We start from the raw sequence: 288,358 nt of genomic DNA, 5'->3' as shown, positions 1-288,358 counted from the left end.
TGCAGTAGGATGACTGCTGTGATATTTCATCTTCCTCGCAAAGGACTGTTGAACAGTCAATTGCTTACTGGAAGTAGTACAAGTGGGCTTACGACTTCCCCTCTGGGATGACCATCGACTCCCAGCGGCAACAACAGCAGCGCCAGCAGCAGTAGGCGTTACACGCAAGGATGCATCGGAGGAATCCCAGGCAGGAGAGGACTCGTCAGAATTGCCAGTGACATGGCCTGCAGGACTATTGGCATTCCTGGGGAAGGAGGAAATTGACACTGAGGGAGTTGGTGGGGTGGTTTGCGTGAGCTTGGTTACAAGAGGAAGGGATTTACTGGTCAGTGGACTGCTTCCGCTGTCACCCAAAGTTTTTGAACTTGTCACTGACTTATTATGAATGCGCTGCAGGTGACGTATAAGGGATGATGTTCCGAGGTGGTTAACGTCCTTACCCCTACTTATTACAGCTTGACAAAGGGAACACACGGCTTGACACCTGTTGTCCGCATTTCTGGTGAAATACCTCCACACCGAAGAGCTGATTTTTTTGGTATTTTCACCTGGCATGTCAACGGCCATATTCCTCCCACGGACAACAGGTGTCTCCCCGGGTGCCTGACTTAAACAAACCACCTCACCATCAGAATCCTCCTGGTCAATTTCCTCCCCAGCGCCAGCAACACCCATATCCTCCTCATCCTGGTGTACTTCAACACTGACATCTTCAATCTGACTATCAGGAACTGGACTGCGGGTGCTCCTTCCAGCACTTGCAGGGGGCGTGCAAATGGTGGAAGGCGCATGCTCTTCACGTCCAGTGTTGGGAAGGTCAGGCATCGCAACCGACACAATTGGACTCTCCTTGTGGATTTGGGATTTCGAAGAATGCACAGTTCTTTGCTGTGCTGCTTTTGCCAGCTTGAGTCTTTTCATTTTTCTAGCGAGAGGCTGAGTGCTTCCATCCTCATGTGAAGCTGAACCACTAGCCATGAACATAGGCCAGGGCCTCAGCCGTTCCTTGCCACTCCGTGTGGTAAATGGCATATTGGCAAGTTTACGCTTCTCCTCCGACAATTTTATTTTAGGTTTTGGAGTCCTTTTTTTTCTGATATTTGGTGTTTTGGATTTGACATGCTCTGTACTATGACATTGGGCATCGGCCTTGGCAGACGACGTTGCTGGCATTTCATCGTCTCGGCCATGACTAGTGGCAGCAGCTTCAGCACGAGGTGGAAGTGGATCTTGATCTTTCCCTAATTTTGGAACCTCAACATTTTTGTTCTCCATATTTTAATAGGCACAACTAAAAGGCACCTCAGGTAAACAATGGAGATGGATACTAGTATACAATTATGGACTGCCTGCCGACTGCAGACACAGAGGTAGCCACAGCCGTGAACTACCGTACTGTACTGTGTCTGCAGCTAATATAGACTGGTTGATAAAGAGAAGATGTCTATGTAACTATGTATGTATAAAGAAGACTGAAAAAAATCCACGGTTAGGTGGTATACAATTATGGACGGACTGCCTGCCGAGTGCAGACACAGAGGTAGCCACAGCCGTGAACTACCGTACTGTACTGTGTCTGCAGCTAATATAGACTGGTTGATAAAGAGAAGATGTCTATGTAACTATGTATGTATAAAGAAGAATGAAAAAAATCCACGGTTAGGTGGTATACAATTATGGACGGACTGCCTGCCGAGTGCAGACACAGAGGTAGCCACAGCCGTGAACTACCGTACTGTACTGTGTCTGCAGCTAATATAGACTGGTTGATAAAGAGAAGATGTCTATGTAACTATGTATGTATAAAGAAGAATGAAAAAAAAACCACGGTTAGGTGGTATACAATTATGGACGGACTGCCTGCCGAGTGCAGACACAGAGGTAGCCACAGCCGTGAACTACCGTACTGTACTGTGTCTGCAGCTAATATAGACTGGTTGATAAAGAGAAGATGTCTATGTAACTATGTATGTATAAAGAAGAATGAAAAAAATCCACGGTTAGGTGGTATTACAATTATGGACGGACTGCCTGCCGAGTGCAGAGACACAGAGGTAGCCACAGCCGTGAACTACCGTACTGTGTCTGCTGCGACTGGATGATAAATGATATAAAAAATATATATATATCACTACTGCAGCCGGACAGGTATATATTATATATTATATAATGACGGACCTGCTGGACACTGTCTGTCAGCAGAATGAGTTTTATTTTTATAGAATAAAAAAAAAAAAAAACACACAAGTGAAGTCACACGACGAGTGTTTAACTTTTTCAGGCAATCACAATATAAGTATACTACTAACTATACTGGTGGTCAGTGTGGTCAGGTCACTGGTCAGTCACACTGGCAGTGGCACTCCTGCAGCAAAAGTGTGCACTGTTTAATTTTAATATAATATGTACTCCTGGCTCCTGCTATAACCTATAACTGGCACTGCAGTAGTGCTCCCCAGTCTCCCCCACAATTATAAGCTGTGTGAGCTGAGCAGTCAGACAGATATATAATATATATAGATGATGCAGCACACTGGCCTGAGCCTGAGCAGTGCACTGCACAGTGCACACAGATATGGTATGTGACTGACTGAGTCACTGTGTGTATCGCTTTTTTCAGGCAGAGAACGGATATATTAAATAAACTGCACTGTGTGTCTGGTGGTCACTCACTATATAATATATTATGTACTCCTGGCTCCTGCTATAACCTATAACTGGCACTGCAGTAGTGCTCCCCAGTCTCCCCCACAATTATAAGCTGTGTGAGCGGAGCAGTCAGACAGATATATATAATATTATATATAGATAATAGATGATGCAGCACACTGGCCTGAGCCTGAGCAGTGCACACAGATATGGTATGTGACTGACTGAGTCACTGTGTGTATCGCTTTTTTCAGGCAGAGAACGGATATATTAAATAAACTGCACTGTGTGTCTGGTGGTCACTCACTATATAATATATTATGTACTCCTGGCTCCTGCTATAACCTATAACTGGCACTGCAGTAGTGCTCCCCAGTCTCCCCCACAATTATAAGCTGTGTGAGCTGAGCAGTCAGACAGATATATATAATATTATATATAGATAATAGATGATGCAGCACACTGGCCTGAGCCTGAGCAGTGCACACAGATATGGTATGTGACTGACTGAGTCACTGTGTGTATCGCTTTTTTCAGGCAGAGAACGGATATATTAAATAAACTGCACTGTGTGTCTGGTGGTCACTCACTATATAATATATTATGTACTCCTGGCTCCTGCTATAACCTATAACTGGCACTGCAGTAGTGCTCCCCAGTCTCCCCCACAATTATAAGCTGTGTGAGCTGAGCAGTCAGACAGATATATATAATATTATATATAGATAATAGATGATGCAGCACACTGGCCTGAGCCTGAGCAGTGCACACAGATATGGTATGTGACTGAGTCACTGTGTGCTGTGTATCGCTTTTTTCAGGCAGAGAACGGATTATAAAGTAAACTGCACTGTCCTCACTAGTAAACTCTCTCCACTCAGTCTCTACACTTCTACAGTAACAGTACTCCTCCTAGTCAGCTCCAGTAAATCTCTCTCAGTCTCTTATAATCTAAATGGAGAGGACGCCAGCCACGTCCTCTCCCTATCAATCTCAATGCACGTGTGAAAATGGCGGCGACGCGCGGCTCCTTATATAGAATCCGAGTCTCGCGAGAATCCGACAGCGTCATGATGACGTTCGGGCGCGCTCGGGTTAACCGAGCAAGGCGGGAAGATCCGAGTCTGCTCGGACCCGTGAAAAAAACCATGAAGTTCTGGCGGGTTCGGATTCAGAGAAACCGAACCCGCTCATCTCTAATATATATATACATATACATACATACAGTGTTCAAAGTGGGCTGGCATACGCTGGTATGGCATACTGCCACTTCGAGCACAGACCCCCGTTGCCACAGTATTCAAATTCGGTGCAATTGAACTGTAGCCAATCTGATTAGCTGCGGTCCAGGGCAGATTTGATATAGCCGCAGTCGGGCAGACCAGAGCCGCGCCAAAGGCCACTGCCGCCCGCTGTCTCCTTCGCACCACCACTGCCTCCCACGTGCTGCCACCCACAGCTTCCTGCTCCGCACCGCCGCTTCCACGTGCTGCCGCCCATAGCCTCCTGCACCCACAGCCTCCTGCTCCACACCGCCGCCTCCTCCGCATCACTGACCACAGCCTCCTCATCCACCGCCAACCACAGCCAACTCTGCATCGCTGCTGACCACAACCTCCTCATCCTCCACGCTGCCAGTCACAGCTTCCTCCACACAGCCGCTGCTGATTAGGTAATTTTACACTGCTGTCTTTCTCTCTCCCTTCTGTATGTCGTTGCTGTCCCTCTCTCTGTCACTCTCCCTGTCCCTATGTCCCTGCTGTCACTCTCCCTGTCCCTATGTCCCTGCTGTCACTCTATCTGTCACTATGTCCCTGCTGTCACTCTCCCTGTCCCTATGTATCTGCTGTCACTCTCCCTGTCCCTGCTGTCACTCTATCTGTCACTATGTCCCTGCTGTCACTCTCCCTGTCCCTATGTATCTGCTGTTACTCTCCCTGTCCCTATGTCCCTGCTGTCACTCTATCTGTCACTATGTCCCTGCTGTCACTCTCCCTGTCCCTATGTTCCTGCTGTCACTCTATCTGTTACTATGTCCCTGCTGTCACTCTCCCTGTCCCTATGTCTCTGCTGTCACTCTCCCTGTCCCTATGTCCCGCTGTCACTCTCCCTGTCACTACTGTCACTCTCCCTGTCCCCATGTCCCTGTTGTCACTCTCCCTGTACCTGAACTGCGGCTCATACTGTGTGGCATAATGTGAATTTTGGCTCATTCCATGTGAATTTTGTTGCATACTCTGTGTAAAAATGTGAATTTCATCTCATTCTTTGTGAATTTTAGCTCATTCCATGTGGCATAGGTGGTCATTCCGAGTTGATCGCTAGCTCACATTGCAGCCATGAGGCAAAAAAATGGCATTTCTGCACATGCATATGCGGCGCAATGCGCACTCGCAACGTACTAATACAATGAACGATGTAGTTTCACACAAGGTCTAGCGAAGCTTTTCAGTCGCACTGCTGGCCGCAGAGTGATTGACATGAAGTGGGCGTTTCTGGGTGTGAACTGACTGTTTTCAGAGAGTGTTTGAAAAAACGCAGGAGTGCCAGGAAAAACGCAGGGCCTGTTTGTGACGTCAAAACAGGAACTTAACAGTCTGAAGTGATCGCAAGCACTGAATAGGTTTAGAGCTACTCTAAAACTGCACAAAATAACTTTGCCGCCACTCTCCGATCTATTCGTTCGCACTTCTGCTAAGCTTAAATACACTCCCAGTGGGAGGCGGCATAGCGTTTGCACGGCTGCTAAAAATGCTAGCCAGCATCAACTCGGAATGAACACCATAATGTGAATTTTGGCTCATTCCATGTGTCAGAATGTGAATTTTGGCTCATTCCATGTGGCATAATGTGTAATGTGTAAGGAGCACCATTACTAGATAGTATAAGGGGTCCTACTATTGTGGAGCATAATGTGTATAAGGGATATATGGTGTGGTACACTACACTTAAGGGCATGCCGCCTTTTGAGTGGCCACATACCCTTTTCCGGAGGGCGGCGCGCGCTTAATAACAGCCTTCACATTTCCATACCCGCACTTAAAAATTTCCACTTCGACCAGTGTGTGTGTGTATGTATGTGTGTGTGTATATATATATATATATATATATATATATATATATACATGTGAGTGCTTCTTATTTGAAAGATTCTTTAAAATTTACCACCTAATTGTAATTTTCTTTGTATTCATTGAAGATGTGATTTTAAATTTAGATTTTAGGGCCCCACTGTCTTAAGTACCCCAGGCCCACCGAAGCCTTAATCCAGCTCTGATTACGGGGTGGGAGACCGGTGGACAAGAAATTCATCATCTCTAGGCCCCCTAGTTTGAAGCTCCACCAGTATCATGTAGACAGGTTCTTATTGTGTTTTAATATTTCCAATTACCGAAAACCGGGAAATTGGGAAGTGACGTGGAGTAACCAGACAATGACCTTTTCACACAGAGCTGATAGGATACCCATAGACTCTGAACTTGTACGCCAAATAGCCAACAGTGGAAGGTATTTTCGGTATAGGTATACTCGTGGAAGCAAGACCATGTGGGTTGGAAAAGTATCGCCAGGGTATTGTGCTCATATCATCCAGCCCGATACTTGTACTGAACAGATGGGAGAACTAGGGATTGGTTTCTTTACTTGGAAAATTTGTAATATGGTAATGTTATATTTTGTCCCCTATGTTCTCCCAGATGATGCCCATTTCATATGTGGGAGGAAGGCGTACAAGTGGCTTGCCCCGAGCTCAGAGGGATTGTGTTATATTGGGAGAGTACTGCCAGAGGTCATGACCATGACCATAACCCATGATAAGATGAAAGACGTTCACCGCAGTGCTCAGGCTCCTTATACTCATATTCACTATGAACACATCATCAAGAGACACCTCATAGATAGGGCAGAGCACGCAGCCTCTGATTTGATCCACGAATCCACCGGGATTCAGTTCCTTCTCGCATTAGACATCACCTGTACTGCCAGAGGAACTATAAATTATAGGTATATCCACGCACTAGCGAACTTGATAGACAATATCACTGAAATGTATAACGACACCTTCAGGTATACGGGAAGGAAGTTACAAGCCTACAAGAAGGAACTGATTCAGCACAGAATGGTCCTTAATTATGTCACAGTCGTGACAGGTGGGTACTGTGTTACTCTGGCAACTCAATATGGTGTGAAGTGCTGTACGTATATTACGAACAGCACCGACGACCCCACGGAGATCATCGATCAAAAGATGGACGATATCTTGCAGTTGAAGTGGGAGTTCAGAAGGAAGCACAACCTTACCTTAGCGACTGTGAGTAATGAACTGACCGGCTGGGTCTCATGGTTGAACCCACGCAATTGGGTTTCAGGTTTAGGAGAGTGGGCTTAAAATGTCATCATGAGTGTAGGGAAGTTTCTCCTTTGTATCCTGGGAGGCGTCATAATTATTGGTTCGATATTTAGGTGTGTTCAAATTCTAATGCGGCACAAGCACAGCACAAATTTGATGAGTCTAAGGAGTGAGGGCGCTGTTATAGCAGCAGATTTAATTTATGAGCCATCCATAGAGACAGTGTTATGATAAGGATTGCAAATGAATTTCATGGCCTGTTTCTTTCTCCCGTTTTTCTTTTGTTTCCCCCTCTGCCCAGATACATCCATCCGGAAAAGACATCAGCCCTACCCAAAATGTTTATGTGAATGTATTTTATATATGTGTCTTATCTTCATCTCTGCAACCTCCAGTTAATGGCACACATAGTCGACAGGTGATATCCACACATACTAGCACTGACATATGTTTCCCCCTCCATGTATCATCAACTAAATGTGCACCCCATTTGTTGGAACAAAAAAAGCCGAAAAGAGCTCGGTAGTGTTTGTTGGCCCATTTACAGACCCTTAGTACGGGATGAGAAGGATTTAATGTATTCTTCGCAATACCTCGAAGCTTATGTAGAACATATACGGCACAATGATACATGCCCCTCAGACATGGATTCATACATACATGCTTTTTACTATCCCACTAGGTCAGGCATTCCCAACCACGGTCCTCGAGGCACACCAACAGTGCAGGTTTTAGTGATATCCAGGCTTCAGCACAGGTGACTTAATTAGTAGCTCAGTAATTTTGATTTAACCATCTGTGCTGCAGCCTGGATATAACTAAAACCTGCACTGTTGGTGTGCCTTGAGGACCGTGGTTGGGAATGCCTGCACTAGGTCATACATTTCCCACCTACAACTCTTCCCCGATCATCCAAGCTTTTGTATATATTGTATAAGTAATATTTTTTTTTCCTGTTTATTGATTAGTTAGTGGCAGTTATTGATGACTGCTAAATGGTGGACTGTCGAAGTCAGAAAATATTCCAACACATACATTGCGTACAAACACCACATAGATGGCCTCCGTGTGCGTACGTGTTCGGCTGTGATTGCACATTTGCAAATTGCGTATGGACGCTCCCGCGGTCCTGTGCATTAGAGCGTGTTATGAGTAATTACAGTGGAATTTGTACTCTCATGGAAAAGCCACAAAGACATATAATAAATCTAATATATATATTGTATAAATCCCACACTGTCTGCTTTTTCTTCTAAATAGCATGAAGATCGGTCACACATAAATTAAAACTCCCAGAGACTAAAATACAATGGCCTTATTTGCACTAGGCTTTGAAATTCTATGAAGAAGGTATACACCTTTGTTTACTAGGATAGCCGAGTTTCTATTTAAAACAATAAGTACTGGATTGTCATTGTCTCACCTGAAGACAAAAACAAACGAAGAGACAATACCCAGGAACTGAAGCTGTGAGAAACTCAATTAGCAAATAGCTAACCAAGATACAAACCAGACATTTAGAAATCTGAGATATTAACATTCATAGTTTAAACTCTTGGAGATGTGTGTGTTTGTATATATATATATATATATATTTCCTAACAAATTGTAATAGCAGGAGTATGTGTGTGTGTGTGTGTGTGTATATATATATATATATATATATATATATGAGTATATGGATATATGTGGATATATGTATATCTTCAGGATGGAAATAGATAATCATATCATGTGTGGGATCATATTGTTCAGAGTCACGTAAACATTAATCTGATGGGAATAAGAATATTATTATATATTACCACATTAAGTTATTAATAATACCAGATTTATGTATGATTAATGTGATGGGTTTAACTGGTCATGGGGCGGGAACTCAGATGCAAACAGAAGAAAACCACATCACAAGTCCTAGCCATCGCCCACTTCTTGAGCTGACCAATGATCTCCGGTGCACAGGATATGTCCCACCCCCGAACCAATGGAAGAAGAGCACACAGTGTCTATTGTATTAAGTTTTGGAAGAATTGTATAAAGAGAGCCTGCTGCAGGCCTGGTCAGACACAAGACTCACAAAGTTATCATTCAGATGACCGAGGACCAGACTGGGTAGCACGGCGAATCCAATCACGTATGTACCATTGACTGTAGCCATTATTCTTTTGTATTGTATTGCTTTGTTATTGTAACCCCCTTTCAGTAATAATACGCTGTGGTGTCGGAACCCAGTAGTTTAATTACAATCTGGTGTCATGTCTTCCTTTCCCTGCTGAGATTTAAAGTGTATTACTATTGCATTGCATAGCTGTTAAGGGTTCACGGTGTATCATTGGGTGTGTACGCGCTGTGTACTTTGTACAGCCAGCACGGCGTTTGTACGCAAAGTTCGTACTCTGTACGGGACTCTGTACGCTAATGGTGTAAAAAGTCCGTAGGTTGCGGATTAAGTATAGCGGCCGCAGCGGCTTCATTTAAAGTGTATGAAATGTCTTTTTAAAGTGTTGCTTTTAGTCCTGTATGAAAATCAGCATTCTCACTGTGGAGCCCAGTGTACCCTGCAGCAGAAATAACAATTAATACTTATCCTCTATTATACAGTATGTCATCAGGAATTTGTTTCTGACAGCACAGATATTCTGGACATACTATGGGCCTAATTCAGACCTGATCGTAGCCGTGCGCTACGATCTGTTACTCAGACATATGGGGGGACGCCCAGCACAGGGCTAGTCCGCACTGTTAGTCTGGCCCTACCTCCACCCCATCCCGCACAAGTACAAAACATCGCACATCGGCGATGCTTTTGTACTTGATGAGTAGCTCCCTACCTGCGCAGCTCCTGCGCGCTGGCAGGGAGCTACCCGTCGCTGTCTGGGTCGCAGCGGCTGTGCGACATCTTGTAGTTGAAGAAAATCAGGGCTCTCCAGTGGTCTCTGTTGAGCTCCATAATGAGTTTATGAAGGAAACAAACATGCTGACTTCTTCAGTGTGCAGTGGTGCTAAGATACAGTTCTGTGCCTCGATATTTCACAAGAACTTTAGTCAGAGATTACAGTTCACAACCAGACAGATTATGTCTACTCAGGGGCGTCACTGCCTCTTATGACACCCGGTGGGGTAGGCCACGAAGCAGGGGCATGGCCTCATGGAAGGGGCTTGGCTTAGTAGAGAGGCATGGCCTCGCAGCCCAAACCCCCATTTTCGGCATTCCAGGAGATGCAGGCTGCCTCCGTAGAGTGCTATGGCTGCAGTGCCGGCCCCTACAAGGTGACAGAAGTCAGGTGCTGCTGTCACTGAGTAGTAGCCGGCATTTTGGTGTCACCCCTCGGCGGGTCGCACCCCCGTTATGACGCCACTGTGTCTACTCTACCTACTGTATGCACTGCACATCCGGAAACTTATTATACACTCCTTGTATTACAATACAAATACAAAATCATAGCACTAGTGAATTAATCCATTCCCATCTTCAAAGAAGTACACCAATCTTCCAATGTATGAGAGGGTCAGCCAAACTAGAGTTGTAGGTGAAAAATATTAAAAAAACAAATAGACAGGTACCTCCTTGTACAGTGATTCTAAATGAACACCAATGTAATAAAAAATTTACAATGAATAAAAAACAATCAAGGTTATCTGATAAGACTCCAAACTTTGGATAACAAGATCTGATGATCATCCGACTCCATCAATGTTGACAGTATGACTTCCTCTGGGATATGAACTGACATTACAACTAACCAGCCTTAACCATCAATCAAATCCAAAACAGGTGTTCCGGTCACAAAATGGGAGAAACAAGATATCCTGACTATCACATATAGAAAAACTGGTTACCAAATGAATAACCTATATAATTAGTCTTTGACAAAATACCCAACATCAATTCTCCAAAAATAACATTATCTCCCAATAATGTTGCCTCCAATTTAATGCTATCATATATTAAATCAGTTTCCCAAGCTCTGCCAAAATGATAATCAAGTGTGCTCAAGACACTCATGATATCTGTATAAATGCCCTACTATGTTATGTTTTTTCCTGCCATTGATGAGTTTTGGTTACTACTGCAATTAAATTCCTAAGTGTCTGCCTTTAACGAAACCAGTTACACCAGTAGAGCAGGAAAGATTGTTCTGAGATAATGGGCAATATATATGGCTAATAATTTTAATCTTGTAAAAATTCTCAATCTTTGATTTTGGAAGAAAATTATTCTAGCTCAGTTGAAATATGGAGGTGCCAGATTACCTTACAATAAAGAATGAAAAAGATTATTTGTTAGATATTGGGAAACATATTGACATCATTTTATAGTATTCCGTATTCAGGCCTTCAGATCCTGGTACTTTGCGGTCACGTAATATCAATAAAGTGCATTAGTTCTATTTCCATTACTGGAGCGGTTCCCTTGCCAATAGAGAGCTTTCGTAAGCCTGCACCTTGGAAATCTAGACATGGTTGCAGGATAGAGATGCAGTAATTTTAGATGCAAAATGTTTATTGCTCAAAAAGTCCATCGCTAAAAGGTGCTAAGGACCATTCACAGCATACAGATGTTTACAGACGTATTCTCCTCTATGACAGTCAGAGGATATCTACTGCAACAGGGCTTACATGCCCTCTTTTTATAATCAGAAGACACAATACAGCATGTTGTAATCCTCCCATAGTTGGTCTTGTATTCCAATCAGACCAGCTATCCCAAAATGTAAATACAACTTACATTCCACAGGAACTGGTAATTTGAATTACTCTTTTGACATATTTATCACAGAGTCTAAGTATCTATGCCAGGGCCGGTGCTTCCACTAGGCAGCTGCCTATGGGCGAGGGACCAGAAGGGGCGGCTTGCTGAGGCTGCCCCGTTGCAGTGTTTTCAGGGCTGGCCTGACCATTACTTCAGGATCGCGGCCATGTAAAGCGTCCTGTTGTGCTGCAGCAGGATAGTGAGGATGTGATTCGGTGCTATCGGCGGCTGCCTTGTGCAGAATCCCTCCTCCTGCCTGCACGGAAGTTGAACCGCCGCTGCCGTCAAAAGCACCCTGCTGTGCTGCAGCTGGATAGCGAGGATGTCATTCAGTGCTACTGGTGGCTGCCTTGTGCAGAACGCCTCCTCCTGTCTGCACGGAAGTTGAACCGCCGCCAAAAGTACCCTAACAGCGCCCACCCTCCCAGCGCTGGAGATTTTTTTTTCTGGACATGTGGCTGTAGAGCTGGAGGACAGTGTTCTTGCTGGCTGCAACGAGACTGCAAGGGTTTTCTCTGCCCTGTGGAACATGCTGTCAAGGTGTAACTGGTGTCTTGTGGATACCGGTGAGTCCGGGTAATCATTTCTGTACTGGGATAGAAGATGGCAGGCTGGTGGTAATGAATGGCTGGTAGTGTGGATGTGTTAGGGTGGCAGGCTGGTTATGTGGGGGTGCTAAGGGGTACAGGGTGGCAGGCTGGTGGTTTCAGTGTGCTAGGGTGTACAGGTTGGTGACAGGCTGGCTGTGTAGGTGTGCTAAGGGGTACAAGGTGGCAGGGTGGTGCCATGGGTGTGCTAAGGGTTATAGGGTGGCAGGTTGGCAGTGTGCTAGGGGGTACAGGGTGGCAGGCTGGAGGAGTGGGTGTGTTAGATGGTACAGGGTGGCAGGCTGGTGGAGTGGGTGTGTTAGGTGGTACAGGGTGGCAGGCTGGTGGTGTGGGTGTGCTAGGGGGTACAGGGTGGCAGACTGGTGGTGTGGGTGTGCTAGGGGTACAGGGTGGCAGACTGGTGGTGTGGGTGTGCTAGGGGGTACAGGGTGGCAGACTGGCGGTGTGGGTGTGCTAGGGGGTACAGGGTGGCTGGCTGGTGGGAGCCCCAGCGTCATGCTGCAGATTTGGCAGAAGCAGGGGTTGATTTTTGCTCCTGTGATCCTGGGGACGCTGTGGACTTTTTTCCTCTTCTCTTCCCCTCCTGCAAAGAAAGGGGAACCTTTACCCTTTTTGTATCTGTTGGCCCGAAAGGACTACATCTGAGAGTGATGTGTCTTTTTCGCCGGTGCAGGAGCATAAGGCAAGAATGTCGACTTACCAGCTATAGCCACAGAGACTAAAGCATCCAGCCCATCTCCAAACAAGGCCTCACCTTTATATGGGAGAGCCTCCATATTTCTTTTGGAATCTGCGTCAGCATTCCACTGGCGAATCCACAACGCCCTCCGAGCTGAAACTGCCATGGTAGTGGCTTTTGAACCCAAGAGCCTAATATCTTTCATGGCTTCTAGCATGTATGTAGCAGCGTCTTTGATATGACCTAACGTTAGGAGTATCTCGTCTCTATCTATCGTGTCAATTTCAGATGACAAGTTGTCTGACCATTTTTCGATAGCACTACTCACCCACGCACAAGCAATGGTGGGCCTGAGTAGCATACCATTGGCCACATAAATAGATTTTAACGTAGTCTCCAACTTGCGGTCTGCCGGCTCATTTAGTGAAGCCGTCCCAGGCGCAGGGAGAATCACCTTTTTAGTTAATCGTGACAGGGCACTGTCTAAAACGGGGGGTGACTCCCACCTTTTCCTGTCCTCTGCCGGAAAAGGATAAGCAACCTGAATTCTTTTGGGAATCTGAAATTTCTTTTCAGGGTTTGCCCAAACTCTCTCAAAGAGAGTATTTAGCTCGTGAGAAGGAGGGAAAGTTACATTCATTTTCTTTTCCTTATAAAAATAAGCCTTCTCCTGAGGTAAAGGAGGGGCTTCCGTAACTTCTAAGACCTCCTTTATAGCAACAATCATGTATTGAATCCTTTTTGCCAATTTAGGATCTATTCCCCTGGAATCACTAGGGTCGACACAGGAATCAGAGTCCGTGTCGGTATCAGTTTGTACTATTTGTGCAAATGGCCTCTTATGTGACCCAAAGGGGTCCCCTGTGGATGAAAAAGCAGAACTATGAAAAATCACATCTTCCACTGATTTTCTCCAGTTTTATATGCATGAGACTCAGATTTATCCAATCTCTTACTGATATGATTCACACCATCACGTAATTCTTTCACCCATTCAGGCTCATAGGGGTAAATTTACTAAGATTCGTAATTTCCGAAAAAAGGTCAAAGTTCAATCACGAATGACATCGACAGTGTAAAACTGCAACTTTTTGAATTGATTACGATGGATTTACTAAGCTGTCGTATTCGGGTTTTTCTTTTCTTCCGATGTCGATGTCATTCGTTTTTTTTTACCTATTTTTACGGCAGTGATTAGCAAAACACTGCCGTTTTTTTTTACAATCAATCTCGGCCGGATCTGTGTGATCCGTGCTGGGGTTCTTATTTTTTTTTAATTTAATTAAACACTGTAAAATAATTAAAAAAAATGCGTGGGGTCCCCCCTCCTAAGCATAACCAGCCTCGGGCTCTTTGAGCCGATCCTGGTTGCAGAAATATGGGAAAAAAAATGACAGGGGTTCCCCCATATTTAAGCAACCAGCATCGGGCTCTGCGCCTGGTCCTGGTCCCAAAAATACGGGGGACAAAAAGAGTAGGGGTCCCCCGTATTTTTAAAACCAGCACCGGGCTCCACTAGCTGGACAGATAATGCCACAGCCGGGGGTCACTTTTATATAGTGCCCTGCGGCCGTGGCATCAAAAATCCAACTAGTCACTCCTGGCCGGGGTACCCTGGGGGAGTGGGGACCCCTTCAATCAAGGGGTCCCCCCCCCCCAGCCACCCAAGGGCCAGGGGTGAAGCCCGAGGCTGTCCCCCCCATCCAATGGGCTGCGGATGGGGAGGCTGATAGCCTTTGTTGTAAAAGAAAAGATATTGTTTTTAGTAGCAGTACTACAAGGCCCAGCAAGCCTCCCCCGCATGCTGGTACTTGGAGAACCACAAGTACCAGCATGCGACGGAAAAACGGGCCCGCTGGTACCTGTAGTACTACTACTAAAAAAATACCCAAAAAAAGACAAGACACACACACCGTGAAAGTATAATTTTATTACATACATACACACATACATACATACTTACCTTAAGTTCCCACGCAGGTCGGTCCTCTTCTCCAGTAGAATCCAAGGGGTACCTGTTGAAGAAATTATACTCACGAGATCCAGGGGTCCAGGCTCCTCGGGAAATCCAGGGGTAATCCACGTACTTGCATAAAATAAGAAAACGGAAAGCCGAGCCACGAACTGAAAGGGGCCCCATGTTTTCACATGGGACTCCTTTCCACGAATGCCAGAAACCCACTCTGACTGATGTCTAAGTGGGTTTCTTCAGCCAATCAGGGAACTTTCTGCCCTGCGGTTGACCTAAAGTGACGTCACCGCTGAGCAGAAAGTTCCCAGCATTGGTTACAATGGAGCGCATAGGCGCTACATTGTAACACTGCCGTGTGCCGCCTGTCACTCAGTACAGGAGCACACAGCCGATCAGGAGAGTGCTACAACGTGGCGCTCCCTGATTGTCTGAAGAAACCCACTTGGATTCTACTGGAGAAGAGGACCGACCTGCGTGGGAACTTAAGGTAAGTATGTATGTATGTGTGTATGTATGTAATAAAATTATACTTTCACGGTGTGTGTGTCTTGTCTTTTTTTGGGTATTTTTTTAGTAGTAGTACTACAGGTACCAGCGGGCCCGTTTTTCCGTCGCATGCTGGTACTTGTGGTTCTCCAAGTACCAGCATGCGGGGGAGGCTTGCTGGGCCTTGTAGTACTGCTACTAAAAACAATATCTTTTCTTTTACAACAAAGGCTATCAGCCTCCCCTTCCGCAGCCCATTGGATGGGGGGGGACAGCCTCGGGCTTCACCCCTGGCCCTTGGGTGGCTGGGGGGGGGGGGACCCCTTGATTGAAGGGGTCCCCACTCCCCCAGGGTACCCCGGCCAGGAGTGACTAGTTGGATTTTTGATGCCACGGCCGCAGGGCACTATATAAAAGTGACCCCCGGCTGTGGCATTATCTGTCCAGCTAGTGGAGCCCGGTGCTGGTTTTAAAAATACGGGGGACCCCTACTCTTTTTGTCCCCCGTATTTTTGGGACCAGGACCAGGCGCAGAGCCCGATGCTGGTTGCTTAAATATGGGGGAACCCCTGTCATTTTTCCCCCCATATTTCTGCAACCAGGATCGGCTCAAAGAGCCCGAGGCTGGTTATGCTTAGGAGGGGGGACCCCACGCAATTTTTTTTTTAAAAATAAGCACTTTCCCACCCCTTCCCACTGATATACATGCACGGATCTCATGGATCCGTGCATGCCTATCCAATCACGAATAAAAAAAGCAGGTCTGTTTTTTTTAGCACTTTTTTACGAGTTGTAATTTTTCACGGCAGTGTTTGTTCTTTTTTTGCTTTGCACTTCTTAGTAAATGACCGAGATTCATACTTAAACAGCCGCGTTTTGACCGATGGTGTATTCATTCGTAATTTTTTACCTGAACTTGCAAAAAATTACGAATGCCCTCATCACTGCCGTGATTAGTGCTTAGTAAATTACCGAGATGACACTTTGATGAAAAAACGGCATCTCGGTCAAAATCGGGAGCTTAGTAAATATACCCCATGGTGTGCCAGCAGAGCCACCACATTACAACTCTGTGTCCCTAAAATGGCTCCCTCAGGGGAAGAGCTCCCTGTCTCAGACATGTCACACACGTGCACACACCACAGACACTCCGGGACTTATAGGGGACAGACCTACATTAAAATCTGTCAGAAGGACACAGAAAGGATTTGCCAGTTCACAACTTAGCGCTAGTGATATAATCCCTGTGTAACACAAAATGCCCACAGAACTGTAGCACTTTTATAATGACAAATTCACCATACAGCACCAATTTATACTGTGCCCCCCCTGTTTTGCACCCTGATACTTGGTTCAGAAGTGGAGGAGGACCAGCGTTCCTCTCTGCAGCTTGCTGGGAGAAAAAATGGCACTGAGTAGTGTGCTGGCTGACTGAGGAGGAAGCCCCCACCCGTAATGGCGCGTTTCCCCTCATACTTTTCAATACTATTATTTATACTGGCGGGGGTAGGACTGTGCCTCAGCATCTTATGTCCCCTTGTTAGCCAGTTTTGAGTAGGTTCATGCTGCCCAAGGCACCCCCCCCCCCCCGCCCTGCACCCTGCAGTGCCTGTGTTGATGGGTAGCATGGTGTGCAGCGTTCCTGCCCGCTGCGTGGTACCTTTTAGCCGTCATGATGACTGAAGATCCTCTTCTGTACACTCACCTGTCTTCTGACTTCTGGCTCTGTAAGGGGGGTGGCGGCGGGCTGTGGGAGTGAGCACATAGCCGCAGCTAGTGTCCAGTACCCTTCAGGAGCTAATGGTGTCCTGTCAGCCAGAAGCAGAGCCATTAACTATTTAGGAAGTTGGTTCCTACTTCTGCCCCTTAAGTCCCACGAAGCAGGGAGACTGTTGCCAGCAGTCCTCCCTGAAAATAAAAAACCTAACATAAAGTCTTTCAGAGAAACTCAGTAGAGCTCCTCTGGAGTGCATCCAGTCTGCCTGGGCACATTTTCTAAACTGAGGTCTGAAGGAGGGGCATAGAGGGAGGAGCCAGTTCACACTCTGAAAAAGTCTTAAAGTGCCCATGGCTCCTGCGGAACCGTCTATACCCCATGGTACTGAAGTGGACCCCAGCATCCTCTAGGATGTATGAGAAAGGAGATTTATGTTCTTACCTGTTAAATCCTTTTCTTCAAATCCATAACACTGGGTATAGGCTGGTGATCTGGAGTCTGGGCACCAAACAGTAAAGATTTCTTTCCCAACAGCTCATGCTCCCTCTCCTCTATACCCCGCCTCCAGCCACAGGCAGGCAGTTAACAAGCCCAAGGCATGGAGCGAGAGGAAGATCGGCATACATTCAGTTCAAAACACAGTGGATTTGAGAAGGTGAACCGGTAACAGTGCAAAAACCCTGCAAGCCAGGTGTGTCAGGGTGGGCGACCTGTGTTCCCTATGGATTCAAAGAAAAGGATTTAACAGGTAAGAACATAAATCTCCTTTTCTTCTTTAGCCATCAGGAGCACATAGATAACACTGTCCCTCTAACGGAGGGGATGCTCCGAAGCTGCTGTAAGAACCCGTCACCCAAAGGCGGCATTCACAGAGGTGAAGGTGTCAAAGAAATATAACCTGATGAATGTATGGGCAGAGGACCAAGTGGTTGCTTTACAAAGCGGCAGCGCAAAGGTACCACATCATGCTGCCCAAGAAGTCCCCACTGACCTGGTGGAATGAGCCATCACCATGGCCGGGGCAGGAAGGTCCTCCGCAGAATAACCGTGGCCGATAGGCAAACGGAGCCATCTGGCCAAAGTCTAACTCCACATAAATCCAGAGGGCCCACATGACATCCAAGGAGGAGTACCATTTTCCATGCAAGCCAGCAGATGTTTACTGTGTCCAAAGGCTCAAAGGGTGACGACTGGAGAGCCTGGATACCCAGAGATACGGATGTAGCCATGCTCATCTTTGCTGCTGCGATGCAGCATGCTGCAATATGGCTTGGAATTAATAAAGCGATCGCCGGCTGCGAACAGTCGCAGCCTGACACGCCATGCAGCATGCCATGATGCAACATGCCGCATCGCAGTAAGATGAACATGGCTACATCTGTAAATTCTACGGAGCCACCGGGGTAAAAACAAAGGTTGCACATGGGGGACACTGTACAAAAAAGTTCATACATCAGGCACATCGCAATTTGCCAGTAGACTAAGAGGAAAGGTGGAGGCCCAAATCTGGACCTGCCTGAAAGAAAGACAGGGACTCACGAGAGCTGTAACGATCTGGGGTTGAAGCCTTGAGTCAAACACCAGCTAAAGTAGAACCTCCAAATCCAGGAATAAATCCTGGCAGAAGATGGCTTTCTGGCATTAAGCATTGTACAATGGATTTTCGGCAGTTGATGATCCACCCATTAGACTGAAGGAAGTCCATCATGAGACAGATGTGATCCTCGAGTACATCTGATGACTGGACCAGGAGAAGTAGGTCATTTAGATAAGGTGTAAGGATTCTGACTTCTCTGCATCGAAGATATGCTGCCATGACTTTTTGTGAAAATATACGAGGAGCCGTGTAAAAGTCCAAATGGCAATGACTGAAACTGGAAGTGTTTATACCGTACTGCAAACCAGAGAAAGCACAGATGACTGACCCAGATGGGAATATGTAACTAAGCATCCTGGATATCTAAGGATGCCATGCAGTCCCTTGGTTCCAGAGCCAGAATGATGGAGCGTAGTGACTCTATATGAAACACAGAGCTACCTGTTGTGTGACTTCAGGTTGAGGACGAGCCTGAGTAGGACATCTGGCTTCTGAACCAGGAAGAGATTGTTAAAGAAGCCTCTGCTATTACAATTGAAATTCGAGGTACCCAATAGGGACTTTTTGATGTATTTACAAATATGCCACTACATTCAGTCCAAGCCTCCTCCTATGGCACCAGATGCTACAATGGAACCATTTCATACACTAATGGTCTTAACCAGAGACCTACAAGCTCAGATATTATAGATCTACTCTTAGAGTTTCAGGGGGAGATGTACTAAGCCTGAAAAGTGATAAATATCACTGTGATAAAGCACCAGCCAATCGGCTCCTAACTGTCATGTCACAGGCTGTGTTTGAAAAATGACAGTTAGGAGCCGATTGGCTGGTACTTTATCACTGTGATATTTATCACTTTTCAGGCTTAGTACATCTGGCCCTCTATGAGAGACAAACTCTGGAGGGGGGCAGTGGAAAGATGGAAACTGGATATCCCTTAATTGGAGTCATATGACTGTGTTTTGGATAATATTACTACAGCCTTCCATTTCTCCACTCTGCCTCCTTACAAGAGGTTCACCTGAAGAACCTTCAGAGGGTATATTTTGCTCCTAATCAGCGAGCACACATGGTCCCAGGTGAAACTGGATGCTGTTTAAAATGTGGCATGGGAAGTGCAACATTATTTCATAATTTATGGACATGCGGGAAGATCTCAAAGTTCTGGTTTAAGGTAATCAATTATATAAACAAAATGTTTAATACTCAAGTTGATAAGAGTCCCTTAGCATTTATCTTTTTAGTATTCACTGACTGGTCCTTTGGGCCTCATGGATTGATAATAGCACCGGTGGTGTCGGTCATTATGACCATTGGCAAAAAACAAATTATCTCACACTGGATCAAAAAGTCTTCCCCCTCCTTGGAGGCGGTTAAGGACATGATAATGAGGGTACTATATTATGAACGTCGGGCCTCCCTGCTAGATATAGAAAAGGGGGTTACAAAATGTACAAAGAAAATAGGAATTTAATACTTACCAGTAATTCCTTTTCTCGTAGTCCGTAGTGGATACTGGGGAACTGTACTTTAGTACCGTGGGGTATAGATCGTGTCCACTGGAGCCTAGCACTTTACAACCTTTAGTGTGTGTGTGTGTGTGCTGGCTCCTCCCTTTATGCCCCTCCTACCAGACTCAGTCTAGTAAAACTGTGCCAGAGGAGATAGGCATACCATAAGAGAAAAAACATATACAATAGTGGTGAGGCAACAAGTTAACACACAACCAAACGAACAGGAGCGCTAACCGAACAGAGGATAGCAACAACCAGCATAACATGGACAGCAAAGCTAAACCATCATAGTAACGGGGCCGCAACTGCGGACCAACCAACACTCACATCCAGTAATCAGGATACGAAGCACTGAGGCGAATGCGCAGTATCCACTATGGACTACAAGAAAAGGAATTACTTGTAGGTATTAAATTCCTATTTTCTCTTACATCCTAGTGGATACTGGTGAACTGTACTTTAGTACCGTGGGGAAGTCCCAAAGCTCCCAAAATGGGTGGGAGAGTGCTGAGACCCCAGCAAAACTGCCTGACCAAACTGAAGGTCCTCCTTGGCCAAGGTGTCGAACCTATAGAACATCACAAACGTGTTCGAACCAGACGAAGTAGCAGCTCGTCACAACTGTAAAGCCAAAACACCCCGGGCCGCCGCCCAGGAAGAAACCACCGACCTTGTCGAGTGGGCCTGAACAGACGTCGGCAAAGGCAGATCCGCCGAAGTATAAGCCTGTTGAATAGTCAACCTGAGCCAACGAGCAATAGATTGCTTAGAAGCCGGATGACCAATTTTGGTGGCATCATAAAGGACAGATTTCTGATGACGAGCCATCCTTTTGACATAAATCCTCAGAGCCCTCACCACATCCAAGGACTCTGGGCCCACAGAAACTTCAGCCAACACCAGAACTACAACCGGCTGATTCACATGAAAGGCAAAAACAGAAGCCGGGTCCTGAGCTCAGCCCTAACTTCATGAAAAATCAAGTACGGGCTCTTACAGGATAAGGCCCCCAACTCAGAAACCCATTTTGCAGACAGCAATGCCAGCAACATGACAGTCTTCCAAGTGAGAAATTTCAATTCCACCCTATGTAAGGGTTCAAACCAGTCCGATGGAAGAAAGGACAAAACCACGGAGCCGTGGGAGGGACAAAGGGTGGCCGCAGATGAAGAACTCCTTTCAGGAAAGTCTGCACCTCCGGCAACAGTGCAAGTTGTTTCTAGAAGAAAATAGAGAGGGCCGAAATCTGTACTTTGATGGAGTACAACCATAGGCCCATATCCACACCTGCTTGCAGGAAAAGCAGAAAACGACCAATCCGAAATTCCACGGGAGATACTTTTCTTCCCTCACACCAAGAAACATATTTCTTCCAGATACGGTGGTAGTGTTTCGATGTAACCACCTTCCGGGCCTGTACCATAGTGGAAATAACCTTGGAAGGGAGACTCTTTCTGGCTAGAATCTCCTTCTCAACTTCCAAGCCGTCAAACGTAGCCGCAGTAAGTCTGGATAGACGAATGGACCTTGTAGTAAAAGATCCTTTTGAAGCGGCAGAGGCCAGGCTTCCTCCAGAGACATGATCAGGAGGTCTGTGTACCAGGCCCGTCGAGGCCAATCCGGGGCAATTAGAATTGCCCGAACGCTTTCCCTTTCAAGTCTTTTTAGAACCTTTGGAATGAACGGGATTGGAGGGAACAGGTAAACAAACTGGTAAGTCCATGGGGTCGTCAGCGCATCCACTGCCACAGCCTGCGGATCCCACGTTCTGGAACAATAATGGTGTAGCTTCTTGTTGAGACGAGAAGCCAAGGAAGGGGGGCCCTAGTTTGCGCACCATAATTAGGTAATGAGGTGCTACTCTGCTTGAGACTTGATACAATGTAGAGGGAAAAAGATGCAACGAGAAGCCATCAAGTCTATCTGCGGACACCCACACCGGTGAACCAATTGTTGAAACACCTGAGGATGAAGGCCCCATTCCCCCGGATGGAGGTCGTGCCTGCTGAGGAAGACCGCCTCCCAGTTGTCCACTCCTGGAATGAATATGGCTGAGATGGCCCTTACGTTGGCCTCCGCCCAGGAGGAGTATCTTTGACACTTCTCGCATTGCCCTGTTGGTTTATGTATGCCACTGCTGTGGCATTGTCCAACTGTACTTGGGTGGCTTTATCCTGAAGAAGGTAGGAAGCCTGAAGAAAGGCATTGTATATCGCCCTGAGTCCCAAGATATTGATCGGTAGTGCAGATTCCTGACTCGACCACCGTTCCCTGGAACTGGGCCCCTTGAGTCACAGCCCCCCAACCCCGGAGGCTGGAATCCATTGTCAGTAGAATCCACGACTGGGTATAGAAACTCTGGCCTTCCACCAGGTGAGGAACTTATAGCCACCAGGACAGAGAAATCCGTGCTTTCGTTGACATGGTCACCATCTGATGCATGTGCAGGTGAGACGCTGACCACTTGTCCAGCAAATCCATCTGAAAAGGCCAGGTACGAAACCTGCCATATGGGACTGCCTCGTATGCGGCCACCATCTTGCCCAACAAGTGTATGCAAAGATGTATTGAGACCTTGCGGGGTCTGAGCACTGAGCGCACCACAGTTTGGATCATATAGATATGATCTGGTCCTCTATGGCCGTTTTATTGATGATTTATTTATTATTTGGACAGGGAGTCAACACCGAGCAATGGAGTTTGTTAATTACTTAAACACAAATGAATATAATTTAACTTTCACTCACACTTTTAGTTTCGACACTATAGTTTTCTTGGATATCGCACTCTCTGCCAGAGATAATTTTATTATTCCATCCAACTATATGAAGCCTGTTGGTGCATCTAATTATTTACATTTTATGAGTGGTCACCACAGACCATGGATAAGAAATATCCCCAAAAAAACAAATAGTGCAGTTAAAGAGAAACTGTGCAGGGGAAGAGGATTTCTTTTCTCAAATGGAGATAATGTTGGGACACTTTGAAAGAAGGGGCTACACAGCCAGATTACTCAATAAGGCAAGAGAATATGCTAGGAAACTATGTAGAAAAGATCTGCTATTAATACAGGATCAAAAAGTAAAAATAAATAAGAAATGTTCATTTGATTTAAGACAAAAAACATTGACGAGCAGTATGAGGGATACAACGTCTATCAGATTTCCTCTAAATATAATAATAAATCAAGGGAAATAAAGAAGATTGTAAGAGACCAGCAGTAATCTTTAAGAAGAACACAAATCTAGGGAATATGTTAGCTCCAAGTTTGCTAAAAACCGTAAACGGAATAGAAAAAGAAGGCTCTTCAAACTGGCTAACAAATAAGATTGTTGGCTGTTAAAGATGTAACAAATCCAGTTGTTTAACCTGTAAATACATGGTAAATAAAGCAACTACTATAACATCTAGCTCCAATGGGGAGAACGTTGATATCAAACATTTAATGAATTGTGAATCCAGTTACTGCGTGTACATTCTCCAGTGCCCATGTTCTCTACAATACATGGGAAGAACTACCAGAAGTTTAAAAAGTAGATTCAGGGAACATAGGTGCAATATTCTGAATAGAAAAGCCATGCATAGTGTCTCACCACACTTTTCAAAATATCATGGGGTGGATCCGAAGGGGTCTGGGACTCCAGGTCGACAATAAAAAGGTCGACACACCTTAGGTCGACGCCAATTGGTCGACACACCTTAGGTCAACATGGACAAAAGGTCGACAGGAACAAGGTCAACATGGAAAAAGGTCGACATGAGTTTTTTATGTTTTTTTGGTGTCGTTTTCTTCGTAGAGTGACCAGGAACCCCAATTAGTGCACTGCGTCCCCTCGCATGGCTCGCTTCGCATCGCCATGCTTCGGGCATGGTGCCTTCGCTCTGCTTTGCTCGGCACAGATTACCGTTCCAATCGTAGTCCACATGGATCGTTAAGTATGAAAAAGTTCCAAAAAATAAAAAAATTGTGAAAATCTCATGTCGACCTTTTTCCATGTCGACCTTTTGTCCACGTCGACCTAAGGTGTGTCGACCTTTTTGTTGTCGACTTGGAGTCCGGATACCGATCCGAAGGGTTTGACTATTGTAGCAGTGGAAAAATACACTAACACGAAAAGAGGTGGAAACAGATTTCGGCAACTCTGTATAGGCGAGTCATCCTGGATCTTCAAATTGGAGACTCCTATGCCTAAAGGCCTCAATGAGACACCTGTTATCTTGAGTTACCCCTTTGGGGTCCCTATGCGGATGTGGGGTGGTGGGGATCCTCTGGGTCTGAAAGCTGGAGGTTCCTGGGGTGATGTGATGAGTGACAGGAAATGCATAAGTATTCATTGTAATGAGGAGGTCCGATTGACGGGGGGATGGGGAGGGGTCACAATTCATTTGATAGACCTCTATCCCACACAACAATTTTATTGGTATTTATTTTGCATCATGTGGGGTGCGGCTGAGGGGCCCGTGGGGGCTACGATTATATAGCAGTAAATATGTACATTGAGATAATGAAATTATGTATATTGGAAAGATAAAATTCTGTATAATATAAATTTTCTTTTTCTTTTTTTTAATTGTGTTTATTAAACAGAAGAAAAGTAACACACATGTAATAATACAATATGAAACATTAAAGGCAGACAGTTGAAACACCTGTCCGTTCATTACAGTGATATGTTTAATTGTAGACTACTATGAAGCAAAGTAATAAATTCCCCAATGGTCATGAAGTATAGTATAATAATACGTAACAGCTACGCCAAAGCGTGACAATGAGTGAAGGTGGGATGGTAAATATCCAATAATGAGAGTCCCCTTTAAAGAAACTAGAACGGTGGCGACACATCAGTAAGAATTGCTACATTATACCAAGTTGATAATCTAACCACCTTACGGATATTCTCTTTGGTATCAATAGGCAATGTGAGTAAAAAAGGAAGCCAAATCTCAAAAAACATAGCAGCACGGGATTCAACATCTAAAGAACATTCAGTCCAATCCATTTGGAATAGGAATAATAACCGGGGCAGCATAAGGGAAATAGGGATATGGTCTTTTTGTATCCATTGGGATAGTATTGTTTTCTTCGCTGCAGATGTGATGCGAGCCAGAAGCAGTCGTGTACCCTTGGTTAGTGCAGGGGTTTGGGGTTCTGTATAGTTCCAAAAGGCCCATGCCATTGTTAATGTAAATGGGATACCCAAGTTGGTCTTAATGTCTATCTGTATTAGATCCCAGAATGATTGTATAACTGGGCAAGACCATAAACAATGTATAATATCAGCATCAGGGGATCGACATTTGAAACATAAGGAGTCATCAGCAGCCCCCGTAAGGAACCGCAGTCGAGGAGTATAATAAGCTCTATGTAGGATTTTCAAATGCATTTCCGCATACGAGGAAGATACCAACTGTTTAGTAAGCAAATTAGACCACTTAATAATAGTGTGTATATCTACTCCAGTGAAGACGTCTTTCCATTTAGCTATGCCCGTGGTGAGTTTAGTATAGTCAATCTTTCGTCTGGTATAAGTGTATATTAAAGATGTAGAGTGAGGGGAGTCTAGACGTCGTGGTACTATTCCATCAAGTGGAAAAGTGAGATCAGTGGGCTGTAGGTGGGTTATAACGGATGTTGCAAAACTACGCAATTGAAAATCCGCAAAAAAAGGAAAGGTTAAAGTCGGGTATCTATCTCGTAATTGGGACAATGATAACACCGCTGAGCAGTCATTTAAAAATTGAAATAGTGAGCGGGGTCCCCGGAGGTGACAACTGTGTATAATCTCACCTGTCTCCCCTCCGTGAAAGACCGGATTCCCTAATAAAGGCTGGAACATGGAATGTGTCAGAGTGAGTTTAGAACATTTTCTAATTTGATACCATGCCTTGTAAGGAGCATATAGTAATGGAATTGACTTTATATCCGGTGATATGGAGGAATTCAGGAAATGTAATATCCCTAGCAAATCATGACTAGGGAGCAAAGCCTGCTCTAGTGCCTTGTTGACAAAATTGTCCCCATCACCTATCCAGTCTAAGGCACATCTATAATTAGCCGCTAAAGAGTAATCTTCCAGGCAGGGGAGATTGACTCCCCCAAGCGAGGGTGGTTGTTTTAATTTAAACAATGCAATACGAGGACGTTTATTCGCCCATATAAATTTAGTAATGGCTTTATTTATTGTATGGATATCCTTTTTTGATAGCAAGAATGGGAGCATCTGTATTGGGTAAAGCAAACGCGGGAAAGACAACATTTTATATAAATGGCACCTACCCAAGTATGAGATCGGTAGGTGTTGCCACCTCGTAAAGTCCTCAATCATCCTATTAATGTAGTAAGAAAAATGTAAAGAATACAATTCCGAGGGACTAGATGATACACGTATACCAAGATATATTATATAATTATGCGCCCATTTAAATGGGAACGCACCATCCCATCCCCCCTTCGCATCTCCACCCAGCGCCAGTGCCTCCGTCTTATCAAAATTAATCAAAAATCCTGATATTAAGTTGAAATTCCACAAGGTAGTCAATAGTGAGGGAAAGGACGTTATAGGATCGCTGAAATATAGTAAAAGATCATCCGCAAAGGCGGATACCTTTATGGTATGAGAGCCCACTGCAATACCCTTCCAGGACATTTCATTAATGAATGTGCGTATGAGCCGATCTAAAGCCAAATTAAATAACAAGGGGGAGAGGGGGCAACCCTGTCTCGTCCCCCTATGTAGCTGAAATGATTTTGTATTTAACCCATTAATCGTGATAAATGCTTGAGGTGTGGCATAAAGAGTTTTAAAGACATTGACAAACTCCGTACCAAAGTGTTGGGCCTGTAGGACTCGCAGTATATGAGACCAGGAGACGCGGTCAAATGCCTTATCGGCATCACAACTGACTATAAGGGCTTTTCGACACTCTGATTGATTCGAGCTATGTATCGCTGCCAACAAAGTACATATATTATGTACTGAAGTTCTATTTCGAACAAACCCATTTTGAGCAGGATGTAAAATTCGCTGTAAGTCAAAATGCTAATAATTTGGTAAATAACTTTAAGTCCTGGTTCAGCAGGGATATCGGCCTACAGGATTGTACATATTTAGGATCTTTTCCTGGTTTCGGAGAGATCACTATTCAAGCTTCATCGAAACCGGTCGGAGCCGGATTTCCTCGCAACAATGAATTAAAAAGAGCTAGCATGTATGGTATCAAGTGGGTAGCAAGCATTCGGTAGTACTCTGCCCCAAACCCGTCTGGACCAGGGGATTTCCCTTTTTTCAACAATTTGATTAGAGATAATAATTCCGATTCCTGGACCGGTGCCGTTAGAGACTCCCTCTCTTCCTCCGTTAGTACTGGTAGTCCTGCTTTTTCCAGAAATCTCAGTCCATCCTTTGGATGATCAGGAGGAGACTGATATAAAGTTTGATAATAGCGTAAGAATTCCTCAGAGATAGCAGGAGTATCCATAACAGTAGAGGTAGGAGCAATATACAATTGAGTGATACGTGAAGGAGCAGAGTATGACCGAACTAAATTTGCCAATAACCGGCCCGATTTATTGTCAGTTCTAAAAAACTTGTTCCTACGGATATCATGAGAGAAACTCGCTCGTTCGATACATAGGGCATCATATTGCTGTTTAGCTGCAAGGGAGGCCTGGCGATTTTCAAGTGAGTAGTGTGAAACAAGTAAATTATAAGTTTTAGTTAAGGGTTGACTAAGATCATTTAAGTGATTGTTAAGTGCCTTGCGTCTCCTGGAGACATACTACATAATCTGGCCCCGTCTTACCGGCTTCGAGGCGGACCAAAACAGATTTATGTCTCCACATGTTCAATGTTATCAGTCTTATAATTTAAAAATGCCTGTTCAAGATGCGGGTGAAAGTCTGAAGAGGCGTTTTCCATATAGGCTGGAAACCTCCAGTTGTAGGAGTGTGGTATAGGAGTGTCCAACTTTAAAGTGAACCACACTGGAGCATGGTCAGAAAGGAGAATAGGATCAATCTGGGATTGTACCATCTGTTGCAGAAGAGTGTCCGTGATTAGCCAATAGTCTAGTCTAGACAAGGAGTGATGGGGGTGCGAGTAAAATGTATACTCATGAGAATCAGGATGTTGGCACCTCCAGGGATCACATAATCTCATCGAGTTGGTCAATAGAGAAAGCGATGGGGGGGGGGGGGGCGATCGAACCATGGACGGTTGCGGAGGTGGTTCTGTCTAATCCTGTCAATTGAACACAGTTAAAGTCCCCGCCCAAAATGACTGCACCCTCTGCCCAGTCTTGTAACTTTGCATAAATATCTGTGAAAAAGTGGGCATTAGTACCCGTGGGAGCATAAATATTAGCTAAGGTGTAAGGCAAACCATGTACAGTCAGTTTCAAAAACAGATACCTTCCCTCTGTGTCTATGAAGCAGTCACTAATATTGTAAACCAGAAATTTGCTGAAAATAATCATGACCCCTCGTTGTTTAGATGTGTAAGATGCCGTTTTAAAGTCTCATATCCATGAATCCCTTACCGCATTAGGGTCAGAAATTTTTCAGTGTGTTTCCTGTAAGAAAACTATATCTGGCCGTAAACGTTTTAGGTGGGTCAGAATCTTCTTTCTCTTTATAGGAGAATTTAAGCCCTCCACATTCCAAGTAACTAATTTAAGAGCTGTTTTTATCTTTTTAGGGGGATTAACAATCGCAGTAATTTAACCGATGCCAACCCTAGTCCAAGTCATAAAATTAACAACTCCCTTTGGGAACCCTTTCCCGTCCCAGCGAGCGGGGAAGGGGATAGTCAAAATCTGACCAGCAGAGGGGAGTATAAACATATCACATTTATTAAGGATATATCATGTGTGTTAACCTCAATTAGAATTTCAACAATTATCATAAACCATTTTAACATTATATGAACCCAGGAGGATTTCCGACTGGGTCGCATCCCAACAGAACATTGCAGGACACAATCATACCAAGACAACAATAGGGATTTCGAACCAGAAGGCCATCTAATACTAGAGCATTTTAAAAGCTGAGTAAAGATGAGAAGAAAAAGAAGAAATTAGATCAGTGAGATATAGGCAAAGAATAAGAATAAGAAAAAGAGGGCAAGTGAGCCAAAGAAGAAAAAAGGAAGACAAAACTGAAGATTTTCTATAGGATGGTTGGTCCCAAAAAGAGTCCAACAAACGCTACAAAACATCACATCATATCTAGGCACTAAACTACCTGAGATAGATCTAGTACATTTCAAATCAAATACGGTCATCTGTAACCTGAATGTTCAAGAAATAGAAGATGACATCACAATGCAATTCTGTAGTGTCAATCCGCATCGTCCATCCTGGATGAGCGGGAAGAAGCTAAAGAGTCCACAAAGTTTCTTGCAGCTTGCGGAGTGTCAAAGAAGTAGGTTTTTCCTGAATGTGTGACCCTCAGCTTAGCAGGATACAGTAATGCAAATCGAAGCTCCATCTCAAACATGCGTTTGCATACTGGGGAAAACTCTTGTCGCTTTGCAGCCACCATATATGAGAAGTCTTGAAAAAGGAGGATCTTGGATTCCTGGTATTTGAGAGAGGAACGTTTTCTATAGGCATCAAGCAGACGAACCTTATCAGCGTAATTTAAAAACTTCATGATGACCGGTCTGGGCCTATCTTTAGTAGATTGTCGATCGGGACCACCGTATTCACGTTCAATCAGCACTGATTCTGAGTCTGATACACATCCCAATTCTCTCGGCAGCCATTGAGATACCAGATTAATCAATTCGTAAGGTTTCACCGTTTCCGGGAGTCCTATAAGGCGCACATTACTTCTTCTGTTTCTGTTCTCTAAATCTTCAAGTTTCTCTTGCATGAACATCACTATTTTATCTTGTTAAGAGAGCACCGTTTTGGCTGTCGTTAAATCATCCTCAAGGTCTGAGATTCTTTGCTCCACCTCCGACAAACGTTGGTGATGATGATTCAACTGGGTAAGAGCGGAATCCAATGAGTCTTTCAATGGGGCCAATTTTTGATCCAAGAGGGAAGCCAAGATGTCAGTGATCCCATGCGTTGCAAAGGATTTGGCAGGATCCGTCGTTGTAGTAAGTGATGAGCATCGCAATGGACCAGATGCCGGTGACTGAGGGCTATCTGCAAGGATGTTGTCTCGTCCCCGGCCATTATTCGCTTGTGAACCGCAGGGATTTCTGGGAGTTTTAGCTATGTACCTATCCATTATGAGGAGCTTATGGCGTAAAAGGGGCAGTAGGGTATGACAAGGTATAAAAGATGTATATAAACTTGTATGACAATAAATGAGCTGCAATATAATTGCACACCCGCTGGGGGAGCGCCAACTCTAAAGATTAAGGATGGTCAGCTGTTTTTATAGCCGCACAGATAGACCAACCTGTGGTATAGTTGAAAGGAGCCTCAGGACAACCGCTGTTGATAGGTCAAGTGGGCAATAAAGACCCAGTAGCAATGGCCGCTTATATGTAGAGATCAAAGTTCCAGAGGGGAAGAGGCATAATGAGAAAAATAAAATAAAAAGGATGTGCACAGAAATATAAATATAGCTGAAGGGCATATAGTATGGGGAGACAGAATACTTTTCTGCCCTCACCTGCTTACCCCTGCCACAAAGCTTGAAAGGCAGGAGAGATGCAGAAATGGACATGCAGCAGAGCTTCCCTGGTCAATCCAGCCAGTGAGTCCCAGCCGCTGGTGACAGGTGGAATTGCAGGCTGTTTCAGGATTTTTTCCCACACTTAAGATGGCCGCCAGGTGATGCACAGCCCGAGGAAGCGACCCAAGGGATCCAGTGTGTGAGCTCCTTGTGTGAGGGGAGAATGCTGGCTGTGTGCAGGGGGAGGCCAGGACCCGGATCGCCAGGTAACACACTCCGGGGAGCAGGAGAGGCAGCGCTTCAGTCGCGGGCACGAGCGGGGCGGGAGGCTCCGCTCCGTTGCCTTGGAAACCCACAGCCGGCGCCCGGCGCACTAGAGGTCCCGGCTGTGGGGAGAGAAGAAAGCTGAAACTCGCAAGGACGCACTGAGTGTCCCCCGGCTCCGCAACTCGCCTCCTCCAGTCCCCCATCGGCAGCAGAGGGGCAACAGATGGCGTGGAAGAACCTAGTGGGCTAAATGACAGTGTGAGTGTCTTCTTTTAAGGACGCCATGCAGGAGCAGCTCCAAGGCACATCCTTCTCCCTAGCCCGCCAAGCCACGCCCCTCTAAATTTTCTTTTTTAATAATAATTTTTTACATCTATAAAAATTTACAAAAATCTCTTCATTCATTCTCCTTGGTTTTTATATATGCCGTTATGCCCTCTCTAGTAACATGAGAGGGTTTAAATGTTTTGGAATCATTTTATCTATGAATTTAGAGATAAATAACTCCGGTACTGTATATCTGATTGCAGGATACCAATAATCAGTATCTGATTCCAGACACGAGTTCTGTTAAAAATGTGTTTTTATGATTTAATTTATGCTTGTAGATTAAGAATGGATAAATGAATGTGGTTATATTTGGGAGACTACTAATTCATATGAAATGTGTATTTTAATATGGCAATATATTTGTAGATTGAGACAAATCATTAAATACAGCTGTAATTAGTTAATGAGCACGGACATCCTTAAACAGGGAAAAGAGCACAATGAGTGGTAGTCTTGAGGAAGTCCCAAGGCATTGTGGGACGAAACGCGTTGATGGCACACTCATGGGAACAACTTCACTGTACCACTGACACTGTGAGACCCAGCTGCCTAGAATACTCACCACGGTTCCGCCGCTGCAGCCATTAGACACTGTGCTGCACTCCCGCTGCTGTGACATCTGGGCAGCGTGGATCACCTGGCCTTGCACCACACGGGAAGCACTCCCACGGCCAAGGTGAGCGACAGCATTGCGGGGACCCGTTGCTCCATTCCTACGAAGCACTCTGTGCACTGACGCCAAAACTACCTGAGGCGGTTACAGCCTCACCACATGGAACAGAGTAACGGAAGGGAAACAATGGCGAAAGAGCTCACATCAATCTGAGGGTAACTATTATTCAGATCCTCCCCAAACAAGATGTCTCCCTTAAAATGGAGTACCTCCAAGGTCTTTTTGGCGTCCAGGTCCACCTTCCGTGACCTCAACCACAGATTTCGGTGAGCCAGAATGGACGTAGTCGACGCCTTGGCCGCCATTACACCTGCCTCAGAGGATGCCTCCTGAATGCAATAGGAGGCAGTGGCAATATGAGACAGATATTGTCTGGCAGTGTCAGATATATCCTGAGGCAGCTCTTCCTCTAGTGCCTGAACCCATGCTTCAATTCCTTTTGCAGCCCAGGAGGCTGCTATAGTGGGTCTATGTACAGCACCTATAAGAGAGTAAATAGACTTCAGGCATCCTTCAACATGCTTATCTGTCGGTTCCTTCAGTGAGGTGACAGTGGTGACAAGCAGAGTAGATGACACCACAAGACGTGTGACATGGGAATCCGCCGGCGGTGGATTTTCCCACTTGTTACACAACTCGGCGGAGAGAGGATAATGAGCTAGCATCTTTTTAGACAGGGAGAATTTCTTTCCTGGAGAAGACCAGGGTTCCTGACGTATGTCTACCAAATGGTCAGAATGTGGTAAGACTACGTTAGTTACCTTCTGACGTTTACATTTATCAGGCTTCTTAGACGCAGTAGTGGGATCTACATCATCGATTTGTAGAATCAGTTTAATAGCCTCCACCAGGTCAGGGACATCAACTTGTGTTGTAGTTTCCTCGTCGGAAGCGACTGTATCAGTGTCTGACAGTTCAGTATACTCCCCATCTTCACCAGAAGTATTATCTGAGATATTAGTGGATTGTGAGGAGGCAGCGGCCCGCTTAGATGACCCCTTGACCACAGAGGGACGTGCGGTAGGTTTACGTCTAACCAAAGATTGATTCAACTGTTGTATTTGGGTATACAGAGTATCCGCCCAGGGCGGATTAACTATAGGGACAATATGTGGCTGCAATAGCACAGGAGGTCCCACAGGGGGCGTAAGGCGTGTCAGAAGCGTATTAAGCATAGTGGATAATGCTGCCCAAGGTGGCTCCTGATAGGCTACAGGAGCAGCAGGCTGACTGGGAGATGTATGGCACATATTACACAGACCATCATTCAAAGCTCCCCCTCAGGCAAATCCTTGGTGCATGCGCTGCATAATACAGGAGCATCCACGGATTTCCTGCCCTTTGTGTTAGACATTTCAGTGAATGTAACCGCAAATGGGTTCAGCCAGTTAAGGTTCCACAGATAATTAAATCTGATTTAACTGGCTGAACCCGTTTGAATTACCTCTGATCGCTGGGACTATTTCATACATCTCCGGATTAGGCTCGTATCAAGGGTTTGGAGCACCAGAGCCGGGAGTCAATAAGCGCTGCTTATAACCCAGAGGGAGGACGTGGTAACAATTATATTTTGACATCTAAATAGCATGACCGTGTCTAATAGCAATTGCTTTATTCGTTTCGGTGATGTAGCGGGGGGAACAGGTTGCATATCGAGAAGGATGTCCCACTTTTTCAGAATTTTAGGTCCATCCTCAGGTGAGGTGATGACGGTAGTTATACCATTGCGTAGCACAATCAGCTTAGTAGGGAATCCCCACTTATATTGGACTGCAGCTTTCCGTAGGGCTGATGTGATGTTAGAGAATGATCGCCTTTTGGCCATGGTCGCTGGAGACAGGTCTTGGAAAAGTTGAAGAGAATCCAGACAAGTCGCCGTAGGTGAAGAGGGCAGTGCTGCACGCAAGATCTTTTCCTTAATGTGAAAAAAATGAACCCTGAGAAGTGTGTCCCGGGAGGCCTGAGCAGGTGCTTGTCTAGACTTCGGGAGTCTATGGATCCTGTCAATCAGGAGGTCAGGTTGCGGAACATCAGGTATCAATTTATGGAAAAGATCGGTGGCGTATCCATACAAGTCAGCATTTGAAACATCATCGGGAATGCCTCTTATTTTTATATTATTCCTACGTGAGCGGTCCTCCAAATCTGTAGTTTTGTCCCGGATGCTAGTGACCTCCTCCAGGAGAGCGTCGTGTGCGGAAATCAAATCATTGTGTGATGTTACTAGCTCCGCCATCTTATGCTCAATGTGGTCCGTCCTGTCACCTATTTCAGAGATATCAGAGCGGAGAGCTTGTATATTGGATCTAAGCTCAGATGTAATGTCTGACTTGAAAGAGGCTAACAAGGAGTGGATAGAGCGTAGCGTGACCGGGCCATCTAGAGAGTCCATATCAACTTGTGCGGCGTGAGCCGTGTTGCTTATTTTTGATGAAGTTGATTGAGATGATTGAGCCAGAGTCGGCGAGGAAAGTGGTGCATGGGTCTTATTACCGGAGGAGGAGGACCCAAAGAAATTCACTTGTGAAGCAGATTTAGACCCCTTCGATTTCTTTGGAGGCATGTCGAGATGTCCCGAGAGGGGTTAGTAGATCATACAGGTAAAAAGAGGATGACCGTAGTGAGTGGTTATTCAGGCAGGAGGCGACGGTGAGATAGTCATGATGTTAGAAGGGCATATCTTCACAGGGGGAGTCGCACCCCATATATTGTAGTGGTTAGCGACGGGTGTAGGACTGCGTGATCCTGGAAAATCTAATGGTATACACGGGGGAACAAAGCAGGGCCACGGGTCGTATGCTTCCTCCCTGGTCCCGTAATTCCGGGCTCCCAACCTGGGCCAGCCAGCGGTCAGGGTCGTCCGTGCAGGGGCTCGTAATTATCCAGGGAGACTCTGTGTAGTGATTCAGGTGGAGGGTAGCTGATTTAGAACACTGGTATTCAGCTGCAGCAGCAGCAGCATCAACAGCAGCCGCAGCAGCAGCTCTATGCAGCCAGTACTCCTCTTCCACCTCCAATATGGCCGCCGCTTCTGGGTCCCTGCCTAATGTGGTGGCAGTATAGGGGTCCCCCACCGCTGTGCCTAATCACTGTGCCCCCAAGCCCCCCTACAGTTGGTGCCTTCATTCAGGTCTGGGGTCAGAGTGGCCGTTCTAACGGGCGCTACGTCCGTGCGCCCTGCTCTGCCCCAACCAAGATGGCCGCCGGCTCCGGGCACTCGCGGCTGTCTTCACAGGCTTCAGCGGCTCACCTCGTCTCTCTCCGAGGTCTGACTGCCGCAGCGCGGCTTCTCAGCAGTGGCGTGGAGGGGTGTAGAGCGATAGCGGGGGGCTGTTCTCATTCGCCCGGCTCCCGGAAGGTCCCGATGTTCGGCCGGGGATCTGTCAAATCCAGGTCCCGGCTCCAGTCCCAGAGGTAGGCCGCAACCTGCAGGAGCAGGTTAAACCCACTCCCCGGCTCCGCAGCTTTCCCTCCCTAAGGGCTGGGGCACAGGGCAGTTGTGGAGGTCTCAGGCTGGTACAATATATTGGGTGGGCGGACAATAAGGGAGTTATTGAGAGTGTTCTGGTACGAGCTCCCTTGGAACACAGCCTAACAGTCAGGCAGCAGGCCACACCCCAGCAATTGCTTTATTTAACCTCGCAAAGACCGGTCTCAAATTATGCATGCTTACTAATTGCTCTGCTTGGCAAGTCTAAAATCAGACTGATGGTGACGTTTTAACATCTTTTGGATACAGATTTCCAAGGCATCCTAAATATACTGGATACAGGAAACATTATTGCAACAGCTTATTAAATTACTAACATCTGCATCTATGTTGCAAGCTGTTATAGATATTCCTTGTAATACTGTTGGTGTAGATACAAAGTGCATTGAGACAGAAAATAGCTTGAAAACCACAAATTGTCTTTTATATATTTTATTAAAGCCAGTAAATATGGTTCATAACCAGATGTTTTATGTTTAAATGTATAAATAAAAATAAAACATACTTTTTTAAAATATAGTTAGTCAGCGCTTTCTAGATCAGTTTTTTGTTAGTATTTGTATTATGAAGGGCAGAGTAGTCCTTTTGGTAAAAGAGAGCTGCATTCAAAATTTCTATTAATTACTGAGCATTTTTATTGGCGCCAGGTGGTACTTTGTACCTTTCTGTTGTTTCTGTGTTTTTTACATGTACAATGCATATACTTTCCATGCTTCAATAAAAAATATATAAAAAAGATTTTTAAACTATGAATAGGCAGCAAAATGTTCCACAAATGTCACAGAAGCAGATGTTTAATTTCTCCTATACCCTCACGGGTATGAGCTCAATAGGCAGGTATCTTTCTACTGGCTGTGTGGGCACTATATAACAATAACCCTACGCATTTAATCCTAAAGACTTCTTCAGTAGATACTAAAGCAATAGGTAAATATGTATTCACATTAAAATAGGATTTTGGTACCTACCGGTAAATCCTTTTCTCGTAGTCCGTAGAGGATGCTGGGGTCCACATTAGTACCATGGGGTATATACGGGTCCACCAGAAGCCATTGGCACTTTAAGAGTTTGAGAGTGTGTCTGGCTCCTCCCTCTATGCCCCTCCTACCAGACTCAGTCTAGAAATTGTGCCCAAGGAGACGACATACTTCGAGAGAAGGACTTAACACAGATAGTGGTGAGATTTATACCAGCTCACACATACAAGGCAACGATCTTGAACTACTCAGCAGCAGCTGAAACATTACTTACCAAGTAACAATGCAGTACTCAACTAAAACGAAGTGGTACTGAACTAAATAACATTTGCAGGAAAACGAAGCGCTGGGCGGGCGCCCAGCATCCTCTACGGACTACGAGAAAAGGATTTACCGGTAGGTACCAAAATCCTATTTTCTCTTACGTCCTAGAGGATGCTGGGGTCCACATTAGTACCATGGGGATGTACCAAAGCTTCCAGAACGGAAGGAGAGCGCGGAGGCTCCTGCAGAACTGATTGGCATCTGAAGATCTGAAGTTCAGTCAAAGTATCGAACTTGTAAAACTTTGCAAACGTGTTCGACCCAGACCAAGTTGCAGCTCGGCAAAGTTGTAATGCCGAGACACCCCGGGCAGCCGCCCAGGAAGACCCCACCTTACGAGTAGATTGGGCCTTGACAGATTTTGGACACGCCAATCCTGCCGTAGAATAAGCATGGTGGATAGTGAACCTGATCCAGAGAGTAAACGACATCTTAGAAGCAGGACACCCAATTTTCTTGGGATCATATAGGACAAACAGAGAGTCTGACTTCCTGTGACGAGAAGTTCTCTTCACATATATTTTCAGAGCCCTTACAACATCCAAGGACTTTGATGTAATTGAGGAGTCAGTAGCGACTGGCACCACAATAGGTTGGTTGATATGAAATGCCGAAACAAACTTCGGAAGAAACTGCTGGCGTGTCCGGAGCTCAGCTCTATCTTCGTGGAAGATCAAGTACGGGCTTTTACATGATAAAGCCCCCAGCTCGGAGACATGTCTAGCAGAAGCTAAGGCCAACAAAGTGACCGCCTTCCATGTAAGAAACTTGAGCTCCACCTCCTGTAGAGGCTCAAACCAATCCGAATGGAGGAACTGCAACACCACGTTAAGGTCCCACGGTGCCCTAGGCGGTACAAAGGGAGGTTGGATATGCCCTTCAAAAAGGTCTGAACCTCAGGGAGGGCAGTCAATTGCTTCTGAAAGAAAATGGATAAGGCTGAAATCTGGACCTTCACAGATCCCAACCTCAGGCCCATATCCACACCTGCTTGCAGGAAGAGAAGGAAACATCCCAGTTGAAATTCCACTGCAGGAAACTTCTTGGACTCACACCAAGAAACATATTTCTTCCAATTACGATGGTAATGTTTTGACGTTACCCTTTTCCTAGCCTGTATGAGGGTATGAATAACTTGCCCTTCAGAGCAAGAATCAGGCGCTCAACTTCCATGCCGTCAAACGTAGCCGCGGTAAGTCTTGATAGGCGAACGGCCCCTGCAGGTCATCCAAAAGAGGAAGAGGCCTCGGCGCTTCTAGAAGTAGATTCAGAAGGTTCGCGTACCAAGCCCTTCTTGGCCAGTCTGGGGCAAGGAGGATAGCTTGAACCTTTGTTCTCCTTATGAGCTTTAGGATTCTTGGGATGAGTGGTGGAAACACGTACACTGACTGGAACACACACGGAAACACCAGGGCGTCCACTGCAACTGCCTGTGGGTCCCTCGACCTGGAACAATAACGCCGAAGCTTCTTGTTGAAACGAGAGGCCATCATGTCTATTTGGGGCAATCCCCAAAGATCTGTTATTTCCTTGAAAACCTCCGGATGGAGTCCCCACTCTCCTGGATGGAGATCATGTCTGCTTCCCAGTTGTCTACTCCCGGAATTAAGATGGCTGACAGCGCTAACGCGTGTTTTTCTGTCCAGAGGAGTATTCTTGTCACCTCTGACATTGCTGCTCTGTTCTTCATTCCGCCTTGTCGGTTTATGTAAGCCACTGTTGTTACGTTGTCCGACTGCACTTGGATGGCCCGATTTCTCAGAAGAGGGGCCGCTTGAAGACCGTTGTAGACGGCTCTTAGTTCCAGGATGTTGATGGCCAGCCTCCAGGCTTGACCACCGTCCTTGGAAGGTTACTCATTGAGTGACTGCCCCCCAGCCCCGGAGGCTCGCATCCGTTGTTAGCAGGACCCAGTCCTGAATCCCGAAGCTGCGGCCTTCCAGGAGGTGAGGCAATTGGAGCCACCAGAGGAGAGAAATCCTTGCCTTTGGCGACAGACGAATTCTCTGATGCATGTGGAGGTGAGATCCCGACCACTTGTCCAGGAGATCCAGTTGGAAGGGCCGAGCATGGAACCTCCCGTACTGGAGAGCCTCGTAGGAGGCTACCATCTTCCCCAATAGGCGAATGCATTGATGAACTGACACCCGGGGTGGCTTCAAGACATCCCGGACCATGGATTGGATCACCAACACCTTGTCCCGCGGAAGAAACGCCCGCTGCGCTTCCGTATCCAGGATCATTCCCACAAATGACAATCTCTGGGTTGGTTCCAAATGTGACTTTGGAAAATTCAGAATCCACCCGTGACTCTGGAGCAGTCGCGTTGTGTGAGAACAATGGACTGCAACAGCTTTTCCCTGGACGATGCCTTTATCAGGAGATCGTCCAGATAAGGAATGATGTTCACACCCTGCTTGCGGAGTAGCATCATCATTTCCGCCATCACCTTGGTAAACACCCTCGGTGCTGTTGAGAGGCCGAATGGCAGGGCTTGGAACTGAAAATGACAGTCAAGCAATGCGAAGCGGAGATAGGCCTGATGCGGCAACCAGATCGGAATGTGAAGGTACGCATCCTTGATATCCAATGACACCAGGCATTCCCCCTCTTCCAGACCTGATATCACCGCCCTGAGAGACTCCATCTTGAACTTGAACTCCTTTAAAAAGGGGTTCAATGATTTTAGGTTCAGAATGGGCCTGACCGAACCATCCGAATTTGGTACCACGAAAAAGGTTCGAATAGTAACACTTTGTCAGCATGTGTGGTGGTACCGGCACAATGACCTGTGCCTCCACCAGCCTTTGGACAGCATCTTGAAGCACAGTGCCGTCCTCCAACAGAGTTGGTAAGCCCGACCTGAAATAACTGTGAGGGAGACTGAAATTCCAGCCTGTATCCCTGAGACACAATATCTACTACCCAGGGATCCAGGCCGGACGATACCCAGACATGACTGAACTGTGAGTCTCGCTCCCACAGGCCCCACCTCCGGGCCTTCTCATCCACCGTCATGCGGAGGACTTTGGAGTACCTGAAGTAGGCTTTTGTTCTTGGGAACCTGCGGCGGCAGGCTTCTTGGATTTAACCTTACCTCCTCTGAAGAAGGTATTGGATGACTTGGCCTTTCTGGACTTGTTGGGCCGAAAGAACTGCTGCATAGCTGAGAAGGATCTCTTCGGAGCAGGTGCTGCTGAGGGAAGATACGGAGACTTACCCGCTGTAGCGGTAGATATCCACGCGTCTAGGGCTTCCCCAAAGAGAGCCTGGCCTGTATAGGGCAACGACTCCACGCTCCTTCTGGATTCCGCGTCGGTCGACCACTGGCGGAGCCACAGTCCCTGACGAGCTGAAACAGACATGGAAGAAATTCCTGCAGCCATGGAACCCAGGTCTTTCATGGATTCAACCAGAAAACCTGCAGAATCATGAATGTTGCTTAAGTACAACGCAACGTCATCCCTATCCATTGTATCCAAATCCTCAATTAAGGTAGCCGACCACTTCACTATTGCCTTCGCAATCCATGCACTAGCAATAGTGGGGCGTAATATGGTCCCTGAAGCCGTGTACCCCGATTTCAGAGTATTATAAATTTTCCTATCTGCCGGCTCCTTTAAGGCGGTAGATCCCGGCACTGGTAAAACCACCTTCTTGGAGTGTCTGGATGCGTCAACAATTGGCAAATCTGAAACTTCTCAGGATTCACCCAGGCCTTTTCAAATATAGCATTCAGCTCTTTTGACGCAGGGAAGCTTAGCGAGGCTTTCTTGTTTTCAGTGAAGAAAGCCTCCTCAACCTGCTCAGGTGTGGTATCATTAACATTAAACACATCCCCGATAGCCTCCATCAACAATTGTATCCCCCTTGCAAGAGATGCGGACCCCCGCAATACATCCCCATCTGTAGTGTCAGAATCGGTATCCGTGACGTCATGTGTTACATGCACAAGCGCACGTTTGTGGGGGAATATAGTGGGGTGACCCGAGGTACCAGACAAGGGCCATACAGCCATAGAGGACTGCAATACCTGGGTTGCAGACTCATTACTGGTAACCCTGTCAGATATCGGAGAAATCCAAGTTTTGATAGAGGAAAACCACTCTGGTTCCCTTGCTGGAATCTATTACATGAAATGGGATCACCCTGTGAGGATAAATCTTCTGCAGCATATGACACTGTATCCCTGGACATTGCTGCTGGTGACCACCAAACACACCACACAGGATTGGGTAAGACAGTTTCCCCCCCAAGAATGGCAAGAGAGAGACAGAGATTGGAGCCAACCCACACCAGCGCTTAACACAAGGAGAAAACCCCTTATCAGTGCTGACTTGTGCTCCTTAGTAGGACACACAGTCAAACAATCAGCCTCCCCTCCCTTCTACAACCCCCTAGTACCGTATTACAGTAATCTTGAGCTGCTGTGGAGGGACCAGGATCTTCCTTCAGCTATCAGCATGCAGGAAAATGGCGCTGGAAAGCTGCAGGCTCCGCTCCTTCATGGCGCTGTCTTCCCGCTCTTCTGTATGTGAAACTGGCCTGAGGAGTTATGCTGGCTGGGATCCCGACAGGCTTGCTGACCAGTGTGAGGGGTAAGCGCTGGCCTAGGGCGCCCATCACAGCGCCGCAGTGTGCCTTCGGTACCGTCCAGGAGCGTGGTTAATACCGCGCGCCATCCCCTGTTGTCGACATCTTCACACCGGCCCCCCGCTTGCTAGGGGGGGCGGTGACTAACTCACCACTTGCTTCAGCTCTGTAAGGGGTCGGCGGCATGCTGCTAGGGTGAGCGGTTCCCCTGCGATGGAGACCGATCAACCCCTCTGGAGCTCAGTGTCCAGTCAGCGGCTCAGACCCCGCAGGGTGGACACTGCTCGCCCCCTTAGTCCCACGCTGCAGAAAGGCTGTTGCCAGCAGCATCCCTGGAAAATAATAAACTCTACAATAAAACTTTACTAGAAAAGCTCAGGAGAGCTCCCCTAACTGTGACCGGCTCCTCCGGGCACATTTTCTAAACCGAGTCTGGTAGGAGGGGCATAGAGGGAGAAGCCAGCCCACACTCTTAAACTCTTAAAGTGCCAATGGCTCCTGGTGGACCAGTCTATACCCCATGGTACTAATGTGGACCCCAGCATCCTCTAGGACGTAAGAGAAAGATGGATTTTACAGACTAATGGGCTCTACACATTAGGCGATAACACTGAACGATATGAACGTTCTCGTTCATTAATGAACGAGAACTCGTTCATATTGTTCAGTGTGTAGACACCAAGGATGAACGCTGCTCGTTCATCGTTGGTGCCGGGTCGCTTATGCATGCAGGCCAAAATGGCCAATCTCATCCACATTAGCATGCAGTGCTATGGAGCCGTGTGATGTGAAGAAACTTCACTCCCTCCCGCCGTCAGGTCGCCCATCTACCATATTGGCCATCGGGCAGCTCGGCGGCGGGTTGCCTAATGTCTAGGGGGCATTAGATAGATCTGTGCAGACCTTTTCATCAGCCTTTACTTTCACTTTTATCACTTATGTTAAAACGTCCTGATGAAAAGGTCTGCGGACCTTGAAACATTGACATATTTAAGATGATGATTCACTAAACTTCATTTGATCTTTTAATTATTGGAGTGCCGCCTCTTTCTTACAAGTAAGATCAAAGCAGCTACTACCCTACTTGGGAAGGCAGCTGAGCTATTGCATGTTTGCCTGGAGTGCCAAGCCATTGTTGCAGTATATGTATAAGCATCTGGTATTGGCGGCACTCTCAGGATTTCTTTCAGGTAATAAAATACTGAGACAGTATTGCAGTCAACGTTTCAATTTAGTAAATAAATTGACTGCAATACTGTCTCAGTATTTTATTACCTGAAAGAAATCATGCGAGTGCCGCCAATACCAGCTGCTTGTACAATTATCCTGGAGGGCACCAAGGTGGATGATTGCAGAGAGGTGGAGTGCCGGGTATTTGTGTATATGCACTGAAACATAGACTCACATACATGAAGGTTTAAAAACATCAGCATGGATGGCATAATCACTTAGCCGCTCTGCAGCTTCTCAACCAGCTCTGATCCCGGCAGGTGACGATGCAACGTCCACGTCTCAAGCCACGCCCAATGCGTTTCGTCCAATCAGCCCCTCTACATTCCAGGAATTTTTTTTAAAAGACCATTTAGAAAGAGGTTCATGAATGCCTGTATTAGGTGTAGTTCAGAAATCATTCAGAAGCTTGGGCGAGGACATTGCTGAGGTCCGGTTCACTTCTGTACACTCTTTCCACTAGGATAGGTGATGTAATTGTTGTCAGACGCAGAGCTTCAGGAAGCCATAATGACACTAGATGGAGGAGATCCCTGGGCTTGAGAGACTCTGACAGGCCTATCAGCCTTATGTTATTGTGTCTATTCCGATTCTCGAGGTCTTCCAACTTATCGTGAAGTGCTGAGATGGTGGAGTTTTGAATTGAAGAAATGTTTTTGCCTCATGTACATCTTCCAATGTGGTTCCTCGACATCTGTCAAAAGTTTAGAGTGTTGCGTCAGCTGTGCAGTGTCCGAGATAAGTACCTCTGTGAGGGGTGCCAATTTGATCTCTAGCAAGGGTGAAATTATATCTGAAATTTCCTTTACCTGTTGTACCGATAAGGATCTGTATTTAGATGTGTTGAACAGTGCCTCTAAAGGGTCATTGCGTCTGGGTGACTGTGACGAGGAAGAGGCGCCAGGGCTGCTTCATCCTTATTATGCTCTCACTGTGTACCCCTAGGATCCTGTGGGTTTTTGCCACATATTTCTCCATAGTAAATAACACACTTGTAAATGGAGTGTGATTAAGAGTATAAGAAAATAAAATCCTGTTCCAAACTGTAGTAATAAAGGTTTGTTGCAGCTGAATGCAGCCAGCAGCAGTTATTGCGGATAACAAAAATGTCTAAGATCTGTACACACTATGCCAGCGTTTTTCAACTAGTGTGCCGCGAGCGGATGCCAGGTGTGCCACTGCCCACCTGGGATGCCCGCTGCCATCACCCGCCGAAAATGCCCGCCGCCTGTCAGAGGTACCTGCCCGGCTGCCGCTGCCATCACTTGCTGTCTCGGGCAGCACTGTCCTCTTCCGCAGGCAGACCTATGGTGACGTGCGTGACTCATAGGTCACGCACATCACGTAGCCCTGCCGCCCGCCTGCTGCTGGAGTCTCCGTCCCTTCTCAGCGTTATTCACTGCTCTTGCCACAGACTGAGGGAGAGCTCTTTTTTTTTGTACAGCAGCAGGGTAAATTAAATTTTTTTTTATTTATGTATGGAATTACTGGGGGGAGGGAGGCAGGCTGTGTGTGCTGGGGGTGGGGGCTGTGTGTGGTATTACTGGGGGGGGGGGAGGCAGGCTGTGTGTGGTATTACTGGGGGGGAGGCAGCCTGTGTGTGGTATTACTGGGGGGGGGGGCAGGCTGTGTGTGCTATTACTGGGGGGGGGGGGGGGAGGCAGGCTACAGTATGTGTGGAATTACTTGGGGAGAGTGGTGGCAGGCTGTGTGTGGAATTGCTGGGGGGAGACTATATGTGGAATAATAATGTTATTATTTATGTCTGGAACTACTGGGGGGGGGAGGGAGGCAGGCTGTGTGCTGGGGGCTGTGTGGTATTACTGGGGGGGGAGGCAGGCTGTGTGTGGTATTACTGGGGGGGGGGCAGGCTGTGTGTGGTATTACTGGGGGGGCAGGCTGCGTGTGTGGTATTACTGGGGGGGGGGGGGCAGGCTCTGTGTGTGGTATTACTGGGGGGGGGCAGGCTGTGTGTGTGGTATTACTGGGGGGGAGGCAGGCTGTGTGTGCTATTACTGGGGGTGGGGGAGGCAGGCTGTGTGTGCTATTACTGGGGGGAGGCAGCCTGTGTGTGGGATTACTGGGGGGGGGGTGCAGGCTGTGTGTGCTATTACTGGGGGGGGGGGGGGTGCAGGCTGTGTGTGCTATTACTGGGGGGGGGGGAGGCAGGCTGTGTGTGGAATTACTTGGGGGGGAAGCAAACTACAGTATGTGTGGAATTACTTGGGGGGGGGTGGCAGGCTGTGTGGAAGTGCTGGGGGGGACGACTATATGTGGAACAATATGGGGGGACAGTTTGTAGGATTACTGGGAAGGGGGGATGAGGCCAATGAGTGGAATTACTATGGGGAGCAGTGTGTAGCATTACTGTGGGGGTCAAGGTGTTTTATTTCTGCAGGGACTGATGTGCTTTATTACTTCTGGTGGCCAAAGTTCTTTATTAATGTAGGGACCAATGTGTTTTATTACTGTGGGGGCCAATGTGCTTTATTACAGTGAGGGTGAAAGCATTAGTTTTATTACAGTGTGGGCCAATATATGTTGAGATTTGTTATTATATAATATATTTGATTAAAAAAAAAAAAAACTGATGGTGTGCCTTGGCAATTTTAAAATCTTGTCCAGTGTGCCACGGGTTTAAAAAGGTTGAAAATCACTGCACTATGCGATATCACACACGATAATAGCTCATTTTTAGCTTTCTGGGCAATATGGTGTGTGATATTATCCAGTGTTTATGCTACGGACGATGAAAAATTCAGTCCCTGCAGCTCAATTTGGATGTATCATCCAAAACTGCATGCACAGGCCGGACCCGGCATGATGTCACTCACTTGCTATATCGTACAGTGTATGCACTATGTCGCGACCAGGGAGAGGAAACAATATGCGATATCGCTCATGGAGTGATTCCATAGTGCAGGCATTCCCAACCACGATCCTCAAGACACACCAACAGTGCAGGTTTTAGTGATATCCAGGCTGGTTCCGGTATGAATGGTCGACCATGTTATGGTCGACAGTCATTGACATGGTCAACATGGACACATGAAAATGGTCGACACATGAAAAGGTCGACATGAGTGTTTTAACTTTTTTTGGTGTCGTTTTTTGCGTAAAGTGACTGGGAATCCCAATTCGTGCACCGCGTCCCCTCGCATGGCTCGCCATGCTTCGGGCATGGTGCCTTCGCTCCGCTCGGCACAGATTACCGTTCCAATCGTAGTCCACGTGGATCGTAAAGTATGGAAAAGTTCCCCAAAAGAATAAAGTTAAAAAACTCATGTCGACCTTTTCATGTGTCGACCATGTGTCCATGTCGACCATGTCAATGTCGACCAATAGTGGTCGACCTAATGACTGTTGACCATGTGAACGGATACCATCCAGGCTGCAGCACAGATGGTTAAATCAAAATAACTGAGGTACTAATTAAATCACCTGTGCTGAAGCCTGGATATCACTAAAGCCTGCACTGTGTGCCTTGAGGACCGTGGTTGGGAATTCCTGTCATAGTGTGTACGGACTTTTAAAGGATTCAGGGCGGGATGTACTAATGTACATCGCCGCCCATCGCCACGATGCTGATCGCATATGTACTAACATATGCGATCAGCATTGCGGAGGACAGCTCTTCCGATAAGAGCTGTCCTCCGCGATGCACAGCGGCAGCCTGACTTCCGGGATTCGGTCCCAGGAGTCAGTCTGCGCATGCGCGGGGTGACGGGGGCGGCCGCAGGGCATGCTGGGAGGGATCCGATCGGATTCCTCACACTGCGCCGTGGAGAGAAGCCCATAGGCTTCTATGGACTATCGCCAGCTAAAGCTGGCGAACCCTGCCGCGGCGCTGACCTGCCGGACATGGGTTAGTACATCAGGAAAATGCGGTAAACAGGGGGTTTACCGCATTTTCCGCTTAGTACATCCGGCTCTCAGTGAAGCAGGCTGCTGCAGAATACAGAAGGTCCCACAAAATGGCACCTGGAGGCTTACAAATGCCAGAGTGCACACTCCCATGTACTATGTATCAGGAGGGAAGGGTTCAGGGCTCTAACTCACCCCCAGCAGCTGCAGTATATCCCCGCAGACAGAGGCCAGCGTCTTGTCTGTGGTTGCTGGTAGCAGGGAGTCGCAGGAAGCCAGCAGTGATGTAAGTGCCTTGCTTGAGCTTATCTCTTGAAGTTTTTCACAGCTTGTCACCTGTCCACAGTGAGTCAAACCCCGGGGGAACACTGTATATTGCAGCGAGAACAGGGAGCTCATGTCCGACTGCCCACCGGACGTCAACGCGTATGTTCTTAAATGGATTGGGAGGTCAGCATCTAAAATTTTCAGCTGCTTATGAGACGCAACCTCCTAATTGGTTATCGTCTAACGCTAATGCATATACACCTATACAATCATTGGCCTGATCAGCCCCAATATTGTATAGGTGCGTACCCAACTTTACATAAAAACTGGTGATTTATACAGAACACTACAAAAGTCAAAGCAGAAGAATTCCAGACAATATACTGAGAAAATTATAACCATCTATACAAATCAGGTAGGTAAAATAAGATTTTACTCACCGGTAAATCTATTTCTCGTAGTCCGTAGTGGATGCTGGGAACTCCGAAAGGACCATGGTGGAATAGCGGCTCCGCAGGAGACTGGGCACAACTAAAAGAAAGCTTTTAGACTACCTGGTGTGCACTGGCTCCTCCCACTATGACCCTCCTCCAAGCCTCAGTTAGGATACTGTGCCCGGAAGAGCTGACACAATAAGGAAGGATTTTGAATCCCGGGTAAGACTCATACCAGCCACACCAATCACACCGTATAACTCGTGATACCATATCCAGTTAACAGTATGAAACATAACTGAGCCTCTCAACAGATGGCTCATAACAATAACCCTTTAGTTAACAATAACTATATACAAGTATTGCAGACAATCCGCACTTGGGATGGGCGCCCAGCATCCACTACGGACTACGAGAAAAAGATTTACCGGTGAGTAAAATCTTATTTTCTCTAACGTCCTAGTGGATGCTGGGAACTCCGAAAGGACCATGGGGATTATACCAAAGCTCCCAAACGGGCGGGAGAGTGCGGATGACTCTGCAGCACCGAATGAGAGAACTCAAGGTCCTCCTCAGCCAGGGTATCAAATTTGTAGAATTTAGCAAACGTGTTTGCCCCTGACCAAGTTGCAGCTCGGCAAAGTTGTAAAGCCGAGACCCCTCGGGCAGCCGCCCAAGATGAGCCCACTTTCCTCGTGGAATGGGCTTTTACTGATTTAGGATGCGGCAATCCAGCCGCAGAATGCTCCAGCTGAATTGTGCTACAATTTCAGCGAGCAATAGTCTGCTTAGAAGCAGGAGCACCTATTTTGTTGGGTGCCTACAGGATAAAAAGCGAGTCAGTTTTCCTGACTCCAGCCGTCCTGGAAATATAAATTTTTAAGGCCCTGACTACGTCCAGTAACTTGGAATCTTCCAAGTCCCTAGTAGCCGCAGGCACTACAATAGGTTGGTTCAAGTGAAAAGCTGATACCACCTTAGGGAGAAACTGGGGACGAGTCCTCAATTCTGCCCTATCCATATGGAAAATCAGATAAGGGCTTTTACATGACAAAGCCGCCCATTCTGACACACGCCTGGCCGAAGCCAAGGCCAATAACATGACCACTTTCCACGTGAGATATTTCAAATCCACAGTTTTAAGTGGCTCAAACCAATGTGATTTTAGGAAACTCAACACCACGTTGAGATCCCAAGGTGCCACAGGAGGCACAAAAGGGGGCTGAATATGTAGCACTCCCTTTACAAATGTCTGAACTCCAGGCAGTGAAGCCAGTTCTTTCTGGAAGAAAATCGACAGAGCCGAAATCTGGACCTTAATGGAACCCAAGTTTAGGCCCATAGACACTCCTGACTGTAGGAAGTGCAGAAAACGACCCAGCTGAAATTCCTCTGTTGGGGCCTTCCTGGCCTCACACCACGCAACATATTTTCGCCAAATACGGTGATAATGGTTTGCGGTTACTTCTTTCCTGGCTTTTATCAGCGTAGGAATGACTTCCTCCGGAATGCCCTTTTCCTTTAGGATCCGGAATTCAACCGCCATGCCGTCAAACGCAGCAAGTCTTGGAACAGACAGGGCCCCTGCTGTAGCAGATCCTGTGTGAGCAGTAGAGGCCATGGGTCCTCTGATATCATTTCTTGAAGTTCTGGGTACCAAGCTCTTCTTGGCCCATCCGGAACCACGAGTATCGTTCTTACTCCTCGTTTTCTTATTATTCTCAGTACCTTTGGTATGAGAGGCAGAGGAGGGAATACATAAACTGACTGGTACACCCACGGTGTCACTAGAGCGTCCACAGCTATTGCCTGAGGGTCCCTTGACCTGGCGCAATATCTAGTTTTTTGTTTAGGCGGGACGCCATCATGTCCACCTGTGGCCTTTCCCAACGGTTTACCAACAGTTGGAAGACTTCTGGATGAAGTCCCCACTCTCCCGGGTGTAGGTCGTGTCTGCTGAGGAAGTCTGCTTCCCAGTTGTCCACTCCCGGAATGAACACTGCTGACAGTGCTAAGACGTGATTTTCCGCCCATCGGAGAATCCTTGTGGCTTCTGCCATCGCCATCCTGCTTCTTGTGCCGCCCTGTCGGTTTACATGGGCGACTGCCGTGATGTTGTCTGATTGGATCAGTACCGGCTGGTTTTGAAGCAGAGGCCTTGCCAGACTTAGGGCATTGTAAATGGCCCTCAGTTCCAGAATATTTATGTGTAGGGACGACTCCTGACTTGACCAAAGTCCTTGGAAATTTCTTCCCTGTGTGACTGCCCCCCAGCCTCGAAGGCTGGCATCCGTGGTTACCAGGACCCAGTCCTGTATGCCGAATCTGCGGCCCTCTTGAAGATGAGCACTCTGCAGCCACCACAGTAGAGATATCCTGGTCCTTGGAGACAGGGTTATCAGCCGATGCATCTGAAGATGCGATCCCGACCACTTGTCCAAGAGGTCCCACTGAAAGGTTCTTGCATGGAACCTGCCGAATGGAATTTTGCTTCGTAAGAAGCTACCATTTTTCCCAGGACTCGTGTGCAGTGATGCACCGATACCTGTTTTGGTTTCAGGAGGTCTCTGACTAGAGATGACAGCTCCTTGGCTTTCTCCTGCGGGAGAAACACTTTTTTCTGTTCTGTGTCCAGAACCATCCCCAGGAACAGTAGGCGTGTGGTAGGAACCAGCTGTGACTTTGGAATGTATAGAATCCATCCGTGCTGTTGTAGCACTTCCCGAGATAGTGCTACTCCGACCAACAACTGCTCCTTGGACCTTGCCTTTATAAGGAGATCGTCCAAGTACGGGATAATTAAAACTCCCTTTTTTCGAAGGAGTATCATCATTTCTGCCATTACCTTGGTTAAGACCCTCGGTGCCGTGGACAGTCCAAACGGCAGTGTTTGGAATTGGTAATGGCAATCCTGAACCCCAAATCTGAGGTACTCCTGGTGAGGATGGTAAATGGGGACATGTAGGTAAGCATCCTTGATGTCCAGGGATACCATGTAATCCCCCTCCTCCAGGCTTGCAATAACCGCCCTGAGCGATTCCATCTTGAACTTGAATTTTTTTATGTATGTGTATAAGGATTTCAAATTTAAAATTCCGGTTTCGGTACCACAAACAGTGTGGAATAGTAACCCCGTCCTTGTTGAAGTAGGGGCACCTTGACTATCACCTGCTGGGAATACAGCTTGTGAATTGCCTCTAGCACAGCCTCCCTGCCTGAGGGAGTTGTCGGCAAGGCAGATTTGAGGAAACGGCGGGGGGAGACGCCTCGAATTCCAGCTTGTACCCCTGAGATACTACTTGAAGGATCCAGGGATCCACCTGTGAGCGAGCCCACTGATCGCTGAAATTTTTGAGGCGGCCCCCCACCGTACCTGGCTACGCCTGTGGAGCCCCCGCGTCATGCGGTGGACTCAGAGGAGGCGGGGGAAGAATTTTGATTCTGGGAACTGGCTGACTGGTGCAGCTTTTTCCCTCTTCCCTGTGCAGAAAGGAAGCGCCTTTGACCCGCTTGCTTTTCTGAAGCCGAAAGGACTGTACCTGATAATACAGTGCTTTCTTAGGCTGTGAGGAAACCTGAGGTAAAAATTTTTCTTCCCAGCTGTTGCTGTGGATACGAGGTCCCAGAGACCATCCCCAAACAATTCCTCACCCTTATAAGGCTCTATGTGCCTTTTAAAGACAGCATCACCTGTCCAGTGTCGGGTCTCTAATACCCTCCTGACAGAATGGACATTGCATTAATTCTGGATGCCAGCCGGCAAAATATCCCTCTGTGCATCCCTCATATATAAGACGACGTCTTTAATATGCTCTTATGTTCGCAAAATAGTATCCCTGTTTGACAGGGTCACAGACCACGCTGCAGCAGCACTATCTGCAGGTCTCAGTCTAGTACCTGAGTATGTAAATACAGACTTCAGGATAGCCTCCTGCTTTTTATCAGCAGGTACCTTCAAAGTGGCCGTATCCTAAGACGGCAGTGCCACCTTTTTTGACAACGTGTGAGCGCCTTATCCACCCTAGGGGATATCTCCCAGCGTAACTTATCCTCTGGCGGGAAAGGGTACACCATCAGTAACTTTTTAGAAATTACCAGTTTCTTATTGGGGGAACCCACGCTTTTTCACACTTCATTCACTCATTTGATGGGGGAACCAAACACTGCCTGCTTTTTCTCTCCAAACATAAAACCCTTTTTTAGTGGTACTTGGGTTAAAGTCAGAAATGTGTAACACATTTTTTATTGCCGGGATCATGTAACGGATGTTCCTAGTGGATTGTGTATATGTCTCAACCTCGTCGACACTGGAGTCAGACTCCGTGTCGACATCTGTGTCTGCCATCTGAGGGAGCGGGCGTTTTTGAGCCCCTGATGGCCTTTGAGACGCCTGGGCAGGCGCGGGCTGAGAAGCCGGCTGTCCCACAGCTGTTACGTCATCCAGCCTTTTATGTAAGGAGTTGACACTGTCGGTTTATACCTTCCACCTATCCATCCACTCTGGTGTCGGCCCCACAGGGGGCGACATCACATTTATCGGCATCTGCTCTGCCACCACATAAGCCTCCTCATCAAACGTGTCGACACAGCCGTACCGACACACCGCACACACACAGGGAATGCTCTGACTGAGGACAGGACCCCACACAGCCCTTTGGGGAGACAGAGAGAGAGTATGCCAGCACACACCAGAGCGCTATATAATTTAGGGATTAACACTATATTGAGTGAATTTTTCCCAATAGCTGCTTGTATATACAATATTGCGCCTAAATTTAGTGCCCCCCCCTCTCTTTTTAACCCTTTGAGCCTGCAAACTACAGGGGAGAGCCTGGGGAGCTGTCTTCCAGCTGTACTGTGAAGAGAAAATGGCGCCAGTGTGCTGAGGGAGATAGCTTCGCCCCTTTTTCGCAGACTTTTCTCCCGCTTTTTTATGGATTCTGGCAGGGGTATTTATCACATATATAGCCTCTTGGGCTATATATTGTGATATATTTGCCAGCCAAGGTGTTTTTATTGCTGCTCAGGGCGCCCCACCCCCCCAGCGCCCTGCACCCTCAGTGACCGGAGTGTGAAGTGTGTATGAGGAGCAATGGCGCACAGCTGCAGTGCTGTGCGCTACCTTGGTGAAGACTGATGTCTTCTGCCGCCGATTTTCCGGACCTCTTCTTGCTTCTGGCTCTGTAAGGGGGACGGCGGCGCGGCTCCGGGAACGAACACCAAGGCCAGTTTCATGCGGTCGATCCCTCTGGAGCTAATGGTGTCCAGTAGCCTAAGAAGCCCAAGCTAGCTGAAGCAGGTAGGTTCGCTTCTTCTCCCCTTAGTCCCTCGATGCAGTGAGCCTGTTGCCAGCAGGTCTCACTGTAAAATAAAAAACCTAAAATAAACTTTCTTTCTAGGAGCTCAGGAGAGCCCCTAGTGTGCATCCAGCTCGGCCGGGCACAGAAATCTAACTGAGGCTTGGAGGAGGGTCATAGTGGGAGGAGCCAGTGCACACCAGGTAGTCTAAAAGCTTTCTTTTAGTTGTGCCCAGTCTCCTGCGGAGCCGCTATTCCCCCATGGTCCTTTCGGAGTTCCCAGCATCCACTAGGACGTTAGAGAAAATATAATAATGCCACAAACCCGTAACAAAAAATCTGAGGAACACACACACTTCCAATACATTTAGTGCTTCTAGGAGACATAAGGACATTGCATTCATGTAATTTCTATTAGTACTACGTAAATACAATTTTTCTGTGTGACAAACAAAGAAATGCTTCAAAAAGTACACAAAAAAACAACAACTGCAAAGCTAAAACAAAATATTTATTGTGGGAAGGAACCTGAGAGGTGACAAAAGCAGCCAATTTGTCATAATAATACTGTACAAACTTATAAAATAGTTGAAATTGTTGGTTTTAGGCACACTATATATATATATATATATATATATATATATATCTATATATAAGAGAGAGAGAGAGAGAGAGAGAGAGAGAGAGAGAGAGAGGTGGGGGGGGGGGGGGAGGGAGAGTGAGAGTTCTAGGATCAATCTAGTTTGTGTGGACAAGTACTTAACAGTGAACTGCATTTCTAGGTGTGCTCATTTGTAAAACATATGCAACCTCCCAGATGCGTTGCCTCCCACCACCAGGTTCCTGGTGGGGTGAATGGCATTGATACTGCACACAGAAGTAAGCTTTTCAGCATTCCATAATGTATGTATTCTCTTTCCATTCTCGTGGAAGACTACAATCTGTCGAGGTGTGGCCAGGCTTCCGACCATAAAGCAACTCTCTTCCTTAGGATCCCAAATGGCTCTGAAACATGCCGGACGAACGTCGTCATACATTTTATGCCTGCAAAAGAGAAGGAACTTATCAAGAGTAGGTCTGCGCTGTACAGTAGAGGGTTGCACTTACATTGCTAAAAAATATAATGCCTGCAATGGTTTCTTTAATAATAAAGTCTCAAACACAAATAGGATTTACTCCAGGTGCTCCACATGTTAATGTGTAGTGATGTAGAAAGCAGTCCATCCTGCGTCATATGCAGGGTGATGCGGCCCGGCACCCTGTAAGAGGAAACACTTTCCTATTCCTGAAGGGGCATGGCTGTGGCGTCAGCAGACAGTTACTGCTGACATCAAATGCTTTTCTGCACCCCAGAAAGCTTTTCAATTGTCATTCCGGAGGTTGGCTGGAGAGTGAACTGAAGTTCCCCTCTGATCACCAATCTCTGATGTGTGATTACCAGCCCCTCTGCTACTTCTTGCTCATCGGTCCCCTCTGATTTGCTTGCTACACTCTCTGCATATGTTTAATATATTATTTATATATAATTCCTCCAAAGATGTGGCACTCATTTGAGACACAGTTGTCGTGCTTGTTATTGAAGCCGAGTGCCGTACCTTGGGATTATCTGGACTTCTATGGGCAAACCAGTGCAAGTTATACTTGTTGTTTGGAGTGACGGTCTGCTGCAATTATATATATATATATATATATATATATATATATATATGTGTCACAGATGGTCCGGCACTCCCGATTAAAATAATGATTGCACCTGGTGCCCCCACAACAAACAGAGCATGTGCAAACAGGGGTGTGGTACTCCAGGCTTTGCAAAATAAAGGGTTCTGTATATTGCCAGCGGTCAGGACCGCTTGTAGGTAGTATGCAGAGGTTAGCAGAGTGGATTCTAACTTTCTGTCCCTATCGCTGCCTACCTTTTTAATGTTGTTTGCGGTGCCTCTCTATCCGGCTGGTTCCCATTGAAGTCTTCTCTCTCTTTGCGCTCACCAACGCCGAGACCAGATCCTGAATTTCAGCACGTCATCTCTACCGCACCGACGGCGAGAGAGAGAAGACTTAAACGGGACCAGCCGGATGGAGAGGCACTGCAAACAACATTAAAAAGGTAGGCAGCGATAGGGACAGAAAGTTAGAATCCACTCTTCTAACCTCTGCATACTACCTACAAGTGGTCCTGACCGCCGGCAATATACGGAACCCTTTACACAAAGAATAATGGATCAATGACGTACTTAAACACATGCACTGAAAAGGGCTGTTAAACATTGTTTTATTAACCTCCCTTTTTTCCCCCACAGGTATTAGTGCTTTCACATACATTCAGCGCTCCCATTTATATTTTATTATTGCTCATTTATTGGAGCTGCTTATACACATATATACACAAGCTTGGGCATCATTAATTTTAATCTTTTGTTGTTCTCTCAAAACATATATACAAAAAAAATCATTTATATAGTTTATAGTTGTATTTTAAAGGCCACCTATGGGGTCCATTGGTGATTTCAGAGAATATTGTTAGTACCAATCAGTATTTGCGGCTTTGGGCCATTAATGAATACACATTATTAAATTCTATTGAATTGTATTGTATTGTGATAGCGGTGTGTGATTATACTTGTAGTGACTGTTACGGTCAGTACAGTGCATCCGGAAAGTATTCACAGCGCTTCACTTTTTCCACATTGTTATGTTACAGCCTTATCCAAACTGGAATAAATTCATATTTCCCCAAAAAAATTCTGCACACAATACCCCATAATGACAACGTGAAAAAATAAGAATTTACTTACCGATAATTCTATTTCTCGTAGTCCGTAGTGGATGCTGGGAACTCCGTAAGGACCATGGGGATTAGCGGCTCCGCAGGAGACTGGGCACAAAAGTAAAGCTTTAGGACTACCTGGTGTGCACTGGCTCCTCCCCCCACGACCCTCCTCCAAGCCTCAGTTAGGATACTGTGCCCGGACGAGCGTACACAATAAGGAAGGATTTTGAATCCCGGGTAAGACTCATACCAGCCACACCAATCACACCGTACAACCTGTGATCTGAACCCAGTTAACAGCATGATAACAGAGGAGCCTCTGAAAAGATGGCTCACAACAATAATAACCCGATTTTTGTAACAATAACTATGTACAAGTATTGCAGACAATCCGCACTTGGGATGGGCGCCCAGCATCCACTACGGACTACGAGAAATAGAATTATCGGTAAGTAAATTCTTATTTTCTCTGACGTCCTAGTGGATGCTGGGAACTCCGTAAGGACCATGGGGATTATACCAAAGCTCCCAAACGGGCGGGAGAGTGCGGATGACTCTGCAGCACCGAATGAGAGAACTCCAGGTCCTCCTCAGCCAGGGTATCAAATTTGTAGAATTTAGCAAACGTGTTTGCCCCTGACCAAGTAGCTGCTCGGCAAAGTTGTAAAGCCGAGACCCCTCGGGCAGCCGCCCAAGATGAGCCCACCTTCCTTGTGGAATGGGCTTTTACAGATTTTGGCTGTGGCAGGCCTGCCACAGAATGTGCAAGCTGAATTGTACTACAAATCCAACGAGCAATAGTCTGCTTAGAAGCAGGAGCACCCAGCTTGTTGGGTGCATACAGGATAAACAACGAGTCAGATTTTCTGACTCCAGCCGTCCTGGAAACATATATTTTCAGGGCCCTGACTACGTCCAGCAACTTGGAGTCCTCCAAGTCCCTAGTAGCCGCAGGTACCACAATAGGCTGGTTCAAGTGAAACGCTGAAACCACCTTAGGGAGAAATTGAGGACGAGTCCTCAATTCTGCCCTGTCCGTATGAAAAATTAGGTAAGGGCTTTTATAGGATAAAGCCGCCAATTCTGAGACACGCCTGGCTAAAGCCAGGGCCAACAGCATTACCACTTTCCATGTGAGATATTTTAAGTCCACAGTGGTGAGTGGTTCAAACCAATGTGATTTTAGGAACCCCAAAACTACATTGAGATCCCAAGGTGCCACTGGAGGCACAAAAGGAGGCTGTATATGCAGTACCCCCTTGACAAACGTCTGAACTTCAGGAACTGAAGCCAGTTCTTTCTGGAAGAAAATCGACAGGGCCGAAATTTGAACCTTAATGGACCCTAATTTTAGGCCCATAGACAGTCCTGTTTGCAGGAAATGCAGGAAACGACCCAGTTGAAATTCCTCTGTAGGGGCCTTCCTGGCCTCGCACCACGCAACATATTTACGCCAAATACGGTGATAATGCTGTACGGTTACATCCTTCCTGGCTTTGATCAGGGTAGGGATGACTTCATCCGGAATGCCTTTTTCCTTCAGGATCCGGCGTTCAACCGCCATGCCGTCAAACGCAGCCGCGGTAAGTCTTGGAACAGACAGGGTCCCTGCTGGAGCAGGTCCTTTCTTAGAGGTAGAGGCCACAGGTCCTCTGTGAGCATCTCTTGAAGTTCCGGGTACCAAGTCCTTCTTGGCCAATCCGGAGCCACGAGTATAGTCCTTACTCCTCTCCTTCTTATGATTCTCAGTACCTTGGGTATGAGAGGCAGAGGAGGGAACACATACACTGACTGGTACACCCACGGTGTTACCAGAGCGTCCACAGCTATTGCCTGAGGGTCCCTTGACCTGGCGCAATACCTGTCTAGTTTTTTGTTGAGGCGGGACGCCATCATGTCCACCTTTGGTTTTTCCCAACGGTTCACAATCATGTGGAAGACTTCTGGGTGAAGTCCCCACTCTCCCGGGTGGAGGTCGTGTCTGCTGAGGAAGTCTGCTTCCCAGTTGTCCACTCCCGGAATGAACGCTGCTGACTGTGCTATCACATGATTTTCCGCCCAGCGAAGAATCCTTGCAACTTCTGCCATTGCCCTCCTGCTTCTTGTGCCGCCCTGTCTGTTTACGTGGGCGACTGCCGTGATGTTGTCTGACTGGATCAGCACCGGCTGACCTTGAAGCAGAGGTCTTGCTAGGCTTAGAGCATTGTAGATGGCCCTTAGCTCCCGGATATTTATGTGAAGTGATGTCTCCAGGCTTGACCACAAGTCCTGGAAATTTCTTCCCTGTGTGACTGCTCCCCAGCCTCTCAGGCTGGCATCCGTGGTCACCAGGACCCAGTCCTGAATGCCGAATCTGCGGCCCTCTAGAAGATGAGCACTCTGCAACCACCACAGGAGAGACACCCTTGTCCATGGTGACAAGATTATCCGCTGATGCATCTGAAGATGCGACCCGGACCATTTGTCTAGCAGATCCCACTGGAAGGTTCTTGCGTGGAATCTGCCGAATGGGATTGCTTCGTAAGAAGCCACCATCTTTCCCAGGACCCTTGTGCATTGATGCACTGAGACTTGGCCTGGTTTTAGGAGATTTCTGACTAGTTCGGATAACTCCCTGGCTTTCTCCTCCGGGAGAAACACCTTTTTCTGGACTGTGTCCAGGATCATCCCTAGGAATAGAAGTCGTGTCGTCGGGATCAGCTGCGATTTTGGAATATTGAGAATCCAACCGTGCTGGCGCAGCACTATCTGAGATAGTGCTACTCCGACTTCCAACTGTTCCCTGGATCTTGCCCTTATCAGGAGATCGTCCAAGTAAGGGATAACTAAAACTCCCTTCCTTCGAAGGAGTATCATCATTTCGGCCATTACCTTGGTAAAGACCCGGGGTGCCGTGGACAATCCAAACGGCAGCGTCTGAAACTGATAGTGACAGTTCTGTACCACAAACCTGAGGTACCCTTGGTGAGAAGGGTAAATTGGGACATGTAGGTAAGCATCTTTGATGTCCAGAGACACCATATAATCCCCTTCTTCCAGGTTTGCAATCACTGCTCTGAGTGACTCCATCTTGAATTTGAACCTGTGTATGTAAGTGTTCAAGGATTTTAGGTTTAAAATTGGTCTCACCGAGCCGTCCGGCTTCGGTACCACAAATAGTGTGGAATAGTACCCCTTTCCCTGTTGTAGGAGGGGTACCTTGATTATCACCTGCTGGGAATATAGCTTGTGAATGGCATCCAATACTGCCTCCCTGTCTGAGGGAGACGTCGGTAAAGCAGACTTTAGAAAACGGCGAGGGGGAGACGTCTCGAATTCCAATTTGTACCCCTGAGATACCACCTGAAGGATCCAGGGGTCCACTTGCGAGTGGGCCCATTGCGCACTGAACTTCTTGAGACGGGCCCCCACCGTGCCTGAGTCCGCTTGTAAAGCCCCAGCGTCATGCCGAGGACTTTGCGGAGGCGGGAGAGCGCTTTTGTTCCTGGGAACTGGCTGTTTGTTGCAGCCTTTTTCCTCTCCCTCTGCCACGGGGCAGAAATGAGGCGCCTTTTGCCCGCTTGCCCTTATGGGGCCGAAAGGACTGCGCCTGATAATACGGTGTCTTCTTAGGTTGAGAAGCTACCTGGGGTAAAAATGTGGATTTTCCAGCAGTTGCCGTGGCTACCAGGTCTGATAGACCTACCCCAAATAACTCCTCCCCCTTATAAGGCAATACTTCCATGTGCCTTTTAGAATCCGCATCACCTGACCACTGCCGCATCCATAAACCTCTTCTTGCAGAAATGGACAGCGCGCTAACTCTTGATGCCAGTCTGCAAATATCCCTCTGTGCATCACGCATATATAGAAATGCATCCTTCAAATGCTCTATAGTCAGTAATATACTGTCCCTATCTAGGGTATCAATATTTTCAGTCAGGGAATCCGACCACGCCAGGCCCGCACTGCACATCCAGGCTGAGGCGATTGCTGGTCGCAGTATAACACCCGTGTGAGTGTATATACATTTTAGGATATTCTCCAGCTTTCTATCGGCAGGTTCCTTTAGGGCGGCCGTATCAGGAGAGGGTAGTGCTACCTGTTTAGACAAGCATGTGAGCGCTTTATCCACCCTAGGGGGTGTTTCCCAACGTGCCCTATCCTCTGGCGGGAAAGGGTACGATGCCAATAACCTTTTAGGAATTATCAGTTTTTTATCGGGGGAAACCCACGCCTCATCACACACTTCATTTAATTCCTCGGATACAGGAAAAACTACAGGCAGTTTTTTCTCACCAAACATAATACCCTTTTTAGTGGTACTTGTATTATCAGAGATATGCAATACATTTTTCATTGCTTCAATCATGTAACGTGTGGCCCTAGTGGAAGTCACGTTTGTCTCCTCATCATCGACACTGGAGTCAGTATCCGTGTCTGCCATTTGAGGTAACGGGCGTTTTAAAGCCCCTGATGGCGTTTGAGACCCCTGGACAGGCACAAGCTGAGTAGCCGGCTGTCTCATGTCGTCAACTGTCTGTCGTAAAGAGCTGACACTGTCACGCAATTCCTTCCATAAGCTCATCCAGTCAAGTGTCGACTCCCTAGGGGGTGACAACTCTATAATAGGCAATTGCTCCGCCTCCATCTCATTTTCCTCCTCAAACATGTCGACACAATCGTACCGACACACCGCACACACACAGGGAATGCTCTGATAGAGGACAGGACCCCACTAGCCCTTTGGGGAGACAGAGGGAGAGTATGCCAGCACACACCAGAGCGCTATATATAGACAGGAATACCACTATAAAATGTGCTTTTCCCTTTATAGCTGCTGTTAGTATCAAAACTGCGCCAAATTAGTGCCCCCCTCTCTTTTTTACCCTTTTCTGTAGTGCAGGACTGCAGGGGAGAGTCAGGGAGACGTCCTTCCAGCGGAGCTGTGATGGAAAATGGCGCCCGTGTGCTGAGGAGATAGGCTCCGCCCCCTTCTCGGCGGCCTTTTCTCCCGCTTTTTGGTGAGTTCTGGCAGGGGTTAAAATACATCCATATAGCCCTGGGGGTTATATGTGGTGTATTTATGCCAGCCAAGGTGTTTACATTGCTGCTCAGGGCGCCCCCCCCTAGCGCCCTGCACCCTCAGTGACCGAAGTGTGAAGTGTGCCTGAGTAACAATGGCGCACAGCTGCAGTGCTGTGCGCTACCTTGTTGAAGACGGATGTCTTCTGCCGCCGATTTTTCCGGACCTCTTCTTGCTTCTGGCTCTGTAAGGGGGCCGGCGGCGCGGCTCTGGGACCGAGCTCCGAGGCTGGGCCTGTGTTCGGTCCCTCTGGAGCTAATGGTGTCCAGTAGCCTAAGAAGCCCAATCCACTCTGCACGCAAGTGAGTTCGCTTCTTCTCCCCTTAGTCCCTCGATGCAGTGAGCCTGTTGCCAGCAGGTCTCACTGAAAATAAAAAACCTAAAACTAAACTTTCACTAAGAAGCTCAGGAGAGCCCCTAGTGTGCACCCTTCTCGGCCGGGCACAAAAATCTAACTGAGGCTTGGAGGAGGGTCGTGGGGGGAGGAGCCAGTGCACACCAGGTAGTCCTAAAGCTTTACTTTTGTGCCCAGTCTCCTGCGGAGCCGCTAATCCCCATGGTCCTTACGGAGTTCCCAGCATCCACTAGGACGTCAGAGAAAAGTTTGTGTGATTTTTGCAAATTTCTTAAAAATAAAAAACTAAGAAATCACATGTATATAAGTATTCACAGCCTTTGCTCAATACTTTGGTGATGCACCTTTCACAGCAATTACAGCCTGAAGTCTTTTTGATTATGATGTCACAAGCTTGGCACAACTATCTTTGGGCACTTTAGAATCCCGAACCCGTGATCCTGGAGTAATTGGGTTGAGAGGGCAATGTTGTCTAATAAAGGCACCATCCAGGGAGAGGTTATCAGCAGATCGTCCAGGTATGGAATTATGTTCACTCCCTGTTTGCGGAGGAGAAACATCTCTGCCATTACCTTGGTGAACACCCTCGGTGCCGTAGAGAGGCCAAATGGCAGGGCCTGGAGCTGGTAGCGACAGTCCTGTAAGGCAAACCTTAGATATGCCTGATGAGGCGGCCAAATCGGAATATGAAGGTAAGCATCTTTGATATCCAGAGACACCCAAATTTCCCCTCCTCCAGACCTGAGATCACCGCTCTCAGAGACTCCATCTTGAACTTGAACACCCGTTAGTACGGGTTCAACGACTTGAGATCTAAAATGGACCTTACCGAACCGTCCGGTTTCGGTACTACAAACAGGTTGGAATAATAACCCTGGTTTTGCAGCTGAAGCGGAACTGGAACAATGACCTGAGTCTGTACCAGTTTCTGAATTGCTTAATGTAAAGTCATTCTTGCTTCTTGAGAAGCTGATAAGCTCGATTTGAAGAATCTGTGAGGTGGGAGTTCCTGAAACTACAGTCTGCAGCCCTGGGCTATAAGATCTTTGACCCAGGGGTCCTGGTATGACATTTACCATATGTGATTGAAGAATCTCAAACAGGCTCCCACCTGCCTGTCTTCCAGGTAGTGCGGTCCACCGTCATGCTGAAGGCACCGGGGTTCTGTTCCTGTGAACCTGCAGTTGCTGGTTCTCTGGGTTTACCTCTATTGCCTTTGGAGGCCGTAGAAAAACCTTTGGTTTTTTTCTTAAACTTCGCTGTCCAAAAGGGCTGCAGAGTTGGAGCAGTGTAGGATTTTCTAGCTGGGGGAGCTGCGGAAGGAAGGTATGTAGACTTACCCGCCGTAGCCTTGGATATCTATGTATCCAGTTCATCTACAAAAAGGGCTTCACCTGTGTAAGGTAGGCTTTCCACGCCTTTCCTGGAATCCGCGTCCGCAGTCCACTGGCGTAGCCACAAACCCCTTCGTGCTGACACTGCCTTGGCAGTGGTGCATGCATTGAGTAAACCAATTGCCTTTATGGCCTCCACTATACAGTTAGCAGAATCCTGTAAATGCTGTAGGAGTAAAATTATCTCCCCCCCTGGATAAGGAATCTAACCCTTCAATTAGATTACCTGACCATTTTGAAATGGTCCTAGAGATCCATGCACAAGCTATAGTGGGTCACTGGGCCACCCCCGCAGCTGTGTACAGAGATTTGAGAGTGGTCTCAATCTTGCGGTCTGCAGCATCCTTCAAGGAAGCTGCCCCAGGAACATGTAAAACTATCTTACATGACAGCCTAGAAACCGATGCATCAACTATCAGTGGGTTTTCCCATTTTTTCCTATCATCCTGAGGAAATGGGAAGGATGTGAGTAACAGTTTTGGGACCTGAAACTTCTTGTCAGGATTTACCCAAGTTCCTTAGATGCAGGGAAAGTAGCTGAGGATTTCTTTTTCACATTAAAATAAGATTCCTCCTTGTCCTCTGACATCTTATCAGGAATGTGCAGGACATTTCTAATAGCGTCTATCAGGGCCCGTATACCCTGTGACAAAGCTGCATCCCCCCCTACAGAGTCCACCACACCCTCCTCTGTGTCTGATACACCATCATCGGTATCAGCCTGCATGATTTGGGCCAGAGTACGTTTCTGTGGACAAATGGCAGGGGTCTGAGACACTGGAATGACCACTGAATCTCTATTCATGAGGTCATCAACATGCCTTAAGTATTGCGTCTCCTTCTCATTTTGGGATAATTTATTCGAAATATTTGAAATCATCCCTTTTAATGAATCTAACCATACTGGTTCAGATCCATTAGCCTGAGAATGTGTACTATCCTGAGTACACTGCAGTGATCCCTCAGATTGAGAAAAACACTCTGCTGTGCATGATACACACTCCTTTAACATAGTAAATGTGAAAACACACACACACACACACACACACACACACACACACACACATAGGTTAAAAGCACAGTTAACCCACACAGAGCCCTTCCAGGGAGACAGAGTATAATGGAGCCAGCCACACAGTGCACCTGTAGCTAAAGAACACGTTTAGCTGGGTGGCGAACTAAGTATTCTTAATAGGGCTTAGTACACCAAATATTGCTCCCCCCCCTGCTATGACCCCCTAGTACCATGAAGGTATTCTGAAGTCTTGTGGAGCAGCTGCGCTTCCCTGTCAATCTGCCTGTGTATAGCTGCAGAAGGAAAATAAGAATTTACTTACCGATAATTCTATTTCTCATAGTCCGTAGTGGATGCTGGGGACTCCGTAAGGACCATGGGGAATAGCGGCTCCGCAGGAGACTGGGCACATCTAAAGAAAGCTTTAGGATTAACTGGTGTGCACTTGCTCCTCCCCCTATGACCCTCCTCCAAGCCTCAGTTAGGATACTGTGCCCGGACGAGCGTACACAATAAGGAAGGATTTTGAATCCCGGGTAAGACTCATATCAGCCACACCAATCACACCGTATAACTTGTGATCTGAACCCAGTTAACAGTATGATAACAGAGGAGCCTCTGAAAAGATGGCTCCCAACAATAATAACCCGATTTTTGTAACAATAACTATGTACAAGTATTGCAGACAATCCGCACTTGGGATGGGCGCCCAGCATCCACTACGGACTATGAGAAATAAAATTTTCGGTAAGTAAATTCTTATTTTCTCTAACGTCCTAAGTGGATGCTGGGGACTCCGTAAGGACCATGGGGATTATACCAAAGCTCCCAAACGGGCGGGAGAGTGCGGATGACTCTGCAGCACCGAATGAGAGAACTCCAGGTCCTCCTCAGCCAGGGTATCAAATTTGTAGAATTTAGCAAACGTGTTTGCCCCTGACCAAGTAGCTGCTCGGCAAAGTTGTAAAGCAGAGACCCCTCGGGCAGCCGCCCAAGATGAGCCCACTTTCCTTGTGGAACGGGCTTTTACAGATTTTAGCTGTGGCAGGCCTGCCACAGAATGTGCAAGCTGAATTGTACTACAAATCCAACGAGCAATAGTCTGCTTAGAAGCAGGAGCACCCAGCATGTTGGGTGCATACAGGATAAACAGCGAGTCAGATTTCCTGACTCCAGCCGTCCTGGAAACATATTTTCAGGGCCCTGACAACATCCAGCAACTTGGATTCCTCCAAGTCCCTAGTAGCCGCAGGCACCACAATAGGTTGGTTCAGGTGAAAACGCTGGAACCACCTTAGGGAGAAACTGAGGACGAGTCCTCAATTCCGCCCTGTCCGAATGGAAAATCAGATAAGGGCTTTTACAGGATAAAGCCGCCAATTCTGACACGCGCCTGGCCCAGGCCAGGGCCAACAGCATGACCACTTTCCATGTGAGATATTTTAACTCCACAGATTTAAGTGGTTCAAACCAATGTGACTTTTGGAACCCAAACTACATTGAGATCCCAGATTGCCACTGGAGGCACAAAAGGAGGCTGTATATGCAGTACCCCTTTTACAAACGTCTAAACTTCAGGGACTGAAGCTAGTTCTTTTTTGGAAGAAAATTGACAGGGCCGAAATCTGAACCTTAATGGACCCCAATTTCAGGCCCATAGACACTCCTGTTTGCAGGAAATGTAGGAATCGACCCAGTTGAATTTCCTCCGTCGGGCCTTACTGGCCTCGCACTACGCAACATATTTTCGCCAATTGCGGTGATAATGTTTTTGCGGTTACATCCTTCCTGGCTTTTGATCAGGATAGGGATGACTTCATCCGGAATGCCTTTTTTCCTTCAGGATCCGGTGTTCAACCGCCATTCCGTCAAACGCAGCCGCGGTAAGTCTTGGAACAGACAGGGTCCTTGCTGGAGCAGGTCCCTTCTTAGAGGTAGAGGCCACGGATCCTCCGTGAGCCTCTCTTGAAGTTCCGGTTACCAAGTCCTTTTTGGCCAATCCGGAGCCACGAATATAGTGCTTTCTCCTCTCCATCTTATCAATCTCAGTACCTTGGGTATGAGAGGCAGAGGAGGGAACACATACACTGACTGGTACACCCACGGTGTTACCAGAGCGTCTACAACTATTGCCTGAGGGTCTCTTGACCTGGCGCAATACCTGTCGAGTTTTTTAATCATGTGGATGACTACTGGGTGAAGTCCCCACTCTCCCGGGTGGAGGTCGTGCTGAGGAAGTCTGCTTCCCAGTTGTCCACTCCCGGAATGAATACTGTTGACAGTGCTATCACATGATTTTCCGCCCAGCGAAGAATCCTTGCAGCTTCTGCCATTGCCCTCCTGCTTCTTGTGCCACCCTGTCTGTTTACGTGGGTGACTGCCATGATGTTGTCCGACTGGATCAACACCGGCTGACCTTGAAGCAGAGGTTTCGCTAAGCTTAGAGCATTGTAAATGGCCCTTAGCTTCAGGATATTTATGTGAAGTGATGTATCCAGGCTTGACCCTAAGCCCTGGATATTCCTTCCCTGTGTGACTGCTCTCCAGCCTCGCAGGCTGGCATCCGTGGTCACCAGGACCCAGTCCTGAATGCCGAATCTGCGGCCCTCTAGAAGATGAGCACTCTGCAACCACCACAGGATGGATACCCTTGTCCTTGGTGACAGGGTTATCCGCTGATGCATTTGAAAATGCGACCAGGACCATTTGTCCAGTAGGTTCCACTGGAAAGTTCTTGCGTGGAATCTAACGAATGGGATTGCTTCGTAGGAAGCCACCATTTTTACCCAGAACCCTTGTGCATTGATGCACTGAGACTTGGTTCGGTTTTAGGAGGTTCCTGATTAGCTCGGATAACTCCCTGGCTTTCTCTTCCGGGAGAAACACCTTTTTTCTGGACTGTGTCCAGGATCATCCCTAGGAAACAGAAGACAAGTCGTCGGAACCAGCTGCGATTTTGGAATATTGAGAATCCAATCGTGCTGCCGCAACACTACCTGAGATAGTGCTACACCGACCTCCAACTGTTCCCTGGATCTTACCCTTATCAGGGAATCGTCCAAGTAAGGGATAACTAAAATTCCCTTCCTTCGAAGGGATATCATTTCGTCCATTACATTGGTAAAGACCCGGGGTGCCGTGGACCATCCCTACGGCAGCGTCTGAACTGATAGTGACAGTTCTGTACCATAACCTGAGGTACCCTTGGTGAGAAGGGTAAATTTTGACATGAAGGTAAGCATCCTTGATGTCCCGAGACATCATGTAGTCCCCTTCTTCCAGGTTCGCAATCACTGCTCTGAGTGACTCAATCTTGAATTTGAACCTCTGTATGTAAGTGTTCAAAGATTTTAGAATCGGTCTCACCGAGCCGTCTGGCTTCGGTACCACAATAGTGTGGAATAATACCCCGTTCCCTGTTGCAGGAGGGGTACCTTGATTATCACCTGCTGGGAATACAGCTTGTGAATGGCTTCCAAAACTGCCTCCCTGTCAGAGGGAGACGTCGGTAAAGCCGACTTTTGGAAACGGCGAGGGGGAGACGTCTCGAATTCCAATATGTACCCCTGAGATATTACCTGAAGGATCCAGGGGTCTACTTGCGAGTGAGCCCACTGCGCACTGAAATTCATTGAGAACGGGCCCCCACCGTGCCTGAGCTTGTAAAGCCCTAGCGTCATACTGAGGGCTTGGCAGAGGCGGGAAAGGGTTTCTGTTCCTGGGAACTGGCTGATCTCTGCAGCCTTTTTCCTCTCCCTCTGTCACGAGCAGAAAGGAGGAACCTTTTGTCCGCTTGCCAACAAAGGACTGCGCCTGATAATACGGCGTCTTATTTTGAGAGGCGACCTGGGGTACAAACGTGGATTTCCCAGCTGTTGCCCTGGCCACCCTTTCAAAGGCAATACTTCCAAATGCCGTTTGGAATCAGCATCACCTGACCATTTTACTGGTAGAATTGGACAACGCACTTATACTCGATGCCAGTCGGCAATTATTCCGCTGTGCATCATGCATATATAGAAATGCATCTTTTAAATGCTCTATAGGCAATAATATACTATCAATATTTCCAGTCAGGGAATCCGACCATGCCAACCCAGCACTGCACCTCCAGGCTGAGGCGATAGCTGGTCGCAGTATAACACCAGTATGTGTGTAAATACCTTTTTGGATTCCCTCCTGCTTTCTATCAGCAGGATCCTTAAGGGCGGCCATCTCATGAGAGGGTAGAGCCCTTGTTCTTACAAGCGTGTGAGCGCCTTATCCCCCCTAGGGGGTGTTTCCCAACGCACCCTAACCTCTGGCGGGAAAGGGTATGCAGCCAATACTTTTTAAGAAATTATCAATTGTTATCGGGGGGAAACCCACGCATCATCACACACCTCATTTTATTTCTCAGATTCAGGAAAACTACAGGTAGTTTTTCCCTCACCGAACATAATACCCCTTTTTGGTGGTACTCGTATTATCAGAAATGTATAACAACATTTTTCCATTGACTCAATCATGTAACGTGTGGCCCTACTGGAAATCACGGTTGTCTCTTCACCGTCGACACAGGAGTCAGTATCCGTGTCGGCGTCTGTATCTGCCATCTGAGGTAACGGCCGCTTTAGAGCCCCTGACGGCCTATGAGACGTCTGGACAGGCACAAGCTGAGTAGCCGGCTGTCTCATGTCAACCACTGTTTTTTTATATAGAGCTGACACTGTCACGTAATTTTCAACAGTACATCCACTCAGGTGTCGACCCCCTAGGGGGTGACATCACTGTTACAGACACCCTGCTCCGTCTCCACATCATTTTTCTCCTCATACATGTCGACACAAACGTACCGACACACAGCACACGCACAGGGAATGCTCTGATAGAGGACAGGACCCCACTAGCCCTTTGGGGAGACAGAGGGAGAGTATGCCAGCACACACCAGAGCGCTATATATATACAGGGATAACCTTATATAAGTGTTTTTCCCCTTATAGCTGCTGTATGTTTTAATACTGCGCCTAATTAGTGCCCCCCTCTCTTTTTTTAACCCTTTCTGTAGTGTAGTGACTGCAGGGAAGAGCCAGGGAGCTTCCCTCCAACTGAGCTGTGAGGGAAAATGGCGCCAGTGTGCTGAGGAGATAGGCTCCGCCCCCTTTTCGGCGGCCTTATCTCCCGGTTTTTTGTATATTCTGGCAGGGGTTAAATGCATCCATATAGCCCAGGAGCTATATGTGATGTATTTTTTGCCATGTAAGGTATTTCTGTCATGTTTTATTGCGTCTCAGGGCGCCCCCCCCAGCGCCCTGCACCCTCAGTGACCGGAGTATGAAGTGTGCTGAGAGCAATGGCGCACAGCTGCAGTGCTGTGCGCTACCTTATTGAAGACAGGAACGTCTTCTGCCGCCGATTTTTCCGGACCTCTTCGCTCTTCTGGCTCTGTAAGGGGGCCGGCGGCGCGGCTCCGGGACCCATCCAGGCTGGACCTGTGATCGTCCCTCTGGAGCTAATGTCCAGTAGCCAAGAAGCCCAATCCACTCTGCACGCAGGTGAGTTCGCTTCTTCTCCCCTTAGTCCCTCGATGCAGTGAGCCTGTTGCCAGCAGGTCTCACTGAAAATAACAAACCTAAACTAAAACTTTCACTAAGAAGCTCAGGAGAGCCCCTAGTGTGCACCCTTCTCGTCGGGCACATAAATCTAACTGAGGCTTGGAGGAGGGTCATAGGGGGAGGAGCCAGTGCACACCAGTTAATCCTAAAGCTTTCTTTAGATGTGCCCAGTCTCCTGCGGAGCCGCTATTCCCCATGGTCCTTACGGAGTCCCCAGCATCCACTTAGGACGTTAGAGAAAATGGCACTGGTGAGCTGCAGGATCCACTCATCGTGAAGCCCCGCCACCTTAATGGCGCGCAGTCTTCCCGTTTTTTATACTGGCTGAGGTAAATATTCTGTTCTACAGTGGGTTAAAACCCCTGTAGTGTACTGCCAGTGTGGGTATCATTAGTGGCTTCAGCTCGCCCCTTACAGCGGTCACACAGTGCCTCTGAAGCCTGGAGCGCAGCCTGCATGTCAGCGCTACGCTCCTACCCATGTGCCGCCATTACAGCTGGTGACCCGCTAACCGGGACGCCGGCCACCTACTCGCCACTCTTCCGACATCTGGCTCTGTTAGGAGAGGCGGCGTACTGCGGGTCTGTACGCTCGCTGTGGTCGGGCTTGCGAATAGGACCCTCAGGAGCACAGTGTCCTTTCAGCCGGGAACGGGACCATTAACCCTAGGGAGGTTGGGCCGTCTTCCCCCCCTAAGTCCCACAAAGCAGGCAGTCTGGTGCCAACCAGACCTGCCTGAAAATAAACAATAGAAAATACATGCAGGAAAAAAAAAAAATGTTCTGGAGCTTCCCAAGCTCCTCCGGCCACATTTTCTAAACTGAGTCTGGTAGGAGAGGCATAGAGGGAGGAGCCAGCCCACACTATCAAAATTATTAAAGTGCCCATGGCTCCAAGTGTGTCTATACCCCATGGTACTAATTTTCACCCCAGTGTCCTCTAGGACGTAAGAGAAATCAGCATGATCTGCTGTATCAGAAGATTCCTCAGAATCTGAGAGTGGTGTAGACTGTGAAGATGGCACAGCACGCTTAGTGGCAGTAGGTATAGGTAGTGTTACCTGGCCCTGTAATATGTTATGAAATGCAGCAGATAAAGCTGCCAGACTCTGTACAGAGTAAGAAAACATGTCTAACCAGGGAGAAGGGACTGTAATAGGCTGATAAATAGGCTGCAATTGCTATGGGAGACCCATAGGGGGAGTAAAAGAAAGGGCTGCAATATGGCCAGCGATTTTAGGCCACATGTTAGAAAATGAGACCCATGGAGGTTCCTGAGCTGGCACTGAGGAAGCTGATGGGCCCGGGGATACAAAACAAGAAGTGCACAGACCGTCTTGTAATAAATCCAGAGGTAAAACCTCCATGGAACAGGTCTTAAATGACACTAGAGTAGGAGCCCCAACCTGCTTAGATGCCTTGCCTTTGGTTAGACATAACTGCAAGGAGAGTACACACACAATATGGTAATGTGCAGTGTGTAACTGAGAACAGTATGTGACAATAAGTTTGCATAAATACAATAACTTGTAATGTGGGCAAAGTAAATCCTGTACAGACCAGTATCCAAGGGTTACTGTAGGGTACTGTTAGAGAGAAAAGCACAGCCAGCAGAACTAGCATAAGTCACATACAATGCAGATAATACAATTTAACTGCAGTGGGCACAGATATCAAATATCCAGCTATTAGAGATGGTAGGAAGCAGCGCTGTGTATAACCTGACTCCAAGGAGAGTCATACAGGGGAGACCAAACCCAGCATTCCCGAAGACTCGCAAGCTTTTGTAATGGCTGCCCAGCATCTCTGTGAGAGAGAAGAGTGAAGGATCAGCAGCCCAGGACTTGAAGACCTCAGGAGCTTGGGAGGAGCCGCTGAGAAAGTGCTGCCTCCCTTTGCCGACATCCACCACTATTTCCTTGGCCTGTTATTAAAGCTCTGTAAGCGCCAGTAATGTAAGCCCTGGTAGTCTAGTGGAGCAACAATCATGGTCTGGGTCATTGTTAGCACCGCCGGTCCCGGGAGACTGCCACGATCCGTCTTACCTTTTCCCCATGAGTGCTCGTGTGTGCCCCAGCTAGTATAAGGCTGTTGGGTCCCGTCTAAATACCCAAGTCGAGGCTGGCGTCGCGACAGCGGTGCGGGTGAGGGAGCAGCACTGCTGGCATCTAAGGGACTGCTTAATTCTGGTTGTTCGTTGTAAAAGTAAAAAAATTTAAAGTGTGAAAAAGTTAAAAAAAGGAAAAGCTTGTTAAACGGTGACCAGCTCCTGCTGGCACCAAACAAAAACTGAAGAGCCTGAGTTGTGGGCGGGGTATGAGGGGAGAGAGATCCAGTGCATCCTGTGAGGCTGAAAAGCTTTGCTGTTTGGTGCCTGAATCCTGGTCTTCACCAAGCATACCCCAAGGTTAACCCTGTGGAGACTGTAAGCAGAAATTACATTTCATAATCATGTCTCATCAATATTCAAACAAATGCTCCCATTTTTCCCTATTCACAAGTGTTCTGTGTTTTGCATCACACAACCTTGGTTGTGTTGTTAGACAGTATATTTCTCCTGTTCCTCCTTTTACTCTACCCAGGTCCTTTGGGCCTTGATAGTTAAAAGCTGGAGTCTAACATAGCCCAAAGGAACAGTTTATAGAGTACGTAAGCAGGGGGATTCTATGGAGCTACAGTAATAGTGATACACTGTGCTAATGTACTTTTGTACACCATACAGTTCAAGCTAATTATGCGAGTTTCCTGTTACAGATGATCCCTCAGAGTGAAATTACAGATTACCTGATTCGTTTGTGGAGTTTAACACTGCTGTCCAAGGACTCGCTGTTATATACCCTGGATTGACAGAAAACAAGAAAGACATTTTAGTTCAGTCACATGAAAAGAAAGAAAAATTAAGTAAACCTCATTGCTTACAGTACAAATATGCTCAGGCCAGGATTACACTCCAACAATTCAGAAGATTTGTGTTATCAGATCTTTAAATGAGAACAGCTGAGCTGAGTGGAAAGTGTTGCAGTAAAATTAACCCAATCTGTAGTTAACAATTGAAATTCACAATATAGCTATTTGCGTAAGCGCATCCATTTGCCTTCCGAATGCATTTGAAGGAACACACCCAATTATCGGTCCTTGTAACTGCTTAAAGAAAATCAATCTGTTCTTGGCTTCACAGGATTGTGGAAAACTGAAAATGCACATGGTGGAAATGGGATCCTGGCAGTCGAAAATACCAATGCCTGGCATCCCGAATGAGATCACAATCCTAGCACCGGCATCTCGACAGCCAGGATCCCGAACGAGTGACTACTGGGTCACCGGAGAGGTAAGCAAGTGGCGCAGCCTAAATCACTCTCCCCTCTTCTGCAGCCTAACCCTCTCCGTGGGTGCCCAAACCTAACCACCCCTCTCCGCAGCCTAATCCTAACCCCTCCTTCCCACAGCCTATCCCTAACAATCCCCCTGCAATGTAAATCTAACCCCGCCCCCCACCAGATTGGACTGGAGTAGCAACTGCTACCTGCTCCATATGGCCAGACACTTCAATAGCATAGGACGAGATTAAGACTGGGCATACTCCACCATGTTGAATGTAACGACGATTGATACCAAGATTCACCTGTTGGCGTGGATGGACACTCTGCGATGACAGATGAACACATAGATCTTGGATTGCTGGCCCAAAATCTTGTCATGTGGGAAGAAGAGTTGGAGGCAAGACTCCAGTAAAGCTCCCAAGTGCAACCTTCTAATGCGAAGGAGTTACTGATGACTTGCGCCAATTGATCTTCTAGTGGAAAGACTCACTTGACGGCAGATCTTCAATGTGGTCTGTTAAGGCATCCGGTGACAGGGGAAGTGGTCTTCCCAATAAGGAAGAATCCAACACCCCTGAGACACAAGTGAGCTGCTATGATCGCCATGGTCTTGGTGAACACCCGCGGTGCCATTGACAGACCAACAGTAATGTTCGATAGTAGCAATGATTGGACCATATGATAAAGCTGAGGAATTGGTGATGCAGATACCGATAGCAATGCACAGACATGCATCATGAATGTCTAGGGACGGAATAAAGTTCCCTGGTCCCATGGCAAGAATGATGGAGGGAAGAGACTCCAAGCGAAACCTGGGATCCATAGATACTTGTCCAACTCCTTCAGAATGAGGATAGGGCAGTATGACCTATCCGGCTTTTGAACTAGAAAAGGGTTTGCGTAAAAACCCGATCTATATGAGATGAGGAACCGGGATGATAATACTGGAGGCCAGAAAGAAGCAAACAGACTACGTTAGAGCTTCTGTTTTTTCTGGGAACATCCTGAAAGCCCACAAAACAGAATGGAGAAGGACGCACCCAAGTAGTCAGTGGGTAGTCCCGAGAGACTACTGCTATGACCCAAGTGTCCGTTATGGTGTTTATAAATATGGAATGCTTCACGAATTTGTAAGTCATCCCAGTGCAGGCACCATACTAATCCTCTCTGTAGCGTTCCAACACTAGTACTGTATATATATATATATATATATACACACACACACACACACATATATATATATATACACACACACACACACACACACATACATACATACACACACACACACACACACACACACACACACATATAAACAAAAGCCGGCACTCCAACGCTTGTTATACATATAATTGCGTCTGGTGCCCTCCAGGTGTATATGGCCCGAAAGGGTCATTCACCGTAGATACTGGATACAGATGGCACCCACGATGACTTGAATAAGAAAGACACGGACCCCAGGAAGAATGTCAACGTTTCAATCTCTATTGAAGATTTTCGTCAGGATAAACGATGTACCATTATGCCATGCTATTCAAGAGGACGCAATTTGCGTGATTTATTGGTAAAAATGGATATCACAGAAAGCAATAAAGACAGTGGACACGACTTCCGGTTCCGGCTCCCATGTGATCGGGAGCCTGGCGTGAGAGCTCCGTTGCTACCCCGGCCAGCACAGCAAGCAGCGCCGCGCTCGCGGACGCAAACCCGGTGGTTCCCGCAGCCTCGGTGAGGGGAAGGTCTCCTCCACCATATGGAGAAGTTTCTCACCTCTTCCATGCCGGCAAAGCAGCAAAGATCCCGCTCTGAGCGGCGCCGGGCAGAATCCAATATGGCCGCCGCACCGGACACACGGGAGGGTTCGCAGCTGGATGATGGATCTCGGCCTGCTTCTCCTGACCCTGCAGCCCCAGTCTGAAAGCTATCAAGGTCACGATGGGGCCCCTTATGGACACACACGCTGCTAAGTTAACGCAGGTGGCACAGGACATTAAGTCTCAGATGAAACCGCTGTCCCAGAGGGTATTAGCCACGGAGCAGAGATTGGGGGAAGTGTTCCAAGATGTAGCAGAATTGAAAACAAATGCTGACACTATGCAGAAATCTTATTATCAAGTTATGAATAAATTAGACGGCCTGGAGAACAGATCGAGGAGGAATAACCTCAGGGTCATGGGCCTAGCAGAATCTCTTAAAGGGCCAGACCTATACCGTTTTCTACAGGAGTCTCTTCCGGAGTTGCTGGAAATTAAGGATACATGTGCAGACATGGTAGTGGAGAGGGGCCCATTGTCTCGGACCGCCCAGGACGGGTCAGAACGTGAGGCCACGTGTGGTGATTTTTCGCTGTTTAAACTTTCTGCATAAAGAGGCTATTTGGTCTGCTTCCAGGAGACAGAGCTCTGGCATGGGATGGTAGGGACATTCGTCTCTTTCAGGATTACTCTGCAGAAGTCTCCCGAGCCCGCAAGGATTTTTCTTAGATTTGTTCCCGCCTGGTCCAGGAGGGCAAGAAATTTGCACTGTTGTACCCTGCACGATTACGGCTCTTTGAAGGGGACTCATTTCGTGACTTTTCTAATGCGGCTGACGCAGCTGGCTACCTGTCTGAAGGAAGAAAGTCGGGACATTCATCCTCTCCTGCTTCTCCACGCTCCACATCATAGGCCCTGAGCTGAGAGATTCACGCGTTACTTGATGGAAGGCCTGGAGGTTACGGATGGGACTGCTTGCATGCCTGCTATTTGTATGGTATCCATATGCGGGGAAAAAACTGCTTAAGTGATTCTCATCCAGTTTACAAGTACTAAACACCCTCTTTTCCTTAATCTCCGTTTAGTTTGCTCAGTTGGGCTGGGGGGAAGCTGGGATCTTCATTTTTTTTTTTTCCATTGAAAGTAGCTATTGACCGGGGGTGTGCTAGGGGTAAGCACGCCATGTTTGAAGTTAATATTACGGATTTCTAAATGGCTGGAAGTCTTTATTTCTTGGATGATGGAGGCGAGTTGCAGCCTCCTGTCCTGTTCTGCTTTTTTGTTTCTATATGTTATTACCCTCTCTGTGTCTTGTCTAGTTCCCACTGTATGTTTGCTCAAGTAGCGTGGTGGGTGGAGCAGCGGTGGCTGGACCACCATTGCATTTATGTGCTCGTCATTTCCTCCCTGGGTTTATTTAGATTGGCTGCATGTCGTCTTTAATGATTAGCACATGGAATGTGGGGGGTATTAACTCCCCGGCTAAGAGGAAAAAAATTCTAATGTATCTGAACAAGCTCCGTATGGATATAGCTTTCTTGCAGGAAACGCATCTCCTTCCTCTAGAGATGGCCAAACTTAACACACTTCGGTGGTCAGTGTTGGCCTCGGCCCCATACTCCTCTAAGGCACGGGGGGTAGCCATATTGATTAGACAGTCTCTTTCTTATACTGTTCATTCTGTAAAGGTTGACCCGCAGGGTCGGTATATTATTGCAGACGTCACAGTAGACTGCACTCGCCTATTGCTATGTAACATATATGCTCCGAATAATCGTCCCAAAGTGTTTTTCCTAGAAATGCTGAACAAACTGTATGGTCATATAGATTGCAACATTGTGTTAGGGGGGGATTTCAATGTAGTTTCGTCTCATATTATGGATAGGAATGTGGCTTCCAGTCGGGGGCATAGTGACCCTAAAGTGGGTGTAAAATATATAACCCGCCGGCTGCGGGTGGTGGATGTGTGGAGGGCGTGCTATCCGCTAGAACGGGATTATACTTGCCTGTCAGCTGCATATGGTACGCTCTCCCGCATTGATTACTTGCTGTTGTCAGAACATATGTTCCCTAAGGTTATGTATGCTGGGATCGAAGCTATAAGTATTTCGGATCATGCCTTATGTTGGATTAAGCTGGCGGTGCAGGTGGATAAGGGTCCGGTGCGGCAGTGGCGGTTCCCGGCACATCTGGCTAATTCATTAAAATTTCGTAACATGTTGGAGGCGGCGTGGCTAGATTATAAGAGTAATAACGCAAGTTATGAGTCCGAGAAGCCTCATGACATTCTGGCAGGCATCTAAACCCGTCATGAGAGGGGTAATTATGTCTTACTGTGCACACAGGGATAGGCAATTAGACGGCTCATACTTGGAAGCCCAGGCAAACTTAACGACTTCCTTTCAGAGGTTTAAGCATTCACCTACTCCAACTAATAGGGCTGATTATAATAACAAAAAGGCCATTTTTGATAATATTCTGAATCACTTAGAAGCCAAGCACACTTTCTATAGGAATGCTTCTTTTCACAGATATGGTAATAAACCGGGTAAATTAATGTCCTTATTGAAAGGGCGCCATTCTTCCTCAGTAATTAAATCCCTCCGCACTAGTGACGGTACTAGGGTCAGGTCTAATGCCAAAATAACGGAGGTGCTGAGCTCTTTTTATGCCCAACTGTACTCTCAGCCTCCTAGAAATCTGCCCAATAAAGAGGCCTTTTGGGCTAATATGAGTTTACCTCAGATGTCTGACAGCCAGGCCTCATCCCTTATGACACCCATCTCGGGGGAGGAGGTGAAGAGGGTGATTAAGGCACTGAAAAAAGGAAAGGCGCCGGGACCGGACGGCCTCTCCAATGATTATTATAAAATCCTAATGCCCCATATCCGGGACACATTGCAGGGATCTTTTAATGAATTACTCTCCGGTCGGGCTCTGCCTGGTTTCTTTAACTCAGCGTTCCTCAGGGTGTTGCCGAAGCCTGGCAGGGATCCGGAACTCCCGGAATCTTATAGGCCTATTTCCCTGCTTAATACGGACTATAAGCTGTTTACCAAGATATTAGCTGACAGGTTAAAACTTGTATTGCCCTCCATTGTCCACCCAGATCAGCCGGGTTTCATTTGGGGCCGCCAGACGGTTGTTAATATAAGAAAAGTCTTTACAGTAATGCAGAGGTTACAGTCTTCCTCAGATACGGGCACCAATGTAATCTTATCACTTGATGCCGAAAAGGCATTTGATATGGTGACTTGGGACCATTTATTTGATACCCTACATAGGTTCGGGGCCCCGTCAGCCTTTGTAGAAATGTTGGTCCGCCTATACACAGACCCGGCCACGCAGGTATTAGGCAATGGCTATATTTTTTCCCCCTTCTACATTCAGAGAGGCACCTGTCAGGGCTGCCCTCTATCCCCTCTGCTATTCGCCCTGGCCCTGGAGCCACTGGCGATAGCCCTCCGTGGCGCGTCTTCCTTTAGAGGCATTTTGGTTGTCAGGCTGGAGGTTAAGATAGCGTTGTTTGCTGATGATATGTTGCTATTTATCGCTGACCCCAGCAGGTCGATAGGACCTATAGTCTCCATCATTGATGGCTTTGGATCCTTTGCGGGTTACAAGGTTAATCTTTCCAAATCGGAACTCATGCCTCTATCGGAAGATGTGTCCTCCTTTAATAGGCACCCGATATTGTCCCAGTTCCCTAGGACCCAGAGGGCTCTTGAGTATTTGGGGATAATGATACCCACATCACTGGAACTGTTGTATACAGTTAACGTTGCCCCGGTCCAGACGGCTGTCCGGGCTCTCCTCGACGGGTGGGTTAATTTGCCCTTGTCCTTGCTGGGAAGGGCCACGGTCCTTAAAAGTGTAGTGTTCCCGAAACTCTCATATGTTTTGCAGATGCTGCCATTATGCCTTACAAAAAAAGACTGTAGGTCTGTAAATTCCATGTTCTCTAACTTCTTATGGGGAAGGGGGGGGGGGAACCAAGGATTTCTTATGCTAAACTTCAGATGCCAAGGGCAGAGGGGGGGTTGGGGATTCCAGACTTGGAAGCGTTTAGTAGAGCGGTGATGTTCCGCTATGTCACAGACTAGTTGTGGCAGCGTTCTTGTTTTACCAATTAAACAGAGGAGGAACTGTTTGCCCCCTTCTCTCCCAGCGCCCTCCTTCACACCCCAAGGAACAAGCTGCCGGCATCACTTAAGACGAATATTATCCTTTCAGATACTCATGGAGCCTGGCACTATTCCAATTTTAAATTACATAGAAACCCGGCCTCCTCCCGTTACACAACTTTCTGGGGGGATCCCTGCTTCAGTCCTGGGCTGGAAAATGCTAACTTTAAGCAGTGGCGGGAGCGGGGAATTTCGTCTATTAGAGACGTATTTGACCCTGGGGGAAGGCATATGCTCTCCTTTGAGGAATGAAAGTCCAAATATGGTATAGCAAACTCAAATTTTTATATGTACCTGCAAGCCCAACATTTTGTCATTACTATGGCTGTCCCTATGACCTCGCCAGACAAACAGGATCCGATAGCCACTCTCCTCACTCTCACAAATGCCTCTGCTTATCGTTTATCTTATTATTATGACCATTTACGGGTGATACAGACGGAAAAGCTATGGAAACGTACGGTTTCTAATTGGGAGGGGGATGTACCGGACTTCCCGGCGCAACCAATTCTACTTAAATCCTGTCAGTATACATTTAAATATCTACACTCGGCTCAGCTTCAGGAAGTGTACTTTAAGTTATTACACAGGGCTTACATAGCCCCGGCCCAAAGAGTGCATATGATCCCGGATGGGAATAGTGAATGTTTAAAGTGCCACATGTCAGGGCCTCCTTTTTTCATTGTTTTTGGACATGTAGGTAGATTGCTAATTTTTGGAACAAAGTTATTGTATTTATTAATAGAACTCTCTCATTGGGGGTCGCCAGAGACCCCATAGCTTGTTTATGCAACTGTTTTGAGGGTTGGCCTCTTGGCCAGGATAGGAAGCGAGTTACGCCCATTCTCACGGTCATCCTCACGGTGGCTAACAAGGTTATTTTGAACCATTGGACGAAGAAGTCATCTCCCTCTTTGGGGGAATTAAAAAATGTTCTTCTACGGGTTCTCTACTTCGAACGCCAAGCCACCTTGCCAGACATTGAGAGGGGTGTCGCTCGCTTTTACTCGAAATGGGAGCCTTACATTGACAGTCTAGACATAGAAACACAGGGCCATATTGAAAGGCTCTTTGAAAATACCTCCTGGGTTCTTCACAAACATGTAGATGCTAATTGATATGAGTTAATACTTTGCTGTATTAAGGTTGATGGGCACATGGAATGGGGTAATGTATGTATGCCACGCGACTAAGGAGTGAATTGTCTTGTCTTGTCTCCCCCCTTCCCTTCTCCCTTCTTGTGTTCTCCCTTATTATTTTATGATGTTTATAAGTGGGTGGTGAAAGTTTTACAGTGTATAAGTATATGATATGCGAAATTAAGTGGTACGAATTGCAAGGCAAAGAGACACTCGCAGTTCTGTTAATGCTAAAATGTATGTATGTATCTTTGCCATTCCTATATTTTTCCATTTTTGACTCACCACTGTATGTAAAATTTTATATTATAAAAATGAGAAAATAAAAACAGTTTAAAAAAAAAAAAAAAGACAATGGACACTTTTTAAGATCCTGAAAATCGGGATGCTATAGATATCCAAACTGTACCACATGCAGCTACATGCTGGAGTGGTACTTCCTTCAATCATCCCCACACAGACAAGAACATTTCCATTAGGCATTTTCTAACATGTACTACGAAATTTGTGGTGTACATGATTATATGTCCATGTAGTATGGATTACGTGGGTAAAACAGACAGAATGTTCAAGGAAAGAATGACTATGCATCGTACTTCCATTCGTCAAACGTGATCAACCTGTTGCTAGACACTTCTTAAATGCTAAACATAGTCTTGCATCCCAGCGTTACAGGATCACTGATCATATTACGGCCATGTCAAGAGGGGGTGATAGATCACGCTTGCTGTTACAAAGGGAAGCTGAGTGGATTTTTAAATTAAATACATTGTCCCCTAAAGGGCTCAATGAAAATCTTGGTTTACAAGCCTTTTTGTGATTTGCAGGGCAGCTTTGGTGGTCCAGTCTCCGTTTTTTCCTTGACAGAAGTAGAATCCATATTTGCTATATTGTTTCTGTCTGTAGGTGGTCTTGCTATTTATGCTTTGTAGTGGCCAGATTCCTGTGCGGGAAACGATTCCCGACAGGAATAGGTAATACAGTTTTAGTAAGGAAGTGTTTAGTGATTTCACATGGGGCGGCTCATGTAGGCTTTTGCCACAATGTGTCTTGCTTTTTCGAATATTTTACTAGATGTTTAATGATCGTTAAAGTGTTGCTATTCACAGGTTTGACTTGTCCGCATGTGTGGTCTCCGTCTGTGGTTTTCCACAGAACAGGGGCGATGGCATTGCTTTAACGAAGATACTATTCTTTTAGTGCTGTGTTATCGGCGCAATACTGATTTATTCTTTACTATATAAAACCTGCTTTACATTTAGTTTGTGATGGTGCTCTGTTATTTGATTCTTTAAGAATAACTTTGACAATCGATGTTGTACTACGTAAATGAGCATTTTTGTTCTCTAATGGCCTCCGTACTTGTATTCATGTTGGTGAAGGGTGCACTGATTAACAGGACGTATTGAAGCCACGTCTGCGACGGGCTTAGGGCGTGGTTTACATGGTGGGGTTATTTAAGGTAAGAATGTAATTGTTTCATTTTATCCTGATGAAAATCTTCAATAAAGATTGAAATGTTGACATTCTTCCTGGGGTCCGTGTCTTTCTTATTCAAGTCGCCATGAGTGTGTGTGTGTGTGTGTGTGTGTGTGTGTGTGTGTGTGTGTGTGTGTGTGTGTGTGTGTGTGTGTGTGTGTGTATGTATGTATGTATGTATGTATGTATGTATGTATATATATATATATATATATATATATATATATATATATATATATATACACACACACACACACACACACACACACACACACACATATACACACAGCCAAAGCAAGCACGGCAGGAAGAAATTAATTGTACTCCCGGGAGAATTGCTGTTAATTTTTAAAATAAATGTTTTTCATCTTTGATTGTTAAGCGCAACTTGGTTTTTGTTCTATCGAGTGTTTTTCTGAGGGATTGGCATTCCCTTTCCAAGTCGCTGCTGACAATCATATACACCACCACTCACCGAGCGCACAGCTTAATTGTTCTTACAGCAGGAAGAAAGACAGAAGTCAGCCTCCCTCCCTGGGGTCCCCCAGGGGGAGGCCCATCCTGTCACATGGCAGGTGTATCAGCCTGCTTTGGGACCGGGCACATGGTAGCCGAGGGCAGTTTACACCGTGAGTTTGAACCTCTGGAAGGAGGCAGTTACTGAGAGGACGCCTGATCTCTGACCTTCCTCTACAGCCAAAGGTCCAAAAGGTATTTTTGGTTTTAGAGGACATAGTCAAAAGAAGAAATGCTGACTTGAATCCAGTCCAAAAAGGGTACACTCTCTAGTTCTGGCACAAAGAGGGTACCCCCAGCTTTTTAGAATGAGCATCAGCCCGCCGGGAACATAGCCTGAGGGTCCTCTTGCCAGCTACTATTGATGCTGACACCCTGGAGGTTAAGATCCCTGGTCGTCTCTCCGAGGTAGGAGATCACCTTTTATATGCTTGGCCACCAGTGTACTACAAAAGGACAATATGTAGTGTTAGTTCCTGAGAAAAGCAAGCTTTTCCTCCGACCAGCTGCCATTGGCCTTAGCTACCCAGGCAAACACAAAGGGCTGGGCGAGCAATAGCTCCCCTATTAGCATAAGCCTCGTGTCAGCAATCGGGAGGACAAAAAATCTGACTAGATGCACGAAATGGGAGTCCATCAGATGAGGGGACTCCCATTTAGTCCGATCCCTAGGTAGTAGCAGGTAAAATGAAGTCCTGCGCTTAGACAACTTTAAATGCTTGTTTGGCTAAGCACCTGCCACATCTAGGAGGTATGATAGCTGTGCCAAAAAGGGGAACTTAGGTGATTCTTCTTGTAAAGGCTAAAAGCGGAGTCCCTGCCCTGACTAGTGCTTCAAAGTTCAATAAGGATGTAGAATAGTCAGGCACTGAGGAGTTTCAGAGGTGGCTGAGCCACTAGCCTCTTGGTTGGAACAGCAGCCTTATGATAGAGTAGAGCTCTACCGTGGAGGAGGGCTGCACCTGGATATCCTGTCGCTATCTAATAGCTACTGCACTGAAGCGAAGACCTGTTAAGCCGTGTACCTAGTCTGCATTGGATAGATACTGATTTCAGGAGCGCACATGGTCACGCTAGCAGGGGAAGCTGACACGAGAGCAAGGCTGTCTACGAACGGAGACATTACCTGCGTCAGCATCGAAGCCCAAGCTGAGTAATTCCATTTCCTGGGCGTCCGTCTTAGCCAAAAGGAACTAGGAAACCCACTCTGCATAGCTACCTTGGCATGAAGGCCAGAGATAGGCAGTACAACACTACACTTTCCAAGCTACATAAAACAGGAGCACTCCTGGGGATTATACCAAAGCTCCCAAATGGGCGGGAGAGTGCGGATGACTCTGCAGCACCGAATGAGCAAACACAAGGTCCTCCTCAGCCAGGGTATCAAACTTGTAGAACTTTGCAAAAGTGTTTGAACCTGACCAAGTAGCCGCTCGGCAAAGCTGTAATGCAGAGACCCCTCGGGCAGACGCCCAAGAAGAGCCCACCTTCCTTGTGGAGTGGGCTTTTACTGATTTTGGAAGCGGCAATCCAGCCACAGAATGAGCCTGCTGAATCGTGTTACAGATCCAGCGAGCAATTGTTTGCTTTAAAGCAGGAGCACCCAGCTTGTTGGATGCATACAGGATAAACAGCGACTCAGTTTTCCTGACTCTAGCCGTTCTGGCTACATAAACTTTCAAAGCCCTGACTACATCTAGTAACTCGGAATCCTCCAAGTCACGAGTAGCCACAGGCACCACAATAGGTTGGTTCATATGAAAAGATGACACCACTTTTGGCAGAAATTGTGGACGAGTCCGCAATTCTGCCCTGTCCATATGGAAAACCAGATAGGGGCTTTTATGTGACAAAGCCGCCAATTCTGACACACGCCTAGTCGAAGCCAAGGCTAATAGCATGACTACCTTCCACGTGAGATATTTTAATTCCACGGTTTTAAGTGGCTCAAACCAGTGTGATTTCAGGAAACTCAACACCACGTTAAGATCCCAAGGTGCCACTGGAGGCACAAACTGGGGCTGAATATGCAGCACTCCCTTTACAAATGTCTGAACTTCAGGAAGAGAAGCCAGTTCTTTTTGAAAGAAAATGGATAGGGCCGAAATCTGGACCTTAATGGACCCCAATTTTAGGCCCAAAGTCACTCCCGACTGTAGGAAGTGAAGGAAACGGCCCAGCTGGAATTCCTCTGTAGGGGCATTCCTGGCCTCACACCAAGCAACATATTTTCGCCATATACGGTGATAATGTTTAGCCGTCACGTCCTTCCTAGCCTTTATTAGCGTAGGAATAACCTAATCCGGAATCCCTTTTTCTGCTAGGATCCGGCGTTCAACCGCCATGCCGTCAAACGCAGCCGCAGTAAGTCTTCGAACAGACAGGGCCCCTGCTGCAACAGATCCTACCTTAGAGGCAGAGGCCATGGGTCCTCTGTGAGCATTTCTTGCAGCTCTGGATACCAAGTCCTTCTTGGCCAATCCGGAACAATGAGTATTGTTCTCACTCCTCTTTTTCTTACGATTCTCAGCACCTTGGGTATGAGAGGAAGAGGAGGAAACACATAAACCGACAGGAACACCCACGGTGTCACCAGTGCGTCTACAGCTATCGCCTGAGGGTCTCTTGACCTGGCGCAATACCTCTGTAGCTTTTTGTTGAGGCGGGATGCCATCATGTCCACCTGTGGCAGTTCCCATCTCCTTGCAATCTGCGTGAAGATTTCCTGATGAAGTCCCCACTCTCCCGGGTGGAGGTCGTGCCTGCTGAGGAAGTCTGCTTCCCAGTTGTCCACTCCCGGAATGAACACTGCTGACAGTGCTCGTACGCGATTCTCCGCCCATCGAAGAATTCTGGTGGCTTCCGCCATCGCCACCCTGCTCCTTGTGCCGGCTTGGCGGTTTACATGAGCCACTGCGGTGATGTTGTCGGATTGAATCAGCACCAACTGGTCGCGAAGCAGGGTCTCCGCTTGACTTAGGGCGTTGTATATGGCCCTTAGTTCCAGGATATTGATGTGAAGGCAAGTATCCTGACTTGACCACAGACCCTGGAAATTTCTTCCCTGTGTGACTGCCCCCCACCCTCGGAGGCTTGCATCCGTGGTCACCAAGACCCAGTCCTGAATGCCGATTCTGCGGCCCGCGAGAAGGTGAGCGCTCTGCAGCCACCACAGAAGAGACACCCTGGCCCTGGGGGATAGGGTGATCAGCCGATGCATCTGTAGATGCGATCCGGACCACTTGTCCAACAGATCCCACTGAAAGGTCCTCGCATGGAACCTGTTGAAGGGAATGGCCTCGTATGACGCCACCATCTTTCCCAGGACTCTCGTGCAGTGATGCACCGACACCTGTTTTGGTTTTAAGAGGTCTCTGACCAGTGTCATGAGTTCCTGCGCCTTCTCCGTCGGGAGAAAAACCTTCTTCTGGTCTGTGTCCAGAATCATGCCCAGGAAGGGCAGACGCGTTGTAGGAATCAGCTGCGACTTTGGAATATTCAGAATCCAGCCGTGCTGTTGTAACACTTCCCGAGAGCGTGCTACACTGATCAGCAACTGCTCTCTGGACCTCGCCTTTATGAGGAGATCGTCCAAGTATGGGATAATTGTGACTCCTTGCTTTCGCAGGAGCACCATCATTTCTGCCATTACCTTGGTAAATATTCTCGGTGCCGTGGACAGACCAAACGGCAACGTCTGGAATTGGTAATGACAATCCTGTACCACAAATCTGAGGTACTCCTGATGAGGTGGATAAATGGGGACATGAAGGTAAGCATCCTTTATGTCCAGAGACACCATAAAATCCCCCTCCTCCAGGCTTGCGATGACCGCTCTGAGCGATTCCATCTTGAACTTGAACCTTTTCAGGTATATGTTCAGGGATTTTAAATTCAATATGGGTCTGACCGAACCCTCCGGTTTCGGTACCACAAACATTGTCGAATAGTAACACCTTCCCTGTTGAAGGAGGGGAACCTTTACCACCACCTGCTGGAGATACAATTTGTGAATTGCAGTTAACACTATTTCCCACTCTATGGGGGAAGCTGGCAGGGCCGATTTGAGGTAACGGTGAGGGGGCATCACTTCGAATTCCAGCTTGTATCCCTGAGACACAATCTCTATAGCCCAGGGATCCACCTGAGAGTGAACCCACTTGTGGCTGAAATTTCGGAGACGCGCCCCCACCGGGCCTGGCTCCGCCTGTGGAGCCCCAGCGTCATGCGGTGGATTTAGTGGAAGCTGGGGAGGACTTCTGTTCCTGGGAACTAGCTGTATTGTGCAGCTTCTTTCCTCTACCCCTGCCTCTGGCAAGAAAGGACGCACCTCATACTTTCTTGCCTCTGTGATCGAAAGGACTGCATTTGGTAATACGGTGCTTTCTTAGGTTGTGAGGGAATATATGTCAAAAAATTTATCTTTCCAGCCGTAGCTGTGGAGACCAGGTCCGAGAGACCGTCCCCAAACAATTCCTCACCCTTATAATAAGAATTTACTTACCGATAATTCTATTTCTCGTAGTCCGTAGTGGATGCTGGGGACTCCGTCAGGACCATGGGGAATAGCGGCTCCGCAGGAGACAGGGCACAAAAATAAAGCTTTAGGATTAGGTGGTGTGTACTGGCTCCTCCCCCTATGACCCTCCTCCAAGCCTCAGTTAGGATACTGTGCCCGGACGAGCGTACACAATAAGGAAGGATATTGAATCCCGGGTAAGACTCATACCAGCCACACCAATCACACCGTATAACTTGTGATCTGAACCCAGTTAACAGTATGACAAACGTAGGAGCCTCTGAACAGACGGCTTACAACAATAACAACCCGAATTTGTTTGTAACAATAAGTATGTACAAGTATTGCAGACAATCCGCACTTGGGATGGGCGCCCAGCATCCACTACGGACTACGAGAAATAGAATTATCGGTAAGTAAATTCTTATTTTCTCTAACGTCCTAAGTGGATGCTGGGGACTCCGTCAGGACCATGGGGATTATACCAAAGCTCCCAAACGGGCGGGAGAGTGCGGATGACTCTGCAGCACCGAATGAGAGAACTCAAGGTCCTCCTCAGCCAGGGTATCAAATTTGTAGAATTTTGCAAACGTGTTTGCCCCTGACCAAGTACCAGCTCGGCAGAGTTGTAATGCCGAGACCCCCCGGGCAGCCGCCCAGGATGAGCCCACTTTCCTTGTGGAATGGGCCTCGACAGATTTAGGTTGTGGCAAGCCTGCCACAGAATGTGCAAGTTGAATTGTGCTACAAATCCAACAAGCAATCGTCTGCTTAGAAGCAGGAGCACCCATCTTGTTGGGTGCATACAATATAAACAGTGAGTCAGACTTTCTGACTCCCGCCGTTCTTGAAATATATATTTTCAATGCCCGGACCACGTCCAACAACTTGGAATCCTCCAAATCGTTAGTAGCCGCAGGCACCACAATAGGCTGGTTCAGGTGAAACGCTGACACCACCTTAGGCAGAAAATGAGGACGCGTCCGCAGTTCTGCCCTGTCCGTATGGAAAATCAGATATGGGCTCTTATATGATAAAGCCGCCAATTCTGATACTCTCCTGGCTGAAGCCAGGGCCAGTAGCATGGTTACTTTCCATGTAAGATACTTCAACTCCACCGATTTGAGCGGCTCAAACCAATGGGATTTGAGAAAATCCAAGACTACATTAAGATCCCACGGTGCCACTGGGGGCACAACCGGGGGCTGTATATGTAGTACTCCTTTTACAAAAGTCTGGACTTCAGGAACTGAAGCCAATTCTTTCTGGAAGAAAATCGACAGGGCCGAAATTTGAACCTTAATGGACCCCAATTTGAGGCCCATAGACAATCCTGTTTGCAGGAAATGTAGGAATCGACCCAGTTGAAATTCCTCCGTGGGGGCCTTCCTGGCCTCACACCACGCAACATATTTTCTCCAAATGCGGTGATAATGTTGTGCAGTCACCTCCTTCCTGGCTTTTACCAGTGTAGGAATGACCTCTTCCGGAATGCCTTTTTCCCTTAGAATTCGGCGTTCAACCGCCATGCCGTCAAACGCAGCCGCGGTAAGTCTTGGAATAGACACGGTCCCTGCTGAAGCAGGTCCCGTCTTAGAAGTAGAGGCCACGGATCCTCCGTGAGCATCTCTTGAAGTTCCGGGTACCAAGTTCTTCTTGGCCAATCCGGAGCCACTAGTATCGTTCTTACTCCCTTTTGCCGTATAATTCTCAGTACTTTTGGTATGAGAGGCAGAGGAGGGAACACATACACTGACTGGAACACCCACGGTGTTACCAGAGCGTCCACAGCTATTGCCTGAGGGTCTCTTGACCTGGCGCAATACCTGTTCAGTTTTTTGTTGAGGCGGGACGCCATCATATCCACCATTGGTTTTTCCCAACGGTTCACAATCATGTGGAAGACTTCTGGATGAAGTCCCCACTCTCTCGGGTGTAGATCGTGTCTGCTGAGGAAGTCTGCTTCCCAGTTGTCCACTCCCGGAATGAATACTGCTGACAGTGCTATCACATGATCTTCCGCCCAGCGAAGAATCCTTGCAGCTTCTGCCATTGCTGTCCTGCTTCTTGTGCCGCCCTGTCTGTTTACGTGGGCGACTGCCGTGATGTTGTCCGACTGGATCAACACCGGCTGACCCTGAAGCAGGGGTTTTGCCAGACTTAGAGCATTGTAAATCGCTCTTAGCTCCAGTATATTTATGTGAAGAGACATCTCCAGGCTTGACCATACTCCCTGGAAGTTTCTTCCCTGTGTGACCGCTCCCCAGCCTCTCAGACTGGCATCCGTGGTCACCAGGACCCAGTCCTGTATGCCGAATCTGCGGCCCTCTAACAGATGAGCACTCTGCAACCACCACAGAAGAGACACCCTTGTCCGTGGCGATAAGGTTATCCGCTGATGCATCTGCAGATGTGATCCGGACCATTTGTCCAGCAGATCCCACTGAAAAGTTCGTGCGTGGAATCTGCCGAATGGGATTGCTTCGTAAGAAGCCACCATCTTTCCCAGGACTCTTGTGCATTGATGCACAGACACTTTCCCTGGTTTTAGGAGGTTCCTGACAAGTTCGGATAACTCCCTGGCTTTCTCCTCCGGAAGAAACACCTTTTTCTGAACCGTGTCCAGAATCATTCCCAGGAACAGCAGACGTGTCGTTGGGGTCAACTGAGATTTTGGAAAATTCAGAATCCACCAGTGTTGTTGCAGCACTAGTCGGGTTAGTGCTACTCCGTCCTCCAGCTGTTCTCTGGACCTTGCCCTTATCAGGAGATCGTCCAAGTAAGGGATAATTAATACGCCTCTTCTTCGCAGAAAAATCATCATTTCGGCCATTACCTTGGTAAAGACCCGAGGTGCCGTGGACAATCCAAACGGCAGCGTCTGAAACTGATAATGACAGTTTTGCACCACGAACCTGAGGTACCCTTGATGTGAAGGGCAAATTGGGACATGCAGGTAAGCATCCTTTATGTCCAGGGACACCATAAAGTCCCCTTCTTCCAGATTCGCTATCACTGCTTTGAGTGACTCCATCTTGAACTTGAATTTTTGTATGTACAGGTTCAAAGATTTCAGATTTAGAATAGGTCTTACCGAGCCGTCCGGCTTCGGTACCACAAATAGCGTGGAGTAATACCCCTTTCCCTGTTGTAGGAGGGGTACCTTGACTATCACCTGCTGAGAAAACAGCTTGTGAATGGCTTCCAATACCGTCACCCTGTCTGAGGGAGACGTTGGCAAAGCAGACTTTAGGAACCTGCGAGGGGGAGACTTCTCGAATTCCAACCTGTAACCCTGAGATACTACCTGCAGGATCCAGGGGTCCACCTGTGAGCAAGCCCACTGTGCGCTGAAATTCTTGAGTCGACCCCCCACCGCTCCTGAGTCCGCTTGTAAGGCCCCAGCGTCATGCTGAGGGCTTTGCAGAACCCTGAGAGGGCTTCTGTTCCTGGGCAGGGGCTGCTTGCTGCCCTCTCTTACCCCTTCCTCTGCCCCGAGGCAGATATGACTGTCCTTTTGTCCGCTTGTTCTTATAGGACCGAAAGGACTGCGGCTGAAAAGACGGTGTCTTTTTCTGTTGGGAGGGGGTCTGAGGTAAAAAGGTGGATTTTCCGGCAGTTGCCGTGGCCACCAGATCCGATAGACCGACGCCAAATAATTCCTCCCCTTTATACGGCAATACTTCCATATGTCGTTTGGAATCCGCATCACCTGACCACTGTCGCGTCCATAAACTCCTTCTGGCAGATATGGACATCGCATTTACTCTCGATGCCAGAGTGCAAATATCTCTCTGAGCATCTCGCATATAAAGGAAAGCATCCTTTAATTGCTCTATAGTCAATAAAATACTGTCCCTATCCAGGGTATCAATATTTTCAGTCAGGGAATCCAACCAGACGACCCCAGCACTGCACATCCAGGCTGAGGCGATGGCTGGTCGCAGTATAACACCAGTATGTGTGTATATACTTTTTAGGGTAGTTTCCAGTCTCCTATCAGCTGGATCCCTGAGGGCGGCCGTATCAGGAGACGGTAACGCCACTTGTTTTGATAAGCGTGTGAGCGCCTTATCCACCCTAGGGGGTGTTTCCCAGCGCACCCTAACCTCTGGCGGGAAAGGGTATAATGCTAATAACTTTTTTGAAATTAGCACTTTTCTATCTGGGTTAACCCACGCTTAATCACATACATCATTTAATTCCTCTGATTCAGGAAAAACTACAGGTAGTTTTTTCACCCCCCACATAATACCCCTTTTTGTGGTACTTGCAGTATCAGAGATATGCAAAGCCTCCTTCATTGCCGTGATCATATAACGTGTGGCTCTACTTGAAAATACGTTTGTTTCTTCACCGTCGACACTAGATTCAGTGTCTGTGTCTGTGTCGACCGACTGAGGTAAAGGGCGCTTTACAGCCCCTGACGGTGTCTGAGACGCCTGGGCAGGTACTAACTGGTTTGCCGGCCGTCTCATGTCGTCAACTGATTTTTGTAATGTGCTGACATTATCACGTAATTCCATAAACAAAGCCATCCATTCCGGTGTCGACTCCCTGGGGGGTGACATCACCATTATCGGCAATTGCTCTGCCTCCACACCAACATCGTCCTCATACATGTCGACACACACGTACCGACACACAGCAGACACACAGGGAATGCTCTTATCGAAGACAGGACCCCACTAGCCCTTTGGGGAGACAGAGGGAGAGTTTGCCAGCACACACCCAAGCGCCATAATATATATGGGAACAACCTTATATAAGTGTTGTTCCTTATAGCAGCTTAAATATATCAAAATATCGCCAAAAAATGCCCCCCCCTCTCTGTTTTACCCTGTTTCTGTAGTGCAGTGCAGGGGAGAGTCCTGGGAGCCTTCCTCACAGCGGAGCTGAGCAGGAAAATGGCGCTGTGTGCTGAGGAGAATAAGCCCCGCCCCCTATTTCGGCGGGCTTTTCTCCCGGAGTTTTAGATATCTGGCATGGGTTAAATACATACATATAGCCTCAATGGCTATATGTGATGTATTCTTTTGCCATAAAGGTATTAAATATTGCTGCCCAAGGCGCCCCCAGCAGCGCCCTGCACCCTCCGTGACCGCTTGGTGTGAAGTGTGTGACAACAATGGCACACAGCTGCAGTGCTGTGCGCTACCTTCATGAAGACTGAAGAGCCTTCTGCCGCCTGTTTCCGGACCTTCAATCTTCAGCATCTGTAAGGGGGGTCGGCGGCGCGGCTCCGGGACGAACCCCAGGGTGAGACCTGTGTTCCGACTCCCTCTGGAGCTAATGGTGTCCAGTAGCCTAAGAATCCAATCCATCCTGCACGCAAGTGAGTTGAAATTCTCTCCCCTAAGTCCCTCGATGCAGTGAGCCTGTTGCCAGCAGGACTCACTGAAAATAAAAAACCTAAAAACTTTTTCTAAGCAGCTCTTTAGGAGAGCCACCTAGATTGAACCCTGCTCGGACGGGCACAAAAACCTAACTGAGGCTTGGAGGAGGGTCATAGGGGGAGGAGCCAGTACACACCACCTAATCCTAAAGCTTTATTTTTGTGCCCTGTCTCCTGCGGAGCCGCTATTCCCCATGGTCCTGACGGAGTCCCCAGCATCCACTTAGGACGTTAGAGAAAAGGTAAAACCTCCATGTGCCTTTTTGAGTCGGCATCGCCTGTCCATTGCAGAGTCCACAGGACCCTTCTGGCAGAAATCGACATAGCATTTATTCTAGAGCCCAGTAGGCTAATGTCTCTTTGGGCATCTCTCATATATAGGACAGCATCTTTTATATGCCCCAGGGTCAGTAATATAGTATCCTTGTCCAAGGTATCAAGTTCTTCAGATAAGGTATCTGTCCATGCTGCTACAGCTCTACACATCCAGGCCGACGCAATTGCCGGCCTTAGCAGGGTACCTGAATGTGCATAAATGGATTTCAGGATACCCTCCTGCTTTCTATCTGCAGCATCTTTTAGGGTGGCCGTATCCTGTGACGGCAGGGCTACCCTCTTGGATAAGCGTGTTAAAGCTTTGTCCACCCTAGGGGAGGATTCCCAGCGTAACCTGTCCGTTGGTGGGAAAGGATACGCCATAAGCATCCGTTTGGAAATCTGCAGTTTCCTATCTGGAGATTCCCAAGCATTTTCACATAACTCATTTAACTCATATGAAGGGGAAAAGGTCACCTCTTGCCTTTTCTCCCCATACATATAAACCCTCTTGTCAGGGACTGGGGTTTCCTCTGTGATGTGTAACACATCTTTCATTGCTATAATCATGTAGCGGATGGCTTTAGCCATTTTAGGCTGTAACTTTGCATCATCGCCATCGAAACTGGAGTCAGAATCCGTGTCGATATCTGTGTCAACAATTTGGGATAGTGGGCGCTTCTGAGACCCTGTCGGCCTCTACGCTGTAGGATCAGGCATGGGTTGAGACCCTGACTGTCCCAAGGCTTCAGCTTTATCCAACCTTTTATGCAAGGAATTTACATTATCATTTAAAACCTTCCACATATCCATCCAATCGGGTGTCGGCGCCGTCTTCGGCGACCCCACATTCATTTGTACCCGCTCTGTTTCCACACAGCCTTCCTCGTCAAACATGCCGACACAAGCGTACCGACACAACACACACACACACAGGGGATGCTCTATTTGAAGACCGTTCCCCCACAAGGCCTTTTGGAGAGACAGAGAGTATTCCAGCACACACCCCAGCGCTAAATGACCCAGGAATCACACAGTAACTTAGTGTTAACCCAGTAGCTGCTGTACATCAGTTTTTGCGCCAAATTTATGTGCCCCCCCTCTCTTTTCACCCTCTTTCTACCGTGATTCTGCAGGGGAGAGCCTGGGGAGCTTCCTCTCAGCGGAGCTGTGGAGAGAAAATGGCGCTGGCGAGTGCTGAGGAAGAAGCCCCGCCCCCTCAGCGGCGGGCTTCTGTCCCGCGTTTTGTGTGTGAAATAATGGCGGGGGCTCATGCATATATACAGTGCCCAACTGTATAAATGCTGCTTTTTGCCATGAGGTTCCCAATTGCTGCCCAGGGCGCCCCCCCCCCCTGCGCCCTGCACCCTACAGTGACCGGAGTGTGTGGGTTTAGTGTGGGAGCAATGGCGCACAGCTGCAGTGCTGTGCGCTACCTCAGATGAAGACTGGAGTCTTCTGCCGCCGATTTCGAAGTCTTCTTGCTTCTCACGCCGGCTTCTGTCTTCTGGCTCTGCGAGGGGGACGGCGGCGCGGCTCCGGGATCTGACGACCAAGTGTGTACGATCCCTCTGAAGCTAATGGTGTCCAGTAGCCTAAGAAGCAGGACCTATCTTCTAGTGAGTAGGGCTGCTTCTCTCCCCTCAGTCCCACGTAGCAGAGAGTCTGTTGCCAGCAGATCTCTCTGAAAATAAAAAATCCTAACAAAATACTTTCTTTTTAGCAAGCTCAGGAGAGCTCACTAAGGTGCACCCAGCTCGTCCGGGCACAGATTCAAACTGAGGTCTGGAGGAGGAACATAGAGGGAGGAGCCAGTGCACACCAGTATCCTAATTCTTTCTTAAAGTGCCCTGTCTCCTGCGGAGCCAGTCTATTCCCCATGGTCCTTACGGAGTCCCCAGCATCCACTAGGACGCTAGAGAAAAACATATGCATAGACAACCATGTGGCTGCCCAACACCGCTCCAACTGAAGACCCATGCCACATAGGATGTGCACAGCGATCTAGTAGAATGTGACTTTAGATTGTTGCATAAAAACGGTTGCCCACTAAGTGCTGAACTCCTACATGGGCCCTCTATAACCCAGCGTCACCGTTCTCCATTGAGGTAATGTATTAATGAAAGAATACGACTGTACCCGATCTCTAATATAGTGTAGTAATTAAATCTTCTCAGGGAAAAAAACAAAAGCAACAAAAATACTGGACTCAAAAGGAATGGTGATGGAACTCATTACCGTAGAAAGCCATCAAAACAGGTGGTGAGGATGCGGTGGCCTGTGCCCGGGGAGAAGTATGCAGATAAAACGGGTTGTGTGTGCCCAGGTACTGTCCAAGCAGGTTTTTGCTTCTTCTTGTAATTCTTTCGTATATCATAAATATACACACCACTGCAGAGAAACAAAAAAGGTAAACCATTTTATATGTAACGCAAAATAACACAAACAATGGGTTACACCACTCACAGACATTTGGTTAAGAAAGTACCCTTTCCCTAAAACATTTTCAGCAACTATACCTTCTAATTTTCTCTCATTTGTCTGTAAATATATAGTAGACCACACTTAAACTAAAATTTACATATATACCCATGGTCTCCAGTGTCCCCCATAGATGATAATGGTTTTTTGTAGCCAAAGTAAAAAACAAACAAAAAAAACCCGATCCCTCTGAGTCTCTGTGGAGCTCAAACACCCCCCACCCCCACCCCCCCCTCCCCCGTCAGCTTGTCTAAAAGAAAAAAATAGGATTTTAATTACCTACCGGTAAATCCTTTTCCTGTAATCCGTAGAGGATGCTGGAGTCCACATTAGTACCATGGGGTATAAATGGGTCCCTTGGGAAACATGGGCACTTTAAGAGTTTAATAGTGTGGGCTGGCTCCTCCCTCTATGCCCCTCCTACCAGACTCAGTCTAGAAACTGTACCCGAGGAAACGGACATACTTCGAGAGAAGGAAGTTAAACAGATAGTGGTGAGCTTCACACCAGCTCACACACAAAAAGGCAAACCAAGCAAACCAGCTTGAACAATGCAGCAACAGCCCAACAACAGTACTTAAACCAAGTAACAAGGTAGTACTGAACCAAGTAACTACTGCAGGAAAACAAAGCGCTGAGCAGGCGCCCAGCATATCCTCTACTGACTACGAGAAAAGGATTTACCGGTAGGTAATTAAAATCTTATTTTCTCTTACGTCCTAGAGGACGCTGGGGTCCACATTAGTACCATGGGGATGTACCAAAGTTCCCAGTACGGGAGGGAGAGCGCAGAGGCTCCTGCAGAACTGATTGACCAAACTGAAGGTCCTCAGAGGCCAAAGTAACGAACTTGTAGAACTTAGCAAACGTGTTCGACCCTGACCAAGTACCCGCTCGGCAAAGCTGTAAAGCCGAGACACCCCAGGCAGCCGCCCAGGAAGAACTCACCTTACGAGTAGAGTGGGCCTTAACAGATTTTGGACACGGCAATCCAGCCGTAGAATAAGCATGCTGGATAGTGAACCTGATCCAGCGAGAAATCGTCTGCTTAGAAGCAGGACACCCAATCTTGCTGGGATCATAAAGGACAAACAGAGTCTGACTTTGTGACGAGAAGTTCTCTTCACATAAATCTTCAAAGCCCTCCCAACATCCAAGGACTTTGAGGCAATGGAGGAGTCAGTAGCCACTGGCACCACAATAGGTTGGTTGATATGAAAAGCTGACACAACCTGTGGAAGAAACTGCTGATGCGTCCTAAGCTCAGCTCTATCTTCATGGAAAATTAAGTAGGGGCTTTGACACCAACAGTGTGACCGCCTTCCAAGTGAGAAACTTGACCTCAACCTCCTGTAAAGGCTCGAACCAATCCGATTGCAGGAACTACAAACACCACGTTAAGATCCCAAGGTGGCGTAGGAGGCACAAACGGAGGCTGGATGTGCAGGACCCCTTTCAAGAAAGTCTGAACCTCAGGGAGGGAAGCCAATTGTTTCTGGAAGAAAATGTATAATGCCAAAATCTGGACTTTTATGGAGCCCAAACGTAGGCCCACATCCACACCTGCTTGCAGGAAGAGCAGAAACAGCCCTAGATGAAACTCAACCGTAGGAAACTTCTTGGATTCACACCAAGACACATACTTTTTCCAAATGCGATAGTAATGTTTAGACGTTCCTTCCTTCCTAGCCTGTATCAGGGTAGGAATAACCTTGGTCAGAATGCCTTTCCGAGCTAAGATCTGGCGTTCAACCTCCATGCCGTCAAACGTAGCAGTGGTAAGTCTTGATAAGCGAACGGCCCCTTTTGCAGAAGGTCCTTGCGAACAGGAAGAGGCCCCGGATCTTCCAGCAGTAACTCCAGAAGATCCACGTACCAAGCTCTTCTTGGCCAGTCCGGAGCAAGGAGGATCGCCTGAACTCTTGTTCTTTTTATAAGTTTGAGAATCCCTGGGATGCGTGGAAGTGGAGAGAACACATACACCAACTGGAAGAACAACGGAGTCACCAGAGCGTCCACCGCCACTGCCTGTGGGTCTCTCGACATGGAACAGTACCTGTGAAGCTTCTTGTTGAGGCGGGAGGCCCTCATGTCGATTTGAGGTACGCCCCAAAGAATTGTCACCTTTTCAAACACCTCGGGGTGGAGGCCCCACTCTCCCAGATGGAGATCGTGTCTGCTGAGGAAGTCCGCTTCCCAGTTGTCCACACCCGGAATGAAGATCGCTGAAAGCGCCATCACGTGCCTTTCTGCCCAGGGGAGGATCTTTGTTACCTCTGACATTGCAGCTCTGCTCTTCGTTCCACCTTGTCGGTTTATGTAGGCCACCGTCGTTACATTGTCCGACTGCACCTGAATGGCCTGACCTTGTAGAAGATGTGCCGCCTGTGGAAGGCCGCTGTACACGGCTCTTAGTTCCAGAATGTTTATCGGAAGGATGGATTCCAGACTTGACCAGTTTCCTTGGAAGTTTTCCCCTTGGGTGACCGTGCCCCAACCTCTGAGACTTGCATCCATGGTTAGAAGGATCCAGTTCTGAATCTCGAACCTGCGGCCCTCGAGAAGGTGAGGCATTGGTAGCCACCATAGGAGTGAAATCCTGGCTTTCAGCGACAGACGTATCCTCTGGTGCAAGTGCAGGTGAGATCCCGACCACTTGTCTAGGAGATCCAGTTGGAAGGACAGTGCATGAAATCTTCCGTACTGTAGAGCCTCGTAGGAGGCAACCATCTTCCCCAGAAGGCAAATGCACTGATGAACCGATACCCGGGCAGGCTTCAAGACATCCCGGACCATTGATTATATCACCAACGCTTTTTCCACCGGTAGAAACACCCTCTGCACTTCCGTGTCGAGGATCATCCCTAGGAAAGAATCTCGTTGTCGGCTCCAAATGTGACTTTGGAAGATTCAGGATCCATCCATGATCCCGGAGTAGTCGAGATGTGAGAGCAATGTTCTGCAACAACTTCTCCCTGGAAGATGCTTTTATTAGCAGATCGTCCAGATATGGAATTATGTTCATTCCGTGCTTGCGTATGAGTAGCATCATCACTACCATTACCTTGGTGAACACCCTCGGCGCCGTGGAGAGGCCAAATGGCAGTGCCTGGAACGGATAGTGACAGTCCAACAGCGCAAATATGAGATAAGCCTGGTGATGCGGCCAAATCGGAATGTGGAGGTACCCATCCTTGATATCCAGGGATACCAGAAAATCCCCCACCTGCAGACCTGAGATCACCAATCTTAGAGACTTCATCTTGAACTTGAATTCCCTCAAATAGGGGTTTACAGATTTCAAGTTCAATATTGGTCTTACGGAACCGTCCGGTTTCGGTACCACAAAGAGGTGTGAGTAGTAACCCTCGTTTTCCTGATGAGGTGGAGCCGGGACAATGACATTTGACTTTTCCAATTTTTGAATGGCTTCCTGTAGGATAGCCCTTTCTGTCAGCAAAGCTGGTAAGCCTGATTTGAAAAATCTGTGAGGTGGAAGTTCTTGAAACTCCAGTCTGTACCCCTGGGACACAATATTTTGTACCCAGGGGTCCAGGCTGATGACGCCCAGGCTTGACTGAAATTTCTTAGACATGCTCCCACCTGCCCGATATCCAGGCTGGGAGGTCCACCGTCATGCTGAGGATTTTGAGGAAACAGAACCAGGCTTCTGTTCTTGGGAACCTGGCGGTGCAGGTTTTCTGGATTTTCCCCGACCACCTCTGAAGAAAGTGGAAGGGGGCTTGGATTTTTTAACCTTTGCGGTCCGAAAGGACTGCATTGTAGAGGTAGGAAAATATTTTCTCGTTGGTGGAGTGGCTGAGGGAAGAAAGGTTGACTTACCCACGGTTGCCGTGGAAATCCACGCATCCAATGCTTCCCCAAACAGAGCCTGACCTGTGAAGGGTAGGTTCTTTACACTCTTCTTGGATTCCGCATCCGCAGACCATTGGCGCAGCCAGAGTCCCCTGCATGCCAAGACAGCCATGGAAGACATCCGTGCCTGTAGATGACCAAGGTCCTTCATGGCCCCCACCATGAAACCTGCAGAATCCTGTATGTGACGTAAAAACATTTCAATGTCACGTCTATCCATAGAATCTAAATCCTCTAGTAATGTGCCTGACCACTTTACTATGGCTTTAGAAATCCATGCACAAGCAATGGTGGGCCTTAGCACCACGCCTGAAGCAGTGTATATTGATTTGAGCGTAGTCTCAATCTTGCGGTCTGCCAGCTCTTTCAAGGCGGTAGACCCAGGGACAGGTAAAACCACCTTTTTAGACAATGTAGAAACAGAAGCGTCCACTATATTGGGGGGGGGGGGGGGGAAGGAAAAGCAACGAGAACCCTCTTTGGGATCTTTCTCCCGGTTTTCCCAGGATTTTTCAAACAATGCGTATAATTCCTTAGACGAAGGGAAGGTAAGGGAAACTTTCTTATCGTCCGTAAAGTAAGCCTCCTCGACCTGTTCAGGTACCTCGTCCGTAATGTGTAAAATGTCCCTAAGGGCCTCAATCATGAGTTGCGCCCCCTTAGCAAGGGATGCCCCTGCCCCCCCAGTATATCCCCATCACCCGTATCAGAGTCGGTATCCGTGTCGACCTGCATTATCTGGGCAAAAGCACGCTTTTTTTGGGCATAAACCAGAGGATTTTGAGGATGTAGTGGGAGCTGAATACGACAGAACCTCTACAGATTTTTTTAAAACCAGTGTTTCAGTCTCATTATGAGCTATCCTAGATGAAATCTGGGATATCATTCCCTTAATAGAAACCACCCACTGGGGTTCGGATTCAGAAGACTAAGACAGTATATTGCATTCCTGTGTACATGGAATAGACTCCTCTGGAGAAGATGCATACTCTGCAGCAAAAGACACAGAGTCCCTAGACATAGTAATGTGAGATATAGAACATACACACAAACACAGGAAAATGTCAGACACAGTTTCCCCCAAGCACCTTCAGAGAGACACAGAGTTAAGGAACCAGCACACACAGCGCCCCAGTAGGCAGTTATAGAATAAAGGCCTGGCGCTGACTGAGTAGCCTTAATAGACTACACAGTACAATAATGTGACTAAACACTCCCCCCCCCCCCTTTCTATAACCCACTGGTAGCACACAGGATAGCTGGAAATGTGGTGGGTCAGCGCTCCCTGTCAGCGTCTCTGTAGTGTGAACTGCAGGGAGAAAATGGCGCTGGTGAGTGCTGGGTCCACTCTGAGAAGCTCTGTCCCCTAAAATGGCGCTTCTTCCCGCACTTCGAGATTATACTGGCCTGAGGTAATGGTTGCTAGCAGCAGTACAGTGTTCCTGATAGCTTCTGTGACCAGTGTAAGGGTGTTGCGCTGGCCCAGGGCGCCCCTCACAGCGCCGCACAACAGTACATCTGAGCCCTCCGGAGCGCAGCATCAGCACTGCACTCCCACCCTGATGCCGCCATTCGCCATTCTCACCGGCTCCCCGCTTGTTGGGGCGCCGGCGTCCTACTCACCACCAACGTCTTCTGGCACTGTTAGAGGGTGACGGAAGTGCTGCGGGAGCGAGCAGTCGTCTCGGGGGCTTGCGTTCGACATCAAGTCGAATTGAGATGAGGGACCCAGAAGAGGTGGAGGGGGGGGGGGGGGGGAGCAATGGCCAACAAGATGACAGTCTGCCAAGGCAGATCTACAGAGTCCATGGACTCAAATGGAGCATGCTAAAGCATCTTGAGGACCAAGGATAAGTCCCACGGATGAACAGGGGGGACAAAAGGAGGCTACAAGTGCAGCACCACCTGCAGAAAGGTAAGAGTCGCTAAAGAATTGGCTCGCTTTCGCTGAAAAAGCACCGAAAGGGCAGACACCTTCACCTTTAAAAAGGAAGCCAGCCAAAGACCTATTTCCAAACTGTTTTGAGGGAAGGCTAAAACTCTGGATACCCAATATATCAATGGTTTGAAATGAAGGCCTGCACACCACTGAAAGTGCCTCCACCACACCCTGTGGTATATGCGAGCCGCAGAAGGCTTACTGGCTGAGAGCATTGTGCTGATGACAGAGTCCGAGAAACACAAGCCCTTAAGATCAACCTCTCAACAGCCACCCCGTCAAAGCTAGATGGGGAAGGTAGGGATGAAGGCATGGTCCATGGGACAGCAGATCCGGACGAATAGGCAAGAGACACGGAGGTCTAGGACATTGATAGAGAGTCGCCTCCTGTGCTGACCAGCATCCCTGGAAGAAGTGGCTTCCTGTGACCACCCCCAATCTGCGGAGGCTGGCGTCCGTGGTACAAATGACCCAATCCTGGATCAGAAACGGGTGGCCCTTGGTCAGATGGGATGACTTGAGCCACAGCAGGATTGAGAGATGGGTTTCCCTGAAAAGGGAAATCAGACTGGATTTGAGAAGGAGATGTGATCGGTTCCATCAGTGAAGCAATTTGAGTTACTAGTTAGTGGTCTGGAGTGGAACTGGGCATACTTCACCATATCAAAACAGGAGACCGTCTTGCCCAGGATTTGCATGCAAAGATGGAGGTAGACTCTGTGATGCTTCAGGAAAGTTCTGATTAAAGTCTGGGTGTCCACCACTTATCCTGTGAAACACTCTGTACTCTGGTGTCTATGATCACCCCTAGATGAACCATGGACTGGGATGGGGTAAGACTAGACTTGCACCAGCTGATAAGCCAGCCATGCGACTGTAACAGCGCCAGGATGACCTGAAGGTGTTGTTGCAAGACCACCTGAGATTAAGCAAGGATAGTGGTTCTTTTGTATAGCAAAGAGCAAGCAGCGCTGATGGTTTGATCAAATAGAAATGTGGAGGTATGCGTCCTGAATATCCAAGGAGCCCATGAAGTCTTCCGGTTCCAGTGCTTGCATGATAGAACAGAGACTCCATCCTGAACCTGGAAATTCGTAGAAAAAAGGTTCAACTTCTTCAGGTTGAGGATGCGTCAGAAAGATCAGTCTGGATTTTGTACCAAAAACAGATAGGAATAGAAACCCGTACCCCTTTGAGGAGAGGGGACGGGGATAATGAGCCCTGCAGCCAGGAGGAATTTGAAGGAAGACACAAGGGCGGTGGCCTTAAATACGTCCACTGGCAGTAAAGAAAATTGAAGCAACAGCCATTCCAGAAAGGGGAATGTAAAGGGGAAAGTATCCTCTGGATAACTAAGCCTGACACCCAGGAGTCGGACGTGGAAGCTAGCCAGATGTCTGCGAATCGTAGAAGGGGACCACCCACTGTGGATGAATCCAGCTGGGGACACAGACTGTAGGTTTGTCAGTTTAGTGGTCTGATGGCGGCCAACTCAGGACTGATGACCCTTGGGCTTGACTGGTTTGAAAAAGGATACCTGTATATGAGAGGACTGCCCTCTCACCTTACCCTGTGGGCGAAATTATGAGCTCTTGGTTGAATATTTTTGCTGCCAGACCCCGTCAAGGATTCTCTGATCCTGGCAGTCCCTAACGCTACACGATAATAGCATCCTCTCTGCGTCATAATTGCTTATTGTTATGCTACGTGATAAATAACACATACAAAAATATATCTAAAATAAGAGCCAACTCACCTGGAGTTGCCCTTAGATCCTACAAATTTCTCTACAAGAACTGTGTGGCATGGATGGGATCATCATTGGTCCTTGTAGTCCTGGCCACTGCTGTCACACTGTTTGATGGTTGCAACGGCCGGGCTGACTGAGAATGGCTGTGCCATCTTCCAGTCTATCTAGCAGCACTCTCCTGTAATGGGGGAGGAGACGTGCAGACAGGCTGCCTGGGAACAGGTGCTACCAAATGTTTTCCCTTGAAAAGAAGTGCACTGTGGTAGTTGGCCACACTAAGCAAAGAGCCTTATGGCGGAGGTGCTTGCTGCTCTTCTTGATTCCCCCTCGTTTTTGAAGTGTCCTCCTGGCTTACCAGGAGACATGCAGGGGATCCGCTGCAGACACAATTCCGTTGAGGTGCTGTTTCTTCAGCTTACACTGCAACGGGATGCCATCTTCCATCCTCTGCAACTTTCGTTTTCTTAAGGTGGGTAACACACTGGCCGATATATCGCGGGTCCGTCGGCCAGTGTGTACGGCCGATATGTCTGTGAACTCTGTCGTTCACAGACATATCGCGCCAGCCCCGCAGCACAGCCGACGGCAAATATAATCTACTAATATATTGGCGCGTCGCTGTGTGTGTATGGCCATGCTGCGGCGGCCAGCGGTGATTGACAGCCAGGCTCGGACTGGCCCATAGGGGTACAGGGGAAACCACCGGTGGGCCCCACTGCCTGGGGGCCCACCATCTGAATTATACATTATAAATATGTTACTTTATACTGCACAGGACTATGGTGTATTTTCTACAGGGCATTGCTGTTAATAATCTAGTACATTATCATGCATGCACTAACAGTATTTACTATATATATTATTTATCAAGGGGCCCAGCCCCTGCACTAATGGTTATCTAAGCCTCTCAGAACGGGCCCCTTCCACTGCATTTCCCCGGTGGGCCCTTCATGCCCCAGTCCGACACTGTTGACAGCTGAACTGGGCGGGCGTGTACAGTTCATGACGTCAGTCCCCGACTGATCGGGCAAGTGTGTATGCACAACACACTGCCCGATCTGTCCATAGATATATCTGCCAATCAATTGATCGGCAGATATGTCTGTCAGTGTGTACCCACCTTTAGCCTCTACTTGAAGGCTAAGTATTAGTTTTCTGCTGTTTATTTATTTTTATTGATTGTATTTGACATCGCTGTCCTAATTGTTGGGTAATAGTGTTATCTACATTCCACCTGTTCTCTTGTTATTTACTGTTCCCCATAGCTGAAAAGGCTAAATTCTCTAAGTCTATTGGGCATGTAGTAGCTGTTTTTTACGTTTGCCCAATGTAAGGATGAATTACTGTGTAGGCAGCTGTATTCCTGGGCACTCTGCACAGACTGTTCTGTGAGGCCCAGTGAGGATATGTGCGGGTCGTTTAGCTTTGGGCAGGTCAGTTGCTGAGCTGGTCAAGTTTATAGCGGACTACAGAAATGAACAGGCTCATTCTACCCGCTGGCCACTATTGTTCCCGTTTTAAGTGCAGGCTGTCTTTCCCCATTGGTTGTCAGATTCTCCATCACCTCAAGTGCCTCAACTGGCCTCAGTCCAGTCTGTGAAGCAGATGGCTTCTTCCTTGTGGAACCAAAACTCCAGGAGTCTCAAAAGCGTAGTCATTCCTCCTGGCTTCTCTTAGATGATTCAGAGGATGAGGGGGATGTTCATGAAGAGTTTCTTCTGCAGGAGTGCGAGAATGCCTATTCTTGTCAAGGTATTGAAAAACCTTACTACAGTCTGTCAAGCTTTGGACTATCTGGATTTGGAATCCCTGGCTGAGTTTTCTGGGACATTTAAACGTAGGCAGAAGAGGACAGTTACCTTTCCATTGTTTTCAGATCTGATTGAAGAAGCCTGGAAAACTCTGGATAGGAAATGTACTGTTCCAAGGAGGTTTGCATCTTTATGGTGCCAGCAAACCACATGCAGAAATAGACACAAATCCCCAGGGTGGATGTTCCTATGGCGCAGTTGGCTGAGACGACTTTGCTTTCAGTCCCCGTGTTGTCATCCTTTGGAGACCCGCTAGAAAAGAAACTGAAGTATTGTCTGGTTTCATTGTCATAGATGTGGTTTCTAGTGCCATGGAACGTTGGTCTGACCAACTCTTTGCGGGGCTTCAGGCAGATCCAGCTATTGAGAATCTGTTAGACACTGCAGAACAGCTGTGGGGTGCTGCGGAATGTGTTCATGTGGTGTGGTAGCAGCGCAGGATGCGGCTAAGGCTGTTTTTAGTATTTTGGCTACGGCTATCTCTGCTTGGAAGGCTTTGTGGCTGCATTCCTGGGAGGTGGATTTGGAATCCAAGTGTTCTCTTGAGGTGCTCCCCTTCGATGGCAGCATTCTTACTGGTCTGGAACTGGATAAGGTTATTGCTCAGTCTAGAGGCAGCAAGAGTACTTCCCTTCTGATATCAGAGCCAAAACCTAGATGACCTCTGTTTTGTTCCTTTCACCTGTACTTCTGGGGTAGGACAGTGACCAGAGTGCAGGCCTCTAGAGCACGGATCTTCAACCTGCGGCCCTCCAGCTGCTGTGGAACTACACATCCCAGCATGCCCTGCCAGAGTTTTAAGATGCATTAATATCAAAACTGTGGCAAGGCATGCTGGGATGTGTCCTAAACAAATACATACAGAAATGCTATACAAGGTAACCTTCACTATAAGCCAATATGCATTTTGCCCAAGGCATAATAGAACCAGAAATGGATTTGCTGTGTTTTTAGCAATTTCCTTTAAAATGAGGAGTGTGTAAACGTACATTTTATTATTACATGTCATGCATGACACGTCCTCTTTAAGATTACAGCTTACAAGGGTGTGAGGTATGACAGATCCCTGAACCAGCCAGATTTCTAACTATAACATGACCACAAGCTCACCTGTATCCTGCTACAGCACACAGATCTCTTCTTAATGGATGCACACTAACAGTTCGGACACTAGGCATGGACAAAGATATCTGCATTTCATGTGTTGTACCCGGAGTCCTGCGATCAACCACTGATAATCGAGAATCCCAGTGACTAACTATCAGGACAGAGCCATCAGATGACAGGAAGTCAAATGAGGAGAAACCACCTTCTTCATCACGGTAAGCCTGTATAGAAACATCGAACAAGGGTCCTGATAAAGAATGTACACACACCAGAGCGCAGGCATTCTCTACTGAAAACAGGTCAAGCACAAAAATGAAGAACTGCAGTGCATTTCTTTTCATTCTAAGAGGGAGATTTATCAAGCCTTAGAAAGATAAGACGGAGTTAAGGTGTGTGCAAACGGTGAGATAAATCTAAGATTTTGACTATATAGTCAAAATCTTGAAGAAAGTTAGTGCATATCTCAAGGTGTTAAGCAGCTTGCAATACAGATTCGATCCCGATGCGCACTCGGTATCGTAAGGCTAGAGAGACTGTGCAGGCAAGTCAATCTTAACTATTTAGTGCACTATCTAGTACAAAGTATAGTCAAAATTGGCACTAAGGCAAAATCGTACATAGACAAAATCAAAAGTACAAAATAGTCAAAATCGGTGCTTCTGGGGGAGTTCGAGTGAAATCGCAGTCAAAATCGAGCATAGCAAGAATCTCACAGTGTGTACACACCTTAGATGGGCGTCTGTCATTTATCTAGTACAGATGCTGACTTGATACATCTCCCCTTAATACACTTATCTGTTCACCATGTACCTATATCGGTTCATGCACATTATTTCCTATCGTCCCTATGGTGGTCATTCCGAGTTGTTCGCTCGTTGCCGTTTTTCGCAACGCAGCGATTAGGTAGAAAATGCGCATGGTACGCAGCGCGCATGCGCTAAGTTATTTAACACAAAACTTAGCAGATTTGCTGGTGTTTGTGCAGCGCTTTTCAGTCGCACCGCTGATCGGTGAGTGATTGACAGGAAAGGGGTGTTTCTGGGAGGTAACTGAGCGTTTTCTGGGAGTGTACTAAAAAACGCAGGCGTGTCAGGCTAAAACGCAGGAGTGGCTGGAGAAACGGGAGAGTGGCTGGCCGAACGCAGGGCGTGTTTGTGACGTCAAACCAGGAACTAAACGGACTGAGGTGATCGCAATCTAGGAGTAGGCCTGGAGCTACTCAGAAACTGCATGAAAATTTTAAGTAGCAATTCTGCTAATTTTTCGATCGCACTTCTGCTAAGCTAAGATACACTCCCAGAGGGCGGTGTCCTAGCGTTTTGCAATGCTGCTAAAAGCAGCTAGCGAGCGAACAACTCGGAATGAGGGCCTATGTTCAAATACAGTGCATCACCATTATGTGGATTGTGGGCCAAGATGTAAATGTGCAAACTAGCGAAAGGTAAAATCTTAAAGATTTCTGAACATGTTTGGACCATATGATTAATTATAAGTCTTGCACGCTCCTCCTAATACACTGCTCATTTATTTGTTTTCATAGGTTACATTTGTACATGTCAATGTTCCTATTCCAATAATCTGTGCATAAACATTAGTTTTCAGTGCCCAGAATGTCATACAAAGACAGATCTATTCCATTGCCTTTGGGATTGGTCCTATTGTTGTGGTTCTAAGTGTTATATATTTTTCAGCAGTTTAATTTTATTTTGCTGCTGTGCGCTGTTATTCTCTACTCTCATAACTCTAATTATAAATCAGATAAAGAATCAAAACAGCAGGGGAGGGCGGGATTGGGAACTGTAAATCTGTTTGTATAACAGTTTAACCACTTAAATGATTTTTATTTCTAGAAACCGCTCAGAAATTCTCAGTTTCTTTTATGAGCAAGGTAGGTGAAGAACATGTATTTAAACTTATCCCAAATGATTTTAAAGAAAAAAAAAAAATTGTGTGTGTATATAAATATATATATATATATATATATATATATATTTTTTTTTATTTTTTTTAATTTATTTATTTATATTTGTAAAAAAAAAAAGTTTCTACAAACACCAGATTGTCACCATCTCCCCCAGTGTCTGCCGTGCAGGAAAGCAGAGGGACCGGAATATCCCCCCGAGAGCGGCAGCTGTGGGAAGTTTCTTTTCCTGCAGCCGCACACACCAGACTGGTCACATCGTTTGCGACCAGATCAGATGCACTTGCTGGTGCGGTCTCATATAATGCCACTATACCAGGCAAGTGGTTAAAGCCGGGTACCAGCAAATTTAACCTGTAGCTAATGTCTAGTATTAAAATCGAGGGGGAAACATTTAGTCATAAAATCCCATTAATAAATACACCGCAGAGAATGGTCAAACACATTTAATTTATTTTGGCACAAAAGAAATAAGATTTGTCTAATTAGCGTTTCTCATCCGCCAAGCTTTCCCAACAGGTCATGTTTTGAGGATTTCTAATTGTGAAAGCAGGTGGGATAATTACTGATCCAGTAAAACAGATAAACTCCACTGTTCAGGAGTAAAGAAATCCACAAAACATGACTTGTTGGTGATACTTGAGGATTGGAGTTGAGTAGGTCTAATTAATAAAAAAAATGCTTGGATTGTTAAGAGTGATACCCTTTCACAACAAAAAACCTGGGTTAACTGAACAGAGTTTCAAACGGGGTCACAGTGGCCGAAACCCCGTTCAAACCGCAGGCTGGACCTGAGTTATTGCCAGGTCTTCCCCCTGCCGTGTTGGAGAGAAAATCATCTCCAAGTGCCGGTAATCCGGCTCTTACCAGTGTGACCCAGGTCCTGCTCAAAGTACACACACACACACACACACACACACACACACACACAGGCTACCCTGGTCGGTTTGACCTTGGTTGCTAACAGGCTCAGATTACTGTGTAGCAACCCAGGCAGACCTGGTCACATCAAACAACCTGGACCCGGGTTGCCCCAGCAATAATCTGGGTTACAGGTTTGGTGTAGGGTGGCCAATCCTGGGCCATTTCTTTCAATCCCGGGAATAAGGATTGATAAAATGATCGGTCCTGGGATGCCAGGGATTGGTTTGTTTTCAATTTACATTTTTCAATGCTCCCCCTGAGCCCACACGGGCTTGGCCACCATAGTTTGGTGTGAAAGAGGTATTAGCAATAGTGTCTCGGATTGACATAAATCCAGTGCACCAGTTGCCATACGTCCTCATTTTGAGGCGCATATACAGATCTTTCTAACTTTATAATTAAAAACAAAAAACTCACCTCATCAAACATGAAGGCATTGAGATCTGTGCAGCGTACGGTCCCATCATAACTGAGCGACAGCAGATGTTCAGGATTAGATGGAGAGAACAACAAAGTGGACACTGTTTTGCAGTGGGGTACAAACAGGTACACCCCTTTACCACTTGTTTGTGACTTGTGTTTCTAGAAAGCAATATGCGCATAGTAATAAGAGAAAGAATAACGTCTAAATATTAGTTATAATGAAGGATGTGTACAGCTAATATACAGGGTGTCTATAATTAAAGTTCACTTATTCCAAACAGTCTACACTCTACAGCAAACACTACTTATCTGAATGTTGCAAGATTTCTAGTACGCCTTAATGAGGCCATGGGAAGGAAATTCATGCCCAAACTACTGTAGGTGCTTGGAATAATAAGTTTTTACTTACCGGTAAGCCTATTTCTCGTAGTCCGTAGTGGATGCTGGGGACTCCGTAAGGACCATGGGGAATAGACGGGCTCCGCAGGAGACATGGGCACTTTAAGAAAGAATTTAGATTCTGGTGTACTCCGGCTCCTCCCTCTATGTCCCTCCTCCAGACCTCAATTAGAGAAACTGTGCCCGGAAGAGCTGACAGTACAAGGAAAGGATTTTGGTAATCCAGGGCAAGATTCATACCAGCCACACCAATCACACCGTATAACTTGAGATAAACATACCCAGTCAACAGTATGAACATTAACAGAGCAACAGGTCAACCCTGATGCAACCATAACATAACCCTTATTTAAGCAATAACTATATAAAAGCATTGCAGAAGAAGTCCGCACTTGGGACGGGCGCCCAGCATCCACTACGGACTACGAGAAATAGATTTACCAGTAAGTAAAATCTAATTTTCTCTAACGTCCTAGTGGATGCTGGGGACTCCGTAAGGACCATGGGGATTATACCAAAGCTCCCAAACGGGCGGGAGAGTACGGATGACTCTGCAGCACCGATTGAGCAAACACAAGGTCCTCCTCAGCCAGGGTATCAAACTTGTAGAATCTTGCAAAAGTGTTTGAACCTGACCAAGTAGCCGCTCGGCAAAGCTGTAATGCCAAGACCCCTCGGGCAGCCGCCCAAGAACCCACCTTCCTAGTGGAATGGGCCTTAACTGATTTTGGCAGCGGCAATCCAGCCGCAGAATGAGCCTGCCGAATCGTGTTACAGATCCAGCGAGCAATAGTTTGCTTTGAAGCAGAAGCACCAATCTTGTTGGAAGCATACAGGATAAACAAGGACTCTGTTTTCCTGACCCTAGCTGTTCTGGCTACATAAACCTTCAAAGCCCTGACCACATCAAGTAACTCGGAATCCTCCAAGTCAGTAGTAGCCACAGGCACCACAATAGGTTGGTTTATATGAAAAGATGAAACCACCTTTGGCAGAAATTGTGGACGGGTCCGCAATTCTGCTCTATCCGCATGGAAAACCAGACAGGGACTTTTATGTGACAAAGCCGCCAACTCTGACACACGCCTAGCCGAAGCCAAGGCTAATATAGCATGACCACCTTCCAGGTGAGATATTTCAACTCCACCGTTTTGAGTGGTTCAAACCAGTGGGATTTCAGGAAACTCAACACCACGTTAAGATCCCAAGGTGCCACTGGAGGCACAAAAGGGGGCTGAATATGCAGCACTCCCTTTACAAACGTCTGAACTTCAGGTAGAGAAGCCAACTCCTTTTGAAAGAAAATGGATAGGGACGAAATCTGGACCTTAATGGAACCCAATTTTAGGCCCAAATTCACTCCGGACTGTAGGAAGTGAAGGAAACGGCCCAGCTGGAATTCCTCCGTAGGAGTATTCCTGGCCTCACACCAAGCAACATATTTTCGCCATATACGGTGATAATGTTGAGCTGTCACGTCTTTCCTAGCCTTTATCAGCGTAGGAATGACCTCATCCGGAATGCTTTTCTCTGCTAGGATCCGGCGTTCAACCGCTATGGCGTTAAACGCAGCCGCAGTAAGTCTAGGAACAGACAGGGCCCCTGTTGCAACAAGCCCTGTCTTAGAGGAAGAGGCTACGGGTCCTCTGAGCATTTCTTGCAGATCTGGATACCAAGTCCTTCGTGGGCCAATCTGGAACAATGAGTATTGTTCTCACTCCTCTTTTTCTTATTATCCTCAGCACCTTGGGTATGAGAGGAAGAGGAGGAAATACATAGACCGACTGGAACACCCACGGTGTCACCAGGGCGTCCACAGCCATCGCCTGAGGGTCTCTTGACCTGGCGCAATACCTCTGTAGCTTTTTGTTGAGGCGGGATGCCATCATGTCCACCTGTGGCAGTTCCCACCGACTTGTAATCTGTGCGAAGACTTCCTCCTGAAGTCCCCACTCTCCTGGGTGGAGGTCGTGTCTGCTGAGGAAGTCTGCTTCCCAGTTGTCCACTCCCGGGATGAACACTGCTGACAGTGCGCTTACGTGATTCTCGCCCAGCGAAGAATTCTGGTGGCTTCCGCCATCGCCACTCTGCTCCTTGTGCCGCCTTGGCGGTTTACATGAGCCACTGCGGTGATGTTGTCTGACTGAATCAGAACCGGTTGGTCACGAAGCAGGGTCTCCGCTTGACGAAGGGCGTTGTATATGGCCCTTAGTTCCAGGATGTTGATGTGAAGGCAAGTCTCTTGACTTGACCACAGTCCTTGGAAATTTCTTCCCTGTGTGACTGCACACCAACCTCGGACGCTTGCGTCCGTGGTCACCAGGACCCAGTCCTGAATGCCGAATCTGCGGCCCTCGAGAAGGTGAAGACACCCTGGCTCTGGGGGATAGGGTGATTAACCGATGCATCTGTAGATGTGACCCGGACCACTTGTCCAGTAGGTCCCATTGGAAAGTCCTCGCATGGAACCTGCCGAAGGGAATGGCCTCGTATGATGCCACCATCTTTCCCAGGACTCGAGTGCAGTGATGCACAGACACCTGTTTCGGTTTTAATGGGTTCCTGACCAGAGTCATGAGTTCCTGAGATTTCTCTATCGGGAGATAAACTCTTTTCTGGTCTGTGTCTAGGATCATGCCCAGGAAAGGCAGACGAGTCGTAGGGACCAACTGCGACTTCTGGATATTTAGAATCCAGCCGTGTTGCCTTAACACTTCCAGAGAAAGTGTTACGCTGATCAGCAACTGCTCTCTTGATCTCGCTTTTATGAGGAGATCGTCCAAGTATGGGATAATTGTGACTCCTTGCTTCCGCAGGAGTACCATCATTTCCGCCATTACCTTGGTAAATATTCTCGGTGCCGTGGAGAGAGCAAACGGCAACGTCTGAAATTGGTAATGACAATCCTGTACCACAAATCTGAGGTACGCCTGATGAGGCGGATAAATGGGGACATGAAGGTATGCATCCTTTATGTCTAGAGACACCATAAAATCCCCCCCTTCCAGGCTCGCGATAACCGCTCTCAGCGATTCCATCTTGAACCGGAATCCTTTCAGGTACATGTTCAGGGATTTTAAATTCAATATGGGTCTGACCGAACCGTCCGGTTTCGGGACTACGAACATGGTCAAATAATAACCCCTTCCCTGTTGAAGGAGGGGAACCTTGACCACCACCTGTTTAAGATACAATTTTTGAACTGCAGTTAACACTAATTCCCTCTCGTGGGGGGAAGCTGGCAGGGCCGATTTGAGGTATCGGTGAGGGGGCATCTCTCGAATTCCAGCTTGTATCCCTGAGAGACAATCTCTAATGCCCAGGGATCCAACAGAGAGTGAACCCACTTGTGGCTGAAATTTCGAAGACGCGCCCCCACCGGGCCTAGCTCCGCCTGTGGAGCCCCAGCGTCATGCGGTGGATTTTGTAGAGGCCGGGGAGGACTTCTGTTCCTGGGAACTAGCTGTGTTGTGCAGCTTCTTTCCTCTGCCCCTGCCTCTGGCAAGAAAGGACGCACCTCGAGCTTTCTTGTTTTTCTGAGATCGAAAGGACTGCATTTGATAATACGGTGCTTTTTTAGGCTGTGAGGAAATATATGGCAAAAAAATTTACTTTCCAGCAGTAGCTGTGGAGACCAGGTCCGAGAGACCCTCCCCAAACAATTCCTCACCCTTGTAAGGTAAAACCTCCATATGCCTTTTTGAGTCGGCATCACCTGTCCATTGCCGAGTCCACAGGACCCTTCTGGCAGAAATAGACATAGCATTGATTCTAGAACCCAGCAGACTAATGTCTCTTTGAGCATCTCTCATATATAGGACAGCGTCCTTAATATGCCCCAGGGTCATTAAAATAGTATCCTTGTCTAAGGTATCAAGTTCTTCAGATAGGGTATCCGTCCATGCTGTTACAGCACTACACACCCAGGCCGACGCGATTGCCGGCCCCAGTAAGGTACCTGAATGTGTATAAATGGACTTCAGGGTACCCTCCTGCTTTCTATCCGCAGCATCTTTGAGGGTAGCCGTATCCTGTGACGGCAGGGCTACCTTCTTGGACAAGCGTGTTAAAGCCTTGTCCACCCTAGGGGAGGATTCCCAGCATAACCTGTCCGTTGGCGGGAAAGGATACGCCATAAGAATCCTTTTAGAAATCTGCAGTTTTTTATCTGGAGATTCCCAAGCCTTTTCACATAACTCATTTAGCTCATGTGAGGGGGGAAAGGTTACCTGTGGTTTCTTTTCCCCATACATATGAACCCTCCCGTCAGAGACTGGGATTTCCTCTGTGATGTGCAACACATCCTTAATTGCTATAATCATGTAACGGATGGATTTAGCCAATTTTGGCTGTAACTTTGCATCATCGTAATCGACACTGGAGTCACAATCCATGTCGGTATCTGTGTCAACAATTTGGGATAGTGGGCGCTTCTGAGACCCTGACGGCCTCTGCGACATAGGATCAGGCATGGGCAGGGACCCTGACTGTCCTAAGGCTTCAGCTTTTTCTTTTTTTCTTTTTTAAAGGTAAAACATTTTTTATTAAAACATTGCTTCATGTTACAAAGTTGGTTGCATCGACAATAACAGACACATACAAATAGTGTCACAACATTATGAAATGAGAACATTAAATAACCGTTAGTAAATCTTCTCATATATTTTACGCCATCTCACAGACATCATATAGAGGAAAATGCAAAACAAAAGAATATACTAAAGACCTGCTAGTCTAACCGTAGCAGAGATATGAGGAGGCCGGGGCCCCGCGGCACCCCCAACCCATAGTCTGCCAGTACTATGGGAGGATCTCCAATTGCCATTCGTATTTCAAACCATTCAGTATTTTTTAGTGAAGTTTGAATTTTAATTCGGAAATCTACCGGAAGAGTAGCCACATAACTTTCCCAGGATTCAAAAAATTGTCCCACCAGCTTATCTTTTTGCAAAGATGTTTCTATCCAGTGCATTTGAAATACATGATGCAGTTTCCCTTTGAATAAAGATAGAGTAGGAGGATCCTTATGTATCCAGGATTGTAGGATTGCCTTACGTGCAGCTGCACTGATTGCCAGCAGCAACAGTCTACCCCCCTTCGTTATCCTCTGCCTAGCCGGGATTATTCCAAAAATTGCCCACTCTGCTGTAAAGGGGATAAAATTTACCAGATGTTCCATAGCATATTGCGTACCTGAATCCAAAAGCGGCGAAGAAGTGGGCATGACCAGAAACAATGGTATAGGTCCGCTTTAGGAGCATGACATTTCAGACATTTGTCCGAATCTGTCATACCTGCCTTATATTGTTTATATGGGCAAAAGTAAGCTCTGTGAACTATATTATAGAACATCTCCTGGTATTGCGCTGAGGGTAGAAGTTTGCAGGAATGTAGCAAACTTTTCAATAATATATCACGTCAGCTCAGGAAAGTCTGATAGCCATTTTCGTATTCCTGCGTCTGATTGAGTGTGGTCTAGCTGAGTGCTTAAATGTTTGTAATGCAGTGAAAGAGCTTTCTTTGTGGCTGGTGGTGTACGTAATAAGGTATCTAATGCGTTATTTAAGTCTCCCCTCGACAATGCCCCAAGTACTGAATAGGAATAATGTTGCAACTGGAGAAAGGCCAATGGATACCCGCGTAGGAATGGGAATTTTTCCTGCGATTGAGTAAATGTGAGAGGTTTCCCTAATTCTGTATTAACAATTTGTCTTATATCCTGCAGACCCTCACTTTGGAACATCGTAAAGGGGAACCCCGCCTCCCCATGCTGGAAGTCAGGATTACCCAGAAACCGCAGAAACAAGGATTTGTGTCCCCCCAAGTTTCCGGATCGTCACAAGGTATGCCAAAGGCGATAGACCGACCACAGAAGGGGGTTATCTTTCAGGTCCTGGTCACAGTCCGCCTCTACACAGTGGAGGAAGTTTGTCAAATTTTTAGATTTTATGAATTGTGCCTCAAGGTGTGTATTAGCATATGTGTCTGTATCATTTAACCAGTCTCTCAGGAATCTCAATAAAGACGCGTGATTGTAAAGTAAAATGTTTGGGAAGTTAATTCCGCCATTAGCTTTTGGTTGTTGTAGTTTATGCATGGCAATACGAGGCCTCTTGCCTTTCCATATAAACTGTCGAAACAGTTTAGTTATGTGGGCCTGATCCGATCTACTGAGTAACACCGGGAGGGATTGTAAAACATATAATAACCTTGGAAACGAACACATTTTTATCAAAGCAGCCCTCCCTAAATACGAGAGCATTAAGTGGTTCCATCCTTCCAGCTCTTTCATTATGAGGGTTATTGCCTCTTTTACATTCAGCCTATATAAATCTGAGGGATATTTCGGGAGTTTAATGCCCAGATATGTTATGTGAGTTTTAGCCCAGTTTATGGGGATCTGTCTCCCCCACCCCGGGCGTTTTACCCCGTGCTTTAAATATAGTCCTATAGATTTTGAAAGATTAATTTGGAAACCCGAAATCTGTCCAAATTTGTCCAATAAAGCTAATATATCCTGCAAGGAATCCTTGGGGTTCCCAATATAAACTAAAACGTCATCAGCGAATGCCGACAGTTTTAATCTCTCGTTCCCCAATTGGGATACCCTGATAAATCCTCGAGTCCTGTAGTACTCGAAAGAGGGGGTCTATGGATAAGTTAAAGAGAAGGGGCGACAGGGGGCAGCCCTGTCTTGTACCCCTTTGCATAGAAATCAAAGGACCCCGTTTGCCGTTAATCAGCAAAGAGGTCGTTGGAGCAGTGTAGAGATATTTAATATCTATAAAAGTGTAGTACACTAAACAGGTGATGCCATGACACGGTGTCAAAGGCCTTATGTGTGTCCAGACTTAAGAGCATGTGTTCCGAATTAAGGGTATTTCTGGACGCCACTGTTGCCGCTATTGCAGTGCGAATGGCCTTGACCGATTGGCGGCCACGTACAAAACCATACTGATGGTCCGTCAGTAAGTCAGGGAGAATTAGCTGCAATCTGTTCGCAATAATTTTCGTAAAATTTTTAAAATCAGAGTTCAAGAGGGAAATGGGCCTATATGAATCCGCCAACAGTGGATCCTTGTCTGGTTTGAGGATAAGAGTAGTGTACGCCTGAGAGAACGTCGGATATGTGGGATGTTCCCGATAGATTTTGTTATAGAGTTCCAATAAAGTCGGTATAAGTTCTTGTTGCAGTAGTTTATAATAAGTCCCAGTAAACCCATCAGGTCCCGGTGACTTATTGGGTTGCAATGATGTTATGACCACTCTAATTTCTTCTTCCCGAATGTCCCCATCTAATGTTTGTTGTTCTGAGCTAAGTGTGGGCAGATTAGCCAGAGATAGAAAATCCCTCTGCAGCTCCTCCTGCATGGAGATAGGACTATAGAGTTCAGTGTAAAAGTCACTAAGATGTGCTAAAATATCGGCAGTTTTAGTGTGGGTTACATTCCGGGAGTTATCCCTCAGGGCCACAATAAAGGAACGCTTCCTCCGAGCTTTGGACATGGTGGCAAACAACTTCCCCGTTCTATTACCCCATTTGTAGTAGTGAAATTTAGTAAAATCTAAACGTTGTTGTGCCTGGGCTGTTAAAAAGGCATCCAGTAATTTCCTATCACGCATATATATCTCTAGAAGATCCTCAGAAGGGTTAGTTTTGTAAGCATTAAAACTACGGGACATGGCTGCATGTAATACATGATACTGTTTGGAGCTGTCTTTCCTTTTTTTCGCTACGTAACCAATTATGTGACCACGCATCACTGCCTTTGACGTCTCCCAGAACACCGAGTTATCCCAATGCTCTATGTTATCGTCCACAAAATTATTCCAAGAGTGCAGTAGAAATTTTCTGAAATCATCCGTAGTGGACAGGTAATCTGGGAAACGCCAAAGGCAGTCCACACCCGCACGAGAGCCAGTATATATCTCCAATCGCACCGGTGCATGGTCCGAGACAATTATGTCATCTAAAGCAGCATTTTTGGTCTGATCCAGAAAATGGTCCGCCAACAAAATGTAGTCTATCCTTGACAATGAACCATGTACCCTGGAAAGGTGGCTATAAGACCTGTCAGTCTGCTGTAAGAGGCGCCACGGGTCGCTCAAGTGTAAAATATCCTTAATTTCCTGTAAATATTTCCAGCATGGGGAGGACGGTCTCACAACGTGAGAAGATTTATCTAATGCAGGATCGTCCACTGTATTGAATCCCCACCCACCACCAGGGTGTAGTTAACCCTGCTAGCCAAGACCTGAGTGAGCCGGCGTAAAAACTCTCCAGTTGCCACATTAGGTGCGTATAGGTTTACTAGCGTAAATTTGTTACCCTCAATCAGTGTATCTAGTATTAAATAGCGACCCTCAGGATCCGCTATAGAATGCATGATTTCATATCTGAGTTGTCTGTGGAATATAATCGCCACCCCTCTAGACTTGGAAGAGTGAGAGGCTTGCACACATTCCGCTATCCAGGGGGCACGCAGCATAGACTCATCACCCAATCTCCAATGAGTTTCCTGTAAAAAGGCTATAGAGGGGCATTTCCTACGCAGGTGGGTGAGAATCTTTTTCCTTTTAATTGGGGTGTTCAGTCCTCCCACGTTCCAGGATAGTATAGAGCAATGGGAGTTATCCCTAACAGTAGGGACGCCAGAGGTATTATCCGCCATCAGTAAAGAAAATGGTAGGGGAATAGCTACGGCCCAACCTCCCTCTCACAAACATAAGGAAAAACCTCCCTATACCCAGGAGGGTAAATCGGGTGGGCCCTAAGTACAAGGAGACACGGGCCCCAGCCCTCACCTCACATCTCTGAGTCCCTGACATATCAACAAGGCAGGCCAGTACAGTTCGGTAATGAAATTGAAGCAATACATTAACTTTTTTTTTATAAACATATGAATCTGGGTCAACCAACAGACCCAAAATAAATAACTGAGGATCCCCAACTCCGTCGGAGGGGATGCTCCGTCCTGTCAAAAACCATAGCACAAGTAACAAGAACCACATCAATGCTTTGTAAAATTGACAAAGCAACATCAAGTTAGAGTAAATAAATAAATACAAATTAGAAGATATACATTCAAGGTCATATATTGTGACTTGTGATTGATTCGGATACCTCCCAGAGGACCCTTTAGGGAATATAGCAGAACCCGAGCTGGCGGCAATGATATAGCATTCCCCGAGTAGGAGACCACAGGTTACCCAGACCCCTCAATTAGTAACATTCCCACATGTTGGGGAAAATCCATGAAATTAGTCATCAGTACTAACGTTAGAGCGAGCCGGTGAAGGAGGGCCATTTCGCAGGAAATGTGCTTTCGCCTGTTGAGGGTCAGTGAATAGCTGAGTACGGCCATTCTCAACAACCCTCAATTTGGCCGGGTAGAGCAGTGAAAATTTTTATTTTTTTGTTTACCAAGAACTTACAGACCTCCGAGAAGGCCTTGCGTTTTTGAGAGACCATGACAGAGAAGTCCTGGAACACTAAGATTTTTTGGCCCTCCACCCTCAGCTCGGGGGCAGCGCGATACGCATGTAATAATTTCTCTTTATTTCTATAGTCGAGAAATTTGGCGATAGTTGGTATGGGCTGTGCACCCCTGTCCCTGCGCTGCGCACCTAATCTGTGTGCCCTTTCCACCGGCAGCGGAAGATCTGTATCTGGAAACCCCAGTGCCACCGGAATAAGAGTGCTTACGTAAGCCTGCAACTGTGTATCTGAAACCGACTCTGATATGCCTATAAAGCGCAAATTACATGTCCTATTTCTATTTTCTAAGTCATCAAGTTTCTCCGTCATAACATGAATAGTTTGAGACTTAGTGGCAAGTTCTTGTTGTAAAACATGTATGGAGTCTTCGGCGTCACTGGTTCTCTGTTCCAGAGTGTCAAGTCTAGCTGTGTTTGCGTCTATCTTAGCCAAAGAAGTATCCAGCCTAGCATGCAAGTCCTCAAATTTCTTATCAATAAGGGGCATTAACATATTAATAACCTCTTTAGCGTTCTCAGCTGGCGATGGATAGGCAATATTGCGAGGATATGACTGGGAAGCAGAGTCCTCCCCTCCGGATAATGGAGAGGGAGGGGTAGGCGGATGGGATGCAGACCCCTTTTGGGCAGTCTGACGTTTATAGGTTGATTTCGCATTAGAGGCAGGCATGTCTGTTGAAGAATTCTGATGTCTTTCTAAAAATTTTTCCATAACACTATGGGCCAAAATAAAGAAAAACCTCAGGGCAGGCACACCTGCACGGTCAGGCAGAGGAGCCCAGAAAACGTGTTATAGTCTTACTAAAGTGTGCAGATTAGACCTTGTAGTTTTACCCTAACATCTACATGTCACATAAAATAACGAATTGACAGTGATCGGTACCTTTCAGAATAGCCAAGCAGAAAAGGGGCCGAGCGCCGGTCTCCAGAACACAGTAAAGATAACGGGCTACTCAACACATCAGCTAATGTAGCACATTAAAAAAAAAAAAAAAAAAATAATAATAATAATTTGAATTTTGAACACAAACAATACTACTGGTAAGTATGAGGAAATAAATGAAAAGTGGGAAGAAAAATACACAATTTAACCACAAGGTGGCAGCGCGATTAGCAATAAAGGAATCTCTTGGTTCCTGAGGAGAGACAGATGAATAATCCAATGCAGACACTCCCAGCTTGATAGTATGATATTGCGGTTTGTAAGGAAATAAACAGTTAGGACGTCTCCCCCCCCTATCCCTGATGGGGTGGTATGGGTGAGCTATTATATATCGTAACACAATCAAGTAAGGTATTAGAAGTGTCCAACTTGTAAAAAGGTAATACTGAAACTACAGCAACTCACCACTAAATGGCACCACAAGTATAATAAATGCGGTACTTGTCTCCCCGATAGGCGTACCTCTATACCAAAAAGTATAATTAGCAAGTAGTAATGTTAGGTAAATGTCCAAACAATCCTCTCCAATTTAGATCGAGGCAGAAATGCAGAAACACAGGATTACGGAGATAATGTTTCCATAAACTTCACAAAGGAGAGTGTTCAACAGCTCATCAACAGAGCAGACAATATGCAGTCTCCTTCAGAATACTGGGTACTTCTCCGCAGTCCCAAAAGTACATAATCATATGCGTATTAGCGGGTTGAGTCGGTGTAGGGGCCGTCTATTGAACAACCCTATGCAAGTCACCCAGCAGTCCCTTGTAAATATTAGAATAGGAGGTGAGAATCCCCAAATGTGGAGATATCACCACTGTCCCGGAGTTAGAGGGAGAGCAGCAGGAAGGGGACACCAGGGGGGGGGGGGGGATCAAGGAATGGGTAGGAGAGAGAGGTTTGGGGGGCACGGGAGACACACAGGGTGGGAACGGATCAAAGTATAGGGACAATTTAAGGACGTCAGAGAGTGTTAGTGGATGAGAGAGAGGGGTCCACAAACAATATTAGTACCTGGGGGGAGGACAAGACCGGGTGCATAGACTGGAAGCTGTAAGTCCTGGTGATAAGGGTTAAATAAAGCCAGCACCACTGTCTCCGTGCGAGAAGTCCAGGCACCCAACCTCCTCCGACACCCGCCAAACTGCAGCTCACCGTCGGGAGGCAATGCTAGCCAGCACCCTCAGGACAGGCAATCGCGGAGGTCCCCCAGGTCGGAGCGGCTCGCAGCAGCCGAGGAGTAAGTGGGGCAGAGTTGGGTAGGCAAGCGCTGTGTCCCCGCCAAGCACGTCCCGTAGAGTGTCCTCCACCGTCAGTAAGCGGCATCCGGCTTTCGAGCTCCGTGGCCAGATAGGACCTGCCTTGACACTGCGGGTGCGGCCCTATCACCTGGGGCAGATCAGCAGGTCGTCTCGGTGTGGTGCCGTCTCTCCCGCAGCCCCCCCCCCCCCCCCCCCCCCCTCTGTTAGACGGGGCGAGACAGCAGTTGGAGACTGTCAGCAGTTCCTGAAGTCTTCTGGCTTTGTGCGTCCCGCTCCAGGCTCAGCACTAGTTTCGCGCCATAATGGCGTTCATACAGGCCGTCTCCTCCGACGGACGGACTCCGGGGCTATTAGTGGTCCTCTCTAGTAATCTTGCTGTCTCCGTGCTCAGCAATACTGGGGCCACAAAGACATGTAACCCCAATGTGGAAATTGCAGGTGAAAGGAGAGGATTACTGAGGAAACATTCCAGCTCAGGGGAGCCGTGTTAAAAAGCAGCCATGCTCGCTGGCTCCGCCCCCGGAAGTCATCGCTTCAGCTTTTTCTAACCTTTTATGTAAGGAATTCACACTATCATTTAAAACCTTCCACATATCCAACCAATCAGGTGTCTGTGCCGTCGGCAGAGATACCACATTCATTTGCTCCCGCTCTGCTTCCACATAGCCTTCCTCATCAGACATGTCGACACAAGCGTACAGATACACAGGGAATGCCCTTTTCGAAGACCGTTCCCCCACAAGGCCCTTTGGAGAGACAGGGAGAGAGTATGCCAGGACACACCCCAGCGCTATATATCCCAGGAATAACACAGTAACTTAATGTTAACCCAGTAGCTGCTGTATATTATGTTTTTGCGCCTAATTTATGTGCCCCCCCTCTCTTTTTACCCTCTTCTACCGTGAATCTGCAGGGGAGAGCCTGGGAGCTTCCTCTCAGCGGAGCTGTGGAGAAAAAATGGCGCTGGTGAGTGCTGAGGGAGAAGCCCCGCCCCCTCGACGGCGGGCTTCTGTCCCGCTCAAATATACATTTTCTTGGCAGGGGCTCATACATATATACAGTGCCCAACTGTATATGTGTGTACTTTTGCCAAAAGAGGTCCATATGCTGCCCAGGGCGCCCCCCCCCGCGCCCTGCACCCTTACAGTGACCGGAGTATGTGAGGTGTGTGGGATCAATGGCGCACAGCTGCAGTGCTCTGCGTTACCTCATGTGAAGAACGGAGTCTTCTGCCGCCGATTTCGAAGTCTTCTTGCTTCTCATACTCACCCGGCTTCGGTCTTCCGGCTCTGCGAGGGGGACGGCGGCGCGGCTCCGGGAACGGACGGCGAGGGTGAGATCATGCGTACGATCCCTCTGGAGCTAGTGGTGTCCAGTAGCCTAAGAAGCAGGACCTAACTTCAGAGAGTAGGGCTGCTTCTCTCCCCTCAGTCCCACGATGCAGGGAGTCTGTTGCCAGCAGAGTTCCCTGAAAATAAAAAACCTAACAAAATACTTTCTCACAGCAAGCTCAGGAGAGCTCACTGAACAGCACCCAGCTCGTCCGGGCACAGTCTCAAACTGAGGTCTGGAGGAGGGACATAGAGGGAGGAGCCAGAGCACACCAGAATCTAAATTCTTTCTTAAAGTGCCCATGTCTCCTGCGGAGCCCGTCTATTCCCCATGGTCCTTACGGAGTCCCCAGCATCCACTAGGACGTTAGAGAAATGTGAGCTTTAAATATAGAAACCCTGTAATATTATACATTTATTGCATCTTTACATCATCAGCACCTAGCATAGTACCTGTCATTGATTAGAGACACAAAGCACAACAGAACGACTACAATAGGAGCATTTTACACGGGGGCTGAGAGATTTCTCATTCTCCTGCTGATTTTATTGCACTGAACTTAACTCCACAAGTTGTGAGAGTGGAAGAAAAAAATAAGATTTTACTCACCGGTAAATCTATTTCTCGTAGTCCGTAGTGGATGCTAGACTCCGTAAGGACCATGGGGAATAGACGGGCTCTGCAGGAGAATGGCACTCTAAGAAAGATTTAGTACTACTGGTGTGCACTGGCTCCTCCCTCTATGCCCCTCCTCCAGACCTCAGTTAAGGAAACTGTGCCCGGAAGAGCTGACATTACAAGGAAAGGATTTTGGAACCCAGGGTAAAACTCATACCAGCCACACCAATCACACCGTATAACTTGTGATAAACTTACCCAGTTAACAGTATGAACAAACAACAGAGCATCAACCAATGGATGCCAACATAACATAACCCTTTATTAAGCAATAACTATATACACGCATTGCAGAAAGTCAGCACTTGGGACGGGCGCCCAGCATCCACTACGGACTACGAGAAATAGATTTACCGGTGAGTAAAATCTTATTTTCTCTAACGTCCTAGTGGATGCTGGGGACTCCGTAAGGACCATGGGGATTATACCAAAGCTCCCAAATGGGCGGGAGAGTGCGGATGACTCTGCAGCACCGAATGGGCAAACACAAGGTCCTCCTCAGCCAGGGTATCAAACTTGTAGAATTTTGCAAAGGTGTTTGAACCCGACCAAGTAGCAGCTTGGCAAAGCTGTAATGCCGAGACCCCTCGGGCAGCCGCCCAAGAACCTTCCTTGTGGAATGGGTTTTCACTGATTTTGGATGCGGCAATCCAGCCGCAGAATGAGCCTGCTGAATCGTGTTACAGATCCAGCGAGCAATAGTTTGCTTTGAAGCAGGAGCACCCAGCTTGTTGGATGCATACAGGATAAACAGCGAGTCAGTCTTCCTGACTCCAGCCGTTCTGGTTACCTAAATCTTCAAAGCCCGGACTACGTCAAACAGCTTGGAATCCTCCAAGTCACAAGTAGCCGCAGGCACCACAATAGGTTGGTTCAAATGAAAAGATGACACCACCTTTGGCAGAAATTGCGGACGAGTCCGCAATTCTGCCCTGTCCATATGGAAAACCAGATAGGGGCTTTTACATGACAAAGCCGCCAATTTTGACACACGCCTAGCCGAAGCTAAGGCCAACAGCATGACCACTTTCCACGTGAGATACTTTAGCTCCACAGTCTTAAGTGGCTCAAACCAGTGGGATTTCAGGAAACCCAACACCACGTTAAGATCCCAAGGTGCCACCGGTGGCACAAAAGGGGGCTGAATATGCAGCACTCCCTTAACAAACGTCTGAACCTCAGGCAGTAAAGCCAGTTCTTTTTGAAAGAAAATGGATAGGGCCGAAATCTGGACCTTTATGGACCCTAATTTTAGGCCCATAGCCACTCCTGACTGTAGGAAGTGCAGGAATCGACCCAGCTGGAATTCCTCTTGTCAAAGTCGGAAAAATATCATGATTCACATGCCTTGTACTAACCCCATGCACATGCCCGCTGCACGTGCACCCAGTCTGCGGTGCGTGTGCATATCTGCAAATTGTGTAAGATCGCTCCGGCGATCACGCGCGTGTTATGCGCATTTACGGTAGAGTTTGTGAGCGTGTAGCGGGCGACTCGATCGTAACATATTTAACCTATATAGTGTGTTTTGGAGATATTTCCCTTAACAATGTCAGTAAAAATGTTTAGTTTAAATGGTTTGTGGACAGAGAGATTCCTCTTTACATGATAGGAAGGGTCAGATAAAGGGTGGAAGGTGGTGTTTAGTATCCAGCTGTAGAGTATTTTAATAGTAACATTTCAGTGTTGGTTAGGAAGAGATTGTTCGCTGCTGCGTATAGTTATGCACAAAAGTATGTTTGGAACATTAAATGTATTTGCAGTTTATTACACATGCGGGGGGAATCCAGAGGATACCTCCCACCTGGGCAGTTGGAGAAGGACACAGCCCACCTGTTTAAACCCACCTATGACCTTTACTATAATGTGGAGACACATTCCTGTGTCCAATGAACAATGAGATTGTAGGGACCATTGTATTGTGAATGTATGCTGTAAATATAAGGACCACCATTGCTGGGGCAGTCACTCACTCTCTGCAAGGTTTTCACACTGAAGGCTGGAGGCTGGTTCCAGAAGCGCTTGCGAATCATTCCCATGAGTGTAAGTTCACTGTAGCCATTTATTCCCTTTGTGTATGCCATTCATTCTCTCTCTGTGTGCTTGTATTTGCGATCGCATTGCTAATGTTTATATCTTATTTCTTGTTATTCTGTTTAGATATTGATGTTAGGTTTGTAGTGTATAAGCTGTAATTGTTTTCCCCTTTTATATATATATATACTAAAGAATCTTCTAAGAAGGTGTTGGAACCTTACCAGGTCTTGTGTGTTTCACCAGTTATTATATAGGGTCTCTCTCTTAGCGTATTAACCGCTCATACCATATTCACATCGTTAAAGGTTTAAGCATTACATCATTGTGGTTTTACATTGCCGAGGTTTACAGTATAAGCATACCCTTACTGCGTTCATTTAAAAGGTTTAAAGGTTATCAACTGTGTGTGCGCCCGCTGTGTGTGTATTCCGTACACCCAGTGCAGCGTGTGTACGTTACGTGCGTACCACGTGCGAAGTCTTTGTACGCAAATAGCGTACAAAGTGCGTAGCACGTGCACGTGGTTTAGCGGCCATAACGGCTTCACGTTGTTAATACATAGCTTATGTTCAAAGGTAAATATTTGACTTTATCACTCTGTAGGGGCCTTCCTGGCCTCACACCAAGCAACATATTTTCGCCATATACGGTGATAATGCTTTGCGGTCACGTCCTTCCTAGCCTTTATCAGCGTAGGAATAACTTCATCCGGAATGCCTTTTTCCGCTAGGATCCGGCGTTCAACCGCCATGCCGTCAAACGCATCCGCGGTAAGTCTTGAAACAGACAGGGCCCTTGTTGCAACAGGTCCTGTCTGAGAGGCAGAGGCCATGGGTCCTCTGTGAGCATTTCTTGCAGTTCCGGGTACCAAGTCCTTCTTGGCCAATCCGGAACAATGAGTATTGTTCTCACTCCTCTTTTTCTTACAATTCTCAGCACCTTTGGTATGAGAGGAAGAGGAGGAAACACATAGACCGACTGAAACACCCACGGTGTTACTAGTGCGTCCACAGCTATCGCCTGAGGGTCCCTTGACCTTGCGCAATACCTTTTTAGCTTTTTGTTGAGGCGGGACGCCATCATGTCCACCTGTGGCAGTTCCCATCGATTTGCAATCTGCGTGAAGACTTCCTGATGAAGTCCCCACTCTCCCGGGTGGAGGTCGTGCCTGCTGAGGAAGTCTGCTTCCCAGTTGTCCACTCCCGGAATGAACACTGCTGACAGTGCGCTTACGTGATTCTCCGCCCAGCGAAGAATTCTGGTGGCTTCTACCATCGCCACCCTGCTCCTTGTGCCGCCTTGGCGGTTTACATGAGCCACTGCGGTCTGACTGGATCAGAACCGGTTGGTTGCGATGCAGGGTCTCCGCTTGACTTAGGGCGTTGTATATGGCCCTTAGTTCCAGGATATTGATGTGAAGGCAAGTCTCCTGCCTTGACCACAGCCCTTGGAAATTTCTTCCCTGTGTGACTGCCCCCCACCCTCGGAGGCTTGCATCCGTGGTCACCAGGACCCAGTCCTGAATGCCGAATCTGCGACCTTCGAGAAGGTGAGCACTCTGCAGTCACCACAGGAGAGACACCCTGGCTCTGGGGGATAGGGTGATTAACCGATGCATCCGAAGATGTGATCCGGACCACTTGTCCAGTAAGTCCCATTGGAAGGTCCTCCTATGGAACCTGCCGAAGGGAATGGCCTCGAATGATGCCACCCTCCTTCCCAGGACTCGAGTGCAGTGATGCACTGACACCTGTTTTGGTTTTAATAGATTCCTGACCAGTGTCACGAGCTTCTGAGCTCTCTCTATCGGGAGATAAACCCTTTTCTGGTCTGTGTCTAGGATCATGCCTAGGAGAGGCAGATGAGCTGTAAGAACCAACTGCGACTTTGGAATATATAGAATCCAGCCGTGTTGCCGTTTCACTTCCAGAGAAAGTGATACGCTGTTCAGCAACTGCTCTCTTGATCTCGCTTTTATGAGGAGATCGTCCAATTACGTGATAATAGTGACACCTTGCTTCCGCAGGAGCACCATCATTTCCGCCATTACCTTGGTGAATATTCTCAAGGCCGTGGAGAGACCAAACGGCAACGTCTGAAACTGGTAATGACCATCCCGTACCGCAATTCTGAGGTACGCCTGATGAGGTGGATAAATGGGGACATGAAGGTATGCATCCTTTATGTCCCGAGTGACCATAAAATCTCCCCCTTTCAGGCTTGCAACAACCGCTCTTAGCGATTCCATCTTGAACTTGAACCCTTTCAGGTATATGTTCAGGGATTTTAAATTCAATATGGGTCCGACCGAACCGTCTGGTTTCGGGACTACAACATGGTCGAATAATAACCCCCTCCTTGTTGAAGGAGGGGAACCTTGACCACCACCTGTTGAAGATACAATTTATGAATTGCAGTTAACACTGTTTCCCTCTCGTGGGGGGAAGCCGGCAGGGACGTCGGTGAGGGGGCATCTTCTCAAAGTCCAGCTTGTATCCCTGAGACACAATATCTATTGCCCAGGGATCTAACAGGGAGTGAACCCACTTGTGGCTGAACTGACGAAGGCGTGCCCCCACCGGGCCTAGCTCCGCCTTGCGGTGGATTTTTGTAGAGGCCGGGGAGGACTTCTGTTCCTGGGAACTAGCTGTGTTGTGCAGCTTCTTTCCTGTGCCCCCGCCTCTGACAAGAAAGGACACACCTCGGACTTTCTTGTTTATTTATTCGAAAGGCTGCATTTGATAATGTCGTGCTTTCCTAGGCTGTGCAGGAATATAAGGCAAAATATCTGAATTACCAGCTATAGCTGTGTAGACCAGGTCCGAGTACCCTTCTCCACACAATCCTCAGCCTTCCACATGCCTCTTAAGTCGGCATCATCTGTCCATTGCATATTCTACAGGACACGTCAAGCAGAAATCGACATAGCTTTGACTCTAGGACCCAATATACTCATGTCTCTTGGGCATGTTTTATATATATATATATATATATATATATATATATATCTATCACTTAAGACAAGATCTTTAATATATATATATATATATATATATATATCTCTATATATCACTCTCTATGTATATATATATATATATATATATATATATATATCTATATGCATACTAGGGTCTTAATCTCTGCTGATAAGGTACCTGTCCACGCTGCCACAGCGCTATAAACCCCTGCCGACACAATCGCCGGTCTGAGTAGTATACTAGAATGTGCACGCTATCTACAGGATCCCTGAGAATAGCTAGTGCTACCTTCTGTGCAAACAGGACACCCTAGGGGAAGATTCCCAACACATCCTGGCCCTAGTGGGGAAAGGATACTGCCTGAGAATTTTTTGTGGGAAGCTGCATGCAGTCGCTTGTCTGAAGATTCCCGCTCTTTTTCCTCATGAGAGGGGGGAAATTTACCTCAGCTTTCTTCCCCTTAACATGTGTACCCTTGTGTCAGGGACAAATGAGTCATCAATGATATGCAAATTATATTTTATTACAATAATCATATATTGAATACCTTTCAGCCATCTTGGCTGTAACTTTGCATTATCGTAGCCGATACTGGAGTCGAACTCCGTGTCGATATCAGTGTTTATTATTTTGGATAGTGAGCATTGTGAGACTCTGAAGGTCTCTGTGACACAGGGACAGACATGGGTAGATTTCCTGTCTGTTCTCTAATCTTTTGTGCAATAAATTCACCTCAGCACTTACACATATCCAAACAGGTGTCAGCGTTGTCGACGGAGACACCCTCTCACACACATATTTGCTCTATCTCCTCCTTAGGGGAGCCTTTTACCTCAGACATGTCGACACACGTACCGACACACCACACACACAGGGGATGCTCTATTTGAAGACAGTTCCCCCACAAGGCCCTTTGGAGAGACAGAGAGAGAGTATGCCAGCACACACCCCAGCGCTATATGACCCAGGAATCACACAGTAACTTAGTGTTAACCCAGTAGCTGCTGTATATATTGTTTTTACGCCAAATTTATGTGCGCCCCCTCTCTTTTTCACCCTCTCTATCGTGTAGGGGAGAGCCTGGGGAGCTTCCTCTCAGCGGAGGTGTGGAGAGAAAATGGCGCTGGTGAGTGCTGAGGAAGAAGGCCCCGCCCCCTCAGCGGCGGGCTTCTCCAGCGATTTTGTGTAAAATTAATGGCGGGGGCTCATGCATATAACAGTGTCCAACTGTATATATGCTGCTTTTGCCAGGAGGTACTTAATTGCTGCCCAGGGCGCCCCCCCCCCCTGCACCCTACAGTGACCGGAGTGTGTGGGTTAGTGTGGGAGCAATGGCGCACAGCTGCAGTGCTGTGCGCTACCTCATGTGAAGACAGGAGTCTTCTGCCGCCGATTTCGAAGTCTTCTTGCTCCTGCCGGCTTCTGTCTTCTGGCTCTGCGAGGGGGACGGCGGCGCGGCTCCGGGAACGGACGACCAAGGTTAAGATCCTGTGTTCGAACCCTCTGGAGCCAATGATGTCCAGTAGCCTAAGAAGCGCAACCTAGCCGCAGTTAGTAGGTTTGCTTCTCTCCCCTCAGTCCCTCGTAGCAGAGAGTCTGTTGCCAGCAGAAGCTCTCTGAAAATAAAAAACCTAACTAAAATACTTTCTTATTAGCAAGCTCAGGAGAGCCCACTAAAAGCACCCAGCTCTGGCCGGGCATATATTCTGAGGTCTGGAGGAGGGGCATAGAGGGAGGAGCCAGTGCACACCAGTAGTACTAAATCTTTCTTAGAGTGCCCAGTCTCCTGCGGAGCCCGTCTATTCCCCATGGTCCTTACGGAGTCCCCAGCATCCACTAGGACGTTAGAGAAATCACAATGCCCCACTCTACATTCCCCTCTCCCAATTTCATCTGATTACTTGTCACATTACCTCTTTTATTTGGGGTGGGAAGAAGGCCCGTATTGCGGTCAAGACTTTGTATAGGCCTCGATGTGAGGAGGGCCTGTCCCTGCTGAATTTGTATCTCTATTATGTGGCCGTTCATATACCTCAATTGGGGGGATGGGTTTCTCCAGGGGACCTATGGTGATCTCTCTGAGGCCCTTCTGGATAAAGCTGGCTTAGCGTTTTCTCCGCTGCAATTCCTTTTGGCTTGTTCTTCAATTGCCTCTCTTCCCCCCATATTGCAACAGGCTCGGCAGGTTTGGCTTGCGGTGGAGAAACTACTGGGGGATGGTACTGTTGACCCTTGTTCTTTGTGGGATAATTTGGCTTTTCCCCGAGACTCTGTTGTTGGACAGTGGCCCGGGGTGGTCCTCTTTTGGAATTTCAGGCATATAATCAACTGTATCAGGACAGTGTCCTTCATACGTTTGAATACCTCTCTCAACCACAAATGCTGTTCCTAGACACTATTTTTATCATTACTTGCAGCTCTGACATGTCTTATCTGCGCAGTGGGGTAATGCTCAGACTCTCCTATTCATGCGCTAGTTCGTAACTGCCTGAGTGTAGGGTTGTATCTGCTCTCTACTCCTCTCTCCCTCTCCTCCTCTGGGCGTGATGGCTTAGGATCATTAAGAGATAAATGGGTGTCTAACCTGGGTGCTCTCGAAGAAGTGGACTGGGATTGTATGCTCGATTCTCCTAGAACTGCTACGGCCTATGCTAGGTTCCAACAAATCCAGCTCTATATTCTGCACAGAATTTATTGGACCCCAAGTAGGCTATACCATATAGGTGAACTACAGTCCGATGCCTAAATGCAGGGCTATGGATGCTGGTTTCTGGCATCTGCTCTGGCTCTGTCCACATGTTTCTACTTACTGGGAGGAGGTGACAAACTGTATCCGTGATATGGGTATTCAGTTCCATATTCTGACCTCTTGCATATGTATATTTGGGCTGGATTTGGGGGACTCTCTCAGTGGCCCTCTTAAAGTGTACCTTACTTACCTTGGCACGAGTGTGTATCGCCCCTACCTGAAAGGCACAGGACCCTCCCTATTTTCCTGCTTGGAAGGCGCTTGTTACCACTACGCTATCCCATGAGCGTTTTATGTATACTAAATGTAACTGTCCAGGTAAATATGAAAAAATCTGGGGCCTGTGGATGACATCTAGATGCTCCATTGATTCCCTGACCTCATTGTAAGGAATTGGTTCTGTGCTCCTTGCCTCTGACACATACCGAATTACCCTCCCCATACATCAATGTTTCACTTGCGATCTCTGCATTTTTTCTGCTATATGTTGTTTGCTTAAACTCTGTATGTTAGACTGTGCGATGCACTTCTCTCTTTTTTTTTTTTTTGTCCGCCTGTGATTGAGATCTATTGCTGTTGATTCCTTTCAGGAAATGCAAAGTTGTTGTTTTTTTCTGTTTGTTTGTTTGTATGTTTATTTTCTTTTTGAAAACCCAATAAAACACACATAAAAAAACAAAAACAAAACAAAACCATCCATTAGATATATAAACCCCTAGGCTTAAATTACATTATGAAAACACACTACAACCGCACATCACTCATACCCCTTTTCCACTAGCTCAAAAAACACGGGTAAATGCACGGGGGCGCGCATTTACCCGTGTTTTTTGCAAGTGGAAAAGGGTAAACCCGGATCAAGTGACCCGTGAATCCTACCCGGCTATTTACCTGGGTAGGACACGGGACTGATCCGGGTAGGGTTGTAGTGTAAACGGGAGCCGTGTCGATGCGACACGGCTCCCATTTACACTGTATGGAAGGGCGGCGCTGGGAGATCATGTGATCTCCCTGCGCCGCCCCTGCCGCGTCACCAACCCGGCATATGCCGGGTTGTGACTGCTGATGGGAAAGGGGCCGAGCACGGGTCGCAGCAGGGGGCAGCTCCCGTGTCAGGCTCCCGGCTGCGACCCGTGCTCGTAAGTGGAAAAGGGGTATCAGTAACAGACGCCACACATTTAAATGTAAGACCAAAACCTACCATATCCCACAGTCCCACATAGCCCCATTTGTCTCCAGCCGCCACAAGTATTTCGCTCCTTGATGGATGAACAGCAACAGAAGTGACACGAGAAGGGACAACCCTAGCAACAGACTTTTTTGTCAGCTTCATAGTCCGCAGACCAGCTGTATACCTGACAAACATGCAAAAAAAAAAAAAAAAAATTATTATAAATCAAAAAAGCATGATATCAATGTAGACAAACCATTGAGAATACCCACATAACCATGGAGGTGAAGCATTCTCATGCCATTTATTGCCAACACTTTAGCTAAACTGACATTCCAAAATTTACTAAAACTTTTAGCATCATTTGTTACAACTCTATGGATTTGTTACAACTGCCTTGGCTTCTTAACCTCAAATGGCCAATATGTACGACAGGCCCCTACGTTATACAACACATTTAATATCCGATGTTCTTACCTCCACAGATTTTTACAGTGCTTCCTGGGGCTTTCCACAGGATCCTATTATCAGGGGGGGGGGGGGGGGGGGGGAGAATATGAAAAATAAAAACCAAGGGAATATTGTCATTACACTTTAAGACACAGATCAGGAAAATTACATAAGCTGAACAGAATGTTGAATACAAATAAAAGATAGAGACCTGACTTGTGGATGCCCACGTCCGCAGGAATGTTTGTACAGCTTCACAATCATCATTATTTGCGGCAATCATTTCTATAGGACCTGGAGGTTTCTTTAGATTTACTGGATTCATAGATGCCCACTTCAGCAGGGATTTTTGCACAGCTCCACTATTCTCATTGTTTGTGGCAATCCTTTCTGGAGGTTTCGGTTTTACCGTTTCCATTGGCTGTAGAACATGCAAGAAATATTTAGTAAAAATACATGCTACCAAAACTTTTAAATACTACAAAACGGCAAACAATGTGGGTCACTATTAGTTACTTTAAGAATATCAACAATACTATAAAATTAGTCACAAGAGTTATGTGTAAGATAAATACAACAGATAAACTCACAACCTGTGACAACTACATGTCCAAAGAGTTTAACAAAAAAAAGCAAGTGTGCGTTTGAACAAATCTATAAAATCTAATGTGCCTTTATACAGACATTTACAATGCTGCAAGATTCCAACTGCCAAAAACAGGCTGACCACCACAAAGGGTATTTTGGTGATTACCGATGAATCCTTTTCTCGAAGGCCACAGGGGACACTGGGATACTCCAATTACACTGGGGTATAGACGGTGGCTGTAGGGAACTAGCACTTTAAATAAAGTGTTAACAGGCTCCTTCCCCTCTATCACCCATCATCTCTCAGTTATGAACCAAGAGGAGACGGAAGCCACAAGAGAACTAGAATGAGGGGAGAACAAAACAGAACAATTAGTAACAAACACACAAGGCAAGAGAAAAGCGCTGGCCGTCCAGTGTCGCTTGTGGGCTCCGAGAAAAGGATTTATCGGTAAGTACCAAAATCCACTTTTCTCATACAGCCACTAGGGGACACAGGTACACTCCAATTACACTGGGGACATCCCAAAGTTTCCCCCCTGGACAGGAGAGCGCTGAGGAACATGTAAAACCAAGCAGACAAATTTGGAATCTGAAGCCGCAAACGTATCAAACTGGTAAAACTTAACAAAAAGGTATAAATCCGAGACCAAGTGGACGCACCTACGGAATGGGTGGAATGAACAGAAACAGACATCCGAGATCTTTGATTCAGGTTCAGATAAACCTGGCGCAACATTAAATCGAATCCAAACGGGCTATGGCCTGTACAGAAGCTGGCCATCTCTAACGGGGAGCATCATATAACACGAATAAAGCATCAGCTTTCCATAAAGGTGCTGTTCGAGTAACATAAAATAGGATTTTAATACCTACCGGTAAATCCTTTTCTCTTAGTCCGTAGAGGATGCTGGGGATGCTTCAAGAACCATGGGGTATAGACGGGATCCGCAGGAGACATGGGCACACTATAAGACTTTGAATGGGTGTGAACTGGCTCCTCCCTCTATGCCCCTCCTCCAGACTCCAGTTATAGGAACTGTGCCCAGGGAGACGGACATTTCGAGGAAAATGATTTATTTAATTATTTTAAACTAAGGTGAGATACATACCAGCTCACACCTCCAACACGCCGTACAACATGGCATACAAAAACAACGCATGCAACGGCATGACCAACAGTCACATATTGACTGAACTCAACGCAACATGAGCGTAACTCTAACCAAACTGCAGATACAGCCCGCACTGGAATGGGCGCACTGCATCCTCTACAGACTAAGAGAAAAAAGGATTTACCGGTAGGTATTAAAATACTATTTTCTCATACGTCCTGGAGGATGCATCAAGAACCATGGGGTTTATACCAAAGCTCTAGAACGGGCGGGAGAGTGCGGATGACTCTGCAGCACCGATTGACCAAACAAGAGGTCCTCCTCAGCCAGGGTATCAAACTTGTAAAACTTAGCAAAGGTGTTTGATCCCGACCAAGTAGCAGCTCGGCAAAGTTGTAACGCCGAGACTCCACGGGCAGCCGCCCAGGATAAGCCCACCTTTCTGGTAGAATGGGCTTTTACCGATTTCGGTAACGGCAATCCTGCCATAGAATGAGCCTGCTGAATCGTATTACAAATCCAGCGCGCAATAGTCTGCTTAGAAGCAGGAGCCCCAATCTTGTTGGGAGCCCACAGGACAAACAGAGCCTCTGTTTTCCTAATCTGAGCCGTTCTGGTGACATAGATCTTCAAAGCTCTGACCACATCGAGAGACTTTGATTCCGCCAAGGCATCAGTAGCCACTGGCACCACAATAGGCTGGTTCACGTGAAATGATGAAACCACTTTCGGTAGAAATTGCTGACTAGTTCTCAACTCCGCTCTATCAGCATGGAAAATTAAATAGGGGCTTTTGTGAGACAAAGTCGCCAACTCAGACACTCGCCTTGCGGACGCCAAGGCCAACAACATGACTACATAGTAAGGAATTTTAACTCAACCTTGCGCAAAGGTTCAAACCAATGCGACACCACATTAAGATCCCACGATGCCACAGGAGGCACAAATGGAGGTTGGATGTGTAGCACGCCTTTCACGGAGGTCTTAACTTCTGGAAGGGAGGCCAATTCTTTCTGAAAAAAGATCGACAAGGCCGAAATCTGTACTTTAATGGAGCCTAACTTTAGGCCCGCATCCACACCTGCTTGTAGAAAATGGAGCAAACGCCCCAGGTGAAATTCTTCCATAGGAGCCTTCTTGGATTCACACCAAGACACATATTTTCTCCAAATACGGTGGTAATGCTTTGCCGTTACTTCTTTTCTAGCCTGAAGAAGGGTGGGAATGACTTCACTGGGAATACCCTTTCGGGCTAGGATTTGGCGTTCAACCGCCACGCCGTCAAACGCAGCAAGTCTTGATACACGCACGGCACCTGTTGCAACAGGTCCTCCCGAAGAGGAAGAGGCCAGGGATCTTCTACGAGTAACTCCTGAAGATCTGGATACCAGGCCCTTCTTTTCCAATCCGGAACAATGAGTATCGCCTGAACCCTTGTTCTTCTTATAATCTTTATCACCTTTGGAATGAGTGGAAGTGGAGGGAACACATATACCGACTGAAACACCCACGGTGGCACTAGGGCGTCCACCGCTATCGCTTGAGGGTCCCTTGACCTGGAACAATATCTCTGAAGTTTCTTGTTGAGGCGGGACGCCATCATGTCTACCTGAGGAACTCCCCAACGACTTGTCACTTCTCCAAAGACCTCTCGATGAAGACCCCACTCTCCTGGATGGAGATCGTGTCTGCTGAGGAAGTCTGCTTCCCAGTTGTCCACACCTGGAATGAAAACTGCTGACAGAGCGCTGGCATGTCTTTCCGCCCAACGAAGAATCTTCGTGGCCTCGGCCATCGCCACTCTGCTCCTTGTTCCGCCCTGGCGGTTTATGTACGCCACTGCTGTCACGTTGTCTGACTGAATCAAGACAGGTAGACCTCGAAGAAGATGTTCTGCTTGCAGGATGCCGTTGTAAATGGCCCTTAATTCCAGAATGTTTATGTGTAGACAAGCTTCCTGGCTTGACCACTTTCCCTGAAAGTTTCTTCCCCGTGTGACTGCTCCCCAGCCTCGGAGGCTTGCATCTGTGGTCACCAGGATCCAATCCTGAACCTGCGTCCCTCCAGATGGTGAGAACTGTGCAGCCACCACAGAAGGGAGATTCTGGTACTTGGAGATAGAATTATTTTCCGGTGCATGTCCAGGTGAGACCCGGACCACTTGTCCAACAGGTCCCACTGGAACACCCTGGCATGGAACCTGCCATACGGAATGGCCTCGTAGGCTGCCACCATCTTCCCCAGCAACCGAGTGCATTGAAGATCTGACACCTTTGCTGGTTTCAGAATCTGTTTTACCATGTTCTGTATTTCCAGAGCTTTTTCCACTGGAAGAAAAACTCTCTGCAATTCTGTATCCAGAATCATACCCAGGAACGAAAGCCGTGTCGTCGGATCCAACTGTGATTTTGGCAAATTTAGGAGCCAACCATGTTGTTGCAGAATCGTCAGTGAAAGGGCAACACTTTTAAGCAATTGCTCTTTGGATCTCGCCTTTATGAGGAGATCGTCCAAGTACGGGATAATTGTGATTCCTAGCTTGCGCAGAAGAACCATCATTTTCGCCATTACTTTGGTGAAAATCCTCGGAGCCGTGGACAGACCAAACGGCAACGTCTGAAATTGGTAATGACAATCCTGAACAGGAAATCTCAGGTAAGCCTGATGTGGAGGATATATGGGGACATGCAAGTAGGCATCCTTTATGTCCACCGACACCATAAAATCCCCCTCCTCCAGACTGGAGATCACTGCTCGGAGAGATTCCATCTTGAATTTTTTTTTTTTTTTAAAGAAATTGAGGGATTTTAGGTTCAGAATCGGTCTGTTGTGACGGGGGCACCATGACAATTACTTGATTTTGACACAACTTTAGTATCGCAGTGCTTACTACCTCCCTTTCTAGAAGAGAAGCTGGCAAGGCCGATTTGAAAAATCGGTGAGGGGCACGTCTTGAAACTATAATCTGTATCCTTGGGTTACTATTTCTACTAACCAAGGATCCAGGTCCGAGTGCACCCAGACCTGACTGAAGAGTTGGAGACGTGCCCCCACCGGTGCGGACTCCCGCAGAGGAGCCCCAGCGTCATGCGGTGGATTTGGCAGAAGCCGGAGAGGACTTCTGCTCTTGGGAACTTGCCACAGCCTGTGACCTTTTTCCCCTTCCTCTTCCCCTCGCAGCAAGGAAGGAGGACCCACGTCCTTTTTTGAATTTATTGGGCCGAAAGGACTGCATCGGATAGTGAGGCGTTTTCTTCTGCTGTGCAGGAACTTAAGGTAAAAATTAAGACTTACCCGCGGTAGCCGTAGACACCAGGTCGGTGAGGCAGTCACCAAACAAGACCCTACCGTTAAACGGTAGAGACTCCATCGCCTTCTTAGAGTCAGCGTCAGCATTCCATTGATGAATCCACAATGCTCTCCTTACTGAGACTGCCATGGCATTGGCCCTTGATCCCAAAAGGCCAATATCCCTTACAGCTTATTTTAAATATGCTGTAGCGTCCCTGATATGACCCAGAGTCAAAAGCACGCTATCCCTGTCTAGGGTATCTACCTCAGATGACAAGTTATATGCCCACTTTTCAATAGCGTTACTCACCCATGCCGAAGCAACGGCAGGCCTGAGTAGTGCACCCGTAGTGACATAAATGGATTTTAGTGTATTTTCCTGCTTACGATCCGCAGGATCTTTTAGGGCTGCAGTGTCAGGAGATGGAAGCGCCACCTTTTTGGATAGACGCGATAAAGCTTGGTCTTCCGTGGGGGTTGACTCCCACCTTTCCCTGTCCCCAGAGGGGAACGGATATGCCACTGGAATTCTCTTGGGAACCTGTATCTTCTTGTCAGGATTTTCCCAAGCCTTTTCAAAAAGAGCATTCAGTTCATGAGAGGGAGGAAACGTTACCTCAGGTTTCTTTCCTTTAAACATACAGACCCTTGTATCAGGAACAGCAGGGTCCTCTGTTATATGCAACACTTCTTTTATCACCACAATCATGTACGGAATACTCTTAGCCAGTTTTGGATTTAATCTGGCATCACTATAGTCGACACTGGAGTCAGCGTCCGTGTCGGTATCTGTATGTTTCTGTGACCCCGAAGGGGACTGGGCTTGTGACAAAGCATCCTCCATAGATTTCCTCCATGTCTGGTTCTTAGACTCAGATTTATCAAATCTCTTAGTCAACCGAGTCACATTTGCATTTAAAACACTCAACATATTTACCCAATCATCGGTCGGCGTTGACGACACGGTCACTCTCACAGTATTTTCTGTCCCCACTCCAGCCTCCTCCTTGGAAGAGCACTCAGCCTCAGACATGTCGACACACATGTACAGACACCCACAACCACACTGGGGCTATAGGAGACAGACCCACAACAAAGCCTGTAAGAGAGACACAGAGGGAGTTCTGCCAGCTCACAACCCAGCGCCTATCCCGGTACTGAAGCGAGTAAAAAGACCGCCCAGACCTGTTAGCGCTTATATATATATATATATATATATATATATATATATCTCTCTCTCTCTCAATTAGCACCAAATCACTTGTATCTCACCTTAGTTTAAAATAATTAAATAAATACTTTTCCTCGAAATGTCCGTCTCCCTGGGCACAGTTCCTATAACTGGAGTCTGGAGGAGGGGCATAGAGGGAGGAGCCAGTTCACACCCATTCAAAGTCTTATAGTGTGCCCATGTCTCCTGCGGATCCCGTCTATACCCCATGGTTCTTGAAGCATCCCCTGCATCCTCTAGGACGTATGAGAAATATTAAAATCCCGAACCACATCTAGGGTGGAAGGCGTCCCAGAATCCTCCCGTAAAGACGGAACTACAATAGGCCGACTGATACGAAAAGCTGAAACAGCCTTTGGCAGAAAGGATGCATGATTTCTCAATTCCGCTCTATCGTCATGGAAAATTAGGTACGGAGGTTTACATGACAACACACTCAATTCAGACACCCTCTGCGCTAAAGCCTTGGCAATGAGAAAAACAGTCTTCCATCCCAGGTATTTTAAAATCCACTTCCTCCAACAGCGCAAAGTAATTAGTTTGAAGAAACAGCACAAGATTGAAATCCCAAGGTGCCGTAGGTGGCACAAACGGAGGCTGGACTCTGAGGACTTCTTGCAAGAATGTCTGTACTTCCTGCAAAAGAGACAGACAGTTTTGTAAGAACATGGAGAGTGCGGACAACTGCACCTCCAAAGATAACAGACGAAGACAAAAATCCAACCCCGCTTGAAAAAACAGCAACAACCGGGACAGGCGAAAAAAGTGTCAGATGGGAAACTTCAGCGTTCATACCAGGACACACAGGACCTCCAAGTGCGATGGTAATAGGGCGATGTAACTGGTTTACGTGCCTGTAACATTGTGGGAAACGCATTTTCCGGAATTCCTTTCCGGTTTAGGATGTCCGCCCTCAACAGCCATCCCGTTAAACGTAGTGGCTGTATATCTGGGTGTACGAAGTGTCCTAGTAGTAACAGATCCGGACGTAGAGGAAGAGGCCATGGATAGTTGCTGTAAGAGATCGCAGGTCCGAAAACCAAGCTCTCCGTGGCCAATCCGGCGCTACCAGAATCACCGTGGTTAGTTCTCATTTGATTCTTTTGAGGACCAGAGGAACAAGTGGGAATGGAGGAAACAAGTAGACAAGCTCGTACAGCCTAGGCACTGACAGCATCGACAGCTTCCGCCTGAAGATCTCTTGTTCTGCACACGTATCGAGGAAGTGGATTATTGAGCCTGGATGCCATAAGGTCCACCTGCAGATAACCGCATCTGTGCACTAGAGCTCTGAATACTTCTCGGTGAAGAGCCCATTCTCCTGGGTGAATATCCTGACAAAAGATTTTCCACTCCCGGAATGAACACTGCTGAGAGAATGGCTTAATTGCACTCTGCCTATTGCAGACCGTTGTAGTATATTTAGATATATTTCTACTTTTACCTCTCATTTACAGTGTCAGGTGTCTTTACACCAGAGATGGATTACTGTAGTATATTACTTCACTAAACATGGATAGTTTATCAGTATGTGTCATTTGTGACACTTGTGTCTCTCACTTCCGATGTGTCAGACACACAGAATTCTATATATATATATATATATATATATATATATATATATATATATTTTTTTTTTTTTTTTTTAACAAGATGCTTACCTCGAAATACCTTTTCATGATGCCAAGAAGGATCCTTTTAGAATAAGATACTTATTTAGAAACACCTATTCTTATTCTCTGAAAATGTTCTAATTAGAAACTTATTCATCTGTACCAACTCTATAATATATAAGAGTTATCTTTTTAGAACAAGCTACTTACCTGGAAATACCTTTTTTTTTTCTATCCCCAAAAAACAAACAGCAGCATAAAAATGTGAGCTTTCAACCTAATATGGAGATTACGTAGTAATGATGGAGTACCATATATAGATAACTAATATTAAAAACCAAGAAGCTATCTACTGGGGCATGACGTCACCGAGTCATATGGTCGTCATATCGCTCAGTGTGAATGCACTGCCCCCGACAGCCCAGCACAGGAGGGGGAAACACTAGACAATGTCGCCCATAGAGCACAACGTCATTCATTAAGCACATCGTTTAGTGTGTATGCACCTTTACTGTCATTGAAAATTAGAAGTGACAGGCCAATGTAAGGCAATACTTATTAAAATAGATACAATTCACTCTCAATGATACTATTGCAGTGATTGAGATATATAAGAGACAAAAAAATAAATAAAAAATAATCAGTGCATCGAAAACAGATTCTCTTTCTTCTTCCTTTTCTGCATGAACAGATAGTAGGTAAGAAATGAATTCAGTGACTTCAGGTTCAAAATTAGTCTTACCATACCATTCGGTTTTGGTTCTACGAAAAGATTAGAATAGTAAACTTTTTTCCCTTGGTGAGGTGGGACAGGCATCAGCAACTCTCCTGGCTGTCCACCTACCTCCAGCCCCCAATTGCGCTGTCTTTGATTAATCTTTGACTCCTCCCTCTCCTTCAAACCACACATTCAGTACCTCTCACAAACCTGCCGTTTCCATCTCAAAAACATCTCCAGGATCAGACCCTCTCACCCAGGACACAACTAAGACCCTCATCCACTGACTGGTCATCTCCAGATTGGACTACTGTAATCTCCTCCTATCTGACCTCCCTTAAAATTCCTCTCTCCAATCCAATCTACCCTCAATGCTGCTGCCCATCTCATCTTCCTCACCAAACGTACTACATCCACCTCCCCTCTCTTGCAGGACCTTCACTGGCTTCCCTTCCAATTCAGAATCCAATTCAAGCTTCTCACACTCACCTAACAAAGCCCTCACCCACTCTTCTCCCTTTTACATCTCTGATCTTATCTCTTTACATTCCCACCTGTCCTCTTCGTTCTGCTAATGCACGCCGTCTCTCCAGCTGACTGATTACCTCCTCCCACTCCTATCTACAAGATTTTGCACATGCTGCTCCCTATCTCTGGAATTCTCTCCCTCTCCCCTTTCGCGACTGTTCACCACTCTACAAAACTTCAAACGGGCTCTCAAGACCCACTTCTTCACCAAACCCAGCCACCTCTCCTCCAAACCGTCTTGTCTATGCTCACTTTCTACCCCTTCTGTGTCACCCCGGTCTGTCAGCCCTTCACCTTTTAGATTGTAAGCGTGCAAGAACAGGGCCTTCTTTCCTCATGTGCCATTCCTTTTTTTACTTACACTATCTTATACTCCCTTTGATGGCACCTAAACCCTGGTTTTCCATACCTGTCCTATATTGTATTAAACTTTAAGTGCTATTTTCTTGTTTGCTCATTTGACTATGTACTGTGTAATGGCTGCTGCAGATCCCTTGTGGTACCATATAAAGGACGACGACAACAACCACCACCACCACAACGTCCACCAAGGCTCCTTGAAGAGCTACATGTTTGTCCGGAAGACTGGTCGTGAAAATTTTTCCAGGTGGTAAAACATCAAAATCTAGTTTGTACCCCTTGGTTATGACATTGCGAATCCACGCATCCTTGGGTATGAGAAATGAGGTAGTCTGAAAATTTCAAGACGTGCTCCCACCGTATCTGAGCCCTGGTGGGAAGGGAGAGTGTCATGCCACGGACTTTCCTGCAGATTATGGGTCTTGGCGACGAGCAAGTGCTGACTGCTTGCCACGGCCTTTACCTCTTTGAGGTGTAGCTCCTCCTTGAAAGGCTTGCGCCGTACGAAATGATGTCCCAGTATAGGAGCGTTTTGGCAGCGGGGTAAGTGTTGGCAGAAAGCTAGATTTTCCACCCATGGCTTGAGAAATCAACTTATCCAATTCTTTTCCAAAAAAAATATCACCTGTAAACGTCACCCATTTAGACTCTGCGTCGATTTGCCATGAACATAGCCAAAACGCTCTCCTGGCCGCAATAGCAGATGCTGAGATTCTCAAATTGACCTGACCACTATCTTTAGGGGATTCTCCTAAATACATAGCAGATTCCTTAATTTGTTCTGCTAGAATGATTGCATCAAATGGAACTTCGTCTTGCAAGTCATTAATCAACTTAGTGGCCCAGTGATCCACTGCCTTGTTAACTGAGAAACTAACCAAAGTTGGTCTAAGCGAAACACCTGCTGCCATATAAGTGGATTTTAAAATGGTATCTAATCTACGGTCAGATGGGCCATTTAAAGAAGATGCGCCTGGAACTGGCAACGCCGTCTTTTTTGACAGCCTGGAGAGAGAGGAATCCACCTGAGGGGACCTTCCCATTTATCTGTAATAGAAGCTGGAAAAGGGTAATTTGTTAGAAACCTCTTCCACATTTGAAAACGCTTGTCCGGTTTCTTCCAAGCCTCAGAAAGTTGATCCTCAAGTTTCATTGAGGAGAGATAAGTGACCGATGATCGCTGTTTTCTACCAAATAAGGTAGTGTCTTGCGAATCAGGTGGCACAGTCTTGGAAATGTTCAACACCTGTCAAACTGATAAAATAAGGGGTTCAACCCCCTGAGTAGATTCTGTAGGCTTTCCTTCCTCAAAGTCTGTGATCTCGCCCTCACTGTCATAGTCATCCACTTCATCGTGGGAAAGTAGCTCCTCCTCCAAGTACTCCGATTGGACAATGTGTAGCATCGGACGCTACTTAGCTCGTAAGGATGTCTGTGACTGCTTCGTAGACGTGTCCAAAAGCTTAAGAGAGACTGTCCAGTGACTTGGCAAATTCCGTCACCCAAGGTGGTTCTGTAGAAAGAGAAGGGGAGACTGAACTCTAATGAGAATCCTCCCTAACAGATTCACGAGTTTTGCGTAAAACAGCCAACTCAGAATTTTACTTCAACATAGTTCCCGCAAGAGCTGCACACCAGGAAGGGGAAACTGGTGTCCTGCGAAGGACCTATTGATACAACCTCAGAAACACATGCCTCGCAGAGGGAAGAATCATCTGTGTGTGCTTTTTTTTTGTTACATTTCGCACACACAAACCGCTTTTGTGATGCCTTAGCTGCTGGTACCTTGCCTGTCATTGTACAAAACCGCACATACACACAATACCTGTGCACTCTCCATTAGTGAGAGAGAGTGTGTGTGAGTAAGTAATAGGGAGGAAGGAGGATAGAGGGAGGTACACTTTTAAAATAATTTTACTCCCCTATGAAAAAAACGAGATTTATGGTAAGAACTTACCGTTGTTAAATCGCTTTCTGCGAGGTACACTGGGCTCCACAGGGAATGACATTGGGGTGTAGTGTAGGATCTTGATACGAGGCACCAACAGGCTCAAAGCTTTGACTGTTTCAGGAATGCCTAGCGCCGCCTCCTCTATAACTCCGCCTCCGTGCACAGGAGCTCAGTTTTTGTTAACCAGTCCAATGCAATTGCAGGTAAAAGAGACGACAACAGTTAGTAGCCACAAACACCACGCACTCACGACAGGAGAGGGTGTCAGCAGCTAATGCCATACCAACCCAAAGAAGCCAAGTGCGTCACGGTGGGCGCCCTGTGGAGCCCAGTGTACCTCCCAGAAAGATTTAACAACGGTAAGTTCTTACCATAAATCTCGTTTTCTGCTGCAGGGTACACTGGGCTCCACAGGGAATGACATTAGAGATGTCCTAAAGCAGTTCCTTACGGGAGGGGACGCACTGTAGCGGGCACAAGAACCCGGTGTCCAAAGGAAGCATCCTGGGAGGCGGAAGTATCAATGGCATAGAACCTTATGAACGTGTTCACGGAGGACCACGTAGCCGCCTTGCACAATTGTTCAAGGGTCGCACCACGGCGGGCCACCCAAGAAGGTCCAACAGACCGAGTAGAATGGGCCTTGATGGTAGCAGGAGCTGGAAGGCCAGCCTGTACATAAGCATGTGCAATCACCATTCTAATCCATCTGGCCAGGGTCTGCTTGTGAGCAGGCCAGCAACGTTTGTGAAAACCAAACAGAACAAAGAGAGAATCCGACTTCCTGATGGAGGCAGTTCTCTTCACGTAGATACGGAGAGCCCGTACCACATCCAAAGACCGCTCTTTGGAAGACAATTCAGGAAACCACAATCTCCTGATTAAGGTGGAAAGACGACACCACCTTAGGTAAATACCCGGGACGTGTTCTATCACGGGTGAAAAATCAGATATGGTGACCTAAAAGACAAGGCACCCAAATCAGACACCCGTCTAGCAGAGGCAATAGCCAGCAGAAACAATACCTTAAGAGAAGTCCACTTAAGGTCTGCAGATTCAAGAGGCTCAAACGGAGACCCTTGCAACGCCTCCAAAACCACCAACAAGTCCCAAGGGGCCACAGGCGGGATATAGGGAGGTTGAATCCGCAACACACCCAGAGTGAACGTATGTACATCAGGTAAAGTCGCAATTTATCTCTGGAACCAAACCGACAAGGCAGAAATATGAACCTTGATGGAGCCCAGACGAAGGCCCAAGTCTAGGCCCTGTTGAAGAAATGCCAAAAGTTTGGCCATACTAAACTTGTAAGCGTCATGATTGTTAGATGCGCACCAAGCAAAGTAAGAATTCCAGACCCTATGGTAAATCTGAGCAGAAGCCGGGTTCCGGGCCTACAACATGGTTTGAATGACCGCCTCAGAAAATCCTTCGGCCCTCAAGACGGAAGCTTCAAGAGCCACGCCGTCAAAGCCAATCGGGCTAAATCCTGATATACACTGTCTGGGCCACGCTGGAGCGATCAGAAGTAGGATTCCTCCTTCTTGCTTGAACTTCCTTATTACTCTGGTGCAGAAGTGACACCGGAGGGAACACGTACGGCAGCCGAAAGTTCCATGGCATTGCCAGCGCGTCCACGAACGCTGCTTGAGGATCCCTTGTCCTGGCTCCGAAGACCGGAACCTTGTGATTGTGTTGAGACGCCATCAGGTCCACATCTGGAAGGCTCCACTTGTCAGCGAGGAGTTGAAACACTTCTGGATGGAGGATCCACTCTCCGGCGTGTACGCCCTGATGACTGAGAAAATCCGTTTCCCAGTTGAGGACCCCTGGAATGAACACTGACGATATGGCTGGCAGATGGCGTTCTGCCCACTGAAGAATCCGTGATACTTCCCTCATTGCCATCGGCTTCGAGTGCCGCCTTGATGATTGATGTATGCCACCGTGGTGGAGTTGTCCGACTGTACTTGAACAGGTCTGTTCTGTATTAAATGCTGGGCCGGTTCAATGAGTTGAACACCGCCCGCAATTCCAGAATGTTTATCGGGAGGAGAGACTCCTCCTTGGTCCACCGACCCTGAAGGGAGTGTTGCTCCAACCCCTCAGACTGGCGTCCATCGTCGGAAGGACCCAGTTGGAGATCCAGAAGGGACGACCCCTGCTCAATCGTTGGTCCTGAAGCCACCAGCACAGTGACAGACGGACCTCCGGAGACAAAGATCATTTGAGACCTGATCCGGTGAGGCAGGCCGTCCCACTTGGCAAGAATCAGCCTCTGGAGAGGGCGGGAATGGAATTAAGCGTACTACACCATGTCAAAAGCAGACACCATGAGACCTAGCACTTGCATTGCCGAATGTATCGACACTTGCGGACGAGATAGGAAGCATCGAATCCTGTCCTGAAGCTTCAGGACTTCCTCATGAGACAAGAACAACCGTTGGTTGTGAATGTCCAACAACGCTCCCAGGTGCACCATGCTCCGAGCAGGGACCAGGGAGGATTTCTTCCAGTTGATAAGCCACCCGTGGGCTTGCAGAAACTGGACAGTCAAATCCAGATGACGTAGGAGAATCTCTGGGGAATTTGCCAGGATCAACAAATCGTCCAAGTACGGTAGGATCCTGACCCCTTGACGGCGGCGTACAGCCGTCATTACCGCCATAACCTTGGTGAAGACTCGCGGAGCTGTGGTCAAACCAAAAGGTAACGATTGAAACGGGTAACGGAGGTTGCCCACCGCAAACCTCAGGTACTGCTGATGCGACACTGCAATGGGAATATGCAGGTAAGCATCCTGTATGTCCAGTGAGACCATATAGTCCCTAGGCTCCAAGGCCAGAACAATAGAGCGAAGCGTTTCCATACGAAACTTAGAGACCTTCACAAACTTGTTCAAGGACCTGAGATTGAGAATGGGCCGGGAAGACCCATTGGGTTTCGGGACTAGGAACAGCGTTGAATAGAACCCCTTGCCTCTCTGAGCCAGAGGCACCTGTACTACCACTCCTGTGTCCAGGAGGGACTGTACCACCGAATGAAGAGTCTTTGCCTTCACCTGATCCGAAGGGACGTCTGTCAGGCAAAATCGATGAGGGGGACGATTCTTGAAGGATACGGCGTAACCTCGAGTGACGACTTCCCGTACCCACGCATCGGAAGTGGTCTTCAACCATTCCTGGGTAAACCCTAGAAGTCGTCCCCCCACCGTGGGATCCCCCAGTGGGAGGCCTGACCAGTCATGCGGCAGGCTTGTCAGTTTTGGAAGCAGGCTGACGGGCAGCCCAGGCCCGTTTGCGTTTGGGCTTACTAGGCTTGGAAGTGCGAACCTGTTTTGGGTACGCCTGACCTTTTGCTTTCCCTGAAGGACGAAAGGAGCGAAAGGAAGTACTCTTAGCCTTCGACACCGAAGGAGCAGTACTTGGAAGACATGCTGTTTTAGCAGACGCTAAGTCAGCCACTATCTTGTCAAGGTTTTCTCCTAAAAGAAGGTCTCCTTTGAAGGGGAGTACCTCCGGGGTTTTCTTAGAGTTCATGTCAACAGATCGTGACTGTAACCAGAGAATTCGGCGAGCCAAAATGGACGTAGTAGAAGCCTTGGGCACCAGAATACCGGCATCAGAAGCCGCCTCTTTAATGTAATGAGACGCTGTAACAATATACGACAGGCATTGATTGTCTAGCATGATCAGAAGCATCGGAAGGCAACTCTGCCTCCAGCTCCTGAGCCCACGCTTCCACAGCTTCTGCAGCCCATGTTGAGTGTAGAATGCCTTCAAACAACCCTCCACACGCTTGTCCGTCGGCTCTCTCCAGGACGGGACAGTAGTTACAGGCAGAGCTGAGGAAACTACCAGCCGCACCACTTGCAAATCCACTGGCGGGGGTGTTTTCCAATTTTTACTAAGCTCCGCAGCGAGGGGGCAGCGAGCCAGCATCTTCTTGTGAGGCGTGAACTTCTTTCCTGGATTTTCCCAGGACTCCCGACATATGTCTACTAAATGGTCAGAGTGAGGTAAAACTTGTTTAACCAAATTCTGACGTTTAAACCTGTCCGGTTTCTTAGGGGCAGCGTCAGGCTCCGGTTCATCATCAACCTGAAGAATGAGCCTGATAGCCTCTAACAAGTCAGGAACATCCACCTGCGAAACAACTTCCCCATCAGAAGCATCAGGATCAGAATCTGTGGGGTCCGTATAAACGCCATCCTCATCAGACGAGGTGTCTGGGACGTTGGTGGATTGTGAGGAAGTAATTGTCCACTTAGAGAACCCCTTGGTCTTAGGCGGGCGAGGGTTAGACTTTTGAGCAGTTAGTGATTGGTTCAACTGCTGTAACGGATTGATCTGCCCATGGCGGATGAACCGCGGGGACCATAGGCGGTTGTACCGGCACAGGAGGTCCCATAGGGGGCTTTAGTCTAGTTACCAGCGTAATCAATAGCGTGAAGACGGTAGCCCAAGGTGGGTCATTTTGCACCCCCGTTGCTACAGTCCCACTGGGGGGCAAGGAACCCCCAGAACCTGAACCCTCAGCTGCTATGTTATCCTCAAATGTGTCTGTAGCATCAACACCACGCAATGTGGGATCAGCCCTAGCTCCATTGACCTTTGTAGCTGACATAATCAAAAGCTCAATGAAAGGCAACACAGTACAATATCAGCAGCACAATACCTGACAAGAACCCCCTGTATAGTGTATCAGCACAAACACAGAATTCAAGAGGTATATGGTGACTAAAAATCACAGAGTATAGCCTGTGAACTGCCTATATTATGATAAACCAGACACACTTAGCCCCCTCAGGTTATAGAATATAGGGATAGCAATCTGAGTGAGACACAGAATGGAGGTTACACAGCAGTAATATGCACACACACAGAGTCACAGTTTGTACAATGCAGAAATTATGACATGCAATAAAACTGCACTGGACTAGCAATACAGAGCTATACACTGAATAGATATAACAATGCACAGTAAAGACTGGATGTATATCACAGGGTACTTGTACTAAATAACCCTGACTAAAGGCACTTTCTTAACTAACACTGTCAGCAGACATGTAGAATACTTGTGTCCTGTAAAATGCACAGCGCTGACAGGCAGGCGGCTTTACATAGGAGGATTTGCCCAAACAGTCCCAGGATCAGCTCTGCTTGCTATAATTGCGCCCAAACGCTGACAGGGAGTGATGGAGAGAGAGAGATGCAGCTCCAGGGCGTGAACATTTGCTCTAAATGGGGCCCTGGGGGCTGGGGCTACAGGTCAAAGCCTTATCCCCTGCTGGACTTCACCACCGGGTACTTGTGACTTAGTAAAACGGTTTTATGAGAGAAAATCGACCTGTGCCTATGCCCTGGTGGTCTAGTGGGGTCCCTGTACTACCACAGTGTCCACGCCAGCGCGCATGGCCCGCAATTTACAGCGGGTTCCGTTGAGGGGACCTCTTACCTCCTCCCTGAGTGCGGCCACGCGATCCGGGAGAGCAGCGGTCGTGTGTGTGACTAACAAGGAAGAAAACTGGAGCCCCCGCTGCAGGTACCCAGCAACCAGGGTGCGGGAGTGTACAACGCCGCTGGGGGAGGTGATGGAGCTGCAGCAGGAGATGTCTGACTGACATCTAACACAGATAGTGTCTCTGCTGCAGCCCTTGAAGTCTTCAAAATTCTTTAAAAGCTTCTCTCAGGGCTGCTGGAGCAGCCCCCCTGTTAAGTGTCTGCTTACTGCATGGCACCAACTACAAAACTGAGCTCCTGTGCACGGAGGCGGGGTTATAGAGGAGGCGGCGCTAGACATTCTGGGAACAGTCAAAGCTTTGAGCCTGTTGATGCCTCAGATCAAGATCCTACTCTACACCCCAAGGTCATTCCCTGTGGAGCCCAGTGTACCCCGCAGCAGAAACTCCCTTAGCTACCAGCTGTACCCTTGTATGCAGACTCTGTGAATACAAAAAGGCACGTCTCTGTGGAGAAAAGAGAAACAGTACTGCAAGTATACTCTGTCTGTAGCTGAGGGAACCCACCCGAAATGATTGAAAGGCAGAAAGCCCGCCAACTCTGCCCCCTCCTTCCCGCAGATATACCAGCCAGGTCACCCAAACGCCATCTTGTGTAGGTGCCTGCGCTGTAACTAGCAGCCTCTGCTTGTGCCCTAGACCAGTGTAACACTGCGGGCGCTTGCAGCCGTAACTGGAGCTGAACCCTTGTGAGGCAGCGCCACCGTGGCTCACAAACAGCCTGTCTGCCCATTTCCGCTGTTTGTGCCAGCGCCTCGAGGGAAGGAGAGGAGACCGCACTGTGGAGGGGGAATGGGCACTGTTGCTGTACGACGGGAACAGTGGTGAACACACTCACCCTCTCCGAAGCCTCAGGAGAAATGCAGCTGCTCGGTGGAGAGACAGTGCTTCTCTGATAAGCGCTGTTTCTCTGCTGCAGTGTGTCCGCTGCAGGAGCAGACGGAACCCTGACCCCACTTCTCTGTATAAGTGGCGAAGGGTCTCCTGAGGCTAACAGAAGTAGTTAGAATAAAATAAAAGTAAGATAAGCTGGATCTCAGCCAGCGTAACTGGCTCCCTGAGCACAAATTCAAAACTGAGGGATGGTGGTGGTGGTGGTGTGTGTGTGTGTGTGTTTAGGAGCCTGTTACACTTCTTGATTTATTTAAAGTGCCAGCTCCCTATAGCCACCATCTATACCCCAGTGTAATTGGAGTCTCCCAGTGTCCCCTAGTGGCTGTATGAGAGGGTGGATTTATATCCCAGATGGAACAGATCTCTAGTATGCTGAATAATATGAGAAATTGTTTTCTCTAAAAGTTGCAAACTCTGGTTTCAATATAACTCCTACCCCTCTGGGGCAGTGGTTCTTAAACTGTGTACCGTGGCACCCTGAGGTGCTGAGAGGCTCTTGCAGGGGTTTGTGGACCAATTGAAATTATTTATGGGCAATGTAATAGGCAAAACCATTGCTGGTGGCTTCCAGTCATAAAATGTGGAAAAACAGAAGCAATCTTATCCCTCACCACACCTATGAACCTAAGGATGGCATATAAACACAATTTAATTTAATATTTGCTTTCTAAATTTTTAATAAGAAACTTTTGGTCTAGGGGTGCCGTGACAAAAACTATGATACTCTAGGGCGCCATGATTTAAAAACATTTTTAGGAACCACTGCTCTAGGGGACAAATGAAAACTTATTTAGCCAGAACTTGCTTGGATTTTCCCAAACCAAGTGATTTCTTTATTTTCAGTTTTATGTAAAAAATAAAAACAATCTGTCCAGAGTCAGGGTTAGATTCATACCTCCCCTATGGGTCACAAATAAAAACTACGTTTAAATGCAATGTTAACTCCATATTCATAGAAGAGTTTGGACAGAATACGGTTTCATCTGCTGAATAAGAGCACAAGATCTATTTAATTTATTGCACATTTAGTTACCACATTACAACAAAATAACATGACATGCATATTCCTTATACCAGTCAGTCATTCTCAAACATTTGTGTGGTGAGGGACAACATTTGCTTCTGTTGTCCACATAGTTTATGATTGGCAGCCACCAGCACTGGTTTTGCCTATTACAATGACCATAAATAATTTGAATTAGTCCTGGACCACCAATCCAAGGCACCCCTGCAAGGTTTCTGAGGCACCCCAGGGTGCCACGACACACAGTTTGAGAACCACTGCCTTAAACTATGCAGTTTACATTGAAGAAGATCTAATGCAGCAGCTCTTCAGCTTTAACAACTTAGTGCAAAGGAAGCTCCACACAAACTGCATTAAGGCATATAACTCCTTTTTACTTCTGTTCACCGCTGCCATTACTAAATGCCTTACTTGCAATGAGGCTGGTCTGTCCTGCTGTATAACACACTGCAACCTCAGTGAACGTCGAGTGAATGAATCCGCTTTCTTATTCTGCACTTTCCTAGACAAAAGCAAAAAAAATTAAAATGAAATAAAATAAATAAATAACTCCCAATGCTTCAAACACAGAACCAGGACATGTTTTTTTGACCATTACGCCAGGCTGCTTCTGCTTACACCTCCACAGGGTTGGTTGGGGGGGGGGGGGGGGAGAGGATTTATGTCTTACCTTGGTAAATCCTTTTCTTTGAGTCCATATGGGGCACAGGAGAAGACTTAACGATGGGTATAGGCTGGCACCAAAAGGGTTACTTAAAAGTACCCAGTAAACCCGGCAGGCCTTGCCTCCCCTGTCCTCTATACCCCGCCCCAGCTAGGTTTAGTAGCAAGCCCAAGGAAGGAACACCACACACAGAGAGACACTGCGAAGATGGTTGGCAACACACCGCCCACACAGGAACTCAGATCCGCAGCACAGGTGCATCAGGGAGAGCGTCCTGTGCCCCCTATGGACTCAAAGAAAAGGATTTACCAAAGTAAGACATAAAATAAGAATTTACTTACCGATAATTCTATTTCTCGGAGTCCGTAGTGGATGCTGGGGTTCCTGAAAGGACCATGGGGAATAGCGGCTCCGCAGGAGACAGGGCACAAAAAAGTAAAGCTTTACTAGGTCAGGTGGTGTGCACTGGCTCCTCCCCCCATGACCCTCCTCCAGACTCCAGTTAGGTACTGTGCCCGGACGAGCATACACAATAAGGGAGGCATTTTGAATCCCGGGTAAGACTCATACCAGCCACACCAATCACACCGTACAACTTGTGATCTAAACCCAGTTAACAGTATGACAACAGAAAGGGCCTCTTAAAGATGGCTCCTTAACAATAACCCGAATTAGTTAACAATAACTATGTACAAGTATTGCAGATAATCCGCACTTGGGATGGGCGCCCAGCATCCACTACGGACTCCGAGAAATAGAATTATCGGTAAGTAAATTCTTATTTTCTCTATCGTCCTAAGTGGATGCTGGGGTTCCTGAAAGGACCATGGGGATTATACCAAAGCTCCCAAACGGGCGGGAGAGTGCGGATGACTCTGCAGCACCGAATGAGAGAACTCCAGGTCCTCCTTTGCCAGGGTATCAAATTTGTAAAATTTTACAAACGTGTTCTCCCCCGACCACGTAACTGCTCGGCAGAGTTGTAATGCCGAGACCCCTCGGGCAGCCGCCCAAGATGAGCCCACCTTCCTTGTGGAGTGGGCTTTTACAGTTTTAGGCTGTGGCAGGCCTGCCACAGAATGTGCAAGTTGAATTGTGTTACAAATCCAACGAGCAATCGACTGCTTAGAAGCAGGTGCGCCCAACTTGTTGGGTGCATACAATATAAACAGCGAGTCAGATTTTCTGACTCCAGCCGTCCTTGCAATGTATATTTTTAAGGCTCTGACAACGTCCAACAACTTGGAGTCCTCCAAGTCGCTAGTGGCCGCAGGCACCACAATAGGTTGGTTCAGATGAAATGCTGATACCACTTTAGGGAGAAAATGCGGACGAGTCCGCAGTTCTGCCCTATCCGAATGGAAGATTAGATAAGGACTTTTATAAGATAAAGCCGCCAATTCAGATACTCTCCTGGCAGAGGCCAGGGCTAGTAACATAGTCACTTTCAATGTGAGATATTTCAAATCCACCTTTTTCAATGGTTCAAACCAATGGGATTTGAGGAAATCTAAAACTACATTTAGATCCCACGGTGCCACCGGAGGCACCACAGGAGGCTGTATATGCAGTACTCCCTTGACAAAAGTCTGGACCTCAGGGACAGAGGCCAATTCTTTTTGGAAGAATATTGACAGGGCCGAAATTTGAACCTTAATGGATCCCAATTTGAGACCCATAGATAATCCTGATTGCAGGAAATGTAGGAAACGACCCAGTTGGAATTCCTCCGTCGGAACCCTCCGATCCTCGCACCACGCTACATATTTTCGCCAAATGCGGTGATAATGTTTCACGGTGACTTCCTTCCGTGCCTTAATCAAGGTAGGAATGACTTCTTCTGGAATGCCTTTCCCTTTTAGGATCTGGCGTTCAACCGCCATGCCGTCAAACGCAGCCGCGGTAAGTCTTGAAAAAGACAGGGACCCTGCTGTAGCAGGTCCCTTCTCAGAGGTAGAGGCCACGGTTCGTCCGTGAGCATCTCTTGAAGTTCCGGATACCAAGTCCTTCTCGGCCAATCCGGAACCACTAGTATTGTTCTTACTCTTCTTTGCCGTATGATCTTCAATACCTTTGGTATGAGCGGCAGAGGAGGAAACACATACACTGACTGGTACACCCAAGGAGTTACCAGTGCGTCCACAGCTATTGCCTGTGGATCTCTTGACCTGGCGCAATATTTGTCCAGTTTCTTGTTGAGGCGAGACGCCATCATGTCTACAATTGGTCTTTCCCAACGGTCTATTAACATGTTGAAGACTTCTGGATGTAGACCCCACTCTCCCGGATGAAGATCGTGTCTGCTGAGGAAGTCTGCTTCCCAGTTGTCCACGCCCGGGATGAACACTGCTGACAGTGCTATCACGTGATTCTCCGCCCAGCGAAGAATCTTGGCAGCTTCTGCCATTGCACTCCTGCTTCTTGTGCCGCCCTGCCTGTTTACATGGGCGACCGCCGTGATGTTGTCCGACTGAATCAACACCGGCTTTCCTTGCAGGAGAAGTTCCGCCTGGCTTAGAGCATTGTAGATTGCTCTTAGTTCCAGAATGTTTATGTGAAGAGACTTTTCCAGACTCGTCCATACTCCCTGGAAGTTTCTTCCTTGTGTGACTGCTCCCCAGCCTCTCAGGCTGGCGTCCGTGGTCACCAGGATCCAATCCTGAATGCCGAATCTGCGGCCTTCTAATAGGTGAGCCTTCTGCAACCACCACAGAAGTGACACCCTTGTCTTTGGTGACAGGGTTATTCGCAGGTGCATCTGCAGATGCGACCCTGACCATTTGTCCAACAGATCCCTCTGGAATATTCTTGCATGGAATCTGCCGAATGGAATTGCTTCGTAAGAAGCCACCATTTTTCCCAGGACTCTTGTGCATTGATGTACTGACACTTTTCCTGGTTTTAGGAGGTTCCTGACCAGATCGGATAACTCCTTGGCTTTTTCCTCTGGAAGGAAAACCTTTTTCTGAACCGTGTCCAGAATCATTCCTAGGAACAGCAGACGAGTTGTCGGGATTAAATGGGATTTTGGAATATTCAGAATCCACCCGTGTTGTCTTAGCACCTCTTGAGATAGTGCTAAAGCTGTCTCCAGCTGTTCTCTGGACCTTGCCCTTATTAGGAGATCGTCCAAGTATGGGATAACTAATACGCCTTTTCTTCGAAGAAGAATCATCATCTCGGCCATTACCTTGGTAAAGACCCGAGGCGCCGTGGACAATCCGAACGGCAGCGTCTGAAACTGATAGTGACAGTTTTGAACAATGAACCTGAGGTACCCTTTGTCCAAGGATACCATAAAGTCCCCTTCTTCCAGGTTCGCTATCACTGCTCTGAGTGACTCCATCTTGAACTTGAACTTTTTTATGTAGAGGTTCAAGGACTTCAGATTTAGAATAGGCCTTACCGAGCCATCCGGCTTCGGTACCACAAATAGAGTGGAATAATACCCCTTTCCTTGTTGTAATAGGGGTACTTTGACTATCACCTGCTGAGCGTACAGCTTGTGAATGGCTTCCAACACCCTCTCCCTTTCGGAAGAGACGGTTGGTAAGGCAGACTTCAGGAAACGATGAGGAGGATCCGTCTCTAATTCCAACCTGTACCCCTGAGATATTATCTGCAGGATCCAGGGGTCTACCTGCGAGTGAGCCCACTGCGCGCTGTAATTTTTGAGACGGCCCCCCACTGTCCCCGAGTCCGCTTGAGAGGCCCCAGCGTCATGCTGAGGTTTTTGCAGGAGCCGGGGAGGGCTTCTGTTCCTGGGAAGGAGCTGCCTGTTGGTGTCTCTTCCCTCTTCCTCTGCCTCGTGGCAGGTACGACAAGCCCTTTGCTCTCTTATTTTTGTAGGAGCGAAAAGGCTGCGGTTGAAAGGTCGGTGCCTTTCTCTGTTGGGGAGTGACTTGAGGTAAAAAAGTGGATTTCCCGGCAGTAGCCGTGGCCACCAAGTCTGATAGACCAACTCCAAATAACTCCTCCCCTTTATACGGCAAAACCTCCATGTGACGTTTTGAATCCGCATCGCCTGTCCACTGTCGTGTCCATAAGGCTCTTCTGGCTGAAATGGACATAGCACTCACCCGAGATGCCAGTGTGCAAATATCCCTCTGTGCATCACGCATATAGATAAATGCATCCTTTATTTGTTCTAACGACAGTAAAACATTGTCCCTATCTAGGGTATCAATATTTTCAATCAGGGATTCTGACCAAACTACTCCAGCACTGCACATCCAGGCAGTTGCTATAGCTGGTCGTAGTATAACACCTGCATGTGTGTATATATTCTTTTGAATAACTTCCATCATTCTATCTGATGGATCCTTAAGTGCGGCCGTCTCAGGAGAGGGTAACGCCACTTGTTTGGATAAGCGTGTGAGCGCCTTGTCCACCTTAGGGGGTGTTTCCCAGCGCGCCCTAACCTCTGGCGGGAAAGGGTATAATGCCAATAACTTTTTTGAAATTATCAACTTTTTATCAGGAGCAACCCACGCTTCATCACACACGTCATTTAATTCTTCTGATTCAGGAAAAACTGTTTGTAGTTTTTTCACACCATACATAATACCCTGTTTTACGGTATCTGTAGTATCAGCTAAATGTAACGTCTCCTTCATTGCCAAAATCATATAACGTGTGGCCCTACTGGAAAATACGTTTGAATTTCTACCGTCGTCACTGGAATCAGTGCCCGTGTCTGGGTCTGTGTCGACCGACTGAGGCAAAGGGCGTTTTACAGCCCCTGACGGTGTTTGAGGCGCCTGGACAGGCATTAATTGATTGTCCGGCCGCCTCATGTCCTCAACTGACTGTTTAAGGGAAGATAAACCATCACGTAATTCCACAAATAAAGGCATCCATTCTGGTGTCGACCCCCTGGGGGGTGACATCTGCATATTTGGCAATTGCTCCGCCTCCACACCAATATCGTCCTCATACATGTCGACACCACGTACCGACACACACCGCAAACTCACAGGGAATGCTCTAATGAAGACAGGACCCACTAGCCCTTTTGGGGAGACAGAGGGAGAGTCTGCCAGCACACACCACAAAGCGCTATATATACAAGGGATATCCTTATATTAAGTGCTCCCTTATAGCTGCTTTAATATATATATATATATAGCCATTAATGTGCCCCCCCTCTCTGTTTTACCCTGTTTCTGTAGTGCAGTGCAGGGGAGAGACCTGGGAGCCGTTCTGACCAGCGGAGCTGTGACAGAAAATGGCGCCGTGTGCTGAGGAGATAGGCCCCGCCCCTTTTTCGGCGGGTTCTTCTCCCGCTATTTTTCCAGTCAGGCAGGGGTTAAATATCTCCATATAGCCCCTATGGGCTATATGTGAGGTATTTTTAGCCTTGTATAAGGTTTATATTTGCCTCTCAGAGCGCCCCCCCCCAGCGCTCTGCACCCTCAGTGACTGCCCAGTGAAGTGTGCTGAGAGGAAAATGGCGCACAGCTGCAGTGCTGTGCGCTACCTTATGAAGACTGAGGAGTCTTCAGCCGCCGGTTTCCGGACCTCTTCACGCTTCAGCATCTGCAAGGGGGTCGGCGGCGCGGCTCCGGGACCGGACTCCACGGCTGGGCCTGTGTTCGATCCCTCTGGAGCTAATGGTGTCCAGTAGCCAAGCAGCAAATCCACTCTGCATGCAGGTGAGTTTACTACTTTCCCCCTAAGTCCCACGTTGCAGTGATCCTGTTGCCAGCAGGACTCACTGTAAAGAAAAAAACCTAAACTAAACTTTCTCTAAGCAGCTCTTTAGGAGAGCCACCTAGATTGCACCCTTCTCGTTCGGGCACAAAATCTAACTGGAGTCTGGAGGAGGGTCATGGGGGGAGGAGCCAGTGCACACCACCTGACCTAGTAAAGCTTTACTTTTTTGTGCCCTGTCTCCTGCGGAGCCGCTATTCCCCATGGTCCTTTCAGGAACCCCAGCATCCACTTAGGACGATAGAGAAATCCTCTTTTCTTTTTCGTCCACTAGGAGGCACAGGAGAAGGCTTAATGCTGGGACGCGCCAAAGCTGCCCCTCCCAAAGGGCGGGGCCCTCCTGGACTGCGCTCAGTACCCTACGCCGAAGGCAGCGTCACGTGACGCAAAGGTGTCGAATGCATTGAACTTAGTGAAGTTCTGGGCAGAGGACCACAAAGCTGCTCGGTCGAAGCACCACGAGAGGCCGCCCAGGAAGCACCCACAGCACGTGTAGAATGCGCTTTGACCCCCAGAGGTGGGGGAAGGTTCGCTGCCGTACAGGCGTGTTGAATGGTCAACCGAAGCCATCTGGCCAAGGTCTGTTTGTTTGGACACCGGCCACCCCCATTTGTGTGAATCCAGTAACACAAACAGGGAGTCCGAGTGGCGTATATCCTTGTTTTTTTTCCACATAAATGCAAAGAGCGCGTACAACATCTAAGGAAGCCTCCTCAAGAGGAGTTGCTGGTAAAGCTGGCACCATGATTTCTTGATTCAGATGGAATAGAGACACTACTTTAGGAAGAAAACCTGGCTAAGTGCGAAGGACCACCCTGTCTGAGTGAAACACTAGGTAGGGTGAGCGCCAGTATAAGGCACTGAGATCAGAAACTGTACGCGCCGAAGATATAGCCAAAAGGAACAAGGTCTTCCACATGATCCAACGTAGATCAGCCAAGTCCATGGGTTCAAAAGGAGCCTTACGCAATGCCCTAAGGACCAGGGAAAGGTCCCACGGAGCACCTGGAAGTACAAATGGCGGCTGCACACGAAGCACTCCCTGAAGGAAAGTCTAGACATCTGGAATGCTTGCAAGTTGTTTTTGAAAGTACAGAGCGCAGAAACCTGGACCTTCAAGGACGACAACCGCAGTCCGAGATCTAAACCTGACTGGAGAAAGGCCAAAAGTCGAGGCAACCTAAAGGACCGCAGGCTGAAGTGAAGGGTCGTGCACCAGGAAAAGTATGCTTTCCAGATAAGGTGATAGACCCTGGCAGACAATGCTTTCCTGGCATCAAGCATTGTTTTGATGACCGGCCTGGAAAACCCCTTTCGTCTCAGGACAGATGACTCAATAGCCACGCCGTTAAAGCGAGGCATATGGGGTCTAGATGTACACAGGGTTCCTGGGACAGAAGGTCCGGGCGTACTGGGAAACGCCACGGGGTGTCTATGGACAGATTGAGAAGATCCGCATACCACGGCCGACATGGCCAATCTGGAACCACCAGGATCATCATGCCTCCCTGTTGCTTGAATTTCCGGAGATGTCTCAGAATCATGGAAATTGGAGGAAAGGCATACACCAGGGGAAACTACCAATGGGCTGTTAGGGCGTCCACCAGGAATGCGTGAGGATCTCTCGTGCGAGAGCCGAACCGGCGGACCTGCCTGTTGTGGCGGGGTGCCATGAGGTCTATTTCTGGCAATCCCCACCAAGACACCAACTGGTCGAACACTTCCGGGTGGAGTTTCCACTCTCCCGAGTGAACATCTTGACGACTCAGGAATTCTGCTTCCCAGTTGAGTACCCTGAAATGAACACCGCTGACAGTGCCTGAAGATGTTGTCCGGCCCACAGGAAAATCTTGGATACCTTGTGCATGGCCCCTCGACTCAGAGTGCCGCCCGGGCTGTTGATGTACTGTATGTCACAGCTGTCGCGTTGTCCGACTGGACTTTCACTGGCTGGCCGCGGAGGAGTGATTGAGCTGAAAGTAAAGCGTTTAGTATTGCTCTTAATTCCAAGATGTTGATGGGGAGCTTGCTTTCGCGGGTAGTCCAGCGACCTTGGAAGGTGTGAGTATCTGAGACTCCTCCCCACCCTCAAAGACTGGCATTAGTGGTGATCACGGTCCAGTCTTGAATCCAAAAGGGTCGTCCCTTGTCGAGATTTGCTTGTATGAGCCACCACGTCAATGACAGCCAAACCTCCAGGGTGAGGACAATGGTCTGTGAGCGAATGTGGAGAGGGGAACCGTCCCATTTGCGAAGGACTTCCAATTGCTGAGGGAGAGGGGGGAACTGGACGTACTCGACCATGTCGAACGCCGCCGCCATTGAACCCAGAACTCTAATACATGCGTGAACCGATACGGAGCGCAGATGGAGAAGCGTTCGGATTGTGGTCTGAATGACCTTGATCTTGTCTGGAGGCAGGAACACTCATTGGACTTTGGAATTTAAGAACGCCCTAAATGAAGGATAGTCTGCGAAGACATCAAGGATGATTTTTTCCAATTGATTTTCCAGCCGTGAGATTGTAGAATCTCCACTGCTGAGTGAACGTGTTCTAAGAGTGTCTCCGGGAACTGACCCAGAAGCAGAAGGTCGTCTAAGTCGGGTAGTATTCATATTACATTGCGTCCGAGATGGGCAGCAATCACTGCCATAACCTTTTTGAAGACTCGTGGAGCCGTGGATAGGCCGAAAGGCAAGGCTCGAAATTGGTAATAACTGTCCTTGATTGCAAACCGGAGATAGCATTGGTGGCACGGTCGGATTGGAATATGTAAATATGGATCCTGGATATCCAGGGATGCCATATAATCCCCAAGTTCCAGAGCCAAGTTTATAGTTCTGAGAGATTCCATGCGGAATTTGGGGACCCGCAGGTAAACATTCAACTTCTTGAGGTTGAGTATGGGTCGATACGAAGCGTCCGGCTTCTGAACCAAAAGGAGCGAAGTGTAAAAACCATGTCCCGTTGGTACTGGAACGATGACTTTGGCGGTGAGAAGGGAGCCGACAGATTGTTGTAGAACTGCTGCCACTCCGGGAACCCCGTTGTGGAGAATCTTCTTGGAGGGTGGCGCCAAAACGTTAGGGCATATCCATGACTGACAAGTTCCCTGACCCAGGTGTCCATCGTGATGTCCAACCATCGTGGGGCAAAGGACAGCAGTCGGCCCCCACCCTGTGATCCCCCAGGGGGAGGCCCGCCCTATCACGCCGCAGGCTTGTCAGCAGATTTGGTGGTTGGGCGCCTGGTAGCCCAGGGCTGTTTTATGCGAGATTTGAACCTTTCGCCGGGGTCTGGTAACGCGAGGAGGCCTGGCCCTTAGCCCTTCCTCGTAACGAAAGGGGCAAAAGGAAGGTTTCGGGATTAGGGGCTGTTGCTGATGGAAGGAAGGCGGTTTTAGCGATCGCCAGTGAGGTTACAATGTCATTTAATTCCTTGACAAACAAGGTATCGCCTGCGAAAATAGGATTTTGGTTACCTATCGGTAAATCTTTTTCTCGTAGTCCGTAGAGGATGCTGGGGTCCATATTAGTACCATGGGGTATAGACGGGTCCACCAGGAGCCATTGGCACTTTAAGAGTTTAATAGTGTGGGCTGGCTCCTCCCTCTATGCCCCTCCTACCAGTACTCAGTCTAGAAACTGTACCCGAGGAGACGACAAACTTCGAGAGAAGGAATTACACAGATAGTGGCGAGATTCATAGCAGCTCACACAACATGCAAATCCAGCCAACATGCCGGAAAAACGCAAATAACGCAGAACTTACCTAGTAACCAGGCAGAACTGAACTATAAAACCAAAGCAAGAAAACGCAGCGCGGCGCCCAGCATCCTCTACGGACTACGAGAAAAGGATTTACCGGTAGGTAACCAAAATCCTATTTTTTCTTACATCCTAGAGGATGCTGGGGTCCATATTAGTACCATGGGGATGTACCAAAAGCTCCCAGTACGGGAGGGAGAGTGGGAGGCTTCTGAAACACTGCTTGACCAAACTTGAGGTCATCAGAGGCCAAAGTATCGAACTTGTAAAACTTGGCAAACGTGTTTGACCCAGACCAAGTAGCTTGCTCGGCAGAGTTGTACCGCCGAGACACCCCGGGCAGCAGCCCAGGAAGAGCCCACTTTACAAGTAGAGTGGGCCTTTACAGATTTCGGACACGGCAATCCTGCCGTGGAATAGGCATGCTGGATAGTGAACCTGATCCAGCGCGAAATCGACTGCTTAGAAGCAGGACATCCAATTTTCTTAGGATCATAGAGGACAAACAGAGTCACAAGCCGTCCTCTTCACGTAAATCTTCAAAGTCCTCACTACATCCAAGGCCTTTGAAGTAATTGAGGAGTCAGTAGCCACTGGCACCACAATAGGTTGGTTGATATGGAAAGCCGACACAACCTTAGGCAGGAACTGTGGACGAGTCCTAATTTCCGCCATGTCCTCATGGAAGATCAGATAGGGGCTTTTACAAGATAAAGCCCCCCAATTCCGACACGCGTCGTGCAGAAGCCATGGTCAACAAGGTGACCGCCTTCCACGTGACAAACTTGAGATCGGCCTCCTGAGAGGCTCAACCAAGCAGATTGCAGGAACTGCAACACCCCATCAAGATCCCATGGTGCCGTAGGCGCCACAAAGGGAGGCTGGATGTGCAGAACCCCTTTCAAAAAGGTCTGAACCTCAGGAAGAACAGCCAATTGTTTTTGAAAGAAGATGGACAAAGCAGAGATCTGGACCTTGATGGAGCCCACTCTCAGTCCCATATCCACCCCTGCTTGCAGGAAAAGGAGAAAATGTCCAAGTTGAAACTCCACCGCCGGAAACTTCTTGGCCTCACACCAAGAAACATATTTCTTCCAAATGCTATGGTAATGTTTAGACGTTACCCCCTTCCTGGCCTGTATCAGGGTAGGAATGACCTCACTCGGGATACCTTTCCGAGCTAAGATCTGGCGTTCAACCGCCATGCCGTCAAACGTAGCCGCGGTAAGTCTTGATAAGCGAACGGCCCCTGCAGCAGCAGATCCTCCCGAAGAGGTAAAGGCCGTGGATCTTCCAGCAGAAGATCCAGCAGATCCGCATACCAAGCCCTCCTTGGCCAGTCCGGAGCAATGAGGATTGCCAGAACCTTTGTTCTCTCACGAGCTGAAGAACCCTTGGTATCAGAGGAAGTGGAGGGAACACATGCACTGACTTGAACACCCACGGTGTTACTAGTACGTCCACCGCCACTGCCTGTGGGTCCCTTGACCTGGAACAGTACCTCCGTAGCTTCTTGTTGAGGCGGGAGGCCATCATGTGTATGCGAGGAACCCCCCGACCAACTGGTTACCTCCTCGAACACCTCCGGATGGAGGCCCCACTCCCTTGGATGGAGATCGTATCTGCTGAGGAAGTCTGCTTCCCAGTTGTCTACGCCCGGAATGAAGATAGCCGACATCGCCACCGCGTACCTTTCTGCCCAGATGAGGATTTTTGACACCTCTGACATGGCAGCCCTGCTCTTCGTTCCACCTTGTCGGTTTATGTAGGCCACTGTGGTCACATTGTCCGACTGCACCTGAACAGCCCGATCCTGTAGAAGGTGTGCTGCTTGCAGAAGGGCGTTGTACATGGCCCTGAGTTCCAGGATGTTTATTGGGAGGAGTGATTCTTGATCCGACCATCGTCCCTGAAAAGTTTCCCCCAGAGCGACTGCTCCCCAACCTCTTAGACTTGCAACTGTGGTTAAAGGGATCCAGTCTTGAATTTCGAACCTTCGCCCTTCCAGAATGTGCGGAAGTTGCAGCCACCAGAGGAGTGAAATCCTGGCTTTCGGAGACAGGCGTATCCTCTTGTGCATGTGTAGGCGAGAGCCCGACCACTGGTCCAAGTGGTCCAGCTGACAAGGTCGAGCATGAAACCTGACTGACTGCAGAGCCTCGTAGGCGGCAACCATCTTCCCCAGAAGGCGTATGCATTGATGAACAGATACCCGGGTAGGCTTTAGGACATCCTGGACCATTGTTTGAATCACCAACGCTTTCTCCACCGGGAGAAATACCCTCTGCACTTCCGTGTCGAGGATCATTCCCAGGAAAGGCAGCCTCCTTGTCGGTTCCAGATGAGACTTTGGAAGGTTCAGGATCCAACCGTGCTTCCTGTGCAGCTGTGTCGTGAGCGCGATGGACCGCAACAAAATCTCCATGGATGACGCATTGATCAGGAGTTCGTCCAGATATGGAATTATGTTCACCCCGTTTGCGGAGGAGAACCATCATCTCCGCCATCAACTTGGTGAAGATCCTTGGTGCTGTGGAGAGGCCAAACGGCAGCGCCTGGAACTGATAGTGATCGTACATCAGCGCAAACCTGAGATAAGCTTGATGCAGCGCCCAAATGGGAATGTGGAGGAAAGTTTCCTTGATGTCCAGAGACACCAGGAACTCCCCCTCCGTCAGTCCTGAGATGACAGCTCTCAGAGATTCCATTGAATTTTAACTCCCTGAGATAAGGGTTTAAAGACTTTAGGTTTAGAATAGGCCGTACCAAACCATCCGGTTTTGGTACCACAAAAAGGTTCGAAGAATAACCCTTGTTCCACTGCTGAAGTGGGACCGGAACAATGACCTCTGACACCATTAATTTTCTGATGGCCTCCAGAAGAATTGTCCTGTCTGCCAGCAGGGCTGGCAAGCCTGAGTTGAAGAAACGGTGAGGCGGGGGATCTTGAAACTCCAGTCTGTACCCTCTGGACACTATATCCAGACCCGACGACACCCAGACGTGGCTGAACTGCCGGAGTCTTGACCCCACCTGACCCTCCTCCAGGCCTAGCTGTCCGCCATGCGGAGGACTTAGGGGTTTCAGAAGCGGGCTTCTGGGTCTGGGAACCTGCGGGAGCAGGTTTCTTTCCTTTGGTACGACCACCTCTGAAGGTGTCCGAAGGCTTATTCTTTCTAGGCCTCGCGGGCCAAAAGGACTGTGACGTGGTAGATGAAAAAGGCTTCTTGGTAGCCGGTGCAGCTGAGGGGAGAAAAGAAGACTTACCCACGGTAGCCGTGGCAATCCACGTATCCAGCGCCACCCCAAAGAGAACCTGACCTTTGTATGGTAGGCCCTCCAGACACTTCCTGGATTCCGCGTCCGCAGACCAGTTGCGCAGCCAGAGACCCCTGCGAGCTGAGACGTCATGGAGGAGATCCCCGCAGCCATGGAACCCAGGTCTTTCATGGAATCCACCAGGAACTCTGCAGAATCCTGAATATTATGTAAAAATAAATCAACGTCATCTTTGTCCAGCGTAGTCGATTCCTCCTGCAGAGTGATTGACCACCTGGCAATAGCTTTAGCAATCCAAGCACAGGCTATAGTAGGCCGCAATATAACCCCTGAAGCCGTGTAAATGGATTTCTGCGTAGCATCCACCTTGCGATCTGCCAGGTCCTTTAACGCGGTAGATCCCGGGATCTGTAATACCACCTGTTTTGACAGCCTGGAGACAGAGGCGTCGACTATCGGTGGGGACTCCCATCTCTTCCTATCTTCCTCTGGGAAGGGAAAAGTCACCAAGACTCTCTTGGGAATCTGGAATTTCTTTTCCGGAGTTTCCCATGCCTTTTAAAAGATAGCATTTAATACTTTGGATGCCGGGAAGGTGAGGGGGGGCTTCTTATTATCTGTAAAGAAGGCCTCCTCCACCTGTTCCGGAGCTGTGTCCAAAATGTGTAAAACATCCCTAACAGCCTCAATCAACTGCACCCCCTTGGCAAGTGATGCTGTCCCCCTTAACACATCCCCGTATGCAGCGTCAGAGTCGGTGTCTGTGTCATCCTGCATAATTGCAAGTGCACGTTTGTGAGAATGTACCGCAGGGGACCCCGAGGAGGCAGTATCAGACCATACAACCATAGAGGACTGGAGGACCTGAGTGGCATGCTCAGTCCTAACAACTCTATCAGAAATCTGATAAATAGTCCCCCTCAGAGAGACTAACCATTCTGGCTCTCTAGCTGGGATCTGTGCTAAAACAGTGCAATCCTGATTACATGGAATGGAGTCTTCCTGAGAAGACAACTCCTCTGCAGCATATGAAACAGTGTCCCTAGACATGTTGTCACACACCCTCAAACACCCCACAAACACACAGGATAATATGTAGACAGAGTTTCCCCCCCAAGAATGGCAGAGAGACACAGAGATTACAGCCAACCCACACACAGTGCTATTAGAGGTATAGGGAGTCCCTAACCAGCGCTGACTGTGTCCCTTAATAGGTGACACAGCCTTTATACAGCCCCCCCCCTTCTACAACTCCCTGGTACCGTACATATAGCTGGCGATTGCTCTGAAGGGACCTGGATCCACTTGGTAGTGAGTGCAGGCAGGAAAAAATAAGATTTTACTTACCGATAAATCTATTTCTCGTAGTCCGTAGTGGATGCTGGGACTCCGTCAGGACCATGGGGATTAGCGGCTCCGCAGGAGACAGGGCACAAAAATAAAAGCTTTAGGACTAGGTGGTGTGCACTGGCTCCTCCCCCTATGACCCTCCTCCAAGCCTCAGTTAGGATACTGTGCCCGGACGAGCGTACACAATAAGGAAGGATTTTGAATCCCGGGTAAGACTCATACAAGCCACACCAATCACACCGTACAACCTGTGATCTGAACCCAGTTAACAGTATGACAAACGTAGGAGCCTCTGAACAGACGGCTCACAACAATAACAACCCGATTTTTTTTGTAACAATAACTATGTACAAGTATTGCAGACAATCCGCACTTGGGATGGGCGCCCAGCATCCACTACGGACTACGAGAAATAGATTTATCGGTAAGTAAAATCTTATTTTCTCTGACGTCCTAGTGGATGCTGGGACTCCGTCAGGACCATGGGGATTATACCAAAGCTCCCAAACGGGCGGGAGAGTGCGGATGACTCTGCAGCACCGAATGAGAGAACTCCAGGTCCTCTTTAGCCAGGGTATCAAATTTGTAGAATTTTACAAACGTGTTCTCCCCCGACCACGTAGCTGCTCGGCAGAGTTGTAATGCCGAGACCCCTCGGGCAGCCGCCCAAGATGAGCCCACCTTCCTTGTGGAATGGGCCTTGATAGATTTAGGCTGTGGCAGGCCTGCCACAGAATGTGCAAGTTGAATTGTGCTACAAATCCAACGAGCAATCGTCTGCTTAGAAGCAGGAGCACCCAGCTTGTTGGGTGCATACAGTATAAACAGCGAGTCAGATTTTCTGACTCCAGCCGTCCTTGAAATATATATTTTCAATGCCCTGACAACGTCCAGCAACTTGGAATCCTCCAAATCGCTAGTAGCCGCAGGCACCACAATAGGCTGGTTCAGGTGAAACGCTGAAACCACCTTAGGCAGAAACTGAGGACGCGTCCGCAGTTCTGCCCTGTCCGAATGGAAAATCAGATATGGGCTTTTATACGATAAAGCCGCCAATTCTGACACTCTCCTGGCTGAAGCCAGGGCCAGTAGCATGGTTACTTTCCATGTAAGATATTTCAAATCCACCGATTTGAGTGGCTCAAACCAATGGGATTTGAGAAAATCCAAAACTACATTAAGATCCCACGGAGCCACTGGGGGCACAACCGGGGGCTGTATATGTAGTACTCCTTTTACAAAAGTCTGGACTTCAGGAACTGAAGCCAATTCTTTCTGGAAGAAAATCGACAGGGCTGAAATTTGAACCTTAATGGACCCTAATTTGAGGCCCATAGACAATCCTGTTTGCAGGAAATGTAGGAATCGACCCAGTTGAAATTCCTCTGTCGGGGCCTTCCTGGCCTCACACCACGCAACATATTTTCTCCAAATGCGGTGATAATGTTGTGCAGTCACCTCCTTCCTGGCTTTTACCAGGGTAGGGATGACCTCTTCCGGAATGCCTTTTTCCCTTAGAATTCGGCGTTCAACCGCCATGCCGTCAAACGCAGCCGCGGTAAGTCTTGGAATAGACACGGTCCCTGCTGAAGCAGGTCCCGTCTTAGAGGTAGAGGCCACGGATCTTCCGTGAGCATCTCCTGAAGTTCCGGGTACCAAGTTCTTCTTGGCCAATCCGGAGCCACGAGTATCGTTCTTACTCCCCTTTGCCGTATAATTCTCAGTACTTTTGGTATGAGAGGCAGAGGAGGAAACACATACACTGACTGGAACACCCACGGTGTTACCAGAGCGTCCACAGCTATTGCCTGAGGGTCTCTTGACCTGGCGCAATACCTGTCCAGTTTTTTGTTGAGGCGGGACGCCATCATATCCACCTTTGGTTTTTCCCAACGGTTCACAATCATGTGGAAGACTTCTGGATGAAGTCCCCACTCTCCCGGGTGTAGATCGTGTCTGGTGAGGAAGTCCGCTTCCCAGTTGTCCACTCCCGGAATGAACACTGCTGACAGTGCTATCACATGATCTTCCGCCCAGCGAAGAATCCTTGCAGCTTCTGCCATTGCCCTCCTGCTTCTTGTGCCGCCCTGTCTGTTTACGTGGGCGACTGCCGTGATGTTGTCCGACTGGATCAACACCGGCTGACCCTGAAGCAGGGGTTTTGCCAGGCTTAGAGCATTGTAAATCGCTCTTAGCTCCAGTATATTTATGTGAAGAGACATCTCCAGGCTTGACCACACTCCCTGGAAGTTTCTTCCCTGTGTGACCGCTCCCCAGCCTCTCAGACTGGCATCCGTGGTCACCAGGACCCAGTCCTGTATGCCGAATCTGCGGCCCTCTAACAGATGAGCACTCTGCAACCACCACAGAAGAGACACCCTTGTCCGTGGAGACAAAGTTATCCGCTGATGCATCTGCAGATGCGATCCGGACCATTTGTCCAGCAGATCCCACTGAAAAATTCGTGCGTGGAATCTGCCGAATGGAATCGCTTCGTAAGAAGCCACCATTTTTCCCAGGACTCTTGTGCATTGATGCACAGACACTTTTCCTGGTTTTAGGAGGTTCCTGACAAGTTCGGATAACTCCCTGGCTTTCTCCTCCGGAAGAAACACCTTTTTCTGAACCGTGTCCAGAATCATTCTCAGGAACAGCAGACGTGTCGTCGGGGTCAATTGAGATTTTGGAAAATTCAGAATCCACCCGTGCTGTTGCAGCACTACTTGGGTTAGTGCTACTACGTCCTCCAGCTGTTCTCTGGACCTTGCCCTTATCAGGAGATCGTCCAAGTAAGGGATAATTAATACGCCTTTTCTTCGCAGAAGAAACATCATTTCGGCCATTACCTTGGTAAAGACCCGAGGTGCCGTGGACAATCCAAACGGCAGCGTCTGAAACTGATAATGACAGTTTTGCACCACGAACCTGAGGTACCCTTGATGTGAAGGGCAAATTGGGACATGCAGGTAAGCATCCTTGATGTCCAGGGACACCATAAAGTCCCCTTCTTCCAGATTCGCTATCACTGCTCTGAGTGACTCCATCTTGAACTTGAATTTTTGTATGTACAGGTTCAAAGATTTCAGATTTAGAATAGGTCTTACCGAGCCGTCCGGCTTCGGTACCACAAATAGTGTGGAATAATACCCCTTTCCCTGTTGTAGGAGGGGTACCTTGACTATCACCTGCTGAGAATACAGCTTGTGAATGGCTTCCAATACCGTCGCCCTGTCTGAGGGAGACGTTGGCAGAGCAGACTTTAGGAACCGGCGAGGGGGAGACTTCTCGAATTCCAACCTGTAACCCTGAGATACTACCTGCAGGATCCAGGGGTCCACCTGTGAGTGAGCCCACTGTGCGCTGAAATTCTTGAGTCGACCCCCCACCGCCCCTGAGTCCGCTTGTAAAGCCCCAACGTCATGCTGAGGGCTTTGCAGAAGCCGTGGAGGGCTTCTGCTCCTGGGAGGGAGCTGCTTGGTGCACTCTTACCCTTTCCTTTGCCTCGGGGCAGATATGACTGTCCTTTTGCCCGCTTGTTCTTATAGGAACGAAAAGACTGCGGCTGAAAAGACGGTGTCTTTTTCTGTTGGGAGGGGACCTGAGGTAAAAAGGTGGATTTCCCGGCTGTTGCCGTGGCCACCAATCCGATAGACCGACCCCAAATAATTCCTCCCCTTTATACGGCAATACTTCCATATGCCGTTTGGAATCCGCATCACCTGACCACTGTCGCGTCCATAAACTTCTTCTGGCAGATATGGACATCGCACTTACTCTCGATGCCAGAGTGCAAATATCCCTCTGAGCATCTCGCATATAAAGAAAAGCATCCTTTAATTGCTCTATAGTCAATAAAATACTGTCCCTATCCAGGGTATCAATATTTTCAGTCAGGGAATCCGACCAAACCACCCCAGCACTGCACATCCATGCTGAGGCGATGGCTGGTCGCAGTATAACACCAGTATGAGTGTATATACTTTTCAGGGTAGTTTCCAGCCTCCTATCAGCTGGATCCTTGAGGGCGGCCGTTTCAGGAGACGGTAACGCCACTTGTTTTGATAAGCGTGTGAGTGCCTTATCCACCCTAGGGGGTGTTTCCCAGCGCGCCCTAACCTCTGGCGGGAAAGGATATAATGCCAATAACTTCTTTGAAATTAGCAGTTTTCTATCGGGGTTAACCCACGCTTCATCACACACTTCATTCAATTCCTCTGATTCAGGAAAAACTACAGGTAGTTTTTTCAGACCCCACATAATACCCCTTTTTGTGGTACTTGCAGTATCAGAGATATGCAAAGCCTCCTTCATTGCCGTGATCATATAACGTGTGGCCCTACTGGAAAATACGTTTGTTTCTTCACCGTCGACACTAGATTCGGTGTCCGTGTCTGGGTCTGTGTCGACCGACTGAGGTAAAGGGCGTTTTACAGCCCCTGACGGTGTCTGAGACGCCTGGACAGGTACTAACTGGTTTGCCGGCCGTCTCATGTCAACTGATTTTTGTAACGTGCTGACATTATCACGTAATTCCATAAACAAAGCCATCCATTCCGGTGTCGACTCCCTAGGGGGTGACATCACCATTACCGGCAATTGCTCCGCCTCCACACCAACATCGTCCTCATACATGTCGACACACACGTACCGACACACAGCAGACACACAGGGAATGCTCTTATCGAAGACAGGACCCCACTAGCCCTTTGGGGAGACAGAGGGAGAGTTTGCCAGCACACACCCAAGCGCTATAAATATATAGGAACAACCCTACAGAAGTGTTGTTTCCTTTATAGCAGCTTAATATATCAATATCGCCAAAAAAGTGCCCCCCCTCTCTGTTTTTTTACCCTGTTTCTGTAGTGCAGTGCAGGGGAGAGTCCTGGGAGCCTTCCTCGCAGCGGAGCTGTGCAGGAAAATGGCGCTGTGTGCTGAGGAGATAGGCCCCGCCCCCTATTTCGGCGGGCTCTTCTCCCGGTGTTTGTGAGACCTGGCAGGGGTTAAATACATCCATATAGCCCCAGGGGCTATATGTGATGTATTTTTAGCCAGAACAAGGTATTATCATTGCTGCCCAGGGCGCCCCCCCCCCAGCGCCCTGCACCCTCAGTGACCGCTGGTGTGAAGTGTGCTGACAACAATGGCGCACAGCTGCAGTGCTGTGCGCTACCTCATGAAGACTGAAAAGTCTTCTGCCGCCGGTTTCTGGACCTCTTCACTTTTCGGCATCTGCAAGGGGGTCGGCGGCGCGGCTCCAGGACCGGACTCCATGGCTGGGCCTGTGTTCGATCCCTCTGGAGCTAATGGTGTCCAGTAGCCTAAGAAGCCAATCCATCCTGCACGCAGGTGAGTTCACTTCTTCTCCCCTAAGTCCCTCGTTGCAGTGAGCCTGTTGCCAGCAGGACTCACTGAAAATAAAAAACCTAATAACTTTTTCTAAGCAGCTCTTTAGGAGAGCCACCTAGATTGCACCCTGCTCGGACGGGCACAAAAACCTAACTGAGGCTTGGAGGAGGGTCATAGGGGGAGGAGCCAGTGCACACCACCTAGTCCTAAAGCTTTTATTTTTGTGCCCTGTCTCCTGCGGAGCCGCTAATCCCCATGGTCCTGACGGAGTCCCAGCATCCACTAGGACGTCAGAGAAATGGCGCTGAACGCTGCTGGGTCCGCTCTGAGGAGAAGCTCCGCCCCCTCAATGGCGCTGTCTTCCCGCTCTTTGAAAGATTATACTGGCCGGAGGATTTGTGCTGGCCTGTATCCGCAGACCCCGACAGGCTTGTAGTGGACAGTGCAGGGTCCAGAGCGCCCTCCCAGCGCCGCACCGCAGTACCGCTGAGCCTTCCAGGAGTGCGGTTAAGACCGCGCTCCTACCCTCTAGTCACCCTCTTCAAACTGTCCTCCCGCTTGCAAGGGGGCACAGTGACTCACTCGCCACACTTCAGCTCCCTGAGTCCGAGCGTTCCCCTGCGGCGGGGCGCGATCGGCCCCCTCTGGAGCTCAATGTCCAGTCAGCGGGAGCAGTGGCTCAAGACCCTGCAGGGCGGACACTGCTCCCCCCCCCTCCCTCGCTGCAGGGAGGCTGTCGCCAGCAGCCTCCCTGTAAAATAAACTCTGAAAAGAAAGAAAAAAAAACTTTTCCTAAGAGAACTCTGTAGAGCTCCCCTAGCTGTGACCGGCTCCTCCAGGCACATCTTCTAAACTGAGTCTGGTAGGAGGGGCATAGAGGGAGGAGCCAGCCCACACTATTAAACTGTTAAAGTGCCAATGGCTCCTGGTGGAGCCCTCTATACCCCATGGTACTAATATGGACCCCAGCATCCTCTAGGACGTAAGAGAAAGGTAACGTTTCCAGAGCTTTCTTGAAGGATGCGTCCGCTCTCCAAGTACAGAGCCATAACGAGCGCCTGGCCGCAACCGTTGAAGCCGAAACCTTAGATGTAAGGATAGCTGTTTCCAGGGCAGCTTCGCCAAGGTAGGTATTGGCTTTCTGAATATTCCCCACCAGGACCAACAACTGGTTTCTACTAACAGTAGTCGACAGACCCTGGTGTAGTTTCTCTATCCAACAAGCCACAGCCTTAGTTATTCAGGCTGAGGCCAACGCTGGCCTTACAACTGCACCTGCATGTGTGTAAGCTGTTTTGGGAAACGTGTTTAACTTACGATCCGTGCGATCTTTGAGAGAAGAGGTATCCGGAATTGGCAGAACTGATAAACGTACCAGACGTGCGTCCACTGGGGGGGGGTTCTCCCACTTGGACCTGTCCTTAGATGGAAACGGGTAGAATGACTGATATCGTTGGAGAGCTGAAATAGTTTATCCGGTTTGGCCCAAGCTCCTTCCAACATATCCTCCAATTGTGCTGAGGAGGGAAATTGTGTGGAATCTTTCTTCATTTTTTTGAAAACCGGTGTCAGACATAGGGAGCCGGTGCCTCGTGTTCAATATCCAGGACCAGACGTATCTGATTGACCAGGGCTTCCACCTCTGCCACCAAAAGGGAGTCTTCCAGACCCGAAGGTGTCCAGATCAGAACCCCCTGACTCACCCTCCTTATCTGCATGAGGGGACTCTAACTCCGAATCCCCTTCAGAGAGAGGTGTAGCGGTGTCGCTAGAGTCATGAGCCCATCTGGGACGTCTTTCCATGTCCATAAGTTGTTGCATGGAGAAGAGAACTGAGAAAGTCCCTGAACCGACTGAGCCAATGTGTGAACCCAAGGTGGTTCAACCTGGGGAGAAGGAAGCGGATAAGACTAACCTGGACAGGTGGAGGAGGTGTCGGATCAGCTCGTGGCGGAGCTCCCACACATGCAGTGCATTGGTGCGCGGAATCCTGTGAAGAGAGAATATTGCAGCACACACGACAAGTGGGAGGCTCCTGTGTAACAAGCATTTTGCCTCTGGATGACATTGTTAAAACTAAACAGAGACACACTAGTATACAATTCAAGAGTAACAATGAGAAAGCACTCAACCCAGGTAAATTACACAGTAAATAAGATAGGCTGGCCACTGGGGTACCCCTTGCAGACCCAGGCTCTGTATAAGGGATGTGAAGACAACCACATGTACTGCAGTAGCACACCCACACACACTAATCCACAGAATGCTTGAAATAAAACAATACAAGGAAAAAAGGATGACGATTGCGCTATAATATCAGGTGCGTATATGAATGAAAACACTGCTGTAATGTACAACCCTCTGGTTTTATTTTAAAAATCTTATGTATACATATATAAAAAAAACACAACATACATACAAGTTTAGTGTGAGCTTACTTGATTCTTATATTAAAACTATCGAATTCATATGAAAAAATTCTATAATGAAAAAATCCAATGCAAAGATGTATTTTTTAAACAGTCAACTGTGTGCGAAATGCGTTAGAAAATCTGCTGATCACCTTTTACGGGACACCCCACACTTGGATTCACCCCAAAGAGCTGGGAGAGTTTTAATATAAGAATCAAGTGAGCTCACACTAAACTTGTATGTATGTTGTGTTTTTTTATATATGTATACATAAGAGATTTTTTAAATAAAACCAGAGGGTTGTACATTACAGCAGTGTTTTCATTCATATACGCACCTGATATTATAGCGCAATCAGTCATCCTTTTTTCCTTGTATTGTTGTTTTTGAAGCAAGAGTGTGATAGGCTCTCAAGCTTCATTAATAAATTTGGCTGTGTGAACACAGGCACAGCTAGACTGATTTTTGCAGCTTGAGTTGTGATAAACATTGAAGTAATTGACTAGTATAATAATAATAATAATTTTATTTATATAGCGCTCTTTCTCCAATAGGACTCAAGGCGCTTAACAGATACATAGCATAATATAGTACAGAAAATAATGAAGTACATTTTCATAAAATACAGAAGCATGAAGATACTAAAAGGGACATTATGGAAATGCTTGAGTAAACAGAAAAGTCTTGAGTCTACTTTTGAAGGATTCTATAGTTGGGGCCTCTCGCACTGTGCGGTGTAGTGAGTTCCATAGAGTCGGAGCTGCATGACTAAAAGCTCGACCCCCAGATGAATTACGGTAGATTCTAGGTACTGCTAAAAGTCCTTCATCTACAGATCGCAGTAATAGAGTGGGGCAGTATGGGGTCAGAAGCTGTTTCAGGTACCTTGGGCCCGGGTCATGTAATGCTTTGAAACTCAGTAAGCCAATCTTGAAGATGATTCGCCATCGTACAGGCAGCCAGTGAAGGGAGTAGAGGATGGGTGTTATGTGGCTAGAACGGGGCTGGTTGGTTAATAGCCTGGCAGCTGTGTTTTGCACCAGCTGTAAGCGCTGCAATTCTTTTGCTGGTAGACCAAGGTAGAGGGCATTACAGTAGTCTAAACGAGATGATACAAATGCATGTATGACTTTTGGCATATCATCTGAGGGAATTAAGTGCTTGATTCTGGCTATGTTCCTCAGGTGAAAGAATGAGGATTTGATTGTGGCTGATATCTGATGTTTAAGTGTCAAGCCACCATCCAGGACAACGCCAAGATTCCGCACATGATCACTGGTCTGTAATTCTGAATCCCCGAGTGTAAGTCCAGTTGGTTGGCTATGCTGCAGTCTTGTCCTTTGATGTTGCGGTCGTATCATAAGGACCTGTGTTTTATCCGGGTTCAGTCGCAGCCAACTGGCGCTCATCCACTCCTGTAGTTCAGCTAGACAGCCATTTAGGGTTGCTATTGGGTTATCAGTGCCCGGAGCAAAGGACAAGTACAGTTGTGTATCATCTGCATAGCAGTGGTAGACCAGGCCATGGTGCCTGATTATTTCGCCCAATGGGAGCATGTATACTGCAAAAAGCATGGGGGATAGTATAGAACCTTGTGGGACACCACATGGCAATGGCACTGGTGGTGATGAGTATAATCCAGATGATACTCTCTGTGACCTGCCTGTGAGAAATAATTTGAACCAGCTTAGGACTGTGCCATCCAGACCACAGAAATGTATCAGTCGCTCAATCAGAAGCCCATGGTCCACGGTATCAAATGCTGCTGAGAGATCCAGAAGGATTAATATTGAACAGTCACCTCCTCTATCCTTTGCCATCAGAAGATCATTTAACACACACACCAGGGCTGTTTCAGTGTTATGTCTTCTCCTGACTCCTGATTGAAATGGATCATAAATATCATGGGTTGTCAGGCGGTTTTCCAGTTGATTTGCAACGACTTTCTCAATAACCTTTCCTAGGAAAGGAAGGTTTGATACCGGTCTGTAGTTGGTCATGCAGTCGGGATCTAAATTAGGTTTTTTAAGAAGCGGTCTAACAATTGCTTCCTTTAGGGGTTCAGGAAAAATGCCTGTCTGCAAAGAGCATTGAACAATTTTTGTAAAGACAGGACCAATTATATCCATACAACCTATTAGAAGCTTGGTTGAGGCTGGGTCCAGATCACAGGTGGTGGGACGCAAAATCCGAGCAATTTCAGCAGTGTCCTTTACATCCACTGGATCAAAGCTGGTCCATGAAGGCAGGTAGCTTATATTGGCAGGCTTTGTAGTTTGGCACTCCTTTGATGGCACTGTGGAGATTCCAGCCCGGAAGGTGGATATTTTATCTGCAAAGAAGTTTGCAAACTCGTTGCATCTTGCCTGGGAGAGGGTCTCATCAGTCTGCAGGCATGCTGGCTTGCAAAGCATCTCCACTGTGCGGAAAAGTTGAGCTGGCCTATTGTTTGCTGCTGTGATCTCATTTGACAGGAACTGTGCTTTCTTACGAGTGATTGTCGATTGATATTCTTCGTTATGCTTTATTAGTTTTATTTTGTCATCCACTAGGTTAGTCTTCCTCCATCGTCTTTCCAGTCTACGCCCCCTTTTCTAGAGCTCACTAACACTGTTGTTGAACCATGGAGCTTGACGTTGTGGTTTACGAGGTCTTAAACGCACAGGGGCGATAATATCAATTGCAGCCATAATATCCTTATTATAATAACGGACTAGGGAAGAGGGATCTTCACAGGCACCCAATATAGCAGAGAGATCCAGATTTGCTGCAAGAGCCTGGGGAGTCGTACCCCTCCTTGGACGATACCTGGTCAACTCCACGGGCAGAGATCTTATTTGAGGGGTTGCAACTGAGAACCAGAGGGAGTAGTGGTCTGACCAGATGACTGGGTTTATTTTTAGGTCAGTGACTTCTAATCCAATCTGAAAGACAAGGTCGAGAGTGTGACCACTTTTATGTGTGGCAGAGGGAATGACCTGTGTGAAGCCCAGACCATTCATTGTGCACAGGAGGTCTTGGCCAAGGCGTGAGAGCTCATCATCCACCCATGCATTGAAATCCCCGAGGATGAGCCATCTTTGATGTTCCAGAACCAGGCCAGCAACAGTGTCTGCAATTTCTTGTCGAAATATCTTTCCATCTCCAGGTGGCCGGTAAATGAGAAGTACTCTGAAACCTAATCCTGTCGAACTCCGGGCAGCAATGCACTCAAATGAGCGAGTAGTTTCAATAGGGTGGACCCTAAGTTTAAGTTCTTTTTTGAAGCAGATAGCCACCCCGCCGCCCCTGCGGTCCAGTCTTGGGTTGTGGATGACAGAGTAGTTTGTTGGTACTGCAGCCTCCAATATAGGTGCTGCATTTTCATCTAGCCAGGTCTCTGTAATACAGGCTAGATCTGCAGATTCAATAAGGTCAGCAATTGTTGCAGTCTTGTTTCTTATAGATCTGGCATTACAAAGGACTGACCTGATTGGGCATACCAGAGGGCCTTCAGTTTTCTTTATGTTAAGTGCAGGAGCTCTGGGTATGGGGGTCACAAAGTGAGAGTTGACAGTTCTGTCCTTCCAAACACAAGGCCGTCTTTTGGGTATCACTTCTATTTGATTGTTCTTTGAGTATGGGGGTGAGCAGGTGGGTAAAGGACTTAGATGGTTACCGGGGGAAATACATTTCCGGCCTGCTCGCTTCCCACGAATGCGCCTGTATTTTCTTTTTAAAATGCCAAGGGATTGGAGAATAGAAGCCTGTGATGGTGTGATAGGAACTGCAGAACGTGGTGGGCGGAGTGAAAGAATTAAGCTGGAGCAATACGTATACATTTGGTCATCAATGACAGATTACTATAAATTTGAGCTGCATATGATGATGAGAGAGGGAGAGAAAGCAGAGTTTTTTGTTTTTTTTTTCCTTTTTGTGTTTTGTTTTCCCCCAATTCGGTATGTGATCCAAAATTATAATGGGATTATGAACAAAGTTATTGCTATAACCTATTGTGTATATTTGAAGCAAGTAATAAATAAAATAACTGCTGATTTAGTCAATTATCCTAGGATAGGCAGCCTTTTGGAAAGGTGTTAGAAGCCAATTCCTACTGTGTAGGTGTGAAAAGTCTCAGTGTGAGAGGCCTTTGAAGTAGATTTTGTGGGGGTAGTGATAACGTGTCCTGGAAATAGATCCTGATTTTAAACAGTGAGCCTTCAGCAATTCAGAGCCTGAATATACTGATATTAGTAGATTAATGCAATAAGTCAGTTATTTCTTGCTCAGAGAACAGAGGTGGATGATGTCTAAGTGAGGGGCTGGATGATAGGTTGTAATCCACAGTACCTTATCTGGGTAATGTCCAATGCAGAGTACAGCAGCTGCTAAACTGAAGGATCTCTCAGTGGAGATATGCAGAGGATTCAGTCCAGGATTCAATCCAGTGTGTATCTCAGCGCAGGAATGCAATCCGTTGGTTTTGATGAAATGTCCGTGTAGAGTAGTACAAGTTCAAGGTAAGTCCTTGGATATTTATGATGATTCATAGGTCAGTTGTGGTGAATTTATGCTGTTTTATGGAGATGATCAGGAGCATACATTAGGTGAGGCAGCCATCTTGGGCGCCATACTTTGTATACAAGCTGACTAGCGCCTGGAACATTGTTGGTTTGAAATAAAACAAGAAAAAGTGGGCCAAGATACTCAACTGTCCTAATGTAAACCAGTAGGCAGGAGAATTAGGCTGAACCCGGCCACTGGAGCAGGGTACAGAGGAGAATGTGGCCAGACCTTCCTCTTTCAGCAAGTCCCAGCCAGCATGTGAGCTAAAATGGCTGCTCAGTGTTTTCTGGGAGGGACTGAGAGGAGGAACAGCCCTGGGGCAGACTCTGAGCAAAGCTACCAGTGAGCCCCAGGGGTGGAGGAGGGGCGGCAGGCCGGGCACCCTCCCCCTCAGATGTTGGACCCCAGCGACAGTGCCCACTTGCCCAGCGGCTATTGCCCTGGTGGTCTAGTGGAACAAGACGCAGTGCACCTGGTCCCCCACTCATCTGCCCTCCCGCTGTCTCCGCTCAGCGGGAGGGGATCGCTGCTCGTCGCGGCTCCCTGCACGAAGGGAGTAGATTGTAAGCTTGCGAGCAGGGCCCTCTACGACTGTTTGTTTTTACCCAGTTTTGTCTTCTAACTGTGTCCAGTTGTAAAGTGCAACGGAATTTGCTGCTCTATATAAGAAACTGTTAATAATAATAATAATAATAATAATAATAAATAATAATAACTCACCCTCCAGGACCGGATGCGGCGGCGGGAGGAGGCGGAGTGCTGCCTGGCTGTCCCGCAGCGGAAGACCCTGGCCCAGTTACCAGTGCTGCCGCCCGCGGACGCTGGGTGTTGGAGTGGGCATGCTGGGCACTAAGTGCTCCAGCGTCCCGCTCTCTTAGCTGCGGCTGCATTACTATCTAATAAAAATAAAAAGTAACCTAGCTGTTTAGAAACAGCTTCTAAATGAGAGGTGGCATTCTCCTGCCTTGGCAACAAAAAAAACCCCAACTGGCTGGCCCCGGAAATAGAGGACAAGGGAGGAAAGGCCTGCTGGGTACTTTTAAGTAATCCCTTTTGGTGACAGCCTGCTTCCAGCCCAGCCTATACCCAGCGTTAAGCCTTCTCCTGTGCCCCCTAGTGGATGCAAAAAAAAAAAAAGGTTTAAACCAGATTTTGTTTTGTTTTTTTGCATTAATGTTTTAATGGGGAATTTTTTTTTTTTTTTAACCCTGCTTATTACAATGACACTGTGAAACATTGCCATGTGTTAGAAACCACCAGTCTGACCAATTCTTGTGGAAGAGGGGCGACCAAGAACCTGCGTGGACTAGGACCAACTCAATCCAAAACGTAGCCCGGAGACAGGATATCCTGGACCCAGAGATCTGCGACTGACAAGAACTAGATGTCCTGGAACAGGAGCAAGGAGGCACCTACCATCAGCAGTAAGGTGAACTGCCCTGCCAGTTTTTTGCAGACTATTTTACAACCAAGACATACATTCCTGTGGCCGGAATAAATATTCTGGCGACTTGCACGCAACCCCTCATAATAGATTCGGACCAGAAATCTGCAGGAAAAATACACCAGCAGAGGAACAAGCCTGGGCGCTAGTGGCATAAAGAGCGGATTGGGTGGAAACTAAGTAGTATATTTAATTAAGGTCGAAAGCTGCAGTCTGTCGAAAAGACGGCAGTTTTCGACTTTTTAAGGTCGAATCGTGATTCGACCTATTCAATCCCAGCTGTTTTTATTCAACAAGTCGGGGAATTCGACTTGTCGAATAGTACGTGAATCGGCGGTATAGCTGCCAAGTCACATACTTTTGAGGGAAACGGGGCCAAATTCGACAGGATTTGGCCCCGTTTCCGACCATCTCAGTCCGACATAAAAAAATGTCGGACTGATATGAGGGACCTTAGAGGAGGAGAGGGGGGAGAGCCGCGGGGAGACGGAGGACAGCAGCGCTACAGCATAGTGCTGCAGGAGGATGTGTTACAGTCGCGCCGCTCAAGGCAGCGTCCACCCGGCTCCAGCAAGTGAGGTCACGCTTGCTGGAGCTGGGTGGACACTGCCGTGAGGTCTGGCGGCTGTGAGACATCCTTCTGCAGCACTGCTCTCCTCCCTCTGCCCGCGGTTGTCCCCGCTGGTCTCCCCCCTCTCCTCCGCTCACAGGTCTCATCTCAATTCGACGTTTTTTTAAAGTCGAATTGAGATGGGATTGAATAGGGGGGTTGTCGGATCCATTCCAACAAATGCATGTCGGAATGGATCCGACCCTAATTGAATATACCCCTATGTTACTTCAGTGTGCCCATCAGACAAGCTCCTTTGAGAGTTGCCCTATCGTATTAAGACAGAAGTACACAACATACTACAGAATCAGAAATTGTTCTACATTTTCAATATTATATGGACATAAATACAGTGTGAAGATCCTTTTCTTTTAACTTATACATTACTGGAAATTCCTTTGCCACTTTGATTCTACTTCACAACCCATGTGCCCAGCAGATTGTATGGTATTATTGCTTCACTACATAAATTCAGAATACGGGTTCTTTATGCAATAAACAAAAAAGATAACAGTGTATTATTATATGTTAGGTAACACAACCAAACATATCAGGTTCAACAATGTTAGAGTTTACCTTTTACAAATCTGTTTTTTAGGCGGATGTAGACTTGATGCAGTCTGTAAAATAGCAAGGATATATACAGTTTGATAAAGACAAGCAGCAGACAAACTTCATGCAAATAAAATCTCAGGCTTTGAATAGAATTGTAATATAATTAAAAAAATAATAATAATAATAAAAAAAAAGGAAAATAAAGTCAATTTCTAACACTAAAACTCACATAGAGATATGTTGCATATGGCAAAGACACCTGGGTGCTTTACTGGGTTTGGGATGATGCTGCCAAAAACTAGATTTATGGTAAGAACTTACCGTTGTTAAATCTCTTTCTGCGAGGTACACTGGGCTCCACAAGGATTAACATTGGGTGTAGAGTAGGATCTTGATCCGAGATACCAACAGGCTCAAAGCTTTTGACTGTTCCCAAGATGCACAGCACCGCCATCTCTATAACCCCGCTCTCATGCACAGGAGCTTAGTTTCATTAACCAGCCCAATGCAGCAGCAGGTACCAGAGATGACAACCGCTCGTAGCCAATGACACCACACACTAACCGCAGGAGAGGGTGTCAGCGGCTATACCAATACCAACCCAAAGAAGCTAAGTGCGTCAGGGTGGGCGCCTTGTGGAGCTCAGTGGACCTCGCAGAAAGAGATTTAACAACGGTAAGTTCTTACTATAAATCTCTTTCTGCTGCGGGGTACACTGGGCTCCACAAGGATTAACATCGGGGATGTCCTAAAGCAGTTCCTTAAGGGAGGGGACGTACTGTAGCGGCAACAAGAAACCGGCATCCAAAGGAAGCATCCTGGAAAGCGGCGGTATTGAAGGCATAGAACCTTATAAACGTGTTCCCTGAGGACCACGTCGCCGCCTTGCACAATTGTTCAAGGATCGCACCACTGTGGGCCGCCCAAGAAGGTCCAACTGACCAAGTAGAATGGGCTTTAATGGTAACAGGAACCGGACGGTCAGCCTGTACATAAGCATGTGCAATCACCATTCTAATCCATCTGGCCAAAGTCTGCTTGGAAGCAGGCCAGCCACGTTTGTGAAAACCAAACAATACAAAAAGAGAATCAGATTTCCTAATGGAGGAAGTTCTTTTCACGTAGATACGGAGAGTCCGTAACACATCCAAAGACCGCTCTTTGGTAGATGACTCAGGAGAATTAAAGGCCGGAACCACAATCTCCTGGTTAAGGTGGAAGGAAGGCACCACCTTAGGTAAATAACCCGGCCGCGTTCTAAGAACCGCCCGCTCACGGTGAAAAATCAAATAGGGAGACTTACAGGATAAGGCCCCCAAGTCCGATACCCTTCTAGCTGAAGCAATAGCCAGCAAGAATACGACCTTAAGAGAAAGCCACTTAAGGTCAACAGAGGCAAGAGGCTCAAACGGAGACACTTGCAAGGCCTCCAAAACCACCAACAAGTTCCAAGGGGCTACAGGCGGCACATAAGGAGGCTGAATCCGCTACACACTGAGTGAATGTATGGACATCACGTAGGGTAGCAATTTTTCTCTGAAACCAAACCAAGGCAGAGATGTGAACCTTGAGGGAGGCCAGATGCAAGCCTAAGTCTAGGCCCTGTTGTAGAAAGGCCAATAGTTTGGCCGTACTAAACTTGAAAACGTCATGATTGTCAGACGCACACAAAGTAAAGCAAGCATTCCAGACCCTATGGTAGATCCGAGCAGAAGTCGGCTTATGGGCCTTCAATATAGTTTGAACGACCGCCTCAGAAAAACCCTTGGCCCTCAGGACGGAAGCCTTAAGGGCCATGCCGTCAAAGCCAGACGGGCCAAATCCTGGTAAACACAAGGGCCCTGAACGAGGAGGTCTGGTCGTTGTGGAAGTAGAAGGGGACGATCCCACGAGAAACCCAGGAGATCGGAGAACCAGTGCCGTCTGGGCCACGCTGGAGTGACCAGAAGCAGGTTTCCTCCTTCTTGCTTGAACTTCCGTATTACTCTGGGCAGGAGTGACACCGGAGGGAACACGTACGGTAGCTGAAAGTTCCATGGAATTGCCAGAGCGTCTACGAATGCAGCTTGAGAATCCCTTGTCCTTGCTCCGAAGACCGGAACCTTGTGATGGTGTCGAGACGCCATCAGATCCACATCTGGAAGGCCCCACGTGTCCACGAGAAGTTGAAACACCTCCGGATGGAGGCTCCACTCTCCTGCGTGTACATCCCGACGAATGAGATAGTCCGCTTCCCAGTTCAGGACACCCGGAATGAACACTGCGGATATGGCCGGCAGACGGCGCTCCGCCCACTGAAGAATCCGTGATACTTCCCTCATTGCCATGCGGCTTCGAGTGCCGCCTTGATGATTTATGTACGCCACCGTGGTGGCGTTGTCCGACTGTACTTGAACAGGTCTGTTCTGTATTAGATGCTGGGCCATTGTCAACACGTTGAACACTGACCGCAGTTCCAGAATATTGATCGGGAGCAGAGACTCCTTGGTCCACCGACCATGAAGAGAGGGTTGTTCCAACACCGCGCCCCAATCTCTCAGACTGGCATCCGTTGTCAGAAGGACCCAGTTGAATATCCAGAAAGGACGGCCCCTGCTCAATTGTTGGTCCTGAAGCCCCCAGCTCAGTGACAGGCGGACCTCCGGAGACAAAGAGATCACGTGAGATCGGATCCGGTGAGGCAGGCCGTCCCTCTTTGTCAGAATTAACTTCTGCAGATGGCGAGAGTGGAACGGAGCATACTACACCATGCCGAAAGCCGACACCATGAGACAGCACTTGCATTGCCGAATGTATCGACACTTGCGGACGAGATAGGAGGCATCGAATCCTGTCCTGAAGCTTCGGGACTTTCTCCTGAGACAGGAACAACCGTTGGTTGTGAGTGTCCAACAACGCTCCCAGGTGCACCATGCTCTGAGCAGGGACCACGGAGGATTTCTTCCAGTTGATGATCCACCTGTGGGCTTGCAGAAACTGGACAGTCAAATCCAGATGACGTAGGAGAATCTCTGGGGAATTTGCCAGGATCAACAAGTCATCCAAGTACGGTAGGATCCTGACCCCTTGACGGCGGAGTACAGCAGTCATTACCACCATAACCTTGGTGAAGACTCACAGAGCCGTGGTCAAACCAAAAGGTAACGCCCGAAACTGGTAATGGAGGTTGCCAACCGCAAACCTCAGGTACTGCTGATGAGACACTGCAATGGGAATATGCAGGTAAGCATCCTGTATGTCCAGTGAGACCATATAGTCCCCAGGCTCCAAGGCCAGAATAATAGAGCGAAGAGTTTCCATACGAAACTTGGAGACCTTCACAAACTTGTTCAAGGACTTGAGATTGAGAATGGGCCGGGAAGACCATTTGGGTTTCGGGACTAGGAACAGCGGTGAATAGAACCCCTTGCCTCTCCGAGCCAGAGGCACCTGTACTACCACTCCTGTGTCCAGGAGGGACTGTACCACCGAATGAAGAGTCTTTGCCTTCACCTGATCCGAAGGGACGTCTGTCAGGCAAAATCGATGAGGGGGACGATTCTTGAAGGATACGGCGTAACCTCGAGTGATGACTTTGCGTACCCAGGCATCGGAAGTGGTCTTCAACCATTCCTGGGTAAACCCTAGAAGTCGGCCACCCACCGTGGAATCCCTCAGAGGGAGGCCCGACCCATCATGCGGCAGGCTTGTCAGTTTTGGAAGCAGGCTGACAGGCAGCCCAGGCCCGTTTGCGTTTGGGCTTACTGGGCTTGGAAGTGCGAACCTGTTTTGGGTATGCTTGACCTTTTGCTTTCCCTGAAGGACGAAAGGAGCGAAAGGAAGTACTCTTAGCCTTCGACACCAAAGGAGCAGTACTAGGAAGACATGCTGTTTTAGCAGACGCTAAGTCAGCCACTATCTTGTCAAGGTTTTCTCCGAAAAGAATGTCTCCATTGAAGGGGAGTACCTCCAGGGTTTTCTTGGAGTCCATGTCCACAGATCGGGACCGTAACCAGAGAATTCGGCGAGCCAAAATGGACGTAGAAGCCTTGGCCGCCAGAATACCGGCATCAGAAGCCGCCTCTTTAATGTAATGAGACGCTGTAACAATATACGACAGGCATTGTCTAGCATGATCAGAAGCATTGGAAGGCAACTCCGCCTCCAGCTCCTGAGCCCACGCTTCCACAGTCAATGTTGCTGCAATAGTGGGCCTATGCACCACACCGTTTAGGGTGTAGATTGCCTTCAAAACACCATCCACACGCTTGTCCGTCGGCTTTCTAAAGGACGTGACAGTAGTTACAGGCAGAGCTGAGGAAACTACCAGCCGCGCCACTTGAGAATCCACTGGCGGGGGTGTTTCCCAATTTTTACTAAGCTCCGCAGCGAGGGGGTAGCGAGCCAGCATCTTCTTGTGAGACGTGAACTTCTTTCCTGGATTTTCCCAGGACTCCTGACATATGTCAACTAAATGGTCAGAGTGAGGTAAAACTTGTTTAACCACCTTCTGACGTTTAAACCTGTCCGGTTTCTTAGGGGCAGCGTCAGGCTCCGGTTCATCATCAACCTGAAGAATGAGCCTGATAGCCTCTAACAAGTCAGGAACATCCACCTGCGAAACAACTTCCCCATCAGAAGCATCAGGATCAGAATCTGTGGGGTCCGTATAAACACCTCATCAGATGAGGTGTCTGGGACGTTGGTGGATTGTGAGGAAGTAATTGTCCACTTACAGGACCTCTTGGTCTTAGGCGGCCGAGGGTTAGACTTTTCAGCAGTTAGTGATTGGACAGTTGATCTGCCCACGGCGGATGAACCGCGGGGACCATAAGCAGTTGTATCGGCACAGGCGGTCCCATAGGGGGAGTCAGTCTAGTTACCAGCGTATATTCAATAGCGTGGAGAAGGTAGCCCAAGGTGGGTCATTTTGCACCCCCGTTGCTACAGTCCCACTGGGGGGCAAGGAACCCCCAGAACCTGAACCCTCAGCTGCTATGTTATCCTCAAATGTGTCTGTAGCGTCAACACCACGCAATGTGGGATCAGCCCCAGCTCCGTTGCCCTTTGCAGCTGACATAATCAAAAGCTCAATGCAAGGCAACACAGTACAATATCAGCAACACAATACCTGACAAGAACCCCCTGTGTAGTTTATCAGCACAAACAGGGAATTCAAGAGGTATATGGTGACTAAAAATCACAGAGAAAAATACACACTGAGTATATCCTGTGAACTGCCTATATTATGATAAAGCTGACACACTTAGCCCCCTCAGGTTATAGCATATAGGGATAGCAATCTGAGTGAGAGACACGAAAAGGAGGTCACACAGCAGCTATATGCACACACAGAGTCACAGTTTGCACAATGCAGAAATTATGACATGCAATAAAACTGCACAGGACTAGCAATACAGAGTAGTACTATACACTGAATAGATAAAACAATGCACAGTAAAGACTGGATGTATATCACAGGGTACTTGTACTAAATAACCCTGACTAAATGCACTTTTTCTTAACCAACACTGTCAGCAGACATGTAGAATACTTAAGTGTCCTGTAAAATGCACAGCGCTGACAGGCAGGCGGCTTTATATAGAAGGATTTGCCCAAACAGTCCCAGGATCAGCTCTGCTTGCTATAATGCACCCAAACACGGACAGGGAGTGAGGGAGAGATGCAGCTCCAGGGCGGGAACATTTACTCTAAAATGGCGCCCAGGGGCTGCGGGAGGGGCTACAGGTCAAAGCCTTATCGACCTGCTGGACCACCACCGGGTACTGGGGGCTTAGTAAAACGATTTTATGAGAGAAAACCGACCTGTGCCTATGCCCTGGTGGTCTAGTGGGGTTCCTGTACTACCACAGTGTCCACGCCAGCGCGAGCGGCCCTACTCCCACCGGCCGCACGGGATCGCAATTTACAGCGGGTCCCGTTGAGGGGACCCCTTACCTCCTCCCCGAGTACGGCCACGCAATCCGGGGAGAGCAACGGTTGTGTGTGTGACTAACAAGGAAGAAAACCGGAGCCTTCGCTGGTTGGCCAACCAGGGTGCGGGAGTGTACCGCTCCGCTGGGGGAGGTGATGGAGCTGCAGCAGGAGATGTCTGACTGACATCTAACACAGATAGTGTCTCTGCTGCAGCCCTTGAAGTCTTCAAAATTCTTTAAAAGCTTCTCTCAGGGCTGCTGGAGCAGCCCCCCCCCCTGTTAAGTGCCTGCTTACTGCATGGTACAACTACAATACTGAACTACTGTGCACGGAGGCGGGGTTATAGAGGAGGCGGCGCTAGGCATTCTGGGAACAGTCAAAGCTTTGAGCCTGTTGCCTCGGATCAAGATCCTACTCTACACCCCAATGTCATTCCCTGTGGAGCCCAGTGTACACCGCAGCAGAAACTCCCTTAGCTACCAGCTGTACCCTTGTATGCAGACTCTGTGAATACAAAAAAGGCACGTCTCTGTGGAGAGAAGAGAAACAGTACTGCAAATGTACTTTGCAGCTGAGGAAACCCACCCGAAATGATTGACACAGGCAGAAAGCCCGCTAACTCTGCCCCCTCCTTCCCGCAGATATACCAGCCAGGTCACCCAAATGCCATCTTGTGTGGGTGCCTGCGATGTAACTAGCAGCCTCTGCTTGTGCCCTAGACCAGTGTAACACTGCGGGCACTTGCAGCGTAACTGGAGCTGAACCCTTGTGAGGCAGCGCCACCGCAGCTCACTAAAAGCCTGTCTGCCCATTTCCGCTGTTTGTGCCCAGCGCGTCGAGGGAAGGAGAGGAGACCGTGCTGTGGAGGGGGAATGGGCACTGTTGCTGTACGACGGGAACAGTGGTGAACACACTCACCCTCTCCGAAGCCTCAGGAGAAATGCAGGTGCTCGGTGGAGAGACAGTGCTTTTCTGATAAGCGCTGTTTCTCTGCTGCAGTGTGTCCGCTGCAGGTGCTGATGGAATCCTGACCTCACTTCTCTGTATAAGTGGCGAAGGGTCTCCTGAGGCTAACTAAAGTAGTTAGAATAAAATAAAAGTAAGCTAAGCTGGATCTCAGCCAGCATGACTGGCTCCCTCAGCACAAATTCTAAACTGAAGGATGGGGGGGTGGGGGGGGGGGGGGGGGGTTTAGGAGCCTGTTACACGTCTTGATTTATTTAAAGTTCCAGCTCCCTATAGCCCCACCATCTATACCCCAGTGTAATTGGAGTCTCCCAGTGTCCCCTAGTGGCTGTATGAGAGGGTGGATTTATATCCCACGTGGAACAGATCTCTAGTATGCTGAATAAATAAGATTTTACACCTACCGGTAAATCTTTTTCTCCTAGTCCGTAGAGGATGCTGGGGACTCCGTAAGGACCATGGGGTATAGACGGGCTCCACAGGAGACATGGGCACTATAAAGAACTTTTAGTATGGGTGTGCACTGGCTCCTCCCTCTATGTCCCTCCTCCAGACCTCAGTTAGAGAAATTGTGCCCAGAGGAGATGGACAACATGAGGAAAGGATTTTGTTAATCTAAGGGCAAGATTCATACCAGCCCACACCAATCATACCATATAACCTGGAAAATACGCAACCAGTTAACAGTATGAACAAAAAACAGTATCAGTCAAAGACCGATTCCAACTGTGACATAACCCTTATGAAAGCAACAACTATATACAAGTCTTGCAGATTTAGTCCGCATCGGGACGGGCGCCCAGCATCCTCTACGGACTAGGAGAAAAAGATTTACCGATAGGTTTAAAATCTTATTTTCTCTTACGTCCTAGAGGATGCTGGGGACTCCGTAAGGACCATGGGGTTTATACCAAAGCTCCAAACCGGGCGGGAGAGTGCGGATGACTCTGCAGCACCGACTGAGCAAACGCAAGGTCCTCATCAGCCAGGGTATCAAACTTGTAGAATTTTGCAAAAAAGTGTTTGAACCCGACCAAGTAGCTGCTCGGCAAAGCTGTAATGCCGAGACGAAGAAGAGCCCACCTTCCTAGTGGAATGGGCCTTTACCGAATTTGGTAACGGCAATCCAGCAGTAGAATGAGCCTGCTGAATCGTGTTACAGATCCAGCGAGCAATAGTCTGCTTAGAAGCAGGAGCGCCAGCCTTGTTGGCCGCATACAGGACAAACAGGGCCTCTGTTTTCCTAACCCTAGCCGTCCTGGCTACATATATTTTTAAGGCCCTGACTACATCGAGGGACTTGGAGTCCTCCCAGCTCCCCGTAGCCACAGGCACAATAGGTTGGTTCATATGAAATGAAGAAACCACCTTAGGCAAAAATTGAGGATAAGTTCTCAACTCCGCTCTATCCACGTGGAAAATCAAATAGGGGCTCTTGTGGGACAAGGCCACCAATTCGGACACCCGCCTTGCAGATGCCAAGGCCAGTTACATGACCACCTTCCACGTGAGAAATTTTAATTCAACCGTTTGAAGAGGTTCAAACCAGTGAGATTTTAGGAAACTTAACACCACGTTAAGGTCCCACGGTGCCACTGGGGGCACAAAAGGGGGGCTGGATGTGCAGCACTCCCTTCACAAACGTCTGGACTTCTGGGAGAGAAGCCAATTCCTTCTGGAAGAATATAGATAGGGCCGAAATCTGTACCTTAATGGAGCCTAACTTCAGGCCCATATCCACTCCTGTCTGTAGAATGTGGAGTAAACGGCCCAGATGGAAATCTTCCGTAGGAGCATTCTTGGCTTCACACCAAGATACATACTTCCTCCAGATACGGTGATAATGTTTTGCCGTCACCTCCTTCCTAGCCTTTATCAGAGTAGGGATGACTTACTCCGGAATACCTTTCCCAGCTAGGATTCGGTGTTCAACCGCCATGCCGTCAAAAGTAACCGCAGTAAGTCTTGGAACACGCAGGGCCCCTGCTGTAACAGGTCCTCCCTGAGAGGAAGAGGCCACGGATCTTCTGTGAACATTTCCTGAAGATCTGAAAACCAGGCCCTTCGAAGAGAGAGGAGAGGAGGGAACACATAGACGAACTGAAACACCCATGGTGTCACCAGGGCGTCCACCGCTACTGCCTGAGGGTCCCGTGACCTGGCACAATACCTCCGAAGCTTCTTGTTGAGGCGTGACGCCATCATGTCTATTTGAGGAATTCCCCAAAGACTTGTTATCTCTGCAAAAACGTCTTGATGAAGTCCCCACTCTCCTGGATGGAGATCGTGTCTGCTGAGGAAGTCTGCTTCCCAGTTGTCCACTCCCGGAATGAAGACCGCTGACAGAGCGCTTACGTGATTTTCCACCCAGCTAAGAATCCTGGTGGCTTCCGCCATCGCCACTCTGCTCCTTGTCCCGCCTTGGCGGTTTACATGAGCCACGGCTGTGACGTTGTCTGATTGAATCAGAACCGGTAGGTCGCGAAGAAGATTCTCCGCTTGTCGTAGGCCGTTGTATATGGCCCTCAATTCCAGTATGTTGATGTGTAGACAAGCCTCCTGGCTTGACCATAGTCCCTGAAAATTTCTTCCTTGTGTGACTGCTCCTCATCCTCGGAGGCTCGCGTCCGTGGTCCCCAGAACCCAGTCTTGAATGCCGAACCTGCGACCCTCTAGAAGGTGAGCACTCTGCAGCTACCACAGGAGAGACACCCTGGCCCTGGGGGACAGGGTTATTTTCTGATGTATTTGTAGATGGGACCCGGACCACTTGTCCAGAAGGTCCCACTGAAAAGTCCTCGCATGGAACCTGCCGAAGGGTATGGCCTCGTAGGCTGCCACCATTTTTCCTAGAACTCGAGTGCATTGATGAACAGACACTCTTTTTGGTTTTAGCAGGTCTCTGACCATGTTCTGGAGGTCCTGGGCCTTTTCCAATGGGAGAAAAACCCTCTTTTGTTCCGTGTCCAGAATCATGCCTAGGAATGATAGCCGAGTCGTTGGAACCAATTGTGACTTTGGCAGATTGAGAATCCAACCGTGCTGTTGCAGCACTCTCAGGGAGAGCAACACGCTCTTCAGCAATTGATCTCTCGATCTCACCTGTATCAGGAGATCATCCAAGTATGGGATAATTGTGACTCTCTGCCTGCGCAGGAGGCACCATCATCTCCGCCATCACCTTGGTGAAAATCCTCGGGGCCGTGGTAAGCCCAAACGGCAACGTCTGAAACCGGTAATGACAGTCCTGTATAGCGAATCTCAGGTACTCCTGATGAGGGGGATATATGGGGACATGAAGGTATGCATCCTTTATGTCCAGTGACACCATAAAATCCCTCCCCTCCAGGCTGGATATTACAGCTCGGAGCGATTCCATCTTGAATTTGAACTTTTTCAAGTACAGGTTTAGGGATTTTAGATTTAAAATGGGTCTGACCGAACCATCCGGCTTCGTGACCACAAACAGGGTTGAATAGTACCCTCTTCCCTGTTGGACCAGGGGAACCTTGACAATCACTTGCTGTTGACACAGCTTTTAAATTGCAGCTAACACTACTTCCCTCTCCAGGGGTGAAGCTGGCAAGGCCGACTTGAAAAATTGGCGAGGGGGCACCTCTTCGAAGTCCAGCTTGTAGCCTTGGGAAACAATTTCCATCACCCAAGGATCCACGTCTGAAAAAACCCAGATCTGGCTGAAAAGTCGAAGACGTGCCCCCACTGGTGCGGACTACCTCAGTGGAGCCCCAGCGTCATGCGGTGGATTTTGTAGAAGCCGGGGAGGACTTCTGCTCCTGGGAACTAGCCGAAGCAGGCGTTCTCTTTCCTCTACCCTTACCTCTGGCAAGGAAGGAGGAGCCCCGACCTCTTCTGGACTTATGCGACCGAAAGGACTGCATCTGATACTGTGGAGTTTTCTTTTGCTGTTGGGGAACAAAAGGTAAAAAGGTAGATTTACCCGCGGTAGCTGTGGAAACCAGGTCCGCGAGCCCATCCCCAAACACTTCACCCTTGTAAGGTAAAACTTCCATATGCTTCTTTGAGTCTGCATCACCCGTCCATTGGCGGGTCCATAGAGCTCGTCTCGAAGAAATAGTCATGGCATTGGCTCTGGAACCCAGCAGTCTCTTTGAGCGTCACTCATATATAAGACTGCGTCTTTAATGTGGGCTAAGGTCAATAAAATGGTATCACTGACCAGGGTTATCAAGGTCAGCTGACAAGGTATCTGTCCACGCTGCAACTGCACTACACACCCCCATGCCGATGCTATTGCCGGTCTGAGCAAAGCACCTGTATGCGCATAAATAGACTTTAAAGTAGTTTACTGTCTGCGATCAGCAGGATCCTTGAGGGCTGCCGTGTCCGGAGACGGTAGCGACACCTTCTTGGACAGGCGTGTTAAAGCCTTGTCCACCCTTGGAGAGGATTCCCAACGTACCCTGTCCTGTGCAGGGAAAGGATACGCCATAAGAACCCTTTTGGGAATCTGCAGTTTTTTATCTGGAGTTTCCCAAGCCTTTTCAAATAACTCGTTAAGCTCATGGGATGGGGGAAAGGTTACCTCAGGTTTCTTTACCTTATACATGCGCACCCTCATGTCAGAGACAGAGGGGTCATCAGTGATATGCAAAATATCTTTTATTGCATTAATCATATACTGAACTTTTTGCCACCCTTGGGTGTAATTTTGCATCATCGTAGTCGACACTGGAGTCAGAATCCGTGTCGGTACCAGTATCTGCTATTTGGGATAGGGGAAGTTTCTGAGACCCAGAAGGGCCCTGTGACCCAGTCCAATCCGTGGACGGACTCCCTGCTTTTTCCTGGACTCTGCTTTGTCCATTCTCTTATGTAATGCGGTCACACTTGCATTTAACATATGCCACATGTCCATCCAATCATGAGTCGGCGTTGCCGACGGAGACACACCACTCAGCTGCTCCACCTCCTCCTTGGACGAGCCTTCCGCTTCAGACATGCCGACACGCACGTACCGACACCCCCACACACACAGTGATATATCTATAAGGGGACAATTCCCCAACAAGGCCCTTTGGAGAGACAGAGAGAGAGTATGCCAGCACAAACCCCAGCGCCAACTGACACTGGAATGAAAACCCAGATATAGCGCTTTTCATATGTATAATAAATGTGTATACACTCACTGCGCCTTACAAGTGCCGCCCCCCCCCCCTCTTTTCAGCCCTCTGTCACCGTGTTCAGCAGGGGAGAGTCCGGGGAGCCAGCTTCTCTGCAGCGTTCTGTGGAGAAAATGGCGCTGTTAGTGCTGAGGGATCAAGCTCCGCCCCCTCCAGCGGCGGGCTTCGGTCCAGCTCCAATATACAAAAAATGGCGGGGGATTTCTTCATATACTGCCTCCGCAGCCTAATGTACCCTGTTGCCAGTCCAGAGGTTTATATTGCTGCCCAGGGCGCCCCCCCTGCGCCCATCAGTGCCTTCAGTGCGTGTGTAGTGTGTGGGAACATTGGCTTACCTCAATGAAGATCTGAAGTCTTCTGCCGCCTTGAAGTCTTCTTTTCTTCTTACACTCACCCGGCTTCTATCTTCCGGCTCTGCGAGGAGGACGGCGGCGCGGCTCTGGGACGAACGGCAGGGTGAAACCTGCGTTCCGACTCCCTCTGGAGCTAATGGTGTCCAGTAGCCTAAGAAGCCGAGCCTTTCATTTAAGTAGGTCTGCTTCTCTCTCCTCAGTCCCACGATGCAGGGAGCCTGTTGCCAGCAGTGCTCCCTGAAAATATAAAAACCTAACAAAATTCTTTTTCATAGAAACTCAGGAGAGCTCCCCTGTAATGCACCCTCTCTACTCTGGGCACAAAATCTAACTGAGGTCTGGAGGAGGAGCATAGAGGGAGGAGCCAGTGCACACCCATACTAAAAGTTCTTTATAGGGCCCATGTCTCCTGCGGAGCCAGTCTATACCCCATGGTCCTTACGGAGTCCCCAGCATCCTCTAGGACGTAAGAGAAATATGAGAAATTGTTTTCTCTTAAAGTTGCAAACTCTGGTTTCAATATAACTTCTACCCCTCTAATTTAATATTTGCTTTCTAAATTTTCAATAAGAAACTTTTGGTCTATTGGTGCCGTGACAAAAACTATTATACTCTAGGGCGCCATGATGTAAAAACATTTTTAGGAACCACTGCTCTAGGGGACAAATGAAAACTTATTTAGCCAGAACTTGCTTGAATTTTCCCAAACCAAGTGATTTCTTTATTTTCAGTTTTATGTAAAAAATAAAAAGAATCAGTCCAGAGTCAGGGTTAGATTCATACCTCCCCTATGGGTCACAAATAAAAACTACGTTTAAATGCAATGTTAACTCCATATTCATAGAAGAGTTTGGACAGAATACGGTTTCATCTGCTGAGGATGCACATTTAGTTACCACATTACGACAAAATAACATGACATGCGTATTCCTTATACCAGTCAGTCATTCTCAAACATTTGTGTGGTGAGGGACAACATTTGCTTCTGTTGTCCACATAGTTTATGATTGGCAGCCACCAGCACTGGTTTTGCCTATTACAATGACCATAAATAATTTGAATTAGTCCTGGACCACCAATCCAAGCACCCCTGCAAGTTTTCTGAGGCACCCCAGGGTTCCACGACACACAGTTTGAGAACCACTGCCTTAAACTATGCAGTTTACATTGAATAAGATCTAATGCAGCAGCTCTTCAGCTTTAACAACTTAGTGCAAAGGAAGCTCCACACAAACTGCATTAAGGCATATTACTCCTTTTTACTTCTGTTCACCGCGGCCATCACTTAATGCCTTACTTGCAATGTGGCTGGTCTGTCCTGCTGTTTAACACACTGCAACCTCAGTGAACGTCGAGTGACTGAATCCGCTTTCTTTTTCTGCACTTTTCTAGACAAAAGCAAAAAAAAAAGGAAAAAATTAAATCAATAAATAATTCCCAATGCAAAACCAGGACATGTTTTTTTTGACCATTACGCCAGGCTCCTTCTGCTTACACCTCCACCTCTGCTTACACCTCCAGCAGCACAGGGTTGGGCGGTTGGGGGAGGGGAGGAGGATTTATGTCTAACCTTGGTAAATCATTTTCTTTGAGCCCATATGGGGCACAGGAGAAGGCTTAACGCTGGGTATAGGCTGGGAGCAGGCTGGCACCAAAAGGGTTACTTAAAAGTACCCAGCAGGCCTTGCCTCCCCTGTCCTCTATACCCCGCCCCAGCTAGGTTTAGAAGCAAGCCCAAGGAAGGACCACCACACAGAGAGACACTGCGAAGATGGTTGGCAACACACCGCCCACACAGGAACTCAGATCCGCAGCACAGGTGCATCAGGGAGAGCGTCCTGTGCCCCCTATGGACTCATAGAAAAGGATTTACCAAAGTAAGACATAAATCCTCTTTTCTTTTTCGTCCACTAGGGGGCACAGGAGAAGGCTTAATGCTGGGACGTGCCAAAGCTGTCCCTCCCAAAGGGTGGGGATGCTCCCGGACTGCGCTCAGGACCCTACGCCCGAAGGCAGCGTCACGTGACGCAAAGGTGTCGAATGCCTTGAAATTAATGAAGGTCTGGGCAGAGGACCACAGAGCAGCTTTACAAAGCTGCTCGGTCGAAGCCCCACGAGAGGCCGCCCAGGAAGCACCCACAGCACGTGTAGAATGCGCTTTGACCCCCAGAGGTGGGGGAAGGTTCGCTGCCGTACAGGCGTGTTATATGGTCAACCGAAGCCATCTGGCCATGGTCTGTTTGGACGGCGGCCACCCCCATTTGTGTGAATCCAGTAACACATACAGGGAGTCAGAGTGGCGTATAACCTTGTTTTTTTTACACATAAATGCAAAGAGCACGGACAACATCTAAGGAAGCCTCCTCAGGAGGAGCTGCTGGTAAGGCTGGCACCACGATTTCTTGATTCAGATGGAATAGAGACAGTACTCTAGGAAGAAAACCTGGCTAAGTGCGAAGGACCGCCCTGTCTGAGTGAAACACAAGGTAGGGCGAGCGCCAGTATAAGGCACTGAGTTTAAAAACACTACGCGCCGAAGATATAGCCAAAAGGAACAAGGTCTTTCACGTGATCCAACGTAGGTCAACCAAGTCCATGGGTTCAAAAAGAGCCTTACGCAATGCCCTAAGGATCAGGGAAAGGTCCCACGGAGCACCTGGAAGTACAAATGGCTGCTGCACATGAAGCACTCCCTGAAGGAAAGTTTTGACATCTAGAAAGTTGTTTTTGAAAGAACACAGGGCGCAGAGACCTGGACCTTCAAGGACGACAACCGGGAGTCCCAAATCTAAACCTGACTGGAGAAAGACCAAAAAAGTCGAGGAAATCTAAAGGACCGCAGGCTGAAATGACGGGTCGTGCACCAGGAAAAGTATGCTTTCCGGATAAGGTGATAGACCCTGGCAGACAATGCTTTCCTGGCATCAAGCATTGTTTTGATGACCAGCCTAGAAAACCCCTTTCGTCTCAGGACGAATGACTCAATAGCCACGCCATCAAAGCGAGGCGTATGGGGTCTGGATGTACACAGGGTTCCTGGGACAGAAGGTCCGGGCGTACTGGGAGACGCCACGGGGTGTCTATGGACAGATTGAGAAGATTCGCATACCACGGGCGATGTGGCCAATCTGGAACCACCAGGACATCATGCCTCCCTGTTGCTTGAATTTCCGGAGGAGTCTGAGAATCATGGAAATTGGAGGAAAGGCATACACCAGGGGAAACTAGCAATGGGCTGTTAGGGCGTCCACCAGGAACACTTGAGGATCTCTCGTGCGAGAGCCGAACCAGCGGACCTGCCTGTTGTGGCTGGGTGCCATGTGGTCTATTTCCAGCAATCCCCACCAAGACACCAACTGGTCGAACACTTCCGGGTGGAGTTTCCACTCTCCCGAGTGAACATCCCAGTTGAGTACCCCTGGAATGAACACCGCTGACAGTACCTGAAGAGGTTGTCCGGCCCACAGGAAAATCTTGGATACCTTGTGCATGGTCCCTCGACTCAGAGTGCCGCCCGGGCTGTTGATGTACTGTATGCCACAGCCGTCGCGTTGTCCGACTGGACTTTCACTGGCTGGCCGCGGAGGAGTGATTGAGCTGAAAGTAAAGCGTTTAGTATTGCTCTTAATTCCAAGATGTTGATGGGGAGTTTGATTTCGCGGGTAGTCCAGCGACCTTGGAAAGTGTGAGTCTCTAAGACTCCTCCCCACCCTCAAAGACTGGCATCGGTGGTGCTCACGGTCCAGTCTTGAATCCAAAAGTGTCGCCCTTTTGTCGAGATTTGCTTGTATGAGCCACCACGTCAATGACAGCCAAACCTCCAGGGTGAGGACAATGGTCTGTGAGCAAATGTGGAGAGGGGAACTGTCCCATTTGCGAAGGCCTTCCAATTGCTGAGGGAGAGAGTGGAACTGGGCGTACTCCACCATGTCGAACGCCGCCGCCATGGAACCCAGAACTCTAATACATGCGTGAACCGATACGGTGCACAGATGGAGAAGTGTTCGGATTGTGGTCTGAATGACCTTGATCTTGTCTGGAGGCAGGAACACTCGTTGGACTTTGGAATTTAAGAACTCCCCTAAATGAAGGATAGTCTGCGAAGACATCAAGGATGATTTTTTCCAGTTGATTTTCCAGCCGTGAGATCGCAGAATCTCCACTGCTGAGTGAACGTGTTCCAAGAGTGTCTCCGGGAACTGACCCAGAAGCAGAAGGTCGTCTAAGTCGGGTAGTATTCATATTCCATTGCGTCCGAGATGGGCAGCAATCACTGCCATAACCTTTGTGAAGACTTGTGGAGCCGTGGATAGGCCGAAAGGGAAGGCTCAAAATTGGTAATAACTGTCCTTGATTGCAAACCAGAGATAGCATTGGTGGCACGGTTGGATTGGAATATGTAAATATGCATCCTGGATATCCAGGGATGCCATATAATCCCCAGGTTCCAGAGCAAAGATTATAGTTCTGAGAGATTCCATGCAGAATTTGGGGGCCCGCAGGTAAACATTCAACTTCTTGAGGTAAAGTATGGGTCGATACGAAGCGTCTGGCTTCTGAACCAAAAAAAGCGAAGTGTAAAAACCATGTCCCATTGGTACTGGAACGATGACTTTGGTGGTGAGAAGGGAGCTGACAGATTGTTGTAGTGCTGCTGCCTCTCCAGGATCCCCGTTGTGGAGAATCTTCTTGGAGGGTGGCGCAAAAACATCAGGGCATATCCAGGAGTAACAAGTTCCCTGACCCAGGTGTCCATCGTTATGTCCAACCATCAAAGGGCAAAGGACAGCAGTCGGCCCCCACCCTGGGATCACCCAGGGGAAGGCCCGCCCTGTCACGCCGCAGGCTTGTCAGCAGGTTTGGTGGATGGGCGTCTGGTAGCCCAGGGCTGTTTTATGTGAGATTTGAACCTTTCGCCGGGGTCTGGTAACGCGAGGAGGCCTGGCCCTCAGCCCTACCTTGTAACGAAAGGGGCAAAAGGAAGGTTTTCGGGCTTAGGGTCCGCTGTTGATGGAAGGAAGGCGGTTTTAGCGATCGCCAGTGAGGTTACAATGTCGTTTAATTCCTTGCCGAACAAGGTATCGCCTGCGAAAGGTAACGTTTCCAGAGCTTTCTTGGAGGATGCGTCCGCTCTCCAAGTACAGAGCCATAACGAGCGCCTGGCTGCAACCGTTGAAGCCGAAACCTTAGATGTAAGGATAGCTGTTTCCAGGGCAGCTTCGCCAAGGTAGGTATTGGCTTTCTGAATATTCCCCACCAGGACCAACAACTGGTTTCTACTAACAGTAGTCGACAGACCCTGGTGTAGTTGCTCTGTCCAACAAGCCACAGCCTTAGTTATCCAGGCTGAGGCCAACACTGGCCTTACAATTGCACCTGCATGTGTGTAAGCCGTTTTGGGAAACGTGTTTAACTTACGATCCGTGGGATCTTTGAGAGAAGAGGTATCCGGAATTGGCAGAACTGATGAACGTACCAGACGTGCATCCACTGGTGGGGGGGTTCTTCCACTTGGACATGTCCTTAGATGGAAACGGGTACAATGATTGATATCGTTAAAGAGCTGAAATAGTTTATCCGGTTTGGCCCAAGCTCCTTCCAACATATCCTCCAATTGTGCTGAGGAGGGAAATTGTGTGGAATCTATCTTCATTTCTTTGAAAACCGGTGTCAGACGTGGGAGCCGGTTGCTCATGTTCAATATCCAGGACCAGACGTATCTGTTTGACCAGGGCTTCCACCTCTGCCACCGAAAGGGAGTCTTCCAGACCGGAAGAGGTGTCCAGATCAGAACCCCCTGACTCACCCTCCTTATCTGCATGAGGGGACTCTAACTCCGAATCCCCTTCAGAGAGAGGTGTAGCGGTGTCGCTAGAGTCATGAGCCCATCTGGGACGTCTTTCCATGTCCATAAGTTGTTGCATGGAGAAGAGAACTGAGAAAGGCCCTGAACTGACTGAGCCAATGTGTGAACCCAAGGTGGTTCAACCTGGGGAGAAGGAAGCGGATAAGACTAACCTGGACAGGTGGAGGTGGTGTCGGATCAGCTCGTGGCAGAGCTCCCACACATGCAGTGCATTGGTCAGCGGAATCCTGTGGAGAGAGAATATTGCAGCACACACGACAAGTGGGAGGCTCCTGTGTAACAAGCTTTTTGCCTCTGGATGACATTGTTAAAACTAAACAGAGACACACTAGTATACAATTCAAGGGAAACAATGAGAAAGCACTCAACCCAGGAAAATTACACAGTAAATAAGATAGGCCGGCCACTGGGGTACCCCCTGCAGATCCAGGGTCTGTATAAGGGATGTGAAGACAACCACATGTACTGCAGTAGCACACCCACACACACTAATCCACACAATGCTTGAAATAAAACAAGAAAAAGTGGGCCAAGATACTCAACTGTCCTAATGTAAACCAGTAGGCAGGAGAATTAGGCTGAACCCGGCCACTGGAGCGGGGTACAGAGGAGAATGTGGCCAGACCTTCCTCTTTCAGCAAGTCCCAGCCAGCATGTGAGCTAAAATGGCTGCTCAGTGTTTTCTGGGAGGGACTGAGAGAGGAGGACCCTGAGAAAAGCTACCAGTGAGCCCCAGGGGTGGAGGAGGGGCGGCCCAGATGTTGGACCCCAGCAACAGTGCCCACTTGCCCAGCGGCTATTGCCCTGGTGGTCTAGTGGAACAAGACGCAGTGCACCTGGTCCCCCACTCATCTGCCCTCCCGCTGTCTCCGCTCAGCGGGAGGGGATCGCTGCTCGTTGCAGCTCCCTGCATGAAGGGAGCAGATTGTAAGCTTGCGAGCAGGGCCCTCCTCCCTTTATGACTGTTTGTTTTTACCCAGTTTTGTCTTCTAATTGTGTCCAGTTGTAAAGCGCAGCTGAATTTTCTGCTCTATATAAGAAAATAATAACAACAACAACTCACCCTCCAGGACCGGACACGGCGGCGGGAGGAGGCGGAGTGCTGCCTGGTTGTCCCACAGCGGAAGACCCTGGCCCAGTAACCAGCGCTGCCGCCCGCGAACGCTGGGTGTTGGAGTGGGCATGCTGGGCGCTAAGTGCGCCAGCGTCCCGCTCTCTTCGCTGCGGCTGCATTACAATCTAATAAAAATAAAAAGTAACCCAGCTTCTAAATGAGAGGTGGCGTGCACCTGCCTTGGCACCAAAAAAACCCTCAACTGGCGGGCCCCGGGTATAGAGGACAAGGGAGGCAAGGCCTGCTGGGTACTTTTAAGTAACCCCTTTTGGTGCCAGCCTGCTCCCAGCCGAGCCTATACCCAGTGTAAAGCCTTCTCCTGTGCCCCCTAGTGGATGAAAAAGAAAGAGAAGAATTTTGTTTTTTGCATTAATGTTTTAATGGGGGGAAAAAAAATATTTGAACCCTGCTTATTACATGGACACTGTGAAACACTGCCATGTGTTAGAAACCACCAGTCTGACCAATTCCTGTGGAAGAGGGGTGACCAAGAACCTGCGCGGACTAGGACAAACTCAATCCAAAAAGTAGCCCCAAGACAGGATACCCTGGACCCAGAGGTCTGCGACTGACAAGAACTAGATGTCCTGGAACAGGAGCAAGGAGGCACCTACCATCAGCAGTAAGGTAAACTGCCCTGCCAGTTTTTTGCAGACTATTTTACAACCAAGACATACATTCCTGTGGCCGGAATAAATATTCTGGCGATTTGCACGCAACCCCTCATAATAGATTCGGACCAGAAATCTGCAGGAAAAATACACCAGCAGAGGAACAAGCCTGGGCGCTAGTGGCATAAAGAGCGGATTGGGTGAAGACTAAGGGGTATATTTAATTAAGGTCGAAAGCTGCAGTCTGTCGAAAAGACGGCAGTTTTCGACATTTTAAGGTCGAATCGTGATTCGACCTATTCAATCCCAGCTGTTTTTATTCAACAAGTCGGGGAATTCGACTTGTCGAATAGTACGTGAATCGGCGGTATAGCTGCCAAGTCACATACTTTTGAGGGAAACGGGGCCAAATTCGACAGGATTTGGCCCCGTTTCCGACCATCTCAGTCCGACATAAAAAAATGTCGGACTGATATGAGGGACCTTAGAGGAGGAGAGGGGGGAGAGCCGCGGGGAGACGGAGGACAGCAGCGCTACAGCATAGTGCTGCAGGAGGATGTGTTACAGTCGCACCGCTCAAGGCAGCGTCCACCCGGCTCCAGCAAGTGAGGTCACGCTTGCTGGAGCTGGGTGGACACTGCCGTGAGGTCTGGCGGCTGTGAGACATCCTTCTGCAGCACTGCTCTCCTCAGTCTGCCCGCGGTTGTCCCCGCTTGTCTCCCCCCTCTCCTCCGCTCACAGGTCTCATCTCAATTCGACGTTTTTTAAAGTCGAATTGAGATGGGATTGAATAGAGGGGTTGTCGGATCCATTCCAACAAATGCATGTCGGAATGGATCCGACCCTAATTGAATATACCCCTATGTTACTTCAGTGTGCCCATCAGACAAGCTCCTTTGAGAGTTGCCCTATCGTATTAAGACAGAAGTACACAACATACTACAGAATCAGAAATTGTTCTACATTTTCAATATTATATGGACATAAATACAGTGTGAAGATCCTTTTCTTTTAACTTATACATTACTGGAAATTACTTTGCCACTTTGATTCTACTTCACAACCCATGTGCCCAGCAGATTGTATGGTATTATTGCTTCACTACATAAATTCAGAATACGGGTTCTTTATGCAATAAACAAAAAAGATAACAGTGTATTATTATATGTTAGGTAACACAACCAAACATATCAGGTTCAACAATGTTGGAGTTTACCTTTTACAAATCTGTTTTTTAGGCGGATGTAGACTTGATGCAGTCTGTAAAATAGCAAGGATATATACAGTTTGATAAAGACAAGCAGCAGACAAACTTCATGCAAATAAAATCTCAGGCTTTGAATTGAATTGTAATATAATAATAAAAAAATAATAATTAAAAAGAAAGGAAAATAAAGTAAATTTCTAACACTAAAACTCACATAGAGATATGTTGCATATGGCAAAGACAACTGGGTGCCTTACTGGGTTTGGGATGATGCTGCCAAAAACGAGATTTATGGTAAGAACTTACAGTTGTTAAATCTTTCTGCGAGGTACACTGGGCTCCACAAGGATTAACATTGGGTGTAGAGTAGGATCTTGATCCGAGGCACCAAAAGGCTCAAAGCTTTTGACTGTTCCCAAGATTCACAGCGCCGCCTCCTCTATAACCCCGCCCTCATGCACAGGAGCTCAGTTTCATTAACCAGCCCAATGCAGCAGCAGGTACCAGAGACGACAACCGCTCGTAGCCAATTACAACACACACTCACCGCAGGAGAGGGTGTCAGCGGCTATACCAATACCAACCCAAAGAAGCTAAGTGCGTCAGGGTGGGCGCCTTGTGGACCCCAGTGTACCTCGCAGAAAGATTTAACAACGGTAATTTCTTACCATAAATCTCGTTTTCTGCTGCGGGTTACACTGGGCTCCACAAGGATTCACATCGGGGATGTCCTAAAGCAGTTCCTTATGGGAGGGGACGCACTGTAGCGGGCACAAGAATCTGGCGTCTAAAGGAAGCATCCTGGGAAGCGGCGGTATTGAAGGCATAGAACCTTATAAACGTGTTCCCTGAGGACCACGTCGCCGCCTTGCACAATTGTTCAAGGGTCGCACCACAGTGGGCCGCTCAAGAAGGTCCAACCGTCCGAGTAGAATGGGCTTTAATGGTAACAGGAACCGGACGACCAGACTGTGAATGTGCAATCACCATTCTAATCCATCTGGCCAAAGTCTGCTTGGAAGCAGGCCAGCCACGTTTGTGAAAACCAAATAATACAAAAAGAGAATTAGATTTCCTAATGGAGGAAGTTCTCTTCACATAGATACGGAGAGAGCCCGTACCACATCCAAAGACCGCTCTTTGGAAGACAACTCAGGAGAACTAAAGGCCAGAACCACAAACTCCTGGTTAAGGTGGAAGACACCACCTTAGGTAAATAACCTGGCTGCGTTCTAAGAACCGCCCGGTCACGGTGAAAAATCATATAGGGAGACTTATAGGACAAGGCACTCAAATCCGAGACCCTTCTGGCCGAAGCAATCACCAGCAAGAATAGGACCTTAAGGGAAAGCCACTTAAGGTCAGCAGAGGCAAGAGGCTCAAACGGAGATTCTTGCAAGGCCTCCAAAACCACAGACAAGTCCCAAGGAGCCACAGGTGGCACATAAGGAGGCTGAATCCGCAACACACCCTGAATGAATGTATGATCATCAGGTAGGGTAGCTATTTTCATCTGAAACCAAACCGACAAGGCAGAGATGTGAACCTTGAGGGAGGCCAGACGGAGGCCTAAGTCCAGGCCCTGTTGTAGGAAGGCCAATAGTTTGGCCGTACTAAACTTGAAAACTTCATGATTGTGAGACGCACACCAAGTAAAGTAAGCATTCCAGACCCTATGATAAATCCAAGCAGAAGCTGGCTTACGGGCCTTCAACATAGTTTGAACAACCGCCTCAGAAAAACCCTTGGCCCTCAGGACGGAAGCTTCAAGAGCCATGCCGTCAAAGCCAGGCGGGCTAAATCCTGGTAAACACAAGGGCCCTGAACGAGGAGGTCTGGTCGTTGTGGAAGTAGAAGGGGACGATCCCACTCAGATCGGAGATCCAGTGCCGTTTGGGCCACGCTGGAGCGACCAGAAGCAGGTTTCCTCCCTCTTGCTTGAACTTACGTATTACTCTGGGCAGGAGTGACACCGGAGGGAACACATACGGCAGCCGAAAGTTTCATGGAATTGCCAGAGCGTCCACGAACGCAGCCTGAGGATCCCTTGTTCCGAAGACCGGAACCTTGTGATTGTGTCGAGACGCCATCAGATCCACATCTGGAAGACCCCAAGTGTCCACCAGAAGTTGAAACACCTCCGGATGGAGGCTCTACTCTCCGGCGTGTAAGTCTTGACGACTGAGATAGTCCGCTTCCCAGTTCAGAACGCCCGGAATGAACACTGCGGATATGGCCAGTAGATGGCGTTCTGCCACTGAAGAATCCGTGATACTTCTCTCAGTGCCATACGGCTTTGAGTGCCGCCTTGATGATTTATGTACGCCACCGTGGTGGCGTTGTCCGACTGTACTTGAACAGGTCTGTTTTGTATCAGATGCTGGGCCATTGTCAACGCGTTAAACACTGCCCGCAGTTCCAGAATATTAATCGGGAGCAGAGACTCCTCCTTGGTCCACCGACCCTGAAGAGAGTGTTGTTCCAACACCGCGCCCCAACCTCTCAGACTGGCATCCGTCGTCAGAAGGATCCTGTCGGATATCCAGAAGGGACGGCCCCTGCTCAACTGTTGGTCCTGTAGCCACCAGCTCAGTGACAGGTGGACCTCCGGAGACAATGAGATCATGCGAGATCGGATCCGCTGAGGCAGGCCGTCCTACTTGGTCAGAATTAACTTCTGCAGAGGGCGAGAGTGGAATAGAGCATACTCCACATGTCGAAAGCCGACACCATGAGACCCAGCACTTGCATTGCCGAATGTATCGACACTTGCGGACGAAATAGGAAGCATCGAATCCTGTCCTGAAGCTTCAGGACTTTCTCCTTAGACAGGAACAACCGTTGGTTGTGAGTGTCCAATAACGCTCCCAGATGTAACATGCTCCGAGCAGGAACCAGGGAGGATTTCTTCCAGTTGATCAGCCACCCGTGGGCTTTCATGCACTGGACCGTCAGATTGAGATGAGACAGGAGAAGTTCTGGGGAATTTGCCAGGATCAACAAATATCCAAGTACGGTAGGATCCTGACCCCTTGACGGCGGAGCGCAGCCGTCATGACCGCCATAACTTCGGTGAAAACTCGGGGAGCCGTTGTCAAGCCAAAGGGTAACGCCCGAAATTGGTAATGAAGGTTGCCCACTGCAAACCTCAGGTACTGCTGATGAGATACCGCAATAGGAATATGTAGGTAGGCATCCTGTATGTTCAGGGAGACCATATAGTCCTCAGGCTCCAAGGCCAGAACAATAGAGTGCAGTGTTTCCATAAGAAACTTGGACATCTGCACATGCCTGTTCAAGGACTTCAGACTGAGAATGGGCCATGAGGACCCGTTCGGTTTCGGGACTAGGAACAGCGGTGAATAGTACCCCTTGCCTCTCTGAGCCAGAGGCACCTGTACTACCACTCCTGTGGACAGGAGGGAATGTACCACCGAGTGCAATGTGTTTGCTTTTGCCGGATCCAGAGGCACATCTGTCAGGCAAAATCGATGAGGGAGACTATTCTTGAAGGGTATGGCGTAACCTCGAGCGACGAATTCCCTCACCCAGGCATCTGAAGTGGTCTTCAACCATTCCTGGGCAAGACCAAGAAGTCGGCCCCCCACCCTGGGATCCCCCAGAGGGAGGCCCGCCCCGTCATGCAGCAGGCTTGTCAGTTTTGGAAGTTGGCTGATGGATGGCCCAGGCACGCTTCGGGCTTGGCAGGTCTGGAAACACGAGCTTGCTTTGGGTACACCTGGCCTTTTGCTTTCCTGGAGGACGAAAGGGCCGAGGGAAAGTACGTTTAGCCTTCTGTGCGGAAGAAGCCGTACTAGGTAGGCAAGCTGTTTTAGCAGTAGCCAGATCAGCCACAATCTTATTGAGGTCTTCTCCGAAGAGAATGTGTCCCTTGAAAGGAAGCACCTCCAGGGTTTTCTTGGAATCCATATCCACCGACCAGGATCTCAACCAAAGGATGCGCCTGGCCAAGACGGACGTAGTAGCAACGTTGGCCGTGAGCACCCCAGCATCAGAGGCCGCCTCCTTAAGGTACAGAGAAGCAGTGGTAATATAGGAGAGACATGCTCAAACGCGTTGGAAGGCAGTTCCGCCTCAAGCTCCTGAGCCCACGCCTCAAAAGCATCGGCAGCCCAAGTTGCTGCAATGGTTGGCCTATGCACAGCCCCCGTTAGGGTATAGATTGCTTTTAAACAACCCTCCACCCGTCTATCCGTCGGTTCCTTCAGAGAGGTGACAGTTACAGGCAGACCAGAGGAAACAACCATACGTCCCACATGAGACTCCACGGGCGGAGGGGTTTCCCAATTGTTACATACCTCCGTAGAGAGATGATAGCCTCTTATTCGGTGTGAATTTTGTCCCCGGATTTTCCCAGGATTCCTGACGTATGTCAACCAGGTGTTCAGAATGAGGTAAAACTTGTTTAACCACCTTCTTACGTTTAAACCTATCTGGTTTCTTAGAGACAGCCTCAAGCTCAGGATCATCAGACACCTGAAGAATGAGCCTAATCGCTTTAATCAAATCCGGGACATCCACTAACGACTTCCCTTCCCCATCAGAAACATCTTTATCAGTGTCTGTGGAATCAGTATATGCACCATCATCATCAGAGGACGTGTCAGGGATAGCAGTGGATTGGGAGGAGGTAATGGCCCGTTTAGAAGACGACTTAGTCTTAGGCGGGCGAGAGTGACACTTAGATTTAGTCATGGATCGGTTCAAATGTTGTAACTGAGTGGAGATTTGATCTGCCTATGGCGGATAAATAGCAGGGACCATAAACTGCTGCAGTGGCACAGGTGGTCCCACAGGGGGCGCCAATTTAGTTACAAGCGTGTTCAATAGCGTGGAAAATGTAGCCCAAGGTGGGTCCTGTGAAGCCCCAGGTGCTACCGACACACTGGGGCGTAAGGAAACCCCTGAACCTGAACTCTCTGCTGCCATATTATCCTCCAGCACATCCACGGCCTCACTACCACGCAATGTGGGAGAAGCCCCAGCGTCGTTGCCACGTGTAGCAGACATAACAGTGTGCACAACATCAGGCTACCAGGTACAAGGTGTAGCAGCATTATACCTAACAAGAGCACCCGTGAAAAGTGACTATGATAGCACAGACCGGGAGCTCAAGAGGTATAAACGTATATGACGACTATAAATCACAAGTAAAAATACACAGCAGGTATACCTTGTGATACAATCCTATATTAAACAAAAAAGACACCTGATACACTTAGCCCCCTCAGGTATAGCAATATAGGAACAGCCGCTGAGTGAAATACCCTGAAATGAAGCAACCACGCAGCAGCTACATGCACACACACATAGTCATAAGCGTACCATGCAGAAATTATGTACCATAAAACTGCACTGGACTAGCAATACAAAGTAATACTCAGTATGACTATATGTGTCAACAATAGATATTACAAACACAGTAAAGACTGAATGTATATCACAGGGTGTTTGTACCACACAACCCTGAAGTATGCACTCTTTCTTAACTAACACTGTCCCAGTGACAGGTAGAATACTTAAGTGTCCTGTAGAAAACACAGCACTGGCAGTCAAGTGGTTCTACAGGGGAGGATTTGCCCCAGCAGTCCCAGGAACAGCACAGCTCTATTAGTGATGGCTGCTGGTCAGGAGTGAGGGAGAGATATGCAGCTCCAGGGCAGGAACATTCATAGAAATGGCGCCATGCTGCTGGGGGGAGGGGCTACAGGTCCGACCTGCTACCCCTGCTGGCATCCCCACCGGGGCAGTGTAAAAACGGAGGATGTATAATAAAACACCCCCTGACCTGTGCCCATGAGATGACCCTGGGGGCTAGTGGAGCAGCTGCCCAGTAATCAGTGTCCCCGCCAGCGCCTACGGCAGCGCTGGATCGCGGTAAAGAGTGGGCACAGAAGCCCCTTACCTCCCCCTTAGCTGCAGCCCCATGATCCGGGAGAACGGCGGCGTGTGTGTGACTCACGTTGTGGAAGAAACCGGCGCCTCCGTTGCAGTGACCCGGCAACCAGGGTGCGGGAGTTTACAGTGCCGCTGGGGGTGAGGGAGATGCACACAGACAAGTCAGAAAGACTGTGCCTGCAGCAGCCCTTGAAGTCTTGCTGGAAAAAAACAACTTTTTTTCTGTCATTTAAGCTAGCAAAAGACTGCCTGAGGCAGCCCTCCTGTTAAGTGCCTGCTTACTGCATGGCACCAACTTACAAACTGAGCTACTGTGCATGAGGGCGGGGTTATAGAGGAGGCGGCGCTGTGCATCTTGGGAACAATCAAAAGCTTTGAGCCTGTTGGTGCCTTGGATCAAGATCCTACTCTACACCCGATGTTAATCCTTGTGCAGCCCAGTGTACCCCGCAGCAGAAATAAGCTCTCCTCACCTAAGTTACACCTATCATTATGCATGGATGTCAAATCTGTAGCACAACATGGTAAATAGTGTAGCCAAGAGATAAAGCAGCTGGAGCCTTCAATTTTACCAAGATAAAATAAAGCCATGATCATCCCTGTTTGTGACCGAAGGCTTTAGGAGAAACCACTACTGGAAACAATGGACTTTGAAAACGTGTCCCAAATATAAGACAAAACACAAACCTCAAGTAGCTTCAAGGAATTTAAAAATTTAGAATTTTCTTTTATATTGTTCAGCCTTTTAAGTTCATATGCAGAGAGACCAGATTGCTCCTGAAAAGATGGCGTAAAGACAGGGGTCAAACTACAATGCAAAGGAAGAGTACCACAAGTTCATTAGTTTATTATCATAGAAAGAAAACGACCCATCAAACACATATGCCAGTTTAGGTCACATTATTTGGAGACTGGTGAAACCTTTATTCTGCCAGAATAAGGAGCATAAATTGTAGCCAAGACAACTTGTGCAAACTAAAAATAAAAAGGCCTACTACACCTGAAAATCCACACAAGATGCATTACCTGAGAAGGAGGTTGATCACAGTCCGATACATCCGATTCATCTGTGGACTGCTTCTCTTCTTCTTCTGGCTCCAAGTTCAATCGTAACAACTTAACCATAGGCTGCTTCCACGCAGAGTTGGTCTCAAGTGAAACACAAGCTTTGTTCTCGGCACTGTCTTTATGTTGGTACGTCTTTCTGTTATCCATCTTTCTAAAACGCTTATTGGATGGAGGGAGTACATGTGATAAAGAAATAGGAGTAGCACCGTCATCCAAACTTTCCTGTTGAGATACAAAGCAAATAAACGTGAACAAGTCAGGAGTTGTTTAAGAAACATTTGCCACTGTGTCATGCAATAGTGGTTCACATTGTAATAATCCTACAAAGGCCCAAAACTGATAAAAAAAAAGGTGAGAGTGTTATGGTAGACTTACCTTTGCTAACTCTCTTTCTGCTAGGTACATAGGGGCCACAGGGAAACATTGGGGTGTAGTGGGTGGATCAGGAATCCACTCACCAAACAATTAAAGCTTTAACTGTCCCAAGATGCTCTGCTTCACTCCAATAACCCCGCCTGCAGGCACAGGCAACTCAGTATTGTTAACCAGTCCAATGCAAAAAGCAGGAAGGAGAGAGGAGAGGAGAGATATGTTAGGCACATAAGGACACATTCTCACTGACAGGAGAAAGAACAAGAGGCCAATGCCATACAAATTTGGAGAGGCTAGGTGCGTCAGGGTGGGCGCCCCGTGGACCCTATGTACTTCGCAGAAAGAGAGTTAACAAAAGGTAAGTTTACTATAACTCCTTTTCTGCAGCACGGTACATAGGGTTTCCACAGGGAAACATCGGGGATGCCCCAAAGCAGTACGTCAAGGATGAGGACGCGCCTGGGCGGACAGGAGAATCTGGCGTCCAAAGAAAACATCCTGAGAGGTGAATTAATCAAAGGTATAAAACCTAAGAAACGTGTGTACAGAAGACTATGTAGTCACCTTGCACAACTGTTCGGCAGACTGAGAAGAATGGGCAGAAATCGATGCTGGAACTAGAAGATCAGCTCGAGTGTAAGCTTGTGCAATCACCATTCTAATCCATCTGGCCAACATCTGCTTATTAGCAGGCCAGACACGCTTGTGAAATTCAAAGAGAACAAAAAGGGCATCAGAGCGTCTGACAGAGGCAGTACGGTCTACGTAGATACGTAGGGCCCTAACCACATCCAAAGAACGATCCTTAGCTGACATCTCTGAAGAGATAAAAGGCCGGGGACCACAATCTCTTGGTTAAGGTGAAAAGAAGAAACCACCTTAGGGAGGTAACCAAGTCTAGTCCAGAGAACCGCCCTGTCATCGTGGAAAATCAAAAAAGGGGAGGCAACAGGACAATACAACTAAGTCCGAAACCCTCCTTGCCACGAGAATAACTAATAAGAGAACCTTGGCCGTCAACCATTTGAGGTCCACAGATTAAAGATGTTTGAATGGGGCTTCTTGAAGAGCCTCCAATACAATAGACAGATCCCATGGAGGGACACAGGGAGTTTGAATGTGAATCACACCCTGAAGAAACATATGTACATCAGGAACGGAGTCAATCTTGCATTGGAACCAGACAGACAAGGCAGAAATGTGTACCTTGAGAGAGGCAAGACGAAGGCCTAAGTCTAAACCTCTTTGAAGAAATGTCAGAATTCTGGAAGTTATGAACTTAATGGCATCATAATGCTTAGCAGCACACCAAGTGAAGTAAGTGTGCCACACTCTATAGTATATACAGGCAGAGGCCGCTTTGTGGGCCTTCAGCATATTCTGAATGACCGCCTCGGAAAAACCTCTGGACCTTAGAAGCAAAGCTTTAAGAACCACACCGTCAAAGACAGTCGGGCCAGGTCTGGATGATGTCACTGCTCCCCAGCCACGAAGACTGACGTCTGTTAGAAGTACCCAGTTGGATATCCAGAAGGGACGACCCATGGTCAGTTGCTGGTCCTGAAGCCACCAGGCCAGTGACAGACGGACCTTTGGAGTCAAGGAGATCATTTGAGATCTGACCCAATGAGGTAAACCGTTCCATTTTGAGAGGATCAACCGTTGCAGAGAGCGGGAATGAAATGGAGCGTACTCAATCATGTCGAAAGAAACCACCATCAGACCAAGAATTTGCATAGCTGAGTGTACAGACACACAAGGATGTTGAAGAAAGTGCCTTATCTTGTACTGTATTTTCAGGACTTTGTCTGATGACAGATACAGTCTTTGAGTATCCAGAAGCGCCCCAAGGTGTACCATGCTTTGAGATGGAACCAGGGAGGACTTTGTCCAATTTATCAACCAACCGCGGGCTTGTAGGAAGGTTACCGTCAGTTGGAGATGACTGAGAAGTTCCCGTGAGTTCGCCAGAATCAGCAAGTCGTCCAGGTACGGAAGAATTCGTACCACCTGGCGACGGTGATAAACAGTCCTAACGGCCATGACCTTGGTAAAGGTGCGAGGAACGTAATGTAGATTGCCAATAGCAAACCGCAGGAACTGCTGATGCGAAGTGGCAATACGAATATGCAAAGTATGCATCCTGTATATCCAGGGTAGCCATGCAGTCCACAGGCTCCATGGCCAGCATTATTGAACGAAAAGTTTCCATGCAAATCTTGGACACTCAAAAACTTGGTTAAAGATTTGAGGTTGAGAATAGACCAGTGCGACCTGTTGGGTTTTGAAACTATAAACAGGGTTGAGTAGTAACCTCTTCCCTTTTGGGACTGAGGAACTAGCACAATCACTCCTGAGTGGAGAGAACTGACCACAGTTTGCAAGATTTGCGCCTTTAGCGGGTCCGGTGGTAGGCCAGTGGTGAAATACCTGTAAAGGGTGCCCCCCCTTGAACGAGAAGGCATGCCCGTGAGAGACAACTTCTAGGCCCCAAACATCTGCAGTGGTCGTGTGCCAAGCCTGAGCGAAGTGCAGAAGTCAGCCTCCCACCGTGGGGTCCCCCAGAGGAAGGCCCGTCCCGTCAGGCTGTGGACATGGCTGTTTTTGTGGCAGGCTGATGTGCCGCCCAGGACAGTTTGGTCTTTGAGGATTTAGAAGGGCAAGATTGTCTAGCGAGTAATTGACACTTCACCTTTCCTTGTGACTGAAAAGAGCAAAAAATTGTACTTTTAGCCTTCTGAGCAGGGTTAGTCGCGGGTAGAAAGGCTGTCTAGGCTGCCGCCAAAGAAGACACATTCTTTTTGGGGAAGAACTAAATAAGATTGTCACCTGTGAAGGGGAGAATTTCAAAGGTTTTCTTGGAAGCTAGGTCCACCTTCCAAGGTCTTAACAACTGAATACGGTGTGCCAGAATGGACGTAGCAGGTGCCTTGGCGGCCAACACTCCAGCCTTAGATGAAGCTTTCTGAATATAGCAAGAAGCGGTTTTAACATGAGACAGATATAGTCTGCCTTCTTTAGAAATATCCTCAGGCAGCTCCTCCTCCAGTGCCTGAGCCCAAGCCTCTATAGCCTTTGCAGCCCAGGAAGCGGCTATAGTGGGTGTATGTATTGCCCCTGTAAGGGAATAATTAGATTTCAGGCAACCCTCAAAACGTTTATCTGTCGGTTCCATCAGGGAGGTAACAGTAGTAAGAGGCAGAGTGGAGGAAACCACGAGGCAGGTGACATAAGAGTTCACCGGCGGTGGATTTTCACCATTTGTTAAATATCTCTGCTGGGTAGAAGATAACGCGCTACAGCCCTTTTAGAGACCGGGAACTTCTTACTGGGAGAAGTCCAGGATTCCCACCTAATGTCCAATAAATAATCAGAATGGGGTAATTCAGTTTTAACCACCATCTGCTTCTTAAACATATCAGTTTCCTTAGCCACTGTAGTGGGCTCTTCCTCATCTGAGAGTTGGAGAATATGCTTAATAGCTTCCACAAGGGCAGGGACATCTACGAACAGGGGAGCTTACTCTTCTGCAGCACAGAAGTGTCACAAAGAGCCGTATGCGCCCCCTCCTCTTCAGATGAGACATCAGAGAGGGATTGTGAGGATGAAGTAAACTGCTTAGAATGACCAGTGACACGTTTGTGCCCTGTTGGAGCCTTATGTCTAGTCAGGGATTGATTTCGTTGTTGCAGCAGAATTAGACAAATTTTTCGCCCAAGGCGGATTCACTATAGTTACTACATTAGGAGGCAAAGCCACAGGCAGACCCATAGGGGGCACAAGGCGTTCTACCCGAGTACCCAACAGGGGGAATATACTCAATACATTAGTTTTTATGATATTTTTAATGTCTATAAAATCAATCTTATAAGAACACAAACAAACATCACAAAATTAATATAATTAATATGCGCATATATAAAACCCCAATCTAAATGACATGGTAATAATAATTGAGCATAAGAGGTGGATCATATATCTAAATTGACCACAGTAGACTAGTCAATAATCATAAAATTGATGATGTCCTTATTTTTGTTCCAAAATAGGACAGTCCCATTAAATGTGCATATAAATATTTCATGAATTAGATTATCATATAGTGTGGTATGGATGGAGCTTTTTTTACCAGTTGATGAAAATTATCCATATGCTCATAAGAACGGATGATTCTTTACTTATGGGAGAAATGTCCAGAAATCATGGAGGAAATTATATACCACCCGGGGCTCAGTGCACCACATGCACCTGTAGAATAAAGCTCCCGTTTTCCAATTGCCGCAAGTGGCGTCCTCCGTCTCCCACTAATAACTGGCTCCCGTGCAACACACCTTTTTCGGCTTTGAGAGAAAGATCAGTCCGGCTCCTGGAGCTCAGCGCACCGCAGGCGCTTGACAGCTGAATGTGCTCCTGTCCTCAAGCCGCCGCATATAGCGTTCTTCCGTCTCCCGCTTCTCAGCCTCAGGCAGCGCTGCACATCAATAAGGACCAACAGATAGTGTCGACTGGGTCACATATAGGGCACTTTCTCTGACGCGTTTCGCTTCCAAGTGAAGCTTCCTCATAGAGTAAAAAATCTATAACAATGTAGCCCTTTTAAATAACAACCTCATGTTCGATTGGTGCAATCATCCACCTCGATATAGAACACCTGTCTTAGATCCACCTCCTGATCCACCTCTTTGCTCACCTATTCCTTAATTCCTTAATTAAACCTTCCACATTAAATCATATGGCCGCCTGTCTATAAATACACATACCTTTTTATAGATGTTAAAAGTGTATATGCACATACACATGAATAAATAAATCTACTCCTATATATGAAAGCATCCTTTTGACCAATAATTGATCCACAATCATAAAGAGCAATATAACGCTTTCCATATACATGTATGTAAAAATAATTAGATCAAAATACAACTAAAAATAAATAAATACAATATAAAAATAAAATAAAAATCTTTTCACATCACATTAGGGGATATAAACCATCCAGGAATCGAACTTATAGCTTACGCTATGGTAAACCAAAGCACTACCTCAAAGCTATACTCATTCCTAATCTATTACAACATTTTAATGAGACTATATTAAACCCATATAATTATTTCGTTCAAAACTTGATATAAACAATCACCAACATGTCTATTTCTATATCTCTATATATCTCTATATATATCTCTATATATCTCTATATATATCTCTATATATCTTTATATATATATATATATATATATATATATATATATATATATATATATATATACATACAATTTAATTTATAGATACAAAAAATATAATTGTATATATAAGAATAGTAAATATATATTATACATATAAATGTTCTTTTCATTTGTTTATCTAATTAATCCCTACAGGACTTGATCCTACGACCTCAGGTCTTAAAAACCAATAATATACCCCTACTCTATCAGGCCGTGCCTCAGACCCTAGAAAAATTTTACACTAATAATGGATAACCAACCAATATCCAATTGCGCAACCTTAATAGCTCCCCCCAAAGGAGAAAATAAGATTTTACTCACCGGTAAATCTATTTCTCGTAGTCCGTAGTGGATGCTGGGAACTCCGAAAGGACCATGGGGAATAGCGGGCTCCGAAGGAGGCTGGGCACTCTAGAAAGATTTATGACTACCTGGTGTGCACTGGCTCCTCCCACTATGACCCTCCTCCAAGCCTCAGTTAGGACACTGTGCCCGGACGAGCTGACATAATAAGGAAGGATTTTGAATCCCGGGTAAGACTCATACCAGCCACACCAATCACACCGTACAACTCGTGATACTATATCCAGTTTGACAGTATGAAAACAACTGAGCCTCTCAACAGATGGCTCAACAATAACCCTTTAGTTAGCAATGACTATTTACAAGTATTGCAGACAATCCGCACTTGGGATGGGCGCCCAGCATCCACTACGGACGACGAGAAATAGATTTACCGGTGAGTAAAATCTTATTTTCTCTGACGTCCTAGTGGATGCTGGGAACTCCGAAAGGACCATGGGGATTATACCAAAGCTCCCAAACGGGCGGGAGAGTGCGGATGACTCTGCAGCACCGAATGAGAGAACTCAAGGTCCTCCTCAGCCAGGGTATCAAATTTGTAGAATTTTGCAAACGTGTTTGCCCCTGACCAAGTAACAGCTCGGCAAAGTTGTAAAGCAGAGACCTCTCGGGCAGCCGCCCAAGATGAGCCCACCTTCCCTGTGGAATGGGCTTTCACTGATTTAAGATGCGGCAGTCCAGCCGCAGAATGCGCCTGCTGAATCGTGTCACAGATCCAGCGAGCGATAGTCTGCTTAGAAGCAGGAGCACCCAGCCTGTTGGGTGCATACAGGATAAATAGCGAGTCAATTTTCTTGACTCTAGCCGTCCTGGAAACATAATTTTTCAAGGCCCTGACTACGTCCAGTAACTTGGAATCCTCCAAGTCGCTAGTAGCCGCAGGCACCACAATATAGGTTGGTTCAAGTGAAAAACTGATACCACCTTAGGGAGAAACTGGGGACGAGTCCTCAATTCTGCCCTCTCCATATGGAAAATCAGATAAGGACTTTTATATAACAAAGCCGCCAATTCTGATACACGCCTGGCCGAAGCCAAGGTCAATAACATGACCACTTTCCGCGTGAGATATTTTAGATCCACGGTTTTTAGTGGTTCAAACCAATGTGATTTTAAGAAACTCAACACCACGTTGAGATCCCAAGGTGCCACTGGAGGCACAACCGGGGGCTGAATATGCAGCAATCCTTTTACAATGTCTGAACTTCAGGTACTGAAGTTAATTCTTTCTGGAAGAAAATCGACAGAGCCGAGATCTGCATCTTAATGGAGCCTAATTTTAGGCCCATAGACACTCCTGCTTGTAGGAAATGCAGAAATCGACCTAGTTGAAATTCCTCTGTTGGGGCCTTTTGTGGCCTCACACCAAGCAACATATTTCCGCCATATGCGGTGATAATGTTTTGCAGTTACATCTTTCCTGGCTTGAATCAGCGTAGGAATGACTTCCTCCGGAATGCCCTTTTCCTTTAGGATCCGGCGTTCAACCGCCATGCCATCAAAACGTAGCCACGGTAAGTCTTGGAACAGACAGGGCCCCTGCTGCAGCAGGTCCTGTCTGAGCGGCAGAGGCCATGGGTCCTCTGATATAATTTCTTGAAGTTCTGGGTACCAGGCTCTTCTTGGCCAATCCGGAACCACGAGTATCGTTCTTACTCCTCGCCTTCTTATTATTCTCAGTACCTTTGGTATGAGAGGCAGAGGGGGGAACACATAAACCGACTGGTACACCCACGGTGTTACCAGAGCGTCCACAGCTATCGCCTGAAGGTCCCTTGACCTGGCGCAATATCTTTTATAGCTTTTTGTTGAGGCGGGACGCCTTCATGTCCACCTGTGGCCTTTCCCAATGGTGTACAATCCTTTGGAAGACTTCTGGATGAAGTCCCCACTCTCTCGGGTGGAAGTCGTGTCTGCTGAGAAGATCTGCTTCCCAGTTGTCCACTCCGAGAATGAACACTGCTGACAGTGCTAACACATGATTTTCCGCCCATCGGAGAATCCTTGTGGCTTCTGCCATCGCCATCCTGCTTCTTGTGCCGCCCTGTTGGTTTACATAGGCGACTGCCGTGATGTTGTCTGATTGGATCAGGACCGGCCTTTTGAAGCAGAGGCCTTGCCTGACTCAGGGCATTGTAAATGGCCCTCAGTTCCAGAATATTTATGTAGGGAAGTCACCTGACTTGACCAAAGTCCCTGAAAGCTTCTTCCCTGTGTGACTGCCCCCCAGCCTCAAAGGCTGGCATCCATGGTCACTAGGACCTAGTCCTGTATGTCGAACCTGCGGCCCTCTTGAAGATGGGCACTCTGCAGCCACTACAGTAGAGATACCCTGGTCCTTGGAGACAGGGTTATCAGCCGATGCATCTGAAGATGTGATCCGGACCACTTGTCTAACAGGTCCCCCTGAAAAGTTCTTGCATGGAACCTGCCGAATGGGATTGCTTCGTAGGAAGCTATCATTTTTCCCAGGAATCGCGTGCAATGATGCACCGATAACGGTTTTGGCTTCAGGAGGTCTCTGACTAGAGATGACAGCTCCTTGGCTTTCTCCTCCGGGAGAAACACTTATTTCTGGTCTGTGTCCAGAACCATCCCCAGGAACAGTAGACGTGTCGTAGGAAACAGCTGTGTCTTTGGACTGTTTAGAATCCAACCGTGCTGTTGTAGCACTTTCCAAAATAGTGCTACCCCGACTAGCAACTGCTCCTTGGACCTCGCCCTTATAAGGAGATTGTCCAAGTACGGGATCATTAAAAACTCCCCTTTTTCGAAGGAGTATCATCATTCCGGCCATTACCTTGGTAACACCCTCGGTGCCATGTACAGTCCAAACGGCAGAGTCTGGACTTGGTAATGGTAATCCTTTACCACAAATCTGAGGTACTCCTGGCGAGGATAGTAAATGGGGACATGCAGGTAAGCATCCTTGATGTCCCGGGATACCATGTAATCCCCCTCGCCCAGGCTTGCAATAACCGCCCTGAGCGATTCCATCTTGAACTTGAATTTTTTTATGTATGTGTTCAAGGATTTTAAATATAAAAAAGGGTCACACCGAACCATGCGGTTTCGGTACCCCAAACCGTGTGGAATAGTAACCCCGTCCTTGTTGAAGTAGGGGCACCTTAAGTATTACCTGATGGGAATACAGCTTATTAATTGCCTCTAGCACAGCCTCCCTGCCTGAGGGAGTTGTCGGCAAGGCATATTTGAGGAAACGGCGGGGGGAAGACATCTCGAATTCCAGCTTGTACCCTTGAAATACTACTTGAATGAAACAGGGATCCACCTGTGAGCGAGCCCACTGATCGCTGAAATTTTTGAGACGGCCCCCCACCGTACCTGGCTACACCTGTGGAGCCCCCGCGTCATGGGGATTCTGGGAACAGGCTGACTGGTGCAGCTTTTTCCCTCTTCCCTTGTCTCTGTACAGAAAGGAAGCGCCTTTGACCCGCTTGCTTTTCTGAAGCCGAAAGGACTGTACCTGATAATACAGTGCTTTCTTAGTCTGTGAGGAAAACTGAGGTAAAAATATTTCTTCCCAGCTGTTGCTGCGGATACGAGGTCCCAGAGACCATCCCCAAATAATTCCTCACCCTTATAAGGCAGAATCTCTATGCGCCTTTTTTAAAGTCAGCATCACCTGTCCAGTGACAGGTCTCTAATACCCTCCTGACAGAATGGACATTACATTCATTTTGGATGCCAGCCGGCAAAATATCCCTCTGTGCATCCCTCATATATAAGACGACGTCTTTAATATGTTCTCATGTTAGCAAACTAGTATGTTTGACAGGGTCACCGACCACGCTGCAGCAGCACGCTCTGCAGGTTTCAGTCTAGTACCTGAGTGTGTAAAAACAGACTTCAGGATAGCCTCCTGCTTTTTATCAACAGGTACCTTCAAAGTGGCCGTACCTAAAACAGCAGTGCCACCTATTTTGACAACCGTGTGAGCGCCTTATCCACCCTAGGGGATATCTCCCAGCGTAACTTATCCTCTGGCGGGAAAAGGTACGCCATCAGTAACTTTTTTGAAATTACCAGTTTCTTATCAGGGGGAACCCACACTTCTCACACACTTCATTCATTCATCTGATGGGGGAACAAAACACTGCCTGCTTTTTCTCCCCAAACATAAAAACCCATTTTTAGAGGTTAATGTCAGAAATGTGTAACACATTTTTTATTGCCGGGATCAAGTCACGGATGTTCCTAGTGGATTGTGTACATGTCTCAACCTTGTCGACACTGGAGTCAGACTCCGTGTCGACATCTGTGTCTGCCATCTGAATGAGCGGGCGTTTTTGAGCCCCTGATGGTCTTTGAGACGCCTGGGCAGGCGCGGGCTGAGAAGCCGGCTGTCCCACAGCTGTTACGTCATCCACCCTTTTATGTAAGGAGTTGACACTGTCGGTTAATACCTTTCACCTAACCATCCACTCTGGTGTCGGCCCCACAGGGGGGCGACATCACATTTATCGGCATCTGCTCCTGTATAAGCCTCCTCCTCAAACATGTTGACACAGCTGTACCGACACACCGCACACACACAGGGAATGCTCTGACTGAGGACAGGACCCCACAAAGCCCTTTGGGGAGACAGAGAGAGAGTATGCCAGCACACACCAAAGCGCTATATAATGTGGGGATTAACACTATAACTGAGTGAATTTTCCCCAATAGCTGCTTGTATATACAATATTGCGCCTAAATTTAGTGCCCCCCCTCTCTTTTTAACCCTTTGAGCCTGAAAACTACAGGGGAGAGCCTGGGGAGCTTTCTTCCAGCTGCACTGTGAAGAGAAATGGCGCCAGTGTGTCTGAGGGAGATAGCTCCGCCCCTTTTCCGCGGCCTATTCTCCCGCTTTTTACTGGATTCTGGCAGGGGTATTTACCACATATATAGCCTCTGGGGTTATATATTGTGGTATTTTTGCCAGCCAAGGTGTTTTTATTGCTGCTCAGGGCGCCCCCCCCAAGCGCCCTGCACCCTCAGTGACCGGAGTGTGAAGTGTGCATGAGGAGCAATGGCGCACAGCTGCAGTGCTGTGCGCTACCTTGGTGAAGACTGATGTCTTCTGCCGCCGATTTTCCGGACCTCTTGCTTCTGGCTCTGTAAGGGGGACGGCGGCGCGGCTCCGGGACCGAACACCAAGGACTGGGCCTGCGGTCGATCCCTCTGGAGCTAATGGTGTCCAGTAGCCTAAGAAGCCCAATCCGGCTGCAAGCAGGCGAGTTCACTTCTTCTCCCCTTAGTCCCTCGCTGCAGTGAGCCTGTTGCCAGCAGGTCTCACTGAAAATAAAAAACCTAATTCTATACTTTCTTTCTAGAGGCTCAGGAGAGCCCCTAGTGTGCATCCAACCTCGGCCGGGCACAAGATTTAACTGAGGCTTGGAGGAGGGTCATAGTGGGAGGAGCCAGTGCACACCAGGTAGTCAAATCTTTCTAGAGTGCCCAGCCTCCTTCGGAGCCCGCTATTCCCCATGGTCCTTTCGGAGTTCCCAGCATCCACTAGGACGTCAGAGAAATAATATCACATTTGATTATTGGGATTCCCCATGAACGCGAGACCTGGGAATGGTCCAGCAGTTACCGGCCATTCCCAGGTCTCGCGTTCAGTAGTGTAGAATTTTTCTAGGGTCTGAGGCACGGCCTGATAGAGTAGGGGTATATTATTGTTTAAGATCTGTGGTCGTAGAATCAAGTCCCGTAGGGATTAATGAGATAAACAAATGAAAAGAACATTTATATGTATAATATATATTTACTATTCTTATATATACAATTATATTTTTTGTATCTATAAATTAAATTGTATATATATATATATATATATATATATATATATATATATATATATATAGACATGTTGGTGATTGTTTATATCAAGTTTTGAACGATATTATATGGGTTTAATATAGTCTCATTAAAATGTTGTAATAGATTAGGAATGAGTATAGCTTTAAGGTAGTGCTTTGGTTTACCATAGCGTAAGCTATGAGTTTGATTCCTGGATGGTTTATATCCCCTAATGTGATGTGAAAAGATTTTTATTTTATTTTAATATTGTATTTATTTATTTTTAGTTGTATTTTGATCTAATTATTTTTACATACATGTATATGTAAAGAGTTATATTGCTCTTTACGATTGTGGATCAATTATTGGTCAAAAGGATGCTTTATCATATATAGGAGTCATTTATTTATTCATGTGTATGTGCATATACACTTTTAACATCTATAAAAAGGTATGTGTATTTATAGACAGGCGGCCATATGATTTAATGTGGAAGGTTTAATTAAGGAATTAAGGAATAGGTGAGCAAAGAGGTGGATCAGGAGGTGGATCTAAGACAGGTGTTCTATATCTAGGTGGATGATTGCACCAATCGAACATGAGGTTGTTATTTAAAAAGGGCTACATTGTTATAGTTTTTTACTCTATGAGAAAGCATCACTTGGAAGCGAAACGCGTCAGCGAAAGTGCCCTATTTGTGACCCAGTCGACACTATCTGTTGGTCCTTATTGATGTGCAGCGCTGCCTGAGGCTGAGAAGCGGGAGACGGAAGGACGCTATATGCGGCGGCTTGAGGACAGGAGCACATTCAGCTGTCAAGCGCCTGCGGTGCGCTGAGCTCCAGAAGCCGGACTGATTTTTCTCTCAAAGCCGAAAAAGGTGTGTGCACGGGAGCCAGTTATTAGTGGGAGACGGAGGACGCCACTTGCGGCAATTGGAAAACGGGAGCTTTATTCTACAGGTGCATGTGGTGCACTGAGCCCCGGGTGGTATATCATTTCCTCCATGATTTCTGGACATTTCTCCCATAAGTAAAGAATCATCCGTTCTTGTGAGCATATGGATAATTTCATCAACTGGTAAAAAAAGCTCCATCCATACCACACTATATAACTAATTCATGAAATATTTATATGCACATTTAATGGGACTGTCCTATTTTGGAACAAAAATAAGGACATCATCAATTTTATGATTATTGACTAGTCTACTGTGGTCAATTTAGATATATGATCCACCTCTTATGCTCAATTATTATTACCATGTCATTTAGATTGGGGTTTTATATATGCATATTAATTATATTAATTTTGTGATGTTTGTTTGTGTTCTTATAAGATTGATTTTATAGACATTAAAAATATCATAAAAACTAATGTATTGAGTATATTCATGTCCTGTTGCCTTAAATTAAGTACATTAGCGCGAGGGGTTATATAGTTTGTTTCAAATTAGCTCTTGGAGAATTCATTAGCCTAGGGGTTCACATACTTTGCCCACCCTGCACTGTGAATGTTTACATGGTGTGTTCAATAAAAACATGAGAACATATAATTGTGTGTGTGGTATTAGTTTCAGAAGACTTTGTCTATTGTTGTGACTTAGATGAAGATCAGAAAACATTTTATGACCAATTTATGCACAAATCCAGGAAAGTCCGAAGGGTTCACATACTTTTTCTTGCAATTGTATATATTTATTGGCAGGCAACCTTCCTTCCTTGGTCCATTGCCCCTGAAAACACAACCTTCCCGACACTGCTATCCAGCCCTGGAGTCTAGCATCTGTCAGAATTTCCCAATCTGATATCCAAAAGGGTCTCCCATTGTCCAGATGGGATGTCTGTAGCCACCATTCTAATAACCTTCTTACTTCTATCGTAAGAACCAAAGTCTGTTTTTATAGTCTGATGCAACCCATTCCATTTGGCAAGAATCAGACACTGCAGAGGCCACGAGTGGAATTGTGAATACTCCACCATGTCGAATGTTGACACCATCAACCCATCACACACATTGCTGCGTGAATGGATACCTTTTGACTGTATAGCAAGTCCTGAATCCTTGACTGAACCTTGGATATCTTGTTCAGAGGTAACATTACTCTCTGAAGACTTAAATACAGTACAGCCCCCAAGTGAGTGATCCGCTGTGATGGAACTAGAGACGATTTTGCCCAATTTATGAGCCACCCGTTTCTTTGCAGACACGTTATTGTTTGTTGCAGAAGACATAGGTGCAATTCCTGCGACTGTGCCAGGAATAAAAAAAAAATCGAGGTATGGAAAAATAAGTATTCCCTGCTGGCGGAGATAAGCTGCCATTACCATAATCTTGGTAAAATACTCTGGGGGCTGTGGCTAACCCAAAAGGTAGGGCCTGAAACTGAAAATGCTGTTGGAGTATAGCGAACCTGAGATAGCACTGATGGGACAGTGCTATAGGAACATGTAGGTAAGCATCCTGTATATCCAGGGATACCATACAATCCCCCGGCTCCATGGCCAAAATTATGGAACGTAAAGTCTCCATGTGAAACAGAGGTACCCAAATGTATTTGTTCAGCACATTGAGATTGAGAATGAGCCAAAATGACCCATCTGGCTTCTGAACTAAAAACAGGTTGGAGTAAAACCCCTGTCCTCGTTGTGCATGAGGAACTGGAATGACTACTTCTGACTGAAGCAATTTCTGAACTGCCTCTTGCAAAGCCTTGGACTTAGGGGGTAATTCCGAGTTGATCGCAGCAGGAATTTTGTTAGCAGTTGGGCAAAACCATGTGCACTGCAGGGGGGGTAGATGTAACATGTGCAGAGAGAGTCAGATCGAGAAGGGCTGGTACAAAACAAACCTTCGAGGAGGGTGCTTCTTGATGGCCAAAGCATAACCTAGAGATACCGCTTCCTGCACCCAGGCATCTGTTGTAGACTGCTGCCAGATCTGTGCAAACTGAAGAAGTCGGCCCCCCACCCTAGGAACCCCCAGGTGGAGGCCCACACCACCAGGCTGATGGCTCATCTGTTTTACCAACCGGTCCTCTGGTAGCCCAGTGCTTTTTAGTCTTACCAGACTTGTTGTATTGGGACTGCCTGCTATCACTTTTACCTTTAGCTTTTCCTTGAAACCGAAAGGGCCGAAAAGCCGGAACAACGTTTGAAATTGCTTCTGACTCCAAAATATCTGTCAATTCTTTACCAAAAAGAATATCTCCAGAAATGGCCAGAGTTTCCAAAACCTTCTTAGATTCTGAATCAGCTTTCCACGTACGTAGCCCAAACTGCAATACAAGCAGCTATTGTTGAAGCTAATGCCCTGGAGGCAATAGTACCCCATATCCAATGCTACTTCTCCCAAGAACATTGCAGTCTGTTTTATATGTGCTATATGGGATTTTTGCTCTGTAGATGCAATTGAAAAATCCCCCTCCAATGCATCAGCCCAGGCAGCCGCTGCCTTTGCCATCCAAGATGAAGCCATGGCTGGCCTTGTGACTGCCCCCAGACAGGGGGGAGGGAAATGTTTTTTAGAAAACCATCCACTCTCCTATCCGTGACATCATTTAGTGATGTTGAAGGCAAAGGTAATGTAGATTTTTGCACTAATCGAATCTACTTTAGGAGCCACCTCCCTTTTTAAACAATCCCCAGCTGGAAGAGGATAATTGGAATTCCATTTCTTAGGAATTCTAAACTTCTTATTAGGCATAGCCCAAGCCAATTCCATGATTTCAGTTAGCTGATCTAACACTGGAAATTCAGTCTTAACTGTTTTGGGACGTTTAAACACAGGTGCCTTGGTTTTTAATACAGACTCCGCTGAATCCTCTAAGGATATAATGGCTTTCATTGCTTTAATTAACTCAGCTATATCCACTGTGAGGATGAAGATTTACTTACCACCGGCTTATCAGCCTGTTTCCTTTGAGAGGCAGCTGCTGGAAGTGATACACCACATAGTGTTCCCCCTAGGATGAGGCAGGGGGCCGGGCGTCGGAGTTCGGGGGCACATTGACACGGGGGAGTGGTCATGCAAATTATGGGGCGGGCCACGCCCCGTCATTTTAGTGGGCGGTGTGGCCCACAGACACTACTATAAAGGGCGTCTGTGGCCGGCGACGTCACTTTTGGGGGCGTACCCAGCACCTCCGTCGGTGCTGGGCTTTCCCCAGCTCTCTCCCAATGCGTGAATGGATGCCGCACGCATGCGCACGGCATCTTTACACGCTGGGAGGGCAGGAAGCGGGCGGCTGTTCTAGCAGGGCGCCGCAAAAGGGGCAGAGCGGGTTTTGCCTTCTAAAAAACGGGCAGGGCGCGGCGCCCTGCTAAAACAGACTAGAGTGAACACTAACCACAGGTGGGAAGCTGCATGTAAGGGTTAATTGTGTATCCTATCCCCGGTACAGGAGTAGGAGGAATTATCCTTTCAGCTCTACTGGATAAAGTCTGTGCAAACACACAGTAGCTCAAGGTGGATCAACCTGCACCTGAATCTGCCTTGTATTTTTCAAGAACCCCTGGTGAAAGCTAGAACAATTTGTACACAAACCAGATCCTGAGAGGATAACACAGCTCTGCAAGACAAACCTGATATGAGTGTTGGTGTTGCTGTGAGTGTATCTTTGTCACCTTTGCCGCTCTTAGACATGATAAATAATCAACACTTCCACAGTGTACTACACAATTTGTGACTAATCACTTCAAACTTTTTAAAGTGACCTACAATCAGACCTTATCCATGCACCAGCATTGAGGATCAGAATCAAACAAAACTGACAGAATATAGTAAAGTCAGCAATCACGCTAGCAGTCAGTCACGTTATACATTAGTATAATAAGCAATATGAGCAAATCATCAACTACATTTCAAGAATGTAGGAGAACATATTACTGAATCATATTTAAACAGATCTACCGTATTCAGACGCATAGCGAAAGAAACAACAGTAAATGTATACAGACTCATATGCAATAGGCACTTATCTAACTATTCACTCAAAAAATAGGATTTTTGTTACCTACCAGTAAATCCTTTTCTCGTAGTCCGTAGAGGATGCTGGGGTCCACATTAGTACCATGGGGTATAGACGAGTCCACCAGGAGCCACTGGCACTTTAAGAGTTTGAGTGTGTGGGCTGGCTCCTCCCTCTATGCCCCTCCTACCAGACTCAGTCTAGAAACTGTGCCCAAGGAGACAGACATCTTTGAGAGAAGGATTTAACACGGATAGTGGCAAGATTCACACCAGCTCGCACATACAAGGCACATCAAGCTAACTTAGCTTGAAAACTCAGCAACCGCTGAAACATTATTTACCAAGTAACAATGCAGTTTAGTGTTCACTCTAGAATCCGGGCCGGGCGCCGGATCTAAAGGGGCACTAGTGTGAGCGCGCGGCTTCGCCGTGCACGCGCCGAAAAAGGGGAGCGGCCATGTCTCTCAGCGTGAATGACTTTACACGCTGTGAGGGTAGGAAGCGGGCGGCAGTTTTAGCAGGGCGCCGCAGAAAAGGCAGGGCGGGTTTTGCCCTTAAAAAAAAAAAAAAAACACATCGGGCAGGGCGCGACACCCTGCTAAAACTGCCTAGCATGAACACTACAGTACTCAACTAAAACGAAGTTGTACTGAACCAAATAATTAAAGCAGGAAAACGAAGCGCTGGGCGGGCGCCCAGCATCCTCTACGGACTAGGAGAAAAGGATTTACTGGTAGGTAACCAAAATCCTATTTTCTCTTACGTCCTAGAGGATGCTGGGGTCCACATTAGTACCATGGGTATGAAAAACGGGAGGGAGAGCGCGGAGGCTCCTGCAGAACTGATTGACTGAGCTTCAGATCCTCAGAAGTCAAAGTATCGAACTTGTAGAACTTTGCAAACGTGTTCGACCCAGAACAAGTTGCAGCTCGGCAAAGCTATAACGCCGAGACACCCTGGGTAGCCGCCCAGGTAGATCTCACCTTACGAGTAGAGTGGGCCTTGACAGAAGTAGGACACGGCAAGCCTGCCGTAGAATACGCATGCTGGATAGTGAACCTGATCCAGCGAGAGATCATCTGCTTAGAAGCAGGACACCCAATTTTCTTGGGATCATACAGAACAAACACATACATCTTTAGAGTCCTTACAACATCCAAGGACTTTGATGAAATTGAGGAGTCAGTAACCACTGGTACCACAAAAGGTTGGTTGATATGAAATGCCGACACAACCTTCGGAAGAAACTGCTGACGTGTCCGGAGATCAACCTCCTGTAGAGGCTCGAACCAGTCCGATTGGAGGAACTGCAACACCACGTTAAGGTCCCAAGGCGCTGTAGGCAGTACAAAGGGAGGTTGGATGTGCAGAACACCCTTCAAAAAGATCTGAACCTCAGGGAGGGCAGCAAATTGTTTCTGGAAGAAAATAGATAGGGCCAAAATCTGGACCTTCACAGATCCAAACCTTAGGCCCATATCCACACCGGCTTGTAGGAAGAGGAGAAATCGTCCCAGTTGAAACTCCACCGCAGAAATTTCTTGGACTCACACCAAGATAAATATTTTTTCCAAATTCGATGGTAATGTTTAGATGTTACTCCTTTCCTAGCCTGTATCAGGGTAGGAATAACCTTGTTCGGAATGCTCTTCCGAGCTAGTATCAGGCGTTCAACCTCCATGCCGTCAAACGTAGCCGCGGTAAGTCTTGATAGGCGAACGGCCCCTTCATGCGGCAGGTCCTCCCGAAGAGGAAGATGCCTCGGTTTTTCTTGCAGTAGATCCAGAAGATCCGCGTACCAAACCCTTCTTGGCCAGTCTGAAGCAATGAGGATCGCTAGAACCCTTGTTCTCCTTATGAGTTTTAGAACTCTTGGGATGAGTGGAAGTGGAAGAAACAAGTACACCGACTGGAACACCCACGGAGTCACTATGGCGTCCACCGCCACTGCTTGCGGGTCCCTCGACCTGGAACAATACCGCCGAAGTTTCTTGTTGAGACGAGAGGCCATCATGTCGATCTGGGGTGCACCCCAAAGATCTGTTACCTCCTTGAACACCTCCGGATGGAGACCCCACCACCCTGGATGGATGCCAACACGTGCTTTTCTGCCCAGAGGATGATTCTTGTTACCTCTGCCTTTGCAGCTCTGTTCTTCGTTCCACCCTGTTGGTTTATGTAAGTCACTGTTGTCACATTGTCCGACTGCACTTGAATGGCCCGATTTCTAGGAAGATAGGCCGCATGGAGAAGACCGTTGTAGGCGGCTCTTACTTACAGAATGGTTTATCGGCAGGCCGGCTTCCAGACTTGACCACCTTCCTTGGAAGGTTATCCCTTGAGTGACTGCGCCCCAGTCCCGGAGACTTGCATCCGTGGTTAGAAGGATCCAGTCCTGAATTCCGAACCTGCGGCCCTCCAGAAGGTGAGGTAATTGCAGCCACCAGAGGAGTGAAATCCTGACCTTTGGCAACAGACGCATTCTCTGGTGCATGTGTAGATGGGATCCCGACCACTTGTCCAGGAGATCCAGTTGGAAGGACCGAGCTTGAAACCTCCCGTACTGCAGAGCCTCGTAAGAGGCCACCATCTTCCCCAGAAGGCGAATGCACTGATGAACTGACACCCGGGCTGGCTTCAGGACATCCAGGACCATCGTTTGAATCACCAACGCCTTTTCCTCTGGGAGAAACACCCTCTGCACCTCCGTGTCAACGATCATTCCCAGAAAGGACAACCTCCTGGTTGGTTCCAAATGTGATTTTGGAAGATTCAGGATCTAACCATGTTCACTGAGAAGCTGGGTCATGAGTGCTATGGACCGTAACAGCTTCTCCTTGGACAATGCCTTCATCAACAGATCGTCCAGATACGGAATTATGTTCACCCCCTGTCTGCGGAGGAGAATCATCATTTCCGACATCACCTTGGTGAATACCCTCGGTGCTGTGGAGAGGCCAAATGGGAGGGCCTGGAACTGAAAGTGACTGTCCAACAGTGCGAATCAAAGATAGGCTTGATGCAGCAGCCAAATCGGAATGTGGAGGTACGCATCCTTGATATCCAGGGATACTAGGAATTCCCCCTCCTTCAGACCTGATATCACTGCCCTTAGGGACTCCATTTTGAACTCTAACTCCCTCAGAAAAGGGTTCAGTGATTTTAAGTTCAGAATGGGCCTGACCGAACCATCTGGTTTCGGCACCACAAAAAAGGTTTGAATAGTAACCCTTGTTTTGCATATGAGGCGGTACTGGCACAATGACCTGTGTCTCCACCAACTTCTGGACGACTTCTTGCAGGACAGTCCTGTCTGCCAGCAGAGCTGGCAAGCCTGATATGAAAAATCAGTGAGGAGGGAGATTGAAATTCCAGCCTGTACCCCTGGGACACAATATCTTGCACCCAGGGATCCAGGCCGGAGGACACCCAGACATGACTGAAATATCAGAGTCTCGCTCCCACCAGCCCCACCTCCGGAGCGTGCGTCCACAGTCATGCTGAGGACTTTGGTGCACCTGAAGCAGGTTTCTGTTCCTGGTAACCTGCAGCCGCAGGTTTCTTTGACTTGAGCCGACCTCCCCGAAAGAAGGTGATGGACGGCTTGGCCTTTCTGGGCTTGGTAGACCAAAAGGGCTGTGATGTAGCTGAAAAAAAGGGTTTCTTCGGAGCAGGTGTAGCCGAGGGAAGAAAGGGTGACTTACCAGCCGTAGAGATCCACACATCCAACGCTTCCCCAAAGAGAGCCTGACCTGTGTAGGGTAGGGTCTCCACACTTCTCCTGGATTCCGCGTCGGCAGACCACTGGCGCAACCACAGTCCTCGACGAGCTGATACTGACATGGAAGAAATTCCCGCAGCCATGGAACCCAGGTCTTTCATGGATTCTACTAGAAATCCTGCCGAGTCCTGAATGGTATGTAAAAATAATTCAACATCACATTTTTCCACAGTATCCAAGTCCTCAAGTAACGTGCCTGACCACTTTACTATAGTTTTGGCAATCCAAGCACTGGCAATAGTAGGACGTAGTATTGCCCCAGAAGCCGTGTACATGAATTTGAGCGTATTATCAATTTTACGATCAGCAGGTTCTTTCAAGGCGGTAGATCCTGGAACAGGTAAAACCACCTTTTTTGAGAGTCTGGATACCGACCCGTCAACAATAGGCGGGTTTTCCCATTTTTTCCTATCCTCTACCGGGAAAGGAAACTCTACCAGAACCCCTTTTAGGTATATGGAATATTTTATCCGGGTTTTCCCCAAGCCTTTTCAAAAATAACATTTAATTCCTTTGACGCAGGGAAGGTTGGCGAGGCTCTCTTATTTTCAGTGAAGTAAGCCTCCGTGTTGTATCAGCAATATTCAACACATCCCTAATAGCCTCTATCATCAACTGCACCCCTTTTGCAAGAGATGCTGCCCCCCGCAACACATCCCCATCACCGTCTGTAGTATCAGAATCGGTATCATTCTGCATGATCTGTGCAAGAGCACGTTTATGTGAATATACAGCGGGGAGCCCTGAGGTACCAGAACTGGGCTAGACTGCCATAGAGTTCTATAAAGCCTGAGCTGCAGATTCATTTTGTGCAACCCTATTTGAAATCTGAGAAATAATAGATTTGACAGAGGATAACCACTTAGGCCCCCTTGCTGGAATCTGTGCTAAACCAGTGCAATCCTGATTACATAGAATGGGATCATCCTGAGAGGACATATCCTCTGCAGCATATGACACAGAGCCCCTGGACATTGCTTAAGGGAGACCAGACACTCCACACACACACACACACACACACACACACACAGGGGAGGACAGAGTTTCACCCCCAAGAATGGCAAGAGAGACAGAGATTGGAGCCAACCCACACACAGCACTTTTAATATAAAGGGAGACGCCCTATCAGCGCTGACTGTGCACCTTAATAGGTTACACAGTCGTTTTGTAGCCTCTTCTCCCCTTCTACAACCCCCTGGTACCATGAGAGATAGCTGGAGTTGCTGTGGAGGGACTTGCTCTTCCTGGACAGCGCTGTGCAGGCAGGAAAATGGCGCTGAACACTGCTGGGTCCGCTCTGAGAAGCTCCGCCCCCAAAATGGCGCGGTCTTCCCGCTCGTCATAGGATTATACTGGCCTGAGGATTTATGCTGGCTGAGATCCTGGGAACCCGACAGGCTGTGTGACCAGTGTAGGCGCTGGCTCACGGCGCCCCTCACAGCGAAACACTATGTACCGCTGAGCCACCGGGGCGCAGTTAATACTGTGCTTCTTCCCTTATGCCGCCATCTTCACACCAGCCCCCCGCTTGCTAGGGGGGTTGCTGACTCACTCGCCCCTGATCTTCTGGCTCTGGAAGGGGGTGGTGGCATGCTGCTGGAGTGAGCGATCCCCTGTGGCAGGGGGGAACAATCTATCCCCTCAGGAGCTCAGTGTGCTGTCAGCGGAGATAGTGGCTCAGACCCCGCAGGGCGGACACTACTCCCCTCCTTAGTCCCACGAAGCAGGGAGGCTGTTGCAAGCAGCCTCCCTGTAAAATAATAAACTCTAAAATAAACTTTAGCTGTGACCGGCTCCTCCGGGCACATTTTCTAAACGGAGTCTGGTAGGAGGGGCATAGAGGGAGTAGCCAGCCCACACTTTCAAACTCTAAAAGTGCCAATGGCTCCTGGTGGACCTGTCTATACCCCATGGTACTAATGTGGACCCCAGCATCCTCTAGGACATAAGAGAAAGAAAAAAAATTGTGAAAAACTCATGTCGACCTTTTGACCTAGAACATGTCGACCTAGAGACCCTGTTGACCAGTAGTGGTCGACCTAGAGACCGGATCCCATCCCCCTCATACACCCACCAAATAAACATACACTATTGGTATTAAGACCTCCAGAGCTCTTACCCTATCAGAATGTCCATCGTCTGATTCCTTTCTGGATTGTTTCTCTGCTTCATTTTCAAGTTTTTTTGCCATGTTAAACAGATTAACAGAAGGTTGCCTCCTCATATAGCCTGTCCTCACTGGGGTACCTTTCGGTTCCAGTGGGCGTTTCTTCGGCGAACCACCCATACTAGACGTCAAGATTCCATTGCGCGCAAGAAGAGGAGGAGGTGAAAGTCTATCAGGGATTGTGCTTCTACTGGGTGTAATTTCCTATTGGACACACAAGAAGATAAATGTTAGTAGCAGACAAACCTCAAACAAAACACATTTTTACAAATATGCATTAATGAAAAATCCAGTGATGCACAGAAAAATTTATAATTCAGAAGCCCACTCCCTAGTTAGCAGCAGTACTAACTAGGGAGGTGCAAACAGTTAAGCATGTGGCTACTGCATGGATTTTGAGGTTTCCTCAGCGATGTTTAAAGCAGATGCTGTTTGAGTCAGTCAATCTTTGGTATGGGCAACTTATCTCTAAAAAGAACCCAATAACTAAATGCAAAATGCAAGACATTAGCTCTGCAATGTGTTTCCAAAGCCCTACAGTGACCTACAGTGATGAAAACCAACTAATATTTCATGAAGGGGTGTAGAAAGATGTTCAAATGTACAATATCACCTACAGTGTTCTTATTGCATATTGACGTTACATTCCTCTAAGGATTCCAAACCTGGTCGGTCCTAGAAATACCTGGGACTACAAACATTAAATCCGTGTATTATGGGAATCCAAACAGATGCGGTAGCAATGTTACTGTGGCCTGGCAGTGTACTGTAATAATGCAGCCCTGGGGATGAAAAAAAACTGCTTCATTGGGCAAGTTCCAGGGATCAGAAATGGACTAAAGGGACATGTCCCATCCCAATAGGACAATATTCACATCTGTGCCATCTCCCTTCTTCGCACTGTACATCACTGAAAAGTACCAGCATTCATCAGGGGGAGGGACGGGTTGCGTATGGATTACCGGCAGACACTATGCCGGCTGTCAAAATCCCGACAGCGGCATGAGCGCTAAGAGTCCCCTTGCGTTCTCGCTGCGCTCGCCATGCTGCAAGCTTGGTGGTTCACTGAGCTGGCCACAGGATCTATTCCCACTCTATGGATGTCGTGGACACCCACAAGTGGGAATAGCCCTTTAATGCTGGGATTCCAGCCGGCAGCATTGTCGGCTGTAGGAATCCGGCGGCAGTATCCTGGCACCGGGATCCCAACAGCCGGTATATTAAACGAAACCCGTAGGGACAGACAGCGGCTCAATATGCCATTAGCACAAGACATTTAAATGTCGCTTTGCGGAGCAAACTAGTAGAAGTGAGGGAAATAGCCCAAAGTAAACAGAAGAGGACAGGTCACAGAGGTGCTTTAACTTAAAATTATCAATTACAATGCTAACATGCATGCTGCTTTGTCATCATAAAATATGTAATTTAGATTGTGAGCTTTTATGACCAGGGCTCTCATCCCTTTTTATTCCCTCATGCAAGCCGTTATCACTTTCCCGCTGTCAACAACAGCACCAAACCTTTAGGTTTGGCTGCCACGCTGCTTATTTGGGTACTAAATTTATAAGTGTTGTCCATGTTCTGTAAAGTATTTTGTAAAGCAAGTCACTTTTTTTCTTGCTCTGTTCATACTGATAACTCTAAGATGCTGCAAAACCCTTGTGTTAATTCCAATAAAGCTTTGAAAAAATAAGATTTTACTTACCGGTAAATCTATTTCTCGTAGTCCGTAGTGGATGCTGGGGACTCCGTAAGGACCATGGGGAATAGACGGGCTCCGCAGGAGACAGGGCACTTTAAGAAAGAAATTGGATACTGGTGTGCTCTGGCTCCTCCCTCTATGTCCCTCCTCCAGACCTCAGTTAGAGAAACTGTGCCCGGAATAGCTGACAGTACAAGGAAAGGATTTTGGAATCCAGGGCAAGACTCATATCAGCCACACCAATCACACCGTATAACTTGTGATAAACTTACCCAGTTAACAGTATGAACAACAATAGCGCATCAGATCAACCCGATGCAACTATAACATAACCCTTATGTAAGCAATAACTATATACAAGCATTGCAGAAAAAAGTCCGCACTTGGGACGGGCGCCCAGCATCCACTACGGACTACGAGAAATAGATTTACCGGTAAGTAAAATCTTATTTTCTCTAACGTCCTAGTGGATGCTGGGGACTCCGTAAGGACCATGGGGATTATACCAAAGCTCCCAAACGGGCGGGAGAGTGCGGATGACTCTGCAGCACCGAATGAGCAAACACAAGGTCCTCCTCAGCCAGGGTATCAAACTTATAGAACTTTGCAAAAGTGTTTGAACCCGACCAAGTAGCTGCTCTGCAAAGCTGTAATGCCGAGACCCCTCGGGCAGCCGCCCAAGAAGAGCCCACCTTCCTTGAGGAATGGGCTTTTACTGATTTTGGCTGTGGCAATCCTGCCGCAGAATGAGCCTGCTGAATCGTGTTACAGATCCAGCGAGCAATAGTTTGCTTTGAAGCAGGAGCACCCAGCTTGTTGGGTGCATACAGGATAAACAGTGACTCAGTTTTCCTGACTCTAGCCGTTCTGGCTACATAAACCTTCAAAGCCCTGACCACATCTAGTAACTCGGAATCCTCCAAGTCACGAGTAGCCACAGGCACCACGATAGGTTGGTTCATATGAAAAGATGACACCACTTTTGGCAGAAATTGCGGACGGGTCCGCAATTCCGCCCTGTCCATATGGAAAACCAGATAGGGGCTTTTATGTGACAAAGCCGCTAATTCTGACACACGCCTAGCTGAAGCCAAGGCTAATAGCATGACCACCTTCCACGTGAGAAATTTTAACTCCGCGGTTTTTAGTGGCTCAAACCAGTGTGACTTCAGGAAACTCAACACCACGTTAAGATCCCAAGGTGCCACTGGAGGCACAAAAGGGGGCTGAATATGCAGCACTCCCTTCACAAACGTCTGGACTTCAGGAAGAGAAGCCAGTTCTTTTTGAAAGAAAATGGATAGGGCCGAAATCTGGACCTTAATGGAACCCAATTTTAGGCCCAAAGTCACTCCCGACTGTAGGAAGTGAAGGAAACGGCCCAGCTGGAATTCCTCCGTAGGGGCATTCCTGGCCTCACACCAAGCAACATATTTTCGCCATATACGGTGATAATGTTTAGCCGTCACGTCCTTCCTAGCCTTTATCAGCGTAGGAATGACCTCATCCGGAATGCCTTTTTCTGCTAGGATCCAGCGTTCAACCGCCATGCCGTCAAACGCAGCCGCGGTAAGTCTTGGAACAGACAGGGCCCCTGTTGCAACAAGTCCTGTCTTAGAGGCAGAGGCCATGGGTCCTCTGTGAGCAGTTCTTGCAACTCTGGATACCAAGTCCTTCTTGGCCAATCCGGAACAATGAGTATTGTTCTCACTCCTCTTCTTCTTATGATTCTCAGCACCTTGGGTATGAGAGGAAGAGGAGGAAATACATAGACCGACTGGAACACCCATGGTGTCACTAGAGCGTCTACAGCTATCGCCTGAGGGTCTCTTGACCTGGCGCAATATCTCTGTAGCTTTTTGTTGAGGCGGGATGCCATCATGTCTACTTGTGGCAGTTCCCACCGACTTGCAATCTGCGTGAAGACTTCTTCATGAAGTCCCCACTCTCCCGGGTGGAGGTCGTGCCTGCTGAGGAAGTCTGCTTCCCAGTTGTCCACTCCCGGAATGAACACTGCCGACAGTGCGCTTACGTGATTCTCCGCCCAGTGAAGAATTCTGGTGGCTTCCGCCATCGCCACCCTGCTCCTTGTGCCGCCTTGGCGGTTTACATGAGCCACTGCGGTGATGTTGTCTGACTGAATCAGCACCGGTCGGTCGCGAAGCAGGGTCTCCGCTTGGCGTAGGGCGTTGTATATGGCCCTTAGTTCCAGGATGTTGATGTGAAGACAAGTCTCCTGACTTGACCACAGACCTTGGAAATTTCTTCCCTGTGTGACTGCTCCCCACCCTCGGAGGCTTGCGTCCGTGGTCACCAGGACCCAGTCCTGAATGCCGAATCTGCGGCCCTCGAGAAGGTGAGCACTCTACAGCCACCACAGGAGAGACACCCTGGCCCTGGGGGACAGGGTGATCAGCCGATGCATCAGTAGATGTGATCCGGACCACTTGTCCAACAGATCCCACTGAAAGGTCCTCGCATGGAACCTGCCGAAGGGAATGGCCTCGTATGAGGCCACCATCTTTCCCAGGACTCGCGTGCAGTGATGCACCGACACCTGTTTTGGTTTTAATAGGTCTCTGAGCAATGTCATGAGCTCCTGAGCCTTCTCCATCGGGAGATAAACCCTCTTCTGGTCTGTGTCCAGAATCATGCCCAGGAAGGGCAGACGAGTCATAGGAATCAACTGCGACTTTGGAATATTCAGAATCCAGCCGTGCTGTTGTAATACTTCCCGAGAGCGTGCCACGCTGATCAGCAACTGCTCTCTGGACCTCGTCTTTATGAGGAGATCGTCCAAGTATGGGATAATTGTGACTCCTTGCCGTCGCAGGAGCACCATCACTTCCGCCATTACCTTGGTAAATATTCTCGGTGCCGTGGAGAGACCAAACGGCAACGTCTGGAATTGGTAATGACAATCCTGTACCATAAATCTGAGGTACTCCTGATGAGGTGGATAAATGGGGACATGAAGGTAAGCATCCTTTATGTCCAGAGACACCATAAAATCCCCCTCCTCCAGGCTTGCGATGACCGCTCTGAGCGATTCCATCTTGAACTTGAACCTTTTAAGGTATATGTTCATGGATTTTAAATTCAATATGGGTCTGACCGAACCGTCCGGTTTCGGTACCACAAACATGGTCGAATAGTAACCCCTTCCCTGTTGAAGGAGGGGAACCTTTACCACTACCTGCTGAAGATACAATTTGTGAATTGCAGCTAACACTATTTCCCTCTCTAAGGGGGAAGCTGGCAGGGCCGATTTAAGGGTAACGGTGAGGGGGCATCTCTTCAAATTCCAGCTTGTTTTCCTGAGACACAATCTCTATAGCCCAGGGATCCACCTGGGAGTGAACCCACTTGTGGCTGAAATTTCGGAGACGCGCCCCCACCGGGCCTAGCTCCGCCTGTGGAGCCCCAGCGTCATGCGGTGGATTTAGTGGAGGCCGGGGAGGACTTCTGTTCTTGGGAACTAGCTGTATTATGCAGCTTTTTTCCTCTACCCCTGCCTCTGGCAAGAAAGGACGCACCTCGTACTTTCTTGCCTCTTTGTGATCGAAAGGACTGCATTTGGTAATATGGTGCTTTCTTAGGTTGTGAGGGAATATATGGCAAAAAAATTGACTTTCCAGCCGTAGCTGTGGAGACCAGGTCCGAGAGACCATCCCCAAACAATTCCTCACCCTTGTAAGGTAAAACCTCCATGTGCCTTTTTGAGTCGGCATCGCCTGTCCATTGCCGAGTCCACAGGACCCTTCTGGCAGAAATCGACATTGCATTTATTCTAGAGCCCAGTAGGCTAATGTCTCTTTGGGCATCTCTCATATATAGGACAGCGTCTTTTATATGCCCAAGGGTCAGTTCTATAGTATCCTTGTCCAAGGTATCAAGTTCCTCAGATAAGGTATCTGTCCATGCTGCTACAGCACTACACATCCAGGCCGACGCAATTGCCGGCCTTAGTAGGGTACCTGAATGTGTATAAATGGACTTCAGGATACCCTCCTGCTTTCTATCCGCAGCATCTTTTAGGGTGGCCGTATCCTGTGACGGCAGGGCTACCCTCTTGGATAAGCGTGTTAAAGCTTTGTCTACCCTAGGGGGGAGGATTCCCAGCGTAACCTGTCCGCTGGCGGGAAAGGATACGCCATAAGCATCCGTTTGGAAATCTGCAGTTTTCTATCTGGAGAATCCCAAGCCTTTTCACATAACTCATTTAACTCATGTGAAGGGGGAAAGGTCACCTCTTGCCTTTTTTTCCCCATACATATAAACCCTCTTGTCAGGGACTGGGGTTTCCTCTGTGATGTGCAACACATCCTTCATTGCTATAATCATGTAACGGATGGCTTTAGCCATTTTAGGCTGTAACTTTGCATCATCGCCATCGACACTGGAGTCAGAATCCGTGTCGACATCTGTGTCAACAATTTGGGATAGTGGGCGCTTCTGAGACCCTGACGGCCTCTGCGACATAGGATCAGGCATGGGCTGAGACCCCGGCTGTCCCAAGGCTTCAGCTTTATCCAACCTTTTATGCAAGGAAGTAACATTATCATTTAAAACCTTCCACATATCCATCCAATCGGGTGTCGGCGCCGTCGGCGGCGACCCCACATTCATTTGCTCCCGCTCTATTTCCACATATCCTTCCTCGTCAAACATGCCGACACAAGCGTACCGACACACCACACACACAGGGGAAGCTCTTTTTGAAGACAGTTCCCCCACAAGGCCCTTTGGAGAGACAGAGAGAGTATGCCAGCACACACCCCAGCGCTATATGTCCCAGGAGTCACACAGTAACTTAGTGTTAACCCAGTAGCTGCTGTATATATTGTTTTTGCGCCAAATTTATGTGCCCCCCCCTCTCTTTTTACCCTCTTCTACAGTGATTCTGCAGGGGAGAGCCTGGGGAGCTTCCTCTCAGCGGAGCTGTGGAGAAAAAATGGCGCTGGTGAGTGCTGAGGAAGAAGCCCCGCCCCCTCAGCGGCAGGCTTCTGTCCCACGTTTCTGTGTAAAAAATATGGCGGGGGCCCATGCATATATACAGTGCCCAACTGTATATATGCCACTTTTGCCAAGAGGTCTCTAATTGCTGCCCAGGGCGCCCCCCCTGCGCCCTGCACCCTACAGTGACCGGAGTGTGTGGGTTTAGTGTAGGTGCAATGGCGCACAGCTGCAGTGCTGTGCACTACCTCATATGAAGACTGGAGTCTTCTGCCGCCGATTTCGAAGTCTTCTTGCTTCCGACACCGGCTTCTGTCTCTGCGAGGGGAACGGCGGCGCGGCTCCGGGATCGGACTACCAAGGGTGCGATCCTGTGTACGATCCTTCTGGAGCTAATGGTGTCCAGTAGCCTAAGAAGCAGGACCTATCTTCAGTGAGTAGGGCTGCTTCACTCCCCTCAGTCCCACGTAGCAGAGAGTCTGTTGCCAGCAGATCTCTCTGAAAATAAAAAAACCTAACAAAATACTTTCTTTTTAGCAAGCTCAGGAGAGCTCACTAAGTAGCACCCAGCTCGTCCGGGCACAGATTCAAACTGAGGTCTGGAGGAGGGACATAGAGGGAGGAGCCAGAGCACACCAGTATCCATTTTCTTTCTTAAAGTGCCCTGTCTCCTGCGGAGCCCGTCTATTCCCCATGGTCCTTACGGAGTCCCCAGCATCCACTAGAACGTTAGAGAAACAAGATTTTGGTTCTTACCTGATGGATCAGTTTCTTTGATATCATGCCACACTGGAGAAGACCACAAGGGGTATATACCGGAGGAGGCTGGGCACTAAACTGTAAAGTTTTCAGAAAGCCCATGACCCTCCTTCCCTATACCCTGCCCCCAGCACAGGCCAGGCTGTTTTTCACTTAGCAAAGCCAGAAAGGGAGATGAAAAATAAGAATTTACTTACCGATAATTCTATTTCTCGTAGTCCGTAGTGGATGCTGGGAACTCCGTAAGGACCATGGGGAATAGCGGCTCCGCAGGAGACTGGGCACAAAAAGTAAAAGCTTTAGACTAGCTGGTGTGCACTGGCTCCTCCCCCTATGACCCTCCTCCAAGCCTCAGTTAAGATACTGTGCCCGGACGAGCGTACATAATAAGGAAGGATCTTGAATCCCGGGTAAGACTCATACCAGCCACACCAATCACACCGTACAACTCGTGATCTGAACCCAGTTAACAGTATGATAACCGTAGGAGCCTCTGAAAAGATGGCTTCCAACAATAAACAACCCGATTTGTTTGTAACAATAACTATATACAAGTATTGCAGACAATCCGCACTTGGGATGGGCGCCCAGCATCCACTACGGACTACGAGAAATAGAATTATCGGTAAGTAAATTCTTATTTTCTCTGACGTCCTAGTGGATGCTGGGAACTCCGTAAGGACCATGGGGATTATACCAAAGCTCCCAAACGGGCGGGAGAGTGCGGATGACTCTGCAGCACCGAATGAGAGAACTCCAGGTCCTCCTCAGCCAGGGTATCAAATTTGTAGAATTTAGCAAACGTGTTTGCCCCTGACCAAGTAGCTGCTCGGCAAAGTTGTAAAGCCGAGACCCCTCGGGCAGCCGCCCAAGATGAGCCCACCTTCCTTGTGGAATGGGCTTTAACAGATTTTGGCTGTGGCAGGCCTGCCACAGAATGTGCAAGTTGAATTGTACTACAAATCCAACGAGCAATCGTCTGCTTAGAAGCAGGAGCACCCAGCTTGTTGGGTGCATACAGTATAAACAGCGAGTCAGATTTTCTGACTCCAGCCGTCCTGGAAACATATATTTTCAGGGCCCTGACTACGTCCAGCAACTTGGAGTCCTCCAAGTCCCTAGTAGCCACAGGTACCACAATAGGTTGATTCATGTGAAACGCTGAAACCACCTTAGGGAGAAATTGAGGACGAGTCCTCAATTCCGCCCTATCCGAATGAAATATCAGGTAAGGGCTTTTATAGGATAAAGCCGCCAATTCTGATACGCGCCTGGCTGAAGCCAGGGCCAACAGCATTACCACTTTCCATGTGAGATATTTCAAATCCACTGTGGCAAGTGGTTCAAACCAATGTGATTTTAGGAACCCTAAAACTACATTGAGATCCCAAGGTGCCACTGGAGGCACAAAAGGAGGCTGTATATGCAGTACCCCTTTGACAAACGTCTGAACTTCAGGCACTGAAGCCAGTTCTTTCTGGAAGAAGATCGACAGGGCCGAAATTTGAACCTTAATGGATCCTAATTTTAGGCCCATAGACAATCCTGCTTGCAGGAAATGTAGTAAACGACCCAGTTGAAATTCCTCCGTAGGGGCCTTCTTGGCCTCACACCACGCAACATATTTTCGCCAAATGCGATGATAATGTTTTGCAGTTACATCCTTCCTGGCCTTGATCAGGGTAGGGATGACTTCATCTGGAATGCCTTTTTCCTTCAGGATACGGCGTTCAACCGCCATGCCGTCAAACGCAGCCGCGGTAAGTCTTGGAACAGACAAGGTCCCTGCTGGAGCAGGTCCTTCCTTAGAGGTAGAGGCCACGGGTCCTCCTTGAGCATCTCTTGCAGCTCCGGGTACCAAGTTCTTCTTGGCCAATCCGGAGCCACGAGTATCGTTCTTACTCCTCTCCTTCTTATGATTCTCAGTACTTTTGGTATGAGAGGAAGAGGAGGGAACACATATACCGACTGGAAAACCCACGGAGTTACCAGAGCGTCCACCGCTATTGCCTGAGGGTCCCTTGACCTGGCGCAATATCTGTCCAGTTTCTTGTTGAGACGGGACGCCATCATGTCCACCTTTGGTTTTTCCCAACGGTTTACAATCACTTGGAAGACTTCTGGATGAAGTCCCCACTCCCCCGGGTGGAGGTCGTGTCTGCTGAGGAAGTCTGCTTCCCAGTTGTCCACTCCCGGAATGAACACTGCTGACAGTGCTATCACATGATTTTCCGCCCAGCGGAGAATCCTTGCAGCTTCTGCCATTGCCCTCCTGCTTCTTGTGCCGCCCTGTCTGTTTACGTGGGCGACAGCCGTGATGTTGTCCGACTGGATCAATACCGGTTGACCCTGAAGCAGAGGCCTTGCTTGACTTAGGGCATTGTAAATGGCCCTTAGCTCTAGGATATTTATGTGAAGAGACGTTTCCATGCTTGACCACAAGCCCTGGAAATTTCTTCCCTGTGTGACTGCTCCCCAGCCTCTCAGGCTGGCATCCGTGGTTACCAGCATCCAATCCTGAATGCCGAATCTGCGGCCCTCTAGAAGATGAGCCTTCTGTAACCACCACAGGAGAGATACCCTTGTCCTTGGAGATAGGGTTATCCGCTGATGCATCTGAAGATGCGATCCGGACCATTTGTCCAGCAGATCCCACTGAAAAGTTCTTGCATGGAATCTTCCGAATGGAATCGCTTCGTAAGAAGCCACCATTTTTCCCAGGACTCTCGTGCACTGATGCACTGACACTTGTCCTGGTTTTAGGAGGTTCCTGACTAGCTCGGATAACTCCCTGGCCTTCTCCTCCGGGAGAAACACCTTTTTCTGGACTGTGTCCAGAATCATCCCTAGGAACAGTAGACGTGTTGTTGGAATCAGCTGTAATTTTGGGATATTTAGAATCCACCCGTGCTGACGTAGCACTACCTGAGATAGTGCTACTCCGACCTCTAACTGTTCCCTGGACCTTGCCCTTATCAGGAGATCGTCCAAGTAAGGGATAATTAATACGCCTTTTCTTCGAAGAAGAATCATCATTTCGGCCATTACCTTGGTAAAGACCCGTGGTGCCGTGGACAATCCAAACGGCAGCGTCTGAAACTGATAATGACAGTTTTGTATCACAAACCTGAGGTACCCTTGGTGAGAAGGGTAGATTGGGACATGGAGATCAGCATCCTTGATGTCTAGAGATACCATATAGTCCCCTTCTTCCAGGTTCGCTATCACTGCTCTGAGTGACTCCATCTTGAATTTGAACCTTTTTATGTAAGTGTTCAAAGATTTTAGATTTAAAATTGGTCTCACCGAGCCGTCCGGCTTCGGTACCACAAACAGCGTGGAATAATACCCCTTTCCTTGTTGTAGGAGGGGTACCTTGATTATCACCTGCTGGGAATACAGCTTGTGAATAGTTCTTCTGGCAGAAATGGACATCGCACTTACTCTAGATGCCAGGGTGCAAATATCCCTCTGTGCATCTCGCATATATAGTAATGCATCCTTTAAATGCTCTATAGTTAATAATATACGGTCCCTATCCAGGGTATCAATATTTTCAGTCAGGGAATCCGACCAAGCCACTCCAGCGCTGCACATCCAGGCTGAGGCGATCGCTGGTCGCAGTATAACACCGGTATGTGTGTATATACCTTTTAAGATATTTTCCAGCCTTCTATCAGCTGGTTCCTTGAGAGCGGCCGTATCAGGAGACGGTAACGCCACTTGTTTTGATAAGCGTGTGAGCGCCTTATCTACCCTAGGGGGTGTTTCCCACCGTGCCCTAACCTCTGGCGGGAAAGGGTATAGTGCCAATAATTTATTAGAAATCAGCAGTTTTTTATCGGGGGAAACCGACGCTTTATCACACACCTCATTTAATTCATCTGACTCAGGAAAAACTACTGGTAGTTTTTTCACACCCCACATAATACCCTTTTTTGTGGTACTTGTAGTGTCAGAAATGTTCAATGCCTCCTTCATTGCCGTGATCATGTAACGTGTGGCCCTACTGGACATTACGTTTGTCTCGTCACCGTCGACACTGGATTCAGTATCCGTGTCAGGGTCTGTGTCGACCATCTGAGGTAACGGGCGTTTTAGCGCCCCTGACGGTGTCTGAGACGCCTGAACAGGCACTAATTGATTTGTCGGCTGTCTCATGTCGTCAACAGTTTTTTGCAAAGTGCTGACATTGTCACGTAATTCTTTAATTACTACCATCCAGTCAGGTGTCGACTCCCTAGGGGGTGACATCACTAACACAGGCAATTGCTCTGCTTCCACATCATTTTCCTCCTCATACATGTCGACACAATCGTACCGACACCCAGCACACACACAGGGAATGCTCTGATAGAGGACAGGACCCCACTAGCCCTTTGGGGAGACAGAGGGAGAGTATGCCAGCACACACCAGAGCGCTATATATATATATACAGGGATAACCTTATATAAGTGTTACTCCCTTTATAGCTGCTGTATTATATATTAGCTGCCAATAGTGCCCCCCCTCTCTTGTTTTACCCTGTTTCTGTAGTGTAGTCTGCAGGGGAGAGTCAGGGAGCCGTCCTTCCAGCGGAGCTGTGAAAGAAAATGGCGCTTGTGTGCTGAGGAGAAAGGCTGAAGGAGTGTGAAGTGTGCTGAGAGCAATGGCGCACAGCTGCAGTGCTGTGCGCTACCTTATTTGAAGACAGGAACGTCTTCTGCCGCCGCTTTCTCCGGACCTCTTCGCTCTTCTGGCTCTGTAAGGGGGCCGGCGGCGCGGCTCCGGGACCCATCCAGGCTGAACCTGTGATCGTCCCTCTGGAGCTAATGTCCAGTAGCCAAGAAGCCCAATCCACTCTGCAGTCAGGTGAGTTCGCTTCTTCTCCCCTTAGTCCCACGATGCAGTGAGCCTGTTGCCAGCAGGACTCACTGAAAATAAAAAACCTATTTAAACTTTTACTTCTAAGCAGCTCAGGAGAGCCACCTAGCTTGCACCCTTCTCGTTCGGGCACAAAAATCTAACTGAGGCTTGGAGGAGGGTCATAGGGGGAGGAGCCAGTGCACACCAGCTAGTCTAAAGCTTTTACTTTTTGTGCCCAGTCTCCTGCGGAGCCGCTATTCCCCATGGTCCTTACGGAGTTCCCAGCATCCACTAGGACGTCAGAGAAATAGCGGAGAAGAAACCAGGCAGTCACACAAGGGGGTGAGCAACCAGGAATAATGTAAATTCAAAACCACCCTAGGAGCGAACGGGAGGGCAACCAGTGTCCCTCATGGAATCAGAGAAACAAATTTATCAAGTAAGAACCAAAATCTTGATTGCTCCTACAGCCATGGGGGACACTGGAGAAGACTAAGCGGATGTTTCAAAGCTGTCCACTAAGTGAGGGAATGCTCATAAGCTGAATGGAGGACCCTTCGCCCAAACTAGCTTCTCTAGAGGCGAAGGAGTCAAAATGGTAAGAGTGAAAGAAAATGTGTGACAAGGACCAAGTGGTGGCCGTGCAAATCTGCTCCGCCAAAGCCCCATGCTGAGCCATACAGAAGGACCTAGCCGACTGGGTAGAATGGGCGGAAACCAAGTGAGGAACCGGTAAACTCGCCAAGGAATATGCATTACAGCAGTAGTTACCAAATGTTTCTGAATCACGGCGCCCTAGAGTATCAGAATTTTGCGGCACCCCTAGGCCAGAAGTTTCTTATTGAGAAATTCAGATAAAATTTGAAATGAAGTAAATTGTGTATACAGGTATATGTAATCCTTAGGGTCAGTTATATGGTGAGGGACAGGATTCACTTCTGTTTGTCACATATTTTATGAATGGAAGCCAAAAGCACTGGTTTTCCATATTACATTGACCGTACATAATTTGATTTGGTTCTGGACCACCAACCTAGGGCACCCTTGCAAGTGCTCCGAGGCACCCCAGGGTGCACGGCACACAGTTTGAGAACCACTGCATCACAGATAACTTCCCGTATCCAATCAGCAATGGTTTAGAGGTAGGCCAACATCTCTTGACCACCGAACATAGGACAAAGTCTTAATGGTGGAATTCCTTGGACCTCTGCACATAAATACAGAGAGCCCGCATTACATACCAGGACTCGAGAGACTACTGACTAACTGAACCAGCGGAAAGATGGACAATGATTTCCTGGTTTATATGGAATTTGGAACAACTTTTGGAAGGAAAGAGCTGGTAGTTTGTAACACTCAATACAAAAATTAAGAAGAGTCCTAGGGAGTATGGCACTCAGTTCTGAGATCAGGAGAACTGAAGAGATAAACAGAAAACAGTTTGCCAAATAAGCCATTTGAGGTCGACCAACTCCAAAAGGTTCAAAAGGAGGAAGTTGCAGAGCCATGAGTAAATCACAGGGCTCAACTGGAGGCACAAACAGGGGTTGGATAAGGAGAACCCTTGGAGAAAAGCTTATACAACAGGGATAGTAGCCAAGATCCTCTGGAAATAAACAGAAAGCATAGAAACCTGGATATTCAAGGAGGAAAGGACAGATGAAAGCCTACATCCAAGTCCAACTGCAGGAAAGACAAATTGTTTGCAGCGTGGAAAAATTTTGAGTCTAAACTTTTGCAGAGTACATTAAGAAAAGTACAGTAGGGGGCATGGCCTGACGGGCTAGGGAGAAGGACGTGCCTTGGAGCTGCTCCTACACGGCGTCCTAATAACATTAATATAAACTACCAAATAGCCCATCGGGTTTCCCCAAACCCTCTGCTGCCGACGGGGGACCGGAGGAAGCGGGTTGCGGAGCCGGAGGATGCTCAGTGCGCCCTTGCAGGTTGCGGCCCACTTCACTCCCCTAAGCCAGGACCTCGATTACACTGGGTGCCCGCTGCGGATCTCCAGGGCAACGGAATGGAGCCTTCTGTTCCGTTCGTTCCCGTGGCTTCAGCGCTGCCTCTCCCGCTCCCCGGAGATTGTGACCTGGCGGTTTGGGTCCTGGCCTCCCCCTGCATTCAAACCGGCACTCACCCCTCCCACACGGAGCTCACTTGCCGGATACTCCTGGACACTTTCCCGGGCTGTGCACCTCCCGGCGGCCATCTTGAGTGAGGGAAAGCCTGCACTTCCAATCATCACCTGCGGCTCTTGCATACTGACTGGTCTGGAAAGCTACACTGGCTAAGCACTCCTGTCAGCTACCTTGCATGTCTTGTGATAAGAGTAAGCAGGAAAGGGCATAAAGGTGCTCTAATTCATCATACTATTTATTTCTTTGATTTATATTTCAGTATATATTCTTTTTATTTTCATTTTATTTTTATTTTTCTTAAATAAAAAATTCTACATATATACAACCATCACTGCTGTGTGCTGGACATTATTGGTCACCTGACCTATGCACAGTGAGTGTCCTGAGGCCTGCTCTCTTGGAATACATTTCCAATATAAAATATTCTGTGACATCATAGAAACCGCTTTGGAGCTCCCCCAGCTGGTGTGAAATCATATTGCAGTGCATTTATTTTCAATTACATTTTTCTACGTCTCTTATACCTTGTCATACGCTACTGCCTTTTCAATAGCACAAGTTCCTAATAATGGATAAAACTCCCAGAAACCCCCGCGGCTCACAAGCGAATAAAGGCCGGGGTCAGGACAACATTCCTGCAGATAGCCCTCAGTCACCGGCATCTGGTCTTAGCAATAGCCCATCACTTACTACAACAAAGTATCCCGCCAAATCCTTTACTACGCATGAGATTACTGACATATTGGCTTCACTCCTGGATCAAAAATTACCTCCTTTAAAAGGATTCATTGGACTCTGCTCTTACCCAATTGAATCATCATGACCAACGTCTATCAGAAGCAGAGCAAAGAATCTCAGACCTTGAGGACGATTTAATGACGGCCACAACAGCGCTCACTGAACAAGATAAAATAGTGACGTCCATGCAAGAGAAACTTGAAGATTTAGAGAACAGAAATAGAAGAAGTAATGTGCGCCTTATAGGACTCCCGGAAATGGTAAAACCTTATGTACCTAGTCTCCCAGTGGTTGCCGAGAGAATTGGGATATGTATCTGATTCTGACTCATTGTTGATTGAACGTGTTCACCGTATCTGTCCTGATCGACAATCTACCAAGGATAGGCCTAGACCGGTTATTCATGAAGTTTTTAAATTACGCTGACAAGGTCCGTCTGCTTGATGCATATAGAAAACGTTCCACTCTCAAATACCAAGAGTCCAAGATCCTACTTTTTCAGGACTTCTCATACATGGTGGCTGCAAAGAGACGAGAGTTTTCCCCGATATGCAAACGCATGTTCGAGATGGAGCTTCGGTTTGCATTACTGTATCCTGCCAAGCTGTGGGTCACATACTCAGGAAAATCCTACTTCTTTGATACTCCACAAGCTGCAAAAAACTTTGTGGACTCATTGGCTTCTTCACGCTCGTCTAGGATGGATGATGCGGATTGACATTACAGAATTTCACTTTGATGACATCTTCAAATTTATTGAACATTCAGGTTACGGATGACTGTTTATGGTTTGAAATGTTTTTGGTTTCTTTCAGGTTGTTTAATGCCTAGCTATGATGTAATATTTCATGGCTTTTGTTGGAGTCTTTCAGGGACCAAACTTCTTGTAGAAAATCTCATATTTAGGTTTACCTTTTTCTTCTTTGCTCGCTTGCCCTCTTTTTCTTATTCTCTTTCCGTATGTCACCGATTTCCCTTCTTTTATTTCTTGTTTTTCTTATCATATTTACTCAGCTTTTAAAAATGCTCTAGTATTAGATGGCCGTCTGGTTCGAAATCCCTATTGTTACACTGGTATGACTGTGTCCTACAATGTTCTGCAGGGATGCGACTCAGTCGGAAATACTACTGGGTTCATATAAGGTTAAAATGGTTTATGATAATTGTTGAAAATTTAATTGTGGTTAACACACATGGTTTATTCCTACTACATGTGATATGTTTGCATTTCCCCCTGTTGGGACGGTTTTCACCTCCCCCTTGTCCGCTCGCTGGGACGGGTAAGGATTTCCCAAAGAAAGTTGATATTGTTATGACTTGGCCTAGGGTGGGCATCGGTTAAATTACAGCGACTGTAAATCCCCCTAAAAATAAGATTTTAAACCTACCGGTAAATCTTTTTCTCCTAGTCCGTAGAGGATGCTGGGGACTCCGTAAGGACCATGGGGGTATAGACGGGAGACATGGGCACTATAACGAACTTTAGAATGGGTGTGCACTGGCTCCTCCCTGTATGCCCCTCCTCCAGACCTCAGTTAGAGAAACTGTGCCCAGAGGAGACGGACAGTAAGAGGAAAGGATTTTGGTAATCTAAGGGCAAGATTCATACCAGCCCACACCATATAACCTGGAATATACGCAACCAGTTAACAGTATGAACAAACAGTATCAGTCAACGACTGATCTTAAGTGTAACATAACCCTTATGTAAGCAAGAACTATATACAAGTCATGCAGAAGAAGTCCACACTTGGGACGGGCGCCCAGCATCCACTACGGACTACGAGAAATAGATTTACCGGTAGGTTTAAAATCTTATTTTCTCTTGCGTCCTAGAGGATGCTGGGGACTCCTTAAGGACCATGGGGATTATACCAAAGCTCCAAACCGGGCGGGAGAGTGCGGATGACTCTGCAGCACCGATTGAGCAAACAGGAGGTCCTCTTCAGCCAGGGTATCAAACTTATAGAACTTTGCAAAGGTGTTTGACCCCGACCAAGTAGCAGCTCGGCATAGTTGTAGTGCCGAGACCCCTCAGGCAGCCGCCCAAGAAGAGCACACCTTCCTAGTGGAATGGGCCCTAACCGAATTTGGTACCGGAAATCCAGCCGTAGAATGAGCCTGCTGAATCGTGTTACAGATCCAGCGAGCAATAGTCTGCTTTGAAGCAGGAGCGCCAACTTTGTTGCTGCATACAGAACAAACAGAGCTTCAGTCTTCCTGATCCTAGCTGTTCTGGTCACATAAATCTTCAAAGCCCTGACCACATCCAGGGACCCAGAATCCTCTAAGTCCCGTGTAGCCACAGGCACGACAATAGGTTGGTTCATATGAAAAGATGAGACCACTTTTGGCAGAAACTGAGGACGTGTCCTCAACTCTGCCCTATGATAAAGCTGCCAATTCCGAAACACGCCTTGCCGAAGCCAAGGCCAACAACATGACCACTTTCCAAGTGAGATATTTCAACTCCAGTGGCTCAAACCAAGGTGACCTGAGGAAACTTAATACCACATTAAGATCCCACGGCGCCACCGGAGGTACAAAAGGAGGCTGAATATGCAGCACCCCCTTCACGAATGTCTGTACTTCAGGAAGAGAAGCCAATTCATTTTGAAAGAAAATGGACAAGGCCGAAATTTGGACCTTTATGGACCCTAATTTTAGGCCCAAATCCACTCCTGTTTGCAGGAAGTTAAGCAGACGACCCAAATGGAACTCCTCCGTAGGAGCAGCCCTGGCCTCACACCAAGAAACATATTTTCGCCATATACGGTGATAATGTTTCAATGTCACGTCCTTCCTAGCCTTTATTAGCGTAGGAATGACCTCCTCCGGAATACCTTTTTCCGCTAGGATCCAGCGTTCAACCGCCATGCCGTCAAACGCAGCCGCGGTAAGTCTTGGAACAGACAGGGCCCCTGCTACAGCAGGTCCTGTCTTAGAGGAAGAGGCCACGGATCTTCTGTGAGCAACTCTTGCAGATGCGGATACCAAGTCCTTCATGGCCAATCTGGAACCATGAGGATTGTTCTGACTCTGCTTAGTCTTATTATTCTCAACACCTTGGGTATGAGAGGCAGAGGAGGGAAAACATAGAACGACACCCAAGGTGTCACTAGAGCGTCTACCGCCTGAGGGTCTCTTGACCTGGCGCAATACCACTTTAGCTTTTTGTTGAGACGGGACGCCATCATGTCTATCTGAGGCAGTCCCCACCGACCCACGATCTGTGCGAAGACTTCTGGATGAAGTCCCCACTCTCCCGGATGCAGGTCGTGTCTGCTGAGGAAGTCCGCTTCCCAGTTGTCCACCCCCGGGATGAATACTGCTGCTAGGGCGCTTACATGGCCTTCCGCCCAGCGAAGAATCCTGGTCGTTTCTGCCATGGCCACACTGCTCCTTGTGCGCCTTGGCGGTTTACATGAGCCACTGCTGTGACATTGTCCGACTGAATCAGAACCGGTTTGTTCCGAAGCAATGCCTCCGCTTGGCTTAGGGCGTTGTATATGGCCCTCAACTCCAGGACGTTGATGTGGAGACAAGTCTCTAGATTTGACCAGAGACCTTGGAAATTTCTTCCCAGTGTGACTGCTCCCCAACCTCGACCACAGGAGAGATACTCTGGCTCTGGAAGACAGGGTGATCCTTTGATGCATATGTAAATGGGACCCGTGCCATTTGTCCAGTAGATCCCATTGAAAGGTCCTCGCATGGAACCTTCCGAAGGGGATGGCCTCGTACGATGCCACCATCTTCCCCAGGACACGCGTGCAGTGATGCACTGAAACCTTTTTTTAGCTTTAATAGGTTCCTGACCAGGGCTATGAGCTCCTGAGCCTTTTCCATCGGAAGAAAAACCTTTTTCTGGTCTGTGTCTAGAATCAGGCCCAGAAAGTTCAGACGCGTTGTAGGGACTAGCTGGGACTTCGGTATATTGAGAATCCAGCCGTGCCTTTGCAACATTCTCACCGACAGCGACACGCTGTCCAGCAACTTCTCCCGAGATCTCGCTTTTATGAGGAGATCGTCCAAGTATGGGATAATTGTGACCCCCTGCTTGCGCAGGAGCACCATCATTTCCGCCATTACCTTGGTGAAAATTCTCGTGGCTGTGGAAAGCCCAAACGGCAACGTCTGAAATTGGTAATGACAGTCCTGTACTGCAAATCTCAGGAACGCCTGGTGAGGATGGTAAATGGGGACATGAAGGTATGCATCCTTTATGTCCAGGGACACCATCCAATCCCCCCCCTCCAGGCTGGCGATGACCGCTCTGAGCGATTCCATCTTGAACTTGAACTTTTTCAAGTACAAGTTCAGGGATTTTAGATTCAAAATGGGCCTGACCGAACCGTCCGGTTTCGGGACCACAAACAGGGTTGAGTAATACCCCTTTCCTTGCTGGAGAAGAAGAACTTTGACTATCACCTGTTGAAGATACAATTTTTGAATTGCAGTCAACACTAACTCCCTCTCTGACGGGGAAGCTGGCAGAGCCGATTTGAAAAACCGGCGAGGAGACACATCTTCGAATTCCAGCCTGTATCCCTGAGAAACAATCTCTATAGCCCAGGGATCCACCTGCGAGTGAACCCAGACCTGGCTGAAAAATCGAAGACGTGCCCCCACTTGAGCTGACTCCCTCCGGGAAGCCCCAGCGTCATGCGGTGGACTTTGCAGATGTAGGGGAGGACTTCTGCTCCTGGGAACTAGCTGCATGCAGCTTTTTTCCCTTGCCTTTTCCTCTGGCAAGGAAGGACGATCCCCGTACCTTCTTGCTTTTATTGGAACGAAAGGACTGCATTTGATAACGAGGTGCCTTTTTAGTATGCTGCGGGGGGACAGAAGGTAAGAAATTCGATTTACCGGACGTAGCAGTAGAGACAAGGTCCGAGAGGCCTTCTCCAAACAACTCCTCCCCCTTGTAAGGCAACGACTCCATATGCCACTTTGAGTCAGCATCCCCCGTCCACTGTCGGGTCCACAAGAGTCGCCTAGCAGAATAGACAGCATTTATTCTGGAGCTTAGTAAACAAATGTCTCTTTGAGCATCCCTCATATATAAAGCAGCATCTTTGATATGCTCTAGGGTCATTAGAATGGTATCCTTATCTAGGGTGTCAAGTTCCGTAGATAAGGAATCTGTCCATGCTGCGACAGCACCACAAACCCAGGCCGATGCCATAGCCGGTCTAACGATAGTACCGGAATGTGTGTAAATGTGCTTCATGGTAACCCCCTGCTTACGATCAGCAGGATCCTTGAGGGAAGCTGTATCCTGAGAAGGCAGTGCCACCTTCTTGGATAAGCGTGTCAGCGCCTTGTCTACCTTCGGCGAAGATTCCCATCGTATCCTGTCCTATTGTGGAAAGGGATACGCCATAAGAATCTTTTTGGGAACTTGTAGTCTCCTATCTGGAGATTTCCAAGCCTTTTCGCACAAGTCGCTTAGTTCAAATGAGGACGGAAAAGTGACCTCAGGCTTTTTCCCTTTATACATGTGTACCCTCGTGTCAGGGACAGGGGGTTCCCTCAGTGATATGCAAAACCTCTTTAATGGCAATAATCATGTAACGAATACCTTTCGCCACCGTTGGCTGTAATTTTGCATCCTCATAGTCGACACTAGAGTCAGTATCTGTGTCGGTATCTGTGTCAGTGATCTGGGATATGGTGCGTTTTTGAGACCCAGAAGGTCCTGGTGCCACAGGGACAGGCATGGTCTGACTACCTGACTGATCCCTAGCTTCAGCCTTGTCTAACCGTTTATGCAGTAAATTTACATTTGCATTCAAGACATTCCACATATCCACCCAGTCCGGTGTCGGCATTGCAGACGGCGACCTGACAATCATTCACTCCCCCTCCTCCTTAGGTGAGCCTTCCTCGTCAAACATGTCGACACACACGTACCGACACCACACACACAGGGAATCTCTTTTCTGAAGACAGGTTCCCCCTGAGGACCCTTGGAGAGACAGAGAGAGAGTATGCCAACACACACCCCAGCGCTATATGACCCAGGAGAAACACACAAAATGTTTACCCAGTAGCGCTGCTTAATGTGTAAACGCCAATAATGTGCCCCCCCCCCCTCTACTTTAAAACCCCCTTACACCGTGTGCCAAGCAGGGGAGAGTCCGGGGAGCTTCCTCCCAGCGGTGCTGTGGAGAGAAAATGGCGCTGGTGAGTGCTGAGGGAGAAGCCCCGCCCCCTCGGCGGCGGGCTTCTGTCCCGCTCAAACTTACTAAAAAATGGCGGGGGCTCTTTTATATACATGTACAGTGCCCACCTGTACATGTATATAGACTTTTGCCATAGGAGAGGTGTTTTATTGCTGCCCAGGGCGCCCCCCCTGCGCCCTGCACCCGTACAGTGACCGGAGTGTGTGATGTGTATGGGAGCAATGACGCACAGCTGCGGTGCTGTGCGTTACCTCTGTGAAGCACCGAAGGCTTCTGCCGCCTTAGACGTCTTCTGGCTCTGTGAGGAGAACGGCGGCGCGGCTCTGGGGGTGAACGCCTAGGACGAACCTGTGTTCACTCCCTCTGGAGCTAATGGTATCCAGTAGCCGAGGAAGCAGAGCCTATCATTTAAGTAGGTCTGCTCCTCTCTCCTCAGTCCCTCGATGCAGGGAGCCTGTTGCCAGCAGTGCTCCCTGAAAAAGAGAAAAAAATCCAAACAAAAATGCTTTCTAAGCAGGAAACTCAGGAGAGCTCCCTGCAGTGCACCCATTCTCCTCTGGGCACAGTCTAAAACTGAGGTCTGGAGGAGGGGCATAGAGGGTGGAGCCAGTGCACACCCAGAACCCAAAGTCTTTCTTAAAGTGCCCTATCTCCTGCGGAGCCCGTCTATTCCCCATGGTCCTTACGGAGTCCCCAGCATCCTCTAGGACGTTAGAGAAATAACTACTGAATGCAGAAGAGACTGAACACACTCAGACAGTGCTCTCGCTGTGGACGGATCTCGAGGCAGGCCGGTAGTGGAGAGCGACTGGGGAAAGGAAGGACTAGAAGGAAAGGAAAAAAAGAAAAGAAAGAACATAGCCCTCAATTCAACAACCTCTGAACCCAAGAATAGGAAGTGGTCATCCGCCATAAATTGCATAACCACAGCAAATAGCCTAGCACCCTGTGAGCCCCCGGATGGATGTCTGATCAGTCATGCTGCTGACTTCTCGTAAGGCTTGGTAGATGCTTTTCTTCGGCCTTTCCATCTCGGGAAGAGGAAACATGACCCTGAAAGGAAGGTTGGAACTTTGGATACCAGTGGGTATTAGAAGGGAAGAAATTTTGGTTTGGGAGCAGCAAATGGCAGGAACACCGAGCTACGGGATTAAACTACGGGTGGGGTAGACTCCCATTTGGTCAAAACCGAAACCAGGGCGGGATAAAAAGACAAAAGGCATCTGGAAATCTGGAACCTCTTGGTAGGAAGAGTCCAATGATCCGCAAAACGATCCTACAATTGTGCTGAAGGAAAGGTTACTGCCTCTTCTTCATGCGCTTGAATAAATAGGTATACAGAGGATTATCTTCCACGTCCATCCTGAGCAGAACAGATCGAACCACTGCTATTAAGGCCTCAACATTCCCCGAACTACTGTGTTCCTCCTCCTGACCAGATGACTGTTCCGGATCTAAATCCTACTGTAAATTGTCATCTGGCAGGAATGAGGCCTCAGAATCCGATTCATAGACCCCTTATTGTAGTGCAGGTAAAATAAGATTTTAATTACATACCGTTAAATCCTTTTCTCATAGTCCGAAGGAGATACTGGGAATCCATTTAGTACCATGGGGTATAGACTGGTCCACTAGGAGCCATGGGCACTATAGAAGCTTGACTAGGTGTGCTGGCTCCTCCCGCTATGCCCCTCCTACCAGACTCAGTCTAGAAAACTCTGCCCGAGGAGACGGACATACTTTGAGAGAAGGATATAGAAAAAGGAAAGTGGTGAGATTTCGAACCAGCACAACCATAACTAGAGGAAAGCCATGCTAACCAAAACTTGTAAACAGTATCAGCAACAGCCGAACCAAACAACATTACTTAACGAAGTAACAGTGCAGGAAGAATGAAGCACCGGCAGGCGCCCAGTATCCCCTACGGACTATGGGAAAAGGATTTAACGGTAGGTAATTAAAATCCTATTTTCTCTTATGTCCTAGGGCATCCTGGGAATTCATTTAGTACCATGGGGAAGTACCAAAACTCCCAAACTGGGTGGGAGAGTGCTGAGGTTCTCGCAGAACTGATTGACCAAACTGAAGGACCTCAGAAACCATAGTATCAAACTTGTAAAACTTTGCAAACGTGTTCGATCCTGACCAAGTAGCTGCTCGGCAGAGCTGTAAAAGCAGAGACAACCCAATCAGCTGCCCAAGAAGAACCCACTGACCTAGTAGAGTGGGCCTGTGCAGATTTTGGAACCGGCAAGCCTGCCGTGGAATAAGCATGCTTGATAGTGAGCCTGATCCAGCGTGCAATTGACTGCTTCGAAGCAGGACATCCAATTTTATTGGGATCATAGAGAACGAACAGCGAGTCCAATTTCCTGTGACGAGCTGTTCTCTTTACATACACCTTCAAATCCCTCACAACATCCAAGGACTTTGAAGTAGCAGAGGTGTCTGTAACAACCGGCACCACAATAGGTTGGTTTATGTGAAACACGGACACCACCTTAGGAAGAACTGAGTTCAGCTCTATCCTCATGGAAAATTAGGTAGGGGCTCTTGTGAGACAACGCCCTCAGCTCCGACACACGTCTTGCTGAAGCCAAGGCCAACAGTGTGACGGTCTTCCACGTAAGGTACTTTACGTCAACCTCCTGTAACGGTTCAAACCAGTCCGATCGGAGGAACTGCAGCACCAAATTGAGATCCCAAGGTGCCGTGGGAAGCACAAAAGGGAGGTTGGATGTGCATAACACCTTTCAAGAACGACTGAACCTCAGGAAGAGAAGCTAATTGTTTCTGAAAGAAAATAGATAAGGCCCAAATCTGGACTTTTATGGAGCCCAGACGAAGGCCCACATCCACTCCCGACTGCAGAAAAAGCAGGTAATGTCTCAGATGGAATTCTAGCGCAGAATATTGTCTGTTCTCACACAGAGACATATTTCTTCCAGATACTGTGGCAATGTTTAGACATTACCCCCTTCCTGGCTTGGATCATAGTCGGGATGACATTATCAGGAATCCCTTTCCTGGCTAGAATCAGCCGTTCAACTTCCATGCCGTTAAACCTAGTCGCGGTAAGTCTTGACCCTGCTGCAGAAGATCCTCATGAAGAGGTAGAGGCCACGGATCTTCTAGCAGCATCTCGAGGAGATCTGTGTACCAGGCCCTTCGTGGCCAGTCCAGAGCAATGAAGATTGCTTGAACCTTTTCCCTATTTTTTTTTTTTTTTTTTTTTTTTAGAATTCTTGGGATCAGAGAAAGTGGAGGAAACACGTACACCAGCTAGTAGACCGACGGACTTGTCAGAGCGTCTACCGCCACTGCTTGTGGATCTCTCGACCTGGAACAATACTGCTTGAGCTTCTTGTTGAGTCGAGAGATTCATCATGTCGATTTGTGGATATTCCCACAGACCTGTCAACCACCGGAAAACACCTCCGGGTGAAGGCCCCACTCCCCCGGGTGCAGGTCGTGTCTGCGGAGGAAGTCTGCTTCCCAGTTGTCTACTCCAGGAATGAAGACCGCTGACAACGCCACGGCGTGTTTTTCCACCCAGAGAAAAATTCTTGACACCTCTGACATCGCGGCTCTGCTTTTCGTTTCGCCCTGTCAGTTTATGTACTTAACTGCCGTCACACTAACTTGATTGGCCTGATTCTGAAGAGATGAGGCCTGCAGAAAGGCGTTGTATATAGCCCCGAGTTCCAGGATGTTTATTGGAAAGACGACTTCCTGACTTGACCATCTTCACTGAAACTGCACCCACTGAGTGACTGCTCCCCAACCTCTGAGGCTTGTGTATGTGGTTAGCAGAATCCAATTCTGAATCCCGAACCTCCGACCCTCGACTAGGCGAGAAGTCTGTAGCCACCACAGAAGGGAGATCCTGGCTTTTGATGACAGACTGATCCTCTGGTGCATGTGAAGATACGATCCGGACCATTTGTCCAACAGATCTAGCTGGAAGGGCCTCGCATGAAACCTTCCGTACTGAAGCGCATCGTAAGAGGCCACCATTTTCCCCAGAAGGCGAATGCACAGATGCACGATACCCGGGTTGGCTTCAGGACAGCCCGAACCATTGACTGCATTACCATCGCCTTTTCCAAGGGAAGGAACACCGAGACTCTGTGTCAAGTATAATTCCAGGAAATGAAGCCTCTGTGATGGTTCTAGGTGAGATTTCGGTAGGTTCAGAATCCACCCGCGATCCAGGAGTATTCTGGTTGAGAGGTCAATGCTGTCCAACAACCGGTCGCTGGACGGTGCCTTTATCAGAAGATCGCCAGGTACAGAATTATGTTCACTCCCTGTTTTCGGAGTAGAAACATCATCTCTGCCATCACTTTGGTGAACACCCTCGGTGCCGTGGAAAGACCAAATGGCATGGCCTAGAACTGGTAATGACAGTACTGCAGTGCAAACCGTAAATAAGCCTGATGGGGCGGCCAGATCGGAATGTGGAGGTATGCATCCTTGATATCCAGAGACCCAAGGAATTCCACCTCCTCCAGACCTGAGATCACAGCTCTCAGACACCCATCTTGAATTTGAACACTCGTAGGGTACGGGTTCAACGACTTGAGGTTCAGAATCGGTCTTCCCGAACCATCCGGTTTCAGTACTACAAACAAGCTGGAACAGTGTGTCAAAGTCAAAAAAATAAGAATTTACTTACCGATAATTCTATTTCTCGTAGTCCGTAGTGGATGCTGGGGACTCCGTCAGGACCATGGGGATTAGCGGCTCCGCAGGAGACAGGGCACAAAAGTAAAAGCTTTAGGATCAGGTGGTGTGCACTGGCTCCTCCCCCCATGACCCTCCTCCAAGCCTCAGTTAGGATACTGTGCCCGGACGAGCGTACACAATAAGGAAGGATTTTGAATCCCGGGTAAGACTCATACCAGCCACACCAATCACACTGTACAACCTGTGATCTGAACCCAGTTAACAGCATGATAACAGCGGAGCCTCTGAAAAGATGGCTCACAACAATAATAACCCGATTTTTGTAACAATAACTATGTACAAGTATTGCAGACAATCCGCACTTGGGATGGGCGCCCAGCATCCACTACGGACTACGAGAAATAGAATTATCGGTAAGTAAATTCTTATTTTCTCTGACGTCCTAAGTGGATGCTGGGGACTCCGTCAGGACCATGGGGAGTATACCAAAGCTCCCAAACGGGCGGGAGAGTGCGGATGACTCTGCAGCACCGAGTGAGAGAACTCCAGGTCCTCCTCAGCCAGGGTGTGCCCCTGACCAAGTAGCAGCTCGGCAAAGTTGTAAAGCCGAGACCCCTCGGGCAGCCGCCCAAGATGAGCCCACCTTCCTTGTGGAATGGGCATTTACATATTTTGGCTGTGGCAGGCCTGCCACAGAATGTGCAAGCTGAATTGTACTACACATCCAACTAGCAATCGTCTGCTTAGAAGCAAGAGCACCCAGTTTGTTGGGTGCATACAGGATAACAGCAAGTCAGTTTTCCTGACTCCAGCCGTCCTGGAAACCTATATTTTCAGGGCCCTGACAACATCTAGCAACTTGGAGTCCTCCAAGTCCCTAGTAGCCGCAGGTACCACAATAAGCTGGTTCAGGTGAAACGCTGACACCACCTTATGGAGAAACTGGGGACGAGTCCGCAGCTCTGCCCTGTCCGAATGGACAATCAGATATGGGCTTTTGTGAGACAAAGCCGCCAATTCTGACACTCGCCTGGCCGAGGCCAGGGCCAACATCATGGTCACTTTCCATGTGAAATATTTCAAATCCACAGATTTGAGCGGTTTAAACCAATGTGATTTGAGGAATCCCAGAACTACGTTGAGATCCCACAGTGCCACTGGAGGCACAAAAGGGGGTTGTATATGCAGTACTCCCTTGACAAACTTCTGGACTTCAGGAACTGAAGCCAATTCTTTCTGGAAGAAAATCGACAGGGCCGAAATTTGAACCTTAATGGACCCCAATTTGAGGCCCATAGACACTCCTGTTTGCAGGAAATGCAGGAATCGACAGAGTTGAAATTTCTTCGTGGGGCCTTCCTGGCCTCACACCACGCAACATATTTTTGCCACATGTGGTGATAATGTTGTGCGGTCACCTCCTTCCTGGCTTTGACCAGGGTAGGAATGACCTCTTCCGGAATGCCTTTTTCCCTTAGGATCCGGCGTTCAACCGCCATGCCGTCAAACGCAGCCGCGGTAAGTCTTGGAACAGACATGGTACTTGCTGAAGCAAGTCCCTTCTTAGCGGCAGAGGCCATGAGTCCTCTGTGAGCATCTCTTGAAGTTCCGGGTACCAAGTCCTTCTTGGCCAATCCGGAGCCACGAGTATAGTTCTTACTCCTCTACGTTTTATAATTCTCAGTACCTTAGGTATGAGAAGCAGAGGAGGGAACACATACACCGACTGGTACACCCACGGTGTTACCAGAACGTCCACAGCTATTGCCTGAGGGTCTCTTGACCTGGCGCAATACCTGTCCAGTTTTTTGTTCAGGCGGGACGCCATCATGTCCACCTTTGGTCTTTCCCAACGGTTCACAATCATGTGGAAGACTTCCCGATGAAGTCCCCACTCTCCCGGGTGGAGGTCGTGCTGAGGAAGTCTGCTTCCCAGTTGTCCACTCCCGGAATGAACACTGCTGACAGTGCTAACACATGATTTTCCGCCCAGCGAAGAATCCTTGCAGTTTCTGCCATTGCCCTCCTGCTTCTTGTGCCGCCCAGTCCGTTTACGTGGGCGACTGCCGTGATGTTGTCCCACTGGATCAATACCGGCTGACCTTGAAGCAGAGGTCTTGCTAAGCTTAGAGCATTGTAAATTGCTCTTAGCTCCAGTATATTTATGTGGAGAGAAGTCTCCAGACTTGATCACACTCCCTGGAAATTTTTTCCTTGTGTGACTGCTCCCCAGCCGTTCAGGCTGGCATCCGTGGTCACCAGGACCCAGTCCTGAATGCCGAATCTGTGGCCCTTTAGTAGATGAGCACTCTGCAGCCACCACAGAAGAGACACCCTTGTCCTTGGAGACAGGGTTATCCGCTGATGCATCTGAAGATGCGATCCGGACCATTTTTCCAGCAGATCCCACTGAAAAGTGTGAAATCTGCCGAATGGAATCGCTTCGTAAGAAGCCACCATTTTTCCCAGGACCCTTGTGCAATGATGCACTGACACTTTTCCTGGTTTTAGGAGGTTCCTGACTAGCTCGGATAACTCCCTGGCTTTCTCCTCCGGGAGAAACACCTTTTTCTGGACTGTGTCCAGAATCATCCCTAGGAACAGCAGACGTGTCGTCGGAGACAGCTGCGATTTTGGAATATTTAGAATCCACCCGTGCTGTCGTAGTACTACTTGAGATAGTGCTACTCCAACCTCCAACTGTTCTCTGGACCTTGCCCTTATCAGGAGATCGTCCAAGTAAGGGATAATTAAGACGCCTTTTCTTTGAAGAATCATCATTTCGGCCATTACCTTGGTAAAGACCCGGGGTGCCGTGGACAATCCAAACGGCAGCGTCTGAAACTGATAGTGACAGTTTTGTACCACGAACCTGAGGTACCCTTGGTGAGAAGGGCAAATTGGGACATGGAGGTAAGCATCCTTGATGTCCAGGGACACCATATAGTCCCCTTCTTCCTGGTTCGCTATCACTGCTCTGAGTGACTCCATCTTGATTTGAACCTTTGTATGTAAGTGTTCAAATATTTCAGATTTAGAATAGATCTCACCGAGCCGTCTGGCTTCAGTACCACAATATAGTGTGGAATAATACCCCTTTCCTTGTTGTAGGAGGGGTACTTTGATTATCACCTGCTGGGAATACAGCTTGTGAATTGTTTCCAATACTGCCTCCCTTTCGGAGGGAGACGTTGGTAAAGCAGACTTCAGGAACCTGCGAGGGGGAGACGTCTCGAACTTCCAATCTGTACCCCTGGGATACTACTTGTAGGATCCAGGGGTCCACTTGCGAGTGAGCCCACTGCGCGCTGAAACTCTTGAGACGACCCCCCACCGCAGCTGAGTCCGCTTGTACGGCCCCAGCGTCATGCTGAGGACTTGGCAAAAGCGGTGGAGGGCTTCTGTTCCTGGGAATGGGCTGCCTGCTGCAGTCTTCTTCCCTTTCCTCTATCCCTGGGCAGATATGACTGGCCTTTTGCCTGCTTGCCCTTATGGGGACGAAAGGACTGAGGCTGAAAAGACGGGGTCTTTTTCTGCTGAGATGTGACTTGGGGTAAAAAAGGTGGATTTTCCAGCTGTTGCCGTGGCCACCAGGTCCGATGGACCGACCCCAAATAACTTTTACTCTAAGCAGCTCTTTAGGAGAGCCACCTAGATTGCACCCTTCTCGGCCGGGCACAAAAATCTAACTGAGGCTTGGAGGAGGGTCATGGGGGGAGGAGCCAGTGCACACCACCTGATCCTAAAGCTTTTACTTTTGTGCCCTGTCTCCTGCGGAGCCGCTAATCCCCATGGTCCTGACGGAGTCCCCAGCATCCACTTAGGACGTCAGAGAAATATTGTAATGCATATGCCTTGTACTAACCCCATGCACATGCCCGCTGCTCGTGCACTCAGTCTGCCGTGGGTGCACATATCCGCAATTTGCGTAGGATCGCTCCGGCGATCATGCGCGTGATATGGGTATTTACGGCGGAGTTTGTGAGCGCATAGAGGGTTATCAGAACATTACATATTTAACCCAAATAGTGCACATTGTACACATAGCCCCCTGCACCACATCAGAAAGAAATAGCTGTTTAAAATGGTAACAGAACAAAGGGATTCACCTTTACAGGATAGGAGGGGACAGAACAAGGTTACAAGGTGGTGTTTGGTATCCAGCTGTAGGGTATTTTAAGGGAAACATTCTGGTGTTGGTTTGAGGAAGATCGCATTTTCCTGTGGATAGTTAGATGCAGAAGTAGAATATAGGTTTAAACTGTATTTACTGTATATTATGTATGCGGGGGGAATCCAGAGGAGACTACCCACAATAGCAGTTGAGAAAGACATAGCCCACCTTTTCAAATCCACCTATGACCTCTTCTGTAATGTAAAGACACATCCCTGTGTCCAATGGACAATGAGATTACAGTGACCATTGTATTGTGTATGCATGTTGTGTATAAAAAGCCCATTGTTGCCTGGCCGGTCAGAAGACTCTGAACGCTATCTGTATGACCAGCGGAGGACCGGCCGGGTTGCGCTTGCGAACATTCTCACGTATGTACATTCTCTGTAGCCATTATTCTGTTTAGATTTACTTGTTAGCCTGTAGTGTATGATTTGTACTGTTATACCTTTTGGAATGAATCCAACGTGGCCTTAGAACCCTGTGGTTGCAACTACAAATCAGTGTTGTGTCTTCACTTTACTGCAAGGGTTTTAAAGTGTATTTATCTGTATAAAGTGTATTGGTATTGATAAGGTGTACGCACTGCGGTTACTTTATACCGTCAGCGCTACTTAAGGTTTAAAGATATAACATTGTTGCAGTACTTTGCTGCTAAAGGTTTAAAGTGTAATCTTATCATTGCATTATATCATTAATAAGGTTTAAAGGTTATCCATTGTGTGTGCGCACGCTGAGCGTACTCTGTACACTCAGCGCGGCGTGTGTACGCCAAGTACGTACCACGTGCGGGACTCTGTACGCAAATAGCGTACAAAGTGCGTAGCACGTGTATTTGGTCTAGCGGCCATAGCTGCTCCACGGTAAGTGTATTTAGAGGTATAGCTTTACGGTCTAAGATAATATCGACATTATCAAGTGTTTTGCAGATGAGGTGAAACTGGAACAATGATCTGGGTCTGTATCAGTTTTTGAATGGCGTCCTGTAAAGTTATACTTGCCTCTTGTGAAACTGGTAAGCCTGATCTGAAGAAACTGTGAGGTGAGAGCTCCTGGAACTCCAGTTTGTAGCCCTGGGAAATAAGATCTATGACCCAGGGATCCTGGCACAATCTTGTCCAGATGTGACTGAAGAATTTTAGCAGGGCTCCCACCTGCCAGTCTTCCAGGCATCGCGGTCCACAGTAATGCTGAAGGTATTGAGGAAGCAGAGCTTGAGCCCTGATCCTGTGAACTGGCAAGTTGCTGGTTTGCGTGGTTTACCTCTAGTGCCTCTGGTGGCGGTAGAAGGACTTCTAGATTTGCCCCTAAACTTGGCAGTCTGAAAGGACTGTAAATTGGGTCCTGAGCAGGTCTTCCTAGCTGGGGGGGCTGCAGAGGGAAGGTATATGTACTTACCTGCAGTAGCGCTGGAGATCCATTTGTCTAGGTCATCTCCAAATAAGGCCTCACCTGTGAAAGGTAGGCCTTCTACGCCTTTCCTGGAGTCTGCATTTGCAGTCCACTGGCGAAGCCATAGACCCCTGCGTGCAGACACTCCCATTTTTTCCTATCCTCAGGATGAAAAGTTAAAGATGATAGCAACCGTTTAGGGATTTGAAATTTCTTATCTGGATTAACCGACGGTTCTTCAAACAGGGTATATGGGGGCAGATGTATTAAGCCTGGAGAAGGCATAAGGAAGTGATAAACCAGTGATAAATGCAAGGTGATAACGCAGCAGCCAATCAGCTCCTAACTATTAATTTACATATTGGAGCTGATTGGCTGGTGCATTATCACCTTGCATTTATCACTGGTTTATCACTTCCTTATGCCTTCTCCAGGTTAATACATCTGCCCCTTAGTTCCTTTGACACAGGAAAAGTGGCTGAGGATTTCTTCTTTATATTAAGATTCCTCACTCTCCTCTGTCACCTTATCAGAGATATTCAGAACTTCTCTGATAGCTTCTATGAGAGCCTCTATTCCCAGCGAATAGTACCCTCCCCCACCTCCATTTCTGACCCCTCATCATCAGAGTCAGACTGCAGGATATGGGCCAAAGTACGTTTCTGCGGACAAATGGCAGGGGACTGAGACGCTGGTTTGGATACGGAGTCCTTTTTCATGAACTCAGTCATAGACTGTCTTAAGTATTGCGTCTCTCTCATTCTGGGATAACTTAGTAGAAATGGAGGAAATCATTCCCCTAATAGAGTCTAGCAACGCTGGTTCAGCCCCACTAGCCTAGGAAGGGATACTACAGTGAGTACACACTAGTGAACGCCCTGGAGAAGAGGAACACTGCTTTACATGAAACACACTCTTTGCCTGACATACTGTAACAGTGACAACACACACACATAACAGTGACAGCGCGCACACACACACGCACATGAAAAGGTTAAATGCAGAATTAACCCACAAAGAGCCCTTCCAGGGAGAGACAGATTATGGAACCAGCACACGGCGCCCTAATTGCTAAAGCCAGTTTAGCCAGGTCGCAGACTAAGTACCTAGATTGGGGACTTAGTATACTAATAATCGTCCCCCCCCCCCCCCCCCCGCTATGAGCCCCTGGTATCGCTGAGGCAATCTGGAGTCTCTCCGGAGGAGCAGCGCGTCCCTGTCAGTCAGTGTGTGTCAGCTGCAGTAGGGAAAATGGCGCCTGTAAGCTGCTGGATCCGCTCGTTGTGAAGCCACACCCCTTCAATGGCGCACGTTCTTCCTGCTATTCTTTATACTGGCTGATGCATAAAATGGAGGGGACTCCTTTTATGGCTTTGATGCCAGTCTGGGTACTGTGTCCGCTGTGTAGCGTCTGTGTCCGTACAGAGTCTGGAGATGCAGTCCGCCACGTTTAGAATCCGTGCTACTCCGTACCCTCTTGCCGCCATAATGGCCGGCGAACCGCTAACTGGGACGCCGACATAGTACTCACCACTCTTCAGGCTCTGTTAGGGGTGGCGGCATGCTGCGGGAATGTACGCTTGCCGTGGTGGGGCTTGCGAATAGTTCCCTCAGGAGCAAATGTCATGACAGCGGGGAACGGGACCATTAACCCTTCAAGCGGTTACCTGCCTGAAATAGGAAGACAGAGTGCTTGGTCTCTGCCTTGCTGGCACAGGAACAAAATGTTGCTTGGCTGTTGAGACAGCACTCCAGGTAAGCAGAGATTGTAGAACTTTAGGGTACGGTAAAGGCTCGTGCTGGCTTTTGTTAGTTGTATTATGTCTTTCTGTACATAGACAGGACAGTTATTTAATATGAAACAAAAAAAAAAAACAAACATTTGTATCTGCGCAGTAACTCCAAATTCACAAAAATACCAGATACCCTCAGCTAGCTGCTTTTACACGCACACTGAACTGCTGAAGTCATATTTCACCTCCGACCGCCAGAACACTACGGATGCACAGTCCTCTCCTGTCCACCGAAAGCCACTAAAGTGAGGTAAGAACAGAGAATAGCGAGAAGGTACAGGTGTGGGTCTCAGAAGAAAACTGCAGCACAAAGAAGTAAATAGATGACAGTGACAAAAGAGAACAGTACTGGTGGCTTGAAAAGTCAGCAACAAGGGCAGAACACTATTTCACAACCAGGAAAGTGGGACTCTTGTAGCTACCATGGAAGAAGATGCTGCTGTCGCCTCTGACAAATTTACATCTGCAGTGACATATCTATAATGTACTATTGAGTCAGACAGAGGGCCAGAAAAGAAACACTGTTCTGCAGGAGAACTCCCATTGCCTTCTACCGGTGACACTGTCGTAAAATTGGTACCAGCACATACTTTATCTTTCCAAATACATTTTTGGAGAAACAATGGCATTAGCATAGGGGAGGGGGGGGGGTACGTGGGCACTCACTGCACATACACTCTTCTTTTAAAAAGCTTATGAATGTTTCAGTCACCCTTTGGTGGCATATGAGTCACTTGTAAACCTTACCATTGAGCCAACAAGTCTACTTACACATTGCCCCGACACCCTAATAACTTGCCATGGAGCACCAACACATTATTATCGTATTACGAAGCAGATGTATCAATATTCACCAATTTTATCCATACTACACAATCATATCGCTGCTGGCCATAAACATCTCCACAATCCGCATCAATGTGACAGATCAACAACCCGGTGCCAGGACAGGTCCCCCAATATCTTGGTGTCCTGGTGAATACACATATAGAAGAGCAAAAGGCATCAGCTACATCATCCTAACACATTACAACTGCAAGAATCAGAAACCATTGGGTAAATGTATGAAGCAGCGAAAAAAGTGGATAAGTGAGCCAGTGGAGAAGTTGCCCATGGCAACCACTCAGCTGCTCTGCATAATTTTATAGTATGCAAATTATAAATGTTACTTAAATGCTGATTGGTTGCCATAGGCAACTTCTCCACTCATCACTGCTTCATACCCCCCAAGTGCGTTGTGCTAGCTTCTGCGCAGTGGCACCTGACTGCATCTTATACACAATAGTGTGGTGTGAGATCATATTGGGAAAATTTAATAACCCTAATAAAAACTACAAAAATTACAATAGTGCAGTTTGGGTCACACAATTATTTTATTTTCCACTTACAGATGCTGTACACTTCCCCCTGCTCAAATGTATGAGCAGCTTATGCGACAGCTATCGCCATCAGGGCTACCATTATGTCACATCTCTACTCCTATATGTAGTGATGGAGACACAATATAAGTATAGATGTGTGATAATGGCTCCCACACAGTACACTACTCACCAGCGGTATACGGGGAACCTTCTTACCCCTGGCTCTGGCTGCTGAACGGCGGGAAGACATGGCACGGCCGCTTACACAAGGGTGTATATATAACAGCAGTCCGCAAGATGACAGCGGCAATTTCCCGCCAGCTGAGTTATGTAAAAAAGTTTATGACGGATATGACGTCACTGCCAGATTGAAGCCTGACTGCACCGCATCCGCCAGGACAAGAGTGGGAATGGGCAGATATACTATATTCTATGCCCAGTTATGAAGATAATTATGCAAAGATGGGCAGTAGGCAAGGAGTTGCAGTGGGACTCTAGTTGCGGTAGGATAACACATCTCATGACACACTGCACATTTTGAATGTTAGGGGATGCTGGCTGGGAGATGTAGTTCCACAGCAGCTGGAGTGCCACACACGTTGCCTATCCCTTTATAAGGAAACACCGATTTCATGTGTTCTTATAGAAGCTATCAAGGGTGTGACTGAAGATCCCTCATCAGTGCAATCAGCTGCCAACAACCGTTCAATAAACGCTGCTGCTGTGACATGATGTTAAAGATGGTTACACACTCCGTACCACACTGATTGGGCGACTTTGGGGTCTATTCCTGTACATTCTGGACCGGCTACCAGAAAATGTCACTAAGTCGCATAATATTCATACAATGGAATACAGTATTCCAGCAGCGTGGCAAGCGCTAGAAAGCCCCTTGCAGGTTCGCTGCGCTCAACACAGGTTATATTCTCCCGTGGCGTCTGTATTCTGGCGGTGGCATTTCACCACGGTAGATGCTAGAATCAAGTGGGCTAAGGGACCTTTTCCGTAAGGGGGAGGAGTTACGACGCAAGGGGGAGGACAACCATTTCACCACCTGTCATGATCCCGGCGTCGGCATTGTGACCGCCGTGATCACGAGAGACGGTGTTGTGATAGCCTCCTGATGCAATATATAGCAATGTTAGGTAGCCATTCAGGAAAACATACCTGTCTACCAACAATATATTCTGTGATCCTGGTGAGCATTGCCACAAATTAATTACAGCGATTCCGTTAAGTGTTCTCACTGCGCATGCACCAGCAATTCTATGAGGCGCTAGGGATTAAGGGATGGGAATCATTTTACATTTTTAATTGGAAACATCGGTCAAATGGTTCCGATGGTCACTGCCTAACCCTGCAATAGTAAGGATCCAATGTTTCCTACACATCACAAAGTTTCTCCCCCTATGTTTCCTTAGTGTTTTCCTTTTTTTTTTTTCTGTGTGTGCGCTCCTGCTGTGACTGGTGGCTGACAGAGTGAAAGATACTCTGGTCAGCCAATCAGCAGCAGCATTTAGGACAGAGGGCAGGCTGGTTAGCAGCTATTGTGAATTTAGCAATGAATGACTAAGAGGGTATCCAATTACCAGCGATAGAGCCGCGGGTGGAAAAGATGGGTGTTTTTCAAAATTTTTATCCCTCTATCCAATTAGGTACCGCAAAAAACACCCTTTTTTTTGTGCAAAAATACATAGGTCCCATGTAAAAGCGGCAGACCTATGTATTATCATGCAACAACGCGGGTCTAGGGGGCACTTACCGCAGATTATGCTTTGCGTGCCATAATTCCCAATAAGTGCCGGCATCAGGGGGAGGACCGCGCCGCATCAGGGCTAATTGGATAGCCCCCGGCGAACCAATTAGCCGCGTTAAATTACTGTGGCTAATTAGATACCCCCTGGCGAACCAATCAGCCGTGTTGAATTACAGTGGCGAATTAGATACCCCCCAATGTCAGTCACTCACTTTGTGTGATAGATACAGTAGAAAGATAATTCAGATTAAAAGAAGAGAATTCAGATCAAAACCAAATAAACATAGGCAGAGAGAGGAACATAACTAGGAACAGGAAAAGCACAAACAAAACTCTAAAAGCCATATGTGCAAATGCTAGGAGTTTAGGGGGAAAAATCCAGAACTAATTACAATACTAACAAGGGTTGATCTAGATTTTATGGCTATTACAGAGTCATTGTTCAATTAAAATTATGACTGGAACATAGCTAAACCGGGATATACTTTATTTAGGAAAGACAGAATGGGAAGAATCAGAGGAGGGGTAACAATGTATGTCAAAAAATTGCATAAATATTACCTTAATACAAAGTACTGAAGAAAAAAACGGGGAGAAGTCGATTCTTTGTATTGGGGTGATATACAGCCCACCAGGTCAGGAAGAGGAACTGGACAAGAACCTATTGCAGGACATCACTAAAATGGAATTAAAAGGAGAGGTAATAATCATGGGAGACTTTAATCTTCCAGATGTAAACTGGGAGGTGTCTGATGCTAGTTCCACTAGAAGTAGGAACATTCTGAGTTCCATGCAGGGAGAATCCCTCCACCAATTGGTGAGGGAGCCCACTCGGAAAGATGCAATATTAGTCTTAATACTTAGAAATGGAGACAGAATATTTGACGTAAAAGTGGGTGAAAACCTGGGATTCAGTGATCATCAAGCAGTATGGTTCAGCATAAAGACAGAGACTGACTCATCCCATACAAGGTGTTGGATTTTAGGAAGGCTGATTTTGTAGGGATGGGACAATGTGTATGTGATTCTTTGGCAGAGTGGAGGAACTTGGAAGGAATGCAGGACAGGTCGGAAACATTAAAAAGTGCAATATGAAAGGCAAAACACCTTTGTATCAAAAGTGTTAGCAAAAACACAACAAAAAGGAAGCCAGTGTGGTTTGCAAAGGAAGTAGCAAGTATTGAGAAAGCAGAATAATGAAGAGAAAGAGATGCATCTTATTAGACAGAAGAAGACTAAGTAGGTAATCAAATGTGCAAAGGCACAAGCTAGGAAGCAGTTAGCTTCCCGACAGATGGGATCCCGGCAGTAAATATACCGACGTCGGGATCCCGAAGTAGGAGGCAATGCCGGCATCGACATACCAACGTCACATGAGATGCCGGCATCACATTACCGACAGCGGGCATCCTGATCGTCCAAACAGTAGGATGCACTGGCGTCCTGCCAAATGCGGGTAGGGAGGTTAGGTTTAGGCAGAAGAAGGGGGGTTAGGGTTAGGCTGCAGGGCCGGAAAGGTTAGGGTTAGGGACCAGGAAGGGTTAAAGTTAGGCACACAGAAGGGGAGGTTAGAGTTAGGCATCAAGCGGGGAGGGTTAGGTTTAGGCAGCAGGGAAGGGAGGGTTAGGCACAAAGCGGGGAGGGTAAGCACCACCCGGAAGGGTTAGGGGGCTTACTGGAGGGTTGTCGGGATTCTGATGGACGGGATGCTGCTATCGGGAGTCTAACCGCCGGCATCCCATCCATCAGCAGATCATACTGATCCCCATAAGCTGAGAAGAAATTGATCCCGTCAGTGGGTAAAGGAGGCAAAACTTTTTTTTAGATATATAAGCGAAAGGAGAAAAACAAAAGGCGGAATAATTAGACTAAAGACAGAGACTAGGAGTCTTGTTGATGGAGACAATGTAATAACAGATCATCTTAATTATTTTTGCTCAGTATTCACTACTGAAAGAGAGGGGAAGGGCCACAGTTAAGTTGCAGGGATATTTAGAAAAATTAAACAAGTACATTTACAGAGGAGAAGGTCCTAACAAAACTCTCAAAGTTGAAAGTCAATTGGTAAATCAATGGGGACAGATTGCATATATCCAAGGATACTAAACAAGCTTAAATGGATGCTGGCAGCACCAATAACAATTATTCAACCAGTCTCTAGCTACAGGAGTAATTCCAGAGGATTGGAAAAGAGCGAACGGAGTCCCACTGCACAAAAATAGAAGCAAGGAAGAGGCAAACTTCAGACCAGGGAGCCTTACATAAGTAGTAGGGAAATTGATGGAAACACTCTTAAAAGAAACAGTTGTAGATTATCTAAAATCCAGCAATTGACAAGATCCCAAACAGCATGGATTTACTGGATGGAATGGGGTGGAGGGGTGGAGGGGGGGGGGGGGGGGGGCTGGAGAATTGTGCCAAACAAACTTTATTGGCTGTTTTAAACTGTGTGACTAAGGTAATAGATAAAGGTGGGGCCATAGATACATCTTTTATTTTTTTATATTTTTTTTATTGGGTAGATGAGATACAATACATAGGTGGACAAAGATTAGGTACAATAGAGAACTTATATGGTCTTTTGAATACAAACGAATAAACATCCCAATCGGGGAGATCAATAACCATAACAAGCAATTTCCGTATATCTTATAGTCACTTCTAAAGAGAGCTTAAACTCATCAATTTTCAAAATATTATGAGATAGCGTATAGAGACAGGGGAAAGAAAGAAAAACAAAGAAAGAGAAGAGAGGGGGGCAGAGTGGAAGATTGGTATAGAGGGAGCAGATTAGGGAAGACTCGACCGGTCCGGTCCTGAGAATATGGGGCTGTGGATAATGTTTAAAACTAACGGTATGACTTAGTCCTGTTAAAAGAAGGGAGGAGATGCCTTAAAAAAGGCCGTCCAGGGCTCCCAAGTCCTAAGAAAGGTCTCAGAAGAGCCCTTCAAGATGCCAGTGATGTGTTCCATAGTTTGAATGTGCCATATTTTCCCTATAATTTCTCCCGTGGTTGGAACCTCCGGGGATTTCCAATATGCTGCTAAGGCACATCTAGATGCGAGGACCATGTGAGTGAATAGTTTAGTTTGACATCGCGATGCCCCAGGCAGTGACACAGAGAGCAGGAAATACTTGGGGAACAGGGGAATGGGGATCCCCAAAATTGTGGAAAATAGGGAGCTCAGTTCCCTCCAGAGGGGGAGCAGTCTAGGGCATTCCCACCAAATATGCAAGAACGTCCCATCCAGTGTCTTACATCTCCAGCACAGAGGAGATAGGTCTGGAAACATCCTGGCAAGATGGGTGGGAACATAATACCATCTATAGAAAAGTTTGTATGCGTTTTCCTTTGCACGAACACATATGGAACTAGATGCTAAGCTAGCGTATATGTCGGACCAGTCTTCGGAATCAAACGTTTCTCCCAGGTCCAATTCCCATTCCCTCTCGTGTGGTTCTCTATCTGCTTGTGAGGAGGGCCCCAATAATTTATAAATGGTAGAGATAAGTCCCTTAGCCGATTCTGTTCGCAGTGCAAGAGCCTCCAAAGAAGTCAGTGGTCTATGATTGAATTGCGTTAGTAGCGTTGAGTGGAAGTGTCGGATTTGTAGGTATTGTATCCCTGCGCGGTAACATGAGTTTAGCTTGAAGATCTGTAAAAGATGGGAAAGTGTGATCTGTAGCTATGTCATTTAATAGCTTGATCCCCTTCTCCCGCCACTGCGGTAGGGCATTGGGGTGTCGGCCTGGTTGGAACAGGGGGTTATCAAATAGCGGAACTAAGGGGCGGCGCCAGGTGGTATTTACGGTTAGCCATGTCCCATATGTCCAAGGAGTGGGAGATTACTGGGTGTGATTTAATGGAACTGGGGCGTGACAGACAGGGAAGCCACAGCAAAGAGGGGATATAGTTCAACTTCATAGAGTCGGTTTCTATTGTGACCCAGACTCTCTCCGTTTTCGGTGTATTCCATTGAATACATTGTGCAAGTTTGGACGCTATGTAGTAAGCCTTGAAATCCGGTACCCCCAGACCGCCCTCCGATGTGTGTTTCTGTAAAGTTATACGCTTCACTCTGGGTTTTTTTTTGGACCAGATAAAATGGGACGTGGCGTGTTGAAGGTTTTTGAAGACGTAAGGTGGCACCCGCACCGGGAGGGTTTGGAACAAATAGAGGAGTCTGGGCAAGAGGTTCATTTTAACTGCGTTGATACGCCCGATCCACGAGATATAATGGGTACCCCAATTTTCAAGATCCCTTTGAAGCTGGGAGAGAAGCTTGGGGAAATTCGCTTGAAAAAGTTGGGAATAGTTTTTGGTTATAGCAACTCCCAAATACGTAAATTGCTTTGTATTCCATCGAAAATTGAAGCTGTTGGCCAACATATTTTTCGTGGATTGCGAAATCTAAAAGTCTAGGACCTCAGTCTTGTCTGGGTTAATTTTATAGCCAGAATGTGTACCAAACTCCTCTATTTCCCGAAAAAGATGGGGTAATGAATGTATGGGATCGGAAATTGTAAGTAACACGTCATCGGCATATAGTGCAATTTTGTGTTCAATAGCACCCACTTTCACTCCCTTAATTAAAGGGTTGGCTCGGATCCTAGTAGCAAGGGGTTCTATAGAGAGGGCAAATATTAGTGGGGATAGTGGACAGCCCTGACGCGTACCGTTAGTAATTTGAAAAGACGGGGACATAACCCCGTTGGCAAGTACAGTTGCTTTAGGATTTCCATATAGAGCTGAGACTCCCTGAAAGAATTGTCCTGTAATCCCTGCTTGTTGAAGCGTGTGGAACATAAAGGGCCATTTAATCCGGTCGAATGCCTTTTCAGCGTCCAGTCCTAGGACCAGCGCTGGCTTCTTTTGTCTGTGAATTTCATGTATCAGGTCCACCGTTCTGCGCGTGTTATCTAAGGCTTGACGACCCGGAATGAAACCGACCTGGTCCGGATGTACCAATTGAGGGAGAAGAGGCCCCAATCTGTTGGCCAATAGTTTTGCGTATATTTTGATATCAACATTTAAGAGCGATATGGGCCTATAATTAGTAACCAACTCAGGGTCTCGACCAGGTTTTGGGATCACAACTATACTTGCCAAGGAGGTCAGAGCGTCAAAAGAAGCACAGTGTAGTATATCGTTAAAGAAACTTGTTAGGAAAGGAGTGAGTACCGCCGCACACTTTTTATAATATTGGGGGGAGAAGCCATCCGGGCCTGGGGCAGCTGATGTCTTGAGATTTTTAATGGCATTAAGAATTTCTATATCTGTGAAATCGGTATTTAAGTCTAACAATTGCTGGTCCGAGATCCGGGGAAGTAAAATATCAGTGAAAAAGGTAGATAGGGAGGGAATGTCTCCTGGTTCACGTTGGGGGGTGGCAGTATGTAGATTATAAAGGGCTTCATAGTAGGTTTGGAATTCTCGAACAATTGCCTCTGGGTCGTACGTGACGTTCCCCGTGGTGGGGGACCGTACTTTGTTAATCAAGTTTGAGGCCTTTTTTCCCCGAAGTTTATTAGCTAGGACCGAGTCGGCTTTGTCAGCCTTATCATAATATTTCTGCTGGAGCCGTCTTAAGATAAAGGCCGATCTGCGTGACAATATAGTGTTGAGCCTGCCTCTAAGCGTGGTAATTTGCGAGAGCAAAGCAGGGGTGGGACGCAATTGGTGTTCCGCTAGTAGCAATGCTATTTCAGTTTCTAAGGCCGAGATTTCACGTTGAGTTTGTTTCCGACGGTGCGATGCCACACTAATGAGCTTACCTCTAATCGTTGCTTTATGAGCCTCCCAGATGATACTACTAGCGATCTCATCAGAGACATTGATCTCAAAGTATTCTGAGATAGCCGACCGAACGTCCCGGAGAGTGGAGGGATCCAGTAGGAGGCTATCGTCCAGTCTCCAGGACCCGGACCTACCATTGAAACCCCCAAGGTCAAACATGAGGACCGTTCCCGAGTGGTCAGTCCACGAGATTGGTTTAATACCTGCATAGGTAACTTTCGATGCCAGAGAGCGAGATACTAGTATCATATCAATTCTGGCATATACTTGGTAGGGCGCAGAGTAGTGGGTGTAATCTTGAGCCGAAGAGTTCTTAAGGCGCCAGGAATCTAATAGCATCAGCCTATTCATACCCTCACCCAGGACCTGCGACGTTCGCAGTATCTCAGGGGAATGCTTGATCCGTGTGACAGCTTTTTTATCCAAGGTCGGGTCTAGAACCGCATTAAAGTCACCACCAATCAATACATGACCCCGAGAGAATCTCTCGATTTGTCTGAATATACTGCGAAAGAATCGTCCCTGGCCAGTATTCGGAGCATACAGGTTAACCAGGGTTATTGTCTCCGCTCCGATGGCGCCCAGCAACATAAGAAATCTACCCTCCGGATCCGCTAAAGACTTAGTCAGAGTAAAAGGGACCTTATTGGATATCAGGATAGCAACCCCTCTTTTCTTGCAGGGGGCAGATGCGAAATAGGATTGTGGAAAGCGCTTACCTCGTAATTGTGAGTGGGGACCCGTCATGTGAGTCTCCTGTAACATCACGATGTCAGCCTTCTCGCGTCTGCAAGCATCTAGGACCAGCGTACGGCGTTTGGGGGAGTTAAGACCATTAACGTTCAAGGAGAAGACCTTCAAACCCATGGGACAGGCCATCCACAAGGATCTCTCGAGTTCCGCTGAAAAAACTTAGGAAAATTGAACTGGACCGGTCGAGTCAGGGAAAGAGAAAAGGAGGGGGGGTGAGGAGGAGGGAAGGCGATGAGCGAAAAGGTGGAGAGGAGAGGAACCAGAAAGAAAGTAGAGGGCCTCAATAGGCCAGAGCCCCTTGCATATTGGACCCCAACTATGGGGCCAAGCATAATAGTGATATATAGGAATGCACTAGAACTAAAAGAGGAAAGAAAAAACATGGTAAACAGTAAGCACAAAAATGACCTCCACTAGAGGAGGAGAGAAAGTTTAGGGCTGGCGAAACACCACAGGCCCCCAAACCATTAAACAGACCTCCCTATAAGGGAGGAGTCAGGGTGGTGGATTCGTAGCACACAAAGTGCAACCCATGATCAACAATAACATCTAAAACAGGTATATTGAGTTAACTACTGAGAGAGACAGAGTACAAAAAGAAAAGAACAATTGCAGCCATCAGTGTAGATATTTAACAGCAGGTGGTGTGTAGGCTGCAGCCAGGTCCCCAATGGAGGGTAGTTACAACAACATCATTCAACTATAAGTATGTACCGCTAAACAACCCTCGTTACAACTCAGCACTAAGGAGGCCGAGCGCAAGGAGGGAAACCATTAAGAACGCACCTGTGGGAGAAATTAAACCGTTACATTTCCGTCTCCAAACGGACTATTAAACTAAGCGCTTGATAGCTCCAAGTCAAGGCGGGGCAGAGTCATTTTTCGGACCACGGCGCGCCTGTTGGCATGTCGCCTGAGGTGGACGGGTTCGCTGTGATTTAGGGGAGCCCGGAGGAACATTACCGGAATTAGCTTCAGGCAGTATATCTAAATCCTCCAGCAATTTTTGACCTTGTTCTACCGTCTTGGCTGTGCGAACAGTGTTGTCCGCTAGAACTTGGAGCTGGAAGGGAAAGTTCCATCTATATTTAATGTTGTGCTGGCGCAGAATTCTGGTAATGGGCTGAAGGTCCCTCCTTTTCTGTATGGTAGAAGGTGCTAGATCTTGGTACAGTTGGACTTGAGTGTCCCTAAATGTGATGGATGGTGTATCTCTGGTCGCCACAACGATCCTCTCTTTCGTCTGGTAGTAGTGCAGGCGAGTGATAATATCTCGGGGCTGTTGGTCCGGTGGGGGCCTGGCTCTGAGTGCCCTATCGAGAAGAAGTTCGTTATCATGAAGTCCAGGAAGAATATGCCGGAAGAGATCTTTAAGGAATGCGGGTATAGATGGCGCCGAGATAGTCTCAGGAACACCCCGAATCCGCAGGTTATTCCTGCGCGATCTGTTCTCCATATCCTCTTGTTTCTCCTTAAGGTCGGCAATTTCAGATCTGAGGAGAGAGAGCTCCTTTTCCACTGAGCTTTGATATCGGCATATGTCGTCCGTTTTGGACTCCAGGGCGTCTGTTCTCGTACCAAGAGAGGTCAGTTCAGATTTAAAGTCGTCCACTGCCCGCTTGAGCTCCTGTTGAAAGGTCAGTTTTATTCCGTCAACTAGGGTAGTAAGGACAGATTGTATGGACGGGTCTATGTCCAGTTCCGGCGGGGAGTCGGGGGGAGATGATCCCGCACGATATGTATTCTGTGGCGGAGCTTTAGATTTGGGTGTAAATATAGAAGGAGTAGTCGCAGCCGACGCTTTTTTGTTCTTGTTAGACATATTAACAGCTGGCCCGCTGTCACTTAGGAACACAAAGTATGCACGAATCCACAGGTAGAATTAAATAGAAAAACACTGGGCATGGGGGCCACACGTGGGCAGCATCAGTCCATCATCTGTGAGGCCAGGATGCTGGTTATTTTCGAGCGCTGTGACCGTGCTCCCAATACGTGAGGGCTGTGTACCCCAGGTCGGGGGCGGTGGGGCGTCTGTCCTGGCACAGGCCGCAACCCGCACGGCACCAGGAGTGTCCGCCGGCTCCGCAGCGAGCACCAGGGAGCTGTTGACAGGTATGAGCAGCACGGGGGAAGCTTTTAAAGATGGTTGGGGTAGCTCAGGCAGGGCTATTTTAGTTATTACAGTGGGAGCTGTAAGGCCACACGTCCTCTCTCTTAAAGTCCTCTTATTCGGACCAGGTCCTTCTTATTTGCCCCCTCGGTTGTCCAAAGGGGAACAGGCACCTCCAGGCAGTGTCAGCCTATTCACAGAAATCTAATATGGCCGCCGTGGCCCACCAGAAGCAGTTCCCCCCCCTGCAGATAATATATAGGGCCGTGCTGGGGTCCCCTCTCACCGCTGTGTTGCCAGCCGCAGGCCTCGAGGGGCAGGTGAGGCAATGTGAGCGGCCCAGGGACAGACCAGCAGCTCCGGATCGCGGGAACGAGCGTCTCCGGCTCCACGGAGCTCAAGGTCCGGGTAGCCGCCGCACTCGAGTCCCCGGCTTCCGGCGCGGCTAGGCCGTAGCACGCAGGGGCCGAACAAACGGATCCCCAGCACCGCGGGTGCCAGCGGCCGGCTCTGGAGGTCGTCAGGAGCGTCAGGGGACCGAAGGATCCGGTGTACAGGGCGACGGGCATCCAGCGAGAAGGCCCCAGCCGAAGACCTCCTCCAATATGGCCGCCGGCCGTCTCACAGAGCGGGCGGGCCGGCTCCTCTTCCCTCACAGCTTGATATCGGCAGCAGGCAGCAGGCTGGGGAGGCAGAAAGTGCTCCTGGGCAGCGTCCAGTATCCAAGGAGATCCCCGGGAGGGAGAGTTATCAGGTCCACTGCAAGTCCCCAGCGATGGAGGCCCACGGTGGGCTGGAGTGAAAATCAAGGCCCCGGTCTGGAGGGCTCAGGTAGGCCGCAGTCCGCAGGAGCTCCGTATCCGCAGCCCTCACCCAGACACCCCAGGGGGGCTAGAGAAGTCAGCAGGTGAGGCAGGGTTATTGAGAGTGCCCTGTTAGTGGCTTTTAAAGCTTAACTTTGTAGGAGCTCCCTCCAGGCACGTCTGGCTTCCTTAGCAGCTAGGCCACGCCCCCCGCCATAGATACATCTTATCCAGACTAGACTTTAGTAAGGCTTTTGACACTGTCCCGCACCGTGTCATATACTGCTAAATAAACTTGAATGCATGGAATTGGAGACTAAGATAGTTCAGTGGATAGGATCTTGGTTGCAGGATAGAAAACAGAGGATTGTAGTAAATGGAGTGCATTCACAGGAGGGAAATGTTACCAGTGGAATACCCCAGGGATCTGTACTTGAACCAGTGCTTTTTAATATCTTTATTGGTGACATTGCAAATGGCATTAAAGGGAAAGTATGCCTTTTTGCAGATGACACAAAGGTATGCAACAGGGTAGACATACCAGGAGGGATAAAACAAATGACTGAGGATCTAGGTAGACTAAAGGAATGATCAAGAGCGTGGCAATTACAGTTTAATGCCCAAAAAATGCAAAATCATGCACTTGGGTCTCAAAAATCCAAAGGCTAAATATAGTGTTAATGGCACTATACTGGAAACTACTGAGGAGGAAAGGGATCTAGGAGTCACTATTTCAGGTAAATTAAAGGCAGGTAAGCAATGTAACAAAGCAATGAGGAAGTCTTGTCAGATGCTTGGTTGCATGGGAGAGGAATCAGCAGCAGAAAGAAAGAAGTAATAATGCCACTGTATAGGTCATTTAGAATACTGTGTTCAATTCTGGAGACCTTATCTTCAGAAGGGTATTAATACATTAGAGACTGTACAAAGAAGGGCAACTTAAATGGTGCATGGCCTACATCCAGGGCCGGTTCAAGGGCGCTCCGGGCAGGAAAAGGGGCGTGGCCTAATACAGGGGGCGTGGTCAGTTACGCCCCCTGTACATTGCTAGGTTGAATGCTGAGCGGTGAGCGATGACGTCATCGCGCACCGCACAGCAAAAGGTCCTCTCCACGAAGGGAAACTAGACGCTATGCGTCTAGTTCCCTTCGTGGAGAGGACCTTTGCTGTGCGGTGCGCGATGACGTCATCGCGCACCGCTCAGCAAAGTTACTCTCCACGAAGGGAAACTAGACGCATAGCGTCTAGTTCCCTTCACAGGAGGCGGACGGGGACGGCAGCGGGGGCGGACGGGGGGCACAGCGGGCAGCAGTGGCGGATCTTGCCACAGTGCGGCGCCCTCCGGATGGCGCCAGCGCCCTCCGGAAGGCGGCGCCCCGGGCAAAAGTCCTGCTTGCCCGTGGCAAGATCCGCTACTGCCTACATCACAAAACATACCCAGAAAGACCAAAAAAGAAATAAATCTCAATATGTATAGTTTGGAGCAGAGAAGGGAAAGGGGGGACATGATAGAAACTTTCAAATATATCAAGGGTTTTAACAAAGTCAGGGGGGAAACATTCTTCAAATGCAGAGAAGCAACAGGACACGAGGACATGCACTGAAACTGGAGGGAAGTAGGTTTAGGGAAAATTTTAGGAAAAATGACACCCCAGAAAGGGTAGTGGACAAGTGGAATAGCTTTCCACTAGAGGCTAAGACAGTAGAGCAATTTAAACACGTATAGGATAGACATAAGGATATCCTTACAAAGAAATAAGGATCAAATAAGGTTTGAGGTAAAAAATAGAATTTTAATTACTTACCCGTAAATCCTTTTCTCGTAGTCCATAAGGGATATTGGGGGAATCTAGTACGGGGTATAGACGGGGTCCAAAGGAGCCGGTGCACTTTAAATTTCTTCAACTGGGTGTACTGGCTCCTCCCCTCTATGCCCCCTCCCCCAGGCAGTTATAGGTAAAACAGTGCCCGAAGGAGAAAGGACATACTTGAGAGAAGGAACATAATAACGAGTGGTGAGATTTACACACCAGTGCACCACTAACATAAATACGACCAGCAGTGGCAGGTAACAAAACAAACGCGCTGAACAGGTAACCATATAAAAGACAACCTGCAGAAAAGTAAATGCATTGAGGCGGGCGCCCAATATCCTTTATGGACTACGAGAAAAGGATTTACCGGTAGGTATGTAAAATCCTATTTTCTCTAGCATCCATAAGTGATATTGGGGGAATCTAGTACGATGAGGACGTCCCACAGCTTCCAGAACGGGCAGGAATGTGCGGAGACGTCTGCAGCACCGCCTGCCCAGACTGGGAATCCTCTTTGGCCAGGGTATCAAACCTGTAGAACTTCACAAAGGAGTTCTTCCCTGACCAGGTAGCAGCTCAGCATAGTTGCAAGGCCAAGACTACATGGGCAGCCACCCAGGAAGACCCCACGATCTTGAAGAGTGGGCCTTCAGAGACTGTGGAACAGGTAAGGCTGCTGACACATATGCCTGTTGGATATTAAGCCTAAGCCAATGAGCAATGGACTGCTTTGAAGCAGGGCAACCATTTTTCTGAGCATCAAAGCACGAACAAGGAATCCGTCTTTCTGATCAGAGCCATTCTCTTGACATAGATCTTCCAGGCTCACACAGCATCCAATGCCACCAGAGGAGCAGAAGTGCCAGGACTTGACGGAACCACATTAGGTTGCTTAAAGTGGAACGCAGAGACGACCTTCAGCAGGAACTGCTGCCTAGTCCTGAGCTCCGCTCTGTCCTCATAAAAGACCAAGTAAGGACTTTTACATGATAAGGCCCCCAATTCTGAGACACGCCTAGCAGAAGCCAGGCCCAATAAAATCACCGTCTTCCACGTGAGGTACTGTAGAAATTCAAATGCTACATTTAAATCCCAGGGTGCCGTGGGCAGCACAAAAGGAGGTTGAATGTAAAGCACCTCTTGCAAGAAGGTCTGAACTTCTGTCAAAACTGCCAATTTCTTCTGGAAGAAAAATGGAGAGAGACAAAATCTGGACCTTAATGGAACCCAGATGTAAGCCCTTATCCACACCAGCCTGCAGGAAACGGAGGAAATGTCCCAAGTGGAACTCCGCAGGCGGATACGTGCGGTCCTCGCACCAAGAGACATATCTCCTCCAGATATGATGATAGTGTTTTGACGTCACATGTTTCCTGGCCTGAACCATGGTAGCAATAACCTTTTTGGAAAGGCACTTGTGAACTAGGATGTTCCGCTCAACCTCCATGCCGTCAAATGAAGCCGTTGTAAGTCCGGGTAGACGAACGGACCTTGCTGAAGAAGATCTCTTCTCAGTGGCAGAGGCCAAGGGTCTTCCACGGACATACCCAGAAGATACACGTACCACGCCCTCCAAGGCCAATCCGGGGCAATCAGAATTGCCTGGACTCCTTGATTCTTGATTCGCTTGATCACCCTTGGGAGCAATGAAATCGGAGGAAACAGGTAGAATAGCCGGTAAGGCCAAGGCAACGTCAGTGCATCTACTGCCCTCGCCTGAGGGTCCCAGGTTCATAAGCAATACCAAGGAAGCTTTTTGTTGAGACGAGAAGCCATCATGTCTATTTGTGGGCAGCCCCACTAGTCGATGATCTGCTGAAACACCTGATGGTGAAGCCCCCACTCTCCCGGGTGGAGATCGTGACGACTCAGGAAGTCTGCTTCCCAGTTGTCCACTCCCGGAATGAAAATTGCGGACAGTGCTCTTGCATTTATTCTGCCCAGAGGAGTATATTTGACACCTCTCACTTGCAGGCCCTGCTTTTTGTTCCTCCCTGACAATTGGTGTGCGCTACTGCCATGGCGTTGTCCGACTGTACCTGGATCGCGTGATCCCTGAGTAGAGGAGAGGCCTGTATCAGAGCATTGTAGATTGCCCAAAGTTCCAGAATGTTGCAAAACTTCGGCCTTCCACTAGGTTGGAGGACTGAAGCCACCACAGGAGGGAAATCCTGGCCTGCGGTGACAGCCGTATTATCCGGTGCATCTGAAGATGTGATCCGGACCACTGGCTCAGGAGATCTAATTGAAATGTTTTGGCATGGAACCTTCCATACTGGATCGCCTCGTACGAGGCAACCATCTTCCCCAATCTTATGCAAAGATGGATGGATATTCGAGTACGCCGGAAAACCATGCGGACCATCTCCTGAAGTGTTCTCGCTTTTTCCTCTGGGAGGAACACTTTCTGGGCCACAGTATCCAGCAACATTCCCAGGAACAGGAGCCGTTGAGTTGGCTCCAGGTGGGACTTCTGTAAATCGAGGATTCACCCGTGGTGTGACAGAAGCTGAATAGTGCGATCTACTGTATATGGAGCAATAAAAGCTCCCTGGATCTCGCTTTTATCAAGAGATTGTCCAGATAAGGGAAAACATTGACCCCCTGGACCCGGAGTTGGAACATCTCCGCCATCACCTCCGTGAACACCCTCTGAGCTGTGGACAGGCCAAAGGGTACTAGTAGTGATCGATCAGTAGGGCAAACCTCAGGTAACCCGGATGAGGTGGCCAAATCGGGATATGGAGATAGGCATCCTTGATATCCAGGGAGACCATGAATTCTTGTTCTTCCAGACCCGCGATCACTGCTTGCAAGAATTCCATCTTGAACCTGAAAACCTTTAGGTAAGGGTTCAAGGATTTCAGATTCAGAATGGGTCTTACCGAACCATCCGGTTTCGGTACCGCGAACAGGTTGGAGTAGTAACCCTTTCCCTGTTGTTGAAGTGGCACTGGAACAATGACTTGGGACTGGACCAACTTGAGGATAGCCTGTAGCAGTGTAACACACGTATCCTCCAAAGCTAGCAAGCTTGATTTGAAAAATTGTTGGGGAGGAGCACCGTCGAACTCCAGCTTGTAGCCCTAAGAAATGAGTTATTTTACCCAGGTATCCTGGCAGGAACTTTCCCAGATGCGGCTGAAGTGACGCAGCCGAGCTCCCACCTCGAGATCCCCTCGGGGTGGGTGGGCACTGTCATGCTGAGGCCTTAGTGGAAGCTGTACTGGTGCTCTCCTGAGAACCTGCGATTGCTGTTTTGTTTTTTTTGTCTTACCTCTGGTGCCTCTAGCCGCATTGGAGGCACCTCTGGCCCTAGATCGAAATCTGTTAGATCAAAAGGACTGAGTAGACAGCCCTGGGTAGGAATGTCTAGTCGGAGGGGCCCCAGAGGGGAGACACGTATTTTCCTGCAGTAACTTTAAAAATCCACTATCCAATTCCACCCCGAAGAGCCATTCTCCTGAAAAGGGTAGAGGACTCCACACTGCGCTTGGACTCTGCGTCTGCTATCCACTGACGCAACCACATAGCCCTGCTTGCTGACACTGCCATTAAAGATGTCCTAGCATTAATATTGCCTATCTCCTTGGGGGAGTCACACAGGACACGTGCAGTGTCCTGAATGTGCTACAGGAGAGTCACTGTAGTGACCAGGGACATAACCCCCCAGAGGCCCTCTTGAATCAGAGTAGCCCACGTATGAATGGTATGAGTCATCCAGCAACCTGCTATGACCGGTCTTTGTGATATACCCGCTGCAGTATAGATAGACTTCAATGTAGTCTCTATTTTTCTATCCCCAGGGTCCTTTATCGTAAAGGAGCCCGGAGCTGGCAGTACTGCCTTTTTAGATAGGTGAGATACTAGTACGTCAACAGCCGGGGGTTCTTCCCAGATTTTTCTACCTTCAGGAGCAATTGGGAAAAAGTGTGCAAAAACCATTTTGACACTTGGTATTTTTTATCTGGATTTTTCCAGGCTAACTTAAATAGGTCATTTAACTCTGCAGAATCAGGGAAAGTGATACAAAACTTGTTCTGTGTGAAGAAAAAGGACTACTGTGCTGCAGCGTCCTCTAGAGGGAGTTTTAACACGTCCCGTATAGCTAAAATGAGGGGCTCAGTACCCTGTGCAGAAGGGGAATCCGCAGTAAGGGGATCTAATTCCTCCCCCTCCTCCTGTATCTCCTCATCAGAGGATGAGAGTAAAGCAGGTAACCCACGTTTTAGTGGTCCTGAGTTAGAGAGGTGGCACTGTGGAACATCTGCACTTACAGCAAGGTCTGCAACAGCCTGCTGCAGTTTTTGAGCATTAGCAGCTGAGATCACATATCTGACCTAATGGATTTTATGGCACCTAGCCAGGAAGGCTCTTGACCCTCCCTCCCAGTCCCCTCACTGTGCTGTGAGGACTGACTACATTGTTCACACGACATGGAACCAGATGTAGAGGGAGAGAATCTGGTGTGACAGACACTGCATAATTGGTATGTTACCATGTTTACAGTAAACACATATACACAGACAAGTAATACAATAGCAAGCCTGCCTTTACTGTATGTAAGAGGGAGACAGAGAGAAGGGAACAGCACACCCAAGCTAAACAGCCCCTGTGAGGCTGCAAGCAGTTATATCACAGTGAAACACTGGAGTTTTTGTCCTTTTCAGGACACAGATCGTGTACAATAGCGGCTCTCCCCCTTTGCTACACCCCTGTACCAGTGTTCCTGCGTATCCTGAGTATCTGGAGGAGCTGTGTGTCCCTGCTGCTGCAGCTGTAAGCAGAAGAAAGCGCCAAAACGCTGCTGGTCCCGCTCTGAGGAAGCTTCGCCCCCTGTAATGGCGCCGGAGTTTCAGTTATCAGTTTTATTTGTACTGGCAAAGTCTCGCTAGTAGTGTAAAAACCTCACACAAGTGCTAGTTTTAACTACTGCTGTCAGTGTACACAGGGGGCTATAGCAGGTCCCCCCCAGGAGGGTCCCGTATGCCTCCCAATGCCAGTGGTGTGCGGTGAGGTCAGTGGCTGGTGAGGCACTGCAGCCATAATGTCCACGAGTCCTGCCAACGACACCTACCACCGCGGAACCAATGCCCGCTACTGCCCCTGAGCCGATGCCCGCTACCGCCGCCATCCCTGATGCCCGCTCCCCTTACCACTAATGGCCACCGCCCCCACCGATGGCTTACAAAATCACCCATCATCAACTGCCCAGGCCCCCCCCCGTCACTAATTTGCATCTCAGTCCAATACCGTTGCTGCCAATGCCCGCAGCCTGCCTGCTCATAAAGCTTGTGATGAGCAGGCGGCTAATATATTTTACATTTTTATAAAATAAATATTAGTGTTTGGGACTGGGGAGGGAGTGGGAGGAGGACCTTAATGCAATTTTGTTGTCCAGGGCTTCCATTAACTTAATAACGCCGTGGGCATGGTGCTATTAAGTTAATGGAAGTCCTGGACAACAAAATAGCCAGCAGTGGGAGACAGGGAGACTGTGACGCCAGGTAGATGACAGCAGTGGATGAGAGGGAGTGGGTGACAGGGAGATGGTGACGCCAGAGAGAGGGTGACAGCAGTCGCTGACAGGGAGAGGGTGACAACAAGGTAAAAAAGTGACAGGGAGAGTGTGACGCCAGGGAAAGGGTGACAGCAGTCGGTGACAGGGAGAGGGTGACACCAGCGAGAAGGTGACAGGAAGAGTGTGATGCTAGGGAGAGGGTGATAGCTGCAGGTGACAGGGAGTGATACCAGGGAGAAGGTGACCGCAGCGGGTGACATGGAGTGATACCAGGGATAGGGTGACAGCAGCAGGTGACAGGGAGTGACGCCAGGGACAGGGTGACAGGGAGTGACGCTAGGGTAAGGGTGACAGGGATTGAAGCTTGGGAAAAGGTGACAGCAGCGGGTGACGGAGCGACGCAAGGGAAAAGGTGACAGCAGTGGGTTACAGGGAGTGACGACAGGGTGACAGCAGCTGGTGACAGGGAGTGACGCCAGCGAGAGGGTGACAGCAGCGGGAGACAGGGAGTGACACCAGGGAAAGGGTAACAGCAATAGCAGTGGGTGAAAGTATGACAGAGAGTAGTAAAGGGTAATGGGGATAGGCAGTGAATGACATTATAGTGCTACTTACTTACCTGGTCCTGGGCCTAGAACTGCAGCATGGCCCTTACTTTGGTGTTAACTCCAGGGATCTTGACGTCAGATCCCCAGTGGCAAAGAGCAGCCTAAACAGGAATCCAGGGTCGGACAAAGAGTGAGAGAAGAGGAGAGGAGCAGGGATTGTGGCCCCTCCTCCCCACTCTGGCCGGACTGCACTCTAGTTACTAGTATCGGAGTCTGGCGAAGTATGCCAGAGACGGGCAGTGGCGGCGGTGTCACGGGGGGGGTGAGTGAGGTGGAAATCAGCTCAAGGTACGAGACAGGGGGCTCTCTTGCTGCGCTGCGCACAACTGTCCCTGCATAGTAGTGCCGTAACTAGACATGTTAGTGCTGTTTGCAAGAAACAGCATCAGCCCCAACCCCATATTTAAAATAGGGCCAGTGCATGCGACAAAAATATAGGGGCATAGCTTCATGGAGATAGACACTTGCCCATAAAATTATACCAATGCACATTAAAAGCTGTACAATAGTCTCCATTATTCAAATTACGCCGCACTGTAGCACCACTTACACACATTACACCAGGTAGAACCCCTGTCACACATTACGCCAGGTAGAGCTCACTTTTACACAGTACGGCGGGTATTGTCCGCTTTTTGCACAGTAAGGCAGGCATTGACCCGTTTTTACACAGTACGGCAGACAGCGTCCCCTTTTTACACAGTACGGCAGACAGCGTCCCCTTTTTACACAGTACGGCAGGCACTGTACTTTTTTTACACAGTACGGCAGACATTGTCCCCTTTTTACACAGTACGGCAGACAGCGTCCCCCTTTTTACACAGTACGGCAGACAGCGCCCCCCCCCTTTTACACAGTACGGCAGACAGTGTCCGCTTTTTACACGGTACGGCAGGTATTGTCCCCTTTTTACACAGTACGGCAGACAGCGCCCCCCCCCCCCCCCTTTTACACAGTACGGCAGACAGTGTCCGCTTTTTACACGGTACGGCAGGTATTGTCCCCTTTTTACACAGTACGGCAGGCATTGTCCCCTTTTCACACAGTACGGCAGGCATTGTCCTTTTTTTACACAGTACGGCAGACAGCGTCCCCCTTTTCACACAGTACGGCAGACAGCGTCCCCCTTTTCACACAGTACGGCAGACAGCGTCCCCCTTTTCACACATGACGGCAGACAGCGTCCCCCTTTTTACACATGACGGCAGACAGCGTCCCCCTTTTTACACGACGGCAGACAGCGTCCCCCTTTTTATACATGACGGCAGACAGCGTCTCCCTTTTTACACAGTACGGCAGACATTGTCCCCTTTTTACACAGTACGGCAGACATTGTCCTTTTTTTACACAGTATGGCAGACATTGTCCCCTTTTTACACAGTACGGCAGACAGCATCCCCCTTTTTACAGATGACGGCAGACAGCGTCCCCCTTTTTACACATGACGGCAGACAGCGTCCCCCTTTTTACACATGACGGCAGACAGCGTCCCCCTTTTTACACATGACGGCAGACAGCGTCCCCCTTTTTACACATGACGGCAGACAGCGTCCCCCTTTTTACACATGACGGCAGACAGCGTCCACTTTTTACACATTACGGCAGACAGCGTCCCCTTTTTACACATTACGGCAGACAGCGTCCCCTTTTTACACATTACGGCAGACAGAGCCCCCCTTTTTACACATTACGGCAGACAGCGCCCCCCTTTTTACACATTACGGCAGACAGCGTCCACTTTTTACACATTACGGCAGACAGTATCTCCTTTTTACACATTACGGCAGACAGCGTCCCCTTTTTACACGGTACGACAGGTATTGTCCCCTGACACTGGCAGCATGTCTGTGAATGGAGGGGGTGGGGGCAGGAAGCTGGGGTATGCAGGTATGTAAACTGTGGGGACTGAGAAGGGTGGAGGCACAGGGACAGCAGAGCCCGCACTCACCTCATGCTTCCCCGGCCGTGCTGCTTGAAGTAGGTGGAGAGGGAGATGGGTCAACACCGCTCTGGAGTTCCACTGCTCCCACGTGGATGGCTTCAGTGGTTAAATCCCTCGGGGAGCTGCTGTTGGGTCCTCCGCATTGCTGTGGCCGGACTTGGTGCGGGCACTGCGGGGGCTCTGTCTAATTGGAAGAGTCTGGCCAGCGCTGTCCCAGCATTGACTGAGGGCTGGGATGTCATCACTGGGAGACGGGGCTGCCACCTGCTGTCTCCGGCCTGGCTAAGCCCCGCCTCCATGCAGAAGTGATCAGAGAGAGGGTTGTGTCTACGTTACCTCGCCGTGCTGGTGGTGCTTATGATATTATAGCCCTGCCTACATACTGTACACTTTCCTGGATCAGCGACACCCCTCCTCTTCCAGGTCTGACTGTCACTATTCGCGGGGGGGGGGGGGGGCTGTTTTGTCAGACTGCGGGATGGGCTGGGGGACAGGCGGCCAGGGACTAAATCTAATCTGAAAATGTACTAAATGACAGGGGGTATGTTCCTTGGTGCCCCCCTCCCAAATCAACCTCTCTCCAATCAATCCTGACTAAGTGACAGGGGCATGCTTTCATGTGGGCAGAAAGCACGCCCCTGTCAAAGCGGCACTTCTACTAGGTGCCACTTACAGGGTTTTTTTCAATGGGGTTTTGCTGACCAACGCTTGGCCCCGCCCCCCGCTTCCGGCCCCTTCACGCTGCCATTGGGAGGCACCGAGAGCGGTGCCTCCAGAACACTTTTAAACCATTTTTTTACAAAGATAATAATGATTAAAATAATCTAAAGGCTAAAGCAGATACTTATGACACGGAATCTGGGTCACAAGTATCTTCTTCGTATTATTTTAATCATTATGAAAGGGGAGGCACTGCCTCCCCTGACTGCACGTCCCTGCCCAATGCGTGTTTGCCGCACCATGAACTGGGGGACCCCCCTAGCGGGGCCCCTGGTTTGTACTCACCATTGTGGTCACCTTCAGGCTACTGTTAGGGGTGTGGGGTGTGCTGTGATTGTGACTGCTAAGGCGTAGTGCCCCGCTGTACAACACCCTCTCAAGACGGTGGTCCTGCAGCAGGGAAGATGCTCTGACACCTTGCAAGGCCGATGACTGCCGCAGTGCACAGTTATACCGGATTGCATCGCAAAGCAAGGCAGGTTATATGAATTGCTACTTAACCAAGCTATAGATTGCATTGAACTGATGCGATCTATAGTGATAAGTAACAATTCTTTACTGTAAGCCTTCATGAATAGACCCCTAGCTGAGCTCAATGGCTCTTTCGACAATATCATCTCTATGCTGATGATACTAAAATCAGCCTTTCCTCCCCTTTTCTCTTCACTCAAATTGTCAACTGTCTCTCTGCTATCTCTTTTTGGAGGGTGGTCTTCTGTATGCCGACTGACGGGGTATACTGTGCGCCGGGATCCCGACAGCCGGCATACCGACACTTATTCTCCCTCGTGGGGGTCCACGACCCCCCCCCTGGAGGGAGAATAAAATAGTGTGGCGCGCGTAGCGCGCCACCGTGCCCGTAGCGTGGTGAGCGCAGCGAGCCCGCAAGGGGCTCATTTGCGCTCGCCACACTGTCGGTAAGCCGGCGGTCGGGCTCCCGACGCTGGTATGCTGGTCGCCGGGAGCCAGACCGCCGGCATATCGTAGTGAACCCCTTTTTGGATGTCCCAGCACTTTCCAGCGTGTATGCACAGCGATGATCTCTGACATCGTTGGGCTGAAAATCGCTCAGTGCACACACATCGATTTTCCCCCCTGCCCAGCGATGTCAGCGGGGGTGAACAGCTTTCCATAGCAGAACGATATAGAAAGCCGTTC

The 288,358-nt window shown here is 47.9% G+C and overlaps 1 protein-coding gene and 1 non-coding gene across 2 annotated transcripts; both read right to left on the bottom strand.

Annotated features, from left to right (window-relative positions):
* Positions 1–53,201: 53,201 nt before the first annotated feature.
* Positions 53,202–265,995, bottom strand: WDR76 (WD repeat domain 76). Its single transcript, XM_063925481.1, has 16 exons — positions 265,566–265,995; positions 230,589–230,840; positions 207,908–208,171; positions 207,569–207,658; positions 200,972–201,015; positions 193,462–193,552; positions 179,789–179,832; positions 150,494–150,584; positions 131,460–131,669; positions 131,276–131,319; positions 130,829–130,982; positions 107,749–107,913; positions 104,490–104,707; positions 93,761–93,913; positions 71,686–71,739; positions 53,202–53,752 (listed from the first exon to the last, which is right to left on the bottom strand). Exons 1-16 carry the CDS (start codon positions 265,623–265,625, stop codon positions 53,497–53,499), a joined length of 2,190 nt encoding a protein of 729 aa, XP_063781551.1. The 5' UTR covers positions 265,626–265,995; the 3' UTR covers positions 53,202–53,496.
* Positions 73,326–73,429, bottom strand: LOC134938814 (U6 spliceosomal RNA). Its single transcript, XR_010181277.1, has one exon. It is a non-coding gene; the product is annotated as a U6 spliceosomal RNA (small nuclear RNA).
* Positions 265,996–288,358: the final 22,363 nt, after the last annotated feature.

Source organism: Pseudophryne corroboree, chromosome 6 (assembly GCF_028390025.1).
Source record: "Pseudophryne corroboree isolate aPseCor3 chromosome 6, aPseCor3.hap2, whole genome shotgun sequence".
NCBI lineage: Eukaryota > Metazoa > Chordata > Amphibia > Anura > Myobatrachidae > Pseudophryne > Pseudophryne corroboree.
The sequence above is the reverse complement of the archived record's forward strand: the minus strand, read 5'-3'. Positions and strand labels throughout refer to the sequence as shown.

Excerpts from the sequence above, each read along its gene's own strand:
- WDR76 (XM_063925481.1), bottom strand. The coding sequence starts at position 265,625 with ATGTCTTCCCGCCGTTCAGCAGCCAGAGCCAGGGGTAAGAAGGTTCCC. Across the intron at positions 130,983-131,275 it reads CACTGTAAAAATCTGTGGAG|GTATACAGCTGGTCTGCGGA; the intron begins GTAAGAACATCG and ends CATGTTTGTCAG. Across the intron at positions 53,753-71,685 it reads AAACTCCACAAACGAATCAG|GCATAAAATGTATGACGACG; the intron begins GTAATCTGTAAT and ends TCTCTTTTGCAG.